The sequence below is a fragment of the Hippopotamus amphibius genome, chromosome 13 (assembly GCF_030028045.1).
Source record: "Hippopotamus amphibius kiboko isolate mHipAmp2 chromosome 13, mHipAmp2.hap2, whole genome shotgun sequence".
NCBI classification, from domain to species: domain Eukaryota; kingdom Metazoa; phylum Chordata; class Mammalia; order Artiodactyla; family Hippopotamidae; genus Hippopotamus; species Hippopotamus amphibius.
This window is the reverse complement of record NC_080198.1, coordinates 80,256,502-80,544,859: the sequence shown is the minus strand read 5'-3', so window position 1 is coordinate 80,544,859 and position 288,358 is coordinate 80,256,502. Positions and strand designations below refer to the sequence as shown.

The 288,358-nt window shown below is 35.6% G+C and overlaps 1 protein-coding gene and 1 pseudogene across 2 annotated transcripts; both read right to left on the bottom strand.

The window, feature by feature from the left end:
* Positions 1 to 45,134: 45,134 nt before the first annotated feature.
* LOC130834829 (bifunctional heparan sulfate N-deacetylase/N-sulfotransferase 4) lies at positions 45,135 to 276,518 on the bottom strand. Of its 2 annotated transcripts, XM_057705743.1 has the most exons (13): positions 275,541 to 276,518; positions 177,314 to 177,401; positions 169,855 to 170,009; positions 141,239 to 141,424; positions 139,368 to 139,496; positions 87,522 to 87,704; positions 71,663 to 71,759; positions 60,116 to 60,239; positions 58,039 to 58,213; positions 52,454 to 52,624; positions 51,414 to 51,523; positions 47,861 to 47,963; positions 45,135 to 45,254 (listed from the first exon to the last, which is right to left on the bottom strand). In XM_057705743.1, the coding sequence occupies exons 1-13, from the start codon at positions 276,516 to 276,518 to the stop codon at positions 45,135 to 45,137; spliced, it is 2,619 nt and encodes an 872-aa protein (XP_057561726.1). The 2 variants fall into 2 exon arrangements, with proteins under 2 accessions (XP_057561726.1, XP_057561727.1); XM_057705744.1 differs by lacking the exon at positions 52,454 to 52,624.
* LOC130835049 (guanidinoacetate N-methyltransferase-like) lies at positions 151,556 to 156,303 on the bottom strand (annotated as a pseudogene).
* Positions 276,519 to 288,358: the final 11,840 nt, after the last annotated feature.

Sequence of the window (288,358 nt, the reverse complement as noted above, 5' to 3'; positions counted from 1 at the left end):
CCTTCCACATGTCTCTTTTAACCTATTGCCTATTTAGAATTCTGATTTTCTTTCTTCTTTGAATTTTCCATTTGAACACTTTACTAAGCAATTTTAACTTTATCTTATAGGTAGTGGTATCACTGGAGGTTATCGAGCATAGGAGTGTTCTGCCTATGAACTGTAGGCTCAGTTGGCAGGGCTACAGTCTGGAGGACAGGTGGCTGTTATAACAGGTCACACATGAAAGGCTGGGGCTTGGGTTAGATTGGTAGCAGTGGAAAAGAATGGAAGAGATAGGTTTGCAAAGGAGGAAGCAGAGGGACTTGCTAATCAGCTGTTTGAGGAGTGAGAGCTATATATACTTGTAGGTAAGGAGTCAGCTGTATCTGTGATGAAGCGTAGATGATGGAAATACATATAATAGAAAAGAAAGAGAGTAAAATATTATAGAGAGAAAGTAGTAACAGTGGATGTAACTTGAGAGAAAACAGAAAATAATTTTAAAAACACATGTCACCTAGACAGTATGTCATATTGGAGAGACAGCTGTATTATTTCTCTTAGCTGTTCACATAACAAGCAGTCTTAGTGATGAGTAGGGAAGCTGCACTGTCAAGATGGGGAAGCACAATGTCTGATGCCATTTTGTTAGTTTCAATAAAAATTCATAGGATATGGGGTAAAGGACGGTCAAGGTGAAGGTAGAGGCTTGGTTGTGTCAGCCAATTTTGGTTAACTGTTTTTAAGATAATATAAAATTCCCTTCTTCTTCTGCACGTACATGTGTGTATGTGTGTGTCTCTTGATTATGCTTTGATTACAGTTATGACAACCATAACTAAACTACTAAATGATTACTCAGTGGCAGGAACCATGCAAAGCACTAATAAGCATGATCATATTTACTTTTTACAACAAATTTTAAAGGTAGTAGCATTATTATTTCCATATTATTTCCATTTTACAGATGAGGACATTAAGGTTCCAAAAGATTAATAAATTTGCTCAAAAAAAAAAAAAAAAAAAAAAAGAGCTAACACCTATCCTTCTCAAACTCTTCCAAAATATTGCAGAAGGCGGAACACTCCCAAACTCATTCTACGAGGCCACCATCACCCTGATACCAAAACCAGGCAAAGATGTCACAAAAAAAGAAAATTACAGACCAATATCACTGATGAATACAGATGCAAAAATCCTCAACAAAATACTAGCTAACAGACTCCAACAGCACATTAAAAAAATCATACACCATGATCAAGTGGGGTTTATCCCTGGGAAGCAAGGATTCTTCAATATATGCAAATCAATCAATGTGATACATCATATCAAAAAATTGAAGGATAAAAACCATATGATCATCTCAATAGATGCAGAAAAAGCTTTTGACAAAATTCAACATCCATTTATGATAAAAGCGCCCCAGAAAATAGGCATAGAAGGAAATTACCTCAACACAATAAAAGCCATATATGAGAAACCAAAAGCCAACATCGTCCTCAATGGGGAAAAACTGAAAGAATTACCTCTAAGAACAGGAACAAGACAAGGGAGTCCACTCTCACCATTATTATTCAACATAGTTTTGGAAGTTTTAGCCACAGCAATCAGAGAAGAAAAAGAAATAAAAGGAATCCAAATTGGAAAAGAAGAAGTAAAATTGTCCCTTTTTGCAGATGACATGATATTATACATAGAAAACCCTAAAGACTCTACCAGAAAACTGCTAGCACTAATTGATGAGTTTAGTAAAGTAGCAGGATACAAAATGAATGCACAGAAATCTCTTGCATTCCTATACACGAACAACGGAAGAGCAGAAAGAGAAATTAAGGAAACTCTCCCATTCACCATTGCAACAAAAAGAATAAAATACCTAGGAATAAACCTGACCAAGGAGGCAAAAGATCTGTATGCAGAAAACTTTAAGACATTGATGAAAGAAATCAAAGACGACACAAACAGATGGAGGGACATACCATGTTCCTGGATTGGAAGAATCAACATCGTGAAAATGACTGTACTACCCAAAGCAATTTACAGATTCAATGCAATCTCGATCAAATTACCAATGGCATTTTTCACAGAACTAGAGCAAGAAATCTTACGATTTGTATGGAAACGCAAAAGACCCCGAATAGCCAAAGCAATCTTGAGAAGGAAAAATGGAGCTGGTGGAATCAGGCTTCCTGACTTCAAACTATACTCCAAGGCCATAGTGATCAAGACAGTATGGTACTGGCACAAAAATAGAAAGGAAGATCAATGGAACAGAATAGAGAATTCAGAAGTAAGCCCAAACACATATGGGCACCTTATCTTTGACAAAGGAGGCACGAGTATACAATGGAAAAAAGACAGCCTCTTCAATAAGTGGTGCTGGGAAAATTGGACAGCAACATGTCAAAGAATGAAATTAGAACACTTCCTAACACCATACACAAAAAGAAACTCCAAATGGATTAAAGACCTACATGTAAGGCCAGACACTATAAAACTCCTAGAGGAAAACATAGGCAGAACACTCTTTGACATACATCAAAGCAAGATCCTTTTGGACCCACCTCCTAGAATCATGGAAATAAAATCAAGAATAAACACATGGGACCTCATGAAACTTAAAAGCTTTTGCACAGCGAAAGAAACCATAAACAAGACTAAAAGGCAACCCTCGGAATGGGAAAAAATAATTGCCTATGAAACAACGGACAAAGGATTAACCTCCAAAATATACAAGCAGCTCATGCAGCTTAATACCAAAAAAGCAAATAACCCAATCCACAAATGGGCAGAAGACCTAAATAGACATTTCTCCAAAGAAGACATACAGATGGCCAACAAACCCATGAAAAGATGCTCAACATCACTAACCATCAGAGAAATGCAAGTCAAAGGCACAATGAGGTATCACCTCACACTGATCAGAATGGCCATCATCACAAAATCTGGAAACAACAAATGTTGGAGAGGGTGTGGAGAAAAGGGAACTCTCCTGCACTGTTGGTGGGACTGTAAGTTGGTACAGCCACTATGGAAAACAATTTGGAGGTTCCTTAAAAAACTACAAATAGAACTACCATGTGATCCAGTAATCCCACTACGGAGCATATACCCAAAGAAAACCATAATCCCAGAAGAAATATGTACCATAATGTTTACTGCAGCACTATTTACAATAGCCAGGACATGGAAGCAACCTAAATGCCCATCAACAAATGAATGGATAAAGAAGATGTGGCATATATATACAATGGAATATTACTCAGCTATAAAAAGGGATGAGATGGAGCTCTATGTCATGAGGTGGATAGACCTAGAGTCTGTCATACAGAGTGAAGTAAGTCAGAAAGAGAAAGACAAATATTGTATGCTAACTCACATATACGGAATCTAAAAATGGTACTGATGAACTCAGTGACAAGAACAAGGACACAGATGCAGAGAATGGACTGGAGAACTCGAGGTTTGGCGGGGGCGAGGGGTGAAGGGGAAGCTGAGACAAAGTGAGAGAGTAGCACAGACATATATATAGTAGCAACTGTAAAATAGATAGCCAGTGGGAAGTTGTTGTATAACAAAGGGAGTTCAACTCGAGGATGGAAGATGCCTTAGAGGACTGGGATGGGGAGGGTTGGGGGGACTTGAGGGAGGGTGGGGGGGGAGTTGAGGGAGGGAGGGAATACGGGGATATGTGTATAAAAACAGATGATTGAACTTGGTGTACCCCCAAAAAATAATAAATAAAAAAAAAAGAAAGAATAAATTTGCTCAGCTTTCCAAAGCTGGTAAACATCAGAGCCAGGATTCAAATCCAAGTAGTCTGACTCCAGAGTCTCAGTTTTTCATAAATACACATTACTCTCAAGCTTTACGTTGTTTTTGAAAAAAGGTACATCACTTCTTTATGGATTTACTTCATCTCCAACTTTTTCATATCATGTGGAGAGTGGAGGACTTGCAGAAATGCAAAATCATAGCGTATCACAATATCTTAATCAGTGTGGAGAGAATACGCACAGTCTGGATTTTTGTGGGGAGACATGTTTCCCATCCATATGCAATAGTATGTAATATGGAAGCATCAACGTTGCCATGTATGCATTTAATTAAGCAGTATTTATCTTGAGATCATTCATTCATAAGGTGTAACATTTCTTGGGGGAAGTTTTAGCACAAATACCTAAAGAGATTTTTTTTCCCCTTATTTGATCTTTCAGACGTGGATTGCTTTATCCCTTCTCTACATAGCAAATTTTTATTCAACAAGACAGGTTAAACTGGATTCCTTAATCATTTCAGGGAGTGAGTATATCTCTTTCTGGGATTATCTAGCATTTGCAGAAGACTGTCACAGCACATTACTTTGAGCAATCATATGACGAGGGCGGGGCTCGTACATTCTTATATTTCCTATTACCTGACCCACAGTAGAAATGAATTAGCGATTGTTGAGCTAATGTATACATGAAAAGTAGGTGTGTTTCAGAATACCACTGTGAGCATTTCAAGCCTGACTTTTTTCTCTTTGTTCCAAGGAGCACAAATGACTTTCGGAAGTCCAGAGGTACTATAGAGACTTGGTGAACAAAACATTCCATTTATAGGCCAAATGAAACTGTTAAAGTAATTTTACTTGAAAGCCATAATGCACATTGCCTGACTACATTTTTAAAAATATGACTGTTGATGGTGCCTTCTTCAATTTTTCCTTTCCGATTCTGAGTCTATTCTTGATTGCCCTGAGTATCGTCTTGCTGTTCAGAGTGATGTCCAATTATATTTAATTGCATCACTTTCACAGTTAAAATTTCCACCATGACCAATTTTTCTGTGTTCCTGGATGGCTTTATGAGGAATCTGTTATTTTCTTAATTTCCAATTTGAAATAATGACATGCTCAATTTGCTTCTTATGTTTGTCTAAATATATATGTCTGTGGATATCAATTTCTTTTACCCATTCTAGGAAAATTGTTTAATTCACTTTAATTATTAATGTGCTATGTTTTTGCCTCAACCAGGCGCACAATAAGATTCAAGAGTTTCCTTGTTATAACAATTCTATTTCTCAGATGGCAAGTTATTGGGCCGGACCTGAGCAGTTAGCCACAGGGGAAAATGGGTGTGAATGAAGAGTTTATTCAGCACTCTCTGCCCAAGGTGATTGTCTTTTTTTGCATTTGGAAGAGAATAAATTTTATACACTACCAGGCAGAAATGATGAGAGGAACCATTTTTCTCTAATACCCTATTTTAAGTAACATATTTAGACTTATGCCTGCAACTTCATAGTGAAATCAGTTTCTCTGGATGAAGTTATGCTCTCATCTACATAGAAGTAGAGAGAAAACTGTTCTGCACCTTCTAACAATGGATAGAAAGGGCTTTGCTTGGCAATGAAATTTAAGTCAAATATGAGATGGCCACACAATTTCCTTCAAGCTGCTCTCACTGCCTAACTTTTTCCAACCAGAGAGGCAAATAGTTGCCATGAGACAGTATGTCTGCAGTTCATCATTTAAGTAGCTGCTGTTAGAAGGCTACCATCTGCACAGAATTTTATCTTTCCCCCAAGTACTTTGAGATCACAGTAAGTTATAATCTTTTATAACCAATTATTTCAGCAAGCATTTCCTGAGCTCCAGCTACATGTCTAACATAATATCAGTCTGCGGAAGTTAAAACAGTTACAGAATACAGGGCCCTCAGGCAGCTTGCAATCTAGAGGGGCCCTTGGGCATCACACAAATTAATACCAATGGGATAGCTGCAATTAAGGAGACATTCAGAGAGCAAATGAAGGTCAGCTGGAGTGACCCACCCACAGCCAAAACTGGGCGGGGCCAAGTCAGGTGTTAAACATTTGCCCCAGAAATTATCAAAGATGGTGTAAGCACTTAGACACCTCATCTACCTCCTACAGCCAGTAAAATGTACAAAGGTTTCACTACCTACATAAAGAGACAGACTGAGGGTTAATTTCTTAGTTTTAATACTTAGAAACAGAGTAAACAGCATTTCCTGAGCTTTAATTTTCTCATCTGCAAACTAAGAAAATCTACCTTATAATGTTGTGAAGACAATTACTATATTCAATAATGTTTTGTACATCATGTGCTTTGTACCTCGTGCTCAATAAAGGGTGACTATTGATTTTAGGAAGACCCTATATATGAGCTTTACAATAATAGAAGATTAGAGGGAAAATGTGGGATTTTCTAGGCAGACTTTAGTCTAGCTCTTTCCTCCTTAAATTTAGAAGCCATGTTTGGAAAAATCTGTAATATGGTCGCATGGGAACAGTCTGAAAAGAATCTTGGTCACAGTGGACTCCCTTCTTTCCTTTCTTCTTGCGCTTTCTCCTTCCCTCCCTACTTTCCTCCTTTTCTTTTTTTCTCTTTCAGCACTTGGGGTACATTTTACTTGTCTCTGTTGAGGGAATTATTATCTCCAGTCTTCCTTGGGAGCAGGAGAAATAGAAAGGCAGCACAGAGAAGGAAAGGGGCTTTCAGGTTCAAAAAGAATTTAGTTTGCTTATCTATTCTGGAATCTGAGGAGATTTAACTCTAAGTGTGCCAAATATCAACTTTTCTAGTAGTCAGTGCATTTAGGGAGTCAATGAATGATCAGAAACAGCATCAAATGAAACCAGACCAGATGAACTGAAGCTGGAAAAACCAAACAAAGCCCGTGTGTGGGTTTTCTTCCTGCTCTTGGTAATATATACCAAACTAGTAGTCACAGCTGAATAAGCAAAATCTTCAACTTAAAATCTGTGTATTTAAATTATTTCCATATAAATGATTATTTTTTAGGTTAACATGTTTTTTTGAGGAAGGAATAAATATTAACTTTGAGGAAAAAGGACTTAAAATGTCAGTAGTATGAGCAATTCCTTTAAAAATTTTTCTGTACTTTTCATTAAAAAAGACCATTTCTTTTCAGGAGGGAAAATATCTGATTTCAATTGTTCCCTGTTCCTCTCATTCTTCTGCTCTTTAATGGAATCATTAGACAAGTAGTGTAGCACTTCATGGGTCTTAAAAAAATCTTTCACCTGTAAATTCTTTCTTAATTTTCTAGGCTCAAGAAGAAGGGATTTGTGGTATGTCACCAGGAGAAGGGGGATTACTAACTGACATTTTCAGCTGTTAAGGTTCCGTGTGATTTAGAGACATTGAATTTAGTGGGTTCAATTTCAATCTGTTTTACAAGAAAGTGTCACTTTATATCATGTGAAAAATACACTTTCTCAATTGGGACACAAAACATGAAAATACTTCTTTTCACCTTTCAATATAGCTCCTAGGGTAAAAACAAAAACCTTGTCTTTACTTTTCACATCGCACAGACTATTTTTTCCACGGTCTTTACCCTAGATTAATTATGATGTCTAGAAACCACTGACTGTCCTAACATTTAATAGGCTTCTTGTTTTAATGTTTATATGTCATGATGACAAAGCATTTGACTTCTGCAATGAAATTTATCTTAATTAGGGAATGTAAAGCATGTTATTATCGCCAAAATAAAATAGAGTGTTTTTCAAAATATATTTTGAGGTAACATTCGTTTATAACATTATATAAGTTTCATAGTTTTTTTATCAAAAAGATTGAGTTGATGACTCAAGCATATCCTAAAAAATCTTTACGGTTACATTGTACTTACTTGCAGCCTCTTCTGATAATGTAGACAATGAAAATGGACATTGAAAGTTAACGTCATCACATGGCGGAGTTAGGCAATTTACCAAAAGCACCTACAACTATTTTCCATAAAACAGACATGCGAAGCATTTGCAGCCTTTACATTACATAAAATTACTAAAAGCAATGCTAAGAATTTAGGACGGTGTTATATTCTACACCAATGTCTCATTTTCATTGCTGTCTGCAATTTTTTAATCCAATGTCTTTCCTCTGCGTAGGATTAGCCTTTTTTTGGAGCCAAGATGAAGACTCTGAAGCTGTCTGTCATTACTGTTTGCAATTTGGGGCTGTTGTCCCAAAGGATTGTAATCAGTTGGCTTTTAAAGACTAAGTGATAAGTTTGAAAGGGAGTGACGGGCAGAAAATTAAAAATAAAATGACTGTAAAATGGAAACATATAAAGTAGCTTGAAAAATTGTCTTATATTTGGCCAATTAGTCTGAAATGAGCTCTAAATCCAAGCTCATAAATGTCAAATCTATATGTGTATCAACAGTGGTTCAATTTTAGCCCATCCTTACGCTTGTGATTTAGAAAAGTAAGTAGAAAACACCTGGCGACAAACATTCCAAAATGCCTTATTTACAGCTAATCAATATTGGACAACAACCACATGGCTTTTGTTGTTGTTGTTTTTCCTGGCTCTAAATGAACAGAGATGGAGGAGCCATAGGTTGAATTTAAGTTGGCAGGGCAATAAGAAACAAGTCTTTTTTTTAATATTGATACCTGTTTAGAGACAGGTAATTTGAAAAATGTCCATACATTTAAATGCTCTCTTCAAAATTATTAAAATCACTTAGGAACTACATATGATAACAAAAGAGCTCATTGTCTCATATTCCAATGCTTGGATAAAATATCTTACTGTCCTACCTAATACCTTTGTATGTCTATAGATAGAATGTCTGAGTGCTCATTTACACTATGTCCGTGTATATATACACATAGCTGTGAATTGGGCAGTCCGTTTTGAGTAAAATTAGTCTACCCACATGTCATAACACTTACCCTTTTTGAGTATGATGCTATGAAGAAACTTTACTTTTGTCAAACTCTTCCAAGTCCGAGTCGTTTAAGAGAACGTATTTTTCCTCCTTGTCTGCTTCAGTCATTTTCCTTTCTGAAAGTGTTGATTCATTAATCTCTGAAAGTCTGCTGAAATCTTAAGGTGTTTTTAAGCACCTTATAGCAGCATTTAGGAAACAACTTCAGTGCAGACGGATTATCAGTCTGAGCTCCCCAGTTTAGTGTTAAGTCCCAAACCCGAGGGGCTTATGGGGCTTTTCTGCCCAAAGCTCCTCCCACTGTCACTGCAGCTAAAATTTCAGTCCCACCTTTCCAGGACTGGATGTGGGGAGGCAGAAGGAGAGAACAAGTTTAGCAAGATAAAGAACTCCTTTGTAGGGAGGGGACAGGAAATCCAATATCTATAAATAGCCAACAACCCCTTTGATGAATTTTCACCTAAATTTTTCTTTCATCTCCAACTGTTATTAAAAAGTCAAAAAGAAGAATTTTTTTAAAAGGGGGAAAACCACAGTGGCATCTTGAGGTACCCTGCGAGACACAGATTTAATTCTCAAACACTGAACAGCACTCTCGGGCCAGGTTTTCCTCTCTCTAGCCCAGGTGAATGTGGTCTCTCGGCTCTGTGATAATTTTTATTCAAGTCAGAATGCAAATTCTTTCAGATAACATTTAAAAAATCTTTATTCTGATATGTAACCCTGACAGTAAAGGATCAATACTCGTATGTTGGCTATAAATAAAGCTCGTTACTCAGCTGATTATTGACAAGGGTTAGAAAATTAGTAGATTTCTCCTATGTGCACAATTTTATTCCTAACCTATTGGTTCTGCTTATTTTGTAGAGGTGGTGACTTAAAACCTGCTGCTGCTGTCTTTTTACTTTTCTCTTAGAGAAATGGTTCTCAGTGCTGCCTGAACATGATACTCATCTGGGGAGAGTTTAAAAAATACCAATGTCATGGCCCCAACCTAGTTAAATTAAATCAGAATCTTTGAAGGTAGAGCCTAGTTGTATTAAAAAACAAAAAATGAAAACAAAAACCTAAGTAATTCCAAGATCCAGCTCATATTAAAAAATACTGCCTTAAAAGCCTGTTTTCAGGCTTAATAGTTGTTGCTTAATAGCTAACATTTTTGGGTGCAAGCATGAAAAACCTACTCTGACTAGCTTAGACAAAGGATCTGGGGTGTGATAAAGACTTGGCACCAAGCTTTTGCCCTTTCCAGGGAACGTGAACTGGGTGTAGTGACTGTCTGGTGTTTGAATGGCATCTCTTGAGTATGCGGTGTGTTTTCTGTGTGGGAGGAGTAAGAGGCATTTGGTGACCAGTGGGCTGACTATGGCAGAGACTGACCAGCTGGTCACCAAACTGTTTTTCTCTCTCTCCTGGGCACACAGCTAGATGATATGCAGATAGTGTGTGGCCACTGGACTGAGTTCCAGCCAGTGGATGGTAGAGAAGTGATTCTAATGCTTAGAGATCTGAATAATAAAAATACTTTCTTTATTCATTTGCTCAACTCTAAGGACTTCGAGGAAGGCACAGTCACAAGGTGGAAGAAGCTGCTGAAGTCTATAGATTGTCAAATGAAAGACACCTCCAAGGAGAGCCATCTTACTCAAACCACTCCCATTGGGCTATGGTGTGAGCAGCAGATACATTTTTACTGTGGTGACTGAAATGGAGGGGGGGCGGTTCTTCTTTACAATAGTTAGGCTGTAGAGGAAAGTATCAGAAGACAAGTTCAATAATTAACGCACATGTGCGGAATCTAGAAAAATGGTACAGATGAACCCATTTGCAGGGCAGGAATAGAGATGTAAATGTAGAGAATGGACATGCGGATGTCTGGTGCGGGGGGAGAGAGTGGGACAAATTGAGAGATTAGGATTGACATATATACACTACGATGCGTAACATAGATAGCTAGTGGGAACCTGCTGTATAGCACAGGGAGCTCAGCTTGGTGCTCTGTGATGACCTAGATGGGTGAGATGGGGGTGGGGGGAGGGAGGTCCAAGAGGGAAGGGATATAGGTTACACACAGCTGATTCACTTCATTGTACAGCAGAAACTAACATAACATTGTGAAGCAATTATACTCCAATAAAAAATAAAGATGAAAACAGAATAAACGAGTCTCAGTAAGAGAAGGATCCGGGTCAGCTGTGAGATCCTGGCAGGACCTTTGCTAATCTTATATTCAGAGCACTATATGTAATCAAGCTCTAACAACTGCCAGCCTCCATATTATCTCATCCTGAACTTGTTTGCTGGAAATAATAATCTGAGTGGTCCCAAGTTGATTAGCTGCCTGATCCTGGATCAGTCAGTTAGCTGTGGCCAGTGGAAAAGAGTCCAGCTTGGAGAAGATAGGAGACGTCTCTAAGTGCATTTCACATGCCAGCAGGCAGGGCTCTCCCCTTTCCGCCCCGTTTAATTAATTTTTTTCTGTTATATTTCGATTATTGCTGTTATTATTTCTACAGCGCTTTTGTGTAAATCCCCTCAAACCCTATATGAAATTAGTAGGATAAAAAAAATAAATGTATAAATAATAAATAGATGAAGAATTCTATTTCTTTCCTCTTTTTAAATTAGCCATGGTATTTATTTCTCCACAGGACTTTGGCATCATTCACACTCTCCAAACTCTTCAAAGGTTTCTAACAGTAGTTCACTGATCTCATTTACACATTTCCCTATATCCTGATATATAATTATCCTCCCACCACGAGAAGTTAATTCATTTACCACAGCCCGGGTATTCTCTTACAATCTCCTCGTTCATGTTAGGCTTTATTTCCTCCTTGCCGTGCTGAAAATCATTCTCCTTGAGAGGGGAGATAGAAACATGCTGACAGAGAGAATGTGCCTCATGTTGTCCATCAATAGTGCATCACAGGCTGCTGAAAACAAAAGAACAAACGTTGTTAAGAACAATTTTTCAAAGCCTAAACTCATTAGGAGCTTTAGATGCAAGAACATTGGTCAGATTGGTATGTGTCTTCTTCTTATTTATCTCTAAGTATATTTTCCCCACATTTTGTATGTGGATTTTAAAGTGCGAGCTCATCAGAGCACACAGTATGTACTTTTCCTGGCATTCTTCAGATATCTTCTTCTATTTTTCTCAATGGGATCATTTATGACTGAAAAAATAAATATTATATTTCTGAGAACCCCTAAGCACTTTCTATGACAGAATCTCATATCATGAGATCAATACTATCTCTTTCCCAAATATTTGGATTTCTGCCTTCAAGGATACACATCTTCATCTTCTCAGTTATTATAAGCTCTAAAATGACATCATTTCTTTGTCCTTGTTTCAGTTTTGCAATAAGAAGGAATAGTGCCACCTGAGGAAAGCTAGTCATCCTTCAAAAGAAGTGATTGATGATCACATTTCAGGATTTTGTTCCCAGATTTGCTGCCTTGGAAATATAATTGTTAATGTATGCAGAGGCACTTGCCTCACTGCAAAACTATCCAAGAGCATCACACACACACACAAAAACAACAACAACAAAAATGACAATTTATGAATTTATACAAAGAGATCTATATCAACCAGGACATGCAGATACTTGCATTAAATGCTGAGCTTATTCTTTCTCTGTTGTCAAATGTGCACGAAAAGTCAAATTGTAACCTGAAATCATGAAATCAGATATTAAAATGAGTTGGGTGATTTTAATCTTTAGGACACCATTCTAAGAAAGCCTGATGCATCAACCTTGGCGAGAGGGAAATATCCAAATGTGAAATATTTTTCAAACTGCTATTCAGAAATGCCTAAAGACTTTCAATATGTTTTGGGGATTTATTAGTTCTATGATTATAATTTACTTCTCATTTTCATTTGTAGATTTATAAAAATGAATTCTAAAGACCAGACTATTTTTTAAGGAATTATTCATAATTGAAAATAATTTTTAATTCTCAAGTAAATGTTCTGAAATTGATGTGAACAGACTCCTAGAGGTTTGAGGCCAGTATTTACAAGGGTCTCTGAGTAAACTTTCCCTTACCAGAAGCTCTGTAGCCTACTCAGTTTCGAAAAACTCTGCTACAGTTGATTAGGACCACTGGCCCTGGATAACACCATAAACACTACAGACATTTGAAAGTGTGATTCCTCCCCATTCTTTCCCTCCATTTCCGATCATACACACTAGAGTTTTTACTAGATATCTTAGCTCAACGAATCAGGTAACAGTCTTGTCTATAAGCCAATTATCTCCGTATTAAATCTAAATCTCTCTCATGTTTTGCTTCCAATCAGTCATAAATTACCTACAAAATCTTGTTTTTAATCCAAGTCCCAAGTTTCGGTAAGATTTGCTCAGAAAGCCTTAAGTGTGCAGAAACATAAAAATATTTCCTTGCTGTCCCACACTCCCCAAGGCAAGTTTGCCTATTCCTGCTTTAAGCTCTTATGTGTTCATAGTTATACTCTCCAAAAATAATCTTATTTTCTCTATTTTCAGATTCTCTGTGGCTCCATCCTCTCTGATTCCTGCTAATTTCATTTCAACACAAATTCATCCTTATTGGCTTGGAGTCATAGTTTTTTTTTCTCTCTAAGATGAATTTTTCAGCAAGGTGAGAATTTGTTAGGGACTATGCTTATCAGCTAAATAAACTCCAAGGATTTCCCAATATTTGGAAGTTGCCAAAGGCTCCTTACCTTTGTGACAAGAGTGAATCTGATGGTCTGGATACTTCCACAGTAATACTAACTCTATTTCCCTTTCTCTTTAGCAATATGTTTACATGTCAACATGCATTATGCCAGAAGATTCACAAATTTTTATCATGGTGACTATCTTCTTGAGATACTGCTTTCCTTTCTAAACAGGTCTGCTTTTACCGATGGAATACACTTTTATTGCTCTAATCCAGTTTTTAGCTCCATTCCAACCAGTCTCAATAAAACTGAAGAGACCTTATTAACCACTGTAAATGGATAATTGCAACATTAACTGGTCTTTTAACACCACCCGACAAAACTGCCATGTTTTTCTCATCAGCTCCCTTTCCCATTCTCCATGATAATCTTATCAAACACACTGTACTTTTCCTTAAAACTCTCGTCTGCCCTCACTGCAAAGGAAATCCAAATCACTTAATTGGTGAATAATCTTAATTTGGGCTTGGGCGGTGTGTGTGTGTGTGGGGTGGGGTGCTGTAAAAAACTACTTGTATTGCAATCACCTTCACCTCTTTCTCTTCTCTTACAGTGTTTAGTAATTCACTGCTAGGTGCCAATGAACTAGATGCTGTTACAAGATTTACAGCCTACTAGTCAGGGAGGAATACAAGTACATCAATAAGCCACACATGACTTAATATGTGCTATTACACAGGTATTATTGGGTTTAGGGTACTAACAGAATAGAACTCAAACCACACAGGCAAGTCAGGACTTCTACTGTCTATACTGCATGAGCCAAGCCTTGAAGAATGAGTAAGGGTGAGAGTGGACAGGGCAGTGGGAAGTCCTCCATGCTCCCTGTGCTTTTTTTACAGAGTTCCTTCATTTCCACTAACTTTATCTTGATGCTTAGCTTCTCACACAGAACATCTATTTCCTTTTGAATGTTAGATTCAAATATCCAAATAGGAATATGAACTCAATCCTTCCTAAAATCTATCTTTTTAACCAAAATCTGAATCTTTGTTAGTTCTCATTATTATCCCCTTTCTGAACTAGTCTTCTTTGGTTCATCACACGTCTCCTTAGACGATTCCATATTCATCCCACCATCTGAGTCAAGACAGGAACTGAAGCTGATGGCTGACTCCAGGTGACTTTGATTCTTGTTTTTCATCTCCCTAATCCATCCCGAATGTGTAGTGAGGCTAAGTTCCCCTGACTGACAGTCACCTTGTAGGATTCTTGCCTCTGAAGTCAGATCACCTCGACAAGCTGTGGATACCACTTCTTTGTCCCTGAGTTATAACAGGGCTGTTTTCTCATCTACTAAATGAGGATGATGACAACGTCTGGCTTGCCCACTGCGGATGGTCGTTGTGAGAACACGTGAAAGAACTGTCAAGAGCCATACTTTTATTATCGCATAATAAGTTTATACACTTCTTCTTTCTTTTTAAAACTCTATACAATTTTTTTTTCTATTTTCTATTCCACATTTATTTGCTGCTTTTCAAAATGAAAACTTTAAGAGAAGGTTTTCACTGTCCTAAAAATATAAGAAAAGGCTCCCCATCTGTATATTTTTGTTTGGTGTTTCCCTTTTGCTGGATTAGCATTCTCTTTTGTATACATTTGTTGAGATATATTATTAGGTCCAGTTCCATCTTTATTTCCCCCATGAAAATTTTCCAATAGCCTTAGTCATCATACATCTCTTCCTTCTTTAAACTTTATCACTTATAGCCTGCTACAATACTCATTGTAACAGTTAATTACACTTTTGTGAGGTTATTATTATTCTTTCACTTCAGCAACTACCACACTGTGGTAGATGCTCAGTAATAGTTTTGACTGACATGTAGGTAACAAGCACTGTATAATATAGCAAATACAAATCCTTCTTTGAGATAGTTTATTCCTAATATTATTTGCAAAAGGCCCGATGCAACAATTGCATTATATTAGCAGGACAAAAATAATTACTTTACGGGTTGGAAATTTCTAGATATAGATAAACATACCAGTCTTTACATCCGAGGGACCCATAAGGACAAATCAGCCTAAATAATAAGTTCTAAGTCTGTAATGTGCTTGTGTCACTTGACAATGAGTCCCATCAACATAAATTGATACCATGGACAGGTTTCTTATTAATCACCCTCCACAAGGGCATTGGGTTAAATGTTTAAATAACAGGATGATAGGAGTCTTGCTGGCAATTTAATTCTTGATTTCCAGGCTCTGAAAGACAGAGTCTCTCCTCTCCCTCCCTGGAGGAGGGGAAGTCCATTAAAATGTCATTATTGTGCATGTGTAACGATGTCATTTCTCTTGGTCTCTGTGCAGGTAAAGTTGCAGTCAGTGCGTGGTGATGAAGTGTCACTGATTGACCCGCACGAGTTCCCTCTTTTCCCCTCCTTACAGCAAAGATCCTGTTTTTAATCACCTTGCTGTGTACTTCCTTTGCCTTATCCATTATGCAAGGAGGTCAGCTAGTTACATTCAATATGACTAATTAAAAAGAGAACTCCAAGGTAAAGCACACACAGGCCCTCTGGTAATTGCAGTGATATCTGTGAATAATAATGACAATTAATGAGACCTGTAATAGCTTTGTAAATAGTCATTTGCCCAGTCACGGGAGGTGAATAACAATTTGTACTGAGTGAGGAGAGTCAACTCTTGTGATTCATTTGTGCATTCTTCTTTTCTCCCTTCTCAAGCCAACTCTGTTTTGAGCATTTCAGGAATTCCTGTAAGGGGTAGACTTGGGACCATGCTCCAAATGTAGCACAGTGTTCCAATGCAAGGAACATCTTTGCATGGGCTACTTGATGGAAAAAGATAACATTAGGCTAAAATGAAGTACCTTTGGGAATGGTAAGAGGGGTGGCCAGACTCAAATGCAGAGGAAATGGAAAAAGTTGCTGAAAGTAGCATCTTCTAATTTTATAGCTAGCAGGGGCATTAAAAGCTGTCTATTGAGAAAACTGGGGTTAAGTAAGGTAAGGAAATTGGTTCAAGGTCTCATAACTTGTTTGTGTCAGAGCTGGGACACGAAGACAGAAATCCTGGCGTTGTGCCAGCAATCATCACAGAGCAGACCTCTGGGGGCTTTGACAGTCTTGTGAAGGAGTATAAATTGGACAGGGTTGGGAAGACCTCACTACAATGTCATAGAACTATCTAGTAGTTTAACTATAAATGGCAGGTTGCTAGAGAAGGAACATAAAATCGTACAGGTGAAACAAATTGCCAGAAGTATATAAAGGCTGACAGCAAAGGAGACAATGAAAACAAAAGACAAGAGCATTGCTCTCTAAATCCAGGCAGAAACATCCAATCATCTCGCATTGACTTAAAAGCAAACAGATACACTTAACTTCTGGATAATACTTTATTCTCTTGGAAAATTGGTGTCCTTTTCTCCTCAGGTCATTCCAAATTTCTTCAATACCATTCTACCTTCAGATCTTAGAGAAAGTGGTATTTTGTTGAGACTAATTTCCCCTGATTTCTGACAAGGTCCCTCCATTAGAGAATTTCACCACATTACGAATCTTTCTTTTGCAGCCGCTATTGTGTTTTTGTTGTCCAGTTTTTTTTATTAATATGGATTTTCGTCGCTGGGTTTAAAGTCCTATGAGAGCAGAACAATGTCTGTTTTTAAATAATGTTGTGTTATTCCCTAGCTTGTGCCTGACACACACTAGGCAATTAGTTTTAAGGAATAAATGAATAAATAAAGGTACGAGAAGAAATGAAATAGAGAATTATTTTAGATAATATTGCTTTGTAAGAATGCTGGTTAGACTCCCTCCAGGCAGAGCCAGTGTCTGCCGTACTCACTGCAGAATCTTTAGCACTTGACTGTTACCTGACCCTCAGCTTGTAGGACAGGTTTAGTGACGAATGGATACCTGTTTCCTATGTTAGGAGTAGATGTGGCTTTTCACTACTACATTTAAAATTCTAAAAATGTTAAGTTGACTGGCCAGTGGGACATTGTTTAGTTTGTGAGAGATTTACACACGAAATGATTCCATTTGCTGCCAAGACTCTTCAAGTTGGCTGGAATAGATGAGCACCAGCTTTTGAATCACAAGCTCCTTTAAAATTCCTACACTACCTTCAAGTTCTAGTTCACATTTGAAGGGGAAGTTTGTGAGAGGTTTGGCCAGTTCCATTTGGATTTCATTTACATATCAATATTCAAAACTTAAGGAAGCCTTTAATGAATGGTATTGAGATAGCTGGATAACCAAAGGCAAAAAATAAATTTGGATTACCTACTTTAAACTGTACACAAAATTAACTCAAAACGAATCACAGACCTGTGTCTAAGAGCTGAAAGTATAAGATTCTTAGAAGAGGAGTAAATCTTCATGGTTTCTTAGATATAACACCAAAAGCACAAATGACTGAAAAAAAAATTGGACTTCATGAAAATTAAAAATTTTGTGCTTCCAAGGACACCATCAAAAAAGTGAAAAGACAACTCACATAATGGGAGAAAATATTTGCAAATCACATATCTGATAAGAGACTTGTTTCTCCAAAGGACATATACAATTATCCAATAGCAAGTGAAAATATATTCAATGTCATTAATCATTAGAGAAATGCAAATCAAAAGCACAATGAAATTCTTCTTCATACTCACAGATGCTTAAAATTTAAAAAAAAAGTCAGAGAATAACTTGTGTCTGTGAATATGTGGAAAAATTGGACCCCAGATACACAGCTAGTAGAAATGTACAGTGTTGCAGCTTAGGAAAAGAGTTTGGCAGTTCTTCAGAATGTTAAACATGTATCAATAGTTACCACAGGCTAGTAATTACACTCCTAGGTATATATTCAAGAGAATTGCATATGTCCACATAAAAATTAGTACACTAGTGTTCATACAAACATTATTTATAATAACCAAAAAGTGGAAACAGCCCAAATGCCCATCAAATGATGAATGGATGATCAAAATGTGGTATATCTATATAATTGAATATTATTCTGCCATATAAAGAAACGAAATACCGATACTTGCTATGATATGGATAACTCTTGAAAACATCATGCTAAGTGAAGGAATCCAGACGCAGAGGTCATATATTGAATAATTACTTTTATATCATACATCTAGAAGAGACAAATCCATAAGGAAAGAAAGTAGATAAGTGGTTTCCAGGGGCTGGGAAGAAGGGGGAAATGGGGACTGAATGCTATTTGGCACAGCGTTTATTTGGGGGTTGTGGAATTAGTCTAAAATTTGATAATGATGATGGTTACATATCTCTGTGAATATAATAAAAACATTGAGTTGTACACTTTCAAAAGGCAAATTTTATGGAATGTGAATGATGTCAATAAAGCTGTTATTAAAAAATGAGCAGAAAAAAACTCAAGTGAAAACAATGAGAACTTATGCTTGTGTGCATTACTGATAGTACATTCTAAGATTAGCTGGGGCTGATAGTGAGAGAAGTTATGCTTTTATACATGCCATTTTTAAAAACCAGTCTCTGTTATTGACATAGAGTTGATTTACAATAGCGTGTTAGTTTCAAGTGTACTGCACAGTGATTCAGTTATACGTGTGTGTGTGTGTGTGTGTGTGTATACATATATATACACACACACACTTCAGACTCTCTTCCCTTATAGGTTATTACAGAACATTGAGTATAGTTTCCTGTGCTATACAGTAGGTCCTTGGTTATCTATATATGCCATTTTTTAAATCCTAGAGTTTGCAGAGAAAACAAATTTTTAGATTATTTTTGCTTAATATATTTACATTTACTCCTGACAGAATGAGCCACGTAGAACAGTGCTTACTAGATATGGCAATGAATAACAGTCACATAGGATGCTAATATTTAAACATTTTTTATCACGAATAATTCATATATACATTTAAGGGTACATATTTAACACAGATGTGTTATCAGGTTAAAGATTTATCACTCTATGTCTAGTACAAGAAGTTTTGTCATCAAGTGACAAAAGTGCTTTGTCATCACATGTTTTTGTTTCTGTCACTTTTACAACAATATGATCATATATCTATTTTCTTTCAATCTATTAACATGGTGAATTCCGTCAATTGATTTTCTAATATAAAAGCATCTTCACATTAAAATTAATTAGCGCAAGACTTGTAAAAATGTTATATTTGTCTGCCTTCTTTCATATGCTGCTGGTGGATGTCTGGGAGTATATAGGGTTACGCTAGAGTCTACCTCCGTGAAGTCAGGGGCCACATACTCCTTTACCAGCACCAACCAGAGTCTGGCCTCTGATGGTGCATTTAAAGTGTCATCTTTCAGAGGTTTCAGCTTCTTATAGGTAATTAGGCCATCGTAACTAAGGCCAGTAAAGATTAATTTTGGGGGGGGAGATTTTGGAGCTGTAGAAGTAGGATCAATTCTAGCGCCAAACCCATATGGACTTGTGGCTAAGAATAATAAAGAGGAAGACTGATGAGTATCTTCACATTTCCCTCTTTGGGTTGATGTGGTTCAGGAGCATTCACACAAGGCCCACCCTATTTCTTCCTCTGGCTTACTTCATTTATTTAGATTCTATGGCTTATTAACCTAGGCAAAGGTTCCAAGGCAAAAGCTGGCTACATTACTAAACCACCCCTCTGGATCACAATTATGCATCATTTTAGGCTTTAGAACAATTCCCTTTACTTTCACATAAGTTCAGCCACTCACTAGAGCTTTCCTTGCTTGTCTTACCCTCACCTATGATGCTTTTTAGATTCCTAACCCCCTGACCCTAGATATTCTCATTAAGTATGTCTGAAAAAACCCATCAGTGCTACCTTGTTATTAATGGACATTTATATCTTTACTTCTCTTACATTGAGAAAGATGTAAGGTAGAATCTTAGAACAGAGAAATATCAAGACCCATGTTCCCTAATCTGCTGCCTATGATGCTGTTTCTATAAGATGTTCTGATAACACGGGGTTTCATGATTGAACAAAGCTGGGAAAAGGTGTACATTGTGGCTCCGTTTTGAAGATTTACAGTGAACAATTGCACAATAAAAGTCCTGAAAAGTCATGCCATAAATAACACCATTTTACGTTGCTTAATATTTTTCTTAAAGCTTATTGACATCTGAAGAAAATAGTATTCCATAGAACAGACTTTCTCATTTTCAAGTGAGGAAACACAATCTCATGGAGGCTTACTGATGGCGATACAGTTGGTAATGGACTTAGGAAGAGAAATCAAGTTCGCTTCTCTCGCTCCACACTGCACGTATTCAGAGCTAAGCAGGGATACTGAAGAAATGAGTTATGGGTTACAGATGACATAAGTAGTCATGTATTTGTAATTAGCAAGAGGACTCATTTACAACATGTGAAAGGCTTTCCAAAGGGGATTTCTGGCATCTGGACAGTCAGGAAGGGAGGATGAAAACATTGGGTTTTGGAATGGTAGACTAGAAAGATCAGGTATTCACCGAAAGTGATGGGGAAGACACGAGAGCTTAGTTCTTCTACTTCTTAGCTATTAATTACTAGCTAAGCAGGTGTTTGAAAGGACAGAGAGGACCTCTACTCTAATAGATTCTCCAATGTGGGATTAATTTCTGTACATTTAAATTCTGTACAACACAAAACGACTTTCTTCCTTTCATTCTTTTAAAACCTCTGCTTATAAGCATTAAGGAATTGATTATCTTAATCCTACAAAGACAGAAAATTTAAAGCAAAAAAAAAAAAAAGTAAGCTATTCTGCAGTATTATAGAAATCTTGAAAATGTCAGTCTGCCATGACAAATATCTTGACTATTTACCTTTGTATCTTGCCATTGTGGAAAACATTATTTATTTTTACCTGTATTATATAAATGTTCTCATTTAATAAACATAGAGATGCTATTCATTCCTTTTCTGCATCACAGGATCTTTTAACAAATTAACTCTTTGATGGAGTTCATATAAAAAGCTTTGGTGAAGAGGATTATTGTATCTGCAGCCCAACTTTCTCAGCCATTCTGTCAACCGTTTGCCCTGAGTCATGGTGGCAGCCCCTTAGGACTCCACACAGACACTTTGAAAAATAGTAGAAATAGGTGAGAAATTGGAAGGTCTGTCTATACCCACTTTATCCCCTTAAGCTTCCTCTCCTCGTAGTTCTGGGTAGAGAGGGAGGAGGAGCTCTCTCCCACCCACCACTGGGTCACTCTCTGTTAGAATTCATTCTCCTCTCTCACCTGACTTCTGTCTGCTATTCTCAGCCAATAACTGGATATCCTTTGTTTTCCCTGGAACAAGGGAACTAACCCAAGGACTTAACTCTCTCCCAGGCCAGGTCAGTTCTAAACTCATAGGCAGATATAGGGCTCAGGCCTGGGCTCAGGCCTACACTACTTGTATTCCTCATAACTCACAGCTATTATGCATATCTGACTTGAAAGACTTGAGGATAATAAGAAGTGAGCATATTACAGGGAAAATAAGTTAGATGTTAAGTATGTCTGTTTCCGGACTAGAAAGATAAATACAATTTATATCCTTTATAAGAATCCCTTAATGAGTATATTCTTGTTCCCAGTCTTGGTGCCCTGAGTCTATGTCCACATTTCTCAGAAAAAGCCACTTATTTATTCATGTAGTATGAGTATCCAATAGCTTTTGGAAAAACTTCATTTTACATTTACAAGGATTTTTCTCATCCTATAGTTAGCAATCCCCCTCCACACCTCCTCCATCCTCTTGTCAAGGAAATCAGTGATTAAAATCAGCCATAGTCTACTTTCAGGAAAGTTAGAATTATTCTGGCTAGAAGGCATCATAGGGTGGAGAGACTGGAGCAGAACCAGGAAGAATGACCCTAATCATTTCAAATCTTGGCCCCTTTAAATTCTCTACATCCCCCCACACCCACCCAGGTTTTTGTCTCAGTGTTAAATCTTGGAAAGTAAAGACATTCACAGAAATATAAACACTAACAACTCACATGGCTTCTCAGATACAGAATCTACATTCATATTAAAGAGAAGAAATATTTTCCAGATGGCACCATAATATGTCAAGACTTTTCCCAGCTCACTGTGCATGTAACATTTAAGATAATTATGCAAGGAATTTCAATTCCCCGCTTCTGATGTGTTTCAAACCTGCAGAAAATCATAATCACCAAGATTAAAAATATTGCTATTTGCAATAGTGATTTAGATGTTTTAACGAAGTAGGGTATTACAAATAATCTAAGCCCAAGGTAACAAGGCGGTGTGTATATTTCTCATGCATGTGTTTATATTTTACTGCATATGGATGCAAAAAAAATGTTCCCCCTTTTGTAATATTCCTGCTCTAGTCCAAACACTGAGGCCTATTGAGGCCTACTATTGAGCCTCTCCAAACATTTACCTCTGACTCTTCTGCAGTTATTTACTCAAAGAACCTAGGGATAGGAGGGAGTACATAAATTTTTTGGAAAATGTCTATTGAGTTGTTTTACCTATCTTTTCAAATTTTATTTTTACATTGATTATACAAATGGGAAAATTGAGGCCCTAAGAAGTAAGTGACTTAAACTATACCCGTGTCATGTGGTAGTAAAGAGCTAGTATTTGAAATTCATCTGATATCACTCTCGAGCTGAAAAAGGGAAAGTTCGGGGTCTCTACTCTCTAGAGCAGGTTTGCTACTTAAACTATGAAGTGGTTAATGTTAATAGTGTTAAATGAAGGATAACACTCTAATGGAATATGAATGTCATTTTAACAAGTGCCTCACAATTACACTGTATTTAAGCAGTTTGTCACAGCATTTTCCATCTCTAAATGCATACTAGAGCAGGGAGATATCTTCAAAATAAATTTGGTAGTGATGATGAAATTTTAGACTTTCAATAAGATCTCTACTAGAAAAATAACAAAAATTCTTTATAAATAAATAGCTAGAAATTATGAATGGACCAAATGAAACATGTACAATCATTTCTTTATTAGTAGACTTCTGATAATGTTTGATATGTATTTAATTTTCAAATATAGCCATGAATTAATATTATTTTTGTGTCTTCTAAGATTTTGAAGTCAATGGTTGGAGACTGGTTTATTATCATGTTTATTTTTGCTTTAGGAAGGCAGCTTATTACTTGCTTTTGTGGATATTACCCTTAATGAGACTTCATAACAGTGAACTGTTCGTGTTCTAATGTTTTGATGATCTTAACTATATGGCCCTAATATCCAATACATAGAAGACATTGTAATATTACCCCTAAAACTTAATGAGGAGCAGCATTACTTACTTTCTCTATTTTTCCACCGGCAGCTGGAACTTCTTAACAGTTGTGTAACTAATAAAACATGACATCTACTTTCTAATATAGAAACAAGGAAGCAAAGTATTATTGTAAACTGGGTCACAGCCACATAACGTATTATCAGAAAAAGCTGAGTGGGGTTGCAATGAATGAATAACCTGGAACTATAACTGGGCTGAGGTTTTTTTTCCTAACCCATTTTTCATAAGACTCAGTGCAAAGCTTTGCAGAAAGAAAAAACATCTAACGACATCATTATCAGCATACATGCAGAGAATAAACCAAGTAATACATAGTCGAGGAAACGGGTGGGTAAGAAAATTAATATTTAAGGACCGCTTTTTCTTTTACTGACATTTGCTGTATCTCTCACATCGGTTACCTTATTTAACCCCCACAGAAAAATCTGTGTGTTGATATGATTATTCCCATTTTACTGATGAAAAAACTGAGGATCAGAATATTTACGTCGTCTTGGTAGAAAGTAAATTATGTGAGTGGAGTAGAGATGTCCTTCTGTTTGACTCTGGGGCAATACTTCTTATTAAATCGCAGCCCACAAGGAAGTTTTGAAGGATGAACGTGTCCTTGCATTTTCCAAAAAGGAGATGCTGAGATGAAATTTGGTATGTAAGATGCTTATTAATGTTCTTAAGATGAGAAGTCAAGCTGGGACCCGGGCCCCAGGAGGGAGCCACAGAACTGGATGTCTCCTCAGTGTTATTCAAGTTGAGCTGAGAAGGCCACGCCTTCACGCTCCCACATCAGCCAGTCGTTGAATGTAAACCACAGAAGAAAGAGGCATGACCTTGGGTGAGGTGGTTCTTGGCAGCTCAGTCTGTCACTCAGGGCCCGACCCCTGATGGTGCTCAAAGTGCTGGAGGCCTTAAGTCCTGACTTCGTAACATTGAACTGAAAGGGTATCTGGTGTGCATGTCACAGTGTCCATCTCAAAGTTATTATTATTATTTTTTTGGCTGCGCCTTGAGGCTTGCGGGATCTTAGTTCCGCAACCAAGGATTGAATTGCAGGGCCCCGGCAGTGGAAGCACCTAGTCCTAAGGACTGGACCGCCAGGGAATTCCCCTAAGTGGTTCTTTCCTAAATGCCAAGCTGGCTAAGGGTTTCCTAACAAAACTGGTTAGTTTAAAGGTAGTATAGGAAGGCAATGGCAAAGTTTTTGGATCTGTGAAATATTCCAACTGAATGGCCAGTTTACCTATTACAAGCTGAAATTGCAAAGCAACTGACACACTGCAAGACAAAGACACAAAGAAAGGGATTTGCTGGCTGTCACAGTAGGTTGTTTAGATTAAGACAGGGTTGCTAATGTGTTTTCTGAGATAAACTGGAAAGCTAGTTCTCTAAGAAAAATGAGAAGAACAAGGCCATAGGTACCTAACAATGCTGGGATTATGGGCGAAGGGGATCCTGCCTAACTCAAAGCACCTCCCAGGGAAGGGAGCGGATACACTAGCCTAAGCAAAGTGTAAATATGTACTGGAATGCAGCTGAGATTTTGGTTCCCGAATGCAAGATCATTTTGAAGAAAGCAAGTGTTATGCACCTATTACATTTATCGGGCAAAATGCATTCTATCATGGTGTTTTGTGAAAACTAGGCTTTTCTCTGAATCACATCTAGTTCATAAAAAATTTCGTTGTTAACATAAAAGTGTTTGTTTAGTTTTTCACCTGTGAGTTTACTGTTGTCTGTGTATACCTTTATTATTTTGCAGGCTACGTTCAGGTAAATTAGGTTACTGGTACTTTGAAATTTGTGTTTCTTCACAGTTCTCCACCCTTTTGCTCTCTCTTATTTTCACTGACCTTGGATCTCCTTCATTTTGAGAGAGAGGAGACATGAAGATGAAAGAAAATTAGCAAGGGTTGATAATGATATGCAAAGAAGTATTGCCTGGACATAAAATAAGTGACAGTTGGGAAAGAACACCGAGGAACAGGATAGGAATCATTTTGCCTTTGTTTATGAGCAGCCTGTGAAAGCACTTCACCTGGAGGGCAGGCACATAGGACAGGCTCCAAGCCTAGCACACGGCACGGCAGACTCTCCGCAAATACTAGGGGAACGCTGATGAAAGGACACATCACATGATAGAAACGTATCGAATGTACCTTAAGGTAATCATGCAAAATCATTTGCATCAGAGGAGGACTAACTCAGGGCTGTCGGTGGCAATCTCAGTATGACTTGCAAGTTGAGACATTTACCCCCTGTGATAATTTCCAGGGATATTACGTAGTTATTACCTGTGTTTTCTCTCTTCAGCTAGTATTTCTTGAGACAGCCATCTTGGTATGCTTGCTAAAGAAATATATTTACCTAAAATCCTATAATTGCATCCCGTCATAAACTTTAGAACAGCTTAGACAACATATCTCGAGAATAAATCAGAACCCTGCATTTTTAGCTATTTCAGGGTAGAAACCAGGAGAAGACAAAAGCCTGATTAGAAGCAGAATACCTCTATTATTGGGGGCAGAACCCGATATTTGATAGTCTCCTTGATCCTCTGGCATTATTTACCTTGATCTTGGTATGTTGGAAATCTTGGCATCTGGGTTAAAGTTTAAACCACAGACAATGTGCAGTAAGAGATGAAGATGATACGTAAAAGGAAAGAAAACATCCTATACTTCTGCTGAAAAATACTGACCGCTAGAGGAAAGGAAAAACTGGTCATTAATTTTTGGATTGGGAGAAAAAAGTGGTAAGGCTACTATAGTTAGCAAGAGAATTCCTTTTGTAATTGATGAGGGGAGAGAAGATGGGCTAAGTTCCTTTTATAACAGCAGAAAGAGTACCCTGGAGTGTTTTTCTATCATCACAATGACAAATAGCCTTATAGTTGGAATGTTGCTGGCAAATTAATTGCATTAAATATTGTTTGCTTTGTTTTTCTTTAATACATGCATGCATCCACCCATTCAACAACTCTATGGGAACTCTCACATAGGTCAATAACTCTGCTCTGTTTTGGGAATATATTTGTGAAGGACACTAAAACCTTTTCTGCTTTCTTTGAGTTTGGAATTTAGTGCTTGGGTGAGGCTTATCGTTTTTATGAAAAGAAAAAAAAAAAATAGAGCCATGGAACCATATCCAGAAACATTATCCTATGAAATTTACAGATCTTTCTTACCCAGGCCCAAGAGGTAAGTCACCGTCCCATAGTCCTTGCCTTCCTTTGGGTCCTACTTACTTTTGCATATGTTCCTGGCCTTCTGTACTTCTTCAATAAAAAAGAATTTTCCGTGTACTCAAAAACATTTTTTCTGCTTCATTTTCTTAAGCAAATCAGGCCTTCCCCAGTGTAGCACCTGGATTTTAATCTCAATTCTGTAACTTACTACCCATGTGACCTTGATAATTAATATACTCACCGTCTCTGAGCCTTAGCTTTCCCGTCCATTGAAAGGATGTAATAATAGCACTTCTGCCACAGATTTGAGTATTAGGTGAGATAATGCATGATTTTGAGCATCTTTTCACACATTTATTAGCCATTCTGTGCTATGTCTGTTCTTTTTTTTTTTTAAACCAGGTTTTCTTTTTTTTTCCTTCTTTTTGTGGGGGTAAGGGTTGCGCCACATGGCGTGTGGGGTCTCAGTTACTCTGTCAGGGATTGCACCTGTGCCCCGGAATCTTAACCACTGGACCACCACCAGGGAAATCCACCAATTTTTCAATTGCGCAATTAAGTTCCAAGTTGAATTATTTTGTGAAATGATTTGCATCCTTACCTTTCTCCTTTTCTAGGTATAAGAGTGTGGCCTGACTGAGGGTTCAGGCCCGGCTGGTACTGATGAAGAGGGGAGGAAGGAATGAGAGTAACAGATACATCGAAATAATAGATTATGCTGGATTCTGATTTCTATTGTGAGGGATTTATCATATCTCTATATCTATATCTTTATGTATATATCTATATCTTTCTATCTATACACACATATGTATATACATAAATACACATGCATGTAATTGTTATTATTATTTTTAAAAAAGATAAGGAAAGGAATTTTAGATTTCATAGTAGTATGGTAGAAGCCTTTTGTGACTAGTCAAAAGGAAAGAAAAAGCCTGGAGGTAGGATTGACTCTAAGAAGCCCCAGACACACCATTTGAAATCCTATGTCATGTTATCATATTATATGCAATATTATTTATATAGATATCCATTTAAAGGAGTGTGAAATATAATGAGTAATTTGAAAGTCTTATCAATTCCTAAAAATAGCAAATTAATGCAGTGTAAAATGAATCTGCATTATACAATTCTGTTTTCAATTGCCTGTTCGATGAAGGCATTTATAGAATATACTTTATTTTAATTTAATGACTTTCTTAGATACACTGTTATTAAAAAAAGCATTATAAAGTGATATTACATTTTGTCATTCATTGTGCTTGCTGTTTACATTTTGTCATTCTGCTCAGCTTGAATACTGATGTGCGGGATTCTGTTTCACTTTCTTGGTCTAATGCAGTAATATTAAGATATTTGGGATATTAGGTACTTAAAATCACGGTATAACTTTTGTTACTTTGTGTATACACTGCACTAAGTTTTGCTAATTTTCTGCTGAATTACTTCAAAATAAGTGTATAAAAATAATATGTGAGAACTATTTGAAACTGTATAATTTGGACGAGGAAGGAAAGGATTGAAAATTTAAATCTTAACCCCTTGCCAAATAATTATACGTATTTGTGATATTTGTTTAAATCTAGCCTTCTAATACAAAAGAAAGACTTTATTTTTAGGAAATTTTTTAAAGGTTTAGTAACATTTTGTATTCTCACAATGCAAACTTTAATATTCCAAACCATAGTTTTATTTTTTTCATCAAATCAGCTAAGTAGAGAACATATTGCTCTCACTAATTTACCCAACTCAGTGTTTTGACTCAGTAATTGAATTCTTTTCAATAAATGTAGAAGTGCCTATAATATATTTATAGTGATTGAGACATTTAAAATGATGCATGCTTAGTTTATGGCTATTTCGTAATATGTAGTAAACTGTAAACTTTTATTTTTTAGCATTTTTCATCTCAAGGCCCAAGTTTCAGTCATTTTAGTATATTTCTTTAAAGTATACACCTGGAACTCAGTAAATATGAGTACAATTTAATCTCCCTTTTAGAGATGTGTTTCATTCTTTAGACGAAACAAAAAAGTCTTAAAAATGTAATGCTATTCCTGAGCATATAAGCATCTGGAAGGCAACTCAGTTTGTAAAAATTGCAGTAGGTGTTTTTTTTTTTGCAGTAGATTTTTATTGTCTAGACTTATTACAGACATCAATCTAAAATGCACTTACTGTTACTTAAGTGAATCAATTGTGAAACTAAATTTGAAAAGTGCCCTTAACTTCAGAGAAAAACCACACTCAATGAGATGTAGATGACCATTAAGGAAGGCATTTTTCCAAATACTGTTTATGATATTGTGCTCTTACTCCTTGATGTCTCTTCAAGGTAAATTACTTGTTTATAGTTACTTTTTTTAAAATTTTGACTTTTTCATATGATAAGCAGATACAGTGCATTAGGTCGAGCAAATACTCCCTTTATGGTTTCATATTATTATGCTACCATTGTCTTAATTTTTGTATTAATTGTGTTTATAATGAGTTATAATAAGCATTTCACTTTATTCCTGGGGTGTCTTACTTAGAGAGAACTTATGAAAATATTGTTGCAGCTGCTGTATTGACAGCAAAAATTAAAGCTGACTTGGACACTTTTGCTTAAATAACTTTTTATATACAAATTTAATAAACTGCATTTTGAGAAAATTTGAAATAAAGTATCCACTTTAATAATTTGATATTCCTTAAAAACACAAAATCAAGGTACACTATTTTCCATCTTATAACTAACTTTCAGGTGCCTTTTTAAAATTAATGTTATATCCAGTTAAGTTTGTGGCTTAAAATATTAAATATTAAAATTAAATATTGCTTAAAATATTACATATTGTGGCTTCAGAGTCAAAAACATTTGATATTTTCATAGCTAAGAATTATATAGACTGCCCAATTTTCCTAAATTAATTTGTTCAAAGCCAGATTGTGTAATGTGACAGCTGTACCCTGTAAGCTGGACCATATTTCTGTATTTTAGACACCAGAATGATGGAGGTGTGTAGACCAGAACTCACAAGTGGTACCAGTCTCTGCAGATGCAGTAAAGCTTTTTAAAAGGTACTGTAATGCTAAAGAAAATATTTTATGTATCACTTCAGCCTGAAAAAAATTTGTTTTGAACTCACCACCTGTTATATCAGGTTAAAGGAATTTTTTGACCCAAAAAGATATTGATGGACCGTCAGATCTCCTCCCTGGACTGCATGTATAGACACACATATTCCAGTTGGAAAGAAACCCAACTGAATTTATATAATAACCTTCTATTTCATTAAATTGAACTTTCTGAATTGTCTTCCTTCCTGCCCATCTAATTCTCATCTCTCCCCTCTCCTTCATACCCATTTTGCTCACATTCACAATTCAGAATTTGATTCAGATAGATCTTCTAGGAAGTGTTTCCAAACCCTGCTGCCTGGGTCAAGTTCCTTTTGTGTGTGTGTGCGTGTGTGTGTGTATTTGTGTGTGTTTATAAGGCATTTTTATTGTAATTTTTCCGTTGTTTTTGCTTTTTAAAATTTTTAATTGAAGTAGAATTGACATGCAACATTATATTATCTTCAAGTGTACAATATAATGATTTGATACTTATACGTATTGTGAAATGATCAACAATAAGCCTAGTTAATATCTGTGAACTTACGGTTCTAAATTTTTTCTTGTGATGAGAACTTTTAAGATTTACTCTCTTAGCAACTTTTAAATATGCAGTACAGTATTATCAACTATAGTAGCCATGCTGTGTATTACATCCCCATCAAGTCCCTTCTTGTTTCTCCCATATAAATCCATGAGTAGTTTTAACAGAATTTTAGCATTCTGCATTGAAATGGCCAGACATTTGTCTTTTCCCCTGCTTAACTCTAAACAACTGGAAGGCAGAAGCTGTATCTTTGCCATGAACACCTAATAATCCTGAACTATTTTAAGGGATCTATAAATATCTGTTTAGTGAATGAATGACTCTGGTGTATGTGAAGCTACAGCTGAAGTGTCAGTCCACCTGAAAATGGTCCGTCAATTTCAAGCACTTCTGACAGACTCTGGGAGAGTCTGAGTTACAAGAAATATTTCAATTGATTAAAAAGAATGGATATGTGAGAATAGTTGACATCAGATTGCATATTTAAATTAATAATCTGAAAACAATCAGATGGATATGTATAGGCCTGGGCATTGGTAGGTCAACATTATAAAGAATTTTAATTCCTATGATTTTGGCCCAAGTCCAAGGAGTTTTTGGAAAGAAGTTCACAAGTACAATGTCATCACTTACTTTTATATTTCCTGATTAGTCAAAGCTAAATGATATATCTCAGGAGCAGATCAATTAATTTTATTGTGTTCATTTTTATATCCTGGATGGAAAATCAATATAAAAATAAATTTGCAGAATAAATTATTAGGTTAATATGGTAGTGGTCATAAAGCAATTAGATACAGTTCAATAATAAAGCACCATGGCCATGTGCATTTTTATTGTCTGTTATCTCATTATTTAAAGTCATGATTTATGGAGTTAAATCGGACTTTAACTCTTCTTGCCAGGTACCTGCCTTTTCACTTGATAATATTTAATCCTATGAATAACACTGTCACCTTGTTAGAGAAAAAGATACTGTAGAAAGCACATTTGAAAATGCCACTTGCATATTCCTCTAAATTCAATCCAACCAAGTTTGACTTAAATAACGTAGTTTAGCAAATTGTTAGTATTAAAATTGATAATTTTAATTAAAAAGTTTGTTTTGGCACTGTTCTGTACTGAGTAGCTCTCAGCCTAGGCTTAACTATACACAAGCATCTCTGAACCCTCTACCTGTCACTGGAAGATTTGTCTATAATATCCTGACAATATTTTTATTTCTATAATTAAAATAAGTCTATTAATTTACAGATACATCACTAGTATTTGTAATGAAGCAATATTGAATGTGAAACTATCTCATGAGGCTTTGTAGGTAGGTGATGGAGATGTAGCGAGCTCCTCCAGGAATGGTATCATGATCCGCTCACATTCTACAAACTTTCCAGATATGTTTCTTTTTTATTTATACTTACATTTTGAAGATCTTATCCCTAATGCCTAAACCTTAATAAAGTTTGCTACATATAATATAATGAGAGATTTAACAAATCTGAACTACATTAAACTTTAAAACTTAAAATGATTAAATGAGCCTACCCCTGAAAGTGCTTGATAGGCTCATATATACCCCACCAGATACGAAGAAACAAACTCATATGAATCTAAATTAGCTAGATTAAACATGCTTTATTAATTAAAAAAGATGTGTTCAACCTTTTTGAAGTTCTTAATGATATAATAAAAATATGATATATGGCTGTATGAGGGGAAGATATAAAATTATAATGATTTTTCTATTTCAAAAATTTCTATCAAGGAAATCAACTGAAAAATAAAAATTTTGAAAAACCATCATATAGTACCAAACCAAAATAATTAAAAGATTTTTGTAGCTGTCTCATGGGAACAACAGTTTTCCCATAATGAGAACTAACACTTTAGAAATGACACTGGGGAAAATATTTCCACATGCATAATATAAGCTAAATTATAAAATGCATGGAGGAAACTAGGGACTAATTAATATTAATTAGTTGTCAATAAATATCTCTAAAATCTTATTTTATACATATAATAATTTTATGCAAAAAAAGAAGACAATTATACAATACTTTTGATGGAAAGACTGGATAATTTAATATTTTAAATTATATTTTACATATAATGCAATTCCATTCAAAACTGTAATAGGTTAATGTGTTTATTTAATTTTGTCAAGTATTAAAATTGTATTGGAGAATAAACAAGAAGAGACATAGCACATTTGAAAAACAAGAATAATCTTAACAGTACAAGCTAAAAGCTCTGTTGATCAACAAAATTGGGTATTGGCACAGTAGTATTTCGGTAGAAGTACATGAATAGCCTACTTTTAAAATTTGATAAAAATGGTACTCTAAGACTGTATGGGGAATGAAGGTGAGAAATTTGGACAATTACTGTCACTTGACATGTCAGCAGTTGTGGGATTAATGAGGCATCATCATTCCTCCAGCAGAAACAAGTAGTAGAAGGCATGTTAATATTTGGTGAGGACTTTTTCTGAAATAAAGCAGCTCTAATGCATATAAGTGGTATAATACTAATATACTTGCAACAATTTTATTAATATGAATGGAAAGTAATTTGTTTAATAAAATTGGTAACTGTACAATTGAGAATAGTGTCAATATACATGAATGTATCCTAAATTAAAAATATATTTCTAATCATATATGGACCAGCCAGTAATACATAACACATGGACCAAAAAAAAAAATCTTTTATGTGTTTTGTTGTCATGGACAAACATTTTTTGTTATATATTTCATTTTCATAAATACTAGGAAAACTGATACTTTATATAATATTACCAATATAGTGTGTTAAAATTTGCCTATTATTTACTGTCCCCAAATTTCTCGTTCATTTGTGGAGACCTACAATGATTACTCTGATCAAAAATACTATACCAATTGCCCAAACTAACCTTACTTTCTTATTTGTTTAACTAAGAAGGTAAATGATTGAAGCATGTTAAGAAGGAAAATAGTGAATTTTTAGCAACTTTTCATTTGTACTTTTCACTTATTTCATTTACCTTCAAAATCCTTTTAAATTAAATTATTGGTTGCTAAATTATGACTTGATAAATTATGGATGGGAAATAACTATCACCTATACCAACCAAAATGAATGTCATTTGCTTAATCATGTAAATGCTATGCTTAATTTTTTCCTATATTTAAACTTATTTTAACAATGAATTCAATGATTTGAGTTCTTTTTCCTTTTTTTATCCAAATCTGACACTAAGACACATGTAGCAGAACTGCAGCCTTTGCAAAAATTAATTAGCGTCAGTGTGCCTGATAGTAGCACAGAGTCACCTTCCCAACTCTCCTTGGTTTCCTCCTAGCAAGGTAAACAGCAACAACAGCAAAAACACCCCCCTTCTAGAATTTAACAGCTGATAAAATCAAACATTTTATTTTATAATCCTCTTCTAAGTTTCTTGCCTTGGACTCTTTGAGATGCCAGTCACAATTTCTGCCTTCCTGGGTGCTGCTTCTCCTCTGAGCCAGTCCTACCCCGGGACTCCTTTGATGTTATCCCAAAGAGTTAGGCTTATTTCTGTGGCCTTCCTTGCTTTCCCACTTTTGACATGACACAGGCTTTCTAAGACCAGTACCTGAATGCAATCTTTTAACACATCCCACACAATCACCGTTTTTCTCCTGGTGCTCATGTCATTGAATCCAATATGGCTTTCCTTGTTTGGCTTCTCTGTGACTCCCTGGCCTGCTGTGATTCTGGTGGAATAGATCTTGGCAGTTTCTGTCTTTAAAAAAAGTTGTAAAGGAGGCTGGGAAGCCATGCATTCAGCACCCTCTCTGGAGCAGTGGAGAGGTCTGCAATAAATCCATAGAACTTACTGCTGTAGCTTTGAGCTTTGAAACAGACCAATTTACTTGTCTTTCTGTAGAGTCTAATTCATTAGACTCCTGTTATAAAACTTTTATTGGAGAAGTTGAATTGTAAAGTGAACCAGAGAGAAAGGATTTGGTGATAAGTAGGATAAGTGTCCTAATGTGAAGAATAAAATGCTACAGACAAAATAAAAGTATTTATTTGCCGCTTTTAGAAGTAAAACAGCTTGGAAAAGATAACAATACTGCATTCCCAGTGATGATAAATTTCAGCTTTGCAAACTGCAGTGGTTTGGCATGCTTTCTGTATTGGAAGCATGATTGCTAGTCTATATTACTATAATGTACACACTCATAATACAGATGTATGCACTTATATATGGATTTGTATATATATGTGTATATACTTTCTATACATACATGCTATGTATATACTAGATATAATATATATAACATATATATTCTTCTCACTAGAGAAGATGACCTGATTTGAAAATGAGGATGATTATTCCTCTTTTACAGAAGTCTGGAGTAGAGATAAGACCCCTGCTCACAAGCTTCTTCTCTAGTCTGTCTAGCTGGATTGTTAAATAGAAAAACAAATTAAATAAGTGAAAAACAGAAAAATATTTCTACACAATTAACTGATCAAACATTAGCTGTCATTCCCCATCAAATGTTATATCTTTTCTCTCTTTTCTTTTACTGTTAATATCATAGTCTTCAGCATGAGAAAGGAATATATAAGGCTGAGATTTTAATTCTAATTTATAATTTTCCTTTAAAATTCTGATTTATTCTATTCTTAAACACTTAAAAATATGTGAAAATTACTACTCCTCCAAGACGCTCATTCCAGTTGCCCTACTTACTAAAAAGTATTTTTTTTATTAAAAGGAAATTTACCTTTCTATAACTTCTACCTCCTTTCGTGACAGCTTCTTGAGAAAAATAAGCTTTTGAAACCTATTCTTATTCTTGCTGACTTCATTTTTCTTGTCTATATCCAAACTTCTGTTAAGACGTTCCCAGTTTCTGTATATGTTCTTCATGTATTATGTTTTCATGTTTCTTAGCATCTTGGTTTTTCATTTAATTATTATTATATTTAAATTTTTATTGTTATTATTTTTACTAATATCTATTGAGGGCTTAATACAAAGTTCTTGAGAGCTCCAGGCACAGGGCATACCAAAATTATGAAAAAAAAAGAAAAGCCCTTCTCTCATGAACCTTATATTATAGTTAGGGGAAGAAGACAAATGAACAAATAATTCGTGTATCAGTTGGTGATGAGTGGTAGGGAGAAGACTCAAGCAGGGAAATAGATGGGAGAATGATGGTGTGGGGTCTGGAAAGACTTATCTGATAAGGTGACATTTAAGCAAAGACTTGATGGAAGGGAGGGGAAAGGGGTGTAGATGCCCCAGGGAAATTGTATTTATGTTACGGACACAGGGAATGTGAAGGCTCTGCTTTCCTGTTTGGCATGTTCAGAGGAAAATAAGGAGGGTGATGTGAATTGAAGACGGTAAGTGAAGGGGAAAGTGATTGGAAAGGAGGTCAAAGAACTGCTCTGATTGATGTGGAAAATAGGCTACAGGTGCTCACATGTGTGAGAAATGCTATTAGTTCCCTTTGGGAAGACAGTGCGGGCTTGAGTTAGGGTGCCAGGTTTGGATGTGATGGGGCATTCTTGTAGTCTAAATAGGTTGGAAGATGAAACTGACAGGATTTCTTGAAATCTAGATAGATACTGTACTTACATCCGTATATCTGGGGCCTCAAAAGCTTAAACATCTGAACTCTTTTAAACCTCAAAAAAGAGTTGTTGGAAAACTGTATCTGAATTACATGAGGAGTTTGAACAATCTACTTTGTCTCCATTTATGTCTTGACAATTAGTTTTCTGTGGAATACTTTTGGCAAATTTAATTGCAAACTTGCCTATGAGCACATATTGTTGAGTTCAATGGTCCATAGTTTACAGACTTCACTTTTTTTTTTTTACTCCATTTAAAAAGTTAGTTTAGGACTTCCCTGATGGCACAGTGGTTGGGGATCCACCTGCCAATGCAGGGGACACGGGTTCGAGCCCGGCTCTGGGAAGATTCCACGTGCCACGGAGCTACTAAGCCCATGCGCCACAACTATTGAGCCTGTGCTCTAGAGCCCGTGAGTCACGACTATTGAGCCCGTGTGCTGCAACTATTGAAGCGCATGAGCTTAGAGCCCGTGCTCCACAACAAGAGAAGCCACTACAATGAGGAGCCCACGCACCGCAATGAAGAGTAGCCCCCGCTCACAGCAACTAGAGAAAGCCCATGTGCAGCAATGAAGACCCAACACAGCCAATAAATAAATAAAATAAATAAATAAATTTATAAAAAAAAAAACTGACTGTTTAAAAAAAAGTTAGTTTAATATTTTCTAGTCTCTAGTCTTCAGGAACTTCTCTTTTCCATTATACCTCAATAATACTACCTAAACAATTTTATGTATTCTTTATAAATATGATGAGCTACTTTTCACATTCTCTCATTGTTGTTAATAAATCCATCCCTTCCAGGAAACTTGAATTTAATGAGGATATTTCGGTATTCAATTATAATTTTTTATTCATTGATCTTAGACTTTAGTTTCTTTTATCTGCACTCATTTGTTAGGCTTCTATCCTCAGTTTTTATTCAGGAAGAAATGAGGCTCAGAAGAATCCCATAATTTGCTCAACCACATAAAAATATTTGACAAAACTGGAATTTTAAAATGTGGAGATGTTTTAAGTGATTCCCTTGTTATTGCCTTGTCATTACCTATAAACATCTGGTGGCTGTAGATTCTTGTGTTTTTAAATATGCTTAATTTTATATGAAGCCAATTCGTTTAGAACATGTTTTTTAAAAATGTGTATCATGCATCTAAAATAGATATGCACAAAGTAGCTAATAATAACAAACACTCTTATAGTGGCCAGTTACTGTTCTAGGTGCTTTTATGTATTTTAACTCATATAATCCTCACAATAACCTCAAGGGGGTAACTGTTATTATTATTATCAGCAATGTGGAGATGAGGAAGTTATAGCATAGTGAGTGTAAGTAATGTGCCTAAGGAAACTCACACAGTTGGTAATGGTATCGCCCGGAGTTGAGCTGTGACTCTGGCTTCAGAATTCCACATACCACATTATGCCCTGGACTTCTTTAGGTTGAAATAGTTTAAAATAGTTTGATAGACTTTGTTACAGAAATCGCAAGGGGTTACACATTGGTTCATTTCAGAGAATAGCACACACATTGCTAAATGCTTGCTTTGTTATTTATATTGATTAAAGTCGGCTGAGGGAAGAGGTGGTTGGAGATTGTATACATTGTATGTTACCTGTGACAAAGGCATAATTTCTTATTAACTAAGTCTATTGTCATATTCCTTTTTAGCTTCCCAGTGCTACTGAAATGGGATCCAAGTGTCCTTAGGGTCTTGTCTGCAGGAATATTGTTTATCTCTTCAATACATAGCTATAGGTTTACATATGCTTAATTTTATCAAGATGCTAAAGGCTCTGGATAAGACTCTGTGTGACTTCCAGGCAATGTCCTGGCAACACATAGGAGAGAATTACAGTTGATTTAGACCTGTGAGAATTTAGTACATAGACTTTATTACCTGGAAGTTCAGAAAGAAAAACATGTCTATAGCTTCACTCCATAAAGCATAGTGTGAAGAGAGCTGATTTTAGATAATGTAGACAAACCACAGTCTCTTGGTTTTGAACCTCAAATGCTAAGTGTTATAGTAAGCCAACCACATACTACTCCATCCTTGACTTGTGATCCATCTTCATCATCAAACAAAATAGGGGAAAATATACTCAATATAAAATGTCCTCTCCTGACACACCCTTCCTTTCCTTTCCTTGGTACATTTGGTCCAGGTACCAAGATGACAGGTACATCTTGCTCCAGGTCAGAAGTAGTTGATGTTTCTTCCTGCTTTTCTGAAATCACTGTTGACGCTTATACAACCCACAGTGATTTTTGTCTCTTAAACCAACCCATGTGATCTAGAAATGGTCACTGGTAGCCACATGAATGCAGTCATGATTCTCTTGTATACTTGCAAATAGGCTCCTGGCTTCTCTTTTCTGCTGTATAGTCTTACCCTGTGGCTAATGTCTTATTCCTGGTGTGCTATTTAGATTTCTGAAAAGACTTGTAAGATTTAAGAGAATGAGAATGAAGTCTTAAATAATTAAGAATATCCTAGAAATGATTGTGTTTATGTGGACATATCTGATTATGTGGAGATATTCAAATTTCACTTGATTTAAAAAGGAAAGTGCCAACGTTTTTGACATAGCAATTCCACATATGATTTTTCTTGGCAGTGTTTTCCCAGACATTTTAAATGTGTCATTAAACAATTAGCATTACTTTCTTTGTCAGTAGAAAAAATAAATCTTTAAAACTCAAGGGCCTCAATGGTCAAATACCAAGTCAATGATCTCTTATCCCCTTCAGTATGTTGAACTCATTTTAATTCTAAGCCATGCACTTTCACCACATGAAGTGCACTGTAGACAGGCAGCTCTTAGCTTTGTACTGATTATAAACAAACATATTTGTAGGAAGCACTACTGTGAGATCTTTAAACCAATATAAAAGAAAAACAGTTGGTGTAGTTCAATTCCTGATGTGTCTAGGGATGTTTAATTTGGTCTGATTGGCTGGTCTTATTAGATAAGAATAGGCAACTTAGCTGTACAAACATAAAGACTCTTTTAGAGAATAGGCAATGCCCCTAAACCCAAACAGCTGTGAACATGCACACCTTGATGCTATGATTGAGAAAATGACTTTGTATAAGTTTTACGCTTACAAATTGAAGTTCATTTCTTACTAATATAAAGATATAAAGTAATGCATACATTCATTTAACAATTACTTATTTTGTGCCAGATACTGTGTTATGCATGAGAGATACAAAAATGAGAACACTTTTCTCATTTTAATAAATTACAGTTTAGCATGGAGACAAATGTGAAAAGTTCCACTACAATGGAAGCACAATAATAATGGTGTAATCTAAGAATATCAGCTGCTGGGATTATAGCTCTAAATATATTATCATTATTACCCAGATATTGAGGGCCTAATGCCAAGGGAAATGGAAGATTTCTGGTACAACTTAAAGCCAGAGATGCAACTTGAGAGACCTGATATTTCTGTGATTTAGATATGAAGAAATTGGGGAACAAAAGAGAAGGGACTTGCACAGCCAGATTGCTTGAAATTCAAAGTGTTACTGTGTTAGTGAATTAGCAATGCCAGTTCAAGTGTTCTAGGCAACAGCATGTACAAAGGCCTAGAGATGTAAAGATCATGAGGCATTAGGAGAATTGCAAATAGGTGATTGTTACTAAAATTTGGAATGTAATTTTTAAAGATTGTGAAAAAGGAATGGCCAGGTAGACAAAATCACAGATCATAAAGGAACTTCATGGAATACATATTGAAGTTTGCATATAGTCCTTCAGGCCTGGGAAACATTTGAAGGTTTTCTAAGGTAAGGAATATTTTGGTCCCATTTACAAGTTATCAGACCATTCCAACATTAGTGTGGCCTATGATTTAGAGAGATGTGAAAACTCCAGGTCAGTGACAAAATTCTAGGAGAGATAAGGAGAGCCTGCAGTAAAACAGTGGTTAGAGGTATGGTGTGAAGCCTAAATTGACTCAATATTATGTACTTTGTCGATATCTGGGAAAACCGGGATGATCTTAAATGGCCTACCCACAAAGTCTGCTTCTATTCTGCCCCAATGGGCAAGGTCCCCTAGTCAAAACCTGTCTTTATCAAGTGGACCGGGTGTAGTTTCTGCTTGTCCCTGAAAGTTTCAGTTCCCTGTCAGCCTGCAGAGTTACTCAAACAAGCCAATTACATGTTCCTGAGGGAACCAGGGGTCACCTCAACATCTTGGTGCTACAAAGCTTGTCTCTCACAGCCCCAGGTTGTTCATTTCTTCTCAAGTGTAGCCCCTTTGGCATCTGACATGGGGTACAACGTCCTCTTCCCAGGCTGTGAGTATATGTAACAAATAAACCCCTGTTGATCCCATCTACCCAGGATTGAGAGTTGTGTGTTTGGAGTCCTCTGATAACCATAGGGCAAGAATGCTTCTCTCACCATTGGGGTGAATAGGAGGTGATCAAAAACAAGTAGATAAAGAGAGTAGAGGTTAGAGCTGTGCTGTCCGGCATAGAAGCTTCTAGCCCGGTGTGGCTATATCAAGCCCCTGAAATGTGGCAAGTCCAAAATTGTTATGTGATGTACAGGTGAAATACAAACTAGATTTTGAGGCCTCGGTGTGAACACAAGAGTATAAAAATCTCATTAATAATTTTTTAATTGATTTTATGTTGAAATAATATTTTGGACATGTATTAAATAGAATATGAGAAACAATAACTATTTTTGAATGGAAATTAACTATGTATATAAATGTCTTATTGGGGGCCTGAAATGCCATACATTTGCAATGAAAAATGCAGAAAATAATAATATTTGTTATTAATAAATGTAATAGAAAACAATATACTGAAGTATAATAGAATGTTTCATTTGTGGAAAGGAGATCTTACTACAAGAGGTGACGTTTGGAGATAAAGACTTGTAGAGAATTCTAATAAATTTTCTTGTAATTTTTAACTATCTGGGTTCTTTAAGCATTGATTTGCTATTATATGTATCTCTTCATTGAATTTTATGACTTTCCTTTGAGGGAGTTGTACCTCTAGCGCTGATATTCCTGATAGAATAGCTGTTGGGCTGCAAAAAGCTTGAAGAGAGAGCTATAAAGAGAGGACAAAGGGGAGATATTCTACTAGATAAACTGAGGAATGAGTAGGTAGGAGGAAAGGGACAAAGAGACTTCAACAGAATGGACTGAGCTAGAATGATTTTGCTCTGAATGTTGATTTGGAACAATAACGGGAGCCAAGCAAAATTTATTTTTGGATAACGATGGTAAAGACGGTTTCTCATTTTAACCAAATACAGTTAATAATATGTTTAAGATATATATGTTTTATTATTAAAGGGTATAGAAAAACATATTCTTGTTTGATGAAAAAAGAGATAATGGTTTGAATATTATACATTATTTCTGTAAGAAACTTGTTCCAGCATAACTACATTAGGCATTGTGCTAATTTGCTTAAATATATTCTCATTTAATGTTTACAAAGACCCAATGAGTAATACTTTATTGTCTCTATTTTACAGAAAAGGAAACTGTGACTCAGGGAAGTTCCACAAACTGTCTGAGGCCACACAGCTTGCTCAAGGCAGAATTAGGATGTGAACCCAGACACCCAAAGTCCACTCTCATACCTTCCTGCTTACACTTGTTTATGTGTGGAATTCTGGGAGTATGTACAGGGCGAACAAAGTAAAAGGGAAGGAAAAAGATTCACCTACTGATTAAAACTTTGGATTTTACAGGAGAAACAACATTACTCTAGTGGCCATACCAGCAGCAGTATTTATTCTGAAGAAGTGAGAACCAAAGACATGTTATGCATGTACTACATCAGTTATTTAACAATTTCAGTAAACGCAGAGTTCTCTTTATGCTCTTCCTACCCACCTCACTGGCTCACACAAGAAAATATTAATTTGCATATATATACATATACTGAGTAAATATATGTACCTATGGCCAAGCTGTGTTCCTGTAGTTGAGGTAAGATAGTATATGCGAGACTATTCAATTTCTTTCTTTTTGAAATCGTTGGCCAGCGTTCTTTTTGAGGAACCTCCATCAAGCAAGTGGTTAATACGTTATCTAGCCACCAAAAACAGCCTTGTAAGATATTATTCGGCTATAAACTGTTTGCGTCATCAAAAATAAATCTACATTCATGGTAAACAGGTCTCTTTATATCATACTAAAACAGTGAGATAGAAGAACAAAAACTCCATGAGGTACATGTGAATGGGTTTGTTGAAATCAAGGCAAATAAAATCTCTTATTGGATGAAGAGCTATTTTTTATTTTAGAAAAAAATACAGTGTTAGAAGGAGTATAATTTTTCTCACTAGCATTCTTCCTTGTTGTTTATTTAATTGTTTTGAGGCCATTGTTAAATATGAACAAAATTTGTTTTTGTATGAGATTTGTAATATAATTTTTAGAGACTTGTATTTGACAAGCATATATTAATATATTTTGATGTAGGCTTATAATCAAATATTGTCCCTTACCTTTATTAATGTAATCAATGATTATATTTGTTAGTCAGGCAACTGGAAGAAAGGAAAAGAAGAGAAGAGGAGAAGATACTGGCTTGTTTGAAGGTTTTAGGAAGTTCTTTAAAATTTTAAAAAGTATGTCATTCAAGACCATGAAAGATAATTTATTTAGAATGTTAAAGTATTACCTATGTTAAATCTTGAGTCAATAGTTCTGAAGTAGCCAGTGGATAAAAATTGGGAAAACCAAGATATTCTTAACATTAAAATTCTTCCAGATTTATTATAATCTTCTCAGAGCCCAGAGTCCCTCTCAGTAGCTTACTGTAAGAGATGAAGATGAATTACACAATTACAGCTTGTTTTGTTGTCCTCACTATCCATCTTAGTAAGAAAAATGTGTGCACGGATGGAAATGAAACAGGGAGAAGAGACTAGTTGAATTTGGAGGAATTTTGCTCCCAGCTATTTGTAGGTAGGTGAGTAATACTGTACACATTATTTAGAAAAAATAAGAAAATGCAGAAAATTAGTTACTTTAAAAAAACTCTGGTGATAAGTTGGACTTCGAAGTACATGAATTTTACTCAATATGAAAATCATCTCCCCTCTTTTCTATAAAGATCTCTGTTTTCCCACTTGGGGAAAAAAAAGTTAACCTCTAGTTCACAAAAGAAAAAATTAGAATGTAAACTGGAGCGAACTAGTGAACAAATAAATCAAAAATTAGAGTTCTAAATACACAACTGTTATGATTTTAGTGTGCTTAATGGAATGCCATCAAACATATGCTCACCTAAGTAACAACAAGGTTGAGAAATTGAGTCTCACACTTAACAAAGAAACAACAAAAATAATAGTTTGTGATTACCAACTCATGCCCAAGAAAAATTTTAACATCTTTGAAAAAGATCCAGAGCCTTTAGATGCAGTGGGAAAGCAACAGAAAAACAAAAATCTTAATAAAGTATAAATCCAAAGTTGAATCCTGAAACAAGCTATGTAAAAATTCTTGATTCTCTTTTAGATTATACTTGAATTGTTTGCTTAAAACAACAAAGTAAATGAAAACAGTGATCTTCAGTTTCCCTTGAAGATGTTATGTCAAGCATAATTTCTCAAATTATAGGAGAAAGTAATATTACTTACAGCCTATAGAAAAATTCCTCTAGAGGAAAGATGGATTGATAGGTAATGCTACCAAAGCAACTTTGATTTACTGTTCTGCTGAAATTTTACCTTCATGTTTCACTGAAAAGATTAACAAAACTTTAACATATCTTCATTGACAAATGAAACAAGACTCCAATCAGCATGGCAATAATCTCCAAATGGGAGAGTAACCTATAACCAGGACAGGAAGAGCATCACTTTTTCTCTAGAAATTAATTTTTGGATGGCATGGCTGAGAAATAGGGCATAATTTAGAGAATTTGTGGTATTTAAGGAGGTGAATTTTAGATTACATTTATTCTGTTAAATAGGCATTAAAAACATAATCCTCTGCGTTAGTATATGTACCGGCATATATAAAAGCCCATGCTTTAAATGACTGACATATACTACATAAAAGGTACAAGTGCCTCACTCTACCTGTAAACACATGTTCGTATTTTCATTCCATGTCTTATCAATAAAGTTTTTTTCTTCTGTGGATAGTGAAAAAATACGTAAATACTACATCACTGTCAAGGTGGAAACCTAGGTTAATAGTATGGTAAGATTTTTACCCATGGAAAGATGGCCTTACACAAATTATGCACTTTCTCTTTCATTTTCCCCAAAAATCTCTGATAGATGCTGTTGGACCCATAATGCAAAATTCACAGAATGGTATACCCTTCCAGATAAAATACTATGATCAGCGAATATGGACACTTTCAGATAGTCTCCTATTACAAGAGGAAAACATACCAAAAAAGTGAGAGGTTACAACTTCACAACTTCTTGAGCAAGTCAAGGAAATTCATAAAGAGGAGTAACAGAGGAAAACATGTGTGGGCTAAATATAATAAATAGTAACTGCTCAAAATAAGAGTACGAGATTATACTTATAATTTCATAACAAAAGCAAAATTGTTTTTAAATTAGCAAGGGAAAATGTAAGCCCGTAATTCAGATATTGGGTTACGACTAGCCTTGTTTACAGATGTCTCAGTCCATATATTTTCCTCAAGATTCTAATGTCACTTGCATACAATCAGCATTCTCAGCCAAACATAGTTTCCGAAACTTTATGGTTAACAGAGGACCTGGGCTGTGTGATGATCCCCACATTGGAAACTGGGTAATGCCACCAAACCCCACATTATTTCCCAAAAGCTTACACAGGGATTGATGCTAGTAATTGCCAATGCGTGCATATATAACAGTTTTCATTTTATGAAAAAGATAGAAGGAGATTTATTCACACGATCCTCTGTTGACAATCACAAGTGCATTAAGGGGATAAAAGATGGGGGGGTTATTTTTCTGTTTCATAGTAAAAGTCCGTATCTTGTGAGCCTTGGTTCTTATCTCCAGTGCTATCTCACTTTCTGTAGCTCCTGTCTCAGCCATGATGGTAGAGGCTGCCCCAGTCTATGTAGCAGCTTGGACAGTTCCACGTTATGATCTCGGTAGTAATTAGAGAGGAAGGTTCTAGACTGAAAAGCAAAAAGAAGGCAGTGAAGGAAGTTATTAGTTCATTAAATGAGATTGCGCACATTTCTTAAGAAATAGGAGTGCCTATGAAATAGGTATTTCTTTGTATTTTCCCACAGATATCACTCATTTTTACCTTTAGAAAAGATTTGGCAGAAGTGTAGCTGCAAAATAAAAACGGGTCCAGGTATAACTTATGGGGCTTATATTCCATTAAAGCACTTATTTATTAAGGGATTGATGAAGTCTATGTAGGGAGAAAGGTTGATGAAAAGTATATAATAATAAAGAAGAATGAGTTAGGTAGGAGACCCGACGTGGTACCACATCTACAGAAAAAACACCTACATTTTTGAAATTGGTCACTTTATGTAAAATTGAACCATAGCATAAAGATAAAAAGTGAACATAATCATAATAGTTGAATTTCATGATTAAAGAAATAACTTGCAATGTTATAAAATGTTTTCTGTATTTATTCAGGACTAAAACAGTTTTTTTGAAAAATCATTGTGTTTCTTCTTCAAAAAATGTCATAAGATTTCATTATAAAGATCATTATAACAATCTTTCCTGTGATTCTTATATTGCTAACCAAGCTGGAGTGATTGGCCATTTTAAATGAATGGTTTAAAAAAGGATTATCAGGTATATCTGTGGTTTTAGTTTGTTTTATTTCTGGAAGACAGAAAATTTGTAATTGGGCTTTCTCTCTGGATGTCCCTTACCTCATATTATAACCCAATGAACAGTGTTCTATGTCTCTTTGATCAAATAGTAGAGATGAACATTTTTCCTGTTAAAACATAGGCAACAATGGCCCACGTATCGGTTTCCATCTGGTCAAAGTTATACCATCTCTTTTAAACCCTTCCCAATATTTTAGCACAAATGAGTCTCTTTCTTCCTAAAACTCCCTTAGCAACTTTTGTGTATACTGTGAAAATGGACTTAAGACAACTACATTTTGTCTTGTACCAGTCACCAGGTATTTCATTACACTTCTTCCCTTAAACCAGATTGTAAACACTTCAAATTCTGGAAAAGATGTATGTAGATGTAGTGGGACTATTACATTGATTTCTTGGTAGATTAAAGTGATTTTTGAAGCCCTTTTGAAATTATTGAGTTCAAAGGTATAGCTTGAGGACCTTCTGGTTCTTCCATTTCTATAGTAACACCTAATCACTCCCATCTTCCTTTTGCCCATCTTGTCTCAGGAGAGATACTCATTATATCTGCTCAGTTGATTGATAACTCGTTTCCCAATCTTAGTCTATCTACTCATACCATAACTTTTATTGAGAGATTTTTTCCCCTGCCCTTTTAGAGTTTGACGTTGTTTTTTGTATCTTATTATAAACAAGTGACCATAATTAATTTACCCTACTATAATAGATCTGGGCTTATAACTGTTTCATCCTGTATACTATTTGTGATATTGGGGTTTATAATAAGAAATATTCGGTCATTGACCCCATTTCTGGCACAGAGCTCCTTAAAACCCTTGGAATTTCCTAACAGAGATAGTGATAAAGGTATCTTTTGTTATGTTAATGAGGTGTTTTGGACCCCACCTAAGGATGGAGTCTGGTTGCCCAGAGAACTAACCTTGAGATTAAAAGGTTAGAACTTTAAATCCTACCCTCTGACCATGGGAAAAGGGAGAGGGGCTGGAGGTTGAATCAATTGCCATTTATCAATGATTTAATCAATCATGTCCATGTAATGAAAATTCCATTAAAAAAACAAAAAGGACGGAGTTTGAAGAGTTTCTGGATAAACATATGGAGATTTGGAGAAAGTAGAGCACTCAGAGAGGGCATGGAAGCTTTTACTCCACACCTTGCCCTATGCATCTCATACATCTGGCTATTTCTGAGTTATATCCCTTTGTAATAGAACAGTGATCTAGTAAGAAAAATGTTTCTCTGAGTTTTGAGAGCTGCTCTAGCATATTAATGAAAACCAAGGAGAGGGATTTGGAACATCCAATCTATAGCCAGTGGGTCAAGAGGCAGGTGATAACCTGGACTCGTGACTGGTGTCTGAACAGGGAGGGACAGTCTTGTAGAACTGGGCCCCTAGCCTGTGGGATCTGATACTGTCTCTAGGTAGACAGTGTCAGCATTGTGCCGAGTTGTAGGACACTCAGCTGGTGTCTGAGCCTTGCTTGGTGGTGTGGAAAAACCTCTCCACCACATGTTGTAATTGGTGATCAGAACAGTTTACTTTCCATTGCTTAACTCGGTACCATGCATGGTATAGGCATTGGAGATATATATATACAAAATATGTAATAAGAATGCTTATATATTTTATCCAAAATCCCTTATTTAGTAGATAATTTATTTAAGTACTTTACACATTTGGAAAGTCGTTACTGTTCAGTACATATTTAAGTTTGAAGTGCATCCCAACAGCACACAGTTTCTACAGATATCTATCAATCATCTATCTCTGTTGGTCTGTCTGTTTTCTAAATATATAAAACTATTGATAGCAAAGGAAAAGCAGAAAAAGGAATCAAATTTATTGCCTACTAGTTTTGAAATAGTTGTATGCACAGGGTTCTACCAGTGTATTTCAAAGATAGGGAAAATGTTACCTCTGGATCCATGGGTGGATACTTTCGACCTTTGCTTTTTCCAAGGCATTTGGTCTTTCCTCCTTCCAGTAGTTGACACCAAAAGCCCTTTTGGGGATCAAAACTACAGAAGATCAAATATATAAATGATAATAAAAATATAATGATTATAAATTATATACAGAATTTTGAGAGAGCCTCACCAATTGTATAAAAGAAATGCACTTTCATATGCCTGTTGCTTTGATTTTATTCAATTCTATGAATTGATGTGAGAGAATTTAATTGAGATTAAACTATATGTCACATATTTTTGAATATTTCCACTGTATAATGAAAAAGAACATATAGATCTTTAGTCTTATGATGAAGTTTTTAAGTTTTATATTTTACCTATTCATCCATAAAAGATCAAAGATGAATCAATAAAACTACAACCATTCATACAGGATCTTTAGAATACTTACTTTCTTATTTATATGATTTCCCTGTTAAAATATATTAACAGATTTCTTTGAAATCATTCAATGGTATACATTAAGGTGACTGAATATAATGTAAATATAATTCATTTCTGTGACTACAAACATGAATTAAGGTGTCTAAGAACACTACTTTTTTTAACAGTTCAAAATGTTTACAGTTTTCAAGGAGGAAATAAAAAGGGTAAAGATAGAAGTCACTATATTTTTCCAGAGAACATGAGACACAGGTTATACAAATGGGAAGTGGAAGATTAGAGAACTCTTCATTTCTTTTGTTGAAGGCAGATGATCCTATTGGACAATTCAAATCCCGATACCAAGAAAACTCTAATGTTATTTTGCTCCCACGGCTGCAAAAAGTTACAAAAGAATGTGTGGCCTAATTATTTTGTTTAAACCCAGATATATAAGAATTTTTGTTTAGGACTAACGGGATAGGAAAAATGAAAGAATAAACCAAATAGGAAGGGAAATTTTAAATTTACTACTATGGGACTTGCTGCATGCATAAAACATCAAAAAGGTTTGCATTTTTGTTGCTCAGCAGATGTTTTAGAAGGATGAAGCATAATTGACTAGGATGTAAAGTTAATTAGTTGCAGAATATTTTGTTGCCCTGGGCCCATTCCTATAATACTGGTGCACCTGCAATTTGCCTCTGCACATATGTGAACTCATTTAGGGGGAGAGGGAAATTTTCTTCACAGTTCCCTGCCCAATCTATTATTAGAGACCTGATCCTTGCAGTCCAGGTTGTCCTAGTACATGTTATCAATTAAAATTAAATACATCACTGGTTAAATGGATAAAAGGAAGACAGAGTCATTTCCAACCTGGACTTTTCAATCTGCTCCTTGCCTATCATAGGCCTTTCTCTAGTTTTCATTAATTTCCCAAGGGGAAAAACAATTCAGCACGCTGTGCAAAATGAGATGGGGAAGGCAGCGTCACAGTGCCCCTAAACAGCACTTTCTGCCTCAGGATGAGAATATTTAACTGCATTAAAGTAAAATACAGCTCCGGCAACTAAGTCAAGATATTTACACACACTGAGAGCATCTCCTTTGCTCTCCGGTGTGCAGAGGTCTCAGGATGGGCTGCTGTCTCGCCTTGCTCTCCTAACAGCTGTTGCCAAGCAGGGCTTAATACAACCTGAGGAAGGAGACCCATCCAGAATACTGAAAGTCATTCTTTTAGATAGGGTTGCCATAACCTTGAATTCACATTATTTTGCTGCCCTGGTTTCATTTATTGCCTTGACAATGTTCTATACCCGAAGTCTAACAAAGGGCATTTATTCTTGCTAAGTTATATCAATGCCTTGTTTTATGGTTTGGTTTTAGTAGGCATGAAATTGTGAAATTAAGATGCAAAGCCTTTCTCAAATAACTGTTAGACAACTTTGAAGACATGAATTGGTTGTCATATGAGTCCTTTTATTACCCTAAACATCACTATAGTTATTAATTTTTGTGATGTGTGAGACATATTAAAAACCATATATTCTACACTTGTTTGTAATCTCTTCTTCAAAAGCATGAATTTACAGGTTTACTGAACCATAGGGAACTATTTGTAGTAAACAGGATAGAACCATTCCCTAAACTACTGCAGGGAGGCAGAGGAAGCTGTGCCGACATCAATAACTATTAATGTAAATGTATCACGGAAACTTTGTCTACCTAATCAGCAGGGGCCATGCCTCGTGTTGTTATTTCCATGTGTAGGTAAAAACTTCATTAGACTTGCTTTAGTGGATAAGGAACAACCCAATCTTATTACTGCTTTTCCTGTCCCTCCATTACCCTCTCTAATTGTCTAATTGCTGATTCTAATCTGCTGTGAACTGGGAAATTATATAATCAAGCTTGTTAAAATTTTGTCTAAAACTTAATAGGCTTTATATCAGGCCTTGTGAGGGAGTCAAGTACATGCCCTTTTACATACATATTTTGACTACCTGGAGCTTCTGCTTTTTCGTTTGTTATTTTGCTTCTTTATACTTTTTCCCCCCATTTTCAATTACCCAAGTATATAATTTTATTTTCCCAAGCTGACTGCAACAATATCCCCACTCCCACATTCTCTTCTGCAGAATGGCCTTGCCCGTCTCCACCAAGAGGTGGAGGTTCCTTTCCCTCCCCTTGGATTTGGAATGGCTCTAGTGACTTGGTTGCAATCAATAGAATATGGTGTAAGTGATGATGTGTGACTTGCAAGGCTTAGGTCAGAGCAGGCCTTGAACCATGTTTGCTCGATATATCACTCCCTTTCAGAACACACAGCCACTACACTGTGAGAAAGTCACCCAGAGAAATCTCGTCCCTCTGGGCTCAGCTTCGAGCCATCCCAGTCCAAGAGCCAAAGATGTGAGTGAAGAAGCCTGCAGGAGACTCAAGTCCCCAGCCATTCAAGTCACACCTGGATATTCATGTCTTCCCAGATATGGCCCTAGGTTTATATTTTGAGCAGAGACTAGTTGTCCTGGATGTGTCCTGTCTAAATTCCCAGCCCACAGGGTCTGTGAGCATAATAAAATGGCTAGGATTACATGCTGGCAGGTTCTGAGTGGTCTGCAGTGCAACAGTAAACAACTAAAACATTATACGTGATTGTATTTGGTTACACACAACTTAACAAATACAGAGTAAAACATGAATGGATCCCTTTTCCAGTTCTGCCCAAAATACTACTCACTTTCATAGAGCTAATGGAGGCCATCAACATTTTATTTCTAACCTGTAAATTACTTGCGGAAAGAGATCACCTTTTTCACCTTGGTAACCTCAATTCCTAGGACACTTTCTGCATAAAGCAGGCATGTAAAAAGTTTTCTTAAACACATTTATACTGGGAAAAAGCTCACAAAAAGGGGACCCTGTGATATACAAAATGCATATAAGGTAGTGTTCCTGGTATTCAAAAGGGAGACACGACGTGAATAATGAGGACATTCCTTTGACTGTTGTTGACTAGCATAATGATGTATAAATTCATAGCTAGTATTAATGACGCTGTATACACACCTACCAGTGATAATTTATGATGGCAAATAATGGAAATGAAATCAAGCATGAGAATAGACTCACGTTAGTGCTTCAGAGTAATTATAATGAGGTGTAACTCCCAGAAACTTCTGGACTTCATCCATCACAGTAGCTGGATCAGACCTCAGCTGCTGTCCATCAATAATCAGCAACTGTAGAGTTAAAAATAGTCACTTTATGAAGAAGAAAACTAAATTAAGTATACTGGGCTGCCCTCCTTGACCTGGTAGACGTTAATCAGATCAGTGTGGAAAGGAAGACAATATGCACTACTTAGCATACATATCAATGTTTACTAGCCTTGTGTCCTTCCAAATAAACAAGAAAGTTTGCCAAAGGCATTATTTATAACCCTTAACTAACTTGATTGTAAATCAGAAATAAACATTGATATTCTCTTGATTTAGTAGTTCAGTAGAAACACGATTTTCCATCTGCTCTATAATACAGGTAATTATCCAACCTATGAAATTCCATGAATTAACCTTGGCACCAAGGGCTTAGAACTAATGGGCATACAGATGAAGATTACCCATCTATTCTCCTTACAAACCACAACAGAGAACTCAGGTGTTAGTTGTGACCTGAACTGGAATGAAGATGACAAAGGATGTGGATGCTTTCCTCACATCCTATTTCCTGTTCTATCCCAAGTTCCTGGAGCTGTTACAGCACTTTCTATTTTGACTGTCTAATCCATGACCTCCTTCTTTCCTTATAAGAGTCCCACAGGACAGATGACGCATGGGTATCTGCACACAGAGTTTCACAAAGGTTCTGTCGAGCTGGCTGCTCTGCTAGTGGTTATTGTCTATGAAGCACCTGATGCCTCCTGCGTGAGGACTTACCACTTTAAGACCACCTACTATCCAAAAGAAGATCCCTAGGGTGTGATTCACAGCCACTTAACATTGTAATACTACCACTGGCATTAAAAATGTAAAAATCCACATTTCTTCTGTAGGTATGAACATGTCTGACAATAAATTGCTATCTGTGGCAATGTTAATTTATATTTTCTATTTGTCAGTGCAACACTATCGTGATATAATAAATGGAAGAAATTAAGTTCAGGACATTACCTGAGAAGTAGCAAAGTAAGTTAGCCATCTTTCTATGTGGACTGCATACCATCCAGGTACTAGGCATCTCCTCTGCAAAGTTTTCAGGTCAGATGGGGCCCAATGTCCTGTTGTGATAACTTCGTAGAAATTAAACCTCAGAGCAGCTGGATCTTCATGTGATCTTTGGTGCTTTAACAAGAAAGGCAATTATAAAATTAATTTTCTTTATGCTTGCATAGGTATGTGTGTTTGATGTGTGGATATGTGTGTGTGTGTGTGTGTGTTGTGTGTCTTTTATTCCAAAAAAGTAATGAAAATGATTAATTGATTTTAGAATGAAAAATAAAGTGAAAAGTGCATATTGTATAGGCATTGGCATATTGCTTACATACAATATAAGCCTTCGATATATATCAAGTAGCATTCAGATAAGCCTGTAGTTGTCTTCATGTCCAAAATGTTTAGGTGCAAGACAAGAGACAGAGTACAAGGATTTTCTCCATGGATCTGATTAGAAGTGAAAAGATGTCAGGGACCAGACAAATCAAGCCTGACAAAAAGAGATTTCGATTGGCAGGAATAGGCTTACATATTACTCTGCTCTTGTTTCATTACAGCTGCTCCTGCAGATTCTGACAATTCCCCAGTATCCCTGTGTGGCAGGTGCTATGGGTATAGAGAAGGCAGATGTCTATTCATAATGCTTGTTTAGGTGTCACATTCGTGCTGATGTTGCCCAAGCACTTTGCTTCTGCCCTCCCAAGGTTTTCCACCTAACTCTGTTAATTCCTAAATACCAATTCACTACGGCTTTTTAGTACCAAATTCTCTGAGTCCTTTATATCCAACCATCGTTGGTCAAGCTCAAGAGCCCAACACAAAACAATAAAATTTCATAAGATCCTTACCAGAATAAGAACTGAAATAAATTCTAGAGATAAAAAGACATAGGTAAGACAAAATCACTGTCTTCAAAGAAATCAAAATCTTGTATGGAAGACAATAGATTAACAGACTGTGATAAAGTCATATATTTGAGTAGAGGTGTTAGTTATTTGCTATGATAGCCAGACCAATAAGTGATTAGTTCTGAATGAAAGATGAAGGGATCTTTTTTAATGATTGAAGCTTTTGAGCTAAAATGTAGTGAGAAAGATTTTGATAAGCAGAGAAAAACAAATGTGGAAACTAAGAGAACTTTATCTCTAAAGTAAATTTGAGTGAAGGTGAATGATGTGTGTGTGAATGGATGAACTGATTTTCCAAGATGTCTAAAAGTGGACTTAAAGAAAATTTACTATAGGATAAGGATAGGAGTATATTAGAGCCTGATAGAATTATGTAACAGCAGCCCTTATATATGTTAGAAATAAAAATTACTAAGAAAGTAAAGATGATTAAATGGTGAATGGTTAAAGAGTAACTAGTGAGTGGTAGATTGGTAGAAATAATAAAATTTTTGAAGCCCTCTCATAATTGTATATTTACTGACCTTCTTATCTGTAAATGCATTATGCTACATACAGAGAGACTACATAATACATTTAATTAATATAAAGTGTAGAAACAACAGAATTTGAATAAAGAAATATGAGCATACTATGTGCATATTAATACAGTAATGCTAACATTTCTACTTTGCACAGTGATAATATTGAATTGCACCTAATCTGCTCTGTATTGACTTATATCAGTTTAGCACCAAATTTTTATATTTATGCAATTAAAAAGATTAACATAAAAATATGATCAGAAGTCACACAGAAATGGAAAAAACAGCACTGTAGACCAGAAGTTACACAGAACTGGAAAAAAAAGGCCTCTGTGCGGCCCATTATAAAAATGTGAGGTAGAAATGATAGTGGCAGGTGACATTTGTAGGAGTTTCTGAATTACACCTGCTGAGCTTCAAATTTATGGTACTTATTGAATAGACAGGACTGACTAAGTAATAGGTTGTGTTATTTTGAAATGTACAGCAGACTGGGGACCCTACTCCTAGCAATATAGCAATAAAAAGTATTATCAGGAAATATTATTCCTTTCAAATGTGTATGTTCAAAGAATTTACTTGAAGAAGCAGGCATAGATTCTCTCTTTTTTTTTAAAATAGTTGAATCCATGTGAAAAACAAAAAGATTCATATAAATTTGCTTTCTGCCAGGAAAATGCACAACATTTTGCCCCAAGTATTCCCATGCGAAATGTTTCATTAAGGTTTAACATCTCAATACTTTTGGCACAATTAAAAAATTGTTATCTTGCTTTGCAATATGAATTTTGATGAAGTGAGAAAGACACTTTTTTGTATCTTGAGGGAGTCATTGACTCATGGATTCTAATAATTTCTGGATTTTGCTCCCCAAACAAGTGTTCCACTGGAAACCCCAACCACTTGCAATCTCAGTTTGCAGTATCACATTTTTCCGTCCATCATTATTTGTTCTTAGCAATATATGTTTATTGAAGAAATTTTGAAAAGGCAAGAAAAAGGATAAAGGAAAAAGAAAAATTACTTGTTATTTTACAACGTTTTAAATTTTTTCTTTTCGTCTTAATTTTGGCATTAATTTATGTATGCATGCATATCTTTGGGATTTTAGTACATTTAGATTATTACCACATTAAATTCAAGGTCATCAGCTTTAATTAGGCTTTCATTGTGGTAGGCAATTTTACATTTCTCTGGTCAACTTTATCTCACCCCTGTATCAAGATTTCATACCCCCTTTTTTCTCTCCTTAAACTTTTGCCTCCCAAATTATCCCCCTCTTTTCATGAGATTAACTTGTTTTCAACTTTTTAAAGGAAAAAGAGACCATCATAGTCACTTTAATTTCTCTATCCCAGACCTTCACATTTATCAGCATGTACATTTTTACCCTTTTCTATTCCTCAAGTTTTAATACAGGGGTTCTTAAGAACCAGAAACTCACTGATAGAATTCAGAGGATCTATGAACTTGAATCTTCAAAAAAATGCCTCTTTATTTTTAGTAACTTATAAATAAAATTTGGTATTTACTGTACTTGTGATTTCACCACCAATAAAAACCAGTTCTTTTATATCACATTACAGGTCTTTCAGATATATCAAATGTTTATGCTTACTGCTATTCAAAATTACAGTAGTACTAGCTCCATCATTACATCTTGCCATTTAATGATTTAATAAGTATTTGTTACTGCTTTTAAAAGTATTTTCATAATTATATTTCTCTGCAGTTGTTTCCTTTGTAATACTATGTAGTTTAATGCTTTAAAAATATATTTCTGAAATGGGGCACATAGACATTCCACCCGACTGCCGGAAGTGTCCCAGCACAAGAAAAGTAAAGAGCTCTGGAAATGGAGTGCTTCCCTCCCATTTGAGCTATTTCCTGTAGCCACCCTTCCTGATCTCTCAGGATCCTCCCAGGGCTGATTCCTTATTTTCTCTTGGGGGGCGGTTAACATCCTTCTTCCTTTGAAAACTTATTATTATTCAAATCACCACCACCATAAACACGTCTTCCTTGACCCACTGTGTCTTGTTTGCTAAAGATTTCACTTCCTTCTGTGTCTTTCAAGTGAGCGAAAATAATTCAGGCCTTATTTTGCCTAATTGTCTAATTTCTTAGCAGCTGTTTGACACTGTCACCTCCTTCACTTGGTAGTACTCCTTTTGTGGTGTTTGGTGCCCCTGCACGGCTGGATTTTTTATTCTACTCCTCTGGCTGTTTTCTCTTGTTATTCTATTTTCTCTGGCTGCTTCATTTTGTTCTGTACTTTTCTTCTCTGAACCTTTTTCTTAGGCAATTTCACCATTTTTGTGGCTTTTTGCCTCTGATTCACAAATTTCTGTCTCCTGCTCAGACCTCTCCCCACAGTGCCAGCTGCTGCTGTCGTTGCTTTAGGTGTGACAGTGATGCCATAACCTCATGCGCTGTGTCCGCCTGTGTCACATCTTAGCCCTCCCTCACTCCCACACAACGCTTGCATCCTTCTTCAGTGCTTCTTTTTTTCACAGGAATATATAGTTATCATCCAGTTGCCCAGATTGGAAATTTGGTTTCTCCTTGACAGTTTTCTCACCAGGTTCTGTTGATTTTAATCTCTCAAGATCTCTTGATACTTTATACTTCACCCAGTTTCTACTTGCTATCTTTGTCTTTGCCACTACCATTTCTCAGCAGGACTATTGCAATCGCCTCTGCTTCATCTTTCTGAGTGGTCATTTCTTCCACTCCAATCCATTCTTCAAATAGCAGAGAGCATCATGTTTCCTAAAAGGAATTCTGGTCATTACACATTGGCTTACAATTGAAAAAGGCTTCCGGTTGCTTAAGGAATGGCGGCCACTGGATTCTCCTCTCAGACTCATCTCCCGCAGGTCTCCACCTCAGGTTTTGCTCTCTAACCACGTGGCCCTTTCTGTAGTTCTGTAGCTGTGCTGTGGTTCTCTGCACCCAATGGATAACACATACTTTCCCTCTCCCCCGCTCTCCTACTACCCTCACTCAGTTATACCTACTTGCCCTTCAGTTTTAAGTCTCAAGTTTATTTCTCTAGAGAGTGCTCTCACAGCACCTTCCATACTTCCTCACAGAGCATTCAGAATTTCTAATTATATATCTTTATGCTTATTTGATTAATGTCTATCTACACATTAGCATGAACACAGTGTTTTAATTATTCTATGATTAAAACCATCCTTAAATGCTGAAGAATACTCCATTTCAGTGTGACACATTCTATATTATGGGATATTTACTTTTCCTTTTGTTATTATTATTATGAGTAGTACCCCAAGGAACAAAAAAAGGGATACATATTTTTAATCCCTTTGAGGTTTTTTTATGATCGATTCCAGAAGAGGAATCACAGCACAAAAGTACTTTTATAAACATTTTGATAACTGTCGGCAAATTAGTTTTCAGAAAATATCTCCATATATATCCTTCTGTTGGAATGTTTGAGCGCCTTTATCATCACACCCTTGTCAGCATGCTTGAGTAAAGGACGACAATTTTTGCCAAGATGATATTTTTAAAAGTACCATTTTGATTTATATTTTGTTGATCCCTAATTAGGTTGATAATTTTTCACATAAACTGGTGTGTGGTTGGATTGGTGTGTGTATGTAAATTGTTTATCTATGCATTTTGCGTGTTTGCCCATTTTTTTTACTAAAATATTTATCTATTTATTTAGTTATTTATTTACTTAATTATTTTTACCAATTTGCAGGAACTTTTTTTTGTTTGTTTGTTACAAATTAGGGGAACTAAGCCGTTTACCATGTATTGCTAGAGATGCTCTACTTAGATGCTTACTTTTAATTTTGTTAATTGTGAAAGACCAATATTTTACAAGCTTATATGGTTTAAGCTATTAATTTTTTGATGTGTGATTTTTTTCTGTTATGTTATTATGCTTGAAATTCCTTGCCCAAATCGATATCGTTAGATATTTGCTCTTATTTCTCATAATTTTTCCTTTGTTTGTTTAGATCTTTTAACATTTGACTGTTCAATACATCTGGACTTGACTTTGGTAATTCACCACCGCTTACATTCAAGCTATGACCAAATGCCTTTAATGGTGTTTTTTATTGCTTCCTACCTGGTACCAAGAGTATGCCCTGTCTGAGGGGTCAATGAGGATGGTGATGATCTTGGCTTTGGGTACCAGGGACGCAGCTCGTTTGGGAGCTTCTTCTGAATGGAAGTAATTAGCACTCTTTTCAAATAGAAAGTCACTTGTAATGTTGGATGGAGTAGGGAAAAAGTCCATATACCTGCAGGCAGAGAAAGACAAGTAATTAATTTGAGGTCTAACTTTTTTTCCTGCCATACTATGGATAGGAAATAATTTAAACATTTTTACATTCGTTTATATCAATTTCTAATTATTGGTGTTATAATAGTCAAAATACAGACTATTCTATTCACCTTGAATGTGAAAACAATCTCAGGTATTATTGTTCTCATGGACCATTTAGGGCAGGGGAAAGAGTGAGATGAAATTGGTAGGTTAAGGAACAGAGGGAAAATCCTTTAGATTTGGGTTGATGTTGTGTGCTATGGAAAGCCAAAGCCAGAAAAATTAAGTTTACCCTTGGCAAACAGCACATTACACCATATTGCCTAGTAAATATTTTAAAATAGCAAATTTATGTTTGCAAACTTGATTGCAAAATTCTTAAATTGAGATTAAAGTGCACAAAAGAGGAAAATGTGTAAGTCAGAATAGCTATAAAATACTAAACAGATCAGGGCATAGATGCTTTTCTCCTTTTTAACTTCTGCATAATTTGTAGTATGCATAGCAATGTGAACACATCATAGTCTATCTAAAGTAATTAAAGAGATATTTCCTGCCAGTTGATCCTGTGGTGCCTCGGCAGGTTCACTTCTCCATATGCTGTGGGAACAGTCCTCTGTGTATAGATTATGGAATCAATATGTTCAGAGGTTAATTCAGTGCAAGGCGTTAATTATGTGTGTAACCCTCCTTACAGCTCATCACTTCTCTAACCCTCAAATGTTCTAGAAATAAATAATGAGAGCAATTAAAAATTCATATAAGACACTTATTTTCCTCTTTGACATTGTTATTATGTTTCCCAAATGTGAAGTGGTGAAAAGTCTCATCTATATTCCTGCTTAACAATTTGTGCTCCATTTGAGCTCACAGATAAAACTGCTGCTCTGCTCTCAGCAACTTGCAGGCAATTTCAAAATTCATTTAGTCTTTTTAAAGTAAGGTAGAGTAGCGGTCTCCTAGGTGCAGCGTGGACATATGTCTACTCCCGATGGGAAGTCAAATCTGCTCACTGGCATCGCCCCTGCCCCACTCTCCTCCTAGCTACATCTTAAAAGAATGAGCCTTTCACGAGGACAGATCATGTGTGATGTTTCATAAGGTTACATGGTAAGAGGTGTGCATTGGGGGGAGTTTTCCCTCGGCGGGGATTTGCCTTATACACTTGGGATTTGGAAATCGGGGCCATATTTTCCTTAGAAAATTAGGACAGAGTTAGAAAAAAGCCCCAGAGTGAACATCAGTTACAACATCAGGTTTATTCTATTTCAGGTTAGGAAAAATACTGTGATTTTAAAATTTTCATGACATCCAATGCAGAGTAATTTTCCTCTTATGCACATGTGTGACTAGCATTAATATGGTTTAGGAAACATTCTGTTATTTACATGACAAATATCAGCTTATATTATAACATAACACTTACAGTCTATGTGGTTAATGAAGATATTAATACATGTCACTCAGTATAAAATAAAACAATCTACTGATTTATTTGTTTTCTGAAGCATCATTGTGAATGCAATTATGTATTTAGTTAAAAAAAATTCTAGACACAGTAAAATAATCATATGCTTAAGGAGAATTTTAAATATCCTTATGAATAATTCTGATGAAAAATATTCCATAATCCTCTATATTCAATCATATTAATTTACCAGAAAAATATTATCATTATTGCACTGTCCAAATTAAATTATAGGCAACACTGATTAAACATATCATCATTATAAATTAATTTCTAATTCACTATGGTAGAACTGAACATAATACATTTATTCTGTAATTATGTAGATGCCATGCATACATCTATAATTACTCAGCTGTGAATGAGCATGTGTTAATAACGGACTTTATTTTTTGTTATTTTTCTTACCAGTCAATTCCCTTGTGGTAGTTGTTGCCGTTAAAGAATTGGACTTCTTCAAATGTTTTGGGACTGGGGAGATTGCTGATGATGGAAGGGTGCATAAGAAGAAATAAATAAAGTGCCGTTGTTCCTGTTACAAAAAAGGAGGCAAAAGGTTATATGGCAATAAAAGACAAGTCAAATATTTTAACAAAATTTTTTGGTCAAAAAGTGTAATATGCAAAAGACCGATTCATTCCAGTGTCAAAATGATTTCCTGAAAATCAATTAGGTGCATTTCACATGGCAATGATTTGTGTTCTTATATTAGTCTTCATGATTCTATTGACATAAACACCTCACTTAATATGAGTACATAGTCAAAGTCAAGCAGACTGACGAATGATACAACTAGGAGAGAATTTCAGAAATTTGGTGGTTTAGTTTCCCTCCTGGAGTCAGATGAGTGGCTAAAGTACCAAAGATATCCAGCACAATACCTGAACCTCAATTAATATTATATTCAGATCAATTAAATTAAATCAAACTATTCAACAGATGTTGACCAGTGCAACTCTGTACAAGTCTCTGTAGTAATGATTGATGATAACTCTTGATATGAAAAACATATTTGCTGGCTTCAATAGACTTAAGTGTATCTGTGGACTTGAGTCAAGTAAACAGGTAATTGCAGAATAGTGAGGTAGGTCCCATGATGAGAGAAGAGCAGAGTGTTTTTCCAATATATGAGAAAATGGGTGATTTAGACTTGGGAAGTCAGGGAAGACTTCCAGGAGGAAGCATTTTCTAAGGTTGTACCTTAAAAATGTAATTGTTTCCAGTGGGGCTGAAAGAGGACTGCAGGATTCTAGAAGATGGCCAGTTGAATGTCCTACCCTGACAAGTCTGATAACGAGACACTAGGCTGAACAGACTGGTTGATAGCACCCACTGAGTGTACACATCACAGAAGGCACAAATGTTACCTCTAAGTGTGACTTAGGCCAGAAACTGAGGGCCACAGCAGGAAGGATCATGAAGTGACTGGCTCTCATAAATCAAAACTTCCCTTATGGAAAACGTTATTTCTTTTGTAACATGTTGCACCCAGGAGACTTCGTTGGATTTCCCATCCCTAGGAGAGCTTGGAATGAACTACACAAGTGGGCTGGTAGAACAATGACAGTAGCTGTGGATCTGGAAGCAGAGAAGATCATCAGAGAATTGTGTAGATAAAGGAAAGTAACAACAGATCTCAGGGGACCGAAGAAATCCAGAATGGGTGGCTCTTAGTGAAATGGGCAGACAAAAATTAATAAACCCCCTAAAGGAGATTTAATTACTAATTGAAAAAGAGGTTTAAAATGAACAAATATGGAATCAGATTATATAAAAGTAGTAAAGAAATTAAAGGAGTCAGAACTGGTTAAGAACTGAATTAGAGGCCCAAAAGACAGAACTATCTCAAATACGTTGAAGAATTTACACATGAGGAGAGGAGAATCAAGATGGTGGAGTAGGAGAACGTGTGCTCACTCTCTCTTGCAAGAGCACCAGAATGACAACTAACTGCTGAACAATCATTGACAGAAAGACACTGGAACTCACCAAAAAATAAACACCCCACATCCAGAGACAAAGGAGAAGCCGCAATGAGACAGTAGGAGGGGTGCAATCGCGTTAAAATCAAATCCCATAAATGCTGAGTGGGTGACTCACAAGCTGGAGAACAGTTATACTGCAGAAGTTCTGAGGGTTCTGAGCCCCACGTCAGACTTCCTAAACTGGGGGTCCAGCAATGGGAGGAGGAATCCCCAGAGAATCAGACTTTGAAAGCCAGTGGGATTTGATTGTAGCACCTCCACAGGACTAGGGGAAATGTAGACTTCACTCTTGGAGGGCACACAAAAAAGTGTGCTCACCAGGACCCAGGGGGAAGGAGCAGTGACCCCATAGGAGACTGAACCAGACCTACCTGCTGGTGTTGGAGGGTTGCCTGCAGAGCTGGGGGGAAGCTGTGGCTCACTGAGGAGGCAGGGGCACTGGCAGCAGGGGTTCTGAGAAGTGCTCATTGGAGTGAACCCTCCCAGAGTCCACCATTAGCTCCACCAAAGAGCCTGTAAGCTCCAGTGCTGGGTCACCTCAGGCCAAACAACCACCAGGGTGGGAACACAGCCCCACCCATTGACAGACAAGCAGATTAAAGTGTCACTGAGCTCCGCCCACCAAATCAGATTAAAGTTTTACTGAGCTCTGCCCACCCAGCCCAACCCACCATCAGTCTCTCCCAAAGGGAAGTACCCACGAGCCTCCTAGACAGTTTCCTCAACAAGAGGGCTGACAGAAGAATCAAGCAGTATCAGCAGTATTGCATCTTGTGGAACTGAAAATCACAGCTACAGAAAGACAGAGAAAATGAAAAGGCAAAAGACTTTGTACCAGGTGAAGGGACAAGATAAAACACCATAAAAACAACCAAATGAAGAGGAGATAGGCACTCTTCTGGAAAAAAATTCAGAATAATGATGGTGAAGATGATCCAGGACTTTGAAAAAAGACTGGATGCAAAGATCGAAAAGTTGCAAGAAAATTTACCAAAGACCTAGAAGAATTAAAGAACAAACAAACAGAGATATGCAACACAATAACTGAAATGAAAAATATACTAGAAGGAACCAATAGCAGATTAACTGAGGCAGAATGGTGAATAAGTGACCTGGAAGACAGAATGGTGATAATCACTGATGCAGAAAAGAATAAAGAAAAAAGCATGAAAAGAACTGAAGACAGCCTAAAACACCTCTGGGACAATGTTCAATGCACCAACATTCTCATTATAGGGGTCCCAGAAGGAGAAGAGAGAGAGAGAAAGGACCTGAGAAAATACTGGAAGAGATTCTAGTTGAAAACTTCCCTAACATGGGAAAGGAAATAGCTACTGAAGTGCGGGAGCATAGAGAGTCCCAGGCAGGATAAACCCAAGGAGAAACATGCCAAGACATATAGTAGTCAAACTGACAAAAATTAAAGACAGAAAAGTTATTAAAAGCAACAAGGGGAAAATGACACATAACATACAAGGGAACTCCTATCAGGTTAACAGCTGATTTCTCAGCAGAAACTCTGCAAGCCAGAAGGGAGTGGCACGATACATTTCAAGCGATGAAAGGGAAGAACCTACAACCAAGAATACTCTAGCCAGCAAGGATCTCATTCAGATTTGACAGAGAAATCAAAAGCTTTACAGACAAGCAACAGCTAAGAGAATTCAGCACCACCAAACCAGCCCTACAACAAATGATAAAGGAACTTCTCTAAGTGGGAAACACAAGAGAAGAAAAGGACCTGCAAAAACAAAAATAAAACAATTAAGAAAATTGTAATAGGAGAGTACATATCGATAATTACCTTGAAGGTAAATGGACTAAATGCACCAACCAAAAGACACAGACTGGCTGAATGGTTACAAAAACAAGACCCATATATATACTGTCTCCAAGAGACCCACTTCAGACCTAGGGACATATACAGACAGAAAGTGAGGGGATGGAAAAAAGATATTCCATGCAAATGAAAACCAAAAGAAAGCTGGAGTAGCAATACTCATATCAGATAAAACAGACTTTAAAATAAAAAATGTTACAAGAAACAAGAAAGGACACTACATAAAGATCGAGGGATCAATCCAAGAAGAGGAGATAACAATTATAAATATATATGCACCCAATATAGGAGCACCCCAATGCATAAGGCAAATGCTAACAACTATGAAAGAGGAAATCGACAGTAACACAATCATAGTGGGGGACTTTAACACTCCACTGACACCAATGAACAGATCAACCACACAGAAAATTAATAAGGAAATACAAGCTTTAAATGACACAATAAATCAGCTTGATTTAACAGATATCTACAGGACATTACATCTAAAAATAGCAGATTACACATTCTTCTCAAGTGCACATGCAACATTCTCCAGGATAGATCACATTTTGGGTCATAAATCAAACCTTGGTAAATTCAAGAAAATTGAAATTGTATCAAGCATCTTTTCTGACCACAATGCTATGAGATTAGAAATCAATTACTGGAAAAAAACTGTAAAAAGCACAAACACATGGAAGCTAAACAATATGCTACTAAATAACCAACAGATCACTGAAGAAATCAAAGAGGAAATCAAAAATACCTAGAGACAAAGGACAATGAAAACACAACGACCCAAGACCTATGGGATGCAGCAAAGGCAGTTCTAAGAGGGAAGTTTATAGCGATGCAATCCTACCTCAAGAAACAAGAAACATCCCAAATAAACAATCTAACCTTACACCTAAAGAAACTAGAGAAAGAAGAGCAAACAAAACCCAAAGTTAGTAGACGCAGAGAAATCATAAAGATCAGAGCAGAAATAAATGAAATAGAGACAAAGAAAACAATAGCATAAATCAATAACACTAAAAGCTGGTGCTTTGAGGGGATAAATAAAATCGATAAACCTCTAGCAAGACTCATCAAGAAAAAGAGGGAGAGGACTCAAATCAATAAAATTAGAAACGAAACAGGAGGAGTTACAACAGACACCCCAGAAATAAAAAACACCATAAGAGATTACTACAAGCAACTATATGCCAATAAAATGGACAACCTGGATGAAATGGTATAACCTTCCAAGACTGAATCAGGAAGAAATAGAAAATATGAACAGACCAATCACAAGGAATGAAATTGAAACTGTGATTAAAAATCTTCCAACAAACAAAAGTCCAGGACCAGATGGATTCACAGGTGAATTTTATCAAATATTTAGAGCAGAGCTAACACCCATTCTTCTCAAACTCTTCCAAAAAATTTCAGAGATAGGAACACTCCCAAACTCATTCTACGAGGCCACCATCACCCTGATACCGAAACCAGACAAAGATACTACAAAAAAAGAAAACTACAGACCAATATCACTGATGAATTTAGATGCAAAAATCCTCAACAAAATACTAGCCAACAGAATCCAACACCACATTAAAAGGATCATACACCATGATCAAGTGGGGTTTATCCTTGGAATGCAAGGATTCTTCAATATACACAAAGCAATCAATGTGATACACCATATTAACAAACTGAAGGATAAAAACCACATGATCATCTCAATAGATGCAGAAAAAGCTTTTGACAAAATTCAACACCCATTTATGATAAAAACTCTCCAGAAGGCAGTCATAGAGGGAACCTACCTCAACATAATAAAGGCCATATATGACAAACCCACAGCAAACATCATTCTCAATGGTGAAAAACTGGAAGCATTCCCTCTAAGATCAGGAACAAGACAAGGATGTCCACGCTTGCCATTACTATTCAACATAGTTTTGGAAGTCTTTGCCACAGCAATCAGAGAAGAAAAAGAAATAAAAGGAATCCAGACTGGAAAAGAAGTAAAACTGTCACTGTTCACAGATGACATGATACTATACACAGAAAATCCTAAAGATGCCACCAGAAAACTACTTGAGCTAATCAATGAATTCAGTAAAGCTGCAGGATACAAAATTAACACACAGAAATCTCTTGCATTTCTATACACTAACAATGAAAGATCAGAAAGAGAAATTAAGGAAACACTCCCATTCACCACTGCAACAAAAAGAATAAAATACCTAAGAATAAACCTAACCAAGGAGGTAAAAGACCTGTACTCAGAAAACTATAAGACACTCATGAAAGAAATCAAAGATGACACAAACAGATGGAGGGACATACCATGTTCTTGGATTGGAAGAATCAACATTCTGAAAATGACCATATTACCGAAAGCAATTTACAGATTCAAAGCAATCCCAATCAAATTACCAATGGCATTTTTCACAAAACTAGAACAAGAAATCTTACAATTTGTATGGAAATGCAAAAGACCCTGAATAGCCAAAACAATCTTGAGAAGGGAAGATGGAGTTGGTGGAATCAGGCTTCCTGACTTCAAATTATACTACAAGGCTACAGTGATCAAGACAGTATGGTACTGGCACAAAAACAGAAATATAGATCAATGGAACAAGATAGAAAGCCCATAGGTAAACTACAGTCAAGTAATCTCTGACAAAGGAGCCAAGGATATCCAGTGGAGAAAAGGCAGCCTCTTCAGTAAGTGGTGCTGGGAAAACTGGACAGCTACATGTAAGACAATGAAATTAGAACACTTCCTAACACCACACACAAAATGAACTCCAAATGGATTAAAGACCTACATGTAAGGCCAGACACTATAAAACTCCTAGAGGAAAATATAGGAGGAACACTCTTTGACGTAAATCACAGCAAGATGTTTTTTTGATCCACCCCCTAGACTAATGGAAATAAAAACAAAAATAAATAAGTGGGACCTAATGAAACTTCAAAGCCTCTGCACAGCAAAGGAAACAATAAGCAAGACGAAAAGACAACCCACAGAATGGGAGAAAATATCTGCAAACCAATCAACAGACAAAGGATTAATCTCCAGAATATACAAACAGTTCATCCAGCTCAATATCAAATAAACAAACAACCCAATCAAAAAATGGGCAGAAGACCTAAATAGGCATTTCTCCAAAGAAGACATGTGGATGGCCAAGAGGCACATGAATAGCTGCTCAACATCACTAATTATTAGAGAATTGCAAATCAAAACTACAATGAGGTATCACCTCACACCAGGTAGAATGGGCATCATCAGAAAATCTACAAACAGTAAATGCTGGAGAGGGTATGGAGAAAAGGGAACACTTTTGCACTGCTGGTGGGAATATAAATTGATAAAGCCCCTATGGAGAACAGTATGGAGGTTCCTTGCAAAACTAAAAATAGAACTACCATATGACCCAGTAATCCCACTACTGGGCATATACCCAGAGAACACCGTAATTCAAAAAGACACATGCACTCCAATGTTCATGGCAGCACTATTTACAATAGCCAGGACATGGAAGCAACCTAAATGTCCATCAACAGATGAATGGGTAAAGAAGATGTGGTACATACATACAATGGAATATTACTCAGCTGTAAAAAGCAATGAAACTGGGACATTTGTAGAGACACGGATGGACCTAGAGACTGTCTTACAGCGTGAAGTGAGTCAGAAAGAGAAAAACAAATATATTAACACATATATGTGGACTATAGAAAAATGGTGCAAATCAACCAGTTTGCAAGGCAGAAATAGAGACCTAGATGTAGAGAACAAACATATGGACACCGAGTGGGGAAAGTGGGGAGGGTTGGGGGGCAGGAATGAATTGGGAGATTGGGATACCAAATTGTACACTCTAAATATATGCAGTTTATTGTAAAAAATAAAAAATTAAAAAAAATAAAAAATAAAAAATAAAAAAATAAAACCAGTAGCCCAAGAGAAAAGAATAATCTCACTGTTAAAATTTTAGTTTCAGGATGAACTACTTTTTAAGTAGTTAAGCTTTATTGAGGTATAACTGACATATAATAAACTGTACATATTTAAAGTGTACAATTTGACATGTTTGATATACATAATATGTACCCATAAAATCATCGCCGTAGTCAAGATAGTGGATGTATCCATTACCCACAAAAGTAATAATGTCACCTTTCTTATTCCTGATATTAGTAGTTTATGTATTCTTATATTCTCGATCAGTCTAGCTAGAGGTTTATCAATTTTATTGATTTTTCACAATAAATTTTTTCATTGATTTTTCTCTATTGTTTTTCTGTTTTCTAGTTTACTGATTTCTGCTCTGACCTTTATTATTCCTTTTCCCCTACTTACTTTGGATTTAAATTTCTCTTATTTCTTATTTCTTATCTTAAGGTAAAAGCTGAGATTATCAATTTGAAACCTTTCTTTTTTTGAAATATAGGTCATCAGTGAGGTAATTTTGCTCTAAATATGCTTTAGTGGCATTCCACGTTTTGATATGTGTGTCTTCATTTTCATTCTGTTCAAAATAGTTTCTAATTTCCCTTCTGATTTATTCTTTGACCAGTAGCACATTTAGAAGTGTGATAATTGATTTCCAACCATTTACAGGTTTTCCAGAGATTTTTGTTATTGATTTCTAATTCAACTCCACTTTGGACAGAGAACATACTTAGTATGACTGGAGTCCATTTAAATTTATTGAGACTGTTTTCATGGCCCAGTGTATAATTAATCTCAGCAGATTCTGTGTGCTCACTTAAAAAGTATTCTGCTGGTGTTAGGTGATTTCTATAAATGTCAATTTGATCAAATTGGTTCAGAGTATTTTTTAAATCTTCTATATTCGCTCTGATTTTCTATTTATTTATTCTACAATTTATTAAGGAAGGCTATTGATACCTCTGACTATAATTACAGATTTTTCTATTTCTCCTTGTAGATCTGTCAATTTTTGATTCATGTATTTTGAGACTATCATTGGGTACATAAATGTTTAGATTTTGGCTTCCTGATGAACTGACTCATTTATCATTATAAAGTGAACTTCTTATATTCTTGGTAAAAAAAAAAAAAAAGAATTTACACATGAAAGTTATGAGGGGCAATAGCAGTCTTGAAGAACTGATCTGATTTTCTCCTGAAAATAACAGGAGTTCAAAAAGGAAAAAATGTGAGAGGAGGAACAAAAATCTTCCAGGGAGAGGAAATCAATTAGAGATGGAGTAGTACAGAGTAGCAGCTGGAAGAGAACAGGAAATCCAGAAGGTTTCTTTCTAAATACTTTTTAGGGTGGGACCTACAGGAAAATATTTAATTGATGATGAGAAAGAAGCTTGTGTGTGTGTGAGAGAGAGACAGAGAAAGACAGAAAGAGACAGAGAGAGGTGGGGGGAGAGGGATTATTGAGGTACAGAAGAGCTGAAAATATTGATAGTTTAATATCTGTGAGATGTTGAGATTGGATGGATTCAGGGCACAGATAAAAGAATATTTTTAAATTACCAGTGAATATTCTTAAATAAGTACTCTATAACCTCATTCAGTAGCAGGTACAAATATTTAGCCACCCTGATGGTCACAGAATTGCACCCAGGGCTCCCCCGCACCACAGAAAGTCAAAGCCTTTGTGCTCTGAGCCACACACCTTCACACTGCCAGGAGCAGGAGGGATGTTGGGGCCTCTGAGAGGAAGGGAGGAGAGAACACTTTCAGCCAGGGACAGCGGACACGTGGCTCGATGTTCATACTATTAGCCATAACATCTGGGTCCATGGCCTCAAAATGTGTATTTACTTTACTATCACCTGTGTTTTCATCTATGCTTGACATTCATTTTTATCCACTCTTTGATATAAACATTTTGTAGAGAAAGTTTCTCACACGTTGTGATGCTCTAAGAGAAACTTTGTTCTGTTTTATATATAATCAAATTCTTTTTAGTTTTACCAGAGTAAGTGTACCAGGGTATCAGTCAAATAGTGAGAAATCAATATTGACAATGGGAACTCTGATCTTCTAATCTTCCAGAAGATTTATAGCCAATGAATCATGCTTTCGGAATTATTGTGCTAAATTTAACGCTTTTGGAAATCCTCTCCTACCCTGGTAATATCAAAATTTGACCCAGAATCATGAAGAATGCTCATGTGTCCAGAGGATTCCAGTAGGACTACAATGTCAACTTTGAGTGCCTTAAGCCCAGGCCTCCCTGGCTCTCTTATCCCTATTCACTGCCCCACTTTTTGCTGATGGAAATTTTTTCCAGGATTCAGAAATGAGGTGGGATGTTTCATCTTTCCATTCCCACCTCAGAATAACTGAGCAAATAGGGGCTTGAAGACCACTTTCACATCTCATGTTTATTGCAAGGGATGCATGGACCAGGTTTAAGTTACTTAAAGACAACTTTGCATTGAAGGCCAGGTTCTTAGCATTTATCTGTGCCCATCCTCCAGGGACTTTACAGCCTCTGACAGCAGTGGGAGTTTTGCTAGTTGAAGCCATAGAAGAACAAACAAAGACTTCAGACTTCTATGATTGAATGGATTTTAAGAATTATCACAATCAATTTCACATTAAAATAGCATTCTCATAGGATATAAAATATCATCATCCAATTTCTTTAACTTGTTTGTTTGTCTTGGGAAAGCCAAAACCATTTAAAAGCTTTATCCTTTCTACACTGGTAGATCAAATATTAAAATCTAAAGGTACAAGTGATTGTCTTTATCAATACAAACAGCAAAGAGGAAAACTAGATTTATACTTACTAACCTGTGGTATTCTAGCAGAACTAAGAAGTATAATATTCAATGACAAATGATAGAAGATATGAGTTTAAATTAAATTTTTACAACATAGGAATGTTTTGTTTCTTTAGAAGTCATTCCAGTGTTAGAACCACTGTGAGGGAGTTGGTAGAGAATTAATGCACATTTTAAACAATAACAACAGCAAAAGTGATATATCTGAAAATATGTGCTGCTTTCTTCTTTCCCTCCCTGCACATGTGTAACTTACTGTTGTAAGACAATTTACATTCCTGGAGGAAGAAAAGATTTCAACAACCAATATCGAACAGTCTGGAAATTTTGCCCACAACCTTTAAAATGATCTACTTGCTTGTATTACAAATATCTTCATTGGCGTCAAGCTTATTTATTGTGACTTTGTTTCATGTTATGGTTTGTGCACTCAATGATGAAAATGCTTCTAGTCAAAGTTGTGAATTCAAAATATGGCAACTCAATAAAAAGTTTAATTAATCAGCACATGAGCAAAGTATATAAAACTGTCACATGCTGAAGAAAGTATAAAATATTCTAATTGAAAGTGTCATCTCATTGGTGAAATACTTTCACTCTCTTTTACTACATTCTTATACACTTGTCCTTCAGCACATGAGAAAATATCAAGGGAAAAAAATGCCTGATGAGCCTCAGGTGTATCAGAAAATAAGTGGAAACCATATTTCCACATTATGATTATTTGAGAAAAAAACAACAAACCACACAGGAAGAATATCTGAAAGTAATAATGACAGTGGTTCTGAAAAAAAAAAATCAATTCAAGGCTGATATGTAGTGTAAAATAGTTTGAATCAAGCCAAAGCCCTTTTTTATAACTTAATTCAGGAGATAAGTAGGCAAAGCCACAAGAGGTAGAAATTAAACTCGATGATTGGTGATGACTTAGAGGGGTGGGATAGGGAGAGTGGGAAGGAGTCATGGGAAGGAGGGGATATGGGGATATATATGTATAAAATATAGCTGATTCACTTTGTTGTACAGCAGAAACTGGCACAACAGTGTAAAGCAATTATACTCCACTAAAAAAAAAAAAATCAGATACCACAACTGTGATATATAAGCTCAAAGGTGTCAAAATGTGATGTCCACCGAACAGTTTTAAAATTGATGTTAGAAATTTAGCCCATAAGTCTAATTAAATGAACAGCTTTAGGGTCCCTTTGAGGATCGTGGCATAAAGGTGATCCACAGGAATGAAGAACAATTCAAATAATGAACTTGCATGGGCATCTAAATATTCCACAAAGCCAAACATCCAAATACCATATGACCATGAGTTTCAGGACAAAAACAAAAAACCGCAAACGCACAGTTGGCTATTCTTACCTGTCTTTTGTGGCCCAATTACAAGGAATTTTGGTAAGTGGTCACAAGTTTTCTCTCTAGACCAGATGTCTTTGTGTCTTTTATCATCACATGGATTCTGCAAGAAGGAAGAAGAATGAATCTTGTTGGGTAATGAATGCCTGGCTCTGTTCCATAAAAATTGTTCAAAAGACAAGATCAACTTCTTGCCTGATACCCTAGAACTAGGAGTTCGACATTGTTCTGACTCGTGTTGTCTGATTTCCAAATTGTTTCCTTCTAAAATGGCACCTTTCTCTCCCTCAAGGTTAGAACTCAGCAACAAGTCACTCCTGCCGTCATCCTTCTGAGGCTTGGCTAGGTTCTAACTGCTGAGACTCCACCCTATCTCTGAATTCATATTTTACTTCTGTATACCTGAGCCTTAACTTGTCTCTACCTGGTTTGAACATAGTTTCTCAGATATCTGTGCTCTTCCCTAATTGTCCTGTTTTTTTTTTCCCCTAGAGGCTGGAAAGCCATCCTTGAACTCCAGACTTGGCCAACTTTTCCTTTCCTTTTTACACTATGTACTAGTCTCTGCTGATCTAGATAATCTCATAGTTTGGCCCTATCCCACAAGCAGATACCAAGTAGATCATTATTTCTAGCCCCTACTCCCCTCCTGAACTCTGGACTGAATGCTAGACCCAGTATAGCCATCTGTTGAATTTTATCCCCATCTCAACCTCCTCCTGCACTTGTCTCCATTCCACTCGAGTGATCGAAATTTATCGTCCAATCCATGACACTTTTGAGAATTAAAGGGGCCCTTAAATGAAAGTGATACAACTTTTGAAATATCTGTTGACTGACAAATTGGTTTTATTATATTGTTAATCTAATTAATAATTATATTCAAAATTCAATTTAATCTAATTAATAATTATATTCAAAAATCAAATATAATTCTTTCTAAAAAACATATGTTGACCATTAAAACCATGACAATTTTACATCTATTATTGAACTAGTAAAAATGGCATAAGATCACTAATCATTTATGGTTCATATTTATGTACTTTAATCATGTTTTTAGCCATATCTTCTCTAATATCATGTCACCCAAAATTCCTCTGAAGAATGTTTTCACTAAAGCAGCAAGTTTCAGGAGCCTATCACCTTTGCTAGTTTTTTGAGGCCCAGTGGTCTGGAGCAGGGGTCCCCAATCCCCATTGGTGTGCAGCCTGTTAGGAACCAGGCCGCACAGCAGGAGGTGACCGGCGAGTGAGAGAAGCTTCATATGCCGCTCCCCCTCGCTCCCCATCGCTCTCATTATTGCCTGAACCATCCTCCCTACCCCGTGCGTGGAAATATTGTCTTCCACAAAACTGGTCCCTGGTGCCAATAAATGTTGGGGACCACTGGTCTGGAGCATGCTGGGACACGCCCTCCAAAGCAAAGGCTGTACTATTGTACTTTTCAACTCCCACTACGAAGATAGAAGCACAGTGATGGATGGACTTCTTTAGGTTTTGGACACATTTTTTTTTTTTTTTTTGCCCTAGGAAATACTGGTCTGAGTCACCAACTGGATAATGCAGAAACCTGCTGGTTTTGAGTGGAACCCAGAAGAAGAAAGAGCCCTGCAAGAGGTAAGATTGAGGTCCAAGCAGCCCTCCCGCTTGGGCCATACATCCTGGCAGACCCATGGTACCATGGCATCTATGGTAAAAAGGACGCCAAATAGAGTTTTGATCAAGTCCCAGAGGAGAATCACAGTGTATACCCCTAAGGTTCTCCAGTAAGGGGTGCCATTCTGCAGCAGACCGTTCAAACAGTAGCTCCTAATATGCTGCTGGGCCCTGGAAGAGATACTGTTTGTCATGGATTTTCAAAGTGATCATGTGGCCATAATTGGCCATCATAAGCTGAGTATTGACAGACCAACCAAGTCGTAAGTTCAAGTATACCCATAGTAATTCATTGCAAGATAGGGTGGTACATCTGGAACTGACTTCAAGAAGGTACAACGTCTACAAGTAAACTTTACAAACAAGTGCCCAGACCCCATGTCACCTGTCACTGTTCCACTGATGCCTCTATATCAGCTCATTCCTGTAGTTTCAAGGAAGGTTCCCTATAATCTGTTGATGAAGAGGGGGAAACCGCAGCTTGGTTTGTGGATAGGTGGACAATATGTTGGTAGAAGCTTAAAGTGGACTGCTGCTGTCCTACATCCCCATTCAGGGAGGTTCCTAAAACCCAATGGTTAAGGGAAAGTGTCCAGTTGGCACAGTTCTGGACAGTGTCTTTTGCCATCCACATTTTTGTGGATCGACTAGCAGACCAAGGTAAGGATATAGCAGACTAATAAGTAGTGATGAATGGGTTAGACAAAGAACTTAAGGAACAAGAAAGGAATATTAAGGCTAGTAAGTTCTAGGGAAGAGGCATGGGGATGGACCTGTGATAGTGACCAAAAAGTGTGATGATCTTTGTATTACCTGTTAATGTACACCTGAAAGAATCCAACGTAGAAGTGCTGAACAACCAAGAGGTCAGATGATTCAGCCAGTTCCCAGCATTCCCATATGTCACCTAACCTCTGTCCTCAGCCAACCTCGTGTTGAGGTGATGGGCATATGAATGCAGGTGCTATGGTAGCAAGATGGAAGGTATTCCCGGGCTTCCTTCCCCTTAGTTACAGCAGCTGCTGAATACTTGACCTGTCAGTAACAGAGGCCAGTTCTGGAGTCCCAGAAAGAGGACTCTCCTGCCACTTAGTAGAAAATTAATTACGTTGGACACTTCCATCCTGAAAAGAGCAGTGACTCATCCTGATCCCTGCTGACACATAGTCAGAGTATGAATTTGCCTTCTCTGCTCACATAGCCTTGGCCATCATCACTATGCAAGGCCTCATGGAATGTCTGACATGATATCTCACATAATATTGCTTCAGGTAAAGAGAATCACTCCAGGCAAAAGAAGTAGAATTATGCCCATGGGAGTCACTGGTCCTATCACACCTCACTATCCAGAGCTGCTGGCCTGATAGAGTGGTGAAAGACCACATGAAAGATGCAGTTGAAGTACCAGCTTGGAGATACACTGTACTTTTTATATCAGCAGCTATTGGTTGGTGCTGTGTCTCCAAAAGGTAGTATGGTTGTGTCCACAAATTAAGGAGTGGATGTAGGTGTGGACCCATTCACCATCATTTCTAATGGCTTAATTAGAGAATTTGTGCTTTCCATCTCCACAACTTTAAGGTCTATGAGTCTAACAGTTCTGGTTCCCAGAGGAGGGATGCTTTCCCCAGGAGGCCCAGGAAGGGGATCACCACGCTAAAATTTGCTTCCTGCACTCATTCACTTTGGACTCCTTGTGCCAGTAGACCAGCAGGCATGGAAATGAGTTACCATCCTGATCGGGGCAATTGACTCTGATCATCATGAGAAGTAGAACAGTTATTATACAGGGAGAAATATCTTTGGCACGCCATTAATCCACTAGGTTACCTGCTGATACTTCTGTGCCCAATTTTAACTATAATTGAGAAGGCACAGGCACCACAGCCTGATTAGGGCTGGGCTAGACACCAGATCAGAGCTACCACAGTGCACTCCTTGCTCCACAAATTATCCTTATCCAGGCATAGCCTTCCTCTATCATAATTGCTAGGGAAACTTACAAGAAAAGAATTAGTGTTGCTATTGCTGTTGGTCCTGAGACTGTACCTGACCCACAAGGCCAGCCATCTAGATCAGCAGAAGTCCTAACCACAGGTGGGGGAAATCCAGAACAGGGGATACAGGTTGGAGAAATTGTGCATTGGTTTCAGCTGTGGAACCAACGGCAGCAATGTGGTTGCAGTTTCTTCTAATGATCTTCCTCTTATAGGTTTCCCCTATGTGAGGAATTATGTTCACAATCGTGGAAAAATTGTGCCTGGGTGAGTGAGTACAACATGAGAAGCAAATACAGCTATGTGGTACAAGGTATGGATGCGGGTGAGGAGGGGGGCTGAGTGCTCTTTCCTCCATTGAAGGAAGAGGAAGTGCAACACCTTATCCCCATTCTGGCCAATGTAAGGCCTTATCCCCATTCCCATCCCACTTCTGCCCCCAGCTGGGGAGGTTGAGTATTGCCCTTGGCCAATAGGAGCTATGCTACAGGAAGCTGTGCATCCCCACCCAACTTTCCAGAGGTGGCCCATGTCCAATGACTGACTGATACAGGGGTGTAAAACCCTGACCAGCTTGCTTCAAGGTGAGAAAATTTGTGTAATTAGCTCTCTCCCTGCAGATCCAGTCAAGGCTCCAGAGTTTTCCTAAGACCACATCTGTGGTCTGCTTTTTCCTGTTCTACATTTTCCCTTATAAGCTTTTCCTGAAGGTGTTTCCTCAATAAATTATTGAACCAGATCCCTATCTCAGAATTGATACCAAGGCATTTTCCATCACCATCTTCCGTTGGAACAGGAGTGGAATGCAATATAAAAAGACCAGTTATGTATGTATTATATGAGAATTTGCCTTGTGAAAGGTCAGGCTATACATCTTGGATTTCTTGATGAATTCATCTGTAGAAACTGTGATAAAAGGAGGTAATTACAAACCAATAAACTCAATATTTCTCATTTTACATAATAACTGAAATTGTATTTTATTTTTACTGGTGTCTCTATTATCTGCAATCATTTTATTCAGTATTCAATCTCAACTCCTCCATAGTCTAGTTTCAGCTTAACTCTCTAAACATAATTTTCACTATAGCACAGAAGGCTAAACTATCTTGTCTGCTTTTCTTCCTTCAGTAACAGAACATCCTTTTGTTTAAGTCTCTGGGTTCCCAGCTAGGGACTATATTTCACAGTCTCTCTTGAATTTAGCTTTCTTCATATGAATCATTTCAGTTTAAGGAAAGTGTGCCAAAATGCTGTAAAGTATCTTCTTAAGGATAAAGTCACTCTCCCTAGGTTTTCCCTTTCCTACTTACTGCCAGCTGTAAAATGGCTACAACTGCAGCATGTGCCTTGGACTCAGAGGTGGAAACCATATATATGTTGAACAACTGCCAACCTGGGGCCCTGGATAACCGTGTGGAACAGAGCTGTCTAACTCTTGTAGACTGCGTGCCCATTTTTAGACAGTTGTATGAGCGAGAAATACATGTCTACTTTATTTAGTCACTTTATTTTTGGAATGTTATCATTATAGCAACATTGCCTATACTCTCACTCAATGTGTTTCAAAACATTTGTCTGCGAGAAGATAAAAAAAACTTATGTCAGAATGTGAATTACTGTACTGCATGCTTTGACCAGAACATCCTGCTACAGGAAAAAAAGATGATTCTGGATGAAGCAACCAGCTGCTTAGTGGTATAGATTGTTTATATGTTGGCACAAACGTCTTGTCTCATGGCGAATCAGCAACAAATAATTCAAGCCAGTTCATGGACCACACTTTCAGTAGCACTGCTCTGAATTAACAACTGCCAACATCAACCTAAAGCCTCAGTTCTACTGTATTCACTGCTATAGATATATCTGCACCTGAATCCTTGAATTATTTACATTTCTGTGCAATGCTCGTATTTTTTCCCCCACAATTCAGAGAGTCAAACTCTCATTGAAGCTAATATGGACCATAAACCTTTCCTATTTATTTCAGAGGGGCAGCATAGCTCTGTTGCTAAGAGTGTGAGCTCAGGAGGGAGAATTGCCTGTGACTTAAGCAATTTGCCTAAACTTTCTGGATGTCATATTCTTATCAAAAAAATAATGATGGATATTATCTACCTTGCATGGTTATTGAGAACATTAAATAAGTTAATATATTTAAAACGATTAAATTGTGCTCTATAAAAGAAGGTGATTAATTCTGTAACGCCACCTTCACCTTTTCTTTTTCCCCTTTGTCCAGATTAGCAAGGCAACTGGAGCAGCAGAAAGGGATTACTCTTACTGATGGACTGGTTTATTGCAGATATCCATTCTGAGAGCTGACTTCCTGGTCCTTGTCAGTGGCTGCCCCTCCTCACAGCCAGCGGGCTAGACTTTTGGGATGCATGAGTTACCTGCTAAGGAAATAACTTGGAATTTCTTCAGGCAAACTTGAAGCTACACGCTATCCTACGAGATGACCCAAATACTTCTGTGTGATCCTAAATTCAGTTTATTTCTGGATATTCTTGCTATTTGGCTGCTGCAACTCATCCCGTTCATTGTTTTAGCACTTGTCATCAGTCAGGGCTCAACTCAAATATCGCCCCACGCGAGAGGCCTTCTCTGACTACTGGAGCCAAAGCATTTCCTCTGGTTCCTGTCTTTCTATAATAGCATCCTGTGGTATTTTCTTCACTGCATTTCAGGACCTGAAATTATTCAAGTACATGTTTCTAGCAATAGTATATAATATGCATACTGATAGTACAGTTATATTTATAATAATTATATTCAACTAGAATGTAAGTTCTCTGAAGAGAAGACCTCTGTCTTCTTGATTGCTACAATCTAATACCTAAGAGGTGCTTGATAATTATGGAATGAATGATTGATTAACTGCCTTAGGATAGGCACCATAAACATTCAGTAATAAGCATAGGCAGATTTTGATATATGTTTAAAAACTAACATGATATGAACTGTATAGATATGTAACTTCTCAAACACCCACAAAAAAATCATTCACAGTCACCAATGATGTCCTTCATGGTGGCCTCAGAAGCTAGGTCTTGCTATTTACTTGCACCATCACTTTGGATCTTAAACATTATTTTCCTCCTATTATCATTTAACTGTTTCATTTGCAAAGAAGTTTACTTTTCAACTGTATTTTAGATATTACTCGCAAGCAATAGGAAAGCCGTTTCCATTTCCTATTCGTAATGTTTCCCCGTATATAACTCAACAAAGAACAAATCTCAGAGTAGGTGTTCAGTTCATTTGCTCAAATGGTTTCTTTATGCTCAGCAAAGTGGATGAGGAAACTGATCGATTACTCAGTGCCACTGTTGAAAGTCAAAGCCTTTTGTGAAACTTCTCTTGGTTCTGCAGGTTCAACCAGACCACTTTTATTGTTTATTGCAACACACATGTACTGAATTTGAATTTGCCATTCAAATTTCTGCATACAAAACTGGTGAAATAACACTTTCACAGAAATAGGCAGATTGATGATGTAAGACTTGAAAAGAGTTTCCTTTGACTCTAACACACAGAACATGGATTAACACCTGTTTTGGTAGACAAAGACACTTATTTTAGTTGTACAGTCTCAGGAAGTTATGCTAATAGGAGTAAACTATCAAATAAAATTACCTGGATGCTAAGATGTTTCGATACTTGCTGTTCCAAATGTTTTTATTATTAACAATTAAATTTATATTACTTTAGTTTTTCCTGTAGGTATCTTATATTTGGTGGCATTTGTATATGTCAATCTAGGCAGACTTTCTTTATAACTGCACTCCTTCTATGTTAGGCTATTTTAAGGGCTATCAAGATACCCATAAGTCTTCTTTCATGTCTTTTCTTGGCACGTTTCCCCTTGTATCTGTTAATCACAACTTTAATAACAGGATGTTTGCGTTTCTTATTCTACTTTATTTTTTTATTTTATTTTTTTTACTTTCTTTTTTATTTATTATTTTTTTGGGGGTACACTAAGTTCAATCATCTGTTTTTATACACATATCCCCATATTCCCTCCCTCCCTCCCTCAACTCCCCCCCACTCGAGTCCCCCACACCCTCCCCGTCCCAGTCCTCTAAGGCATCTTCCATCCTCGAGTTGGACTCCCTTTGTTATACAACAACTTCCCACTGGCTATCTATTAAACAGTTGGTACTATACATCATTTCTTATTTTATATTCTGAAAATGTTTGTTTAGACTTTCCTCACTCTGACTTTCCTGATATTGTCTGAACAACAGCTTACATAATATCTAATTTTTGTTGATCACTTTCAATATTCCGGGCACTTGCTTGACATAGATTATTTCTAATCCTCAAAGCAACCTGGCAAGGCAGATATTATTATCCCTTCTTTATAGCTGAGGAAGCTGAGATGCAAGGTGTTTTATTTAGGTCTTGCTGAAGGTGACACAGCACATTAGTTTCAGATTTGAAATCCAAAGCTGGGGTTGTTTCTGCAGTTAAATTGTGTGTGTGTGTGTGTGTGCACACGTGTGTGTATGGGGGTGGGGTGGGGAGGATTCTGCAATGATTTTGAAAGAAAAAGGATGCATTTGCATGTACTTTCTTACTTTGTTCCATTATTATTGTTTTAATTCTAAAGGTCAGAAAATTACAAAGCAATTATATCCCTATTTGATTGTTCCCCACATATCTGAAACTGTTATACACAGTAATTTACTGTTTTCAGTATCTAGCATTATAGATATATTGAAACTTTGAAAAACTACTCAACTACAACTGCTTTAGGCAGTGTATATGATAACAGTGCCAGTGTAGTGAAAATGCATGTAACTAGCTCTCACACGGGTTAAGGGGATACAGGTGGTTTTTGTACATGGAATATATGATGAGGTGAGGCAGATTTACCTTTAAGTAGACATAAGCAAAGTGGACAGGAGATTCCCTGAGGTTATGAACCAGACTTAAAAAGGGCAGTAAATTCTGATGAAATCATGTTACTTAGAAGGGTATGAGTACTCAGATTTTCCCTCTCAATTAAGTAAAAATTTCAAATTCACAATCAGGCTAAAAACACATACTGTAAAAAAATCACACTACTGATCTTATCCTGAAGTTCATATTTTTATACAATATGTGAAAATAACTTTGGCTCCTATGAGATCTGGTTATTCCAATCTACCTGCCTTTTCTCTACTAACAATCTGGTCTGCTCACTGCTTCTCCACATCCTTCCCTGACAAGGACAACATGGAATTATCAGTTAGACTGACTATCCCCTCTCAAGTCATATGCCTTTTCCAGATAACTAGACGATCTCTAGACCTTGATAGTCGAGACATTAAAAATGCCCAGTGTGGGACCTCCTAGGTGGTGCAGTGGCTAAGAATCTGCCTGCCAATGCAGGGGACACGGGTTTGATCCCTGCCCCTGAAAGATAGCACATGCTGTGGAGCAACTAAGCCCGTGCACCACAACTATTGAGCCTGTGCTCTAGAGCCTGTGAGCCACAACTACTGAGCCCATGTGCCACAGCTACTGAAGCCCACATGCCTAGAGCCCATGCTCTGCAACAAGATAGGCCACCACAATGAGAAGCCCGCGCACCACAATGAAGAGTAGCCCCACTCGCTGCAACTAGAGAAAGCCTGTGTGCAGCAATGAAGACCCAACACAGTCAATAAAATAAGTAAATTAATTAGTTAATTAAGTAATTTATTAAAAAAAACACCCAGTGATCATGGTAGAAGGATTATTTTGTTAATTATAAACATTTCTAGGTTATTGGTTTTCTCTCCATTCCCTTATGCTTTCCTTCTGCCATTCTGACCTCACTGTTTAAAAGAGAAGGTGTTTTTCTTTTTCTTTTTAAATTCTTCTGCTTCCTCCTATCTGGTTGAGTTGTTTTAAATTTTCTTCTGCTTATTAAGTTTTACCATGTACATGTCTTTAAACAAAATCCTTTTCCAAATCTGCATTGTACAAGCTGGTGACTCAATTTTTTGTCTCCCAATGTCATTTAAGCCTAATACAATCCACATACACTAATGAGGAATTTTAACAGGTTAGGGATGTGTATTCTCAATGCTTCAATCAGCAAATCCTTATGGAGAAACTCTGAGACACACACCATCTTTGCAAAGACTCGACTCTACCTGCACATCGTGCAAGCCAGAGAGTACATCAGCAACTTGGAAAAGCCTTTCCTTTCTCAGTGCACTGATCCATAATGAATGCTTTCTCCACAGACCTCCTGTAATACTTAATAGGCTGATTCTTACTCAAACTTTTCTACCAGAATACTCTGATTTACAGAGGCGCATAAAGGCCAACCTCCGGGCTGTGAGTGGTAAAAGGGGTCTGTGGTTCCTGTGTGGGTCTGAGGTGACTGCGCAACGAGCTGCTTTAAGCACAAACTACTTCTGATTTATCCTAAATATCTATGCATTCTTCACCATATTACACCATCTTTATTTCAATAAATTTATACTATTTGTATTTTCCCATGAAATATTCTCAAAAGTAAAACTGACCTTAGGAGAAGGTGACAAGTCTACTCTGTGGCTCTCAGTATTTTCAGACAGATGACTGCACACTTTTGCATACAATACCTAATATTATTATTTATGGTTTTATGAATATCCTGTCAGGGATTCTGGATAACCAACTTAATAAAAGAAACTACATTTTTAAATGTAGTTTAAAATTATTATTAATTTTAAATTAATATCTTATTAATAGGTTGGTCTCATATAACGTATTCACTCATAGTATGACATTAAAGTTAGACATTTCTGTAGGGCACACACAAAAAAATCAGTTTTTGATAGTTATACTTGGATTAGGGGTTCAAAATATAGTTATTTTATGATGATTCTGATTCATAAAGTATGAAACTATTATAACAGTTTATTATTTTATTTTTTATTTTATTTTATTTTATTTTATTTTATTTTATTTTATTTTATTTTATTTTATTTTATTTTATTTTATTTTATTTTATTTTATTTTATGAGCTATCCGCAAGTAGCTTTTCCATGATGAAACCTCAGTAAGTTACTTGTGTGGAGATTTGACACCTGACAAGATCATATTTGCAACTGATTGACTGGAAAAGGTAAATCCATGACTTATGTCACCATTTCTGGATGTCAGAATGTCTGACAGCTTTGTGTAATCAAAACAGTGAAGTGCTTCATTGTAAATTAAGGAACTAAAATCGTGAGGAATGACCTGAGTATTTGGGACACATTCCTGAAAGGTTTAAATACTATTCTGAGTTAAGAAGAGAAATGTGTCATTGTAACACATAAATCCACACGGTGATTAGGAAAAATATGTCAGGTGATGATGTGCCTGTGCTCTGGGTCTGTGAAGTGATAAAAACCGTGCTGGCTATTTCACTGGAAAAGCTGAAAGATGAATACATGGGAGTGAAGAATATGAAATTATAGAGCTCTTATCTCCCCAGCTGTGGGGGTAATTACTTAGATATCAGAGTTTCTTTAATCTCAGCATCTCACCCACAAACAATTCCCAACACTTTTTCTTCGAAGGTCTCATTTTTTTCCGTAGCAGTGAAACTATTCAGGGCTTCCCTCTCTCATAGCTACATCATTATCCTAACCTCAGCTCCTCCCAGTTTCTACCCGTCATGAAAAAAAAGAAAAGCTTCTGGTATAATCTTTTTTTGGCCAACACTTAAAAAAAATTATTTCACTCTTATCTTCAGAACCCACAGATAGTTGCTCCTTGTTGCCTATGAAGCCCAAATTACTCCGGTAGTTCTCAAAGCTTTCCTGACTAGCTCGTATGTGCTCCTCAAGGTCATGTCCTATCACACCCCTACTCTTCTCCAAGAAACCAGTGTGCCACTGTTTTTGTTCTTTGTGCACACACACCCCTCTGCCTTTGCTTATCCTTCTGTGAGATTTTAATGACTGTGGCTATGGTTCTATGCTAGGTTCTAGGTTACAAACATGAACGAATAAACACAGTCCCACCCTTTAAGGTTTGCACGAACTGCTTTATGACAAGCATAAGTGTCTGCACTACCATTTGGTGAGTGCAATAATAGAGTCATAAGTAAGGTACAGAGTGGAAAAGAGAGGAAAAAACATGAAGATGAATTTATGATGTCATTTTTTTCACATAATCAGGAGCTATTATGGTTTGTAAACTCCATGAAAGCAAAGACTTTTTATTATGTACGTACTTCAAAAGCATAGGTCACATAAATTCACACTGAGTACCTCATCAGATCCATCTGAAGTCACAAGGTATTCCTGATATTTCATTCTACACAGACAGTCGGTGGAAGGAATAGATTTATTTTTCTAAATGTAAAACTTCCATCTTGGTGTGGTTGGGACTAAATTGAATTAGGAATAAGGCAACTTGAGCTTTAGTCCTGACTTGTCCCTAATAAGCCAAGTGACTTAGAACAAGACATTTCACCTCTTTAGATGTCTACAATGAGTAAGTTGGGCTAGATGTCCCTAACCTCTCCTACTCTTACAATCTGTAAGGCTCTGTACCAGCATTCCTTCAGTAGACACAAACTAATAGAATCTACAGTGTGTATGTCACTGGACCTTGTGATGTATTTGTGACAGACATTTAAATCTCATCATTTCTAAGCAGGAGCTGGATGATTTTACAGCTGGAATCAACTCAGGTGCTAACTCCCTAAGATCAGCACACCGTGGCTTTACTTCCCTACTTCTTTAATCCTGGAGACACAGGCCTGGAAAGAGAGAAACAGCAGCTCTTTGAGCATTCCCTTGGTCACACCGGCAAGCAGGAATCCACATCACACTTGGCATGTTTATTGATAGTGAGACTCTAGAGTGACTGACTGAAGACTGAGACTGAGCTAACCTGACAGCTTGAGAGCTTAAAAGCATCGATTAGTGAATGTGCAAGAATCTGACCTCCCAGCGGCCTCCATGTTGTGGTTTTGGTTTCTATAATGAGAGTATAAAGTAAAAAAAATAAAAAAAAATGAGGAAATCTTATTCTTTTATGCTTTGTAGTGATTATTCTACCCAAACAAAATGGGACATGAAATAATAGAAACCCATGAGTATAATTTTCAGAATCTTACACACCAGGGACTACACTGAGGAGGATATACTCTAGGGATAGAGTTCTGTGTGTGTCCTCAGCACATATTCTCATATTAAACAGTTTGAAAGAATCCACTTCAGTGAAGGGAGCACACACATTTTGCATTGTACTTACCGTGCTGTCCATTGACAGATATTCATATCGCACTTTTTAATTAGGTGACAAAGCAGTTTTCACATATATGGTAGTTGGTGCTAATGAAAATTTACATAAGGAACCAAAGGAAATTGAATAGATGTTGAGATTATCATTTTGCACATTTTCTTTGTATTTGTGGTAATAAAAAAGTGTGAATTGAAAACCTAAGGAAAAATAGCAGTTGACTTACTTTTTAAAAGTAAAATGCACTAAATAAAAAGGCCTGCTTATAAATGCAGTAAAGTACCTAGGACATTTAGTTTAGAGAATGTATAGCAATGGCAGAGACACATAATATTAATGGATCCCTAACTCCATAGGGTTGTGATGAATGGACTATAAAACATTTAATTAGTGTTGGTTATGCTTATATGTTTTTTTTGTAAAATTAAATTCATGTTGTATAAAGGACACAATGATAATGCTTATAGCTGTTTCATTTGCTGTTATAAATACGAATGTGAGAAGAGAAAATCACCAGGGAAAGGAACTCAAAAGTGTCATGCATTTTATCTTGATCATTTGCAGTTTTCTGATACCATTTATGACTGACAAAGTTTATCAGATTTGCCTCTGTTCTCAAAATCTCAGGTATGTGAAAAATTCCCACTTCAACTTAACTGCTATTCTGCTTTCTCTTCCTTGTTTTCTTTCTTAAATATATTTACGAATATATGGCACTTTAGTTAATGGGAAATGTTTGCAACTTTATTTTTCAGTCAAAAGAAACCATATAAAGAATAACAATTCACGTGATAAAACAGAAGTCTTTTAGTAAACATTTACTCTTGAGTATTATTTAAATACTCTTATAGTAAGCTATGTTTGATAATAGACATACAAATGGTGGCAACAATAACATAAATTTGTGAACTCTCTGAAGCCTTTTCTCATTAATTATATCATTTATTAAGAACTCCCTAGAAATCTACTTCTGTGATGCTATTCAAAATTAAAATAGGATGGAAGATGCCTTAGAGGACTGGGGCAGGGAGGGTGGGGGGGAATCGAGGGGGGGGCGTCAAGGAAGGGAGGGAATATGGGGATATGTGCATAAAAACAGTTGATTGAACCTGGTGTACCCCCCAAAAAAATAAAATAAAATAATAATAAAAAAAAAATTAAAATAGTCACACTCGCAAATGTTTTATTTGTATATGTATATGTTCTTATATCTTCCAAAGTGACATAGTTCTCTAAGGAATAATTCTACTTTCTCATTCTAATTTTCATTTATACCCCCAATCAACTAGCACAGTATTTCATATTTAACAAATATTCAATCATCATATTTAAAAACATCATAATAAGAGCCTACTGTATAACACAGAGACCTTTACTCAGTGCTCTGTGGTGACCTAAATGGGAAGGAAATCTAAAAAAGAGTGGATATATGTATATGTATGACTGATTCACTTTGCTGTACAACAGGAAACTAACACAACATTGTAAAGCAACTATACTCCAATAAAAATTAATAAAAAATAAAAGTCATCATATTGACCAAATCTTATTGGAGCTGGTGTGTCTTTGATTCTACTCATTCCCTAAAAAAATGAACAGTGTCACTGATACCAAGAATATCAACAAATATAATTCTTTATTTTTAAAAAAGACAATATTAAAATACACAAAGTCTTCATTAAAAAAAGCATTTTTTTTTCTCTGAAGGAAAAGAAAGAGTAGAGCTTGGAGCCACTGACTCATTTTTTAGATCATCTGTCTACCACCTTTAAGTTGCCTACTTTTTATTGTTACTGAACCATGAATTATAGTTATCTTATAAATATGTGTAAGAAAAGAATTGATTTACTATCAATGATTTATCAATTTTATAAGTATGTGAGCCCTTCTGAGTAATTACCACTTACGGAACACAAGCTTTGCCGTTATGAAGTTCAACATGTACATGGTGTGACTACATACACTATAAGAACTATGTCTTTACTTATCCATCTACTTAACATATACACCAAACATATAGCTGGTCAAGCTGCTGAATAAATCATCAGAATAAAGTATGACTTACTGTAGCAGATTTAAAACCCATTTTGAAATATATAACAGTGAATAAGAATAACAAGAAAATGTTCCACTGACTTTGAGGGAAAATATTGCATTTTTTCTTCTTCGCATTCTCTAGAGCAACTGGCCTTGCCTTATACATAGTATATACTAAATAAACATATGGTGGATGAATTCTGGACCATGTAGATACAGGGGGTATGTAACATGAATTATGGAATAAAGAGAAATGCAGGAGAGGGAGAGAGGATGATAAAAAGTCTGTTTCGCAGTGATTTCTCATTAATGAGGATGCTACTCCTCTACTGACTACTTAGCAGGAGACCATCTGATCTGCTCTCTGCAGCCAGCTTATTGATCGTGTGGGTCAATGTAATCTGATGCACAAAGAACCAAGAAAGTGGAAGGTAGCATTTTCCTAGATAAATGGTAAGAAGCAGCTAGTTTACATTTTCATGCACTGAGGTTCAGTGGCTCCCCCATAAAGTTGAATTATTCATAAAAGCAATCCTAAAACTGACAATTCCTTCTTTATTAATAGATCTGATCCTAGTGAAAGATTAGAAGACATATAAAGATAGAATCTGTATGAGCATGAAGTAAAAACTGCTTTTCCCTTTTTTTTTTTAATCTGTGTTATACATACACATATGAGGGTCTAGTTATAGGCTCTTTATCAACGATAAAACAACATTCTAGATGCAAAAATTCCAAACTGTCTGACCAACTAACAAAATCCCAGAGAAACAAATCCAAAATGCAAACACTTAATTCACAAAACAAATAAAAAATATTATTGAAGAGAATGAAACTATTGGATAAAAAAGAAGTTTGTATTAAATGCCAGTTTTAGCATCTCCAGCAGAGTTCCTAACACAAACTCGGCACTCACAAATTGCTAGTTTCTTTTCTTTCACCCCAGGAGAGAATATTCAGTGTTACCTGCCAGAGAGGGTCTTTTTGCTCAGGGAAGAGTTCAAAGTACTTGTGAGCTAGTTGCACTGGAGGCAGAGTTTGCAATTTCAGGTTGGTCCAGCTCTGCACGAAGTTGGCCAAGTTCACAAAGGTATACAACCCTAGGCGATCGTTCCCATAGTTTGACAAATGGGTCATGAAAATGCTGATCTGCAAAATAGATAAAAATGACCATTAATATCATATGCCTATGCTCAAAAGTGGCATAGAAGCTCTAGCAAGTACCTCACCTAAACACTGAATTTCATGAAAAGTTCAATTATCATTTTAGGTGGCGTATGGACTGAATTGAGTACCCACCCCCCACATTCATATGCTGAAACTGCAACTCCCAATGTGACTGTATTCAAAGAAAGGTTCTTTAGAGAGTTAAATGAAGTCATAAGGGTGGGACCCTAATCTCATAGGTCTGGTGCCCTTATAAGAAAAGAGATACCACAGTGCATTCTCTCTCTCTCTCTCTCTCTCTCTCTCTCTCTCCCTTTCTCTATTTGTCTCTTTCTCTCTCTATCCCTCCCGCCTGCAATGCACAGAAAAGAGGCCAGTCAGGAACAAGAGAAGGTGGCTGTCTTTAAGTCAGGAAGAGAGGTCTCACCAGAAACTGAATTTTCTGGCACCTCCATCATGGACTTCTAGCCTCCAGAACTGTAAGAAAATAAATGGCTGTTGTTTAAATCACCCAGTCTGTGGTGTCTTATCATGGCAGCTTGCAAAGACTAATACGGATAGAAAGCCACACATTTGATTTCTATTTCAAAGTCACTCTTAAATTCACTCTTAAAATAAAAATTGAAATTGGAATTGGCATCCCCTCATTGCTCATTAGAAGGATAGTATTACTTTACATATCAGTTTCCGCCATTGTGAAATCAACACTGTCAAATTCAATAATCTAAAAACTTCCAACCTAGGGAAGAAGCAGAATTAGACCAGTTATAAAATTAAAAAATTGTTCCAGAGCTTTTTTGGTATAGATAGGTATACAGGTTAAAATGAAATCAAACTCAAGAAAACTTGTTTTTTGGTGGTCTAATGAGGAATTTTTACTGGAATAAAGAAACTGTTCATGTTTGCACAGAAACTGATTGCATTTAGTCAAACACTCTTCCATACTCAATAATTCTTTTACAATTTTTCCTACCCCAATATTAACTCTAAACGTATCAGAGCACTTTGGTATTGTATTGCTGTGGATCAGAGACTAGGAAAAAGTAAAATCCAGATTGATTGCTCTTGAAAGAGCAGCAAAAAATATGAATGTGATTATATATAATCTAATATACAATCCATCAAGGATTGCAGTTGAAATGGAGAAAATACTAAATAAAGGAGAACCTGCATAATCTTGATCTAAATTTCAGAAATTACTAATGCAACTCATAAAAAGGGAGTTCATCATTTTCTACCATAGACAATACTTATACTGGCTTCTCAGTTTCATATACACTTAAAAGTATTTTAAAAAGTCATTTTTTACTTATTATTTCGATATATAGATATTTCAGAACAATTAATATCATTATTTTATTAACTTTATTAGAAAAGTAAGAGTAATATAATGTTACAATTAATAATATTAAAACCAATATAACATGTGAAATTAACCAGAAAAATAACATGCACAGGTCAGTATATAGAAGGAAAGGCGAGTGTAACATGGCTAATTTTTATGTGGTTGCTCACTGACTTTTTCTTAAGGGTTTATGTTTCTTGGGTTATTTGGGCTATTTTGGAAATAAAAATGGGTTTTCATTCCAATATCATGTCATTGCAACCTGTTAGCCATGCAGTAAACGTTATACACTGCAGAACTCTTGTTCCCAAGACCTAACATGTCACTGGGTAACTATGAATGCCCCGAGAGGACACTTTTTGTCTTAAAAATAATAGAACATTATTGGGTTACTATCCAAAATACATGAAGACTCACACAACTCAACATCCAAAGTGCCCAAACAACCCAATTAAAAAATGGGCAGAGGATCTGAATAGATATTTTTCCAAAGAAGATATACAGATAGCCAAAACACACATGCAAAGATGCTTAACATCATCATCAGAGAAATGCAAATCAAAACCACAATAAGATATCATCTCAGACCTGTCAGAATGACTATTATAAAAAAGACAGCAAATAACAAGTGTTGGAGAGGATGCAGAGAAAAGGGAACCCTCATGCACTATTGCTGAGAAGGTAAATTGGTGCAGCTGCTGTGAAAAACAGTATAGAGATTCCTCAAAAAATTGAAAATGGAACAACCATACAATCCAGCAATTCTACTCTTGGGTATTTATCAGAAGAAAATGAAAACATTAGCCAGAAAAGATATATGCATTCCTATGTTTATTGCAGCACTATTTACTATAGCCAAGATATGGAAGCAACCTAAGTGCCCATCAATAGATGAACAGATAAAGAAGATGTGGTACACACACACGTGCGTGCTCACACACACACACACACAAGGGAATATTACTTAGCTACAAAAAGAATGAAAATTTGCCATTTATGATATGCATAGACCTAGAAGGTATTATGCTAAGTAAAATAAGTCAGACAGAGAAAGGCAAATACTATATGATTTCACTCACCTGTGGAATCTAAAGACCAAAACAAATGAACAAACATAACCCAACAGAAACAGAGAGTCATAGATACAAAAAACAAACAGGTGGTTGCCAGAACAGAGTGGGCTAAGGGGAGAAGAGAAATAGGTAAGGGAGATTAGGAGGTACAACCTTCCAGTTGCAAAGTAAATGACTCATGCGTATGTAATGTACAGTGAGGGGAATACACTCAATAACTATGTAATATATTTGCATGGTGATAGATGGTAACTAGACTTATCATGGTGGTCATTTAAAAATGTATAGAAAGAATGAATCAATATGTTGTGCACCAGAAACTAGCATAGTGTAGTAAGCCAATTATGCATCAAAAACAAACAAATAAACAAAGATACAAACTCATAAAAAAAGAGATCAGATTTGTGGCTATCAGAGCCGGTGGGGGGACAGGGGGAGGGGGAATATTTCTTTTCTAATTTCTTTAATTTTGTATCTATATAAGATGATGGAAGGTCACTAAACTTATGGTGGTAATCATTTCATAACGTATGTTAAGTCAAATCATTGTGCTGTACACCTTAAACTTCTACACTGCAGTATGTCAATTACATCTCAATAAAACTATAAGAAAAAAATAATAGAGCATTAGATTGTATAAGAAATAAAAAAACAACACTCTGGTAAGGTAGTATAATTCAAAGGTATCAGGTTCATGGAATGCCCTTTACTAGAATGCTGAAAAAGATCCTCTGAGGAGAATCCGTTAAGATGATTAAATATATTCCTCACCATGGCTGAAGGTAGGGAGGACAGTGGGAGAACTTGGCCTATTCCACTTAATATCCTAAATTACATTAAAATATCACTTAAAAAGTATATAACACTTACTATGTGCTAAGCATAAATCTAAGCCCTTTACATGTATGAAATGATTAAGTCCTTACAACAATCTTTGAAGATAGGTACAGTTATTGTCCCCTTCTACAGATGAAGACACTGAGGCACAGTTAAATAATTTGTTCAAGTCTCACATCTAGTCAATGGCAAGGTAGAATTTAAAACCTAGGCAAATCTGACACATGATATACTCGAAAACTTCAACCAAACAGTTTTATGTATAGTGTTTGACATCCATCATTGTTTTCCTTTGGCCTTTTTGAAAAAAAAAAAGACAAAAAATATCTATCTATAAAAGAAAGTGAAAAATCTATTGTAAGTATTATCTTGGCAACTTAAAGTTTTTCTTCTTTTTTTTAAATCGGAATGACAAAACATAAATTATTTTTGGAATCTTACATGAAAACTTTTATGACAATGAATTGTAGTATTTGAAAAGAATTTTACTGATAGACTGCAAATTTATCTTTGAAGGCAGTACCACTCTTAATCATATTTCCATTCCATCACCCCCCGCCCCCACGGGGTGTATTCAAAGCTTTTTATTCTAAAGGTCAAAAAAAAAGAAAAGCTATTTGAAAGAATATTCTTCACATAGCTTGTTTAGATAAAAATTTAAAGTCCTCAAATATTAGTTGATACAATGATCTTGAGATTCATGTGGAATCATTTGAATAGGCTCAGGGTAACTATGTCACTGATTTTCACACTGGCCAAACTCTCTCTCACTCTTAAGCCCCCCTTTTCTTTTTTTCTCCAAATGGGACGTGCCCTCTTGGTAGGACTTAATTATAGAGATTTTAGAACATAACACAGTATCAGTAGTTGATGACCATATAATTGCAATTGTCATGAGAACTTCTTTATAATCACCACAAAATAATATGCATTTGATCCCAATAAGTATGCCTTTATCTCATGTCACTACTGTAATTAAAAAATAAGACAGTGTAAGTATTGTTCCCCATGATAATTATAGTTTCTCAGGACTGAAATTATTATGAAAAACCAGGCTGTAGGCTGAATGCCTGAAGAAATATGTGTATAATAAAGTCCTAGAAATCTGCCACCTGCCCTCTAGCATTGTTATTTTAAGATGGAACTGTAAGTGTCCAAAATCTGACAAAATTGTAAATAAAAATAGTACTTGAAAAATACTGTAAAAATTATTTTTATATCATGGGCAGATGCATACTATTTTGTGAGGGTATTGCCATAATGCTTCTAAAAGATTTCGTGGCCCACTAATTCTAAGTCATTTATCCAGAATCTCCTTAGGAGAAGAAGCCTTGCTTTCTGAAGGAAGCAAAACACTGATGCAGGGCAAATGGAAAAGCCACCTATGAAGAAAGCAGAGTCTGGAGATGTGTGCTTCTACGCTGAGGCATGCTCTTCTGCATTCAAATGTCCCTGTGCTGAGAAAAAAGATGAGCACCCTGGTCACAACAGTTGCAATCACTGTGTACAGGGCAGTGTGTGTACATGCTTTACTGGTTAGAAATAAATTAGTGCTGGTACATGGTCAATTGACTGCACGTTCAGAAGAAAAATTCTGCAAGCACAGCTTCAGTGTGCATATCTGACTTGCTAAAAGCACCTATTGTGCAGACAGAACATTTTAGTTTTAGTATTTCTGGCCACATGGCTTGTTTATAAAAGAAAAAAAAAAGCAAAACCTATTCAGAGAATGTAGGAAGAATAAGACAAATTAAGAATGGATGCGGTTTTGGACTTCCCTGGTGGCGCAGTGGTTAAGAATCTGCCTGCCAATACAGGGGACATGGGTTCGAGCTCTGGTCCAGGAAGATCCCACATGCTGCGGAGCAACTAAGCCCGTGCACCACAACTACTGAGCCTGTGCTCTAGAGCCTGTGAATCACAACTACTGAAGCCGGAGAGCCTAGAGCCTGTGTTCCGCAGCAGGAGAAGCCACCGAAATGAGGAGTAGCCCCTGCTCACTGCAACTAGAGAAAGCCCACGTACAGCAACGAAGACCCAATGCAGCCAATAAAAAAATAAAATAAATAAATAATAATAACAAAGAATGGATGCAGTTTGAAGCATAAATAAGGGAAGTCAAAAGAAATGTTTTTGAAATAGCTGAAAATAATTTTTCACGGAGGTAACATATTGCTATTATTTTTTTATATGGCAGTGTATGTTCCTCCACTTATCCTGTGCTATTATTTATTTATTTTGATTGTTATTTCCTTAAAGATACAGCAAGACTGCTCTTGCTCAATACTCCCCAAAGCATGATCTAGAAAAGGTATGACTGTGTTACATTGGTGCAAATGGTTTACAGATGCAAACCCATTGTACCTTGAAATATTGCAGCTCAGAGATCTGCATGGACTCAGATCTGCATGGACTCAGCAGTGCTTTACCTCTCACATGATAAAGATGGTCAATGGCATCGTGGTCAATGGATGAGTTTAAGAATAAAATATCAAATGCTAATGTCAGTAGGCCACTTGCAGCAGGCCTTCCAGAGGGGTCACTGAGGTTGGGCTTCTGTCACCAAGCTGGCCAATGGGCTGCCCCCACCCCGTCATTGACGCTGCTACATATGTCCCTCCCTCAACTCCCAACATTCTCAACTCCAATAACCGAACATGAAACAAATCTAAATTCTTCCTTCTGTCTGTTGTAAAAATGAAAAACCAAGCTTGAAGGCACTCTCATAGTCTAATTATTCATTAAAAACATATAACCATGTTTCTCAGTGTCACATGCAATATGCAATTTGGGAAGATCATTACCTGTGGAATAAATCCACTTAATGATGTATCTATAGTCCACGGAAAAAGGAGGTTTTAAATAAAGTGATGTATAAATCTTGATAATAGGGAACTGGATAAAAATAATGGGACCCTAAGGATAATCTTTAAATGTGGATAAAAACACTGCCTGTTGTAGTGACAAACAGGATAGTATCACATTATGTAAATGCGGGCAAGTGGCTGTTTTTCTGAGTCTTTAGTTGCAAGCCATACAACTGTTTCGTATAGCATTTTACTTTGCCTCTCTTACTAAGTAGAAAGGTTAAAGAAAAAAGGGAAAAATAAAGTAGAGAACAAAGGTTTTATTTTATCCAGAAAATGAAGCATCAACCCTCTCTAAATGGAGCTAAAATATTTTTCAGACTGCCAATACTGAAATAGTTTTCTGGATTTTCCTATTTGTCTGACAAGAACAATGTCACTGTAAATTGTATGGGTGTGAATACCCATAACAAGAATATCAAGTATAGTTTCTTAAATTGGAATTTACGATAATTTTTAGAGCATAGATTCTTATTTAAAGTACACATTAAATATTTGGATCTCAGTTCTGTGCCTTACAGCGCCTCCTCTGAAAATGAAACCATTTACAGAGTTGTTGGATACCTAGTTCATAGGAAAAACACATTATTATAACAGATACAGAAACAACAGCTTTGCAGAGCAAGAAGAGATGTACTGCGTTTTAAGGCAGCTTTCCCTGTGCTCATGCCACAGCACAGAACTTTTCAAGATAAACATTAAATGTTAGCAGTTAGTTTCCATTTTTTGCCTCGGGTGGCACTGTCAGTGTGCTGCTTTTCAGAAAGAGTCCATTGTGTTTAAAAATATGTCCATTAGCTTGTTAAATTATTGATTAGGCTTTTAGTTCTCATAAAATGTGAAGATAGATGGAATATAGGGGAAGACATCCCTATGGCTCATCTAATGGGCTTTGGCATTGTACTCATATTTTTGCTATAAAAGGCAATTTTATGTCTTTGTTTGCTCTGAATATAGGCTGGAACCACACAAGAGATACCGAGTCAGACTATGTTTAACATTACCAATTTGTATGTCGGTATATTTCTAGATTTAAACACCCATGACATAACTGTTGTGAAATAATTAGAGCCACCCCAAGTACTACTCTTTGGCCCTGGGCAACTAATAAGTTGGTATATGCATACATCTATGGTCTCAGATGCCAAAAGTAAGGAATATTTGCCCAAACCTAATATAATTATATTACTCTGTCACTCAAACTAAAACCCATCATCAGGTTGGAATTCACTATTGAGATATACTGCTTTATTTATTTATTTAAATGTATTTATTTATGGGCTGCGTTGGGTCTTCGTTACTGTGAGCAGGCTTTCTCTAGTTGTGGCGAGTGGTGGCTACTCTTCGTTGCTGTGTGCAGGGTTCTCATCGAGGTGGCTTCTCTTGCTGTGGAGCACGGGCTCTAGGCGTGTGGGCTTCAGTAGTTGCAGCTCGTGGGCTCACTAGTTGTGGCTCATGGGCTCTAGAGCACAGGCTCAATAGTCGTGGCACACGGGCTTAGTTGCTCTGAGGCATGTGGGATCTTCCCGGACCAGGGCTCGAACCCGTGTCCCCTGCATTGGCAAGTGGATTCTTAAGCACTGCGCCACCAGGGAAGTCCCCACTTTATTTTTTTTTAACATATCATTTATTGAATGACTGGTCAATGATTGATCTTTTTTAACACATAATGTTGTTGAATCATAATGTTTATTTAATAACTTTGCTATGGGATTTTATGTTGTATTGAGTGATTAGGTACTAAGAAATCCTAAATTTAGAAAAAAGGAAATGAAGATCAAAGCGTTTAAATGATCTTTCTGAGACTACAGAGGGAATCCTAGCAAATCCGTGCTCAAAGTTGGGCACCTGAATTCAGAATCAGTGCTCTCTCACACCCAGTGTTCTGCCAGAGACTTTGGCAACAAGTTCATCTAATTTCTATTTTCAGCTTTTTCTCCTTCTATCAATTTAATTACCTGGTAGATTTTATTTGTAACAATATTAGGTTAAAACTAGCATTTCTTTGTGTACTTTTCCTAGAATTGATCCAACATAAAATTTCATTCACATATTAAAATTTTTTAGAAGTAAAAGAAATAAAAAGTCAATATTTCAATATTTATATTTCTACACACATACATTTCAACTGAATATTGACTCTGCACATTTCAATATAATACCTACTGAAGAGAGAAATGTGTTATAGAAATTGAAAGCAACTCCAACCTTCTAATCTTAAAGAAACATGTTTGATTCCTTTTAACAGACCCTTCAAGACGTATTTCTCTAAGAATTACTCTTAGGAGGAGAAAGAAAAAGAGGAGAAGAAGAAAGGAACAAAGAAAGGAAAGGAAGAAGGAAGGAAGGAAGGGAGGGAGGAAAGGATGGAGGGAGGGAAGAAGGCAGATGGGCAGTAAGGAAGAGAATAAAAGGAAGAGAAGCAAAGAAAAGCTCCAAAATCGAACATATCTCACCATCTGGAGGGCAGATGGGCAGGAAAAAAGTAGGAATAATTTAGTTCATGTCTTTAAATCTCCACTGAGTAAATTCAGCTATTGATTCAACCACTCAGGATATTTCTCTAAGCAGAGGAAGCTCTTTCGCTCCATGTGACTTTCAGTGTGGTTTCATGTAAGATGTGCATCACCACAGGCATTTATAATTAATTACTATTCTTAGTTGATGTTTTAACATCCCATACCATTTACTTTTAAAAGGAAGACTATTCTTGGGTGTGTAAGAAAACAAAACAAAACTAAACCTTTGTTTTTAATTTGGAGTAGGTTTAATGAAGAAATGCTAATCAAACAGTTTAAAAAACAAAAGAGATAGTAATTAAAACATTATCCTGGGAGTCTTTATTGCATAAGACAGAAAATCTGGAAAAAGGACTTTGGGTCGCTGTTATAATTCGCAGTGGTTTGATTTGCACACAGTGGGACAGTACTAATGTGAAATCTGAAACCAGAATGCCTGGGTTTGAGGACTGTCTCTGCTTTATCATATCAATTAATTTTTCTGAATCTCTGACTTTTCTACTGTAAATGGAGACACACCTTACTTTACAGTCCTATGTGATGCTCCAATGAGTTGGGGTATTCCAAAACATTTTGTAAAATGAAAAACATTGTATAAAATTTATCATTATGCATATTCAATTCAGGTAACTATGGAGTAGTTAACATATCAACTATAAATTTAAATTATTTGATATATATCTCAGAGATAATAATGTCTTTTGTAAGCAAAGTCGGTTTTTCCTTTGTTCCGCCGAAATAACTGCATATATCATGCTTATGATAATTACGGTGATAGCTAGTCAAACCAGAAAATGTTGGATATATTTACACCAGAGTAAAATCACTGTTTGATACCTAATATATGAAGCTCTTTTGTAGTCTTCATGTAATTTATTAATAAATGCAAGCCTTATCCCCCAGAATCACCTCTGACAGCTGCAGTTAAAAATCAATAGAGGAGGAGATTGTTGAATGGACTCCTTTGTTTCATTTCAAAAAGTGCAATGAGGAGATTTTAGAGACAGACAGTAGTACTCAAGGGTCGTAGCGCCATGAGTGGTCTGCTTTGCCCTGCTCCACACACTCTAAATCCAAGAGCACCCCCAGCCCTCTCCCTTGCCCTTAAAGGCACTCATTACCTGACATATGATGTATTTGTTTGGTTATCTATTGTTTCCTCACTTCTGTGTTAGAATGTAAGCTCCCTGTGTCCAGACACTCTACTGCTACTATATCCTCAGAGTTTGTAAGATGTCTGACAATACTAGGTGCACAACAAATATTTATTGAATAAACAAATCAACCCTTGGTACCATACACTTCTTTTGCTAGTAGAAAATGTGAAATAACTTAATTGCTTTCCAATTATTCCCATATTCTAAAGACGTGAGGGGAAAAACAAAACATTCTATCCTAAATCCCTGAAAACAGCTGGCATTTAACAGGATACAATGAATTGCTAAATTACATTTTTTTATTTGTGTTTTCCATTTCCATTATCAAACTAAATGCAACAGAAGTTCCATTCTGCATCTGATTATTTACCAGCGTCCCAGTTTTTCAGTCATAATATTTGGTTAGTGAATTATTAACAAATCAGAACTGTTTTGATTCAAGCCCAACTAGAGTGTAAACACTGATCTTCCTGAATAAAGAAGTTGGGCAGTGACTTCGTCAAAGCAGCCGGAAATAGGGCAGCTGTTCTAACGGAGAACAGAAGGCTCCTGCTCTATTTCAGTGAGCAGGAGCTTAACTCTCCGTTTTTCTTGCACATTAACAGAGGCCTAAGTCATTAAAGGGCAACACATGCTCATAACCATATCGTTATTGCATATATTTGTGTTTTGTCCTGCTTTAATAGTCAAATCAGAACTGAGGTTTTAGATTTTGCAGTATTTGTCTTTCAGAATGCCCTGATTTTGAACAAAGATCTACCATTTTACACAAAGAGAGACAAACTATCAAAGCTGCTTCCCATCTGAGCTACTTAGCACTACTCTCTTTTTAAGAGATCAAATCTCCTTTCCAACCATGTTGCAATGGTGCCATGTAAAAGTCTTTGAAGTGCAAGTTTATAACCCCATGAATAAACACAGGCAGTTCAGCCCCTGGGTGGAGAAAATGTGCATTAGTGATTACTGTAAGCTGCACTTACAGCCTCAGAGTTCAACAGTTTTCAGGGGGAAAAAAAGTAATTTTTATTTATTCAAACAATCAACCAATTGACAAATATTTATTAAATGCCTACTAAGTGCCTGTCTATTAGGAACTGGAGATATAATTGTGAATAAATTATGAATAGTTTTTGCCTAATGGAGCCTAGGGTTAAGTGGTGATATAGAAAAGAACATAGCAGATTATCAGAGAAATGCAAGTCAAAGTCACAATGAGGTATCACCTCACACCAATCAGAATGGCCATCATCACAAAATCTGGAAACAACAAATGTTGCAGAGGGTGTGGAGAAAAGGGAACTCTCCTGCACTGTTGGTGGGATTGTAAATTGGTACAGCCACTATGGAAAACAATTTGGAGATTCCTTAAAAAACTACACATAGAACTACCATATGATCCAGTAATCCCACTCCTGGGCATATACCCAAAGAAAACCATAATCCCAAAAGAAACATGTACCATCATGTTTATTGCAGCACTATTTACAATAGCCAGGACATGGAAGCAACCGAAATGCCCATCAACAAATGAATAGATAAAGAAGATGTGGCATATATATACAATAGAATATTACTCAGCTATAAAAAGGGATGAGATGGAGCTATATGTAATGAGGTGGATAGAGCTACAGTCTGTCATACAGAGTGAAGTAAGTCAGAAAGAGAAGGACAAATATTGTATGCTAACTCACATATACGGAATCTAAAAATGGTACTGATGATCTCAGTGAGAAGAACAAGGACGCAGGTGCAGAGAATGGACTGGAGAACTCGAGGTTTGGGAGGGGCCGGGGGGTGAAGGGGAAGCTGAAACGAAGCAAGAGAGTAGCACAGACATATATATACTACCAACTGTAGAGTAGATAGCCAGTGGGAAGCTGTTGTATAACAAAGGGAGTTCAACTCGAGGATGGAAGATGCCTTAGAGGACTGGGACGGGGAGGGTGGGGGGGACTCGAGGGAGGGTGGGGGGGGGAGTCAAGAGAGGGAGGGAATACGGGGATATGTGTATAAAAACAGATGACTGAACTTGGTGTACCCCCAAAAAAATAATAAATAAATAAATAAAATAAAAAAAAAAAAGAAAAGAACATAGCAGATTATAATACAATGTGATGTGGAAATTCCCTGCTCTATGACATCACACAGATGCAGGCAGCTGGGCACTGATCTAAGATTTGTGGAAGGGTTCTTGGAGAAAAAAAAAAAAGAACCTTGCAGCTAAGATCTGAAAAGTGATAAGTTAGGGACACTTCAGGTCTTCAGGTGAGAGAATGGGTTGGAGTAGGAGTGGGTGAGGTCATGAGTTAGTAGAAGGAAGTGTGTATGTGAAAGGCAGTGGGTGAAAGTCTACATTCCAGAAACTAAAAGTGCAACATAGCCCATGCAAGGGGGTAAGGTAGCAAGAGAAAAGAAAAGACCAGTTCTTACTGATCTTTTAAATTCTTGTAGGGTTTGGGCTTTAATCCTAAGAACAATGGAGAAACACTGACAGATTTTGAATAGGGGTGAGACATAGTAAGATCTGTATTTTATCCTGAGTGCCTTATGAGAAAGGGTGAAGACTGGAGGTCAGGAGTCATTTAGGAGCTTCTTCTAGGCATATGACTGAGAGATAATGATAATCTGGCCACTGGCAATGGGAAAGGAGAGAAATTAAACAGATTCAAATGATGTTAAGATATTCAATCTACAGGAGTGAGGTCAGCAATGTGGCTGAATAAGAAGTCCCTTATCTGTGTCTTTCCTTCTAACCATAACAATCTGGCATACATCCATGAACCAAAGTGCCTTTGAGAGAGCTATGGGATCCAGCTTCACATGCTAAGCGACCTGGAAGGAGTCTATCCCACCTGTGTGTGTGTGGGGGGGGGGGGGGGCGGTGAGGGGGCAGTAATAGGCACATAGACTTCAGTCCCAGCTGCGGTCTCCACAGTGGCCTATGAACTGAGTCCAGCCCCTCCTGGATTCGGTCATTGGTCCTTGGAGAACACTGTCTTAGGCAATCACACATTGATGAGAGAGCCCTTGTGGAAGTCCAGATTCCAGTGGAAAAATTCCAGCACATCATTATTAGAGAAAATAAATATGAGTGTGGATGCATTGGAGAGGGTAAGAGAAAGAGTTTGAGTTTACCCCATATCACCTTTTCCCCAAGACAGCACAGTTCAGGGCCGAGAGACATTTTCTCAAGCCATGATTTCTCCTGAGGGGGAAAGTGAAAGCTTGTGAGGGAGCACCCAGCTTCCTCAGCTGTAAAAGATGCTGCCAAAGAGGGCCATGGGCCTCTTACCCCATTCAGGGGCCTGAGTCATGAACTATATGAGTGGGAAGTGGGAAAAGGCTGGGAGAGAGGTAGATGAGACTCTTGGAGGGATTCAAAGGTTGTGGATCCTATTAACTGCTTCTCAGACTCCATCAAGGAGCCCATCCAGAAACTGCTGGGCATGCCTGTCTGCAGATTCCCCCAAATGGCCCACAGGAAACCCCAGAGCTCTGCACGCCTCACCCACACACACTTCTACCCTATGGCCAGCTCTCGGGGCACACTCCCGAGGGCAGGAGACCCTTGGCAGACAGCTAATGAGCATGCATAAGGAACCGGGCAGACTCAGTGGGCCATTAAGAGACAACAAGTTTGAGCTTTAGCTCCACTCCTAGGAAAGCAAAAGGGAGACTGTCAGAACCAAGCCTGGCATGTTACAGCATCAAGAGAAGGCATACAAATTAAGAACTCTTTCAAAAGAGTTCTTAAGAGAAGTGTGGAGAAAGTGTGTTTATAGAAGGACTGAGAAAGCCTCAGAATCTCTAGCAGGGCTGATGGAAGGTATTTCTCTCCCATGATCAGTTACTAAAGAATGGAGGAGATGATTACTACTTCAGATGTGAAGATGGAGATGCAAGACTTCAAGGATGACTTCCCTAGTGGAGCAATAGTTAAAGAATCTGCCTGCCAATGCAGGGGACATGGGTTCGAGCCTTGGTCTGGGAAGATCCCACATGCCACAAAGCAACTAAGCCCGTGTGTCACAACTACTGAGCCTGTGCTCTAGAGCCCGAGATCCACAACTGCTGAGCCCATGAGCTGCAACTACCGAAGCCTGCACACCTAGAGCCTGTGCTCCTCAACAGGAGAAGCCACCGCTATGAGAAGTCCACGCACCGCAACAAAGAGTAGCCCCTGGTCGCCACAACTAGAGAAAGCCTGCACACAGCAATGAACACCCAATGAAGCCAAAAAAAAAAAAAAAGACTTCAAGGAATATGAAAAATCAAGGAAACATCAGAGGATCACAGTACTCTTCCAGAAACTGACCCCAAAGACATGGAGGTCATAGGATATTATTTAGCCATGAGAAAGGAGGAAATCCTGCCATTTTAGACAACATGATGGACTTTGCAGGCATTCTGCTAAGTGAAATAAGGCAAATAAAGACAAATACCATATGATATCACTTATATGTGGAATCTAAAAAAATCTAAAGAAGCCAAAGTCATAGTAACCGAGAGTAAAATGGTGGTTACCAGGGGCTCCGAGGTGGGAGAAATAGGGAGATGTTGGTCAAAGAGTACAAACATCCAGCTATAAGAGGAATAAGTTCTGAGGACTTAAAGTACAGCATAGTGATTACAGCTAACAATACTGTATTAAAGACTCTATTATAAACTCAAAAGTTGCCAAGAGTGTAAATCATAATTGTTCTCACCAAACACACACACACACACACAATGATAATTATGTGAGGTGATGGAAGTGTTAACTAACCTTACAGTGGTAATCATTTTGTGATCTATGTGTATCATATCACCTTGTTGTACATCTTAAACTTACACAATGTTATATATCAATTACATCTCTATAAAGATGGAAAAAAATAATGAATCTCTAATGACCTGTGTTTCATTATACGTGAAAAGTGAAACGAAGTGATCAATGATGACACTCAGTTTTCTGGCTTAGGTAACTGGATGGATACTGGAACAATTTTACCAAAATAGGAAACAATAGAGGAATGAATACAAGAAAAGATTAAGAGAAATAAAAGCTCTAAAACAGTGGATATAGAGAACCAGACAGAAAGTTAAAAAGGGAAGCACAGGTTCTTGCTGTGGCTGTTCTGAGGGTCCGGTTGAGACCACATAAATTTATGGAGACTCCAAGCTGTATGCTATTCTCCACTATTTTGTCAATTAGAAGCCAGCTATAGATCTGAAGGGAGCAGGCAGTTGAATTCTTCCAGAATTGGGGATTTGCCAAATTAATGGAATGGAAGAGAAGAGGGACAAGGGATTTCTTAGTAATGATTGGCAGACAGAGGTTGAGATTATCTCAATGTGCTTTTTATAAATTAACAATATTTTCAATCTTTTAAAGTATATTTTTATACTTTAAACTTTTCACTTTATAGCTACAAAATGTCATAAGGAATGGGAAGGAAGAATCGTGAATACTCTGGTACAAGGTACCTGCACTGCATTTGAAGCAGTATAGTGTTATTTGAAAGTAGTCACAGGTTAGTTAAAAATGTATATTGCAAACTAAAAATCTTTTTAAAAGAAGTATAATTGACATGCTGAAAGAGGAAATAAAATGGAATCACTTAAAATGCTCAACTAAAACCAGCAAAGACCAAAAAAGAAGCGGGGGTGGCAAGAGCAAATGCAACAAATAGAAAACAGTTATAACATAGCAGATACTAATCCAACTATCAATAATCACATTAATTGTAAATGTTCTAAATCCATCAATTAAAAGAAAGAGATTATAAGAATGGATTAAAAAACCAAGAATCAACTAATGTTGTCTACAAAAAAAACCCACTTTAAATATGACTCAACTAGGTTAAGAGTAAAAGGATGAAGAAAGCTATGTCATGCTGACATGAAACAAAGAAAGCTAGAGTACCTATGTTTATTTTAGAGAAGCTGGCTCCAGAACAAGAAGGATCTCGTGGATAAAGAGTACAGACACTGCCAAGAACAAATGCCAGACTTTGCACACTCACACATAATGCTCTTCACACACACATGTGCAGGTACACTTATGCACATACGCACTCAGACACATTCACTTGCACATCCATATGTAGACTTGTGTGTACACCTACACCAATTCCAAGCTACTGGGGAGACAAGCAGACATAGTCAACACTGGGAGAAGGAAAAAACTTTGGGTTTAAAATCACAACTTTCAATTTAAAATATTTACAGTGTTCTTATAACTAAAAGTGGCTAGAAAGTTATACATTCTGGTTATGATATCTTTATGGAATCCCCTACCCTGTAGGAAGCAGGGTTCAATGTAGCATATGTGAGAGTTCTCAGTAAACTTGTTATATAAGCATATGTTTTCCAATAATAGTTCTCTAATAGTTCACAGTGATATGGTACGTTTAAAATTATTTTATCTAAACACTTTAACAAAGGTAATGCTTATATCTATGTTAAAACTTGTTTCAACATGGGTTAAATCAATATCCACTTATAATATTGATTTGAATTAACTTTTAAGAGGTATTATTTCTCATTTAAAAGTATCTGTGGTTTGCTTTTTTTTTTTTTTTGCCTTTGTTGCCTTTTAGTAAAGAAGTCATATAAAAGGATATGAATAGTTCTCCACCTTATGCTAAATGAAGCATATTAGAATAACTCCTCTAATGAAATATCATGATTGACAAATAATATCAAAATACATAGTAAGATATTTAAAAATAGGGGTACTGAAATTTTGATTAAAGTGGTCCAGGCAGCTAAAATGAGTTCGGTTTGGAGGCTGACCCTACTGTGTGATGGTCATCTCAGTGACTTGTGACCTTTGTGGTTTTGCAATGGCCATATATGAAGAAAAAATTGTGTCTTTCCATTTCACCATTTTTTTAACCTCTGTCTACCATTTTCCTATTTTCTACTCTCTATTGTATACTGATATAACTATGGGTTTTGCTGGCTTCAGTCTTTTCATTGAACTAGCAAAATGTTCTATAATTTCCAAGCTGTCAAAATCTGATCTGCATGCCAGCAGGCTATATTTTTAAATACATGAATAGCATTTTGAACAAAAACATCCCTGTCAAGTGTCCATTTCTCAGTACCAAAACAGCTTCATCCTTGGTTATCTGTCACAGCAGTTGAGATTTGAGTGTTTAACCTGTATCATCTCCTGACAGTCTACCATTACAGATTACAGTCTGCTATGGTAGATGAAAAAGTATGATCCATTCACTGCTGTTGGAGCTCCTGGAACACTTGGATCTGGTAACTGAACAAGCAGCTGCAGTAATACAAAAGAATTGCTGAAACAGAGATTTTGGATCAACAGAGCACTAATTTTAATAATGACAAATTGTCTCAGAATTCAACACTTTTCATATTCATGACCCTTTTGCTCCTGAAACAAAGTAACTTCTGTGCCTGAAAATTGTTCCTGTGCTTTAATTTGGTACTTGTATTGATATCATGTTGTTTTTATTTCAGCACATCTGACATGAGTTAAATGTTGTCTTTGCAATATTTCTTCAATGAAAGGCCAGAGGCAACATGTGAATGAAATTTTTTCTCTTCTATGTTCCCATAGCACTTTGCATATGGCTTTATATGCTTGTTTATTATATTTTAATTAATTATTTTTTCCACTGGATTGTGAGCACATCTGGAGCGGGAAAAAATTTTTATGCATTTCTTTATCTTGGACTCTACATGTTTCCTGGCATAAGATAGAATAGGAACCACATGCTCAGATGAATGTAGGGTCCAGGAGTTAAAGTATAATAAAATAGTTTGGATTTATAAATTTAAAAAAGCAAAACAAAAACAAGATGCACTTGATAGAAAGCTTGAATTCCCATTAAAGACAATCGGGGTGGTGGTGTCAGTATTGACCTGGCAAGCTCATGCTTTGCTCTGTACTCTCCAGTAGATGGCCATGCTACTTCTCAAGACTTCATTCAAATTTTGCTAATACATTTACATTTTTAAATAATGGTAAACAATATTCCTTCCAAACAAAACATGTCTGTGAATTGAATTTAGGTCATGTGTGTGTTGACAGGTTTTTAAACTTTGAAGAAGGTACTCATCAAATATATAAATGGCTAAAAAGCAGGACATCAAAAATATGTATTTCATAGTCCACTCATTTGGAAGCAAGGTTTCATTAACAAGTTGTTTGTATTTTAAAATTTATCATTTATTGAAACATACATATATATTAATTAATAAAACTAATAACAATTCTACTGATAATGAGGTTAAAGTTATAAAAATACTTTGAAAAAATAAAATGCAGTACAATTTCTTTTTCGGCTATACAAATTTATAGATCAAGAGCATAAAGAGAGAGTTTTCAAATTGAATGAGTGCTTGCAAATTTGGAAAGTTGCTTTTCCTTTAATTTAAATATTTTAAGCCACCATATATTGATCAATCTTTCACTTATCTCCATGAATTTCTAAATTTCAGTAATGGGATCTGTGTGGCATGTGAGGCAACTGTGTAATATTGTTACAAATAAAATGAAGTTTCTATTAATTTTTCTAAAAAGTGAACCCCAAACATTTTTTCCTTTAAACATTCATACTGAAATTCAGAAAATCATGAAGAGAGAAGTGAAAGATTGCTTGATGAATATATAGCTACTTAAAATATTTAAAGAAAAAACAACCTCTTAAATTCTTCAAGTATTCATGCAATTTGAAAATCTCTTTGCTCTTAATAAAATTATTATTAAATATAATACTTATATTTTCATGAGATCACCGTTTAATAGGGAAAAGCAGATGTAAAAAGACAGTATTGAACAATTCCAGCATTTGTCCTACTTTTATGGAGTTATACTTAGCTGGGACCATTGACAATTTATTATGCAGAAACAAAATGTAATCCAATGAAAATGTCAGCAGAGAAACAAAGGTAAAAATTATGAAAACAAGCAATGCAAATATGTTATAAGGCTACTGGATGAACACAATAGATAGCATTTGGTTTGAAAACAGAGAAAAGGTCATCAGTGTGTTGGAACAGTCCAGGAAGAATTCACAATATAAGAGGAACTTCAATTAGACTTTGAATATAGGTAAGTTTTGACTACCTCTAGAAGAAAGTGTTTAGTATTATTTCACTCTGGATAGGAAGGAAAGTATGAAAATGGGACACATAAGGCACATTAGAGAATAGCAAGTTTTATGAACTGATTGTGTTCCCTTAAAATTCATTTGTTGAAGAACTAACTCCCAAGAAAAGAATATGACTATATTTGGAGATAGGGTCTTTAAAGAAGTGATTATGTTAAAATGTGGCCTTTAGTATAGGCCCTAATCCAATCTAACTGATGACATTATAAAAAGAAGAAAGTGGTACCAAGGATGCATGAGCACAGAGAAAAGACCATGTGAGGATACGGCAAGAAAGGGGCCATCTGCAAACCAAGGAGAGATTCCTCATGATCAAGGACTTCTAACCTCCATAACTGAGAAAGAAATTGCTGTTGAAGCCACCTGGTATGTGGTATTTTGTTATGGCAGCCCCAGCAAATTAATACAGCGAGCATTCCATTTCAGTAGCAGTAGAGGATCTATGTAGGTAGACAGTGGGATATAGTTTAGGAAAGCTCAAGGCCAGACGGAAGAGATCATTGAATCAACTACCATTGAGAAAGCTATTTTTGGGGTGATAAGTGAAGGCATGGGTGGCATATAACATTGGGGGCTTGTTTCACTGTCTTACGAAGTAGAGAAATATCAGTCCATGCAGCTCTCCTACTTCATTCTTGGAATCGAACAGGGAACTAAATGTCCAGCGAATTCTTCAGAACATAGAGACAAGTCCCTGGACTCACTGAGGAACTCTTTAGATGATGCAGAAAACACTTTCTTGTAGCTATTGACTGTTTTCCTGTAAGTTATTCTCCACCTTGTGTGAAGATTTCACATTGCCAGTTCTTGGTGAAGAGAAATATTTGTGACATAATCATCTAGGTTGTGAACCTAAACTAGGGAGCATGTTGTACACTATCGAGTTTTGTCTAATTTATAAAGTGTTAGAAACCTCTTGCATTTTTATGTTTACAGTTTATGGTTTTGCTCCTTACCATGTATTTTTTAGTAGAACTAATCATTTTTGATGGGAAAAATTGATTTCTCTTACTCCTAGATACATCTGCTGCATCATTCAATGAGAAAATGAGAAACACGTGATGAAAGATGGAAAGAAAGAAATCCAGCAGCTTACGTGGCTCTGGATTTTTCCACATCTCCTTATCTCCTGCCTGCTTGTTGGTAAATAACAAAGGGAAGTTTTGAATATTTTTATGCAAGTACAGAGGGCTTAGATTTATGAACCCCTTGCAAATAAGGGAACTCACAGGAGGACTGATAAGAAAAGATAAGAAACAGCTATGCATTTTAGTGAGTAGGTGATATTATCTGTCAGAGAGGCCTCTGTAGGTGCTTTTTAAGAGGTGTATAATAGCAATGAGCCCATCGTGAATTACACGCAGGAAACAACGATGCAGGAGCAAGAGCCCAGCGTGAAACCAAGTATTCCTAAACGTGCTAAAGTTTTGTTCTCAAAGAATCTGAATGCAAAATCAGTTTCTATAGAAGAAACCAGGTAATTTATGAATAAAGACTTTTAAGAATATCTGGATCTAACTTGGTATCCTCTAAGAAGCAGCAGCAAACTCTTTGATTACTGTAAATATTAATTTACTTCAAAAATTAAATGTGATTTTTAATGTAAAGAAAGAGCTAGATGAATAGAAATTGGCAAATATGGTCACAGTGGAATCTGGATTGTTTTAAGAATTATGCAGGAGAAGATTTCAAACCTAAGCAAGAAGAGTTCAGTACTTAAATGAGAACTGTTTAAGGAAATGTCCACCTGGACATACCACTGTAAGGTTTAGTGTCAGATTTTAGATTAAGGGTATGTTGACATTCAGCTGCAGCTACACAGAAGAGGCTTTGTGATTAAAACTTATAAGCATCTCCTGTCTGCCTGTTGGCACAAAAACAAACAGGTATCCATGTGTAGATCTGTTCCATAATCATTCTACGAAATCCCAAGCAATCTAGCTAAAGGTAATTTGGTATTTAAAATCCCTGAAATGTTAGATAATATCTTTGCTCACCTGGAGTACATTCAATTCATTTACTAAAATAATGAGTTTATTTTCCCTGTGCAATTTAACTTTTTCACCTTTTGGACTACAGGTGAACAAGGGACGTTGATACTTTACCCAGGGATTTCCCACTTGTTATCACTAGGTAATCTCAGATTTCCTTTATTGCCTTCATTATGATAAAAAGGGAAATAGATTCTTCTCATGTAATTGGTTGTCTGACTCCTAGCAAACCTTCTATTGGAGTTTGCATATTGATTCAGCTGCTCTCTCCCTTATTCATCGCAGCCAGCACTGTCTTAGAACGTGCCTACACTCTACTACAAGTGATGAAAATTCCAGGGAGAAATAATACACCTGAGAAGTATAATCAGTTCAGTTTCAAGCTGCTCATTCATTAAGGCTCAAGCTTAAACTTATTTGCCTAGTCACTGAGTTAGAGGACAGTGGAAGTTTAAAAATGTCTAATTGCTAGTACTTACAAAGCAGCACCTGTATTCTAGTCTTTGCAATTGCCCCGTAATGCTCATTTAACTGCTGAAGAAGCTAAAAAAGAGAGATTACATAACATACACATGCTAACACAGATTGCGCTTAAAACACGAGTTTTGTGATTTTCAAACCCTCTTAAACAGTATTCTATGTGCAATGTATCATTTTCTTGTTAATCCACTTTTTTTTCTTTTTTACATTTGATAAAAATTTCCTCCTTAACATCTTTAATTTTTTGCCCTTGTTACTACTTTCCTGATCAATGGGTAGCCCTTGACTTTGGCCCTAAGAAAAACAATTGGTCACTATTTCTTCTGTACAGATCATGATAGTTTAGCTAGTGGATCTTACATTCCATAGTTATTCTGATTTATTTTCTCATCCTACATTTTTGGTACTTTCGGGATCAGAACCAGTAATTTATTTCTACTTTAAATTTATTTTCCTTTATTTCTTTTCTTTTCTCCCTTCCTTCCTTCCTTCCTTCCTTTGTCATTTCCACCTCCAGATTCTCATCCACACATCTCTGCTAAGCTGCCCCTTCCTCCCATTTAGGCAGGCTGGATATTACAATACTTTCTTAAATAACATCCTTCATGGTATAACGTATGCACATCTACATTTTCAAGCCAACTTACATAGATTTTTATATCTCAAAAAATCACATGTTTTTGAGCAAAAGAACAGCCATGTCCTTTGCCACCAAAATGAATATTTCAATTTGTGGTCTTTTCTTTGTAAAATGGGGATATTCCTTCAGATTGCCTTCGCAAGATACTTTTAAGTGGCTCATTTTAGTACATTTTACACTAAATGGATTTTGGTCCCATTTACTTTAGGTAGGTGATAAATATACAGATTACATAACTGATTATTTCTTATTAAATATTAAGGAGAAGTCAAAGAAGGAAGTAGACTGAAGATGACCTTGAAGAATACACTAAGTCAAATAATAAAACTATGCTGAATGTGATATCTGGCAGAGATAATAAAACCTGTGTTCACTTTAGGTAATAAAGTGTTTGAAGTTAAGCCACACTTGGAACAAAGCACAAAACTCAAGAGAGGTGCAGCAAAATTGATAATCCTCTTAGAGGTTTACAAAGACCTTTAGAAAATGTCAAAGCAAACATCAATTATAAACTTCTTTTAAAAATGTTACGGTGCGGTTCCAAATGGAACAGCTGTACCTTCTAGGGAGGGAGACGTGGATAAGAAAAAAACACAGAACTTGATATTCAATGCCCCTGTATGTAATTTCCACCTTCATCATTTTCTAGCTATTGGCCTTGGGGAATTTATTTATCCTCTTAGAACCTCAGTGACTCCATCTGCAAACTGGGGATAATGACACCCACATCATAAGGTTATTGTGAGAAGAAAAGTACTTGGTTTACAGTGAACACGAAACTGTGTTTTTGAATGTTCAATAAATGTACAATAATGACAGAGATGGAATTTAAGAAATCTTGGTACTTTTCTCAAGCTATTCTTTGGAAACCCCATTTCTAAAGCACCAAATTGTTTGTTGTTTATCCACCAGTAGTTTTCAATCATTGTATAGCAAGTATACAAATTTTAAATAGTTAGAAATGGAAAGTTCTGTTTTCTTTCTAAAGTCTCTTGACACTCTTTGTAGAGTCTACATTTGTACCATTTTCCAAGTTACAGTTTGGGGATAAGAATATTTACAAATCTAATATAGTTTATTGGGAAGACTATAAGTTGGACTATAACTAGAGTGTTGGAGCATCTTTAAATAAATAACAGCAGGAAGTCAGGGGCATTCTGGTAACTTCATTAATACACAAAGCCTGCCTATAGAATCAACTTACAGGTAATGAGACAGTGACTCATTCATGAGAAATGTCCTGGGAGAAGCCCCAAAACACCTTTTTCTCAAGAGTCACCACCACCAATATTTTCAGTAAAATTATGGAGGTTGACTACAATGCAAAAACTTTCCCCAACAGAAATAACAGTTGTTATTCCTAACCCAGTATAAGAAGCAGTGCTAAGAGATAGCTAAGCGTTCCTGCAACTTCTTTCCCGATATCTCCAAAAAACTTTAACTTATCTTCTTTTTCACTTCTCCTGCTTCCTCAGAATAGCATAGACTAGGCTGGCCCACCCAAAGCTAATCCTATGTACTCTTAGTGGTATTCTTCTCCATCCCCAGGGCATTTTTCTTATTAAATATCCACTCCCTTCTCCTATTCTAAGACATACTCTTGCAAATTTATTCTATGTATTCTCCACTATCACTTTACCTACAATCATCTAGTCTTTTTATTCTAAAATAGGCTTCAATTTACTTATACCCTGGAGCTGCTATGCAAACTTTCTCCTACCTCCCCTTGACTGAATTCTTCAAATTCTTTCATTTTTGCCCCTAGGCATTGACTCATTATTACCTTTAGATTTGGCTTTGGTTTTGACCTCCACACCAGAAACTCTCTTTGAAAGTCACTAGTAACTTTCTAGTTGCCAAATCTAGAGGTCCTCATCAAATCTAGGGTCTGCATCCTGCTTGAGGCGTTAATCCTCTTGACCATATTGACTTTTCCTGTCTCTGCAGTGCTCACCTTCTAAATTTAGAGACTTTTTACATCTCCTTAACTTTATTGCAAGAATCCCCTCATTGGTCTGAACTTCCATCTTTGCCCCCATAATTCATTCAGCATCAACCACCCCATTATTCACCATAAGGCATATCTTTGTCTTTCTCCCTCAGGAATATTCACTGCTTTCAGTACCTGTTAATTAAAGCTGAAGCTGCATCATTACTGTTTGAGACCCTTTGTGATTTAATCCCAACCTAGAGTCCCAGGTCTTGATTCTGATATAACTGCATGCCATTGCCATTTCTCAAACATAACATTTCCCCATACCTTTGTATATACTCTCGTCTATGTGTTCTTTCCAGTTTTACTTTTGGAAACTCTAGTCCTTCTTCAGACTGACCTCCTGAATAACTGTAGCACTCCTTCCTTCTCTTACTGCCTATACCACACATACTGTGTGAGACTTTTTTGTTATACTAGGTGAACCATATGAAATTGCCATTTTGTAGGCCAAAAATGGTTGAGTACAGGTCATTTTACCTGGTGTAACCTAACATTTTCCCCTATTAGATTAGAAGCTCCTTAAAGGTAGAATTGAACTTTATCTGTTTCTTAAAAATTCCCAACATATTTATATTTATGAGCACTCAATTAATATTAATTTATTGAATTTATGAGTTGATAATGAATACCATGTACATCATTTACAGTTGGGTATATTGTGAATAATTAACTTAGTACTATTAGCCTATTTATATTTTTCTACCCTAATTTTTTTTTGACATTCTGTGCTTTGAAATACAACACACATACAGAAAGGTACATAATATGTTTTTATAATAAGCTTCGGTAACTAGTTGTGTGAGTTGTTCTGCTTTCTTCTTCTCAAAGAGTCATAAGTGCTATCCTTCTTTTGCATAAGAACGATGCCTGAGTAACCAGTAAATTTCACCACCAAGAAATCCCTATTTCATATCCACACTACTTAAGTTTTTATCATAACACAGGTAAATGCATTTCACATATATTATGCCTCTCACAACGAATTCAGTAATTATTAGAGAGTGTGTACATGTATTTGAAACAGAGCAGGACCCTTGACGGTCCTTCCATCCCGCCCCGCCCCGCCCCCCACCGCCACCACCGTCCCATCCCATGTCCTCTGCTTGCCTTTTGTCTGTAGAATAACTTCAGCTAAAGAATAAGTTTAATCAGAGAAGTGAGAAAATACAGAAGCAAAGGAAAACAATACAACAACACTAAATAATAAGAGTTTAGTCAGTAAACAAAGTCAAGGACCTTTAGTTCCTTCTCAAGGGTTATAAATAATATTCTGAGCCATACCCTGTGAGCTGTCTTATAGATACTGAAACCCCCACCAGGTGGAAGAAGTTAACTACATGATGACCAGACTGAAGCCATAATATAAGCTGCCATAATTCTGAGAACTGGCCTCAAAGAAATGGGACGAAACCGACCCTGAAACTAAAACTAACTGTGCTTAAAACAATCAAGATGATGCTGATCAGACCACCGCATGACTAATTTCAAGAAGATTGTCAGAGCTGCCTGTGCTATTTCTGCATGTAACCCCCTCCCTCTGTGTATAAAAGGTCTTGCCCACTGATTTTCAGTTGGGGGGAGTTAGCTTTTGGACAGGAGTCCGCTCGTTGCATTGCTGGCATCCAAAATAAACTTTCCCTTCCACCAATCCTGCCTCTTTAGTGGCTTTTGAGCAACAAGCAGCCAGGCCCCACTTTCAGTGACATATTGAGATAGAAATAGATATGCTGGAGAGATGAGAAGACCCAAAAAGGGATTGTGAATGTTGAGATCATGTCTTTGTCTGCTTCCTCATTTTCAAAAGGGTTAAATATACCTAAAAAATTTGTATTAAGAAACCAGAATCTTGTATATAATCTAACAAAGCAATAAATACATGTGATTCTGTTATAAAAGAATAATTAAACTATATTAAAACACTCTATATACTCATATTCATAGAATCACAGTATAAAATATCAGGAGCATAGAAGCTTTAATGCCATTTAATCAGTGATATCTACGAAAGTTTGTCTCTGTGGTATGGTCCTGACTCAGGCTTTGAAATCATTCACCTATATTTCTTTTAGTTAAAATGAAGAACAAAGACATTGCCTAGTGTAGCTTTCAATCATGATGACCTTTTAAGTGAGGGTGAAAGTATTATTGTCCATTTCTAAATTATTTGCTTTGGACAAAAAATTATGTACTGGCAAAAAAAACCCCCACCAAATACACAAAAAAACCCACCACAAAAAAACCCATATATATTGTTCTGGATATTTACTTGGGCTATATATGATTATTCAGATTGTATGCAAATAATTTGCAAGAAAATACAGGCAAACAGTTATTTTACATGCTTTTTGGGATTACTACCATTTTATGTTTGTTTTCATGTTTTTAAGAAAACTATGGTTTGTTGTCAAAATGTCTGTCAGAGTTAACCATGTTTGACTCAAGGATTTATGTATGTATGCATATATGCATGTATTTAAATAGATGGGTTTTTTTTAGAGCCATTTTAGGTTCACAGCATAATTGAGCTTGAAGTACAGAGATTTCCAATAAATCCCTTTCTCCCATATCATAACCTCTCTTGTTATCAACATCTCCCACCATCAATTTATTATAATTGATGAATCTACATTAACACATCATTGTCACCCAAAGTACATAGTTTACATTAGAGTTCACTTTTTTTTAAAAGCTCTTTATTGGAATATAATTGCTTTACACTGTTGTGCCAGTTTTTGCTGTACAACAAAGTGAATTATCTGTATTCATACATATATCTCCATATCCCCTCCCTCCCAAGACTCCCTCCCACCCTCCCTATCCCAGCCCTCTAAGTCATCACCCATCATCAAGTTGATCTCCCTATTTTATGCAGCAGCTCCTACTAGCTATCTATTTTACATTTGGTAGTGTATATATGTCAATGCCACTCTCTCATTTCATCCCAGCTTCCCCTTCACCCCCACCCCATGTCCTCAAGTCTGTTTTCTACATCTGCATCTTTATTCTTGCCCTGTCACTGGGTTCATCAGTACCATTTCTTTTAGATTCCATATATATGAGTTAGCATATGGTATTTGTTTTTCTCTTTCTGGCTTACTTCACTCTGTATGACAGACTCTAGGTCCATCCACCTCACTACAAATAACTCAATTTCATTCCTTTTTATAGTTGAGTAATATTCCATTGCATATATGTGCCACATCTTCTTTATCCATTCATCTGCTGATGGGCATTTAGGTTGCTTCCAGGTCCTGGATAATGTAAATAGTGTTGCAATGAACATTACGGTACATGTTTCTTTTTGGATTATGGTTTTCTCAGGGTATATACCCAGGAGTTGGATTGCTGGGTCATATGGTAGCTCTATTTTTAGTTTTTTAAGGAACCTCCATACTGTTTTCCATAGTGGCTGTACCAACTTACATTCCCACCAACAGTGCAGGAGGGTTTCCTTTTCTCTGCACCCTCTCCAGTATTTATTGTTTCTAGATTTTTTGATGATGGCCATTCTGACTGGTGTGAGGTGATACCTCATTGTGGCTTTGACTTGCATTTCTCTGATGATTAGTGATGTTGAGCATCTTTTCATGTGTTTGTTGGCCATCTGCATGTATTCTTTGGAGAAATGTCTATTTAGGTCTTCCGCCCATTTGTGGATTGGGTTATTTGCTTTTTTGATATTAAGCTGCATGAGCTGCTTGTGTATTTTGGAGATTAATCCATTGTCAGTTGCTTCAATGGCAAATATTTTCTCCCATTCTGAGGGTTGTCTTCTTGTCTTGTTTATGGTTTCTTTCACTGTGCAAAAACTTTTCAGTTTCATTAGGTCCCATTTGTTTATTCTTGATGTTATTTCCATGATTCTAGGAGGTGGATCCAAAAGGATCTTGCTTTGATGGATGTCATAGAGTGTTCTGCCTATGTTTTCCTCTAGGAGTTTTATAGTGTGTGGCCTTCCATGTAGGTCTTTAATCCATTTGGAGTTTATTTTTGTGTATGGTGTTAGGAAGTGTTCTAATTTCATTCTTTGACATGTAGCTGTCCAATTTTCCCAACACCACTTATTGAAGAGGCTGTCTTTTTTCCATTGTATATTCTTGCCTCCTCTGTCAAAGATAAGCTGCCCATATGTGCATGGATTTATCTCTAGAGTTCACTCTTAATGTTATAGTTCTATTGATTTGGACAAATTGTGTGACAGATATCCATCATTATAGTATCATACAGAATAGTTTCACTGCCCTAAAAATCCTCTGTGCTCCAGTCATTCATCTCTCTCTCCTTTCTAACCCCTAGCAACCACTGATCTTTTGACTGTCTTCATAGTTTTTCCTTTCCCAGAGGGTCATATAGTTGGGATTATACAGGACGTACCCTTTTCAGATTGATTTCATTCATGTAGTAATATGGGTTTAGGATTCCTCCATGTTTTTCATGGTTTGATCATTTCTTTTTATCTCTAAATGATATTCCATTGTCTGGAAGTACTACAGTTTATTTATCCATTCACCTAACTGAAGAACACCTTGGTTGTTTTCAATTATGAATAAAGCTGCTATAAACATCTGTATGCAGATTTTGTGTGGACATAGTTTTCAACTCTTTTGGGGAAATACTAAGGCATGAAATTGCAGGATAATATGGTAAAAATGTGTTAGTTTTGTAAGAAACTGCCAAAGTGTCTTCCAAAGTGGCTGTTCCATTTTGCATTCCCACCAGCAATGACAGAGCTTCTATTGCTCTACATCTTTAACAGCAATTGGTGTTGCCAGTGTTGTGGATTTTGGCCATCCTAAGAAGTGTATCTTGTTATTTCGTTGTTTTAATTTGCATTTCTCTGATAATATACGATGTGGAACATCTTTGCATATACTTAATTGCCATCTGTATCTCTCTCTTGGAGAGTTGTCTCTTAAGATCTTTGGCTCAGTTTTTAATTTGGTGGGTTTTTTTCTTACTGTTGAGTTTTAAGCCTTTTTTTGTGTATTTTGGTTAATAGTCCTTTATCAGATGTGTTTGTTGCAGATCCTTTCTCCACGTCTATGGTTTGTCTTCTCCAACTGTCTATTACTTCTTGTGTGAGTTTTGGAAAATTGTATCTTTCAAGAAATCGATCCATTTCACCTAAATTACCAAATTTGTTGGAATAGAGTTGTTCATAGTATTATTTAGTTATCCTTTTAATGTCCTTTCTACCATAATTTTTATTATTTCTCTTCTTCTGGCTACTTTGGATTTAAAGTGCTCTCCTTTTCTAGTTTTCTAAGGTTGAGGCTTAAATGATTGATTTTAGATCTTTCTTCATTTAAATATATTCATTCAATGCTATAAACCTGCCTTTAAGTACTGTGTTCACTGCATCCCATAAGTTTTGATAAATTGTATTTTCATTTTCATTTAGTTTAAAATATTTTCTAATTTCTCTTGAGATTTCTTTTTTGACACATATGTTATTTAGAAGTGTATTGTTCAATCTCCATGTATTTGGGGGTTTTCCATGTAGCTTTCTGTTATTGTTTGCTAGTTTAATTCCACTGTGGTCTGAGAGAAGACATTATATGATTTATATTCTTTTACATTTGCTATGGTGTCTTTTAAGGCCCAGAAAGTGATCTATCTTGGTGAATGTTCCATGGGAACTTGAAAAGAATGTGTATTCTGATTTTTTTGGATGAAATAGTCCATAGATGTCTCTTATATCCTGTTGACTGATGGTGTTGAATTCAACCATGTCCTGAGTTTCTGTCCGGTAGATTTGTCCACTTTTGAGAAAAGAGTGTTGAAGTCTCCAACCATGATATTGGAGTCATCTATTTTTGCTTGCAGTTCTATCAGCTTTTGCCTTCCATAGTTTGATAGTCTGTTATTAGGCATATGCACACTGAGAACTGTTATGTCTTCTTGCAGGATTAACCCCTTAATCATTATGCAATTCCCCTTTTTATTCCTAACTTCTTGCCTTGAAGTCTGTTCTGTTTGAAACTAATATAGCTACTCCTACTTTTTTTTAATTACTGCTAGTATGATATTATGTCTTCATCCATTTATTTTAAATATATATACTTTTTTGTATTTAAAGTTGATTTCTTGTAGAGAACATATAGTTGCGTCTTGTTTGTTGATCCACTCTGACAGTTTGTCTTTCAACCGGTATATTTAGGCCATTTTTGTCTCTTACGATGCCTTTATTTTTCTTCTTGATAGCCTGACATGATGTACTAGCTAAAAGGAACTATAGTAAGTAGACTTTTATTGATGTGGTTGTGAGGTGTGGGATGAGGTGAAACAGTCTATAGTCCTATGATTAGGTCTCAGTCTTGTATGTGAGCCTATGTCTTGGACTGTGAATTTCTCAAGTGCTTCTTAGTCACCTTCTTCACTCAGGTGGGACAAGATGGCTGGACTGACCTGGAGTTGGGTATTTTTCTTCTCTCAGGTCAATTTGATTCTTATAAAATCCCTGTAGGTTAGGCTTTGGTTGAAAAGCTTCTCCAGAGGGAAGACCTTGTTAAGAGAAACAGTGTTCTGGGATATTTCAAAGGGATTCCCTTTTCTTTCCCCCTGCTGGAAGCACAAGAGGTGTTTTCTCAGATATTCACTCAAAAAATTATTATTGAAATGTAGTTTATGTACAATATCATGTTAGTTTTAGGGGTGCTTATATAGTGCTTTGATATTTGCATACATTATGAAATGATCACCATGATGAGTGTAGTAACCATTTGGCCCCTTACAAAGTTACTACAGTATCATTGACCATATTCTTTATCCTATATATTACATCCCTGTGGCTTATTTTATAATTGGAAGTTTCCTGGTTGAGCTTCTGAAAGTAAAACTCACAAAAATGTGGGGGGCTCCCTAAGACTGGGTGCCCCTGTTGGGCTCTCAGACTTGTCTCCACTGAGCCTCAGCAACATATCAATCACAGTTCCGTTTTTTCTACCTGGCCACTGCTCTGCATGGATGTTTCTGCTCCCATAAGTTGTGATGCTCTCTATTCACCTCTCTGTGTTTCCAGTTTCTGGGTAGCAGTTTGCTTTCTGACCTCACTTTTCTGACCTAAGAAGTTTTTGACCTTTCAGTTTGTTTAGCTTTTTATTTGTTGTTAGGACAGAATGCTGACTTCCAAACTCTTTACATGCCAGAGCAGAAATCTGAAGTCTGGATTGATTTACAGTAAAGAAAAACAGGGCTTCCTAGGTGGCGCAGTGGTTAAGAATCCACCTGCCAATGCAGGGGACATGGGTTCGATCTCTGCTCCAAGAAGATCCCACATGCCGCGGAGCAACTAAGCCCATGTGCCACAACTATGGAGCCTGTGCTTTAGAGCCCGTGAGCCATAACTATCGCGCCCACATGCCGCAACTACTGAAGCCCATGCGCCTAGAGCCTGTGCTCCGCAACAAGACAAGCCACAACGGAGAGTAGCCCCTGCTCTCCACAACTAGAGAAAGCCCGTGTGCAGCAACGAAGACCCACACACCCAATAAATAAATAAAAATAAATTTAAAAAAAAGTAAAACAGAAAGAAAATAAAGAAAAAGCAACATACGCACTGTCTTTAAGCTTGTAACACTTGTGATCTAAACTTTGGTTTCCCATCTTAACTCTTTAATATCCGGAAATCTCTAGATTATTGACACCTATAATTTTTTCTTAAGTTACAGATGCCAAAGGTAGAAGCTAATGGAACGAAACAAGATTCTGCAAGGTTTAGTTTGGGGTTCCTTATGATTGGCATTATAATTCTTATATTCATGTTTTTTAAAAATGTTAGTCCTAATGTCACATATCTTTCATAATGTTAGTGATTTAAATATGAAAATATTTGCTCTTTGATTAATGTATATTTAGAAGTATGAGAGAAGACTTTGAGAGCGATCTTCTAAATCACAAAAACATTATACTTTTCCATATGAATTACACCTGAATAACAGCACTTTTTTTCAATTCCTATTTCTCACTCAAGTATAAGTTTTTACTGTAATGCATATCACTTATTTCTTATCTATTTTTTCTCATCAACTAACATATTAATAAATACCTACACTATGAAGGAATCTGAAACATGATAACCAGTGTAGAAACAGAAAATTTCACAGAATTTTCTTGTTTACTTATTCTAGAATTAAGTTATTATTAGTAATAATTATTGATATTATTTTTATTAATCTCATATGACAAGAAAATTTTAGTATCAATAATACATGCTCACTTTATGCACATATGATACCAGATTGCTTAAAGATGATAAAAATACATATAAAAAAAGAAATGTATGTGTATCTGAAACTTACTTTTTTTTTTTCTTTCTTTTTTAAGGGATCTTCCTGGAGCAGGGATCAAACCCGTGTCCCCTGCATTGACAGGTGGATTCCTAACCACTGCGCCACCTAGGAAATCCCTGAAACTTACTTTTGACAATATTCATCCAACTGCTTTGTTACACAGGTGCTAGAAATAGCTTAATGTGAAAAGAAAATTTTAGAATAACTATGTCTGTATTTCTAAGATACTGGACAAAAAGACTATGTATCATTTTACTAAGTTCTAGTGATTATTTTTAATAAAGAACAAGATATAATATATCAATAGCAATACTATTAAATATATACAATTCCAAGTAGATTGGTAGGTATTATATCTAACATTCTCTCCGCCAATTACAGTAGGCCACATATTATAGAAATTTTCAAATAATCAAACAATTTTGAGACTTTGTTATTCTTACCCATCCATATAATTAACAGTATTAATTAAAGACTGGAACAGACCTCGAAGGAACATTTTCATTCTTTGGTAATGGTTGTAGAGCTAAAAATTTCCACATGCTATTAAAGGTACTTTATTACACTGTCACACCAAGCTGAAAATGGAAAACAAAGGAACAAACAAAAAAAGCTATAATAACTTGTTTAAAGTCAGTTTCTTTCTTTGTCTGCCCTGCAGAAAATACAGTGGCATGGTGGAAATTATTTCCTTTTTTTTCTGTCTTATAGATCAGTCTGCTGTACATGTATAGCCTCAAACTAATTTATATATCACCTTATAAAACTCCTACATTATGCATCCCTGGACCACTTCACTGCTAATTTGTGAGAAAAAAGCTTGTTAAGTAGGCTATTTATCCTGGATAGAATTATACAGATAATATTTAGCTTCTTATTAAAGCCATTGTGTAGCACACACAAATTGAATCTCTCTGTAATGTGTTGATAGGGATTTCTTATCAACTTATCAGCTACTCACAGAGAAGAATTAATCTGACTGTTTAATCAGAATGTCCTTATAAGTGTAGATAAAGGGCTTTATTTGACTTTGCCTCAGATTAATAATACTTTTTAAAATTTGTAATAAAAACTGCAAAGAACTAGTGAAACTGAGATACAAAAGGTAAGGTTTTTTTTTTCCTCATGGCTTTCTCTTTGTTTTCCATTGTCTAGCTGATTTCATGCAGTTTTTTAAAAATAACTTTTATGAGTCAAAGCACTCGCAATGATAGTTAACACATTTCGGAGCACTATTATGTGTAAACAATCCTTGGAATTAATTTTATTCACTATGTGGCCAGTTTGTTAGAGTACTTCATATTTTCAAATCAACCATTTTCCAATTAATTTTGAGTGGGGAACAGCAGAGTTGCAATCCTGTTCTTTTCCGTTTACTTACATTAAAGATTCGTTTTGGGTAATCAGAGAATTTTGTATCAGCTATTTTTTACCTTAAAGGTTTGCTTCTGACACTTTAATAAATTATCCTGTAGTCTATTCTGGAAGGTAACTGAATTTTTTACTCAACAGCCCTCTTGTTGACACATGTTCATTTATTACCATTTCTTCCATCAGCTGACTCACTTGAGGCTAATTCTGATGAAGTGCTTTCAAGCAAGGACCACTATTGGTTTACATTAATGAGGAAATGGTGGAAAGGTAGCTTTCAAACAGAAGAAATTAGGAAAAGAAAAATTATGAACCTTGGGATCAATTTTTCTACGAGTCATAATTAACTACAAAATATGAAGCTGAAAAGTATTATTCTCCATACAACTTGATATTTTGCTTCATTTAGGAACTCTGTATTAAGAGGGAAAATAAGGGAGAAGGATTCAAAAGACAGGCTTACACAATCATATTTAGGAAGAAAAATTGTGCAGGAAAGCTTGAGTTAGGAAGAAACAGATTTAATCATATATCTGGAGTTGGATGATAAAAGTCCCTTTGACTTTTATGTTTCTACTGTAATTTTTCTATCATGTTATCACTGCTAGCAGCATTTCTTATTATGAAAGGAGATATTTGGGGGAGATTATTCTACAGATAAGCATTCTTTAGTAACATAACTTTCACTATAAATGTAATCTTTAAGCTTCCATACTGTAAACAAATGGGTGTGGTTCCCTAACTCAGTTAATTTCACATGTCATCACAAATACAAGATATGCAGTAAAATACTTAATTGTTAAGTTTTCCCCATATTTATTGAAGCAAAATAAATTCATTTTCTTTATCTATCTTGTTATAGACCTTCTGACTTTAAGTTCAGAGGGTATATATTATATGTATTAATCTGGTCTTTATCTAGACTGGAGGCAAGCTTCCAATCAACCTGCATTTGAATATATCTAGGACTCCAGCTCTTCTGAAGGGACTGTGGTGCATTTATTTTTTACAGTTAAGCCTGTTTGTCAAGACTGGAGTCTCTGCATATTTTTTGAAAATTCAGCCTTCAATAAATTAAAAAAAAGTATTTTATTAAATTTATTAAATTAAGTAATGTCTTTATAAAAATAAAGGAATTTTTACAAGAAATACGTTACAAAATATAATGCTTGGAATGGACCAATTCTTTTTCTATTATCTCAATATTACTCCTCTGCCAATATCCAAACCAAAACAGTATTTTGATTTGACCAAGACCTATAAATGAAGAATGTTTTTATGTTTATTATTATTTTCAAAATTCACTTATCAAAAAAATCCCCTCCTCTTCTGAGATACCCTTCAAAAATAAAATGTTAAATAAACAAATAATTTAATGTTTTCCCTTAATCATTTAGAGATCTATGAATAAGACATATTGGGGATGAAGAGGTTGTTAGGTAATTCATTACATATAGGCTGACATGGCATCACAGGTAGAGGCTTAAAAAATCTCAACCACTAAGACTCATATGAAATCTAACTTTCTAATTTAGATTAATTCAATGGCCATTCAAAAATTTATAAATTAAGATATCACCAATTTCCTTGGGCAAATCTTTTCTCATTAGTAAAGGCAATCTTATGCATTAGTATGAAATTAAAAGGTTATTGAGTTTAGTAGCAAATGTATCATTAACATGCCAGAAGAATTGCTAATATCTCATTTGAAATGTAGATTTTGTTTTGAATTTTGACTTAAACAGTTTGGCTTTATAGAGAGCTCTTCTTTGTTGGCATAAGGAATTATTCCAGGATAGATAATTCTTGGACTACTGTAAGGGGATGGTATTTAGAGCTGTATTTATTAGCTTATCTTGTCCGTTAAACATTTATGAGCTGATTCTTTATCGTCCAAAATGGCAAGGGAGCAAGAAAGATGAGCTGGAAAAAAGATACTATGAGACCTTGTAGACACTAAAGAGATATGATCATGGGTACAGATCCTGTCTTAGGACGCGTTAAATATATCAGAGCACTTTCTCTTCAGACCTACTCGAAAGCTTGGTGAAGAAATAGGGAGAAAATTAAAGGTATCCAATGAGGCATAAACTTTAGTATGTGAGCAGAAATGGAAAGCTCATCTCAATCATCCATGTCCTTAATTTCTCAAAATTGCCATTTCAGGAAATGAACATTTCTATTAGAAGAAAAAAGAGGCCCTAAAATATCATCATATATCAATATTATGACAGTCATTCAAGGGAGTGGGTTTTGGGGGGTGTGTGTATTGTGGCTTGTTCTTTGTTGTAGAGAAAATGAGATTTTCCTTGCAATTAGTAGTAAGACACAGCAGCCTGGATAACATTCCTGAACATGAGAAAGAAATTTTTGCATGTTATTGAATTTATTCTTCTACTCTGTAGATCGATCATTCAGTCCCATAACTTTATATGCCATCCCGATGCCAATGTATATACCTTACGGTTACAGACAGAGCTCCTGAGCTGCCGACTCAGGTAGCCAAATAACAAACAAATAATGTCATGGATGCCTAAAGTATATCTCAAAATCAAATTATCAATAAATGTACTCTTGATAGCCCTTTTCCCTAACGTGCTCCTCTCCCAATATTCCCCATCTTGAAAATGTGCTTTCATCCATCTGCACTTATTTGTTTAATAAGGTAATAATCACCCTTTCAGAATTAGTACTATCCTGGGACTTCCCTGGTGGCACAGTGGTTAAGAATCCACCTGCCAATGCAGGGGACATAGGTTCGAGCCCTGGTCCAGGAAGATCCCACATGCCACAGAGCAACTAAGCCCATGGGCCACAACTACTGAGCCTGTGTTCTAGAGCCTGCGAGCCACAACTATGGAGCCCATGTGCCACAACTACTGAAGCCCCTGTGCCTAGAGCCCATGCTCCGCAACAAGAGAAGCCACCGCAATGAGAAGCCTAAGCACCGAAAGGAAGAGTAGCCTTCGCTCTCGCAACTACAGAAAGTCCGCATGCAGCAAAGAAGACCCAATGCAGCCAATAAAAAAGTAAATAAGTTTAATAATAATAAAAAAAAAGAATTAGTACCATCCTGAGGTAGCAGGAAATTGAGATGGGGATGAGTTGAATTTCCAATTCACACTTTTAATCACTATCTCTTGAAAGCCAAGAGCAGCTGTTTGTTTCCCTTTAATGTTTCATCAAGTTTTTTTTTTTTTTTCACTCCTGGCATCGCCAGGCAGAGAACAGGTAACCTGGACTCAGACAGTGGCAAATGGAGATAAGGGCATTTTTTATGTCTGCTCCTATAATTTCTCCTTTACTACAGATGTCGATCTTATCTTTATTTTCTCTTAAAATATTAAACTGGCACTATCTTAAAGAATTTTTAAAAATGAAGAAAAAGTTGAATATAACATATTGCTTAGCAAACTGCTAGATATGAACCTGGAAAATAAGGTTCTCCAGTAAATTGGTAAGATGACCCCCGAAGGCAATTGTTCTCACTAGCCTCCCTCTGTTCTCAGGGGTTTGCCGGCAATCACAAATAGGCAGCCTCTGCTCAGTCTTCTAAGAACAAAACCACGAAGCTGTCAGATCCCCAAGAGTGAACCTCAAAAGACTGATCCATGTCATAATGGCACCAGTGAACTAGCTGTACCTGAATTTGGTCTTGTTTCTTAATGGCACGGTATTTTCCTTTTTTCCTTCCAGCGACACAAGATAGGATGCAACGAGGTTAATAAGTCTAATTAGAAGTTTATATATATATACACACACACACACACACAAGGTATTAAACTTATTCCTCTTTTATAATCATCTGTTTAACAGTCAAATGTGCAAAGAATTACAGTTCTCCTTTTCATCATTAAAATGATAAGTCAAAAGTTATTTTTCTTGGGTAGTGACAGTCTTAAGAACAGATTCCTTTCTGTTTTTCTTTAACACAGAAAACATTTCATTAAAGATACTAGATGAAGTATACAAAGCCTGTGTGTTTTTCTAAATATAAGTTCATTTTAAAGCCTACTTCATTGGTTGTTAATCATAGTCTATTATTTTTATCATTATAAATGACATTAAATGTCAGTGGATATTATAAAATTACAACATGTTTTTTGTGGTCTAATAATATAATGGTTCTAGAAGTAATGAGCTGAAGCTGTTAATTAAAGAGAACAGAAAGAGAAGGAGAAGGGAAAATTGAAGGGGGAGGGAGGAGGGAGGAGGGGAGAGGGGAGGGGAGGGAAGAGAAGAGGGAGAAAGGAGAGAGAGAGAGAAAGAAGAAAAGAAAGAAAAAAGGAAAAACCCATAAAGACTATGGATCTAATATTGCAGTACTTCTAATTGTTACGCAGTTTTAAAATCAATTTGAAAAGACTAATGTTCAAAAGTCCTGAGGTTGCTCATTTCGTAAAGACAGCTGAGGAAGAAAGGACAGCACATACTGTTCGTCTATTATACCACTATTTTCTTTGTGAGCAAAAGACTAATGATTTATTCCTGTGCTCCTTGAGATGAGGACAGTTTTTTTAAAGTTCTAGCAAAATCATGGTCTGATTAAAAACACAAAACAAAACTATCCTTTCTCAAGGCAAGTTATTTTTATGGAATAGCTTGAATATTAAGAAATAAGAATATTAGCTTTGTCTCTAAATCTGGGTGTCACATCACTCAGCACCCCTACGAACGAGCCATAAACCCTGCAGCCCCAACCCTCTGTCCACCTCATTCTCTCCTTTTACTCTCATCCTCCCTCTTTTTATTAGTCGTTCTTTCCATACCCTTTTCTTTATATGCCTCCAGCTCGTAAGCTCATCAGCTTCCTCAGAGTGTGAAACACCCTTCTGCTTCAATGACACTCAAAACTCTGCACATTCCGTTCAGCTCAAATGTCACATCGCCCTTGTAGACTTCTGATTCTTTCACTCAGAGACAATCTGCCCTCTTCCGTATCTGCATGCCTTTTGTGGCAGCACTCATCAAACCATATCCAAATTTTCTGCTGTACGTTTACTTCTCCTGCCAGTCTGTGAGGACGGCACTCTTCGTCCTCTTATGTCTCTGGCACACTAATCATACTTCATAGGTGTTTTTGTTGAATGAATCAAGGAGCCCATGGCTTTGAGGTGAGCAAGGAATTTTGAAAAATATAGATATAGATATATACACAAACCTGCGATTATATAAATGTATTCAACCCTGGAAGCGGATGGAGTACAGTTATTGCTGTTAAAATCACTCTCCCTCAGAAAGATTTTCCCCAAGTTATATTATTATTTTGAGCAGTAGTCTGACAAACAGTAGCCTGATAAACAGTAGTCTGTGTGGAGAGACAGTGTACTCTACTGCTGAAAGAGTCGGGGTTTTGAAACCCGGCCTCCTGAGTTTAAAATTGTAGATCTGCTGCTCTCTATCTGCATAATACTGGATTAAGTAGCTAACTTCTCTGGACACTTTCCTCATTCAGAAAATGGGGATAATAAGAGCATCTTCATTATGTGGTTGTGGGGAGGATTAAATGAGTTAATATGTACGTGGAAGGCATTTAGAATTTTAAATACTGGTAACATTGAATAAGTACTAGTTATAAACAACCAAGAGCTTTATTACATTAAAAGTAATGGGTGTCAATATTTGAGAGAATATTGAAGATGGTTTGGATATCATAGGAATTTTGTAGACTTTACCGTCACATTCCAGATTTTTATTTATGTTTCTTAAGATATGATTACTAGATATCTTGTTCTAACTTTAGGCAGATATTAATATAACCACTTTGGTAAGGTAAAGTGAAATACTACTTTAAGTCAAATTTGCATAAATATTATAAAACACTTCAGGTATATGGATTGCTTTCCATAAAAATTGTAAAATTATCTGTGTGCATCAAAACAACTAAACAATGATCAAATATACAGAATCATTTTCATTTGCACATTAACATTTTAAATCTTTAGCTAAAGGTCACTTCCAAAGCTCACAAAGATATCTACCCAGGAGTAAACAAAGATTAACGATCAAATGGTTTAGCGATTTCTAGGCCACTTGTATCCTCCTTGTACCCTCCACCCCAACATAAATGTGGTAGGACTCACGGAGCTAATGTGGAGTGGATCACTAGTGGTTTGAGAATGGGGAATGAAACTGGGGAAGGGAGACAGATGGTGAACACATAAATCAATAGGAGAGCTCCAGAGAGTGGTAAATACCATAAAAAAATAAGACAGATAAGTGATAGAGAATGACTTGCGTAAAGGCCAGGCAACCACTCACTGAGGTGGTGACTTTTGAGCTGAGACACAAAAGGCAGACGAAATCAAGGCTAACAAATATCTGGAAGCAGCTCATTCCAAGCAAAGTGATGGTAGCATAAAAGCACTGGGGGGTGGCAAACAATCTTGGTGTATTTGAAGGACTGTGTGGAAATAAGCATGGTGTGGTTAGAATGGAAATTGGTCAATGCAGAGAAGCCAGCAGAAGGTCAGGTCATGGACCGGAGTTTGACTTTTATTCTGAGATTAAATGAGAAGTCTTTGGAGGGCTTTAAGAATGGCCAAGACGTGCTCTATTTTGCATTTGACAATATCCTTCGGACTGCTGTTGGAGATAATGGATTCTATGTGGCCAGAATGATAGCAGTTCCCTGGGGGGAGCCATTGTCTAGTAGGCTCCCTGCAGAGGTGGAGAGAAAAGCACTAACTGGAACATACTTAGGAAGTAGAGTTGACAGTGCTTATTGACAGATTTATTCATTCAAAAGATATATAGTGGGACCTACTATGAGCATAAACATGTAAAAAGAATGTCTCCTGATGTTACTTGGGAGTTTGCCTGCTCTCTAGAAAATCATTTCCAAAACCATACTAACTGAGCCAATGGTTCCTTACACTGTAAGTCACTGTCACTGCACTTCCTATGGGTGGGCTTCTTTTCTAAAATCTAAATTTATAAAGATTCAAGAATCATTATAAGCTAGAGCATATTTTTTTTAAGACCCATTCAGGAAAAGATGGGATAAAAGGTGACTCTGATTTGGGGCAATGTGATGTGTTTAAAGTCTCTTTTTTTATTTCTTTAAATAGCTCACAATTCCTAAAATCTCTGTGTTTATGATCATAACATCTCAGCCCATGTAGAAAACTCTGCCTGTATAGATTTGATTGCTTGAGCAAGTTGTTTAAGTGAACTACAGAATGGACTTCTGAAAAGAAATTGCAAGAGAATGGCAATTTTCAAGTCACATCTTTTATTCACATTTGATTTGAATGTGTACCCGTGTGTGAAAGAGACTCTAAGTGGATATAATGACAGCTTCAAGAAGGGGCACAATTCTGCTACTTACACTTTCTACTTTGAACGGCATTATTGGATACCTTACATTGTGTTAAATGTGACAAGTATAAATCGGGAAAACACTTCATGCTTGAAATCTTATCTTTTACATTGTTTAAGCTCGTAATTTTCATACAGTGCTAAAGAAGGCTGGCAGTCATCATGAATTCTGTTCACAAAAACACGACCTTTCTTTACTTGTAGATTTCTTGGCTCCTTCTCTAGTTTTACTCAATGTTATCACAGAGTGGTAATTGAACGCTGACGGTTCTGCTAGGTGTGAAGTCCAATGGAGACAGATCTATAGGATCAAGGCTGGCAGACCTGAAGAGTATCTTTCCCTTTGTGATACGTAATGAAAATCAGTCTAGAGTTTTCTATTTGGCTTGTGGGGTTGGGTTCTCTTATTTCTAGTAAGTTCAACTCACTCATCTAAAGAATCTGTAATTATGTTTCATTTGGGAGGGTCTTCCACTTCTCATATCATTAATTTTATGTGTTAAACACAGAGATTGCTATAATTCTACTCACTCCTCATTTGAGCACAACAGTTAGTGTTGACCATAAAGCATTACAAGGTATGGACCTAGTGTTTCCAGAAAACCTCTCTATTAATAAAAAGTAAGTACATAAAAGGCCTCAAAATCAGCAACACTAACAACAAAAACAAAAACCTTTGGGAAAAACATCTGAGGTACTTTGGTAGACAACAAAATCATATTAAAAGAAGCCGTCTTGACCGACCAAGCAAGCACTGCATTTGATGACTCAATTTGTTTCACTGGGATAAAGAATAATGATAGAAATTTTATCATTTAAAAATAGCTCAGAAAGCACAATAAAGTGGCAACCAAGAACATTTTCCGAAACAAAACCTGTAATGAAATAAATACCTTTGTAAAGGAGACTGTCTTTATCACATAATTTATGTGTTCTAGCAGGGAAAAGCGATCAAGCAAAATTCAAACTATAAATAAAACCAGGGTTTACGGGTTGCTAACACACCTCAAATATCACTGATAATAAAAGTGATATATACGTCTACTTTTTCAAATAAGAATTATGTCCAAAATGTTTACATTTTCTCTGAAGAATCAAAGCACTTGCTTTTTACCACATATCATACTATCTGTGCAAAACAGTAAAGGAACCAACATTATTTTCCCCATTTTATGGACAGAGAAATTCTGAAGCGCAGAGAAATTATATAACTTTTTCTTCAGTATTTAGCCAGCCAGGAAAAATAAAATAAAACAAGATTTTTGGAGTTTGGTTACTAGACAATACAGTTACATTCCTGCTGCCCATCTGACTTTATAAAAAGAGGAAGAAATGGCTCCCCATTTCCCTTCTTCTTTCTTTCCATCCTTGACTCCTTTCCTCTCCTGCTCTTCTTTTTCCTTCCATATTCCCCTCCCCCCCTTTTCATTCCTTCATTCTCCTTTCCTTTCCCTTTTCTTCTAATACAGTGTTTCACTCATGTGAAACGGCATGAGGTAGACACATGCAGTTCTGATGCTATAATTTTTATTTATTGTCTAATTGAACAAGTACCCACTGAGGCCATGCTACGTTCCTGGGGGTGCATGTAGCCCAGGTGAGAGGGACAACATTCAGTAAACATAAAGATACCACTATGACCAGCATTACGCATGTGGCTCTATGTGTACATATGGCAGTGAGAGCTGACCTAAGCCTGTGAGGTTGACCGAGGTGAGGAAGAGAAATTAGAGGTTAAATCTGAGGGAAAATAATGAGGTTCTGTCAAAAGCAGTGGGAACAGAAAAGTACTATAGGCATAAGAAGGAGTGTGTGGGAAGGCCTCGACCTGTCAGCTAGAGCTACAAAAAATAATTATTATTTGGGTCTCTCACTCCCTTGTTTAAATTCCTTCCCCCTTCACAACAGAATAATAGCATTCAAACTATTGACATGTCATACAAAAACTTTCACAATTTTATTTACACACTCTTATGACTTTATCTTCATTTTGTACTCCTGCAAAACACAAACGTTTACAGTTCCCAAACTTTCTGTGGTCATCTTACCCTCTGTAACATTCCACAGCTCTCCCCGCCTCCTACTGCAAACTCCCATTCCCCGTCTCCACCACGCTACCTCATTCCTCTGAGTCCCTACAACGTTCAGTTCAAACAACTCTGGACAGGATTCCGAAGACTTTTTGACGGAGTTATACGTACACATGAATGTCCATACAATAGAACTGCTTTATAGTGAACACATGAAGACGATCTCCTTGAAAAAAAGTCAGATGAATGAAAATAAAGCAACTGAGATAAAAATAGTAGTGGGGGTTTGCACTCAGCAATTGATGGCATTCTAACAATTCATTATAAATTAAGTACTGGATTCCCAATTGTTTTTATCAACCATTTTTACATTTGAGATTTTATGAATCTCAAAAAAAAATTTAACAAATATCAACACAAGCTAACTTTAGTGACAGATCCCTCTGGATATCTGCAGATAAGACTGCGTGGATGAAAATTATAAGACTTTTTCTTTTTGATTCCTCAATGGATACCAGCAAGTTTAATATTTATATAAATACTCCTTATCATATCAACATATAAGCCACTAATGGAAAAACTAAGACAAAATAATTTGGTTTCCTAAAATACAAAAATATGAAAATATCAACATGTTTTAGAAAAGAACTCATATTTTTATTTTCATAATATCTGACTCTGAGGAGCAGCCAGAGGAAAACAAAGTAGGAATAACCAAAGTGAAATAAAGTGAAGTGACCCAAAATGGTCCTTCTACTTCAATGTACTTTAAAATTTAAAAGTGAATAAATGTTAAAGAAAGAAACAAGATACACAGAAATAGCTAGGTGTTACATAATTTGTGGAAGAGAGAATAAAATCAGTAATTTTGAACACTATGGTGGTGTGAAAACTCACAAACCAAAAAAAGCACACATACTAATATTAATTTTGTGGGCTCCCACAGAACCTACTACTTTCTTATTATCTCACCAGCCACTAAGTCATAGAGACACTAATACCGAGAGGAATTTTTTTTAACAACCATGACTGCACTGATTTTGCTTCCAGACTATCCCTAATTGTCAAGGGCATCATGCATTTATGTACTGTAAGCCTCAAAATAGAGAGGAATAAAAGGTTTATCTATTGACTAACATCTACATAAATAGGAGGTTGTATTTTTTGCTGTTGAAAATTTATTTATGCTAAAAAGTTATTCTACTACCTTTCATAATATACTTTGGGAAAACTAAATTATCCAGTTACACAAGATGAAATAGACTTCCCCAATAAAATATTGCCACTTTCATTTATTTTTCTAAGGAAACAAAATTGAAAAAAAAATGCAATTTTATGGATTTGTTCATGATCTAGAAATACAGAGGAATGAAAATTGTATTCCATCAGGATCTGTAGCAACCATTGCTTTAGAAAGATGCCTGTCTACACAATAATAGCAATCTTTCCTTCACTTCAGAAGACAGAGTTCAGGTTTAGGAGACAAAATATTCTCTTCTTTTGTGGTGGCGCACTTTATATTCTGAACTACTAATTGCTAAATAAATCCAACCGTGGAAAATCAAACAAAACCTGCACTACCTCCAAATCAGGAGAAAGCAAAATTTTCTCCACATGCTCTAAAACCTTATACTAACTCTGATCCTGATTTTCAGTGTGGACAATAAAAAATAATATCATCTGTAGTGAGGCTGTGGATCTAGCTGACTCCATATTCTACAACATCCCTGCTGTGAGTGTGAATCACTGCAGAAGTGGTGATTCATGTCCTTTTGTAAAGGTTAGTCTTGCAACTCTTTAAGAAAAGTAAACAAAACCCAAACTCAGAAAACAGATAAAGGGAAAAAAAGAGGTGACTGTAGGTCTTCAGTTGAGTGGAAATAGAATTTTCCACAATCTATATATTCTACAGGGGTCCATTCATCTCACAGTTGGTGGCTGTTCTCCCAGGCTCTAAGCCTCAGAGATCCTAATAACATTAATTGCTTTGAAATCCCTGCCCAGATAAGAGGCACATTTCACTGGAGTAGAGCAGTTAGAAGTTAATTTATTATTATTTTTAATAAACACTGCTGGAACATATGTCAATATCTCTCATGACCCTGTTAGAAATATTGATATATTTTTATAAAGAAGTATATTTTGATGGAATATATATTTGCTTTGTTCCTCATGAAATATTATCTGACCGTTACAATTTTCTATAAAGTGCAGCATTCATAGGAAATCAAAATCATCAAAGAATATTTGGATGCCTTGAATATCAGTAATCTATAATTATAATCTTCTCTGAAAAAGACTCAGGATGTTTCTTGCATTTTGCTGTATCGCACATAAAATATGTTTCTGTGCATTATCTTACATATCTACTTCCATATTATTTCAGCATTATAAAGAACTTAACATTTGGTTCAGGTTATTTCATGTTGATGTTTTCCTACACCTTGCAGCTGCCTCTTCTCTAATCTGTCTGAAGAGCCAGCACTAATCCATAATGTACTGCACCTGCTATTAGATTCCATGAATCTGGAGATTGATATACACGAGAAAGGAAAGCTCATTAACCAGCCTAGGTGTATGAAGGTTCAGGAGACAGCACATGGGGAAGTATATCATTGCAGTTCCATTATACTCTACTGTCAATTTCAAGTACACCGCTCTTTCAGGTGCATATTTTTTATTCACCTGAATTTGCAACTGGCCAAAGAACAGACAAAGGTTAGTGAGTCTAAGCACTGCTCTGAACTTTGGACAATGTAGTAGATTTCCTGGCTCCAGTATTGCCATTTTAAAGCACTCAAAATGAGAGCATCTTTAGATATACCTGACAAGAAAACTTAGAACATTTTATTTTCATATTGTTCTTTGTGTAGCACAAAATTAAAATGAGTTAGAAAAGAAAAATGAAATCTGGTAAGGCATATTCATTTCAAGCTTTTATAGTTACTGGTGACACCATCTAAGACTCCAGACTTCCTTTACTTTTGTCAGTTGCTGCATATTTTATAGGGTAGTGTCTCGACTTGAATGATGGTGGGTTACCTGGTGTAAGCTGTTTCACCTCATACATGATTAAATTATATTTCTTCCTGTCTGTACAAAGATTATATTGAAAATACAGGAAGAATTTTGCACTAGGGAAATACATGTTAGTATTTGACAAGTGTGGAACGGTGCAGGCAAATAACAATATGTGATGAGGTCATGATAGAATCTAAAAAAAAAAGAGGAAGTTATCTGCATGTTAAGTGGACAGATGCCTAGCTCTTCTTTTGAATGCCACTCAAACAGCCCTCATATCATTTAATTTTCAATTTTTACAATCATTTGGACTAAATAAGTTGGTATCTAAGGAAATGAAGAAACCTCATTTCTTGCAGTTTGCTGAGTCAAAAAATCTAACACACAATAGTAATAGGAGTTTATATGTGAGTCAAGATGTAAAAATATATTTCAATTTGCATTTTCTGCTTTACAGTATATTAGAAAATAATGAAATATTTTAAAATGTATAATACTATGAGGGCAGGATAGCAGCTAGAGTCAAAATTAAATTTTAAAAAACTATTGAAAATGCGTAAGGAAAAAAATATCAGAGACCTTTGAGCACAGAAAGGATACAGGTCTATTCTAAAGAGCGGTGACACAAAATACTGTGAATTCCTAACTTGGAAGCTGGACAGGGAAAGAAGCTATGCTGGTCTTGCTGTGGGTCATGCCTTTTTGACTGCTGAGTACAGCTGTGGAGTTCTGAACCAGGAATAAAAAATATGTGGAACTTTTCAAGGTTATTTAATCCAGTCCCCTTCCTTTAGGCAGATGAATTCCCAAGGTAATAAGAAAGAATTATACAGTTATTGATTCTATTTTAAAGTACTCTAGAGAGGGAAATTCCAGGATATTCCCTTATATACCCTTTCCAGCTTTTACTGGCCTCATAGGATGCTTACATACAAATGAATCTAGAAACTACCATCAGTTCAAAATGGTCTGCTAAATCTGGCAGTAATATTTCCTTCAGTATACGGATGATAGAAATTTTTTCTCTTCTACGTTCCTCAATACATCTACCACTGAATATCTTCCCATTTTATCTCATTTTTTAATTCTTATACATGTTGATAAGTTACATTTCCCTTTTTTCTCTGACCTTATAATCATAGACTATAACTAAATACCTAATGCTGATTTGTAATACGTAAAATCAAGCCTACTTCATATTTTTTATATTTTACAGTGAAAAAGATATACCCCATGTCTAACTGGATAAGACCAGAATCACAGTGTCAGATTAAAAGTAAGAGATTCCACATTCCTACACAATTTCTGTTTAGACAACTTCAATGACAAGGAACTGAAAATGCCCTGATGCAGCCCATACAATTTTCTGGCAGATTTAATCCATCTTTATATAATATTTATGCTTATGTAATGCTGGAATTATACACTATTTTGTTTGAAAGTAATTTTGGGGCTTTTCATTATTCCCTGTTAAATTTCACCTTGCTAGATTTCGTCTATCACTCCAATGTGCTAAGTATAACTGGGTATTAACATTATCAGCTGGGATATTTCCCATCACTGTTAGCTTTGTGTCATGCTATCTATATCCTTATTCATCTATTCATTAACATACTGGAAACCCAATAGTAAAAGGACAAAAATCTATGGATCATTTACAAATCAGCTGAGAAAATCACCACACAGGAGAGATGTTATGATATATGATGTCTACAGTATTTCCCTGATATGAAAGTATAGATCATTATTGAAAAAATGAAGTAAAGTTAGATTGGCCTTAAATCTTTAGATGCTAACACTGTGATCACTTATCCTACCTAGAAGCCCTCAGAGACATCAGTTTTCCACATTGAGAATCAGTTGGAACAGTAGGTAGAAGAGGTGGTCATCTTTCTCTACAATTTCATGGATGTTGAATGCTTTCTAATAAAATCATATTTCCTGGGATTTTCCTTGTGGTACAGTGGTTAAAAATCCTCCTGCCAATGTAGGGAACACGGGTTCGAGCCCTGGTCCAGGAAGATCCCACATGCCGTGGAGCAACTAAGCCCATGTGCTACAACTACTGAGCCCACATGCCGCAACTACTGAAGCATGTGTGCCTAGAGCCCGTGCTCTGCAACAAGAGAACCCACCACAATGAGAAGCCCGCACACTGCAAGGAAGAGTAGCCCCCATTTGCCACAACTAGAGAAAGCCCGAGTGAAGCAAAAAAGACCCAATGCATCCAAAAAATAAATAAATAAAATAACACCATTATTAAAAAAATAATAATAAAATCATATTTCCCAAAGGGACTTTGATACCTAAAATAATGCAATCAAAGACCTATCTTTGGGAACAGGCTCTTTTAGAATACAAATATGTTTTAGAGTTAGCATATTAATTAACGCATGTTGAAAACATACCTTCACATCAGTGATTTATAGATTTTTTTCTTCAGCATGGTTTTGGTGAAAGAATAAGGAGATAGTCTTTACTCTGACAAAGAATTAAGTGATGACTGGAGAAAAAGAATAGACCAGAGGAGAAGGCTGGGTATCAATATTATTTTTTCTGTTTTCTTCTTTTCTCGTTCCCTTCCTGCAGACTCCTTCTTTGCCAGCCTTGCAGGAACCATCTAACTTAAAATAGTAATTAATCAAGCAGTCTCAATACTTCTTTTCTCCACATCAGTGAAGTGACTATTGATCATAACCCATCATCTATGGTGCCTCTCTATTCACAATAGGACACATGTATGAAAAATTCCAAGCTTGCATTATCTTTACTTCATCATCACCTCCTCCTCTCTTTCTGTGTTCCCCTTTTTATTTCACTCACTTCCAGTCTGCTCCCACCTTAACTTTCTCATTTGGTGTGATGATTAATTTTATGTGTCAACTGGACTGGACCACAAGTTACTCAGATATTTGCTCAAACATTATTCTGAGTATGTCTGTGAGGATGCTTTTGGATGAGATCAATCACTGGATTGGTCAAATGAGAAAGCAGATTGCCCTGCCTAATGTGGATGGGCCTCATCCAATCAGTTGAAGGCCAAATATAACAAAAAGTCTCACTCCTCTGAGTGGGTAAAAAGGAATTCCTTCTTCCTGATTGCTGTTGAACTGGGACACTGGTTTTTTTCCTGCCTTCAAACTTGAACTGAAACATTGGCTCTTCCTGGGTATCAATCCTGCCAGCATTTGGTCTGGAAGTATACCACCGGCTCTCCTGGTTCTCAGTCTATATAACTTCTACTAGAACTACACTATCAGCTGTCCTGAGGCTCTAGCTTGCCAACTGTAGACCTTGAGACTTGTCAACTTCTGTAATCACATGAGCAAATTCCTCATAATAAGTCTCTTCCCCACCCATCCTCTTGGTTCTGTTTGTTTAGAGAATGCTGACTAATACATCTGATGACTTCTGCTTATACAGCTCTAGAACTAAGCCCTGTTTTGATCTGGGTTTTGTCAGATGCTGCCTGCAGCCTGTCTCCCTAAAGAGCTGAGTAGCATCTGCCTGATTTGCTGATGACTACACTGTTCATGTTTTGAGCACCATTATTCCTTACTCCCATATCTTTGTGGACCACTATTTGTCTGATCCAGGCTTCATATCACCATGTATAGAATGTCCTATATTATCCACACTATTGACTGTCTCTAGCATTGCTCTTTCTTCTGTATCTGTCTGGGTCTCTCTCCTTTACTCATGGATCCTACTTTAAGATCACCAGCAATTCACAATGATAAAGTAAGTACAGTTTGTGATTGGAGTCTATAAGTCTCCTGAAAACTGCCCTCTTCCACCGTTCTATTCCTTCCGCAATTAAAATAAATCTGTGTGGCAACGATAAGCTTTTTAAGTGAGGTTAGTGTTATTTTGTTAGTTCATAACAAGTGCTAAAGATAGAGATGCCAAATAGTCTTCCACCTTATTTAAAGGACCAACTATTAGTCTCTGAATGATGCTTTATGGGGAGTGCTGAATTCAAAAATTTTAAAAACAATTATAAATCCATCTCTTTAACAATGAGTAGTCGGATGAGCACCCAGGTAGTAAATATCAATAACAATCAGACCTAGGGGCAAGAGGTTTAGGGAAGGCAACCATCAGTGTTCTGACACTTATCCCTCCCCCTGAGGAGGTGGCCAGAGCAGGTTTGGGGTTGGGAGTGTAGCTCCAGAGTGAAAATGGTATGAAGACGTGACCCTTGCCTCTTTGGAGATCAAATTCTCAATTAGTGAGGGAAAGGGTAAAAAGAAAGATTTCCCACATTTGCTTTCATTAACATTCACATGCATACCTCAAATTCCAAGACATATTTTTGTAACGTTTTTGATTCTTTTAAGTTTCAATGAGTTTGAATTATACAAACTCAAACCACAAAAATGGAATATCCGAAAGGAACACTTTTGAGGAACATTGAAGATTGTCTAGTTCAACAAGATTGTTTTACAGGAGAGGCAGCAAGTTCTGAGAAATAGAGTTTCTTGCTAAGATCATAGAGCATCCAAGCTGTTCCCCAGTTCAGTGGCACCCCAACACAATAGACCATTTGTTTTGCTTTTAATAGCCCTGCAGTTTGAGGAAGTTTGCTGATTACTCCTACTCAGATGAAGCATTTTTGCCCCCACTTCCCTACCCCTCCAATCCAATTTTCAAGTTTTCATCTTTACACAAGGTAGGTTTTTATTTAATTTCTTCAAGAATTAAAAGCACCACATATAAATTATCTAAATAATTCATTTTAAATATACCTGGAGCTTCACCACAGACAACTGAGCTATAGTCTCGTTTAAAACATGAATTATTTTCTCTGAGTATGAAAATTTCTTACACTAAACAAGGTGTACATAACACACAACTCACTCTTTCATATTTTTTGTGTTCAGTGGAATGTAAAAAAAGACATGCCTCTCTAAGACCTCAGAAAGGGAAACTTTATGAGAAAAAACTGAGAAAGCTGAAATAATCTCAGCAGTATCTAATGACAATATATTCCCACACTGCTATACTTTTCCACATATAACTGGAAATAAAATTGCAAAACTTTGAAAGATGAAAGAGCACAATTATAGAAGAAAAGGATAAATTCTCTAGCTTTGATTCCAAATAAAATTAATGGAGATTTGAAAAATAGGCCTCAGATGACCCTAGTATACGAAGATCATGCATAGCTATGTATTTTCAATGCAGTTTTGCACTGTGATCTTTTTTACAGACCTAAATATGTATGTCTGCTGATATCTTGAGCTGGAAGCAAATTCAACTTACAGACAAAATATGCATCACCATATTGTGAATGTTAATTTTTGGCCTGAGAACTGTATACATGTCTTCACTACAATTCAAGTATAGGAGCCAACACTGAGATGTTATCTTATATTTAACTACTGCATTCAGCACATAAATCTTAACAAATCTGTGTTTTTCTTGATGGTTGATTATAAATGGAATTGAATAATTTGAGGATGTAGTCTAATTTCTCTCTAGTATTTACCAATTATGTTTGTGAGAGGGTTGACCAGAGAAATGAAATATATATTTGAAAGTTCTGTTATTGTAAAAAGCATCAGTAGAATACATACTGGGTTTAGAAGGATTGTGAGGAAAAGTTCACCTCCTCTGATACTTTTATCCAATTCTTGGGGGCCTCCTGGATACTCTTTGTAGAAAATAGTGTGTGTGAACAACCCACAGGTCTGTCGAGGGAGGACCTGAGGAAAAAGAAAAAGCAGCACATTGACACGACTTAATTAAATGCTCCATCACTACGCCATGATTTCAGAGTCTGCAAATTTCATTCCTATTGGAGTTCCTTAACTGATAAAGCCAACATCTTATTGTAATCAAGAGTTGAGGCTGGTGTAACTATGTAAATATTAAGAGTTGCCAAATCAAAGCTGAAGGACATACAGGTTAAAGCATTTTCATTCATACCTAACATAACCCACCAGCTGAGTTGTGTTGAAGAACTGGTAAAAAATAAAACTCTTCTTAGGGTTAATTTAATTCAAATATAGAGATCCTCCAGGGTTGCATTTTTCATGATATTAGACCATCATTCTCCTTGCTTCTGAAATACAGTTTTACATGGTCGTCAGGTTCTGCGATTGGAAACAATGAGTTTGCATCACCCTTGCCACATTCACTTTGTTTTGTTTTTACTACTCTGAATTAAAATACTCTGAAAAATGCATTCAATTGCACAGAATCACTATGATTTTATTTATTCTTTGCTTAAGTTTCATAAGTTTGTATTAAATTCAAGGTAAATGAATATATGTAGTATTGGTTTAAAAGAATGTTTTTATTTAATAATATACCAAATAGTCATGCTACTTAGTTAAAGGAAAACTGGTTCACTCTGATTTGCAACTATATCAGAGTAATATTTTTTATACTTCCTGGATTTGTATGGATATAAATATCATTATTTGCATTATCAATAGCTCCATTTAAATCTGAGGCTTCTTTAGGTCTTCTAGCACAAATTTACAATAAAAAATTAAAGTTTTATGATTAATGAATATTGAGTATTAACTCTGGTTAACATGTGTGCTATTACTTTTTCTTTGGTTTCAGATACTTGCTAGGTAGATAAGTAGAGAAACAGACAGGTAAATAATTCTAATAGCAATCTGAATAATGGATTGAAAAGATGTAAAAAATTTAAAGGAGGGAGGACAATTACTAAACCTTTCCTATGATCTTGGCAACTGATGATGAGAACATGACCTCAGGCACTGGATGTGGAGATGGGCATTTTAAGATGAGCTATTTTACCTCAAAGTAAAAAGTACAATTTTTTTTCATTCCAATGAATAATCGTGAATTCCCATCTAATATTCATTTTGTTCTGTTCTCACTTATAGGAACATATCATTCTTAAATCAGATTACCATTTTTTCAGTTAATATATCTGAAAAGAAAATATATACCTTCTTTTTTTATAGTATACAAGGAAAGGAACAATGAAAAAATGCTATCCTAAGATATTCTCGAGTGTCTGAAAGCCGAAATAAACTGAGTAGATAAATTTAACTTTCAGATGTTATTTGTTAGATTCTGTCTGTTGATAGCATAGTGACTTGAGAGGTGTTTTCTTGATTTATGAACCCATGTTTTGCCTGGAACACTCTAAATAAAACCACCCATAAAGATAGACAGGGAGAAACTCCCCAGAAGTAGAGGGTACCTAGACAAAACTTTAATCCAGAAACTTTAGTGGATGATCTATATGAAACTGGTTTACAATATTTTGAGCTTGTCTTGAATTTGCCAAACTACCCCACAGCTTAGGAAGCAAGTACATAGCCAAGCAATGTATTAATCTGTGACCACTGTGGTATGCAAAGGATTTATGATACTCATGTAAAAGAGTTCTGAAGTTAGACTTTGTCTTCATTCCACATGTAGATAGTAAGAGCCTTCAACACACACAGCAGCACATGCTCACCATGATGCTATTGTGAATGAAACCCTTTCGGTATCGTGCAGGTTTCAAATGCGGATACTCTTCAGTGCTGGTGACCTGGATACCCCAGACCTTCCTCCAAGCTGCATACAGCTGAATGTGAACTGGGTAGACCCCTGAGTGATGTGGCGCCACAGCGTAGCCCATGTGGATAGGTATTCCATGTTCCTAGAGGAAAGCCAGAACAACATCACATGGGGTGTGGTCAACCGAATTCAATCAAAATCGTTTCCACAAACATCTATGCTCAGGATGAGAAATAGAAAAACTAATAGGATAGAGTTTTATAATCTTGTGATAGACATAGTAAATACTTTGGGCATGTGGTGCGTAGCTAAGATTAATCTTGAACTTTGAATACAGAAAATTCTGGGAGAAGATAGGAAGAGGATATGGCCCTTCCTCAGATAGATATAGAAAAAAAAGGTTTCACTTGAGTAAGTAAGCACAATGTGGGATGTGTGTGTGTGTGTGTATGTGTGTGTGTGTGTGTGTGTCTATGACACTGAAGACAACCAGAAAGGTAAGCATGAACTTAATGTGATGAGCTTTTACTGCTGACCTGAGGGACTGGGATTTATTCTATTTGAATAGTGTAGACAAGGAAGCTCTGTGAGCAGGGCAGGCCATGATCTGCTCTATGTCTTAGGAGGAAGGATACAGCGACAATATGTTAAGATGAACTAGAAGTGGGGAAGAAATGAATCAGGCTGTGCATTAGGAAGCTATTGCAATGGTGCAGATTAGAGGGAACATGAGTGCCTAAACTAGATTGTTGGTGGGATAAGGCTGGGGATAAATGCCATACAAGATTCAGTGATGTTTTGGATACACAGGGTAAAGGAAAAGTGCAGATTGGTTTTGGATCTTGGCAGCTCAATTTATTTTTATAAAGCCTACTGTGTACTATGAGATGCTTGCCTTCAGTAGACAGTCAACCTTAAAGGAAAAGAGGTATAAATTTAAAACAAGAATATGAAAAAAATTGTCGAAGAATGGTATTATATTGTGAAGTATATGATATAGATCTGCAGTCTTCTAATTTCTGCTTCTTTACATGTCTCCCTTTAAATGCTTATCTGCTTTATAAAGATGCCTTGTAGGACTGAATCTCATCAATTGAGGTTATAAATGACAATATAATACACGAAGGCTGATTGAATCAATAAACAGAACACGAAAGTGTTGACTTGACAATTGCCATTTATATTTTCTATTACATGACACACAGCATAGGAAAAGAATTCAGACTGGCATAATAAGCAAGTAGTGAATGGTTCACATATCTACAACGCCTAAGTCATATGCCACATTCAGTTCAGAAGAGGGGTGCTAAATAATTCGCAAGTCTGCTTCATTCTTCCTTTTATGGAAAGACCCTCATTATACAGCCAAATTCATCTCTCTTTCACTGGGAGTATGTGTTTTCTAACATCTATTACAATAAATGACACTGTAGAAAGACTGAATTATGAAATCAATGCTGTAAAACGAGCTGGAGCAGGTACTGGGGAAAATGCATTTCTTTGTGTGTGCAGAGGAAAAACACTTCTTCCAGGAATGTGTATTCTCAATATAAAGCAAAGTTGGAAAATCCAGTAACAAAACTCCAAGGAAACTACCAAGGGAGCAGGCAACTACTGTTACCCTGACACTTACTGGGGAGCAGGTACTGGAAAAAGTCTTAGATCTCTCTGGTTAGTTCCATGTTGCCCAGTGAATTGTCACAAAGCGTGCTGAGGATGAGTACCATGGAGTAGCTAAGATGTGGATGCACTGAGTGTGAGATACAGATGAACTTTCTCAGAGAAATCTAAGGCCAAGGGTGTTCAAACCTCTTTGTCTAGTAAATAGAATTTGTGTGACTGTTGCTTAGAGAAGTAGTTCTGATTTACCAAAAATAGCAAGACAATCTGTTATACTCTTATTACTCTTTCAAGTAATTCAACTGAGGTTCTATAATAGTCTCGTCCCATGATTAGAAGAATAACAAAATCAACAGTGCATGAATCCTAATAGTCTTCACCAATCATTTTGTTAGTCCCCATTTTTTATCACTGTTTAATATTTTATTTCTAATTTTGGGCCCATAGCACTAGATAAGTGTGTGAATCTTCTAGAGGCAAAGAGATAAAATACAAAACAATGATAGAACTGAAATATTAAACAACTGCATCTCTTCAGAAAAAAAAAGACATTTCACTTTTGACAGGTAGTAAAATGAACTGTAGAACTTTCATGAAAAAACTAGAAGGTAGAAAGCAATTGATTTGGTGAGTAGGAAGGAAAGGACAGTGAAAGGATTTTATTATCTTTATTGATTTCTGGGGGCTTACTGTTCTACTGCTCATAAGGTCATCTTATCACACTGGCAACTGGAGTTCAATCAAAATAGTAAATCACATTAGATAATTATGAGTTTATACTTTTTCAATCTAAATGATAACACAAAATGAAAAGTAATTCCCTGGTCAAACTCCTTTTCTGTTATCAAGGTGCTTGCTGTAGAAACCTTCATTCTTTACTGTTCGGAGCTTCCTACACACTTCACAGTGACTTGGTAAACTAAAAAGTGAACTAAACATATATTTATACAAGATCACAAAAATTACAAAATTTGAAAGACTTTCTAATGTTAATACAGGAAGCATTTGAGACTACAAAATTAGTCATATAAATGACAGAATAAATTAATTCAACCATGGCTTTTATTAGTTATTAAAACAGTGTCTTTTAAAGAAGCTACGAGTTCTATGATATCATGATATGGCACTGCAAATATTTATAGCGAGCTTAATGTGATCTAATTTCCCATTTGCATTAAATTTCCAGTTGATTGGAAATTGAGATAACGTGGTAATTTACAGACTATATAAAAATAGGGTCATCACTTTTCAAAAACTAGAATAAAACAAAATGTATCTAGCCCCAAACATGGAACAGTAATGGACCTGATCTCCTTTAATTTCTCTTTAATCATTCCTGCTGATCATATCCGCTTGCAGCTGCTCAGTCCCTGATAGTTATGAAGTGGTTTTACATTCATGTCTAACGTTCTCCTCATAATTACCCTGTGAGGTGGCCTGGATTATCAGATGTGGAAACTGAGGCTCGGAGAAGGCAAATAACTTATTCATGTTCACAGATGTCAGAGCTAGACTTATACCCAGGTCCTCTAAGTTCATTGCTCTTGCTTTTCTACTAAGTTGCTACTACTATGACCCACTCTCCCCACTCCCAGTTAATGACTAGAAGCACGTTACTGACAAAAGGAAACTGATTTTAATATATATTTCTGAATCATAACTCCTACCACTCTATTTTTACTTGGGGTGGGGGGTGATAAAGCAAAATTATACATTTCTGAAACTCTACAGCGATCGTTTTTGATGCAAACCAGTTTCAGCCAATTAGAAGTACTTAGGATAGATGTCAGAAGGCAGTAGGTGGGCATATGCTGAAGTCTGGCCGTTCCAGGCTCCTGTGGCTGGTATGTAAGATCCTTTCTGAAGCAGGATGCGGTACCCATGTGCAGGGGAGTGGTGAAAACTTATTGCTTGTGACAGAGCTCCAGTGACAGCTTTAGAAGCGGTGGCTCCCCTAGGGAACCAGTTCTGTCTAGCTCTGCAAGTCCCAGAGGAGTACAGCCTAGAATCTGCACCATCAGCCCTTCCAAAGTTTCTGGAAGCACTTAAATTGCTGAATAAAAACCCTGTTTAAAAAAAGCTCCAAATGGCTTCTGCTTCTGTCATGGAAATCTGACTGATACAGGTGGTCTTCCCCCTTTCTAATAAGTATAAAAGGTTTAAGGGGTTCAGGTGAGGTGTCAGTGGTTTGAATTCTAGCAAAACAGAGGAAGAGTTTGCTAAAGCATTGCCCAGTATTTCTCCAAGAAAACTCATTGATATGTGAGAAACATCTATTTGTCTAGCTGGATATGATCATGTTATATATGTAACTGTTAAGTCCTATGTTGATCAGCCAATGACTAGTGCATAGAGAAAATAACTAGGAGACTAGTCTGTTTAAATAACAAATATCACAGGTCAACCCCATGGTGAAACTATACTATAACAAAAGCAGGGGAATGGATTGCATTAAAAGAACATTGCTCTAAGGCATTAATTTTGACAACCTGCAAGTACCTCTGTGTCAGCATGTAAAGCAATACCCCTTTACAGGATAACCGCATCCTAATATACAGGCAAAAAGATCTGCAGGCATCACAGGCAGAGGTGGAAAGAACAATCTGTGGTCAGTCATTGGTAGACACTTTTCAGAAGATCTGGCACACTGTAGAGAGCCAGAGAAGCAAAGGAGAAAAATTGGGAGGATTGGACTCATGGACGTATAGGAGACACTCCCTAGATCGACCACAAATAGCTGGACAGAAACCTGAATAATGGATGGAGGTCCTGATACAGAGAGGAGGAAGAGCCAGGCAAATGGCATTTTCCCCTATTATTGTGACCTTCCGTTTACACTCCAGGAGATACGGCTTGTGAAACCAGCCCTAAAAGGATGGTTTACTATTCCCAGTGTTAGCAGCATGCTTGGTACATTATTGGTGTTGAATAAATATTTTTTAAAGGAAACAACAAATAAAAATTTTTCTTTAAAAAACTCATCATAGATATTTAATAAATGAATATTAAAGAAACATAAATGATGACTGCATAAATGAATGTACTTGTAGTAAAAAGATCATGCATTGAACAGTACCCTTCTGAACTTAAAGTATTGATTTGTCCTCCTAAATACACAAGTTCTAGGGATTGACACTGGTGCTAAAGAAAACAGATCTCATTATCTATTTTTTCTTTTAATAAGGACTTGGAATCACATTGTCAACTTTGAGAATGATCCTAGGGTCATTGACTTTGCACTGTGTTTTGGGAACTGAAATTGTCTTCTGTTTTCATAAGTGTTAAAAGCAATGACTGTGTGACCCTGGAAATTGGCTGGGTCAGTCGTGACACTTTTTGGACTGGAGCCTAGTAAATGGTGACAAATCTCTGGAGAGCTCTGTGTTACAAATGGATTTTTCTTTTGAGAAAGAAATAGCACAGCAATGGTATTGCTTCTATACTGTGAACTTTCCAATTCTAAGTAGAGCTATTTTGGGCAATTGAGACACATCCCTTTAATATTCTTGACCCTGCTGAAGGTCTACTTAGCTGCTTAAAGAGAACTAACACAAAAACTGTCTTCATTCACACTGTATAAAATGTGGTTGCTCAGGTACCTTCACTGCTAACTTTTGGTGCTCAGAATTCCCACCTCACTGACAAGCTTTCAGTATATATTTAATATGTATTATAATGTCCTAGGAGCCATTTTAGTTGCAGAGGATACAGCAGTGAACAAGCAGACAGAAATCCCTGCCGTCAGGAAGCTTATATTTTCGTGGGGTGAGACCAGGATAACACAAAACAAATAGGCAAATTGTATATTATATTAGAAGGGCTAACAGCTGTTGGCAAAAATAAAGCAGAGAAAAGGAGAGGAATGAAGGGGTACAGGCTGCAGTATTAAATATATTATTTATTCAGTGAGGGTCTCGTGGAAGGGGCAATGTTTTGAGTCAAGTTCTAAAATTGTGAGGGATTCAACTAGAGAAAGAAGAACAAAGAAACCCCAAAGTGAGCAGAAGGAAAGAAATCATAAAGATCAGAGCAGAAATAAATGAAAAAGAAAGGAAAGAAACCATAAGAAAAATAAATAAAACTAAAAGCTGGTTCTTTGAGAAGATAAACAAAATTGATAAACCATTAGCCAGACTCATCAAGAAAAAAAGGGAGAAGATGCAAATCAACAGAATTAGAAATGAAAAAGGAGAAGTAACAACGGACACCTCAGAAATACAAAACATCATGAGAGACTACTACAAGCAACTATATGCCAATCAATTGGATAACCTGGAAGAAATGGATACATTCTTAGAAAAATACAATCTTCCAAGACTGAACCAGGAAGAAATAGAAACCATGAACAGACCAATCACAAGTACGGAAATGGAGGCAGTGATTAAAAATCTCCCAACACACAAAAGCCCAGGACCAGATGGGTTCACGGGCGAATTCTATCAAACATTTCGAGAAGAGTTAACACCTATCCTTCTCAAACTCTTCCAAAATATTGCAGAAGGCGGAGCACTCCCAAACTCATTCTACAAGGCTACCATCACCCTGATACCAAAACCAGGCAAAGATGTCACAAAACAAGAACACTACAGACCAATATCACTGATGAATATAGATGCAAAAATCATCAACAAAATACTAGCTAACAGACTGCAACAGCACATTAAAAAGATCATACACCATGATCAAGTGGGGTTTATCCCTGGGATGCAAGGATTCTTCAATATATGCAAATCAATCAATGTGATACATCATATCAACAAATTGAAGGATAAAAACCATATGATCATTTCAATAGATGCAGAAAAAGCTTTTGACAAAGTTCAACATCCATTTATGATAAAAGCTCTCCAGAAAATGGGCATAGAAGGAAATTACCTCAACATAATAAAAGCCATATATGCAAAACCAAAAGCCAACATCGTTCTCAATGGGGAAAAACTGGAAGAATTCCCCCTAAGAACAGGAACAAGACAAGGGTGTCCACTCTCACCACTATTATTCAACATAGTTTTGGAAGTTTTAGCCACAGCAATCAGAGAAGAAAAAGAAATTAAAGGAATCCAAATTGGAAAAGAAGAAGTAAAATTGTCACTCTTTGCACATGACATGATATTATATATAGAAAACCCTAAAGACTCTACCAGAAAACTGCTAGCACTAATTGATGAGTTTAGTCAAGTAGCAGGATACAAAATGAATGCACAGAAATCTCTTGCATTCCTATACACTAACAACGGAAGAGCAGAAAGAGAAATTAAGGAAACTCTCCCATTCACCATTGCAACAAAAAGAATCAAATACCCAGGAATAAACCTGCCTAAGGAGGCAAAAGATCTGTATGCAGAAAACTTTAAGACATTGATGAAAGAAATCAAAGATGACACAAACAGATGGAGGGACATACCATGTTCCTGGATTGGAAGAATCAACATTGTGAAAATGTCTGTACTACCCAAAGCAATTTACAGATTCAATGCAATCCCCATCAAATTACCAACGGCATTTTTCACAGAACTAGAGCAAGAAATCTTACGATTTGTATGGAAACGCAAAAGACCCCGAATAGCCAAAGCAATCTTGAGAAGGAAAAATGGAGTTGGTGGAATCAGGCTTCCTGACTTCAAACTATACTCCAAGGCCATAGTGATCAAGACAGTATGGTACTGGCACAAAAATAGAAAGGAAGATCAATGGAACAGAATAGAGAACTCAGAAGTAAGCCCAAACACATAAGGGCACCTTATCTTTGACAAAGGAGGCAAGAATATACAATGGAAAAAAGACAGCCTCTTCAATAAGTGGTGCTGGGAGAACTGGACAGCAACATGCAAAAGAATGAAATTAGAACACTTCCTAACACCATACACAAAAATAAACTCCAAATGGATTAAAGACCTACATGGAAGGCCAGACATTATAAAACTCCTAGAGGAAAACATAGGCAGAACACTCTATGACATACATCAAAGCAACATCCTTTTTGACCCACCTCCTAGAATCATGGAAATAAAATCAAGAATAAATGAATGGGACCTCATGAAACTTAAAAGCTTTTGCACAGCAAAAGAAACCATAAACAAGACTAAAAGGCAACCCTCAGAATGGGAAAAAATAATTGCCTATGAAACAACGGACAAAGGATTAACCTCCAAAATATACAAGCAGCTCATGCAGCTTCATACCAAAAAAGCAAATAACCCAATCCACAAATGGGCAGAAGACCTAAATAGACATTTCTCCAAAGAAGACATACAGATGGCCAACAAACACATGAAAAGATGCTCAACATCACTCATCATCAGAGAAATGCAAGTCAAAGCCACAATGAGGTATCACCTCACACCAGTCAGAATGGTCATCATCACAAAGTCTGGACACCACAAATGTTGGAGAGGGTGTGGAGAAAAAGGAACTCTCCTGCACTGTTGGTGGGACTGTAAGTTGGTACAGCCACTATGGAAAACAATTTGGAGGTTCCTTAAAAAACTACAAATAGAACTTCCATATGATCCAGTAATCCCACTCCTGGGCATATACCCAAAGAAAACCATAATCCCAAAAGAACCTTGTACCATAACGTTTATTGCAGCACTCTTCACAATAGCCAGGACACGGAAGCAACCGAAATGCCCATCAACAAATGAATGGATAAAGAAGATGTGGCATATATATACAATGGAATATTACTCAGCTATAAAAAGGGATGAGATGGAGCTATATGTAATGAGGTGGATAGAACTACAATCTGTCATACATAGTGAAGTAAGTCAGAAAGAGAAGGACAAATATTGTATGCTAACTTACATATACGGAATCTAAAAATGGTACTGATGAACTCACTGACAAGAACAAGGATGCAGATACAGAGAATGGACTGGAAAACTCGAGGTATGGGAGGGGACGGGGGGTGAAGGGGAAACTGAGACGAAGCGAGAGAGTAGCACAGACATATATATATTACCAACTGTAAAATAGTCAGTGGGAAGTTGTTGTATTACAAAGGGAGCCCAACTCGAGGATGGAAGATGCCTTTGAGGACTGGGGCGGGGAGGGTGGGGGGGACTTGAGAGGGGGGAGTCAAGGAAGGGAGGGAAGATGGGGATATGTGTATAAAAATAGATGATTGAACCGGTGTACCCCCCCCCAAAAAAAAATAAAAAATGAAAAAAAAAATTGTGAGGGATTAAGCCATGCAGATAACTTGGGGAAGATGACTCTAGGCAGAGGGAACAGTGTATACATTGACCTGAGTTGAAAGCACCTCACTTGTTTCTGTGGAAGAATAAGAATTCAATTGTTTTTGGAGCAGCATTAGCAAAGGAGGAGAGTAGCAACAGATGATGTCAAGAGGCGGCATTGCTGCAAGTAGCCTTGTCAGTTATTTACTAAACAACTCCAGGGGGCACCATTCACATCAACTATGCTTTTACAGAGATTGCATGATGCAGTACCACTGACCAGAAGGAATGGGTGTACAGCATTTAAGTCCTTAATGTGCCACGATAAAGACGTTGGTATTTACCTTGAATGAGATGAGGAGCTACTGGAAAGTTTTGAGCAGACAGATGATCTAAACTATCACACACACACAAAAATCTTCTGGCTGCTATGTTGAGAGCTGACTGAATGGAAGTAAGGAGGAAAGTAGGTGCCAGTTAGTAGGTTTTTGTAACAATCTAAGTGAGAGATAGCTTGGACCAGGGTGGGGACAATGTAACTGGTGAGAAGTGATTTTATTTGGATATACTGTGAAGGTGGAGCCACAGAATGTAGTGATAGATTGAATATGAATCATGAGAGAAGGTGCTCAACTAGAAGGACAGAATTTCCAGTCTCATGAAGGGAGACTGGAAAGTTTAAAAAATTAAACAGTTTTGGGAGAGAGATAGGGCATATGTTTGAGATTAGACATTCAATTGGATGTGGAAAGTAGGAAGTCAAATAAATAAATTTAGCATGTAGAGGAGAGAGTTCAGCTGGAGACCTAAATTTGGTGAGTTACCAACATATAAATTTTATTTAAAGCCATAAAACTCTTGAAGATCATCAACAGAATGAGTGTGTAAACAGAGAGAAGAGGCGGTCTAAGGATAAGTCTCTGGGACAGATTAACATCAAGAAGTCAGGGAGAAGAGAAGAAATCCAGAAAATATATTCAGAAAGAGTATTGCAAGTGAGATGGGAGGAATACCAGGCATTGACAGTGAGAAGGAGGAGCTGCCCATTGGGTGTAACACTGGACGCCCTTTAGTGAACTGGAAAAGAGAAGATCTGGTGGAGTGGTGAAGGGCAACAAATCAGAGTGGATTTCAGAGAGACTAGAGGGAACTGAAATAGCTGTCACTCACTGCCGTGCGTGTGACAATGATTTTAAGACGTTTTGCTAAAATGAAGAGTCCAGAAATGGTGCTGTAGCTGGAGGAAGGAAACATAAGCACAGGACCGTCTAAAGATGGGAGAAATAGCTGTATGCTTATAGAAAGCGAAATGATTTAGAAGAGAGGGGCGAAAGGCTGGAATTATACATATATAATTTAAATTTTATATATATGTATACACATATTTAAAATGTTTTGATTGGCCAAACCCAGCATTAGTGTTTGTTTCATCCTCAAGACCCCGGGGGAAGGTAGTGGCAATCCCGTTGCAGAGGTTAGGGATGCTTGCTGACATCGCGCAGCTGGTGCGGGTCTGGGCCCCGGCTGAGAAGCCAGAGCCTGCGCTCCTGGCCGCTAAGGCGCTGAGTAGGGTCGTGGGGGTTGGGAGTACCTGAAGCCCGGAGTCCCCAGGACTGTGTGGGCACTGAGCGGGAGGGCCCGGTGGCCCCAGTGCCTGGTGACCAGGACGTGGTCATCCCCCGGAAGGGGTGGGTATCCATGGTCTCCCGCCTGAAGCCCTCCTCGAGCATGGCGGGCACCTGTCTCCTGCAGCGCGGTGGTGATGTCTGAGTAGGACTTGGACTTCATTAGCTCCCCCAGGAGATGAGGTTGCAGTTGGTGAAGACACTCCCTGGATTCAGCAGGCTGCAGAAAGCATGCTCCCTAACGGGGTTGAACTGGTGTGTGTGCCAGGTCCCCTAAGACAGCGGGTACGTGTCGTACAGGATCCCATCGAAGTGACTGTCCGGCAGGGTGGGCGCCACGTCTTCCCACAGGCCTTTCAAGGGAACCACCTTGCAAGGAGGCCGCTGGGCCCAGTCCTGGAGGCGCTGGAAGACTCTCTCGTTGCACTCAACCGTCCAGTGCTCCTGCACCTTCGTGGCTGAGATTGCCACGCCGAAGCCCACGCCCGGCCCCCTCTGGAGGTGGCGTCGGCCGCCAGCGCGTGCAGGTAGGGGTCTCCCAGCGCTCCATCCCCAGCTCGCCCAGGATCTGCAAGTTCTTGTCCCGCCTGTGCGAAGATGGGGGTCCCGGCGGGGGCGTTAATGCTGCGCGCCGCACAAGCTCGGGATGCGCAGGGCTAGGTCCCTGCTGGGTCTTCTAGGCCCGGGCCTGGAATGATATTCTTGAACAGCTGGGAAGGGATGGGATTGAGTGCAAAAGGATAGGATATGGTCTTTGCATTTCTAGTTGTTTTATTCGTTGTTTCAAGACGTAAGCCAGGATTGCGTGCTGCCCTCCACAGCGTGCCAGGCCGCAATGTATGTTTAGGTCACTGTTAACACAATTTATGGTAATAAGTGGTACCTATATATTCAAAAAGATTGTACTAAATAATTATGACCACTTGAGTAACTAGCTATGAAGATTATTATAATTTTTATGCTTTTTTTTTCTGTATAGACATGCTCACATTTCAAATTAAAAGCAAACCAATTATTATATTTCCATTTTACTATCATCTCATTGAAGTCGTAGTTGTAGTAATAGGGCCAACTGGCAGTTCTCTTTCAATTGATTGATTTTTTTTTTTCAGTGAAATAAGACGCTCATCACTTGAGTGAGGATGGGCAAGATGTGTAGTTGTTTGCAGAAAGAGAAGGTATGACACACTTGTCCAGGAGAGTAAGATTGTGAACAAAATAAGGACTTGTTGCAGAACTGGGCAGCATTGTGGGTCCACTTGAGGTCTGTAGTCATGGTTTTAAAGTGAGAACAGTTAAGTGTTGATCCTAGCCACATTCATTTTCAGGGCTACAGGCGTGGACTAGGTAGAGATTTGGATTTAAAAAGAGTTGAGACTTTGCAGGGGAGTTTGATGAACCAAGAAGTGTAAAGGAGTACAGGGAGGATTCAAGGGAATGCCCATGATGTTTGGTTCCTGAGAAAAGCTGAAAAAAGAGGAAAGCAAAGACCTGTGAAGAGTTAGGGGCAGCAAAGATGTGGTATCACGCCATCTCAGGAAATGCCAGCACTGCATTTCAGTACCTTTGTCTTCACTGTTGCCTCTGCTGCATGAAAACATCTAGTTCTAGATGTAAGTTAGTGACAAGAGAAATAATACCAGATATTAATATTTAAAGCTTCTAACAGTGCCTTTAAACCTGGAAGAAATAACATTCAAGACTCTTTGTAAATGTGTTAAGAGTGAGATGGAAACAAGAATAGTATTATCCATTCCACTATGACATCATTTCTGTAGTTACTATAAGCAGAAATGTGCGAAAAGAAGGTACTCGAAATAATTTTGCTTAATACAAATCACAAAATTTTCACAATATGTTTATTTGTAATTTTATCTCAAGTAAATAATATAACTAATTTACCTTGCCATATATCTCCAGTTTAGTACCTCAAATATCTATACACAGCATGGATTAAATAATTAAAGAAATAAAACTTACCTGATTGCCTATGTTCATGAAATAAAGCACTGGTTTAGGTGAAATGGCTAGGGGAGTGTGTGTGTGTGTGTGTGTGTGTGTGTGTGTGGTAGACAAGTTGAGAAGGGCAACTTGTCTTTTTTGAAGCTTGCTGGAACGTCCTTTATTTTTAAATTTTGCACACATTTCCTAACTTTTTGGATGCCACCACACCTATATAGATGATGGTTTGGAATCATTAATTTAAACACATCACTTTGCAGAAATAGATTTGCATAAACTATTACTTACTCTGAGCAATGGAATATATTTCTAATATTATTTTTGAGTCAAGCTGAGATTTCCCTTAGGAGTCATTTTCCCCCTTAATTTTAGCTTAATGCATTTATGGAAAAATGCTTTAAACATTTGGTGTATGAATGAGCCATCCCTCTGGTTGTAAATTTTCTCCCCCACCTCCAGAATACAAAGTGTTATTACATTTTGTCTTTCTGTGATATCCTGTGCCTTCTCTAAGAGTTAAAATAATTCTCATCTGTGATTGTTTCCAATTTGGTGGAAATTTTATTACCATGTGAAATACATTTCATCAGACAAAAAGTAAGGTTATGCTAATAAATAATACGAAGGTGAGTCAAAAATTATCCACATTCCAGTTATATGAAAACTTCTGTAAATTCTGCAGCCAGAATGCAGATAATTTTTGACTCACCTTCTTATATATTTATTGTATATGTAAAATTTTAAAAATTTAAATAAATTATGATGATTTAAGTAACTACCTATAAAAATGGTTAAATTACTATATTTTTCTGTAGACATGTCTTATACCAAATATTATATTTCCATTTTGTTATCTTCATGTTAAAGTGGCATCATATTTGGAAATCAAAGTATCAATACAGTTTTCATCTCAAAACAATTCCACTTCAAGCACTCCAGCTCTCCTCTATTATTAACCAGCTTTAACTCTCTCCACTGTCAATATGTTTGAAAACATTTTCTCATATTCTCATATTACTCAGGTTACTACAGAAATGACTGCAGGGAACTGAAGTGTCAACTCTGAAGGGGTAATCACAGAATGATGAAAATGTTCAGCCACTATAGATAAAGCATAAAAGAAACGATCTAGCTGAAAGAATTTTTCAAGTCAAAAAAAAAAAAAAAAAAGAGAGAGAAAAAAAGAAAAACATAACTAATGCTTTTGGTGGATTATCCAATTTGAATAGGGTATACTCAGCAGAGCAGGAGCTAAATTTTTTTAAAAATCTTGAAAACCTTGGCTCTTGATGAGCTCACAATCATTTACTAATTAAAAACAAGTTTGGTCATTGAAGCAATAAAATGAAAATCTGTCAGTGAAAGTTAATCATGCTATTATTAAGCATTCTAAGAATCAGTCACAAAACTGCTATCTAATAATTGATTGATGACTAGATGTAAAATTTTCACTGTCAACACTTCTTAAAAAGTGTTAGGCCATGTTTAGTGTATTCTATGTAAATATCCCTTCAAACGTTCTACAAATTTTAGACAATGGGGCAATTGGGATGTAGGTAAACCTCAAAATAGCTTAAAGAGAAAAAAATGCAGTGGAAAAGTATTGGATAGGAAATGGTCAAGCTTTGCATCAGAAAAACAAAAATGAAAACAAGAAACGGTGAATTGGAAAAAAAAAAAGAGCTTATTTTTCTTGAGTAATTGGAAATCCAGAGCGAAGTGGTGGTTCAGAAGTTCAAGAATGCCAGAAGTGAGGTCTCTGAGTCCCTTGACCTTTCCTTCATAGTTTTAGATGAACGTCCTAGTTCCAGCCAATAGGACCATATAGTAGGCAAGAGAAAGAAACCAAGGTAAAGTGTAGAAGGGCAAACATCAGCCATCTCTAACCTGCTTTCCTGGAGATTTCCTGCACGTTCCATACCATGACATATCTAATTGAACAGAACTATGTTAAATGCTCCCTGCCTGAAATAAAAGCTGAAAAATTTTGGCTTCACAAGCAAACTTTAGCTTTATTCACTAAGAAGAGTGTGAAAATGAGTACTGAGTGTGCATTTAGAAGTGATGACCAAGTATTATTCTGTACCCTAAAATGAGAATGTAGAAATAAGAATTCTCGTACCTTGTTGCTAAGCGGCCCACTTTCTAATCTTACGTATAAAAGGTACATAAGAGTCCTGATCTAGAAGGTAAACAGGAGAGCAGTAGATTAGGATACATTAATTAGGGGAAGTGATATGAAAATCTGGAGAACTGGAATTTCAGAAGGTAGAGTTCTAAGCAAAAGTAATCAGTACAGTTGGATTCAAGGTCCCTGCAGCCCTAAAACCTAGGTGAAAAGTTCCTGCGTATCCTGGCCTCACATGAACCACACAGTCTCATTTTCTCTTAATTCCCAACTCAAAGCCTCTTCTGACACCAAATCAATTTCTTCTTCTCTTCAATATTTTATGCTCCTTTTGGAGATTCATAAGGGCAAGAATTATCAGAAATGTATTTATGTTCCACAAATTTCATATTTCTAAGGACACAGCAGGTTATGAATAATCACTGTGGATAGATGTACATTAATCAGGGATTCATGAAATACTGTCCATCATTATGATTCCAATTTGACATACCTTCCTCTGCATCATTATGTGTGTAGGTCCAAGTTTGGAAGACTTTTTCTCTAAAGGGCTACGTAGGAAATATTTTAGGCTTTGCCAGCAACATGTCTCTGTCACATATTTTTCTTTGTTTACTTGATTTTTACAACCGTTTACAAATGTAAAACCCACTGTTAGTAGATCAGCCATACAAAAACAGGCTGCAGCTAAATCCCACAGGCAATAGTTTCCTGACCCACAGATAAATGTTGCTGAAGCAATATATATTGATATACATTTTATTGGAAGAGTGGAACATGTTGTTTTGGGCACTGTCTTGTGACCTTTCTTACACTGCTCCCTCTGCTTGGATGCCCTGTTCCTGTCTTCTGCCTCGAGCACACCTACTCATTTTTCACAAGTGTTGTTATCCCAATTTTCTGTCCTGTTTATTATTTTTCTTCCTCTTATAATAAGCCCGTGTCTCCTTTGTGGCTATACTGGGCTCTGTACACATCTCTCAAAAACCTGAAATGCCATTTTGTTAAACTTAAGTTAAATCCTTGAGAATAAGCAGCATCTCATTCATTTTTGCATCCTTGATGTCAAGTAAAGTGCTTGGTAGATAATACATATTCATTAATTATCTGCTGAGGAGAGGATGGAGGGAAAAGAAGGAGAAAGGAAGGGAGGGAGGAAGAAAGAAATGAACAAACAGCTGAACCATGAAAGAGGGGAGTTACTTTCTCACACTGGAGGAAGTATCTGAAAAATTTTGGACATAATTGGAAAGCAAAGATTCAAAGAGTTCACATATATACATGTGTCAGCTCTTTTATATTTTGCTTATTTCTTTAAAAACACAACTTTTATCATCATTGTTCCTTTTTTTTGGAAAGTTTGGTAACATAGCCTCTTTGAATCACTAAAAATTAGTGACCACGTTCAGTACTGAATGATGCATAGATGAAGGTCTGCAAAGCAAATTAGCCTGTCTTGTATCTGTTCCCAGTGTGCATATTACGTTACCTTGAAAAAGTCACTCGGTGGTTTTACACCATCATCAACCTCTTATGTCAAAAGGAATGATCACAAGCTTCCTGAAGAAATACGGGAAAAGTGAGGGTAGCCATGATGATGCTGTTGACGACAAATGCTTTTCAAAACACTTACATGCCAAGCACTTAGCTAAGCATTATACACATATGAATATGTACACACATCATCTAATCCTCAGAGAAACCTATGTGGTAGAAACTACTATCATCTCCATTTTACACCTTGAAGATTAAAGCACAGGAATGTTAAGTCATTTGCTAAGGGTACCCATCTAGCAATTGGCAAAGATGCAATTTGAACCAAATTATGTCTGAAGCTAAACACGTGAGCTTAATTAATACTCTGGGCAATCAGGTAATGGCACACACAGGGTAAGCTCATGTCATCAAAGATTTTTATGTATAAAAATAGATTAGGTTTCGTTTTCTTCAGAAGAACACGAACTTGTCTTTTGTATTCTGTGCACAGTTTATTGCTGTGTATTATATAAAGAAAACAATATTTAGAGGAAATACTTATTTGCCTTAAAGCAAGTACATTGAATATTAACAGCTAATTTAAGCAGTTATCAGCTTACCTCCTGGGGGAAATCTCTGTTGCAATTTTTATATGTATCACCACTTGAAAAGAATTGGAGCTCCTCTCGTTAATCTTAAAATATTATTTAAATGCATAAAAAACATAAAGCAGAAAGAATGACTTTCAAGACTTTACACTTACCAAAAATAATGATAACAAGGTATCCAGAACAGACAGGGGCAACCCTTCATAGATTCATATGAGTGCATCTGAATAATATAAATAGTTCATTTCCTTCAATTATTGCTGCCCAGTATTAAAGTGCACTTTGTAGGTTGTGTTTATTCCTTTGAGGTTGAACATGTTCAGGAATAAAATAGCTACTTTACGGAAAAAAGATGCTGCAGCTAAACTAGGGATTTGGGGGTTGGGGGTGTCTGATGGTGCCCTCTGCTGAAAAAATCAAATAGATAAATATGTACTGTAGAGATTTTCTGTCTAAGGGAAATTCTTTCATCTACCTGTCAATACCAGACTGGCAAGTCAAGGACTGACCATGATACAACACATGACAAGAAAAGCCATTTTTTTTCCTCTAAATCCATTACTAAGCAGTATGAATATTAATAGCTAATGAAAAACCAATTCTAATTTCCAGGCAAGAAGTTTATCCTGTTCTTCATGTTGTAGGTTTGGTGAAAACAGAAATTGAGAACCTTAGTGACTGCTTGAATAAACTAGCTAAGAACTTTATTAAACAATATTATCCTACTTGTAAAAAGGGTAAAAAGCTGTCTGCTGTCAATGGATAGTTGAAAGAGAAATCAAAATATTTTCACTTGTTATGCAATACATTGATCATTATGCCATTAATATACAAAATTTTCCATATTAATCTTTGAAATTTCATACAATAACATCTTCTCTCATACACAAGAAAGGTCTGGGTTATTCAACAATTATTCAACTTTGCAGAGGTCACATATATTACTTCGATTACTTGGACTATGGTTAACAAAAGGCTATTAGGAAAATAGGGCACATAAGTTGTTTCATTTTACCTTGGGGAGATGCTGTCTGGTTCTCCCACAGATCACCAGCTCTGGCTTGGGTTTTGTATGGTGCAATTGAGAGAGCACTGAATTAGGAACCACAAGGCAGAATGTGGGTTCTCTGTGTGACCAAGGACAAGTCATGTATGAGTTCAGTTTTTTCATTTGTGAAATCGAGAGCTTCCATTATCACTTTAGAAGAAAGCCTAAGAAGTCTACTATATATGATTTCCAAGCTCAGGGCAACTCAGATTCATATATTTTTACAGATATCAAGGGCTTCAGTGGTCATCTAGTTTCACCACTTCATTTTACTGAAATGGGAATCTGGCTGCTAGACCCAGATAACATGACAATGGCTAGAAGGGAAAGCTACCAAAGTTGCAAACCATAGACTGGAAAACTAGAAAAAGTAGACATAAATTCAAAAATTCTACAAACATAGTTTACGAGCAACTAATCCACATACTACCAGCTGACTGTGAGAGCACAGCAAGAACAGAGTACAGTAAAATCATTTGTATTAACATGAAAACCTTTATCCACTGTGAAAAATGACATGATGCTTGGTACACATTTATCAATTTAAAAGTGGTAAGTTATGCATTTTAAAAGGTTACTCTCTGAAATGGTTAAAACAATAAAGTACTCAAATGCTGAAGATTTTCAGTGACAAATGAACAGCTCACTCATTGTAACACAATATTCCATCCTCATAGAGCATATATTAAAGCTTAAATCTGTAGGTGTGCAATTTTTTCACACAAAGTTTTATTCACTTTTATTGTAAATAAAACACAAGAATATTAACAGGAAGTTACAGAGGATTGTGATAGGCAGTATTGTCACAGAAAAGGAATATGGAGAAGGATGAATTGTGTCTATGAATAATACTTTCGAACAATATATGAGAAATACATGCACGCATAAAGAGAAAAAATAATTAACAGACATAATGATGAAGGGATATATCTACCAACCACATGGGTATATGGAAATACTTTTAAACTGTTGGAAAATGCCATCTATAAATAAATGTTCTATATTCAGTAACAAAATCATTTAAGTGCTCATATAAATGAGCCTGAAGTTTGCTGGCTGGTGTCCTATAATTGTCCCACTGTGATTTTCTTATTTTCTTCTTTCCCAACACCATTTTGCTCATGATAGGTTTCCAATAAGTAGAATTAAATATATTCAAGATCATACAAATATTCCATTTACTAAACATTTAGCACATTTTCACGGCTCTGTCTTCCAAGGAAATGCCATTAATATTTGATTTCATTATTTAATGGTTTTTCAAGCTTCAAAATACATGTTGCCTGCTTTAGGATTAAAAACTGATACAAAAAAATTATTTCCCAAAGTATAGTGGGTTTTAATTTGAAAACCCAGTCTAGAAATTTTAGCTTATCAGGGGAAATAACTAGCAATTATAGCTGCATTTCTATCACAGGGCTTAAATCTAAAAGTAGGATGGCAATTTCGGTATGGAGAATTAGGATAGTGGATTACATAGATTGAAGTATATGAAAAACAAAGTAAAATAAAAGTGGTACCATCCTTAAGGATCAAGGAAAAGGGGAAATGGAAGATAAGACCAGAACACAGGCAATTTACTTTTAGGTAGAAGAGATAAAGGCAATACTTTCTTCTCTCTCCTCAACTTCTTTTCAGTACTGGCAAGGATAACTTAATTAATGCAAGATGATGTCACTAAAATATTCTTTAACTCCAGCCTTTCTGATTTGTTCTTGGGAGTGTGTATATGGTGTAGAGAATGGGAGGTAGGGAAATGCTCCTCCAAATTCAAGAACCCCAGGGCCTGGATGGCATTAGGTCAGCAGTGACTTGTAGGAAGAGTAGGAGAATCTTGGCTCAAAACCAGAGGAGCACAATACAAGTGTGAAAACTGTGAAGATCAACAGTCATTGTCAAGGACTGCATGAAGGGTGGCACACTAGAGACTTTCAAGTATCAGTCATTAAAAAATGAGATGGGAGCATATAGTACACGATGTAAGGGGCCAGATGCTAGGGCCTGTGGGCTATTTTAAGGTAGTTTGAAGGGCTTTGAGACAAAATGTGATAGAATCTGAATTACGTGTTAACAAGATCATTGTAGCTGCTTTGATAAGAATAGACTCAACAGGGCTGAGAGTGGAATTGGAGACCAGCGAAGAGGCTATTGAAACAAATTAGTCAAGAAATGATGCTAGATATTGGCCCTTTTATTTTTCAAGGTCAAGGGATAAATATATAATAGTAGAGATAAGTTTTCTGGCTAAACAGATTCTCCAGAACTATAGTTAAAGCTGAGTAATTTTTTATTAAATCAAAATAGTTGAAAAATCCTCCTTTTATCCAATTCAAAACATGATTCATTTAGAGATATGTAGAGATGGGTAATAGCTCTCCTTGGGTACATATTTTGCAACTAGACTTTTAACTTTATTATATCAGTAGGACTAATATGAAAATACTTATTTTAATAAAGACATACATTTGAAATAACTATGGTCTTTTAAGAGACTATCAATAAGACACTGTATGAGAAAATATTCGAGTCTTCATTTAAAATAAAGTCCACGTCCTGTTTAAAATTAAAAAAAATGATGATGATAGAATTCAGACATCTGGAATGGTGCTGTGAGGAGCTCAGTGGACCCTTTCCCAGCAAAACAACCATAACTGGTAGAAATTATTAGAAACAAAAAACCATTTAAAGTCTGTGGAAAATGAACGAAGAAGATACATGAAATGAAGAAATATTTATTCAAGAAAATCTACTAAGGTTGGTAAGAACAGTGAAAGTGTGTAGCATTTGAGCCATGGCCCTCCCCTACTTGATCCAGTTTAGAGTGACAAAATCCCTACCCATGTTGGGTGCAGCCAAGAACACAGGGGACACCTTTCCTCCTCAAGGTAGCCACACTCATGGAGCAGAAGCTGTACCCCAGATATAGGCCAAGAATACTGGAACCATGATTTGTCCTAGCTCCAGCTTAGTTGTAGGGTGGTGGTTCTATGCCAGCAGAGGCAAGCTGAGAGGATCAGAGGCTACTGTCTCAACCCAGTGCCTTGATCATAAACTGAGTGTCGTTTTGTAAAGGGGGCCATTATCTCTACCCTCAGCTCTGGAGCATCGGTGGAGAGATTTTGCCCAGGATAGGAGGCAGATCATAAGAAGAGAGCATGCCTAAGTTCTGTCTAAGGGAATTGATGCTTTTTGGGACAGAGAGTTAAGAAGTTCAAGCCTAAGGTCACTCTTGAAAACAAATGATGATTTTGATGATAAGCAATTAAGAGGAGGTTGTTTCCATTTTAATTAACTGATAATATACCAAAGAAAATTTTACTAGACAGAATCAGGGAAAGAGACAGTTAGGGTTACTCCTAGAGTCATAGAGAGCATCATATACTGGCCTCAAAGACTACTGTGAAAAGGACCATGTTTTATTGGTTCAGACTATGGCACAATTTGCATCCTAGGGCATTTCAAAACCAATAAAGCATATTGTTGGTAATTAGCGTAGGTTCATATCTGTCTAACTTTTATACCATAGGCAGACAGCTTAATAGAGACATCAGGAAAAAATGCAAAAGCAACCTTGCTAAAACTACTGTTATTCCAGAGTGACTGTGCTGCCTCTGAGGAGTAGCATTGAGGCTGCACACTGCACTGGGGAAAGAGTCTCCACTTAAATTGCCCAATCATACTAAACAAATAAACAAATGAGTAAATAACAATAAAAACAAAAAAACCCTGGAGATGGGGGGAGGGAATCAAAATCAATACCGAGAGTGCTACAAACATTATTTAAAATGTCCAGTTTTAAGCAGAAAATTACAAGATATACAAAGAAACTGGAAAGTGTGACCCATAGACAGGACAATAAAGTAAGCAATGCAAACTGCCTTTAAAGGGCCCAGAGGCCAGACTTAGCAAACAAAGATTTCAAATGTATTCTAAGAACTGAAACAAACCATACTTACAGACATAAAGGAATGCATGACATCAAATAGATCATATCAATAAAAATTAGAAATTATAAAAAAAGAATCAAGTGGAAATCCTAGAATTGGAAAGTACAATTACTAAAATGAAAAATAAGACAGGTTCAACAGTACATTAGAGCTGGCAGGAGAAGGATGTCATGAACTTAAAGATAAATCTATAGAGATGATACAGTCTAAAGAACAGAGAGGAAAAAAATAAGAAAACTGGATAGAATCTCAGAGAAATGTGGGACACTGTTAAGTGCATCAGTATATTTGGGTATTACCTTAACACCAAAACTAGACAAAGATATCATAATAAAAGAAAACTATCCTGATGAATATCCTTATGAATATAGATGCAAAATCCTCAACAAAATATGAGCAGTTAAATTCAACAACATAAGAAAAGTATTATACACCATGGCCAAGTGGGATTTATCAAACACATGTAAGGTTGGTTTAACATCTAAAAATCAATTGATGTAGCATACTATAACAATAAAAAAAAGGGAAAAAAAAAACCCATAATCAACGAATAGACACCAAAAAAAATTATGTGAAAAATCCAACAGCCTTTTATGATAAAAATACTCAACTGAGTAGGAATAGACAGAAACTTCAACTTAATGATGAAAATCTATAAAAAGCCTACAATTAAGATCATGCTTAATCGTGAAGGACTGGACGCTTCCCTCCTAAGATCAGGAATAAGACGAAGATATTTGCTCTTGCCATTTCTATTCACCATTATCTTCCAGATTCTAGTCAGGGAAATTAGACAATAAAATGAAATAAACTGTATCCAAATTAGAGAAGTAAAACTATCTTTATTTACATATAATATGATCTTGCATATAGACTATCCTGAGGAATCCATTAAAAAAAAAACCTCTAGAACTAATAAATGAGTGCAGAAAATTTGAAGGTTACAAGGTCCATATACAAAAATCAATTGTACTTCTATGCATAAAAATGAAAAATGTGAAATTGAAATTAATAAAAAATTCCATTTACAATAGCATTAAAAAGAATACAATACTTAGGAATATTTGTAAGTGCAAACCAAAGACCCTGAAAATTATAAAGTATTGTTGAAAGAAATTAAAGACCACCTTAATAAATGGAAAAACAGCCCATGTTTATGTATCAGAAGAGTTAATATTGTTAAGATGACAATATTTCCCAAATTGATCTGTGGATTCAGTGCTATCCCTATCAAAAATCCAGCTGGCCATTGTGCACAAATTGATAAGCTAATCCTACAATTCATATGGAAATTCAAAGACCCTCAAATAGCCAACACAATCTGCATGTTGTGAGCTGCCCTCTAGAGTGGCCCACATGGTGAGGACCTGAGGGTGGACCCAGGCAACAACTGAGGAGACACTCAGGCCCACAGCCTACCAATCCATGAGGAACTGAATCTTGTCACCAGCCACCTGAGTGAGCTTCAGAGCTGGTCTACCCTCTAGTTGAGCCTTGAAAGGACTGCTGTCCCAGCTGACATGTTGGTTGAAGTCTTTTAAGAGATCCTGAACTCCAGGATCCAGTTAAATCATATTCAACGTTCTGACCTACACAAACTGTTAGATATCAGTCTTAAGTTGTTGTCTTGGGCTAATTTGTTATGAAGCAATAGATAACAAATACACTCAATTACCAAAGTATTTTACATGGATATTTGTACCACATGGGTGTGTATTCTGCAGGATCCCTCAAGAACTCATGCAATTACTGAAAATATTTTAAACTTTTCTGTGCCTGAATGCTTTGCGTCTTTATATTTTATCTAAATCCATGCTCCTGTGAGTGTCCACTCTGCTAAGTGTACAGACTGCCTTATACATCATTGAACCTCCAAAATACACTATTTGCTCTATAGTAAACTTTCATCAAATCAGTATTTGTTCACAATTTTACTTCTGATTAAATAGTATTACCTTCTCTACATTTCCTACCTTTGAAATATCCTCTTAGTTGTAATTATCAGGGATTTTGACGTCTGGTATTTGTTGTATAGCATAGGGTATATTTACTGCATCATTTAATAAACATTTAGGCTTAGCAGCTATTGAAAGACAGCTCTCCCTGTTTTATTTCATTGTGCCATGAATTCCACTATCATACTCCTTTTATTTTTTAGTTGAAATCTTTACATAGCTGATTTAGTGTGCAGGTCATTATGACACTTAAAGGTGTTCATAGCTGCTCTTTGATGAGTTTGGATTTTTATGAGAACAATTTAAATGTCAGAAGTTTTCATATACGGGATATTGTGTCAATATGAAAAAAGTTATATAGAGTTCATAAATACATGTAGTGTTTTAAAAGCAGATTTAGGGATTTCCCTGGTGGTCCAGTGGTTGAGAATCTGCCTTCCAGTTCAGGGGATGTGGTTTCGATCCCTAGTTAGGGAACTAAGATCCCACATGCCGCAGGGCAACTAAGCCCACGTGTCCCAATTAAAGAGCCTGCATGCCACAACTACAGAATCCACGCACTCTGCAGCCCGCGCAACACGATAGAGAGCTGCTTACTGCAACTACTGAGAGCCCATACACCACAACTAGAGAAGCCCGCTTGCCCCAAGGAAGAGCCCACGTGACGCTAAGACCTGACTCCGCCAAATATAAATAAATAAATAAGTAAACAAATACATATTTGTTCTTTTAAAAAGCAGATTTAAAAATCTGTGCCTTTATTTCAAGAATTCTTTACTTATTTACTTATAAGGTTTCCAACTGTTTGATAAAGTGTCAAAAAAAAAAAAAACCTCACAGCAGTTTTGAAAAGTTACCACTGAAGACGGAAAGTGCTCTTTTTCCCTTCAGGATAATTTTGGTCTGCTACTATTAGTGAACTGAAAAGCTCCACTCATTTGGAAATTTTAATGAATCTATATACAAAACTTAAAATAACAAACCACCATTTCCCCATAGATCTATTATGGAATAAAAAATAAATAATTCAGGTTTATGCTTACAGGCATTCTTTCTGTGTTTGAAAAGGAGATGTGGGTTAAACCAGGAACAATTTTTGGTAACTATCTCATCAAGCATTTTAATATTAGCTGATTATTCTTGTTCTCTTTAGCCTTAATTTTTCTATTGTCATCTCTGAAGTGTTATTTCTATTTAGTGACAGCAAAAAGTATGCTTTAGTTAAAAAAATTTAAAAAATGAATCAAAATTATTTCCCCCCACCCCACTGCCATACAAGTATAATATCTTGCAATGACCATATCTGAGATGCCTGTGCTAATCATTAGATTAACACCTTCTGTACAAACATACACATGTGTGCACACACTCACATGGCATATATGTTCATAGATTAAACATGCATGCATATATATATATGCACACACACACACTCACACTGCATACACATGTGCTCATAGATTAAGCATAGACATACATGTGACTGCCCATACATATACATGAACATTCACACCCCATATGTAAGTGTGCATGGATGAAGAAATGATGATGCTTTACAGAAATAATAGTTCTTCTGACATAATGAAATAGTAAAGACACAGTCTTGCAATGTTTTTCTCATGATTTTTAGACATATTACAACAGAAAATAAACTCTATCCAGAAAGAATTTGGAGAAATTCTACAAATGAAACTATTTCAATTGATAGTTTAACAGTTTTTGAAATATCAATACGAAGCTATTAATATGTTATAGGAATCATTTTTGTAAATGTTGTGAGAACAATTGTGCTTTTCACTGATAGTCCCTCTGCCAGCCAAGGTCATACCAAGGAATAGGGAGGACTGTCAGGATGGAATAAAAAAGAGATTTAAACACTTCTGATTTTTTTCAGTATAAATTGGTCATTTAGTTTGAAAATCTCTTCCCATGATTACTTCAGTTGCAGCTAGATGAGTGTTTTAAGATGTCCATTCCAAATTTGTGGACTGATGTTGTCAATGATCACAGAATTTTAAAATTGGAATTGATCATTGGATTATCTGGTCCAGTGCTTTTGGTTGGCAGATGAGTTGATGTAAATTAATTATCTAAAAACTCTAGCTTAGAGAGTGAAAAAGGGAATCATTACCATTTTAGGGGAGGAAACGGAGGCAATGAAGACATTAAATGAGTTGCCAGCTGTATTAGAACTTGTTACTAGCAGTCAGGGATAAAATTTAGCCTGCCAATATAATGCTTTCCACTATCCTATCCCATCTTGATACTGTTGAAGGTTTTGAAGTGTCATCTGGGTATGGAAAGATAATAATAAGAAAGAAATACATTTCCTGGTTCTTTGGACAACACACATATTATCATCCTATGTTTACAGTTAAAGGATTCTGAATGTCACCGCTTGAAGAATCCTGAGAAGTTTTATTGAGCTTAACACCAGAAGGAAAAGGACGATATCATTTCAGCATGTGTGTTTAACGGACTTCACTTTAGTTGTTACATTTTGATTATGCAACATATAATAGGATTTTTTTCTTACAAAGTATATTTATAGGCTTCAGTCTAGTTTCTAGCCACTGACTAAACAAATATAATTGTTCTGAATGGACTCTAAATAGCTTTGAACATTTCATTACAAAGCAATTATATCTGAGTCTTTCCCAGTGCTCTCAGCGTGGCTTTAAAAAAATTACACAAACAGGTGAAATCAACCATTATGAAATATAATTTACATGCTTAGAAAGCAAGGCTTCAGAGTGGGAATGAGATGGGAGGGGGGACGTTTAAGCCAAATGATAAACACAGTTTATTTTCAAGGTAAATGCACTGAGAGAATTCAGCATGCTTACTCAAGGTAAGTTTATTTTTTTAAGAGGAATATTTACTTAAATTTTCCAATGTTATGAAGCAGTAGAAAATTTTTTAGACATCCTCCAAAAGTAAGTGAGGATCAAACTTTTATAAATCTATATTTTGAAAAATATTTGGCTTTTTTAAAGCAAGACATAACTGCATAATTGTCTGGATTTAGAAAGACCATAATTGATTAATTAACACCCATTGAATTCTTATTGTGTGCCAGGCACTGCTCTAAGTACATTTTACGTATCCTCAAAACAGTCCTATGAGGTAGTTGTCATGATTATTCTCATTTTTACAGGTGGGGAAACTGAGACTCAGAGGCTTGTGGTGTGCTCCAAGGACAAAGAACAAGATAGACTCAAAGGGCCAATATTGCCGGAACAAAGAGTTACAGGACTCCTATCACTCTGTACAATGCAACAATTGCAGTGTCATCAAACCTTCCCATGCAGCATGCCATGTCCCTTGCCCATCGCATATAAGGTAAGATATTTGCCCCATTTTTCTCCTGCTTAGCCCCTAAAAGTATACATACTCTGCCCAGGCAGCAGATAACCGCAGGTTCCCTGGCTATAAAAACAGGCAAGCAACCCATGCTCATGGTCGACTTTCCCTGGCTACCAGGAAGTCGGCCCGCTGTTCTTGCAGTGACACTTCTTTCTAATAAACTCTATCTTCCTTGCATTCTACCTTGTGTCTGGAAATTCTTTTCCAGCTGTGCTCGAACCACAAGGCTAAGTAATTTTTGTTCAAGATCGAGCAGCCATTGGAAAGTCAGGATTCAAACACAGACAATCTGGTGCTTGAGTCCATAATCTTAACTGCTTTTTATACTCCCACACGTACTAGTAAGGATCCTATGTGCAGATCTGACACAGTCCTGAAGATTTAGAGATGGGTAGAGGGGTGAGCCGTTAACATAATAACTAGGCATAACATTATAAAATATCATAGTACTCATACTGCCTTGGGTTTGTGCCTCCCAATTTGGCTTTAAAAAAATTAAACATATCAGCAATCATACAGTGCAAATAAACTGTTTATTTTAAATGAAAACTTTAAGACAGAGTTTTTAACTGGGGCCCAGGGTCTTTGGGGGATTCACATACCCCATGTGTCCATTTGCCACACTGTGTGTGACAATGTGAAAATACGCATTTGAGTATTTTTCTAGGGAAAAGATTTCTTTCATTAGATTGTTAAAAAGATACATGAATAACTTGATATCCAGCACAGGGGTGGACAGACTTTCTCGGTAAAGGTCCAGAGAGTTAATATTTGGGGTTTTGTGGACAGGTAATCTCTTTTGCAACTACCAACTCTGCTGTTGCAGTGAAAAAGCAGCTGCAGACAATGCATAGATGGAAGAGTGTGGTACTGTTCCAATACCACTTTATATTTATGGACATTGAAATTTGAATTTTATATAATTTTTCTGTCACAGAATATTGTCTTTGTTTTTCATTTTAAAACATAATTTAAAAGCCCCTAAACAAAACTGTCTTAGCTCAAGAACAATAAAAAGCAAGCAGCAGGCCAGATTTGGCCCTTGGGCCATAGTCTGCTAACTCCTAGTTCAGAGCAGTGGTTCTCAAAGTGCAGTCCCAGCAGCAAGGACATCCTTTCAGAATTTGCTGGAAATGCAGTTCTCAGGCCTCTTGGGCAATCTGCCAAATCGGAAACTCCAGGAGTGGGCTTAGTATCTGTGTTTTAAAAAGTCTTCTAGGTGAAAAAAGATACATGCTAAAGTTTGAGAACCACTGATCTACAGTCATTGTTCTAATGATTCAATTTATCCATCTATTTATTCACCCTTACAACAGATACTTTTTAAAACGTCAATTATCATGTACTAGGAATACAATGGAGAAAGTACTATTTTCCCTCTTCATAGAATAATCCTTTCATAAAGTGGGAGATTGTAACTTTCTGACAACGACCTATTTTTTGAAATACATTTTACAGCACATCATGACCCAATACACATACACACACATGCCTGAAACAAAATAAGACAAAGCAATACATACCCTTAATACTTGTGATGCACCTGGTATTTTCTGTTCCATTCAATTTCTATTGGGTTAAACCCAATAAATTGATTTGACAATCCCATAATATATCACAACTCATAGTTTTAAAAATACTGCAATAAAATGTGCTCACCAGTGCAAATTCCTTGTTGAGAATCATCTGTTCAACTAAAGATGACTCATTGTGGAAGAGGTGGGGCTGCATGTGGCTCCACATGTGAGGAAACCACCAGAACTCATCCACAGACCGAAGCAAAAGGTCATCTCCTTCATCCTCCTCTTCAGTCCCTGAAAAAGCATAGAAAAATGGCTTTAGAGAAAATTCCATATTAGCTAAAGGTTATGCTTGTCATATTTTTGTTATTCTTCTTGCTACTGATACATAAATCCAATTTTGTGTTGTTTAAATAAAGGAAGAATGACCATAGCTCAGATTACATCAGAGGCAACAGGGATGGGGATGGGATAGGGTGGGGTAAGTGCAGATGGTTGTTTAAATTTAGGGGCATTTTATCACTGATATTGTTTAGAATTGCTAGCATATGGTGGTAATAAAAAAAAAAAACAGACTGAGTTTTAGTTTGTTTATTTTTGTTTTAAATTTATTAACTCAGTTCTCTCCCTTACTTCATGCATAGGGGAAACCTGGTCAAAGGTGATTATTCTTTTTACTCTTAAAAATATTTCTGCATATAAGTCTAATAAGGAGCTGAAAAAACTTTAAATTTAATTGATAAAGTTTGTTAATTTTTTCCTGATTATACTATAATATGCACTTTTTGAAGAAATGTGAGAAGAATAGACAAGTGATACAGAAAACTCAAAAACAAAAGCAAAACAAAAAACAAAAACCATCTTCCAGAACTAAGCAGTGGAAACATTTTGGTATCTTTCATTAAAAACTTTTCTACATATTTTTTTTTTTTAAAGTTGAGGTCTTACTGTATAAATATGCTTGTGTCCTTATATTTTAAACTTACCACTATAAACATAAAGCATTTCTCACTTTAAACATTTCATAAAATGTAAACAATAAATCTATTAACACAACAGAAACTTGACTTGAGAATTTAAAACTAGTATTAATTTCTCAACCTCTATTAGGAAAATTTGTTAACAATACCCAATGCATAGAAAAAACCATTTGTTATGTCACAAGTGGAAAAACAAAAAAGGAAGGAAAAACAACCTCAGCAACTTTGTGTCGTGGCTATCCAAGAACATTTGCACTGTATGAAATCATAGTTTTTGTAGCATTTTACAGCATTCAGTCCAATTTTAAAATATTCTGAATCAATAATATAAGAATTGATTCCTATGTGCTCTCTAGATACTTAACTAAATAAGTAAAGTAACAAATCCTGGCTTACATTGTATATTTCTTTGGATTTTTTTTTTTAACTGGAGTATGTTTTATAGGTGATTTTATATTCTTTACTTAAGCAAGTAAATATTACAGGAATTTTTTAAAAGAGTCTTCAAATATTCCATTTGAGTGTCCTATAGTAAAGATTGCATGAATCATGAAGTTATGCCATGAAATGGTTAAAGCATATATTTGTTAAAGCATATACTTGGCTATGTGATCTTGTACAACTAACTTCTTTCAGTCTTGGTTTTCTGGTTTAAAGTGGGGATATAAATATTGATCTCATCGGCTCTTATGAAGAGTCGATGAGATCAGTTTATTAAAGCACTTGTGAATTGCAGATAGTTAGCATTCATAAATATTAGGGTCACTTTCTTCTTAAAAATAATATCTACTGGCTTATACCTGCAGTGCTCTAAATTTACATATTTTTACACATTGTTAAAAATATTGCCTGCTTAGATTATTAAATTCTTGAAGTCAGAGGCTGGCTCCCTTTAACTTGCATTGCATCATGCCACTTCCCCAGGAGAGTAAATAAGGGAATAACTTAATTCACTCTTAATATACATAGTCAGTGAGTTTTAGAGCCTTCATATGTCTGCTTAAGTGCATGTCAACTTTTGTGTGTGTTTATGTATATGCATTATTCTTGGTATATATTCCATAATCCATAATTCTCAAAAGCTGTAAGGACCACCAAGTTTAATTAGTATTTTGGCACTGTTACTGCTATAAGAGTTGCTACTATATAAAGGGTAAAGAAATAGAAGTTTTGGAAGTGATAAATTTCTATGAATAAGATAAGCAGGCAAAAATTCTTAATTTTTGTTAACTTGAGCCAAAATTGTTAATAATATAGACTTACAATTCATTGGCTTTTGTTAATATATCAAGAATTTCAAATATTGAAATCCAAATGAAGAGAAGTTTGTCACTTCCTCAGACAGATTTTAAGTATGAAGTGTTTATGCTATAGAGAGTGTTTCTCATGGTCATAATTTAGCAGACTAAGGCACAGATGAGAAAGAGCTACTTCATGTCACATGAGATGAATGAATTGATAGTTCTCCCAACGTTCCGTTGTGCTTTGAATATGGAATGTTTGAGAAATGCTTCCATTTACTTTAAACTCCACAGAATGTTATTGGAAGCGGCAAGAAGCATATAATGCATACTTGACCAAGAAAGAGGTCAATTACTCAATTTAAAGCAAATTTTGCCGACTATTGATAGAAACAGATGCATGACTGATCATAAAATCTTGGCAATTTTAATACCAGAGTGTGTTAATTTATAAGCACTCCCCACAAAGTTAGGACTGATATTTAAAACTTCTTTTTTTTTCACTCCATGGATTAATTTTCCATCAGCCCTTCTCTTATTTTATGCAGGTCATATAACTCAAAGCCACATAAGGCTAGCTCATGACACTAGAAATTGCTTTATGAAAAATATGATATCAAGTCATGCTGAGGGACCAAAAAAGAATTTCAAATGTTTCCAAATCCAGCTAAATGAAAACATTAAATTTTTGACTCTTTGTAAACATTTATTTTTTATACCTGATTTATGATGTGAGAATATAATTTACAGTTCATACTTGACTATATTTAGCACGAGTTCTAGTACATTAAGGTGTCTATGTTTAAACTGAGCCTTTCATGCCTAAACTGATCTAGATTCAAATCTACATCATTGTTAATTTAAAATATGGTATTTTTTGTTCTCATTTAAATGTTATATCATTGTACTTTACTGATTCCCAGAGGATGAGTGCTTTAATTCAGAAGTAAAATATTTATGCACTCATTTGTTTGTTTCTGCTTTTGCAGGATCTGTGTTATAAGATAATAGTGTTCTTCTAAAAATTTTTAAGTCTGCCAAAATAAGAATAATTTTAGCAAGATTTGGGCTCTAGGTTAGTTTCCGTAAGGCACAGTTGTGACATTAAAATCAGATACATACACTTCCAGTGTTTTGCGTTATCAATTTTGTACAAATGTTTGTCTTATATTTGCTCTTATATGAGGGTGAGTCAAAAATTTCTATACTCTGGCTGTAGAATTTATTTTAATTAACTTTCAGAAAAGCCAAATACATCATTTTCCAACATAATCCCCTTGCTTTTAAATACACTTTGTCCATCTGTCAACAAGTTTTGTATTCCCTCATTAGTCCAAGATCAGGACTATAGGGAAGAGCACTGTTGACTGTTGAACACTTTCCTGATAATGTTCCAATAATGGCCGTTGTGAATCCCAGAAAACTATAGCATCAATTTTCCAGCCGAAGGTTGACTTTTGAACTTGGTTGGTGATTGAGGATGTTTCCATTCCACACTCTGCCATTTATTCTCAGGCTTGTAGTGATGAATCCATGTCTCGTCATCAGTAATGATTCTCTTTTACCTTCCTTAGAGTATTGGTCCAAATTTTGTTTGTAGATATCCAAATGTTTGTTTATGCTCTTCCATGAGTTGTTACCCATCTTACATAAACTTTTCGAAACCTAAGTTTGTTGTGGATTACTTCATTTTGAGGTGTTAAAGCATCCTCCTTATAGTCCTGATCTTGCTCCATCAGACTTTCCCCTGTTTGGTCCCCTGAAAGCAGCTATACAAGGATGAAGATTCACTTTTGATGAGGAAGTGAAGACGGTGCTGCATTCGTGGCTCGCAGCTCAGCCTAAGACATTTTTTAATGAGGGAATACGAAAGCTTGCTGACAGATGGGCAAAGTGTATTGAAAAGCAAGGAGATTATGTTGGAAAATGATGTGTTTGTCTTTTCTAAAAGTTAATTAAAATAAATTCTACAGCCAGAGTGCAGGTAATTTTTGGCTCATCTTCATATATGAAATATTGTAATTTCTAAATGGCAAGAAGAGGTTTCTAATTTTCTCTGTATACTGCACCTGGCACAGTTCCATATAGGTGGGTATAGAATAAACTAATTTTAAATAGTATACAAAATAAAAAGAATTGTTTCATGATAAAAATTAATTACAAGCTATCTATAGCGCCAAAACTGGAAAATAGAGCCAGGTGAATAATTCAATAATTTATAATAATACTTGATTCTTAAAGAAAAGTACTTTATAAAGTAATAATAATAATAGACATTTACATAGCATCACATGCTATGCAGTGTTCTAGATAAGAGAGATATTACTATTCCCATTTTGGAGATATGGAAATTGAGGCACAGTAGAGTAATCTGTTCACATAACTAGTGAAATGTCAGAGCCTAGATTTAAACAAAAACAGGCCGTTTCCAATGTCTAGTCGTTGAGCTAATACATTATACAGAAAAGCAAAAGCAAACAAAAGAAAATGAATGTGACACTGTATTTTACTTTCATGTTTAAAAATTAGCAGTTTTACATAAAGGTCTGTTTTATTTATATGAATTCATGGAAAAGACCAGTATTTATCCAATTTGCAAATATTATATATGAGTAATTGTTTGATTCATATTCAATTTATTATACAGAGAATCATAATGATTGTCACCAGAAATCATATCTACAAAAAATATTTGTAGCCCTCCATCCTTACAAGGCATCTTAATCCTATAATATCTTCATTTTTTCAACTGAGCTTTCATTGTGCAATTCTAATCATGCTTTAAATATTTCCAGACTAACATATTTTACTCTGAACTCCATGCTTTTATTTTTTTACTTTTAATCAACAGTATGTCCTTCCCCTTTCAATTTGGCACCCATGAGTGACTGACTTTTAGGGAAGGCTTAGTGATATGTCCTTTTCAGGCGAAATTGTTTTTAGCACGTGAAGGACAGAGAAACTGAACAGGAAAGAACACATGGAAAATACAAATAAGTGAAGCAGTCTAAGAATGCAGAAACTATCGTTATTACACTGGGCATATGTGATTAAATGTCTTCAAAACAATGAGGCTCATCAATCAGCATCTTCATACATTGGGAAATCAGATCATCCTGGGACAGATCTGAGACACTCATTGTGACAAGGCCATCTTCTCATGGTTACACATCACAATCAAGTGCATAGGTAAGGAAAGCACTCTTCTGATTTGTAAAGCTCCTGATAGTTAAACCTCCATATAAGAATGTGACTAGAAAGGGAAGAGGCATGCCCTCCTCACCGTGAATATCATCAATGTTGAACTCCACTCTGGAAGAAACCTCGATATCCCCGAGTGAATAAATAAGTACTTAATATAGTACGATTGCACCCTTGAAAAACGTTATGGATGCATTTCAATGGTTCTACACATAAAGTAGCAAATCCAATAAAGGTTCATATTTATGCAAAGGTAATTAAACTTCCAGAACTCACAAATTTATATGCATATATATTGCTTAGTCTCTAAAGTCTGTTATCCCACAGTATAACAGAATAGTGTTTCTTACATTATTTTTATTAGGTTAGTACCAACATAAAGAGTCAATAAGGTCCATTTAAGAGATATAATTACAATATCTTTTTTTTGTTATTGTTGCTTGGTATCTTCCTCCAACAACTGTGCCTGTGACTAACTAGCGTGTTGTTCATTTTCTAGTGGATGTGTAGTGTGTACATGTTCAGGATTATAAAAAAAGAAATGGGAAGTGTTATAACCTGCTATCAACATTAACTCTGCAAATGTCTGGCAGATTTAATAGGTCTGTATATGAAAAGTAAATAAAAGCTGAGGCAGTTATCCAGATATATTTCAGCGAAAGGATGGCTTTACTTACCCTATACAGCTATTTAAGACAAAATAGTATTGTTTGTGTGTGAACTCCAAATAATCCCATATTTTTCCCCCCAGCATGAGCAGACACAGCCTTTAGAGTTATCTGCTTTATAACTTCATTGTCGGTGATTCTTAGGTCTGAACTCATTTCTTGAGGGGTCTTTTGAAAAGAATTTACAATACCATGTCTATTTTCAAAATTGTAAGCTAGAATTGCTTTGCCTGTGCAGATGTGATGACCCAAATCTTTTTCTGCAAAATGTCCTTTTAAAATATGCAATGATTTGATTTATCAACTGGTCTAAATACAAATTTTCCTTCTATTACTTTAAACAGATTTACATGTTTCAGAGCAGGAGTAAAAAGCATTAAAGAAAAGCCAATAAGACATTGCTACTTCAATATTCTAATAAACCATGCTGAGCCCCTTTGGGTAAACATTAAAAAGCCCCTCTGGGTAAATGAACTGCACTTATGATAATTAAAGACTCCCTTTGCATGGGATATTTTTGATGAGTCGGTAAACTGCATGCATTCATAGAGAATACTATGAAATCTTTTCACTAGGATACTATGAAGTAAGAACAATGCAGAATCCTAAACAAAGCATTTAGCTTTCACCAGAGATGCAGAAATAGGAGCAGATAGTAGGTATTGCCCTAATACAGACTCTAGGACATCATTTTGTGCCCTTTTTGTTATTACTATAAGACAATCACTTTTACGCACATAGTTTTCTCTATACTAGTGCCTGACATTATAATGCTATTATTCAGAAAATAAGAGTTAAATTCTGGAGGTAAAGATGGGTAAAGATGTGTAAAATATCAGAACATGGAGTAGTGCATGAACACCCATCATATTTTGAGAATTTGTTGAGAGGCTGAGACTGGACAGAAGTACAGCTGTGACTGGATAGACATGGAAAGAAATACGAACCTGATTGTGACGGTATTAATGCATGTTGGGCCAAATCACTGTAATATTTTTAAGGAAAATCCTGCAAGGGAAGGTAAATTAAGCAAAATGACTCAAAATCTATTAAATTTCTTTGAGGCTATCAAATTCCTCTCTGATCACTAGATGTTTTCCAAAGCAAAGTAATACATACAAAAATGTTGCCTAGACTGTCCTACAATTTTAAAACACTGTCCATTGTATTATTATCATTATTATAACAGTGGTTATATCATCACCGTCATTGTCATCATTATGCGTCCTACTTAGACTAAGCTGACACAAGAGGCATAGACACACAGAACAATGGTTACAGTTTCTTTTCCTGAATTGACAAAGTCAGTTCTCTTCCTCTTTTGCCCTTGATTCTAACAGTATTTGCCAAAGTAAACAAGTTCATTGATTTTGGATTTGGCTACTCATAATGAACCCAAGTTTTTCCCATAATCAGTCTGGATATTCTATTTCTCCTACTTATGAAACATTTAAAATCCTCTCTCCTATTTATATGTAGCTGCCTGAGAACACAAAGCTCCTTCTTACCTGTGTGGTAAAACTTCCCTGAAAATCCAAGGTTGAAGGTAAAATTTGCAACCTGAGTGCGCAGTAAATTTTGAGTCTCTAGTAATGCCTGAAATAAATAAGAAATTAACATGATTTTAGAAAAATAAATATGAAGCTTTGGGATGCCTCTTTTTCAAATGTGTATGCATGAGTGAAACAAAATAATGTGGGCTTTGTTGCTTTTTGGGGTTTTTGATGGCTACTGTTATGTGTTATTCATATTTCAGGTCCTATAATCACTATTGTTATTCTTTTTATTGAAGGTTACCAAATTATGAAGCAGTTAAGTGTTAAGCATACTATAAGCGGCCGAGAGGCAGTTCTCTAACTACACAGTACTGAAATCATTTTTCATTTCTGTGTGAGACATTTCTTGAATTTCAGATTATTACACTTCTTTTCCTTGGGGAAAACTTTTCAGAATTGTTGGATATAGACAGGTCCTGTATTTGTTGTAAAGGATAGGAAGATAACTTTCGTTTGAGTTGCAATTGAGTCTTTTATTTAACTGTGCAACCTGTCCTATCGTTTTTAAGGCATAATTATTGAGTTGAAAGCTTGGATTTTTACGTTACAAACTAAACAGCAATTTATATTTTATAGAATGATAATTACAAATGAACAAGGAAAGGACAGGTAGGAAATTGGTAATTCTATAAAGAAATATTCTCTAAGCATTGCAAAAATTTTCCTAATTTCTCATTTTGGAATTATTCTATGTTAATTTCTTGTTTGTAGACAGGATAAGAACACACTGATGATAATCTTTGGGTAAGACTTAGTCCTCTAAATTTTCTGCCAGTCCTTCCACTGCTATTATTCCTATGTCAACATATGTAGTGTAATTCAGAACTCTCATATCCTTGGGCTTTTTAGTTTGCTTATTGATTTGGAATGCTTTTTTCATTTTTTAAAATGGATTTTTAAAGCGGGGCTTATTTTGTTCTGATGGAAATGAGAAATTCACTTCAAACTAGAGATGCTACTAAGACTGATTTTTGGTTACTGCTATCCATCTTTTAAGGTAAATAAAGAGCCAAAGGTTTAGACAATTTCTTTTGAGCATTAGTTATGGCGGCTCAGCATATGCTTCAAAAATTTACGAACCTAACTTTTTATTTCCCCAGAGTCAAGAAGGCTCTCCTGAAAATTTGCAAGGAAAAAAAAGAGAAAGAAATGACCAAATAATTAAATGGTTGATAAGCTATATAGTTTCTGGTTATCCAAGATTACAGTTATACTGGGTGTAATCCTGGCTAATCTTATTTAAATGTTATCAATTAAATAGAAAAAGGAAAAAAATAGACCTACTAGTTTGACTCACTTATATAAGATATTCAAAAAAATTCTCATAAAAAAGCAAACTAGATACTAAAAAGAGAGAAGAGTTAAAAATAAATCTATTTAACTAGTTGAATTTATTGGTAAATACTGTAGAATATAGCTTAAAAAAAAACCATCATGCATCTTTTTTTACTTAGGGAGTTCCTTTCTCTGGCGCTCTTGTTATATTCAGTGCACAATCCCTGCGCTTCCATATCTTGAAATAGTTTTTGTTTTTTTTTTAATTCTTCCTTCCGCTGTTCTCCTCACCACTCCAACCCCACCCAACCACTCAGTTTTCTACCTGTGTTCTTGAAATTATTCTTTATTCCACATTTATTTACCCACCATCCATTCTTAAATTCAGTAAATATTTATTGTAGATGGATACAGTGTTGGGTTTGGCAAGCATAGTCTCTGTAACCTTGGGCTTTACTAAGAGAGAGAGCGAGAGAGAGAGTAAATAGAGGGTCCCACAAATGCATAATTACAAATGGTAATAAGTGCTACAAGACAAATCTAGAGCATGTTTTGATAGACGCAATAAGGGATTTAATTTAGACTGGGAAGTGGGCCTACACTTGATGCTTTCTAAGGGGCCATTTAAAAAAGATCAAACAGCCTATTGTTTTTCCACTCAGCTTGCCACCACTTTAGGCAGGCCTTCATGCTATTTTCTTGGGCTTTAAGACACTATAGACTGGTAACCGTATTCCCACCTTCTTCTGTCCTGTTTTACACTCTGCAGTCACGCTAACATCCCAGAGGCAGTAAATACACTTCACCCTTGAGGTCAGGCAAACTCAGCTTTGGTGGGTCATCTCACTTCTCACATCTTTTCCATTATCTGTGAAATGGGATCATGCTTCACACTTCTTTCACACTATTATTGTGAGGATTACACTGTATAAGGCATACAAAGTGCTTAGCTAAGTGCCTGGTGCATAGTAAGAGCTCCATACATGCTGTTAATGACCACTTAATATGTCATTCTCTTCCCACCAATTAGGTATCAATGGAGCCTTCATATTTCCAAGTAAGCCACCTGCATTGGTATTTCCCCCAAATCACACCGTCCTCTGCACTATTCCCTGCCTCCTACATTTCTCCATGTCTTTTTTCTGTTTTTATTTTTATTTTACTTTAATTTTATTAATTTATTTTTTTGCCTGAGAAGTGTCCAGATGTTCCCAATTCCATGTTTCAGCCCCAACCCATTTTTAAACCCTGCCCAAACACCACCTTCTCATATGAAGCCTTTCCTGATGCCTTAAAATTTTCCTTTTCTCATCTCCCAAAGTAAGTCTCTACATTATTTTTCTTGACTTGCACCATTTTCCCCTTTACTACATCACTTTGTATCTTATTTCTTCTTTTAGACTATAAGTACCTGAATGTTGATCAAAACTTACTCATTTTTGCATATGCCATGTTGCTAAATATATTTTCATTTATGTGGAAGGCATCAAAATGTGATAAAAACATATATTAATGCACAACAATCAACTGAATTAGTTTCATTTATTTCTGTTACTAACACCTGTCTAATCGTAGAATGATAAAAATGGCTCATGGGCCATACCATTAAATGATGTAGATAGGGTACTGCATTTCATGAGCACACTCATAACACAGATATTTATAATCTTCTATTGTAAATCACCTAGTAAGACAAGCTCACAGAGGCGAGGGTAGATGGGTTTTCTCACACTGGCGCTAATCAGCTACATGAAGAGTTTGACAGACCTTTCCATTGTTAAAAGAAGTAGAGCTGTCTAGTCACAGCCTCCCAACATTCAATCTTGATTAATGTGGGAGTAAAATGACAATTTCTATAAGTAAAAACAAAACAAATGGATAAAAAGAAACAAGTTCTAAAAGAGTCAAGCTTTCCTACTTCATTGTAACTGAATGTTCTTTGAGTTTCAATATTCAAGGAAAGAAAGGTCCATGTCTTCCAATGATAAAAAAAAAAAAGAGACACAAGTAAATAATATGTATAAAAGATATAATTAAAAAAATAAAAATCAGAAATAAATGCAAAAGGAAAACATGTTAAACCATAAAAATTGAAGAAATATAAAAAAATAAAGGATTGAAATACAGGAAAAAAGTAAAATGTCAGAGGAAATAGGCAGGAAAAATACAAATGTAAAATTATGAATAAATAAGATATCATAAAACCAAAAAAACCTTTTGTAAAATTTTGTTAATGGACTAGAAATAGTCTCAATTTGAGATAAAAATGAAAGAGCAAAGCATAGGAAATAGTATGCAGCTGTATATATACTATTTTTATCTGAATACTTTGTGGGGAAATTTGACTAACTCTTGAAAATATATGTAAAATAAAATATATTTAGTTTTGGATAATAAACCTTAGTTATTTTCTTTAACAGTTTATGTCGTAAAAATATATATAAACTGCTTTGAAGTTTTCCCTTGCATTATTCATGAAAGGCTCTCTAAGTTATTTGATTGGGTATTAAAGAGAATAAATACATAACTTACTTAAGCAAAAGCAAAAATTCATCATTTTAACAAACCTTACTTGCATTCACTAAATGTTCTTATGACAAGTTCCTCAGCATGTTATGAAGCAAGTCCAACTTTGCCCTACTGCAAAATGTTGAGAGCAGTGGTTTTCACACTTTACTAGATATAAAATTTTCTAGAGGAGACTGCTAAAACTGTCAAGTCTGGGGGCCCCATCATAGACAGATTTACTCTGTTTATGATGGGGCCAAGTATGTGTATTTCATTATAGACCCCAGCTGATTCTTAAATTGTTTCCAGTTTACTCATGAGAAACAAAATGAATCACCAGGATGCTTTTCCCAGGCCCATTTTCTGAGTATTCTGAGTTGGAGTGTAGGACGGAGCCTAGGAATCTGTGTTTTTAACAGTGATTCTTATAGTTTCAAACTGGAGCTTATAGCCATCAAGGAACTTCAGGAAATATTGTTAACGCACTATTCATATTTAATTTCAAGGTATTATTGTGTCTGTCTTGAGCCACTCTGATATTCAGATTGTTTACCGTCAGCTAACCCTTTCTCTATGCACACATAATTAATGTCATGACTATATACATAATTTGATATAGGCTTATGCTTTCAGAATTTCAAATCAAATATCAAAGGGTGATAGGTTTTGTTTGTCTGTCTTGTAAAGTTTTTTTTTAAATTACATTCAATAACTCAATAAAAAATGCTATATTATTTATACTTGTAAGATCTTGATGTGGGAATCAGAAGAGATTACATCTATACTTATTTTCCAAGTGGAAAAAAATTGCTTCATGGGAAGTTTAAATGGCCCACCCAGATAAAACAACAAGAGAGCCAAAACTGGGCATGTTTGCCTTAACATTTGGTCTGACCTTAACCTCAGGTCTTGGCTACAGTAAGTCTGTGTGGCCACCCAGTTTGAAACAGACTCCGAATTGCACGAAATTTTGTGCAGAGACTATTTGTCAACGTACAAATGAAGATAAATAGGACTGACCAGGAGTGAAAGCATGAAGCTTTTGAAGTTTGCCTTTGATAGTTTCTGTCTCCCTTCTTGCTCATCTCTTTCCCCTTAGAGGGAATCTCCACTCCTTCAGAAATCTACTCTCTTCCTTTTTTCTTGATAAACTCTCACTGCTGCTCAAAAAGGAAATTGTTTAATGTAATTTATAAATTGACAAAAGCTAATTATACCAACATGCTGAGTCTTCTAAGAAATTTCACATGGAACAGTTTAGCTATGATTGTGGAATGGGTGAGTTAAGAAAGAATGAATCTATGCTTCTGATATCTTTTGTGGGGAGAAAGGTTTGGGGCTGGGGGTCCTTCTGCTGAAATCACATTCAGTTTGAAGAACAACTTGCCAGGTAGGAAAACACATAGTGTTTCAGAGCACTCTGCTTTCTGCCCATCACCTAAGTGTTCCACTGCTATCTATCTTCTCTCTCTTAAGTCTCCAGGAAGCCAGGAATCCGGAACTCTCTGGCCTCTCTACCTCCTTGTGCTATTATTCACTCATTTATCCATTCAAACAGTATTGACTGAACCCCTGCTTCTTGCTTTAGGCATTATTCTAGGTACTAAGGACACAGTGGAGAATGGTAACAATAATATCTATCATAATTGAGATTTTACTATGTGTTAGGTCCTGTTAGGTACTGTGAGAAGCACTCCCCACTTGATGCCTTTATTAACCCTATTTTACAGGTGCAGAAAGTAAGTTGCAGACAGTCTAACTAAGCTACCTAAGGTTATGGAGATAGAAAGTGTCTGCCAGACACAACCACAGTATTTGTTGTTTTCATGGAGCTTATGTTCTTTTTAGACACACAAATGATAACACATGGCAAATCAATCCAATAATTTTTTAATTGAAATTGTTATTATTAATATAAAAATAATTATAGTATATGCCAGGATTGAAACTAACACAGAGTACCTACATTTTAACAAGATAGGCAATGAGGTGTATGAAGGTCTTTCTGAAAAAGAGGCGGTTTAGTTGAGAGAGAGATGAGAAGCCAACTATGTCCAAAATGGGGGCTCTCGAGAGTGTGCTCCAGGCAAAGGGGCCAGTGAGAACGAGGAAGGACCTTGGCATCGTCTTAATACACCACACTCTACTCCATCTCACATAGGATATGATTTACATTTTAAATTGATTCCTCTGGCTACTTGCTGAGAAGGAATCATAGGAAAACTGGAAAGAAAACTGGGAAATCATTTAGGAGGTTTTGCAGTAGTTTCAGTAGGAGAAAGTAAAGGCATGGCTTCTACCGGTGGTACTGGGAATGGAAAGAAGAAAATAGTGTAATTACTGATGGGCTGATGTGGGAAGTAAAGCCGAGTGACTTCATTAATGATTCAGATTTCCGACATTCAATGAAGTGAGGGACGAGTTGAGAAAGGTTTTGAGGGAAAAATCAATACTTCCAGGGCTACAAAAAATATTTCTTCCCCACAGCAGGATGGCTATATTGTTGAAACCTCTACATCACCCCTAACAGGAAAAACAGAGTTTAAAGTCCCACATCACCAATGCTTTCAAACACTGGTACCCATGATTAGAGGTAACTGCACAAGGAGTGTATATATTAGTAAGAGGAGTGGTCTCCTAGTACAGGGAGTGCTTTTTGGATACTGGAAGGTTAAGCATTGATACTGCTTACAGATACAGGTAAAGAGAAGAAAAAAATTGAAAATTGGTTTGACCTTGTAAAACAATATTAATTTGTGTCACGTATGTGAAGAGTTTGCATTTTCTGCTTATCAAAGAACACAATGAAGGTTATATAAATCATTAAACTTGAAGTGCATATGCAGTGTTGTAAGCTTTATTTGATTGTATTAGCAAAGCACTCCATGTGTCTTTCACTCCCTTCCTGGTGGCTATGGATGGATTCGTCTAAACTTTGTTACGGGGGAATGTCATTGTCATCTCTGTGTCCACAGAATTCTAAGCCACTGACTTCAGTCCATTCGGAAAGAATGTGAGATGAGTTTCTGCTTCTGCTTTCTAATTGGCACTCTAGTTCTTGCCCTGGAAACAGAAAAATTCCATAAAAGTGGTGAAATACTGCCCAGTTCTTAAGAGCCCCAGTTTCTCTTCAATTATATTCTCAGGGTTAGCCCACAGAGGTCACCTCAAACTGTGAGTGGGCCCTTCTCTCTGCACCTTGGTTTCTATGTTTTTCATGTTCTACCTAATCAACTGGAATTTTGAATGAAATAAATAAATTTGAATCAAATATGAACTTGTATGACCCTCCAGATAGTACTACTTGAGCCACTGTTTTTTCCTTTATGTTAGTTCTTCAATTAAATTATTTCATTTACTTTTTCTATAAGCTTTGCTCCCAAGTCTCCATCATGACCTACAAGAATTTTTGAATTGTAAAAAGATAAATATAATATAACTTTAGAATTCATGGTTCATGTAGCATGATTATTTCCTTAACAGGGTTTTATAAAGTAATGACAAGAATAACTGTCTTATTTTCCCTAAGCCCAAGTGTTTGAGTAAATGATAAAGTAATAGTGAGATAGATCTATTTTATATTAGGACTTCATCAGGGATGTGGAATGAAACTGGTCATTGTAAGATGGCTTCAGGAATCATCAGGAATCAGAGAGCTGAGAGAAACATACACATGCACAATGAAATAATAATGTCAGACCTTTATTAGGTAAGGATGGGAACACAATAATTTATAACTCAAAACATTTCCAGAGATTCTAAGTAAGCATCTGCACTGAACTGGACCCAAATTCTGTCTGTGTTTGGTTGAAACTTTAAAATGTAACATGAATCACCCTGCACAATCCTGACTTCTGTGTTGGAGAGCCTACTCAATAGAAATGCTTTGTCCTGCTATGGAAGTACCAAAGCAGATACAAAATCACCACCTTCGGAGCTAGCTTGGGGTCTCTGAAGTGTGGAAGCTTGGGCTGCCTTCAATAATGAGTCATCATGGAGGATTTTATTGTATAAGAGAGGATAACCAGGGAAACAAGAGTTCCTGATTACAGATTTCCAAACGGTGATCCATGGGTCACTAGGTCTGTAAAATCTAACAGTTCATGAAAAAATAATTCCATGTTCAAAACGTTTGGGAAACGCTCTATAGTATATCCCTTTTGGGAGGTTCTCAATTCACATTAACATGCTAAAGTTTTTAGTAGCAAAAATTTTGTTCTTGATTTATCTTAGCTTTTTCCCCAAACTATTTGCCAGCAACACACACTCCTACTTGCCTAATTTTAAGATACAGTCTTAGGGAAAAAGATTAAGTGGATGGTTAATACCTTGGAGGTAGACGTGTTTCCTGAGGTCATGATATCCTTGATCAAATACAGTTTCCTATTTAGTATCTAATGCAAATTGCAAAATATAATAGCTGTGATTTTACATGAAATGTGGTTCTGCGTATGTATTCAGTTATGTAATCACATTAACTCTCTTCATTTGATCTGTAGAAAAGAGTACTTTTCCATTATTCCATGCTTTGTCATCCCACAAGAGCTTCAGATCAAAATCAATTTCTTAGTATTATGAAATTGTGGGAATATACTTAGAAATAACAACTAACCTTTTGATAAATATGATGCTACTTCTTGGAGCATCTTTTTCTTGTTGAAAAATTATTAAAAACAACTATTAAGTTGTTTTCATTATCAAAATTATGTTTTACTTCATGATCAAAAAAAATTATCATTTTATTTTTTAGGCCTTAAAAAATGTACACCTCTATAGCAGCGGTCTCCGTAATCAAGGTCAGATATTGGCATTCTTCCTTAAGAATTATGCTCTGCCTTTGTTCACAATCTCTATTTCTCACTCTCCATCCTCTCGTCACTCAGCACTAGTCTAGGGGCTCTTATGACAGTTCTTGATACAACACAGATATTCAGTAATTGTTGGCTGGTGTTGTAATTGACTTCCCTAATTTCATCTCTAGAAATACTCTCTGCTCACATACAGTCAGAAATCTCTTCAATGTCGAGGTATTCTCTTCTTAGCTATATTATATCATTCTTTCATTAAATATTGTGTTGTAACAATTCCAAAATATTTCTTGAGCACAGAAGCTGTGCTTTCTATTTACAGTTCTATACAACTCCCCGTTCTTTCATCGTTGCACCTTGGAAACTCCGTGACAGATTTTTTGGCTCTTGGAAAAAGATTTCAGAGATTCGTGCCATAGCTTTGGCAGACATGTTGGTCCTATAATAATTCTCCTAAAAACGTCCTGGAATCACAGAAAGGGAGTTCTGAGGATGGTAGGTATTCAGCATTTTAATTTCAGTTTTATCTCCACAGCCATTTCATTCAAGATTAAAAAGAAAAAAAATATTTACTTTCCTGTTAATTGCCATCATTCTTGTCCCACAGGAGCAAGGAATACATTACTGAGAATATCAAGGGATGTCTGCAGGTTTTTATCTACTTTTTCTTAGTAAGCTATAGTGTCTTCCTGTCTTCTCTGTGATTTCACTCACAATTTCTCTACTCAAAGTATAAATAAGTTTCAGGTTAAAATCCATATGTTCTTTCCAGTGGACAAACTTTTCCTTTTACTAGAGTTATTTCAATACGACTATACTTGAAAATTGCAAATCATACATTTTAACTTTATTACTATCTTTCTGTTATTAATTTAAATCAAACCAAAGCTTTGCCTTACTTTTCTTTGCTACATTAATAGAGTGAATCTCATCAAACTGAAGTTTAACACTGGCGCAGAGCAAGTTGATAATGGTGAGAACAGTTGTGGGCAGTAACAATGCAACTGACTGATAGGCTACACGTGATTTGAACAAAGATAAATCATTGGCTTTATTGGGTATTGAAAAATTACATAGAACATATATACATATATATAGTTTTATGTCCCACATATGTGTATATGTTTTACGTCCCACAGTGAATATATTTGTCTGCTTTCTGAATAAGGATATCTATTTTTAAATACATAATTGGGCTAATAGATGAATAAACAGACTGCATCTATTAGCAAATTTATTATTTATCATTAGGGTTTATTCTACTAAAGTGATACAAAATAACTTAATTGCTTAGACTTTTAAAAAGGATCATTATTCCAGAAGATTGACATATTTGGATGAAAGGATAGGAGTGTCAACTTAAAAAATTCAAGAACTTTCCCTTGATGGCTTAGAAAACAAACAAAAAAAGGTTATTACTGATAATAGAATTGAAACTGCAATGGTCATTAGAGTTTTTCATCTAGTCATTGTAATAGCATAAATTCAGTATTTAGTTTACTTAACAGGTGAAATGAAAAAAATTTACTTGTAAACAAACACATCTACCTGTAGCAACCAAATGGACTTTAAGTAAATACCAAAAACTTTATCTCCATAAGGAACTGTACTTCAGCAAGCACTTACCAAACTACTTCTATCTTCGAAGCTATCTCCTAGGTCTTGCTAATATACTCTGCCCCTTTAAAAATATGTAAATAAGTAAATAGTCTGTGTAAAAACATTTCTGTGTCTTATTTTCATGTTATTTTAATATCTGAATAAATCTGGATTAGTTAAAATTTTCATGATCAATTCCATAAACTTTAGGAAATTGTTCATATGCTACATAGTTTAATATTTTGCAAATGCACATTCAGAGACATATATCTTTAAGTGCATATCACAAAAATAATTTCCAATGGCTAAATATCAAATCATTTGTCAAATTATATATATTTGAGGCATTAAATCTTCTTTATTGTTTAAACTCGTATGTAGTAGAATCTTCTCATTATACTGCCAGCAAGGAAAAGATGCACCTATTTGTAGTTTTTTAAAAAAATCGACATGAAATACACATCATTATCTATATAGATTTGGTTATAGAAACCATAGCCAAAGTATATTACCATTCATACTATAGATATTTTAAGGTGGATTTTTCATTTCAGCAAGTCTCTCCCTCCCTCTGACAAAATTTAAGACTTTCGAAAATAAAAAGCTCCTCTGAGATGTTGTTGTCACCTCCTCAAGCACAATTCTATTTAAAGCCTAATTACAATTCAGATTCTTAACAAAACAGTCTTGACATCATTTGATAAACACCTACTAGTCTACCAACTCTGCTTGCCCGCAAATGAAGGGAAACTAGTGAGATATTCATAAAGGAGACAGACAAAAACAAAAATATATTAACGGTAACATTTTCTGTACGGCTCTCATTTCCCAACAAAAGAGGGCAACATTCAAAATATTTTCTATGTAATTGGTGTCCTTTAGAGTTCTATGACTGACATTATCCACCTTTCACTGTATATTTTTTATACAGAATTTGGTTGTAATTTAATTTTATGAAGGACTCAAATAAGTGAAATATGTTATTGTATTTACTTATGCAGGAAATATTTGAGTAGCTAATATTCCAGCTGTTCTACATACTAGAGATTCAGCTTTGAACAAAACAAAGTCCTTTCTTTACAAGTTCATATTCTAGTGGGTGAGACAGACAATAAACGAGTAAAGATATGGTGCCATAAGATGACGGTATTAAGATGCCATTGGAGAGTTTTGATCAAGCAGAGATTTCATGTTCATCACACGTTAAAATTTGGTCATTGTGTGAAGAATTAACTGGGTCAAAGAGGACATGTATGGAAGAGGGAAACATTTAGAAGAAAGAACTACCCTAATTGAGAAATGAATGTCTTGGAGTTGGTGCTAATGTAGGAGGAAAGTGGTCAGATTTGGGATATAGTTTGAAAATACTTAGGACTCTAAATATCAAATGATGAATTGCATGCAGGTTGTGAGAGAATTGGATGTGGTGCATGATGACTCCTGCATTTGTTCCCATATTTTGTGTATCAGATGAACATTGTTTGGAAATTACCAGCCATGTTTATTCTTGGGGAGTGAAGTATCTCTTCAGCATCCCCAGAGTATCATTTAGTAAGTTGCTTCATCTACAAAAAGCAGGTGTTCCTAATCCATTAAATTTTTTGGCCAAACAACAATTTTTTTCCTTCTGTGTTTTCATGAGAGCTCAAAAATTGCGGACTTTTTCAAATATTCTGGGAAAAAAAATGTTGGGATGAGTTATCAAGTAAAAATACTGCTCTAATGATTTTTTATTTAAGAAGAATATTAGATACAGGGTAAATGCAGAGGAAATATATTGAAACATATTTAACCTTATTTAAGGAATCTGAAACAATGTAAAACGAAAAGCATACCATTACCATTTTATGTAAATATTGTGGTTTAGATATCAGATATTAAACAGGATTTACACTTTCATTCCATTCTCTGAACTACTGATATAAAACAATAAAACAATTGTGATTTTACTAATTATGGCTCATTTAGCATTATAAAAAAACTTAACCAAGTATTGGATTTTTGTTGAAACAAAAGTCTTCTTACTTCTATAAATGAAGTGTAGTTAATTCTTTTAAATAAGTTCTTAAGGAATCTCTTTCCTATAATATATTTAGTCAACTACAGGGATGTTTCATTTTATTAATTAACTCTTTAGTTTGACATTGCAAATATCTCTCACCTTGGGCCATGAATGAGATAAAAGCCTCCTAAAAGATCAGACTCTTACATTCCACATTATTTTACATTAATCTCTGGAATTACCTTTAGAGATTTTGAGCCATCTTTATTCTTCCTAATTGCTGCGTCTATTAAGCAAGACAGATATTTTTCTACAATATTCTTGTTAATTACTAACATATCCCACATTTACATAATACACTTTTTGGGGCAATTTCTGTGGTAACATTTCATGGCTAATAGGAAGCAATTTGCCTTCCTTTATTAAGTGCATTAAAACTTCATGCCCTAGACATCATTGACGGTAAACATTTGATTCTGCTCAAATTTAATGCACCAAGGCATTTTGCTCTGCCATATTCGGCTTATTTATGTGCTGTGTTCTGCATTGTTAGCTGCTAATGAGACTTCAACTCTTATTGCTCTAAGGCCTGAACACTAACCTCATTTTAATGAGTTCATTATTTGCTGTCTTCTGAAAGGAAGACAACAAATTTTCCTTTTAATTAAAGGTCAAAACACCTCTGGTGAAGGAAAGGGAAGAGGTTATCAAACCCTAGGAGAAGCCGAGAGATAGCTCTTTCAGATTTCTAAGCTAAGCAGAATTCGTATAGACTGGGGCAGGCAGTGGTTTCCCAAGAATATAGACAGTCGATCAATCTCTGGAGACCAAGGTGCATCTAAATTTAAGACAAATGAGAATTCTACAGTACAATAAGCTAAGGTGCCTAAGACTTGGTAAAAAATGAAAGTCAGCCCAAGTAATTAAAGAGGCTTTAGTCCTAACCAAAAGGGCCACCTGGATCAATAGGGCTGCAGGAGCAAGATTTGTCTTTTGCTTGAGGAATACATTATGGGGTGGAGAGAAACATGCCATTATCAATTGAGCCCAGAAAAACTAATCTCAAATATTTTATCACAGAATGTGAAGCACAAGCAAGTCAATATGTGGGGAAATGTTTTTAATAACGTGTAGGATATGCGGACCTAGCATGAGGGAGAAGAATATGTATATTCAGAGGAAACTTAGCTGCTAAACTGTGAAATGCCTGAGAATGTCAGTTGTTATTTGCATTTGCAGGCAATGCATACCTCTAACCACAGGGGAAAGTTAATTTAAATAACATATAGTCCTGTCATAACAGATAGCACGAACAACTTGCTACTTATGTAAATTTTAATATGAATGAAACCAAGAGATGAGAGCATAACAATTACGTGGAGCCTTTGCACTTAACAAATAATGTGGTTAGATTAAAACCCCAAACATTTGCATTCTTCTCTGACAGCGTACACATCCACACACAGATGACTTTAATCTTGTACACTGCTTTCTAATTAATATCTAGATGTTTAATAATATATTTTTAATTTAAACATATGCTTTCAGTAACTTTATATTTATACATTAAATCTATTACATACCTTTTTTATGTTTCTAAGCATTGTTCCTGGCTTAGAGTATGTGACCCATACATATTTTTTTTCAATAAACTTTTTATTCTAGAATGTTTTAGATTTACAGAAAAATTGCAAAGATAGTACAGACAGTTCCTGTATACCAACACCCATTGCATCTTATATTAGTGTGGTACATTTGTCACAATTAATGAGCCAATATTGATACATTATTTTTAACTGAAGTTATAATTTATTCATGTTTTCCTCAGTTTTTCTTAATATCCTGTTTCTGCTTCAGGATACCACATTACATTTAAGTATATGTCTCCTTAGGCTCCTCTTGGCTATGAGAGTCACACTTTTTTTTAGCAGTTTTAGGTTTACAGAAAAAATAAGCAAAAGCACAGAGTTCCCATATACCCTCTCCTCCCTGTACCCCTTATAGATTCCCCATCTGTTATAATCGATGAATTAACATTATTATTAACTAAAGTCCATAGTTTACGTTGGGGTTCCTTCCTTGTGTTGTAAGTTCTATGGGTTTTGACAAACATAAAATGTCATGTATCCACCATTATAATTTCACATAGAATAGTTTCACTTCCCTAAGAATCCCCTGCACTCCACTTATTCATCCCTCCCCTCTTCTCCTGGCAATCACTGATCTTTTCTCTATCTCCATAGTTTTGCCCTTTCGAGGATATCTTTTAATTGAAATTATACAGTATGTAACCTTTTCAGATTGGCTTCTCTCACTTTGCAATGTGCATTTAAGACTCTTCCATGTCTTTTTGTGGCTTCATAGCTCATTTGTTTTTATTGCTGAATAATATTCCGTTGTCTGGATATACATATTTTGTTTATCCATTGACCTTTTGAAGGACATCTTGGTTACTTCCAAGTTTGGGCAATTATGAATAAAGTTGCTATAAACATTCATGTGCAGGTTTTTGTGTGGACATAAGTTTCAACTCATTTCAGTAAATACCAAGGAGTGTATTTGCTGGATGGTAAGGCAAGGGTGTGTTTAGTCTTTTAAGGAACTGCCAAACTGTCTTCCAAAGTGACTGTACCATTTTGCAGTGAATGAAAGTTCCTGCCGCTCTACACACTTCCCAGCATTTGGTGATATAAATACTTTGGCTCTGGCCATTCTGATAGGTGTGGTAGTGGTATCTCATTGTTTTAATTTGCAGTCCCCTAATGACATACGCTGTTGAGCATCTTTTCATATGCTATTTGCCATCTATCTTCTTTGGTGTGGCATCTGTTCAGTTCTTTTGAAAACTTTTCATTTGGGTTGTCTGTTTTCCTATTGTTGAATTTTCAGAGTTCTTTATATATTTGGATGCAAGTCCTTTATGAGATATGTGTTTTACAAATATTTTCTCTGGCTTGTCTTTCTATTCTCTTAACAATGTCTTTTGAAGAGCAGAAGTTTTGAAATTTACTGAAGTCCCACTTAATTTTTTCTTTCATGGATAATCCTTGAAATAAAATTTATTTGGTAAATGGACTCAATACAAAAAGGTAGATCAGTTTTTATTGAGCATGTTTTTGTATACAGCACTGTGATATGGGCTAGAGTAAAATGAGGTGGGAAGGAGACAATACAGGAGACATTCCTTGCCTTTAAGGAGCTTAAAATTCTGTATTATTGTTACCATAAAGAAATTACTGTATATGTTTCTTTAAACACCATTTTATGGTTTTGTCTAAATGTGTTTAAATGAAATCAAAGGTGGTCAGTTGTGTGCACTTGAAAGTTATCCAGTAAATGTTAATATATATTAACTACAAAGTCCAAAATATCCAGTTTCGAGAGACAGTAAAATTGGCTCTAAATTTTCCCTTTGACAGTCTCTTGTTTTGGCTTTTTCTAGATATGCAGAGGGGAAAATTAAGATTTGGAAAAGAAGAGAATGAGGACTTATTTCAAAAGTTTTTTCAGTTGAGAAAACATTATACTATACTATGAATAATGTCTGTTGAGCATTTTAAATTTTTCAAAATATTGTCATACAGTATTTCACTTAATGTTCAAAATAATTCTATGTATTGTTGTTATCTTTATTTTGCCACTGAGGTTAACAATTCATCTCAAAAGTGGTGTGGCTCAACCAGGCTCTGAAATCTGAATCTTATGATTCCAAATCTCTTGTTCCTCATAGTTCCTGTGGGAACTCTAGCTACTGTCCTATATGTGGCATCATCTACTTACTGATGGTTAGCTGAACTGTGACTAGTTTAGCTGAGCTACATAGTCTTAAAATAGCCACTTCAGTTTCAAAATTTAATGTTTCAAAGGAAAGAGTTGAAACTTACATAAGTGAAATAGTATTTAAATAATGCTATGTGATTATAATTTAGTTTCATGCTGTGCTATAGATAGTAATTGTTTGGACTCTCAAATAAAGAAATAAGACTCAAATTACAAAGCATCCATATTTTTTAAAAATTTTAGTTGAGATTTTTTAAAATCTTTTTGCTCATTACTCTTATTTACCTGCTAAGAATCCAGAGGTGCTTTGGACACAGGAATTTCTTCTGGGTCTGTGGGAAGACATTCGGGAACCTTTCTGAAACCTGAAAATGTTAAAGTATGTGGGCCAAGCGATGGGATTCAGAATGTCCTGCTTGAGCAGTGGAGGAGCTGAGGGTGCGGGGCGTGGAGACTAATATCACCCTGTTTGGTCCTGAGGGATGGCTGGTTAGCCAAAGACGGGTAAGATTCCTCAGAGGAGGAACAACCTAAGACAGGCACAGCCGCAGAGGGGCCAACAGGGGTGGTGCATAGAGCCTTCCTTATATCACCGTGTTTGGCCCTAGAGGATGACTGGTTAGCCAGAGACGGGTAAGATTCCTCAAGGGAGGAACAACCTAAGACAGGCACAGTCCCAGAGGGGCCAACACGGGTGGGGCACAGACCCCCAATATCTGAGAGAGGTCTCCTGCCCCCAGGGCTGTTTTGCTCTCCACCCCCAGCTCAAATCCACACCTGCTCAACTCAGACCCAGGAAGTAAACAAAGATAATTGCCTCAGTCATGTGAGGCCTTTGATTGTTTATGAGTGTAACCTGAGAATGTTAGCCCAGGAACTCAATAAAAGCAACCTGGGATGAGTCAGCAGGGCTCTTGATCCGAGAGGTCTTGAGCCCCCCGTCCCACTTTTCTCTTCAGTCTGTGTCTGTGTCTTCTTCAAGCTTGCGGCACCCGTCACTCACCTCGAGTCGCCGAGCTGGTCTCGGCATGGGTCCACTGCTAAATTGGACCCAATTTGAAAGGTTTAAGACCCATTAATTTTGACAGTAACCTGAATTAGTAATACACTTCTTCATATTTTTCCTTATTGATAAAAATAGGATAGGCTGCAGACTTATCAGGTGTTTTTTTGCCCTCTAATCTTAAAGTTATTGTTTCTGTTTTAAAGAAGACTAGTTTTAGATGTGGTGGTGGGTGAGGGGAAGAATAAGATATAGAAAGCAGTTCTGTGTCAGCATTAATTCCAAGTTGTTATGATGATGCCTTCCTGTGGACACCTCTTCTGCTGACTTTTAGATCTGTATTTGTTGGATAATTTATGTGTACTTTACATGGCTTTTTGACAGAGAAACACATTTAAAATAATTTTTAAAATTTCATTTGAGCTTCTGTTGTCAAAACTAAGTGATGGAGCCAACCATCTACACAGGTTTTATATGAAGCCTGGGAACCTGTGCATGCATCTATCTTCTGCCTAGGAGTTCTCTAGTTATTTAAAGTTAAAATCCTTGTCCTTAAGGTGAACTTCTGCAAAGACATTGTTCCTCTAGCTTTGGTTGTACCACCTCAATTCAGGATGTAAAAGCAGATTAGTAATTTTTTTGTAATTCATAAATGGTCAACTACATCCTGCATCTTCTTTTCTAGGGACACTGCTTATTGACAAGTCTTACAGAAATTGTTAAAAGTATGATCTTGTATCTCTTTCATTTTTGAAAGCCATATTTGACCCTGGTATTTGGTTCAGAGAGTGATGCTAAATTGTTAAGATACATTTGTATAAGTCTCAAAAAGAATGTGCTGACTTTTTCTGATATAGTTATACTTATTGAAAATCATATTCTTATTCATTCAATAAAACTTGTACAGATGGAGTACTTAGTATATACTTGAAACTGTTCCATGGTTTTAGCAGGAACCAAAATAAATAAAAATAATTGTCCCTACATTTAAAAGAAGCAATTTTCTATTGAACAAACAAAACAAAGTAAAGCTGTATAAAAGGCAGTACAAAAAGAATGATATAACAGAAGCAACTAGATGTAAAAGCTCAATGAATCCAAATTAAAAGAGTAGAGTAGTATAATGTTGATCAGAGAAGATTTCATTAAGTGAGTTTAAAACAGATCTTTGATAGATGGCCAAAAAGCACATGAAAAAGATGCTCAACATCACTAATTATTAGAGAAACGCAAATCAAAACTATAATGAGGTACCATCTCACACCAGTCAGAATGGCCATCATCAAAAAATCTACGAACAATAAATGCTGGAGAGAGTGCAGAGAAAACGTAATCCTCCTACACTGTTTGTGGGAATGTAAATTGGTACAGCCACTATGGAGAACAGTATGGAGGTTCCTTAAAAAACTAAAACTAGTACTACCATATGACCCAGCAATCCCACTCCTGGGTATATACCTGGAGAAAATCATAATTCAAAAATATACATGCACCCCAATGTTCATTGCAGAACTATTTACAATAGCCAGGACATGGAAGCAACCTAAATATCCATCAACAGAGGAGTGTATAAAGAAGATGTGGTACATATATACAATGGAATATTACTCAACCATCAAAAAGAACAAGATAATGCATCTGCAGCAACATGGGTGGACCTAGAGATTGTCATATTGAGTGAAGTAAATCAGACAGAGAAAGACAAACATCATATGATACCTCTTACATGTAGCATCTAAAAAAAGGGTACAATCGAACTTATTTACAAAACAGAGTCACAGATATAGAAAACAAACTTATGGTTACCAGGGGATAAGGGGTGGGATGGATAAATTGGGAGATTGGGGTTGACATATATACACTACTATATGTAAAATAGGTAACTAATAAGAACCTGCTGTACAGTACAGGGAACTCTACTCAATACTCTGTAATGAACTATATGGGAAAAAGAACCTAAAAGAAAAGAGTGGATATATGTATATGTATAACTGATTCACTTTCCTGTACACCTGAACCTAACACAACATTGTAAATCAACTGTACTCCGATAAAAGTTAAAACAACAACAACAACAACAAAAAACAGATCTCTGAGGAAACTGTAATATTTGACCTAGCATACAAAAAGAAAAAAATCTGGGAAAGGTGAGAGAGAGTATGCAAAGGTGAATTATTTACTATCATATTTTTTGTTAAGTTGTATTGCTCTTCTCTCTCTTCTCTGATTTTGGAGAGATCTGGGTTATTTTTAAATGACATCTCACAGTTTGAATATCTGCCTGTGAGACTATACTTTATGGCCACATTTCCCATAAAATGACATACTGTCAAATTTCCTGCATCTCTTTTTACGTGTCTAAGTAACTTCCACATGTACAATATCAGCTAATGTTTTCTCAATTACACTGATCAATGACAAATAGAGAATATTAGGGCCTATAAGGTACTGAAATATGTTAATGTCCATTCTAAATAATGAAAGAAATATTGCATTATTTTAGAGTACTTTTCTCATCAAATATTAATTTTGAGTACTTATCAGCATGCAAATATGTTAGAAGTTGGTAAGAATTTTTTTTTTAATGTATGAAACATGGTCTCTATCCTCAAGAGTAATCATTGTGGAGGAAAACATGTACCTGAGTAATTATAATAAAAAACAGAAAATATTTTATAAGTATTTTATCAGCAGAGGGCTATGAAAGTTCAAAAGAGGCTGGACATTATTTTCTTGTACCAGGCAACAGGCAAAATACACAATAAGCAGGCCAAAGGGTGCAAGATCAAACAGGTGAGGCAGAGAGTTTTTGACCAGGCGGGAGAACTTAATATACTTCAAGATGGTGTTTTGAAGAGGGTTGGAAATACGTCCTCTTCAAAAAACTTTAATCTTTAAAATTAGAATAATCTGGCAAGTGTGGGCAGATCAATCATGGCTGTTAGATGGGATTTGGAGATGACAGGGGAAACTAGCGAAAAAGAGATTACTAAAGTAATAGTTACTTGGGCTTTAAGAGCTTTGTTGGGGTAGTCATGAATGCAAAGGAAGAGACAAATGGAATGCCTTGCAGAGGAAGAAAACGTAGGAATTGCCAGTTTTCGTATATGCCAAAAAATAGAGAGGAAATAGAGAAACCTGAGCCTGAGTGTCTGAGACAATTGGGAGCCCACTCATAGAATGACATTGAAATTAAAGGAAAAAATAACCGGGTGGATGGTGACATCAATGAAATGTTCACATTAAATATTTTAACTGCGTTAAAATGACCTGAAGATGAATTAAACATACTATGTTCTTGCATAAATGCATGCCTATGTCCCAAATATAACCATGTAATAAAAGGATAGAAAAAACCCTGAGTTATAACTAAGCATGAAACAGTAGGATTCATTCAGACATTTAGGGGCATTATTCAAAAGTTGTAAGTATGGACACAATTCCTATTAATTTGTATGTTAATACAGAAGTAAATTAATGTTAATTTTATAATAAAAATCCATTCCCATTTGTAATGGTAATTGTTTTGATGCTCTAGATCTGTGGCCTCACAACTATCAGTAAATATTTTGAGATTATGCTGTTAACATATATGAATATTTATTTTTATAAATCATATACTTGTACTCCTATAATCATTTTATGTACTTTATAAAACATGTGAAATAGAAATGAGTAAATGAAATGAACACTATTTTAAATGTTTTATTCTATTTGTTAAAGCATAATACCTTTTTGGTGCTAACAAAAATTATAATATCTTAACTGAAAGGAATGTGACTGAACAACTCAGATCTGATTAGAGATCCTTGTTTGAAACCTGTAATGTGACTTGACTGACAAAACATGTGCTAAGGAAGTGAGAGTACTGTCAGCTGTGCCAATTTCTTGCTATTCATTTGTGCTTGAGTTCCTGGTATTACCTTTAATCGGTGGTCTCTTCCTAGGAAGAGTTTTCAAACTACTTGCTTCATCTGGGAGGGTTAATTTAGTCAAAGTAGAGCATAAAAATCTGTAAATGGCTTTATGTGGTTTTATAAACTGCAATACGTAGCAATAGACTGTAAATGAAGGAAGCAGGGAGGTTGCTGCTGTCTGTTCTGTTCACTGTGTCACTATTTTTCTCCTCCAAGGATGCTGTGCATGTGGTCTGAGAGAGGAGGCTACCTGAGATTCAGCCTAGTGGGGCATCAAGATTCATCTGTACAAAATAATATTTTAGGTCAATATCTTTCTTTCTTTTAGATGAATATCAATCAGTGTCCTAATACTTTTTTTCCCAATTGCAATGGATTGCCTTGTATTCAACCCACATTGAAGCAGTGCTTGTCAAATCTTATAGGAGTCAAGGTCACGTTGTGGTTAGGAGCTCAGGAGTCAGTATGCATGGGTTCAAAACGAGCTCTACCACTTACCTTACTTACACCTTCTGTTTCTTAACACCCCCACCTGTAAAACGAGGATGTTGTAGACATGTTGGGAGGAATAATTGAAGTAACATATAATGCTCCTACGTGTGGACAATATGTAGTGCACGATAAGCCTTCAATAAACATGTCGTTGTTGTTGTTATATGACAACAAAGAATCCGGCTGAAGTCATGCAGGTTCCAGAATGTGTGAAATTATATTAGTTCCACGAAATCAAATGTACGTATACACTGGAGTTATTTGGCATTACCTCAAACCTCCTTTTTGTCAGTCTTGAATATGATATCTTCCAGTGTGTGGGGGCCCCTGTGTCAGCTCTAGCTTTATTTCCTTTTGGAATACATTAGTAAATTCCTCTCTTCTAGAACATTAATTTCCAATATGTGATAGAATATATGTTTATAAAATTAATCTGATGAAGTTATTATTTAAAAAAAGAAGCAAAACAACTGTTACCCAATCTCTTTTTCTTGGAAGGGAACTCTTGGTAAGAGATTCAGTATAATTTGCATTTCAAATGTAATGGGAGTTATGGTCCATCATGTAATGTAATTATTTATTTTGAATAAGTCTTCCTTGACTAACAATAATTTTCTTGGTTTCACATAGAAAAACAGCGCCCTTGGTTTGTTGAAGCAGTTCTGATAGTCAATTCTGGAACCTCTTTCAAGATTTCCAACTAATCTCCCCTAAAGCAAACTTGACTGAGCTGTTTAATAATGCAGCCAACGGACTTCCCTGGTGGTGCAGTGGTTAAGAATCCATCTGCCAATGCAGGGAACACGGGCTCGATTCCCGGTCTGGGAAGTTACCACATGCGGAGGAGCAACTAATGCCGAGGAGCAACTAATCCCGGCACCACAACTGCTGAGCCTATGTGCTGCAACTACGGAAGCCCACGTGCCTGGAGTTCATGCTTTGCAACAAGAGAAGCCACCACAATGAGACGCCTGCGCACTGCAACAAAGAATATCTTCCCCTCGCCACAATTAGAGAAAAAGCCTGTGCACAGCAACGAAGACCCAACGCAGCCAAGAAATAAATATTAAAGAAAAAATGCAGCCACCTCCAACCCTCACTCAGTACTCATACTATTCTACATTTTCTTTGTTTTGCATAGGACTTACCTTCAATATATCATATTATTTACTTACTTATTATATATGTGAACTGTCTTCCCCTCACCCCCCACATACACAGTTAAATGAGGGTAGAGGACTTTTCTGTCTTTGTACCCTGACATATCCCGTGGGGCTAAAACAGTACCTGGAACATACAGTGCTCAATAAATATGCAGTGAATGAACGATGACAGTGTTTGGAACCAATGGAAATCAATTACTAGGAGGTAGGCGCTCACATTTCACAGCCCCAGGGTGAAGACATTCCACTGGAGCTGCAATTACTGTCTGTTGGCTGAAATGAATAGAGAATCATGTTCAAATATACACCATGTTTTCTTTTGTTACTGAGCCATTGTATATAGCTGGGTATTTGAGCCTGTTGGATTAGATAATCAGTTGATACAATAAGAATAAGATTGCAATTTGAAGAACACGTTGATATTGTAAAAAATAAACCCCTAGAGTTAAAAAAAAATAATGGCTTTCATTTTTCCTGTTAATTAATCAACAAGCTAGAACTAAGTAGGTATTCATGATTAACTAACCAGAAAATGCCAGGCGGAATGGAGAAAACCATAAAAATCTCAATAGACTTTTTGAGCAGCGGCAGAAAAATCTCTGAATAAATTATCTGCTTTTCTTGGAATAGGTCACTTCAAGAAGTCCCTGAAATTCTCTGTGATTTGTAACTATTACAGATCATTGAAGTGGTACAAGAAGTATAAATTTAGAGACTGAAATGTGTGCTGAACTCTCTGCTCTAATTCACACAGTTCCTCTCCCAGAATCTCAAAGAAGCATTTCTCATTTTTTTCTAATTTCCCCTAAACTGGGCAGGAAGTTATACAGTTATGAATTGTTGTTTAATGATATAATCAGATGAAACCAGAGCTATCTCATCACTGTTAAGGGAGTTGTGAACCTGGAATCAATACATGAAACATTTATAATGATAGGTGGACACATTTTAATTTGAATTAAGATATTAGATTCATAATAATTTATATTACTGATTCATTTTCAAAAAACTGATACTCTTTCTATTTTCACTTAGGAGCAATGAAAGATGAAAGTATTTTGACATCTCTTTTATATAACTATTATCATTACACTGCTAAAATTCTGACATTGAAATACAATGTTAATTTGAAAAAGCATCAACATTAAACACATGCGTAGACATTATTTTGTGTGGTCCAATACATTTCTTCTAGACCACCATATACAAACAGAGACTAAATGATATTAAGTGATCCTGACATTTCTGTGCAAATTTGATTTGAATTCTCCAAAATTGTCTTCCCAATCATTCATTTTAATTGGAACGCCTTGGTTTTTATTTGTTTCCTATATTATACATTTGATTTTTATAAATATCTAGTAATTTCTCTGTAATAATAATAATCTATTTAAAATCTCTTTTGTTACTGAGAAAAAAAAACTTCTGTTGGTTTTTTGATGCATTAAAATTATAATGCAGTAAAGATTTAAAGTGGAAAATTGGGTGGTCCACTTACAGACAGAGTGAGTGTTCTGAACCTTGGTTTTCCCATCCTTAAAATAGAAATAAAAAGACCTACCTTGAAGAATGAATGTGAGCTATAAATGATACAAATCATGAAAACCTGCCTTGGGCACATACTTTTTATGTATGGAGAAGTAGAAACCCATGATAATAAGATTTCTTAAATTCTTTTTTTAAAATTAATTTATTGGCTATGTCAAATCTTCCTTGCTGCATGCAGACTTTCTCTAGTTGCAGCGAGCGGGGGCTTCTCTTTGTTGCAGTGCACAGGCTTCTCATTGCGGTGGCTTTTCTTGTTGCGGAGTACAGGCTCTAGGCGGGTGGGCGTCAGTAGTTGTGGCTCACAGGCTCTAGAGCACAGGCTCAGTAGTTGTGGCACACGGGTTTAGTTGCCCCATGGCATGTAGGATCTTCCTGGACCAGGGATTGAACCCATGTCCCCTACACTGGCAGGCAAATTCTTAACCACCACGCCACCAGGGAAGTCACAAGATTTCTTAAATTCTTATAGGAAGTTCATCTTGGAGTAGAGATTGGGATCCTTGTTTTCTGCTCCCTCATCTTTCTACTATGCTATGCTGTTATTCATGTCTAACTCCAAATTGTTGTGTCAAAGAACACCTTTTCACCATAAGGACAAGTTTTAAGTAACAGTATTATGCAAGAGGTATTCTCAGGGCTGAATCTTCATCTCTTACCTCTGTTTCCAAAGTTCTACCTTAGATCTGGAGGTACTTGCTTTCTGTAGCAAGCCTAATCCCCCTCCCTGTACCTGTCAGAAAGGTGATCAGTCTAGAATCAAATAAACATCTTTCATTTTTATTACGACAAACTTCTTAAGTTATTTAAACAAGACCAATATTAAAAATCCAATTTTCATTCAGTCTGCAGCCCTCCACTGGCTTAAATTGAGAACTCAAATTACTTGGTAGTGTGTCTCTTCATTCAGGCTAAATTAGAAAATGACTCCAGAGAATTCCTTTCATGTATTCATAGGTGGCCTCACAGGCCAAAATGAAAGAAAAAAATAAAAAATAAAAGTCACATTTAGAAGAAATAACTACTTGTTTTTACTTCAAGGCATTCTTAAAAATCAATGATGCTGCAAGGTGTTCAACTAGGCAGGCACTTTAGGTTTCCATGAGGCAGCTACCTGTTCATGCTGTACTTAGTTGACTGTAGGGACCCTGGAGGGAGTCATGTATACCTTTTACATTTCCTCACATTTCTCTAGGCTGATGATATTGATATTGATCAGGGTTCTTGGCCTTTCCCAGTCAATAGAAGTTGACTAGAGGCCAGACAAGAAATTCAGACAAGGCTTTATTGGGGCTCCTGCGGCCACAGGAAAGAGCGAAAACAAGTAACATGTTCCCTTGCTTGCTTCCAAAGGTGGGGTGAGCTGGTCCCCTAGATGGGGTGAGGGTAGGTGTGTGTCCAGGGGTTGGGCCTGAGGGGTGGCTTAGGAGATTTGCCCACCCCTTAGGTAGTGTTGAGTGCTGGGGGTACACGCAGTACCCTGCTTTTGCTCTTGACACCCTGTTTTTGCTCCTGGCTCTTTAGAAGCGGCAGTTGGGGTTTTGGCAGTTGGGGTTTTTTGGTCTTTTCATATCTTTTGTCCAGAATTTGCCCCAACTGTGCATGCATGCAGTTATTTTTAGTCCTTATAGTTTCTTTGTATTTTGTTGCTGGAGAAGACATTTGTCCAGGTACAAGCATTGCAGCACTGCAGTGAAGGGTCCTAAGCCCCAGCCTGCCTCAGTATCACTTGTGGCTTAGCAAATATGATTCCTTTTCCAACTTCTGAGCTTTTGTGTATGTGGGATATTTTTCACTTCCATGCAGCTCTATCTATTATAAAAATTACTGTTCTTCCAGATCCACTTATAAATCTAAAATTTCCATGATGCTTCTCCCAATTCTTCATTAGGAGAGAATTTCCTTTTCCATCTTATTTTCATTCTACTTCTAGCATATTTAGACATCAATACAGGTGAAAGAGATAGAACAAGGAAAAAAAGGAAGATAAGCTCTCCAAGTTCCTAAAGGAAATATATACCTGTAAAATAGGTGATAATATTATCAAAAATTCATAAAATCAGCTGTTAAAGGTGTGAAATATGTCACCACTCTAATTTTTTGGTGATTGGTTTTTCCAGTAAGTAGAAAATAATGTCCACCTCCATTTGTAAGTAATCTGAATTCACAGGCATAACATTACATGTGAAGAAAGCTGTGTCAGTGATTCAGTCTTGTAGTTTTTGTGGGTCTCTTCTTAACTTCCTACATGATAGCAAGGGCTCAGAAAGAAGGAACCTAATCTTATTTATCTTTATATTTCTTATGTAAACAAACACGCACAGTGCACTGCCCATAGTACAGACCCAGCAGGTATTACATTGAATTGAACTGAATACACCATTAGATTTCTTAATACACCTAGAGAGAGAAATTTGACTCATTTTGGAAGAATTATGTAAGCGATGTTCTTTTTTGCCCTCTGCAACCATCAAAATCCTGATTTTAATAGAGCAGTACTATTTCCCTGGTTCTAGGGGTTTTAAAGTTGCATCCTTTTGAAGAGGATTAAAGGATTTGTTGGAAATGACACTCTGTATTGGAAATTATATGCAGTCTATGATACATAAGCATCTACAATATGTTGTGATAGTCATCTTTGGTTTTCTTCCGCTAAGTTAAGTAGTGTGGCTAATGGAATCTTTCTGCTTTGGACTGGATTTCTATACTTAGAGGGCCTGGGGATTAATAATTTCCACTAGAGGCTCTTATCCCTTGCCTGCTTCCTGTCATGTCCTCTAGTCTGAGAATTCTTGCAACTGTCCACAAAACTTAGTGTTTGCTTTGCTAAATGCAACAATGGCTGTTTCACAGGGCAACTCTCTCTGTCTATCCCCCTAGTGAGCATCCTGTATCTATAGCCTCTTCTGGAGATACTTTTTCTGGCCTACTGTGGATATGAGAAAGGCTTTTTAAAGCTTGTTTTAATGGAAAGAATCACTTCCAGCTTAGAATCCAAGTTGAAAATGGATTCTCCAAAGTGCAGAGACCTGAAGGTCATGACTCACATTGTACAACCCCATTAACTATTCCCTGGGTAGCAGATACTCTGGAGTGGCACATACCTCACTCCCTTGAAGGCCTTAGGGAAACATTGTTTCTAAAGGAAAGCAGGCTCTGGGCAAGAATTAAAAGCAGTCTCATAACATAAGTGCTAGAATTCGGGCTTTTAAGCCTCACTACTCTCAGATATATTATCAAAGTGACACTGCTGATAGAGGAAACTTTGTGGTCTGCCTATAGTTTTGCAATCAGACTTTTTATTTTTTATTTTTTAACGTAACCCCAGACTTAATCAATAGAGTATTTTGTGGTCTTGCCTCTGTTTCCTGAGGCTACTGCCTCATGATATATATTTTGCCTTTTGATTAAAGGTCTCTTGCTGGCAAACAAAGATCTCTTTTTAGGCTTTGGATTTCAATTGGCCTTGCATTTCTCAGATGAGTCACTTCAGCCACCAAGCCTCATAACAAGACATGATTTGCTATTCCTTCTATTCTGGGTCTAAACTTTGGATCAAGTTGAGAATGTATCTTGCTTAATTCTTATTAACAACCATGAAAGATTGAGAGAACAAAGCTTCGTGGAGGCAGAGTCAAGGTCTGTTTTGTTTATTGCTATATCACCAATGTGAAGCACAGTTTCTGGTTTGTATAAGTACTTAAATGCATCTATGCACATGAATGGATAGATTAATACGTCAATGACAGTTTTATGTTTCATCAAGATATTTAATCACCTGCTCATTTTTGTAAATGTGCTTTTTAGATTGTACTTCCATGGAAATTAATAGGTAATAAAAACTATGCTCTATTGAGCATTCATTAAGCACTGTACTAAGTACTATATACTAGTTTATCTGTACCAGTTGCATACATGTTGTTATTACTTCATTTTACAGATGATGAAACTGTGGCTCAGAGAGGTTAAGTATATTGGTTAAAGTCAAACAACTGGTATGAGGTAAAGCCAGGATTTAATCATAGATGGCCTTGCTTCAGAGCCCTTGCAGGATCTCTGGATTTTGAATCCTGGTTTGCTAAGTACTAGTGGGGTGACCATTTGGATTTTCATTCACCTTTTACTTCCAACATCTGTAAAATGGGGCTAAGATTTGTATCTAGCTAATAGTTTCTTGTGAGCAACAATTGAGATGTTACATAGAAAGTGCTTAGAATTGTTTCCTGGCACACAGAAAGTTCTCAATAAAGATGAGTGATTAATATTATCATAATAAATTAAAGCATTTATCATAATTGCATCTGCATTTGCATTCATTTAGCTAAATTTTTTAGATACCCGACCTTGCCAAATTGAGAAGATTTAAAGCATAAGAAATGTCTGCAAAAGGACAGAATTATCAAAGGTCATAGCATGTTCACGGAATGGTAAAACATTCTGAGTGTTCTTTCTTTTCTTTTCTTGCTAACAAGTTAGAAGTTATTTTTTTAGGCATCAGGTAATCACAGAGGTTTTCCAGGAAGATTATTCTGAAATATGGGCTGCAGCAGGGGAAGAATCACTGTGGTAAGGACAGTTAGGAAGTGTATAATTCCTCACAGTCCCGATGAGATATTTAGTAAGCCCATAATTGACGTGTGTGGAAGGCCCCTGGTAGAGATAATCAATTGAAAGATCCATACTTATCAATCCTCATTTTGCCAATCTTAGTGTAAGTGGCAATGTTTCCATCTTTCTAGAATATATTCAAAATCTGTAATTAAGTATACACTTCTGACTTTTTTTATCAACTGTCATGAGCATTTGTCACTCTATGTTGTAATGCAACAACATGGAATATAAAATTATGTTTTAAAGCATCAAAATTTATAATTGTTTAAAAGCTATAGTTTATCAATCCAATTCACTTCTGAAATATCATGGCAGCTAGATCATCTTACATTAAGTGGGAATTGATTTGACTATTATGTCAAGTCAAAATAATGATAAAATGAGGGTAAAGTTAATTGACATAAATTACAGACAATGTGGGAAATCAAGTATCTTCATTTTAACATTTTCCCTGATCTCCCAGAAATTTAATCTTTCTTTTCTCTTATATATTGCCTCATGAGAATATGTGCTTCTTAGAAGTCTGCTCAGAAATCAAATATCTCCATTAATCAACTCATGATCATAAATCACAAAGATACAAAGGATTTTAGATGTTTTAGCTCCTTTCCATGTATGCAGTGAGAACTTTGTTTAAGCATAGTTCCGAGTGGATTGCCAATCATTTTAAAAAGAAAATAAAGTAAAACCTAGCAACTCCCAAATTCCTTGAAGGAGAAACTTAAATATTCTGTCTTAATTGTCCAAAGTCTTGGTATGATTCTAGTTTTTATGCAAAAATTCTTTACGTTCTGCAAGAGTTTTCTGCATCCAACTGTTCAAATCTTATCTATCTTTCAAGTGAGAGGGTAGCACTGACATATATACACTACCAGATGTAAAATAGATAGCTAGTGGGAAGCTACTGCATAACATAGGAGATCAACTCGATGATGGGTGATAACTTAGAGGGGTGAGATAGGGAGGGTGGGAAGGAGTCGTGGGAGGGAGGGGATATGGGGACATATGTATAAATACAGCTGATTCACTTTGTTGTACAGCAGAAACTGGCACAACAGTGTAAAGCAATTATACTCCAATAAAGAGCTTAAAAACTAATTAATTAAGTAATTAATTTTAAAAAAAGATCTACATCTTTCCTGAAGCCTTTGTTGAAATCCTCCACCCATCGTATTCTTCTCCTTAGAGTGGTCATCTTTATTTTCCCTGCCAGTTATTCATTTCCCTCATACTAGCACCTTCATTTTCTTCCATTGCATTAGGTCTTAGTGGGATTCTTATTGCCTGCCCTGCTTTATCTAATGAGTCAGCATGCACACAAACTAGGCCACCAGACTCGCTCTTCCAGGATTTTAATTATTCAGTGGAGTGACCCAAAGACAGATGGTTAAAGTTGATTGACTTATTAAAGTGATGCTGTAGAGAGTATGGACATTACTTTCCCCCACCTAGACTATTAGTGCTGTCCTGCTCTCTGCTTTGAACGCTATTTTTTTTCCCGTCCAGCCTTCTAGTACCTATACCTTCCAATCAATTAATTTTGCTTAAGATAACTCTAGTCTGATCCCATTTGATTACCAAAGAACAACAACTCAAATGTTTTCACTAGCTAATTTTTCACTAATGTATTAGTTTTATATGTATAAAATATTGTAAACTCCTCCAGGGTTAGGATCATGTAGTATACTTTCACAGCATCCCTCAACACAGCACGGGGCAGGGCTTAATAATGCTTATTAAAATGTGCCCAGTTTTCAATACTGGTTTACAGTTTTCAATTCACTTCTTAAAATCAACTTATTTTTATATCCACTCTGTGTACTTCCCAAGACAGGTATTATCATCATGCCTAAAGGCAGCATTGCCAATAGGAAAGAGCATAGGCAGAGAGAGGTTTGAACCCTGCCCCACCACTCAGGGGCTCTTGCTTGCTGGGGCATATCGTGCAATGTCTCTGTAGTCTGTCTCCTATTCTGTTAAAGAATTTGAAAAATAATAGATACATGTATATGTATAACTGAATCACTTTTCTGTACACCTAAAACTAACACAACATTGTTAATCAACTATACTCCAATATAAAATAAAAAGTTAAAAAAACAGAGATCACACAAACTCTCCAAAATAAAAATAAATAAATAATTTCTACCTTAAATTGTGATGTTACTATATAATGAGATAAAGGGAGAATTATACATTGCTAATAGGATTTAATAAATGTTAATTATTTTATAATCATTTTATAAATAACGAAAATGAAGCACAAAATCTTTAAATGGATTTTGCCTGTTCACATGGCAGTAAGCAGCTGAGTACGGAGGAGACTTTGGTCTGTGTGTCCCTGACTACTGGGAAGCCCATTACAGCAAGAATCTGGTTTCTTATTACTTATTGATCTGTGGCTGTCTTTACTTCTCAAAATTAAATAAATATCCTGCCCTTTGTCTACCTCTATGGATATAATCTCCTAAGTTTTAATTTTTTAAAGTAAGCAGCTAAAAATAGAGTAATTTAAATTTAAAAATATAAACAGTTGAAAATCAATCATTTGTACTAACACAATATCATAGCCCATTAAAACAAACAAAAATAGAGGTGTTTTATTATGATCACCCTTCAATATTAATAGATATTTTAGCTTTAAATTTGTATTACTCACTAATTATCAAAACAATAAATAAATAAGAATCTTCAGTGGAGATCTAAAAAAGATATAGTGTTCCAAATAGTACAATTTGGTGTTCATTCCTTTGGGAGGTAAAGGGATTTTGCTGATTGCTTTTGAGCTGACACTTGGTAATACTTTATTCCTGAACCTCTAAGCTTTGGGCATGCTATGTGCAATGACTACAATAGAAGGCTTTCTGAGCTGTGGCAGACAATCCGCATATCTGTCATTCTGTAAATTAAGCTGGCCTCGAGCATGGAGTTGGTATAAATGCATCTTCATCTCACTGCTCGTCACAGTAGCCACTCTTTCTCAGTCAACCCCAAATCACAGCACCATTTGAACATAAAATAGAAAGTTATTCTACTATCACAGATGTATTAGTTCCAAGTTGTACATGACATGTATGCTGTTTCCTCAGTACTTAATATTTCATCCTTTTCACCGCTAATTGGGCAAAAAGTTTCTAGGATTGTCTCTAAATTAGTGACAGAAGAAAAAAGTGAAAAATAGTTTAACCTCTCCCATAAGAAAGTTAAGTTGTAACAAATTTAATTTTCAGATGATCAAACAGAAGTAAAGTTGAATTTACAAGGTTGAGTAATTTTCAGTCTTACCATAGTGGAGGAATTTAACCCCTAGTTTTAACAAGGACTTGATTCTTTAATTTTAAATTGTTTATCTTTATGTAATTGTTAAAATTTAATAGTTTAAAGCTTTAACTCATTGCTAACTCTATGGACATTCATTGAATACCTATTATGTGTTTGGTGCTATACTGCCTAAAAAGAATAATTCATTTATCACTTTTTTATTCATTTTTAAAATAAACATTCGTTGAGTACATTTAGAAACCTAGCGAATGACCTAGAGCTTAGTAGGTTTTTCTAAGGTTTCTGACCCAGAAGAGAATCTCTGAGCTGGCCTTAAGAATAGCCTCAGAGGGCTTCCTAGGTGGCGCAATGGTTAAGAATCGGCCTGCCAATGCAGGGGACAAGGGTTCGATCCCTGCTCCAGGAAGATCCCCCATGCCGCAGAGCAATTAAGCCCATGTGCCACAACTATTGAGCCTGCGCTTTAGAGCCCGTGAGCCACAACTATTGAGCCCATGTGCCTAGAGCCCATGCTCCACAACAAGAGGAGCCCGCACACCACCATGAAGAGTAGCCCCCACTCACTGCAACTAAAGAAAGCCCGCGCACAGCAAAAAAGACCCAACACAGCCAATAAAATAAATAAATAAACAAATTTTAAAAAAAAGAATAGCCTCAGAGATATGATAAGCTCTTACAGATCTTTCTGGATGGATGAGGTGAGGACATCTTAACTTTAGATGTCATCATACACATATCAAATGTAATATATTTCGAGAGGGCACAATAAAAACTATTATGTCATAAATATACCATTTGTCTTTTCCTTATTGCCACATAGCTGCCAATGATTTATATTCATAAGAATATGATTTTGTGGTTCTCCAATGAGTAAATTCATTGACTAATTCCATAAATTTAATATTTTAGAAGATTTTTCTTTTACCTAAACTCATCTTTTACTCAAGATTTCTCCCAGATTTCAACTAAAATTTTAGATGGTAATCATGACTAGAAGTTTTTGCTTAATTTACATCTACTTAATTTACCTTCTCCATGTATTTGGCAATACATGACAGTTATATTATGTGGTTGTCTTTGAAAGACATAGGCACAGCTTTATAGGGTTTGCAAATAGCTTACTTTATAATATTGGACCAAAAAAATGTCACACACATGCTAGAGTTAACACAGTGGATTGCCATTACTCTTGCCTCAAGCAATCACACACACTTGCATGCATTCACACATATGGATGTCAGATGGTATCCTGTGTTTTCTGAGGCTGATACGATTTGCCTATTAGCCGTCCCATAAACTGCAGAGCTTCAAATGTTTTGAGATGAGGTCATAGCAACTTCCTTGACCTTTCAGTGCTTAACGAAATAATTTACTAGAGTAACCTTCCAGTAAGGATTCCTAGGGGAAAAACTCCTCATAAAACTCACTGAATTAACCACTCGCTTGCTTCTAAAATACCTATTCTGGACAAATAAGTCATTGATATATAGGACAGTGTTGGTAATATGCTGTGCTCTCTTCAAAATCTTGAGAACTATTTCATTGAAAACAGATAATTAAACAAGAGAGAGAACTAAATTAAGGGAAGACCTGCAGCTGGTCTGTCATCTCCAAAATCACTTAAAATATTTGTATGGAGACCAAACTAGCATTAACTCTTCAAGATATAGTTCTATTGAACCCTCCTTCCTTCTTCTTTTCACTGTCAGATGACTTACTCTTTTGTGTCACTAGACTAGGGCATAATATATTTTTTGTCTAAAGTAATATTATTTGGTTACTTTTTTAATTTAATGAGTTGGATCCTTAAGGGTGTAAGGGATTTTTTTTTCACTTCTAAAGTGAATGTAAGATATGAAGTCCCAGCTTCCTAATTCTTATAAATATCAACAAGCAATGAGTGACATGTACACACTGCTATATTTAAAATACATAACCAACAAAGACATTGTATAGGGAACTCTGCTCAATACTCTGTAATAACCTAAATGGGAAAAGAATTTGAAAAAGAAAAACACATGTGTATGTACAACTGAATCACTTTGCCGTACACCTGAAACTAACACAACAGTGTTAATCAACTATGCTCCAATATAAAAAAATTTGAAAAAAAAGCAATGCATACATATTAAGAATCTGTTGAGAAATGGACATATATAAAGGGAGAATAACTTGTAAAATTAATACACTACATAAAAACAAAAAAGTACATGATTTACTAATGAAGTAAAAGGTAAGGATATGAGGGAATTAGAATATAAAGAGCTATAGTATATATTTAATAAGTCCAGTGTACTTTAAGATATGTTGATGATTATAAAACTTTTCATGCCATAATCTTCAGTTCTTGCTCTGAAAGCCAACACAAAAAGTAAGAGATTTCCTGAAATTGCTTCTTTTTTTTAGGTTAGGCTTCTACCGAGAAGTAATTTAAATGAAATGAAACGCATGGATTTTAAATGCTCAGGCTGATGAATTTTGTGTTATTGGAGACACCTGTATAAGCACTATCTGAAACAAGACATAAAACATTTATTCCACATTGAGTCCCCTTGTGCCCTTTTTCAGCCAATTCCTGACTTTCCAGAAGTATCTTCTTATTTTTATCACCTTACAGTAAGTTTTGTACTTTAAAAATTAAATTTATTGAGGTACAATTCACAGTAAAAAGCAACTATTTTAAATGTACAGTTCAATGACTGTAGTTTAATGAGTTCCTTTTCATCGCCCTAAACTTTTCTCTCATGACCCTCTAAATCAACCTGCCACCCTATCCCAGGTTACCATTGATTGTTTTCTCTGTTTCAGAATTTTATATCAGTGGAAACATGTAGTCTCATTAGTTTTATTTACTAGTATTTCACTGTATAGGTATATCACTATTCTTCTGATGATGGACATTTGGTTTTAATTGTGATTGTATGAAATAAAATTGTAAGAATAGACATCACAATAATGTAAATTATTCTAATCCAAGAACTTATTTATTCCTTTTTTTAGGTCTTTAATTTCTTTAAGCAATGTATGATGGTTTTCAATGTAAAATGCATTGCATATTTTTCACTTTTTGATATTATAACTGGTATTCTTTTAAATTTCATTTTACAATTTTTTTGTTGCTAATATACATTAGATGTTGTATATTTTGTACTTATTTATTGTATCACTTATGGTAAGTTGTCTTTCCAGGGGATTTTTCCATTTCATCCAAGTTTTTAAATTTATTGTTAGGGTTGTTTATGATTATCCTTTTAACATTTCTATGATCTGTAAAAATAATCCTAGTTTCACTTCTGATATTGTTAATTCCCCCCTCTTTTTTGATCAGTCTTGCAAAAGATTTGTCAGTTTTATTAATCTTTTCAGAGAGCCAACATTACTTTGTTAATTTTATCTTATTTTCTATTAATTGATTTCTCTTATTTTTAACTTTTTTTTTTTTCAATTTACTTTGAGCCTAATTTCTCTTCCTTTTTTCTAGGTTTTTAAGCTACAAAATTAGATTATTTATGTACACCTTTCTTAGTTCCTAATATAGGTTTGTTTTTTAAGAACTTTTATTGAAATACAATTGGCATACAATAAACTGCATATATTTAAAGTGCACAATTTATTTTTTTTCTTATTAGTAATGTACATGTGGCAATCCCCATCTCCCACCCCCCCTTTTTCCCACTTGTTGTCCATATATTTGTTCTTTACATCCATGTCTCTATTTCTGCCTTGCAAACTGGTTGATTTGTACCATTTTTCTATATTCTGCATATATGTGTTAATATACGATATTTATTCTTCTCTTTCTCACTCACTTTACTCTGAGTCTCTAGGTTCATCCATGTCTCTACAAAGGTCCCATTTTCATTCCTTTCTACGGCTAATATTCTATTGTATATATGTACCACATCTTCTTTATACACTCCTCTGTTGATGGACATTTAGGTTGCTTCCATGACCTGGCTATTGTAAATAGTGCTGCAGTGAACATTGGGGTGCATGTGTCTTTTTGAATTATAGTTTTATCTGAGTATATGCCCAATAGTAGGATTGCTGGGTCATATGATAACTCTATTTTTACTTTTTCAAGGGACTTCCATACTGTTTTCCATAGTGGCTGTATCAATTTACATTTCCACCAACAATGCAAGAGGGTTCCCTTTTCCCCACACCCTCTCCAGCATTTACTGTTTGTAGATTTTCTGATGATGCCCATTCTAACCGGTGTGAGGTGATACCTCATCATAGTTTTGATTTGCATTTCTCTAATAATTAGTGATGTTGAGCAGCTTTTCATGTGCTTTTTAGCCATCTGTATGTCTTCTTTGGAGAAATGCCTATTTAGGTCTTCTGCCCATTTTTTGATTTTTTTTTTTTTTATATTGAGCTGCATGAACTGTTTATATATTTTGGAGATGTATCCTTTGTCTGTTGATTTGTTTGCAAATATTTTCTCCCATTCTGAGGGTTGTCTTTTCGTCTTGCTTATAGTTTCCTTTGCTGTGGAGCTTTGAAGTTTCATTAGGTCCCACTTATTTATTTTTGGTTTTATTTCCATTACTCTAGGAGGTGGGTCAAAAAGATATTGCTGTGATTTATGTCAAAGAGTGTTCTTATGTTTTCCTCTAGGAGTTTTATAGTGTCTGGCCTTATGTTTAGGTCTTTAATCCATCTTGAGTTTATTTTTGTGTATGGTGTTAGGGAGTATTCTAATTTCATTCTTTTCCATGTAGCTGTCCAATTTTCCCAGCACCACTTATTGAAGAGGCTGTCCTTTCTCCATTGTGTATCATTGCCTCCTTTGTCATACATTAGTTGACCATAGTTTATCTCTGGGCTTTCTATCCTGTTCCACTGATCTGTATTTCTGTTTTTGTGCCAGTACCACATTGTCTTGATTGCAGTAGCTTTGTAGTATAGTCTGAAGTCAGGGAGTCTGATTCCTCCAGCTCCATTTTTTTCCCTCAAGATTGCTTTGGCTATTCTTTGTGTCTTTTGTATCTCCATACAAATTTTAGGATTTTTTGTTCTAGTTCTGTAAAAAAAATGCTATTGGTAATTTGATAGGGATTGCATTGAATCTGTATGTTGGTTTGGGTGGTATAGTCATTTTCACAGTGTTGATTCTTCCAATCCAAGAACATGGTGTATCTCTCCTTCTGTTTGTATCAACTTTGATTTCTTTCATCAGTGTGTTATAGTTTTCTGAGTACAGGTCTTTACCTCCTTAGTTAGGTTTATTCCTAGGTATATTATTCTTTTTGTTGCAATGGTGAATGGGATTGTTTCCTTAATTTCTCTTTCTAATCTTTCATTGTTAATGTATAGAAATGCAAGAGATTTTTGTGTGTTAATTTTGTATCCTGCAACCTTACCAAATTCATTGATTAGTTGAAGTAGTTTTCTGGTGGCATCTTTAGGGTTTTTTATGTATAGTATCATATCATCTGCAAAGAGTGACAATTTTACTTCTTCTTTTCCAATTTAGATTCCTTTTATTTCTTTTTCTTCTCTGATTGCTGTGGCAAGGACTTCCAAAACTATGTTGAATAGTAGTGGAGAGAGGGGACATCCTTGTCTTCTTCCTGATCTTAGAGGGAATGCTTTCAGTTATTCACCACTGAGAATGATGTTTGCTGTGGGTTTGTCATATATAGCCTTTATTATGTTGAGGTAGGTTCCCTCTATGACTGCCTTCTGGAGAGTTTTTATCATAAATGGGTGTTGAATTTTGTCAAAAGCTTTTTCTGCATCTATTGAGATGATCATGTGGTTTTTATCCTTCAGTTTGTTAATATGGTGTATCACATTGATTGCTTTGTGTATATTGAAGAATCCTTGCATTCCAAGGATAAACCCCACTTGATCATGGTGTATGATCCTTTTAATATGGTGTTGGATTCTGTTGGCTAGTATTTTGTTGAGGATTTTTGCATTTAAATTCATCAGTGGTATTGGTCTGTAATTTTCTTTTTTTGTAGTATCTTTGTCTGGTTTCGGTATCAGGGTGATGGTGGCCTTGTAGAATGAGTTTGGGAGTGTTCCTATCTCTGAAATTTTATGGAAGAGTTTGAGAAGAATGGGTGTTAGCTCTTCTCTAAATGTTTGATAAAATTCACCTGTGAATCCATCTGGTCCTGGACTTTTGTTTGTTGGAAGATTTTTAATCACAGTTTCAATTTCATTCCTTGTGATTGGTCTGTTCATATTTTCTATTTCTTCCTAATTCAGCCTTGGAAGGTTATACCTTTCTAAGAATCTGTCCATTTCATCCAGGTTGTCCATTTAATTGGCATATAGTTGCTTGTAGTCTCTGATGGTGCTTTTTATTCATGCAGTGTCCACTGTAACTTCTGTTTCATTTCTAATTTTATTGATTTGAGTCCTCTCCCTCTTTTTCTTGATGAGTCTTGCTAAAGGTTTAACAATTTTGTTTATCTTCTCAAAGAATCAGCTTTTAGTGTTATTGATTTATGCTATTGTTTTCTTTGTCTCTATTTCATTTATTTCTGCTCTGATCTTTATGATTTCTCTGCGTCTACTAACTTTGGGTTTTGTTTGCTCTTCTTTCTCTAGTTTCTTTAGGTGTAAGGTTAGATTGTTTAGTTGGGATTTTTCTTGTTTCTTGAGGTAGGATTGTATTCCTATAAACTTCCCTCTTAGAACTGCTTTTGCTGCATCCCATACGTTTTGGATTGTTGTGTTTTCATTGTCATTTGTCTCTAGATATTTTTTGATTTCCTCTTTGATTTCTTCAGTGATCTCTTGGTTATTTAGTAGTGTATTGTTTAGCCTCCATGTGTTTGTGTTTTTCACAGTTTTTTTCCTGTAATTGATTTCTAATCTCATAGTGTTTGGTCAGAAAAGATGCTTGATATGATTTCAATTTTCTTAAATTTGCCAAGGCTTGATTTGTGACCCAAAACGTGATCTATCGTGGAGAATGTTGCATGTGCACTTAAGAAGAATGTGTAATCTGCTGTTTTTGGATGGAATATTCTATAGAAATCTATTAAATCTAGCTGATTTATTGTGTTATTTAAAGCTTGTGTTTCCTTATTAATTTTCTGTCCAGATGATCTGTCCATTGGTGTAAGTGGGGTAAGTCCCCCACTATTATTGTGTAACTGTCAATTTCCTTTTCTATAGATGTTAGCATTTGCCTTATGTATTGAGGTGCTCCTGTGTTGGATGTATATATATTTATAATTGATATCTCCTCTTCTTGGATTGATCCCTCGATCTTTATGTAGTGTCCTTTCTTCTCTCTTGCAACATTTTTTATTTTAAAGTCTATTTTATCTGATATGAGTATCACTACTCCAGCTTTCTTTTGATTTTCATTTGCATGGAATATCTTTTTCCATCCCCTCACTTGCAGTCTCTATGTGTCCCTAGGTCTGAAATGGGTTTCCTGTAGACAGCATAGATATGGGTCTTGTTTTTGTATCCATTCAGCCAGTCTGTGTCTTTTGGTGGAGCATTTCATCCATTTACCTTCAAGGTAATTATTGATAGGTATTTTCCTATTACCATTTTCTTAATTGTTTTGTTTTTGTTTTTGTAGGTCCTTTTCTTCTCTTATGTTTCCCGCTTAGAGAAGTTCCTTTAGCATTTGTTGTAGGACTGGTTTGGTGGTGCTGAATTCTCTTAGCTTTTGCTTGTCTGTAAAGCTTTTGATTTCTCCATCAAATCTGAATGAGATCCTTGCTGGCTAGAGTATTCTTGGTTGTAGGTTCTTCCCTTTCATCACTTTAAATATATCATGCCACTTCCTTCTGGCTTGCAGAGTTTCTGCTGAGAAATCAGCTGTTACCCTTATGGGAATTCCCTTGTATGTTATTTGTCATTTTTCCCTTATTGCTTTTAACAATTTTTCTCTGTCTTTAATTTTTGTCCATTTGACTACTATGTGTCTTGGTGTGTTTCTCCTTGGGTTTATGCTGCTTGGGACTCTCTGCACTTCCTTGACTTGGGTGGCTGTTTCCTTTCCCATGTTAGGGAAGTTTTCAACTATAATCTCTTCCAATATTTTCTCGGGTCCTTTCTCTCTCTCTTCTCCTTCTGGGACCCCTATAATGTGAATGTTGGCATGTTTTACATTGTCCCAGAGGTCTCTTAGGCTGTCTTCAGGTCTTTTCATTCTTTTTTCCTTAATCTTTTCCACGTCAGTGATTTTCACCATTCTGTCTTCCAGGTCAGTTATTCATTCTTCTGCCTCAGTTCTTCTGCAATTGGTTCCTTCTAGTGTATTTTTCATTTCAGTTATTGTATTGCTTATCTCTGTTTGTTTGTTTTTTAATTCCTCTAAGTCTTTGTTAAACTTTTCTTGCATCTTTTCAATCTTTGCTTTCAGTCTTTTTTCAAAATCCTGGATCATCTTCATCATCATTATTCTGAATTCTTTTTCTGGAAGGTTGCCTATCTCCACTTCATTTAGTTGTTTTTTTGGGTTTTTATCTTGTCCCTTCATCTGGTACAAAGTCCTCTGCTTTTTCATTTTTTCTATCTTTCTGTGGCTGTGGTTTTCAGTTCCACAGAATGAAATACTGCTGATACTGCTTGATACTGCTGTCTGCCTTCTTGTGGAGGAAGCAATCTAGGAGGCTTGTGCATGCTTCTTGATGGGAGGGACTGGAGGTGGGTGGAGCTCTGTAAAACTTTAATCTGCTTGTCTGCCACTGGGTTGGGCTATGTTCCCACCCTGTTGGTTGTTTGGCCTGAAGTAACCCAGCACTGGAGCTTACAGGCTCTTTGGTGGGGCTAATGGAGGACTTCAGGAGGGCTCATGACAATGAGCACATCCCCAAATCCCTGCCACCAGTGTTCCTGTCCCTGTGGTGAGCCACAGCTGCACCCCACCTCTGCAGGCAACCCTCCAACACCAGCAGGTAGGTCTGCTTCCGTCTCCTATGGGGTCACTGATCCTTCCCCCTGGGTTCTGGTGAGCACACTGTTTTGTGTGCTCTCTAAGAGTGGAGTCTCTGTTTCCCCTAGTCCTGTGGCGGTCTTGCAACCAAATCCCACTGGCCTTCAAAGTCTGATTCTCTGGGGACTCCCTCTGCCATTGCCGGATCCCCAGGTTGGGAATCCTGACATGGGACTCAGAACCATCACTCCAGTGGGTGGCCTTCTGTGGTTTAACTGTTCTCCAGTTTGTGAGTCACCCACCCAGCAGTTATGGGATTTGATTTTATCACAATAGCAACCCCTCCTATCATCTCATTGTGGCTTCTCCTTTGTTTCTGGATGTGGGGTGTCTTTTTTGGTGAGTTCCAGTGTCTTTCTTTCAATGATTGTTCAGCAGTTAGTTTTAATTCCAGTGCACTTGCAAGAGGGAGTGAGCACACATCCTTCTACTCCTCTATCTTGAACTGTCTCCCTAATATAGGTTTTTAAAGCTACTAATTTCCCTCTAAACACTGCTTTAACTGTGACTCACATATTTTGACATGTAGTGTTTTTGTGACCATTCACTTTAAAATATTGTATTTCTTCTGTGGTTCTTTTTTGACTCATGGGGTTATGTGGAAGTAAGCTATTTAATGCAAAAATATTTGCAAATTTTCCATATACCTTATTGTAGTTGATTTCTTATTTAATTCCTTTGTCTTCAAAAAACAGTGTGTTTTATGTTTTGAGTCTGTGACATTTGTAGAAAGATTTTTTTATAGCTTAGTAAATAGTGTACTTTAGTGAATGGTGTATATGTACCTAAGAAGCATGGACATTATAGAGTTGTTTGCTATAGTGTTCCAAAGATATCAATTAGGTCAGATTTGTTGTCATTGTTGTTCAAATCTTCTGCATACTTGCCAAATGTTTATTTAATTTTTCTGTCAAGTACAGAGAGAGAAGCATTAAAATATCCATCTATGATTATGGATTTGCATATTGTACCTTTTTTTTTAATAATATGGCCATTATGTAGTTCACAACTCTATTATTAGTTGTGAATATGTTGAGGATTTGTATGTCTTTTTCTTGTAGAATTGGCCCTTTTATCATTATGAAAACCACTGTTTATATCTGACAACACTATTTATCCTGAAGTTGATTGTGTTAATAATTTATCCATAGATACACCAACTTTCTTTGCTTTATGCTTTCATGCCTCTAATTTTTCTACCTGTTCAATTTTACCATTTATATTTAAAATGAGTTTCCTATAAATAGCATAGAGTTGGAGCTTGCATTTGTTCAATACTATAATCTTTTAATTGGAGTCTTAGTCACCTACATTTAAATAATTACTGATATTGTTATGTTTTACACCAACCATCTCAGTTTTTTTTTTCCCCAATATGTCTCATATGGTTTACTTGTTCTTTATTCTTACTTTTATGCATTCTTTTGGGTAAATAGAACATTTTATGTTCTATTAATTCCCTTGCTTGACTTTTTAGCTATAGTCATTTTTAAATAACTGGTTTAAATATTACAATATATATCTTTAAGGCATTACAGTCTATATTCAAATAATATACTACTTCACTGACAATGTAAGAGCCTCACAGCACTGTAATTCTATAATTATTTTCTTTGCTCTTGTTGGAATATACTTTACTTATACATATGCTCTGAACCCCCAAATATAATGTTATTTTTGTTGCTTTAAACAGTTGATATGCTTTAAAATTTTAAATTATGTGTGTATGGAAAATAAAGACAAAGACATCAATTATATTAACCCAGATATTTACCTCTTTTTGATGTTCTTAACTGCTTCCTGCTGATACCAAATTTTCTATGATATCACTTCACTTCAGATTCAAGAACATCTTTTTAGCATTTCTCACAGATTATATGTGTTGGAAACAAACCCTTTCAGTTTTTATTCTGTCTCAAATGTTATTTCACCTTAATTTTTGAAGAATATATTTAAAGGGTACAGAACTCTAAGTCTCAGATTTTTATGGGCTGTTTATTACCCCCTATTCATATGTTAAAGCCCTAAGTCCCAGTATAAGGTATTTGAACATGTGGCTTTTGGGAGGTAATTAGGGTTAGATTAAATAATGGTGGGATAGTGGAGAGAGAGGGAGAGATTTCTGTATATCTATGTTGAGGAAGAGGCATATGAGGACTTAATGAGAAGTCAGCTGTCTGCAAGTCAGGAACCAAATCAGCCAGCAATTTGATTTTGGGGTTCCCAGCTTCCAAAACTGTGAGCAATAAATCTGATTCTTAATCCATCATCTACAGTATTTTGCTATGGCAGCCTGAGTGAACTAATGTAGATTTAGTAACTGAGAAATGAGGTGCTACTGTAATGAATACCTAAATATATAAGCAGGTTTGGAACTGGGTAATGGGTAGAAGATTCTGGAAATCTTCCAGAATCGCTAGAAGATTTCTGAGGTACATATTAGAAACATGGACATTAAGGGTAATTCTGGTGAAGTCTTTTGTACACAGATATTTGGTTTTCTCAAGACCAGTTACTGAAGATACTATAAAGAGGATTATTCTTGAGCCCTTAATATCTGAAGGCATGTGCCTTGCTAGGTTTTGGACTTGTTTGGGACCTGTCACCCTTTCCTTCTTATCTATTTATCTCTTTTGAAATAGGAATATCTACCCTATGCCTATTCCAGCATCGTATTTTGGAAATACATAACTTATCTTGTTTTACAGGTTCACAACTGGAGAGGAATTTTGCCTTAGAATGAACTGTATCTCAGGTTTCACCATGTCTGATTTAGAGGATATTTAGATGAAACTTTGACTTCAGACTTCAGAGTTGATGCTGGAATGAGTTAAGATTTGGGAGGCTGTGGAGATAGAATGGATGCATTTGCATGTGAGAAGGACATGACTTTTGTGAAGCCAGGTAAAGAATGGACTGAATGTTTGTATCTCTCAAAATTCGTATGTTGAGGCCTTTATCCACAATGTGATGGTCTTTGGACATGTGGCCTTTGGGAAGTAATAAAGGTTAGATTAAGTCATGAAGGTGGAGTTTTCATATGGGAATAGTGGCTTCATAATAAGAGTAAGAGAGAGAGATCACTCTCTGCATACATGCACCTAGGAAAGTCTATGTGAGCACACAGCAAAGAAGGCAGATTTCTGCAAGCCAGGAAGAAAGGTCTCACTAGGAACTGAATCAACCTTCACCTTGATCTTGGACTTCCTAGCTTCCAAAACTGTAAGAAATAAACCTCTGCTGCTTTAGCCATCCGATATATAGTAATTTGTTACAGCACCCCAAGTAGACTAATACTCAGGTTTTATTTTTTTTCTTTAAGCATTGTAAAGATGCCTTTCAATTGTCCTCAAGCCTCTTGTTTCTGATAAGTTAGCCATGATTTGTACAGTTGTTCCACTATAGATATACTTCTTTTGAATTTTCTCTTTTACTTTGGTTTTCAGTAGCTTGGCCACAATGTACCTGAGTGAGGTTTTTTCCCCTTTGTTTTGTTTTGTTTTGTTTTGTTTTTTTGTTATTTATCTATTGTTTTTTGTTTGTTTTTGTTTTTATTTTTTATTTTTTATTTTTTTCCTGATTTCTTGAATATGATGTTAACATTTTTCAGCAATTTTGGAGTATTCTCAGCCATTATATCTTAAAGTATTTTGCCTTCTTTATTCACATTCTTTTCTTCGTTACTCCAATTGACATAAGATAGATTTCTTTATAGTTGTCATTAATTTTTGTCAAATGGCTCCTTGTGATTTCAATATCTTAAATGGTTGACTGAATATAGACTTGGAATTTCAGATGATATGAAAGATAGTTACCATGCAAACTCTTCATTATTTCAAACACAATCTAAATTTCTTCTAAACTATTTCTAAAAGTGAAGCTGCTAGGCATTTTACTCAATTAAAACAAGAAATGAATCATTGCTTAAGAAAATTTAGCAACTACTCTGCAATCATTTGATTAAATAAAATGCTGAAGTTTATTACTAACTCACAACTAAATAAGGCAAAAACAATACTCAAAGAAGACTATATTGTAGATTTTTTTCCACTGATGATAGCTTAATTTTCATATGCAATTTAATTACGATGCCTTTCCTTTCCCACAATCACCACAATACAAAGCAACTGGCAACTGACAAGTTAAAAAAAAAAGAACAATGAAAAAATCAACCATAATATTTACATTCATTTTGCCTTTGGAAGTTTAGTAGTCAGACACAATGTGCTTATCTTATCCCACTATATGACTTACTTATCTGTTGAATACTTTCTATTCATTTGTATGTTACATGTCTATTGTACACTGAACAATTACCTTAACCTCACTTCACAGCTGTCATGCCATTCTGGTACTTATCTATATTTCTACACTCTGAGAAAAGTCTTATCACTTATCTCTTCAGATACTCCATTCAAGTCTATTTCTTAACCTTTCATTACACTTCATGCACCATCAAACTCTACTTTTATAACAGTTTCAGACCAACATTAAGGCATCACTTTTTTTTTAATGCTACAGTCTCCATGTATATACTTGCTTTTCTAAAATGATTGATAGCTTTATGAACTGACATTTCTTGTAAGGAATACTGCTGTCAACTTACACCATCCTTTTTTAAGTGAAGTATTTAATGTGTTAGGTAAATAGCAATAGCAGGTAATAATTAACAATAAAAATCTATTTCTTTAAGGTCTACTCATCTCAGAATCATAAATAATATAGCATCAATTAAAATACTTAAAAATATTTTATCTCTCTGAAGAGCTGCAGAACATACTTTATTTTATATCCCAATATATCTCCCTAAGGCAAAAGAACTTTATTTCACATGGAACCCAATCATTAACAATAGAAATAAGAAATAACATTTTTAATTTATAATAGTTACATGGTCCTACGTGAATAGTATTGCTGATACATTGGCGAGTGTAAATTTTTGATGTCTACAATCAAAAACATATAGCTTGTTAATTGTTATAGAAAAATTATATTAATTCATAAAAGACTTTACAAATAGGATACTTAAATAGCAAAATGAAGGCAACAGAAAAAGTTTGTGTGTGTGTGTTTTGTGTGTGTGCTCATGTGCACATGGGCATGTGGGGCAGAGGTGAAGTCGATAAAGTGAAAGGGGGATTTAATGACCAACTAGAATGAATACTAGAGTCTTACAGCTAATCTATCATTTCACAGAACAAAATAAAACAAAAAAAACACATACCAATAAGCAAGCAACAATTGATTCTAACCATCAATGTTATCATCATAAAAAAATTATAATTTATCAGTTTTACAATCTAGATATTATGCCTATTAAAGCCAGGTATTCCTGAGACCATTTTTTACAACCAGCAAAATGTCTTGTTTTTATGTTTATCACTGATATACGGGAGCTTTCACTTATAAATGGCTGGGTTATCTGATGGGAAATTGAACCAGCATCTTAAATTTTCACTACCTGATGTTATGGCTCAATGTCACTCTAAATCAATGGTGTTATTACTTGATGGTTACAAAATAAAACTATCATTCCAACACCATAGTTTGTGACCTCACTTGCTCTCTTTTCTTATTGGAATTTTTTCACCCAAATTAAGTAAAATAAACTTTTTATATTGGAGTAAGTGCTTGCCCTGTGATTCTTAACACAAACAATATAATATAAAATAAAATATAATATGATTCCTATAATATAAATGTTGAATCAAATATATTTTCAAACTGTAATTAATTTTGCTACCTATAGTAGTTTTGTAAAGTTATCGAGTGCTTCCTGGATAACTCAGTTAAAGGAATTTCCTACCTCTAACTTGTGTTTTATTTTGTCTTTTTAGAAACTATTCTTAAATGTATAAAGAAAGGAAAGGACTTTTCTACCCTGGAAAAAAGATACCAAAACTTTCTTGCTCCCTCAATATTATTCTGTCTTTTTACTAGCGAACTTCTTTTAAAAATAAGCTACATTTACTCCTTTCTTTCCAATAATTTAGCTTGAATTAGCATTATCAGAAATTCAACACAATTGCTATTAATAAAATCTAGTTGCAGAATAGATCTTTTTCTCATTCTTCATTTTCTTTGATCACATTTAAAAAATTCTTTCGCATCTTTGTATGATATTGAATAGGGTAGTTCTCTTCTATTTAACTCTTTTTTTTTCTATTGCAGTGGCTTTCCTTAACTTTCAGTGTAGAATAATCCCCAAGCCTCATACTCACTACTTTCACTCCTGTAAAATTTAAATACTTTAAAAAATAAAATACTTAAGTTATCACCGTATTACATACATCCATTAAATACACTTCCAGCCTGGAACTCTTTCCTGAATCACAGTCTGCTTGCCAGTTGCCTGGGGAACCTCTCAAGTCAAATGCCTTTCATCACCTCAAGTTTAATACATCTAAAATTTAATTTATCTCCATTTCAAAATCATACATCTTCCAGTTTTCTGATTTCCTCTAATGCTACAATAATTTCTAATGCTTTACCAAAGGCTAAAAGAATCAAAGTCATGGTCCAGTCTCTCAACATCTGTCTGCTGTGTCTTTAAGAGTTTTCCTCTCATGATCCTTTTTTTTTTTTTTTCTGGTTTAATAGCTTTTATTTATTTTTATTTTTTTTTAATTTTTTGGGGGTACACCAGGTTCAATCATCTGTTTTTATACACATATCTTTTCATTGCCTTTAACTACTTCGGACTCTTATCAACCCAATACTAGGTCATTGTCAACATTAGCCCATTCAAAAACATTCAGTGACTACCTATTATCTACCAAAGCTTACAAATGCTATTGTCTGGCATGAAAAATCCTCTAAAATCTGTCTCCTACATTATTTTTCCAGCCTACCTCCCAGAGTTTTCCTTATGCAACCCAAGTCCAAATAATTAAATGAAGTCCAAATGAGGAAATTTTTCTATGTACATTATCTGTACATAGAAATAATTATCTGTATTCCATCTTCCTTGGGAAATGACATTTGCTTATCCTTCATTTTCACATATTCAAGTTGAATCTATAATTCAAGGTCTAGGGCAAGTATTATTTCCTATTCTACACCTAAGTGATGCCTCCTTAACCCACCAGCTTGAACTAACACTATTGTCATGTGGACTGTGCTAAAAGGCAATCTGCCTTGAATAGGTTATTTATATCATTCAATGACATTCTGCCATCAGTGTATTATTGATGCATTATATTTCCAAGTGGACTTAAGAATAGCCCATAATATTTGTATCTGCTCCCACCTTACCAAACTTAGTGTGAGATCTCAAATATTTATTGAATGATTAATTCAATTGACTGAAATTCCTTGTTTTAATTTTTTGTGCCACCTTCACTGGGCCACAGGGCACCCAGACATTCATTCAGACATTATCCTAGGTATGCCTGGGAGAGTGTTTCTGGATGAGGTTAATTTTTGTACTGGTAGACAGAGTAGATTGCTTTCCCTAATAGGGGCTGGCCTCATTTAGTCAGTTGAAGACTTGATTAAGAAAAAAAGCTGAGTAAGAGGATATCCCTCCCGCTTGACTATTTTATCTGCGGAATCAGCCTTCTCTTGCCTCTAGACTAAAAGGAAAAAGCAGCACTCTCTGGGTCTGAAGCCTGCCGGCTTTCAGACTAGATCTTATACCATCAGCCCTCTGGGGTCTTCAGATAATGACATTTCTCAGCCTTCATAATCACGTGCCCCAATTCCTTATAACAAATCAATCTCCCTCTCTCTATCTCTATATCTTATTGATCTGTTTTTCCAGAGAACTCTGACTAATACCTTCATATATTACTTTTTTCCAGTTTTGTTGAGATAAAATTGACATGTAACACTGTGTTAGTTTAAGGAGTACAACATAATGATTTGATATATGTATATATTGAGAAGTAATTACCACAATATGTTTAGTTAATACCATCACCTCACATCATTACCATTTTTCTTTCTTGTGATGAGAACTTTTAAGATCTATTCTCTTAGCAACAAATATACAATAAAGTCTTAACTGTCAGAATCAGACTTCAGAGCAATTTAGGAAAGAACTGAGAGATCTTAAAATTAGGAAGTAGTTTTTCTTTAACAGAAATTAGGTATTTATTGTGCTTCTGAAATAAATTCTATTGCTCAATTAGTTACTTGATGCTTAACTGTAAAATGGTTTCAATTACAATTAAGCCACTCAAACAGAACTAGCACTTAAAAGTTGTCAAATATTACTAATTGTTATTAAAGGAGAACACACTATTTAATAAAGCACATTGGCATTTTAAAACTTCAGCATGCTAGTACCAAAAAAAGCAAGAATATATTGTGAAGTATTTTCTTTTGCTTAATGTCACTTTTGTATTCTATGAAATTCAGTTACACTTCATGGCCATTTTTATTCAACACACATATTTTTCTTCTTTGTTTTATCCACCAAGCACATCATCCAAATAAAGAGCCACATAAAAGATATTCTTTCTTCAGGGAACATTGCTACGTACACTACTCTCTTCTGCAGCGCACTCCTTCCTTAGCCATTCCTTCTTTCCCTAAACACACTTAAATTCCCAGCATCATCTTCCTCCACTCAGTGAATCCTTACACACAAGGTGAGTTTGGGCAACAATGGGTATGGGTACAGATTTGATTTTCCCTTGCCACCTAATTCAGTCTCTTGAAAGGAAGCCATTTTATTTTCTAAAGGAATGTGTAGTAAAACATTCAGATGACAGGTGAATCCAGTGTAAAAATGTGCTAGCTATATCGGAGAATGTCGTGATTATTTAGGAAAAAGCAAGCAATCGTTTATAAAAGTATTGTATAGAACAGTGCTTCTCAAACTTTTTGGACTAGATATCATCCAGAAGCAAAGCAACCCCCCACTCCCCTTCCCGCCTGCCCCATGCCCAACTTCATAGCCCATTCCTAATTTTTTAGGCAGAGAGGGGAGTGGAGAGTATCACATATTTGCTTAGTTATAGTAATTAGAGACCTTTTTTCCACAAGAAAATTGGAGAAGAAAAACAATATATATCTACTCTATAAATAACGGTATGATATTGTGGGTTGGTAGTAGGGGATTACATATATGTGTTTGAACAACAATATATATTTTTCTCAAGATCTAGTTATTTTTACAAGTTAAAATGCTGTTGGAGCATGCATATGCCTGTCACTAGACACGACTGTACCCAAAATATTTAATATTGGTAATTATAAAGGAAATTATGCTAATAATAACTTACTTTCAACAATAGAAAAATGATAACCATTGAGAGCAATGACTAACTCCACTCCCAATGTACTGATTTCCAAGTATCTTTAACCCAAATTGCAATATTGGCATTTGTGCGTGTGCAGCAGAAATTTTGCCATGTTAAGTAGCATGATGTGTAGCAGCTTTCTTCATAGAAGACAGAGTCATAATGCTCAGTACATTATGGAAATATGTTAATTTAAATTTTCTGCATGAAATCTCTTTTTCAATATAAATAATACAGGGGTTGATGAGTTTTTAACTACATATTTTTAAATTCTTCTTTGCAAGCAATCTCAGCTTCACTATTTTGACTTTAAAATATTTTTTCACACATGGATAAAAATGAAAGAACTCAATCAAAATTACTAAAGTGTGCTTCCATATTATTCCCTTCCAATAAGTGATTTGTCAGTGATTGCAAGATGAACTACAAATCTTCCATTGTCAATTAGTATCCTGGGCAGAGCTATACATAAACACCAGAAACCAAAATTAAGTGGTGTATGTGGCAGATGTGTGTTATTTTATTTTTTTAAGATTGCAAAATTCACAATATTTATAAAATAAATTGTAGAGCTAAGATAATCAAGCACTTATAAAATTATTATTAGACTTACTGTTCATGCTCAGTAAAAATTTAGCAATCAATACAATAAAAAAATAAGGTACCAGAAGGTGAAGCTCTCCCTTCAAAACCATTTCCTTTTTTCTTTCTTTCTCTCTCTGTCTCTCTCTTTTTTTTTTTTTTTTGTCTAAATATTCATTTGCCCAGCCAAATTCTTGTTCTCACTGATCATTTCTCCTGGATTCTGCATTATCAGCAATGTGGTTGTCAAATACCTTGAGCTAAAGAAAGATTCCCCACCTATATAATACCTAGCTTTCATTTAACTATTTAAAAAACTGTTTCCAGGCATTGTGTGCCAAATATATAATTGTGGATAAATTACTAACCTTGTCCAATAGGCTTCTAATGTTTCCCCTCAAACCAAAATATACTATTAAGGAAAACATTTTTTAAAACTTCCATAAATACATAAATTTCTTTAAATTAGGATTATACATTTATGCATAGACTTTTATAGAATATATTATGCGGGAAAAGGAGTTAGATAACTGACCTTTGATCTATTTTTTCCCTTTATTGAAGACATCTCCAGAAAAATGAAAAGAAGGCAGGAAACCTAGCCTAATATTATTGTCATCTGAATCTTTGGGTAAATAAACTGATAAAATTTGCTAGAAAGAAGAGACCTGATTTCTGAAATGCCCTGAGAATTAAGATTATTTATAGTAAACAGAACTGTGCATCTATAAGGCCTGGTCTCAGGGAGAATATTTCATAAATTATGAAACCTCAGGGTATAAAATGAACAAATTTTATAATTTCAGTTTTCTCCACTGAGTTATGGACCCCAGAAACCTCCCTCAGGGACCTCCTTCTATTGGGCCCGAGTGGCAGATCCAATATGAGAAGAAGGCACCTGGAGGACGGCCTTGATATCCTAGAACATATTCTGCTTCCTCTGAGCTTCCATGTCAGTCTGATTTGACAATCTGATCCGATTTGTCAACTCAGTACCTTCCTTGGAGAATAAATGGCTTTGATGAGGCAAAGATATGTTACTTCTTGATAATACTTACCTTGTGAACATGAAGAAACAAAATGCACACTGAAAAACAAACTTAAAACTAAGAGATATTTTTGAGAGTCTTTGATAGAATTTAACCTCCAGAGATAAATTAAATTTAACACATTTACCCAAGGTATATATTTATACAATATGACTTCACTGATGAGAATTTCTGTAAATTCTATAAAAATCCCTTGTAGACTGAACCAACTGAAATAATATCAATTAGGTATGTTCCTTTCTATTAAAGTGTCTTAGGTTAGTGAACTAATACTTATATTGCCACTGAACTGGTTTTATAGTCTTAAAATTAATATTTATGATTTTCTATTCATGTCATTGAATGTTACATAGAGAACTTTTCCTTCCAAACTTCCTTGCTCCTGTTCTAGAATAATAAACCTTTATTTACCTTTTGACTTTTTTGGTATAGTCAATTTTCCATTTGATTGTCTATAGGTAAACCTGAAGTTAATTTCCTACAAAAACATCTTTTATCATTGACTTTATTGAAGTTTATTGTGTTTATTGAAACACATTGATTTGAGTCAGTTTAGGGCTCTGAAAGAAAGAGGTGGTATAAGAAGGAATCATAATCATTACATTTGATATTAGAAAATATGATGGAGGTTCACTTCTCAGTAAAATATATTTGAGCTATAGTTTGTGCACATTTGTCCTCCAAAACACTCATGTATATACACAAACTCACACACACATATACACACTCATATGCATACACCCACACTCAGACACACATTTTCTTATAGTTCCATTATTGAAAGAAAGAAACTATTTTAGACACACAGACACACACAGACACACACGTATGCAGAATTTGGTTTTCACGTTATACTGACTCTCACCACCTCTCTGGTTTACTCTCCTGCTACTCTAGGTCAGCCACGTTAAAGTTCCTACAGGAGAGATTTGTCATTCATCAATTCATCATGCTTCTTTTTTTTTTTTTTTTGCCTTGACTCAGATTATCATCTCAAATATCTCTGGCCACTAGGGAAATGTGCAGACACAGCATTGTGTAGGGTACTGTAAGGCACAGAAGTTTATAGAACAAGGAGTCTTTGAAGGGCTTTATGTAGGGGTTTATATAGGACTTGATTGATTCATGTTTTAGATTCTTCTTATAATTTTGTGGAAGATGAACTTAAAAGGAACCAAAGTAGAATCAGTAAAAGAGTTGGGAGGGTGTTATAATTTTACAAAAGAGAAGGTAGTAACCATCATAATTATCATCATTAATAATAATAATAGAAACAATAATAGAAGCTAATATACCCAGAGAGTTGGAGTGCACAGTTTGTGGCATAATGCAAACTTGACTTAATTTTGTCTTCCACTATCCTTTTGAATTCATGCAATAAGGTGTAGTGTTACCCTGCACTACAAAGAAAACTTGAGCAGGCTTCTGACTTTTCTGCTCAACCTTAAATAGTATTCAGTCTTGTTTCCTCACAGGTTCATTCATTCAGAAACTAAAAGTAGGCAGACAAAAATGTTAATCACATTAAATGCAAATCAATCATTGTTTCAGATACGACTTTTCCCTCTCTCCCTTCCTCACTCTACAACCTGCCTTTGAAAAGAAGGTATAATCAGCCTCTGCTTTCTCTGCTGACTCCCACACTTTCCAGAAGTTTAGTTACTCTTTAACTCCCCTCTTGGTTCAAAGGCAGGATAGTAGGGAAAAGAGGTAACCCGGCTGACCCTTTCTCTGTTGGGGTGTTTGCACAAGTTCTTTGAATGTGCCCAGTACTGTGAAGCCTATGAATTCTCAGACTGCGTGTCTGCATGCTGTGTAGCTGTGGTATTTAATCTCCCTGTTGGCCACTCCTTTTCAGTGAGTTTCACAGGTGGGCAGCTCCATATATATGCTGGAATCTATATATGTCCCCAGAAGTTCCTTTTGGACAGGACTTAAAACCAGCTGACTCCCCTTTCTGCCCCTGAGTCTCAACCTTTGCTCCGTTTGAAATACATATGCAATCTTTGCATTCTGTGATGGGAAATGAAACCCTGCTCTCACTCTAAACTTCTCCACCAAAGCAGTTTCTCAGCCCACGTATTGATTTCTAGATTTCTGGGTGAGAGCAATGTCTCAGAACTGTAGGTAAAATATATTAAGCTCTCTGAATTGACTCCCTGAAGTGCAGTCTCTGTATGTTTGACATGAAAAAGAGAGTAACTTACACCCTAACTTCTCCTGAGGTGAAGAATGAGGCTTCACAGGATCTTTTTCGAAGAATTTTCCTCAAATTGATCTCTTGATCATTTTTATAGTCTCATAATAAGTGAGAAGTTTCAAGTATCATGGATACATTTTTTGACCATTTTCTTTGTAAACCCTTCATATCCTGATCTGATTTTGTGATTTCATGTCTATTATATCTTGTAGGAAACTTAAATTTTAGCATCCTGTTAAAGCACTGTTTTTGAGCATTTAACTTTTTTGTCAGGCACTGTTATAAGAGCTTCACATTTATCAGTCCACTGATTCCTTACAATAAACCTGAGTGGAAGAAATTATTCTCTCAGTGATTCCTATGAATACACTTGTAGTAGAGAAAGATAGGAAGGCATAAATTCCAGGAGCTATTTAGGGGATATAATCAGTAGTAAGTCTTGATTAGATGTTAGAGGTGACAGAGAGGATCAGTTATGTCTCTCCAGACTCTTAGCAGGAATGTCTGGTTGGATGAACTTGCTATCAAAGCATAATGAGTGTAAAACATGTAGGATGAAAATCCTTTATAAAGGGTAGAGTTTATGGGTACGCTTTGGACAGAAAATGCCAAGGGGTGTTGTTTAAGAGGTGTTTCTGTATTAGAATCTGAATCTCAGGAAAGAGACATGGGTAAAAGTATAGATTTGAAATACATTAGTGTACATGTGTGCTGAAACTCTGTCTATTGATCAACCTTGCAAATCTGAAGGTGCAGAATAAAAATAACAATGGACTGAGCTGGGGCCACTGGGAGCAACAACATTCCGGGGGAGATATCAGAAACAAAACAAAAAAGGACCCAAAGAAGAAGAGATAGGAAGATATAAGGAAAACAAGAAGACTACTGTATGTCTGAATTTGTGAAGACAGCAAGTTGCAGGAGAGTATCACTACATGTAGTGCTAATGCCAATAAAATAAAAATTGAAAAAGATTAACTAGAAAAAGAAAGTAGGAGGTACTTAGAACACCCAGTAAGAAAAGCTGTATTACAGACATGTACAGCCAGAGTACACTGAGTGAGAATTGAACGCAGTATTTACTAATCAAGATGCTTGCAGAAAGTATGCCTCATGAAAATTAAGATGACTAGAGGAGAATTTTGTAAAGGATTGATTTATACAAATGAGGATGGGGAGTAATAAAAAAACACAAATGATAATATAATATCTTAGAACCTAAACACAGGGCTCCATTACTACTCCCAAACCTTATGGGTCATGAGGTCATGAGGAGGGAATGCTGACCAGCTCTGAGAGAAAAAGAATTCTGTGAAGAGGAGCCACCCAAGAGAGGTGAGAGTTTCAGTCAAGACACTCAGCCAGAGTGCAGCAATCCCACAGGTAGATGGATATTTTTATCTCTCCTCCTGCCAAGCTTCTATGTGTGTTTCATATTGGCAAAACTCAATTGGAAGCTGTAGAACAGGGCAGTTCACTGATGTAACCCATATAGGTCAGCCCGGATCTGGAGAGGCACATGTAAGATATCAAGGACGAATGTGATAAAAGCAAGCGTTAAAATTGAGAGTAGACTACTGTTTAAAAACATGTCAGCAAGAAGGAAAAGAAAAAAAAAAATCAGCTGCAACCAGAAAAGCATGGGAGTTCAAAGGAGCATTTTTAGGATAAGTAAGCATTGAGCGTGTTAATAGGCTGTAACAAAGAACACCTTAGAGGAGGAGAGGTTGAAAATATAGGGACCAGAGATATTCATTCATAAATCAAGATTCCAGGGGAGAATGAGATGGGATCAGGGACACAGATTAAGGAGTTGGTATTAAACAGGAAGAGGGGCACTTCTTCATCTGATATTTTAGGGGAAAAAAAAGGACGCATGCGTATGGAGATATGTTTTATCTATGAGAAACATTAGCGAGATCATCTGGGTGGCCTTTATTTTCTTTATAAATTAGAGGATAAAACTACTAAGGGTGAAGGCTGCTGAGTAGGGGGCACCATGGAATGTGTTTTCTACGATCTTTGAGAAGAACGAGTAAGTGGAATGACAAGCAAATACATAAAGGCTCTGCTGGGGTCAGATACCTACCACCACTCTCAGTGCTGTGATTTTCTCAGAACTGATTTACTCATAAATGAGTAGATAAACTCATAAAAAGAAGACTCAATACGAATTATTTATTCATAAAACAATTATTCATAACAGTAGAGAACACAGATCTTAATATTGATTCAATTCGGAGTTTTGCTATATACATGTGACAGAAGAAACAAAGGGCTCATGGGCTAACAATCCCTCCCTACAAGACAAACAAAGCAGTGTATTAGGTGAGGGTATAGGAAAGCTAAATGGAAAAAGGTTTTGGTTAGAGAGTTGACAGTGCAATCTCTCTATGAGGTTGAAAAGTTTTAGATGATGGCTTAGGGGGAGGTGACAGGAGAGTGGAGATGAAGGTATTAAAATTGGTGTGGACAGAGAAATGAGATCTTAAGGTAGGGGTTCTTGAACATATTTAAGCATAAGAATGACCAAAGGAGTTAAAAGTGCTAATATTTAAACACCGTCTATAAAGATACTGTCTCAATAAGTCCAGATTGGATCCGTGAATCTATTTCTTATCTCCTCAGGTAACCCTGATTGGACCGCTCTTAGTACTATCCTATGTGAAAACAGAGGCTAAGGGGCAGGCTTTACTTGGAAGTTAACATCTAGGTTGAAATCTAGGTTGGAGGGGGGAATTGGGAAGGAGAGGAAGACTGTGAGAGCCTAAAGTTTTCAGTCTATGATTAGGAGGTTGTTAGCTGCCAGTGGCACAGGTTGAGGTCCATGTGGCCAATCGGTCTGGTGCTCCAACCAGGAAGTGCAAACAATCCAAGTGTTCATCAGGGTTGAGGAGTGATTTTTGAAGCAGCAGCAAAGCATCAGGAGAATGCCAAACTTCTTTGCTAGACCAGTATGTTTTTAGTTACAGAGAGGGCCACAGAGAAAGGAATGGCCCTAAGAGTCCCAGTTTTCACTGAAGCCAAGATAAGGTAAAAGCCTTCTGTGGAAAGGTTGAGAAGGTAGGAAAGATAGTTCACCGTCAAGAGCATTGCAGAGAACATAGGGGGAAGTTTGTAGTTCGGAGTGGGCATAATTTTTTTTATTTCTTTTTTTTCTTTTTTATTCTTAAGAGCTTTTATTGAGATACAACTGACATACAATAAACTGCGTATACTTAAAGTGTACAATTTGATATATTTTTCTTATTAGTAATGTATATATGGCAATCCCAATCTCCCAATTCATTCCCCCCGCAAGGAGTGGGACATAATTTTTTGATACACTTAGAATAAGTGAGCATAAAGTATGCCTAGTTTATTTTTTTTCTTTTAAAACAGAGGTCAATATATTTTGTGGGATTTTGTTGCCATTACTCTTTTCTGTTATATAATGAAGATGGATAGTGAAGAAGGAATATTTGTGTGTGAAAATTCATAAACTAGAAGTCTGAACACATGATCTTTGAATGCCTATAAAGAGAGAGAAACAGAAGTGATACATTTGCCAAAATATAATAGAAACTACCAGCAAGTCAGAAGAAACCAGGGATGTTTTCCTAACACAAATTACAAGATGAAAATGTATAAAATATGGTGTGATCAGAAGCAGCATCTAGATGAATGCATTTTGTAATTTTTATTCTGTGAATGCTGAGCTTCTAATACACTTTTAATGGAATTTGTAGACTATTGAAGGAAGACATAACAAGAGAAACTACCCGTTTGCATTTAATTCTGCCCTCCACAAAAATGCTTATTCGTAACGTCATTTTTAACAGAAACTTTAAGCCATGGTAACCATGTCATCCTGCATTGTTTAATGGAGAAAAAAGGGAATTCTGACAGAGGAGACAGGCTTTTGAGAAAAAAATAAAATAAAATGGAAACAATTTGTTGTTATCTCATGGTCAGAGACACTAAAAAATAAAGTAGATATGCAGAGGATGCTAAAATCCTATATTTGCGAATAATTGCAATGAAAATTTTAAAGCAAGGTAAGAAAAATAAATTCTGTTGGGTGGAGAGTTCTCCGAAGATTGCAAAATCAGAAGATGTGTATAAGATAATGTAAAGAACATGTTACTAGGGATGAGTACAAAACTGTGTCATGTTCCTTTGAGAACAGCACTGTAATAAGGCAAGTACTGGATCTCACACTTTAATGGAGAAACAATAGATAAGATAGAAAATTCAGATAAGGATTACAAGGATGTTTAGAAATCTTGATACCACACTCTGTAAGGCAGCAGTCCCCAACCTTTTTGGTACCAGGGACCAGTTTCGTGGAAGATAATTTTTCCACGGACCAGGGGTGGGGGATGGTTTCAGGATGATTCGAGTGCATTACATTTATTGTGCATGTGATTTCTATTATTACATTGTAATATATAATGAAATAATTATACAACTCACCATGATGCAGAATCAGTGGAAGCCCTGAGCCTGTTTTCACTTGCCACTCACTGATAGAGTTTTTTTTTTAATTTTTCTTTTTAGAACTTTTATTGAGATACAGTTAACATACAATAAACTGCATATATTTAGAGTGTACAATTTGGTATCCCAATCTCCCAATTCATTCCCCCCCAACCCTCCCCACTTTCCCCGCTTGGTGTCCATACGTTTGTTCTCTACATCTGTGTCTCTATTTCCGCCTTGCAAACCGTTTGATTTGTACCATTTTTCTATAGTCCGCATATATGTGTTAATATACGATATTTGTTTTTTCCTTTCTGACTCACTTCACTCTGTGTGACAGTCTCCAAGTCCATCCATGTCTCTAGAAATGTCCCAGTTTCCTTGCTTTTTACAGGATAGAGTTTTGATATGTCTACAAGCAATTGGCTTACTATGGTCAATGTGCAGTCAAACCTCTCTGCTAATAGTAATCTGTACCTGCAGCCACGCCCCAGCGTTAGCATCACCGCCTCAACACCACCTCAGATCATCAGGCATAAGATTCTCATAAAGAGCGCACAACCTAGAGCCCTCGCATGCACAGTTCACAGGAGGGTTTGTGCTCCTATGAGAATGTAATGCCACAGCTGATCTGACAGGAGACAGAGCTCAGGCAGTAATGTGAGCGATGGGGAGTGGCTGTAAATACAGCTTACTCACCCCCCACCCACCTCCTGCTGTGTGGCCCAGTTCTAACAGGCCACGGACAGGGACCACTGCTATAAGGAATGGTTAAGCACCTGTGGTCAGTGTAACTAGTATTTCCCCCGCAATGTCATCATCCCCTCTACTGGGGCTCATTTTTCAATCCCCCCAATAGTATCTCAAGTATAACTCATAACTTTCCTGTTCATTTTTCCGTGTTAGAACACGTTAATTTTCAGGGATTAAAAGAAATCCAGTCCCATTAAATAAAAAGTTTGATCCCCTATCTGATTTAACATGTCTTTTCCTGTCCCTGGCTCAGATTTAAAATGGCAGTGACAAAAGTGCGACAGGGTCTGCTCCTTTGTTATTCCTTTACCTGGTTCTTTAATACCTCATTAAATCAGAGAGTCCATACTGCTAAGGCACTTGCAAATTTGTGGTAAAAACAAGATTGTGTCTAATTTAAACAATAGGAATATGCAAAATAGAATAAAATAAATTTCACTAGGTAGTATTTCATTATATGATATAGACAAAAGGAAAACAAAGGCTATGAATTGTGAAGAGATGAAGGTCATAGTTGAAGTAATGAGTAAAGTCCACATGGTCATAGGATTGGTGCTGGTTCTTCAAGTAAGATAATGCAAGGAAAGAGAGTGGCAGGAATTGTACAGACAAAGGACATAAAATCTATAGAAGAGGTAAGCAAAAGGCGTGAGTGACATGTTTGAAGGGTAATGAATAATTGTGGAAATATAATTTGTAGTCATCATTAATTTTAGACATTAAAATACGTGCCATAGTATTTAAGATAAAATGGCATGGTTTTGGTTTTAAGACAGCTACCAGTTAAGGAGTAAGAACATCTGACATATGGGTAGGTACATTGTGAATGTTTAAACACACTGAATATATCAGTCACATGTGGGTAAAAAAGTACCATGTTGATTCCTGACTCCCTGCTCAGTGCCTCCTTTGTCAGCTGCATACCCAAGGATGTGGCAAAAAAAAATCTAATTCATTCTATGAAAGTCAATTATAGAATTCTGCTTACAATGGAAAATGTCATTACCAGTAAGGATACAGAAAGATAATGAGAGCATTACTTGGATTTATCTTATGCCACTGTATGCAAGCCAAGATAATTGGGACTCTGAGCTTTTGAGTAGTTATCTTTGGAAACAAAGATTCAAATAAATGATTAGACTGTTTTCTTTGATTGTTTATTAAGACATAGCAGTTTTAACAGGTAGTGGGAGAACACAGAATTAATAAAAATGTGAATGTTAATTTTGTTTCTTATTTCAAAAATTTTACTTCTCAAAGGAGAAAAATGTTCTCATCTGGTTAGAAAATTTTCTCTAAGTTGACTACTATATAATGTGTCTGAACAGAGCTTTCTCTTTAACAAATATTTGCAGCACAAATTTAAAAGAAACTATGATCTTTCTGTTTACCTTCTTATTGTTTTAATATAAAACATCTCTGTTCACTATAATTTACAGCTATAAACTTTTAGTTTTTTAATATAGATTTAATATAAACTATACATTTCTATAATTTTAAATATAGTAACTATGTGTGTGAATGTATGTGATATAATTAAACAGTCTAAATTTTCTAACAAGAAAAACAAGCAATAGTAAATATGCATAATTTGTAAAGTGATCTAAGATAAATTATCTCATCTCGTCATTTTAGCAGGAGGGTGAAAATAAAAATCCTTATGTATTCTCCCTTTATAAATGGAGATTCTGCAACAAGAGATTAATAAAATTGCCAGGGTTATGTAACAGGCAGATGTCAAAACCGAATTCTTCCCAGGACTTTTACTGCAAGCTTGTACATCTCTTCTATACATAGAAAATAAACCTAAAGGTATACTTTAATGATACATGGTTAATCTACCTCTTAAGAATCTAATGTCTAAGGATGGTCTTATACTATAAAGATATTAAAGCAAAATCATTATTCAGTAGTAACAAATTTTTTCAAATATTATTTTGGTATTAAATAAGGAACACAATTATACAATATCTCTCATATTTATTTTCATGCTTATAGTATTTTTATCAGCAACTGGAAGAGGCAAAGTATGAAACAAAAGTTAGTTAAAATATAAGAATAAAACTTTTAAAATATATAATGCAGGAAGCAACTTTTTATTTGTTATCTCACTTGGTAAATTATGTTGTATTTTAAGAGAGAGACAAAGGTGGGGGAAGACAGAAAGAATGTGTATGTTACAAGAGCTTTCATGAAAAGAGAAATAGAATGATTTAATTAAGATCAATAAGGTTGTGATCCAAAGGTTCTTTTTCCTTTGTAAGGATGGTGGCCATTAATGGACCTTCCAGAAGGAAAAAGAGATGGACAAGCAAGAGTAATCTGTAACACAGTGAACACTGCTAGAGACTGGTGACCCATGAAAATAGAGCCAAAGTAAGACAAGTCAAGGTAAATAAGCAAAATGAACCTCCAAGGAGCAGAAGGAGATATGGGTGATTTTTGAATTTTGAATTGAACATATAATTGCTAATTTGTAGATCAAGAGTTGAGTCTGTAAATCCATAGCAAAATGAGAAAGATATAATTTTATCTTTTAAAGTATCTATCTACACATTATGCAAATCCTCAATAACAGAATTTTTGGTTGTTCCTACTGCTGTTATGTGTATATATTATACATTTATGTATATATGATATATAGGCTTTTCTCTGCAGAATGTTTTCTGTGATCAGGGATTTTTTAAATGTCTCCAGGGCATAAATTTAGTATCTGAAACATCACATGTGTTCCACAAACATTTTTAGAATTAAGGGATAAATAATTGTTTTGGATAACTTCCAATAAATAGCTAATGCTGAAGGCCAAAATTAGGATCCTAATAATTCCAGTTGGTGTCAGTTCTGACTCATCGTTATTGATTCAGGTATTCAACAACATAAACCATCAATATTATGCCAGCTTCAGGACCCTACACTTAAATTAGAAGAAATAAATTTATGAGGAATTATCTGACGGGATCAACTAGAGTGTGGGAGAATGACCAGGTGAATAAATAGGCCATCAAAGATGGGAACTGGAGGTAAGTTCACAGGTGACTTAGTCTATGTTAAATACATGTTTTGACTTTGCATCTGAAGCTAAAATTAGAAAGTGAGGATTAAAAACAGAAGTCAAAACCTCACCTAGGTAGAATAGATTGTATATTTTGTGAGTCTAGAATCAAGCACAGTGACTTACACATTACACTTGTTCAATTAGTATTTGTCTAGTGGGCGAATAGACTCAAGTGGGCTGTTGTTTACAGTTTCATAAAAGAGTGAGAAACTATAAACAGGGACAACTGCAATAAATTTTAGAAAGTCCAATAACCTTTCCAACTTTTTTTTTTGCTAGCCTCAGTCTTTTTTATGTGGTTATTTGTTAGGAAAATCATTACAGTTTGATTTGTCCTTAACTTCAGAGGCAACAGGAAGGTGAAAACTGGGGAAAGGATAAGACAATGGAAAAAGGGACCCTATGCGAGAGAAGAGATAATGAATGCCATCAAAGAAGCCATAAATTTCTCTGCTGTTCAGCAAAAAAAGAAAGCCCAGGAAGCAAATCTAGGTCTGAAAAAGGGTCCAGTGGCTTAATACCCATTCATTAAATTTAACACTCAACCTATGAAAAAAACCTGAGACACCTTGTCTCTAATATTAATATTGTCTTCATATAAAACTTACGGTCATTTATTTTCAAAGCATTAAAGAACCTGTTATTAAGCATATAAGTTTTCAAATGTGTGACTTTTCCCTTTTAAAAATTAAGTTATAAGAAATATTCCGGGTATTAGTGGCACATCTCTCTGAATATCCCACAAACATAAAAATATAAGGAAACTAGAAACTATGGACTGCAACTGAAACAAAAGTAGGTGGACAGGTATTCCAATGATACCCACAAAATGAGAGTGTGGGATCAAACGACGTACAGGTAAAAGGTTAATGCAGTTTCAACATCTGTAGAGGAGGAAGCAAAGAGGAACAAGAGGGTGTGCGAAACATCTGAGAACAGATATGTCTCCTTTCACAGATGGGTCAAAGGGAAACACTGCACAGTTACAGTAATTAGAGAGATCTGGACATATGACCCTCAGAACTAATCAACAGAAGCTTCCGACATGGAAAAATTCTATACTGAGGGGAAAAAAATCTGTCAGTAGAATCTAAATTAAGTGAGGAATGGAAGCAGGGCAAATGCATTGATATGAAGTGTGTGTGCGTGTGTGTGTATGTGCGGGCACACACGTGCACAATATAACAGAACCAAAGCTATCCATATTGATTAATCAATAAATATAAATGGCTTAACTCATCTATTAAAAGAAAATGTATTCACATTGCCTAACAATCCTAAATCCAACACTATGCTGTATATCTCTCTATAGTACTATGAATTGATCTCCAAGCTCTTTTGTTAAGAAAAAAAAATCAATGTAGGCAAGAGTTTGTAGTATATATTAATATTTATCTAAGGAAAGAGGGGTATATAAGTAGTACATATGCATCTACTTACATTTTAAAAAATGAAAGGATAAATCAAAGCTAGTTTTTGAAAAGGTAACCTACATGGGATTGATGGAATAGAATGAAAGACAGACCTAAAAGCTCAACTTCTTTGAATATACCTTGTTTGGTGAATTTTTCTTTGGAAGCATGTAACAATTTAACATAATTTTAAAAATAATTTTTGAAAAGCATTCCACAGATATTAAAAATAAAAGGAAAGCAATGAAGATAAATGGCCATCCAACTAAAGGTATAACGGCATAGTAGAGTACATCCAATGAAGCTTTTAATCAAAGTAATGTTGTGTACTTTTCTACTGGAATATACCTTAAGAACTAAAGAACTACAAAAAAGTCTCTGTTATCAATAATCACATTGGTATCATTATCCAAAGACTGTTTGGTTGGCGTCATGAGATATGACATATAAGTCAGTTGTCCTCTTTAAGTATTCTCAGTGTCACTGAACACCTCTCAGCATTGGGGAAAGGATATACACATATGAGACAAAAATGAAACCTTGTGGTCCAGTTTCAGTTGGGAGTAAGAGTATGACATTTAAACAGATAATGTATTTTATATGAAAACAATGAACATCCTTAGGGCATGGTTGGTGGCCATGAAATATGTCTAACAGGAGCCAGGTCTTTTTGGCAAAATAGTTGAATCAAGTTCACCAGATAATGAACAAGATGGGGCTGGAACATCTTGTTACACTACATAGTAAATTGAACTGTTTCCCACAAGTCAAGTTGAGATAATTTGAGCATCAATAATAGATAAGAACCTCTTCAATAGATTTAAATATATACATGTATATATTTATACAGCTTATATAGCTCATAAGGATACTGAAAACAAAAACCAAATAATTGTTCACAGTTGGAGAACTGCCAGCTAACCAACACTCTCTTTTGAAAACTAGTGGGTAAAAAAATTGGTGAGCAGTTATTTCACCTTTGCTTTGTGAACTGTACCACAAATAACCAAATAGTGAAGTTTCTCTTTATAGATGTACTCTAGATAACAAATAAAGAAGGAGTTACAATATTATGATTTCACAATTCCTAATAAATTAATGGATCTAGGCATTGATCATTAATGACTGCTAAAACCAAACAGAGACAGCCAGAAATTACGTCTCCTGATGAAAGAAGACAACCCCCTTTTTGAAGGAGTCTTACTTAAATATTGAAACTGAATCTCATCTAGTCTCTAGATCCAACTCTCAATTTACAGAAAATACAGGGTATATTAAAGATAATTTTAGACAAATTATGTAACAAATGATTTTTTTCTTGGATCTCATTATTATTTACTAAATATAGCTTTTTAAAAACATGTAATTATTTATCAAGCACCTCTGCCTTCCAGAAGAACTTTCCCAGTTCACTGAAGGAAAATTCAAATGGGTTTAAAAAAAGAAGAAAACCTCAATATTAAATACGGGTACAATGCAAATCAGTTCAAGGTGCTTTCTGGTTAGCACTGTGCTGACAGGCTGGCTAATGGCATTCTCTGAGAAGGATTACCTCTGAATGAAAGTGTATCACTGAAATATGAATGTAAAGGAAAAAGATTAAATGTCTTATTTTGAAGTTAATTTAATCACAGAACTTTGATATCTATCTCCTTTTCATTCCAAGGATGTTCCTGATCATTGCCAGTGGAATTTGGTGTTTTTCATTTATTTTTTTTCTGAACAAATCACATTATATATTTGTGAGATATCTGAGTCCCTGCCTATAGAATGGTTTGAATTTTCTCAACACACACTCAGTAAAAACTCTGACAAATACCCCTCAGATATTTGTGGAAGTAACTTGAAAAATTTTAAAAATAAAAAACAAGAAAACAGGTGGTAGCTTTTTCCTTAAGAAGTAGCGGCTTCTTGTGCCTTATGCCAACTTCCAAGGGTGGCGCTAGAGATATAATGATTTACTTATTAAATTTATGTAACAGATAGTTTATAGTACTCATTATATGTTGGACATCTTTACAATTGGCATTTCTGTGATTTAAACACCGAGAGGTTGGCTCCAGATACTGTGTCAGAGGTTCCCCAACTTTTTCTATTCACAGCATTTTTAGTGTCTCATCGTATATTCCTAGACCAAAAAAAATTTCTTAGAGTTCTATTATTACATATTTGGTTTCCCAAACTTAATAATAGTAGTATTTGTGGTACCTGACAGATGTCCCTGTGTTTCTTTCAAATATTTAAAAGATCTTGTCACACTCCCGGGAGTTTACTGCATACCCCACGTGCCTAGGTACAAATTTTGGGAAATGCAGATTTACTTGTTTAACCACTATATATGCTGCTTACGTATGAAAAAAACAAAACAAAAGCCAGTACATACTCTTGGTCTGGACTCTGCCCACAAAGGAACCAGAAATAGCCTATCAATTTAAAAATTATATTTAAAAATCAAGGCAAGATATAAACAAAATTATAGCTAATATAAAAATAAAATTCCAATAAATGTGTACTTCAAAGTGTTGGTTCTCAGTCATGGTCTTCTACAGATACACTAGAATATGTGTAACAGTTGGCAGAAGTAATATAAAAATGCTTTAATATTAGCTAAAGTACTCAAGGTTTGAGAGTGATGTACATTTTAAAAACAATATAAAGGAGATTCAAAGTTATCACTAGTATGTACTTTCACTCCCACATATTTTATTGAATGGAAGAAATAAACTATTGGATATCCAGCTCACTAGAAACTGTTAATTACTATCTTGATAAAAGATAGCTTCGTGTGTTCATCAGGGTCATATCTTTTGCAGAAAAATAAAGTCAAGAACCACTGTTTAGAGTTTCATCACATCAGCATGATAAAGTGAAGAGCATAGGTTTTCAGTATGAGAGACCTGGAGTAAAGTCCTTGATCAACCAATGAAACAACTGTGAGACAACAGACAAAATACCCAATGTCTCTTACCACATCAGTTTCCTCATCTGTGAAATGGGCAAATAATATTTAATTTGTATCTTGTTCTGAGTTAAATAAGATACCAAGAATGCTTACTGCTTGGCACACATTATTAGTGAAATAAATACTGAATAAATGGCATAAAGAAGGGATATTATTAAAAAGTTGACTTCATGAAGTTTTATATGAATAATACAATCAAAATGCTATGGTATTTCTGAGGGGTAGAAATTATACCTTGAGGGATCAAAAAAGATTTATAGGAGTGGCTTTTGAGGGTAGCTTAAAAGGGAAGAGTGACTTTCAAACTTTTTACTATGACCACAAAAAAAAATGCATTTTTATATGTCACTAAAACTTTATGTTGATAAAATTTTAATACATTCAAAATAATAACTTGCTTTCTATATTTGATGTGTCTTGTTTACAGCCTAGTAAATTATTTTTATGTCCCATAGTTTGAAAGAAACTGATTTAAAGTATGGACAGAAACTGAGTCAGAGTTTTTATTTCAGAATCAAATGGTACACAGGTAGGGACTGATTCTTCCAATAGTATGGTGGGCTAAATATGCAGATACTGCCAATCAAATTACAATATTTGGAATATATTACAATGGCATATATATTTCATATCGGTGTGCTCACTAAAATTAACAGAAAAAAGTTTGAAGATTCAGGAGTAATAGACACACACGCACACGCACGCACACACACACACACACACACACACACACACACAAACTGTAAGCTGAACCAGGAGCAGGGAGCAATAGGAGGAAGCCCATGAGTAGGGAAGGGTGTCTGTAAAGGGTGCTTTTTCCATTAGGGCAAGTGCTCATGTTGGTGTTCTACAGGGAAACCAAGTAAATCTTGGAGCCATGGCAAGGTGGAAGGGTCAACCAGAAATTCTCTATTAAATCAGATAAGAGCCAAAATATTCCAAATCAATTGTAAATACTGGTTCAGTCATAGGAGAAAACTCACATCATCATCGCTGATGAGAAGCACCCCAAGTTTAGGTCCTAAACATTTTCATAGATCAAACTCAAAATCAAATGTTCCAAACATACAAGGAAACAAGCCACCATAAGTAAAAGTCAGCAGGAAGAAAGGAAAACAAACACAAATTCAGACCACCAAGAACATCAGATATTGGGGTTATTAGGTGAATAATACAATATAATTATGTGTGGATGTTTAAGGACAAACATAAAATAAGCAAGTAAAATGAGACTAAAAAGTGACCAGGTAATTTCACAGAAATGGCTAATAAATGTATCAAAAGATTCTCAAGCTCATTAGTAATCATGGAAATTCAAATTAGATCACAATGGATACCATTTCACACCCTCTACATGAGGCAGAATTAAGGTCTGGAAACGTTAACATTGGCAAGAATGTGAAGCAATGGGAAGTTGTATACTCTCTTAGTGGGAATGCACATTGGTAGAATCATTTTGTAAAACAATTTGGCATTAATTACAAAGATGAACATGCGCATTATCTACAACTTGGTGATTCTGTTCCATAGAAAACGTCTAACTAGGTCTAATAAGAGAAACCCACATAAACGAGACCCCAGGTTTTTACATATGAAGTCTAAGGGAAGGTGAAAGTAAAGGATTCTTATAGCAGGGGAACAAAGAAATTTGCCTAGGTGGTAGGGAAAATTTTCCTGGGTGGTGGAAGAATTTGGAATCATAAACCAACCCTCATATAGATTTGAAGTTCAAAATCATGCTACCATTATGTACAAAACCCTCACCAGGTAATTTAAGTTAAAATTATCTTTTGTTGGTCGTAGCCCTAGGAGACTGATATAAGTGAATGCAGATCTCTTAGAGGAATCAACTTCTATTGAGTCCTCTAGTGATTTCCATAGGAATAATCTATGAAAGGAATAGGCATGGTTTTAGGTATGAGAGGGACTCCCTCTCACAGGGTGTTCTAGGTCTTGCTATTGCTGAATGACTGACCTTCTCAGCTGTAGTGACTAACACTGAATTACGGGTCCTGAACCATCCTTTGAGACCTCTTTTGTTCTAGAGGGGGCAGTGGGTCATCCTTGCATAAGTGACACCTGCTCCTACTGTGGATATGCTTTCCCTGCCTATAGTACTTTTGTTTGCTATTTTGTTTCAGTTTAAAGTGGAGATAAAATAGCAAGTGAGGGTGTGCTGGGTCTTATCTAGTAGAGGGAAAATCTGATGAGGGAGAGAGAAGGTAGGATTGCTAGAGCAAAGTCCATGAGCAATGAACTCCATGTTGGGCTCCTCATTCTTGAAATGGCAAAGTATTGGGCATTATTGATAGTTGTAGTGGATCTGATGGTACTTGTCCAAATCACCTTTATCAGAAGGTACATCCATCCCCCAGCTGTTGAAGTGCTGTCTGCTAATGGCCCACAGTTGTTTCTTTCTCAGGAGAATAAAATATAATCTAGGCCAAACAGGAACCTGATTGCCCAGTCTGTTTATGAAGAGCTGCCCCCAAACCTTTCCCCCATCTGGTGCTAGGTTCCCCCTTGGAGAAAGTCTGAAGCTAATTTATAGCTGAGATCCCTTTCTTCCTTACCTTACCCTACCCCGGCCTGCCTCCCAGTTGTCCTCCTCCTAAGCCCTTCCTCAATAAATCTCTCAAACAAGAATTGTCTTCTCAGGTTCTGTTTCTAGAGAGCCCAAACTGAGATAACTTCAAGGGAATCACTGTCTAGATCCTCATCTTCCATATGTTCTTTTTACTAAAAATGTGTTCAGTACCTGCTTACAGTCATGTCACTCAGTAAAAGAGAGAAAGAAAAACAAACAAAAAACCCTTACCTGTTTTGTGTTCTACTGTGGTGTATTTTCTCAAAGTGAAATCTCTTCATGTATGTGGGGCGGAGAAAGGGATAGCTCATAACACTGATTGTAGGATAGCCTCCTTTAACCACTAATCAACACCATAAATACAGTAGATTTTTTAATTTTTTTCCTGTTTGGTATGTGTTATTGTATCAGATAGATACATGATCAATAACACAGATGATAGATAGATAGATAGATAGATTTGGTATTTAAGACAGTAAAGGCTGCCCATGCTACATAGTTTTAATAGCAGAAATGCTAAAGAAATTCATCAAGCCAAATCTACAGCTCCATAGTTGTGATGACTATATATCTATGTATCTATGTCTCTCTCTCTCTCTAATTCCTAATTTAAAACCTCTTATGAAAAATAATATATTATTAAAGTTGCAATAAAGTTAAAAATATTTTGATTTTTCCAATAGTTTCTTAGTGTATGAGGTTAAACAAGGTGCCATTATGTGAAATCATAGTAATGCAAAGTAGTTATTTGATAAATCTGGAAAAGTATTTTTGTGCTCTTTCCAGAAACTTACTAAAGGATGGACTTCAATGACTGGGTATATATTCTGTTATGGAGGAGGGGATTTAGAATTTTTTACGTGAAAAAATTGAAGGAGCATGTAACCTGATCAACGTTTTAGTTGATAGATCTTTAAAGAGAAAATAATTTTTTTTTTTTAATGAGAGTTTGTTACCTGGGTTTTTTAGCATCTCATCTGGAAGCAGTTAAAAGAATTGAATCATTTTGCTAAAAGACAACTTCCACTCCCAATTACTTAGTTATATAAACAAGGCTTTTAGCATCTACAGTTACAAAAACAAAATATAGGAAGAGAACTGATATTGAACTAATCTCTTTCTAAATAAATCACACTTATTCAAGGAAAGGTAAACTCTTAAAAAAAGCCTTATCAACATCCTTAAGACATAATTTCAAATTAAATACTTTATGCTTACTAATTCTTTTTCAAAGTTTATAAGATCATTGCATTTTGGTCAAACTCTTACTAATGATAATGCCTGAAACTCAATCCAGAAGAATTATTTTTTAAGGCTGAGAGAATTTTACAGAAAAAAGGAAACAGATCACATTACAAAATTTCAAGTTACGACATTTTGCTAAAGTTATGTGAGCATATGAACAACAAAATATTTCCATACATAAATTACATTAGGATAATACTTTGTGTGTGGTAAACTGAGTTGAATGAGAGCTATAGGAGAAAAAAGAAACAATAAACAAATAAGCAATAATTCTTTTGAAAGTTAAAGAAGTGCTTTCTTTGTGCTTACTGTGTGTTCCCCCTTACCCCCAAAGATGATTGAGGATGTTCAGTTACTTTAGTTGGAAGCAATGATTGGAAACACTTGACTTGAAACAGGATTTGCTGCCTCATCTTTAGTCTGTGTATTCTATCAACACTTATATATTGAAACTATTTTTATTTTTGTAACTCAGCAATGTACTATGGTAAGTTTTAGGTTGATAAGGAAAAAATGTAGGTTGTCTTTCTTTTACAAATTGGGAAAAGGACGATTATGCAAGGGGGAATGAAAAAGGAGACTAGTAAGCTGTAAGGACCTCAGGTGCCTTCTCGTGTAGATCAAGTATGGGAAGGAAGGCAGAGGGAAGTTGAGGATGTTGTAATTGATTAGCTTAAAACCACTCCTGCTAGAAATGCCCTTGTGTACTCCGAGGATTACACGTAAGCCAGCTGTTTGGAAGACCCCAGCACTAGAGTAATTGTGTAGATGTCCAGGTAGCACAAGGCACCTTTTTTGAGGTAAGAAGTAATCAATTAAAAGTGAATGAGCAGTGTGATTGTGTGTTTTTCTCCAAGGAACTTTAACAGTTGGAGTCATAAGTAGAGGAGATGAACAGTTAAATTTAAACAGGGCTGGAGTTTTGCCCTGTGAGTTAAGGCCAGAGGTTGAAGGTATATACAAGGGAATTAAATCTGTAGCAAATTAATTGGGAAATGAGAACATGTGTGTGAAGAGGGGTAGAAAGGTTAAAAGAAATGTTGGAATTTGTGTAATAGATTAAAAAAACATGAGGTGATGGCATGAAAGGGGGAAGTTTAAACTTGAGGTTATGTAAAACATATTCTATGCTCTTTGTTGCATCCGTACAACATGTAACATGTAGGAGGCTTTTTAGCTCATTACAGCACCTCTAGTCCATTGTTTTTATTTTACACGTAAAGACACTGAGACCCAGTGACTTTAAATGAGAAGTTTTTGCCTAAAATTCTTTCAGGACTAGGACCAAAATCTGACTTTTCTGATAATCATGTTCATTGCTTTTTTCCCATCCCTCCCAAAGTGACTTTTTCCAATATACTGTTTTCAGTGTTACATAGTCCTATCAACTCCCATAGAGTTCCCTTTTTTCCTCCTATGAGAATACAGATGAAGTGATTTCTTAAAGTTTTACTCTTCCATGTGTGGGAAAGATCCTATTGATAATATTTTGGGTCTGTTCCTATGTCAGTGCCCTGGGGAACCACAATCCTCAAACATGTAAAAATATTTCACCGCAGTAAAAACTTTTCTGAAGGCATCAATTACAAATATTGCAAAATGACCTTCCAGAAGCAGGTAAACAGCTAAGAGTGTACTAAATCAATCATAAATTATACCTGCTTATTTGGCATATACTGCTTTGAAATTGAAGCAACACACACACTACTGCTGAGAACATGTCTGTTGGTTTTTAATGGAATGAAATACTTCAGAGACTGCCCAGAGATATTTATGGTACTTATGGTCATGGCCATGCTTTAGAAGAGAGCTAGTTTTCCAAGAAATAATGATGTCATTTTATGGGAAACTCTGTTTTCATCGTCAATAGTAAGTTGAATAGAATTATAGTTTGTAATACCCTAATCATGCTTGGTTATTGTGTCTATGAATCTTAGCAGGTACTACTGGGAGGAGACAGGCACAGTTTGTGAGAGTCGTAAAAGATTCATAGTCTGTGTTTGTATGTTTCCCTCTGAAAGGACTGTTATTAGTCACAATTTGAAAATGTGAGATGTCAGATGTTACACTACATTAAATTCTTATGACTGTAGAAATAAGCAGGTTATACATGCCTTGATAATATAAAGCCTCCTTCAAACAGGAAAATATTATGGATCTGTAATGCAGAAAATCCTATTCCAGAAGCAAATCCTCAGATTAATCAGTGGAAAATGGTTTCTTAGAGTGATATACCGCATTTTATTTAGATTGTATGCATTTTAGTAAAATTGTTGTAAGTACTTCTGAACTCACCTAAATAAGAATATGGTTTTATAATTTCAAGCTAAACAATTTTTATAGATAGAATTCTTTTTAAAATTCCAAAATTTTACTGAAATAGGAGTAGTCCCCTGGCTTCCTATATTTACTTTTCCCCCCAAGACAGTAAGTATATGTATATTTTCTAGTTTTATTAAAATCTTAGTTGCCTTTATGATTTTGTTTAGTTTTAAACATATCCCCAACTGTAGTTCAAAATTCAGAGCCTCTACACACTGTTTAAATTCATATAAAGCATATATTCCTGTAAATTTTATGTGAAAACTTGTCTTTAGCTTACCAAACATTGAAGCATTGGCTTAAAATTTACGTGACTCTAAACCTAAATACTTTTCCATCTCCAGACTTTCTATTAAAATCAGAGTTGTCTGTGGTTGTTTTATAAGCCAGCACTGTTGATAGGCAGTCTGACTGAAACAGCATTTCATCCCCTATAAACTTTTAACCCAACTCCTCTCAGAAAACACATAGAGTAAAGATATAGATATAAATTTTCATCCTAGCATTTTGCCAGGATACAGTACTTCATTCACCTTTTCATCCATTCAAACAAATATTTAGTGGATCCTATAAACATTATACAGCATTATCAACTCCATTCTAACCCACCTAGCATGATTATAAAGAACCTGCCTAGAGAAAGGCATTTAAGAAAGAATGATAATCACTTTGAACTTTGTTGTGATTCCTAGTGCAGAAAAGGTACATAATAAATGCTGATGTTAAGTATAGATGTAAACCAAGTTAAAAAAAAAACAAAACACCAAGACTATCTTATGTCAAAATGTCACTGTATTACTTAAACAAAAGACGATTGTTTATAAGGAAATAAGGCCATTTATTCCATACTAGAGTCCAGTGGAAAAATCAGGGTGGCCAGCATATGCTGAACCAGCACAAATGGATGCTCCATCATATATTAGGAGAGATTAATATATTGACTGAAAGTAAAATAGCATGAGAAGCACATTTCTCTTAGTGCCAGTGAGCAGCAGATGAAGATGATACCGGCAATGTAAATAAAATTTCATTGTCCGATTTATAAAGAAATCTAGATAATAACCACTGAAGAACATTCTAACCATTAGTAAAGAATTAGTAGTGGAATTTCAGGAAAACATACTCCATGCATAGTCTTATTCTTTAAAAATGATGAGAATGGTGGTAATCATTTTGTAATACGTAAGTGTATCAAATCAACACGTTGTACGCCTTAAACTTACACAATGTATATGCCAATTATATCTCAATAAAGCTGGAAAAACTGATGAGGTAATTTTCTCAGCACTCTACACATTATTATTCTCTGGGACCTAATTCTGTCTCCTTTTCCATGCCATACTCTTCTCTGACTATTAAATTCTCAGTCCACTGTACTCCCAGAATACTTGACCATATGCTTGGATAGCTCTGACACTTGCATAATAAATGTGGTCACACACAACATGATACTCAAGGGCATGAACATTTTCCTGGGAGTGCAAAAATCAGGTGTGCTATTTACCAAAACTTGTCCTAATAAGTAGTACTGTCTAGCATGCACTTACACTGTTAGGTAAAGTAAAGTAGTCAGTTGAAGAGAGTGAGGGAATATGAACATAGATAATGTGGTCTTCCACAAACTGCCTCTGAATTTCTCATCTTTTTAATCAACACCTTGCTGGTTCGATAGCTTCCTATAACTACTCAGTTATGAAAATGATACTGCCCCTTTTTACAGTGAGGAATATCTACCTCAATATATAACATTTCTTTGTTTAGCTATCTCAGCCATAGAAACACAACAGATCCTAGTCATGTTGGCTCTCAGTAAAGAATCTTGTATCTACTGAAATCTCTATGTATGTTACCCACTGAATTTCTCTAAATGCTATTAAGTCACTATGAGTTTTTTAAAAGGAAAAAAACAAAAAAAAATTTACAGTTTAAACTTTTATAATATTTAATAATAAATATTTATAATATTTAAAGCATGATGTATCTAAACAGATCTGAAATTGTAAAAAAAGGTAAGACATAGAGGGTTTATTTCACTATAAGAATCATACAAGAACTAGACACAGAAATAGAACCTTATATCTATTGTGAGGCAAGAAATCACTGGAGTCACACACTTGCATAGGAGTTATACTAAATAAAAAAAGAACACCAGACATAAAGTCATTGAATTGAACATTTTCTTTGTGATTTGGTGTATTGATCTAGCACAGTATTTTTCAAACTGGAGTCCCTGGATTTATTCTAGTGAGCATACGAGTTCTCTCTTACATTTGTATATGATACACAATTTTGTATTTTATTTCAATGATAATCTTTGAAAGGTATCATCATATTTAAGATCAAATAGAAATATGATCATGACCAACCTTTTTTGATTTTATATAAACTTAAACAGATATACTGCAAAATATAATTATTAGAAAGGTGAGATAAAACCTAAAGAGCTGAAACTCTAATTTTTTCTCTTGGCATTCCGATGGGCTGCATGCAACCTCCTTTGTAGAGCAGTGACCCAGAGGAACACTGAGGGTAGTCAGTGACCTGCTATGAGCCTCATGGTGTAGACCTGGCAATTACATATCCAACATTTCCTCATATGTTACTGTTATCTAGGAATTTTAGGTCCTTGATTCTTGTTGTGGCCCCTACCCCTTGGCTGATGGTTTTGTAAAAGTCAGAAAACCCAAAACTCAAATCACCTTTGACTTGGAAGGCTCCTTATTCCATTACAGTTATGCTGCCCATTGTAAAGTCCACATTTGCCCATGAATAAATAGCTGTATTTCTCACCTATGGTACTGACGTATAGAAATCCTTTTACTGTTTGGTTTTTTTCATTTGGAAATAAACCAAAATGAAAATAAGTTTATCTGAATTTAACCTGTCATTCATTTCAGTTCTTGAGTCCAAACAGATTTTGTGGTCTTGCTTAACTTTCCAACTTATGGCCTAGTACAGGTGATATTAATGCCTAATTTGAGTCTCTATTTTAATGTAATTTGGGCAAAGTAATACTTATTTGCTTCCGTAAGTTAATGAGAAAAGACACAGGGATAATTAGTAAGTAGGCAGTAGGATGACATGAAGCAAAGGCCAACAGAATGTACAAATGAGTCCTTGATGCCAAGAAAAAGTTTGAGCAAATTGAACTTACATCAGTCTCTGCACAACACATGGTACTGTATTCACACTGCTCAGGTTACTCACATTGTGAGAAATATTTAAGCAATAACATCTTGTACTACATTAAATTAATGTTAATTTTAGTACCAATAATTGGTTAATGTTGTTTTTACATAAATTATGGATTTGAGGGGGTTATAATTGAATACAAACTCCAACCTTACATATAGTTTAATATTAACAAATATTTGTTGTGATATAAAAATGTTTCCAATGGTCACTGCTGTTTATAACTGTTTCTCTTTAAAAGGGACCTGTAAAACATTCAAATCTGAAAAACACTGATTGGGACATGGCTAATAGTGCAATTAATAGTAAACTGCTTTAAAATTATAGTACTAGGGACTTCCCTGGTGGCACAGTGGTTAAGAATCCACCTGCCAATGCAGGGGGCACGGGTTTAATCCCTGGTCTGGGAAGATCCCACATGCCATGGAGCAACTAAGCCCACGTACCACAACTACTGAGCCTGTAGTCTAGAGCCAACAAGCCACAACCATTGAGCCTGAGTGCTGCAGCTACTGAAGCCCGCATGCCTAGAGCCCGTGCTCTGCAACAAGAGAAGCCACAGCAATGAGAAGTCCGTGCACTGCAACAAAGAGTAGCCGCCCGCTCGCCGCAAGTGGAAGAAGCCCACTCTCAGCAACAAAGACCCAACGCAGCCAAAAAATAAATAAATGAAAATAATGTTTTAAAAAATTATAGTATTAGCTTATACTTTTCAAAAGAGTAAAACTCCACCTATAGGCTTCTACATTAGTTGTAATCTTGTAAGGGTGATGGTGATGTTGACAGAGTTAACTCAGTTTCAAAAGACTCTTGATTTGTCTTGGAGTTTCTTTCTGATTTAATTTAAGTTTCTCAACCAGGGAGCAGCTCAAATGATTTGTAGTTTCATAAAGCATTCTGAAAGGCCATTTCATTGGCCATAGGAAATAAACTTAGAATCAGATTCCCTCTACCCATTCAATGATGGAACACTCCTTTCACAATGTGCCATGCAACTTTTATTAGAAACTGTTGTATCACCATAAAACCAAACTCTTCACTATATTTCTGGTCATGCTCAGTGAATAAATATTTATACTATGATTTAAGCTCAGTTTACAGACTTTCAAAACTGTGGCTCTTAACATTAGCATGATTTCTTTATTTCCAAAGACTAATTGCTCTTCTTTTTAAGAAATTTAAAGCACAGAAAAAGAAATCCTTTACGTCTCTGGATGCTTCTCATCAGAAATTTCAATTTCGAAAACTAAGCTGTAGTTAGTCCTAATAACAACAATAAATAGCAACAGCAAATTGCAGTAAGAAAAAACAGCACCATTTTGAGTTATTATTCTGCTTTTTTGTATTCTTATTCTTCACTTTTCTTATCCTCATGCATATTCCTCCCCAAACACATATTTATAGTAAAATTACCTTTAGAAATTAAAATGTCAATTTAACTTGAATTGTTACTCTTCACAGATCACATATTTCAGGCAGCATTTTTTCCTTAAAGACTTTAACATAAATAAAAATAGAAATGTCTTATGGTTCCATATTAGTACAGGTGTAGTTACAAATTCTTTAACTGGTTTTAATTTAATAATCCTAGTTTGCTACTTGTGCTTAGTCTTTTTTCTCTCCACCTCCATGTACACTTGTTTATAAAGAAGAGTCTTTAAAAAACACTTGAAAGAAAATGTATCACAAATACAACCACATCAAGTATTAGTTTAGACTTAACATCTGAACTCAAATACTGTAGGCTATCATTCTTGAAGCTGATATTATTAATAATGATCAGGCCAAATTACATTGTCCTGTCAGTGGTTTGATGAACTATGCATCATAGCCTGTTGGTCATCTAAGTCTGAGACAAATATGAAGTTGAAATCATCAAATAGATTATAGCAGATGATATGTTGCCTAATAGGAAGGGCTCAGTATATTCAGTGTATATGAATACGTATTGCCAAATGAGGAGGTTGTCAATGTAAGGACTGATATTTTGTATTAACAAATTGCCAAATAGGAAGAGTATTAATATACTGCATTGCAGTTACTTCAACCAAGGTGACATATATGCAAGTAAATCAGCAGTACATAAGCCCAGAGGCTGATGCTTCCTCTGCTTGTAAGAAACAGACATTGCTTTTCTCTGGAGTAGGTTGTCCTTGGTTAGCAAATATATTAATGGAGATACAATTGTCCAGTAACCTCAGCCTGTGAAAGGGCATAGGCTGGAAGAGAAAGAGAGTAGCTAAACAAAGAATTGTTTAAGTTGCTCTTGACAAAAGCTTACATCAATCTGTTAATTTGGGGTGAACATTAAGCAACTGAAAGAAGGAAAGAGAAAAAGAAGCAGAGGAAGAGGAGGAGAAAAAAGAAGGGAGGAGGAGGAAAGAAATGAGAAGGCAGAGAAAGGAGAAGGGAAGTGAAGAGGGAAAGAGGGAGGAGGTGGAGAGGAAGAGAGTCTTATCAATATAGCGATCCGTGAGGGACTAGCAGAAAAATGTCAGTCAGAAATTAACCTCAGATATGGAGATGGATAAAGGATTTTTAAAAGTTGGATGTGTTGTATTGAATTTTAACTCTTGTTATTATGTAGTGTTGTAGCATAGCATCCTTTGTAACCAGAAGCCTCCATCAAAATCTATTATAAATAAGTGCTCTGTCTACATGGTATTTAGGGGAAATCAAGGGAAATATGGTAATGTGTGAGGCAATCAGGCTGTAGAGACAGAATGCTCAGTTCTGTTTCTGTGTCACTGTCTCACTGCGTGGCTTGAAATAAATCACTCAATATTTACTACCTACTCTGCAAAAAAGCAGTATCCTTAGTGTTCGACAGATTTTAACGCAAATCCTCAAAACAATCTAAGTATGATGATAACCACTTTAAAATTAGTGAGAAGATTAGAGGAAATATATAATATCAATCACAATGTATATACTCAAAATATAATTTTTCACATTATTAATAAATAATAAGAAGGGCATCATGAGATGCTTTTCTAAATCTTTCTTATTTACTTTTTCCTTTTTGTTAATTTATAAATATGTTTCCAAATTTAGACAAATATTTTCTTCAGAATTTTTATTTCACCAGGTCTGCTTACTTAAATCGAAATCTTCTCAAAATGGATTTTCCTCCAATGGCTCTTTTTGTGTCGATGGAATTACCTCCTCCTCCTCGCTTCCTAGTTTCATAATGGAAAGCTGAAGTGATACTCATGGTTCCCCTGTCTCTGTTCCATAGATTCAATTCACCAGCTTCAGCAGATTTGTCCATCAACTATCTCAGGTTTATCTATCTCTTTCAGTTCTTATGTGGCCACTGACGTAATCACTAACACCTCAGTGAAATAGTACTTCTCCTTGCTTTCCTGCTGGAATCTATCTCAGGATATAATTCTATGTAGGATACAATTTCTTGCTTCAATATACCACCACTCTCCTTGCTAGTCTGTCCTGGCAAACCCCCATGTCTCCCTTCGTTAGATCTGTGTGAGCAAATCCAAACATACTTAAAGACACAGATTACTTTAGCTAATTTCATTTGTGACTTTTAATGCTTCCCCAGAAGGACTTCGAAATCATTCCTTAGCCCTCTTTCCTTATTGGATTTCCGCAGGGAGCACTATCTCTTCCCTCTCCTTTTACTTTTCTTGAACAATCAGATCAATACTCAGCATCTTCATGAAACTTACCTAACTTTTTTCAATATTTCACTAACTTTTAGTTTTATAAACACTAGTATGTTTCCTAATTTGTAGTTGGATATCTTGCTTATTACTCCAGCTCTCTCCCTAATTGTGCCCCCAAAATACATGCTGAGCTTTTTCTCTCTCTCGATGGCATAATCAGCCTTTAAATGTCCTTAGATCAATCCTTAGAATGATTTTTAAATGTTTCTTTTCTTCTGTTCCTTAGAGATGCCCACCCTTGTTACCCTTCTTCTAAAGCAGTAAATTTTTATCTGTGGGACATCTTCTGTATCCATCCTCTCCTGTCTAGTTTCACTGACACAGGGGTAATTCAGGTCTTATTAATGTCTGTGTGATTTATTGCCACAATTCTCTGAGCCACGTCTCTGAGAGTTTCTCTCCTGCCTCAAGTCCTCCCACCCATCCTACACTGTTATTTTTCTAAGTCAGAACTTCGATTGGTCCTTCTTGGAACAGAAAAAAACAACAACACAACACCCAATGGTGCTTCATTTGCAGCTGAATGAAGCCTCAACTCATTGTGTCCTTTGAGACACGACATAAAATAATACTAAAATAATTTTTTAGTCTCCCTCTTATATTTTCTACACAAATGAAAGATCCAGCCACACCAGACGAATACTGTACCTTCTTATCTCAGAATTTTGCTGAGGAATTCTTTTTGTCTGGCCTATTCTCTGATGCTGGCATTCCCTTAAATCATTGACAGTCTGGTTCAAATACCACCCTCTCCATAAATTTTTTTCTGGCTATCTTCATCACAAATCAGCATCCTAGTAGCTACAATTCATCTTTTACTTATATCTTGCTTTTGTCATATTATGTAATACATTGAGAGTATTTGCATATATGTGTTACCTCTAGCAGACCATAGATCTTATCCAAAATTTTTAGAAGCTATTCCTGTGTTCTAGCCCTAATTGTATAAAATTGTACTTTGATTGCAGTAGGAATTTCATTAATATATTTTATTGATTGAATTCAACTTCTCCTGAATCTCACCCAGAGTTAATCCAGTTCCACGTAGAGTACCATCTCTTAAGTAATGTTAACTCGATGCTTATTATTGACAGATATCAGATAATTCTGACATGTTTCTGTATTATTGCCAACATTTATAACTGAACACTAGGATATAGTATTTCATATTTTGATATTTACTGGAAGTAGACAAAAATTTTAAAATAAGCATAAAGGAGGTTGACTTATTGATTAATCACATTTAACAAGACCATCAGAAACTTACTTTATGGAGCTGATATGTCCTGTCCATATTCTAAAAGAAGTTAAATAGTTCCCAAGTGCTATAAGACTGAAGGGATACACACACATACACACGTGCACACACACACATCTCTTACACATTCTTGATTAGTAAAAATAATTTTAAAGTTCTTATCTAATAAAAATCCAAATTTATATATGAAAACTATACACCCACATAAAGGAAGAAGAAGCAGTTTCACTTCAGAGGCTAAAAATATATTCCAGTTTCCATTCAAAACTTTGGACTTTGTGGGTTTTTTCCAAGCAGATAAAAAATAAAAATATCCTGATATTTAAAATAATCTGCATTCCCTATCATCTATTACCTTCTTTGCATATAGATCAATTCACATGTAAATAAACATATACAAATAGATTCAGTCTTTCACTTCATATCCTGGTATTTGTAGTGGGATAATATTTAATAAGACCAAAATTCTTAAGGTGGAAGAACCAGGGCATAAAGCTCCTGTTTTCCTACAAACTCCTTAACTTCCAACACCATTTAAAAAAATCAAATTTGCAGCAATACAGTAAATGAAGATTTAAAATACTGAAAAATTACTTTAAAAGAATTAAAAAACTCTTACTTCACCTAACATATTTCATTAAATTGTTTTCAAGACTCTTAGATTCATTCTGTATATCTGATATTTAAAACAAAGCACTTTTATTAATTTATTGTTTGATCACTAAAGTAAAAATACAGCCAACAGGAAACAAACCATTAAGAGTAATATCTATATAGCATTAGCAAATAGGCTTGAGAGAAATAAAATACATTTCTAAAAAGCTTTTCTTCCTTCCAGTATTACATGGTAAGAACTGAACAGACTAGCTATAAGGAAACAAATTTTCAGATCTTTGGGAAAAAAATCACTTTTATGAATATAATTTGATTAAGTATACAAACACATGCATATATAATATGTGCATTTGGATGACATCAAAATCCTGCTCATAATGGGAGAATTTAATAGATCAAATAATATCTAATAATTTTTAATATGATTTACTATCATATGTTAAACAATAAAGAGGTATTAGATGAGTTTGGCAAAGGAACAAATTATGAATTATGATTCCTATCTTTTTTTTATAAATTTATTTATTTATTTATTGGCTGTGTTGGGTCTTCGTTACTGCACGCAGACTTTAGCTGCCGTGGCTTCTCTTGTTGTGGAGGATGGGCTCTAAGCACCTGGGCTTCAGTAGTTACGGCACATGGGCTCAATAGTTGTGGCACACGGGCTTAGTTGCTCTGCGGCATGTGGGATCTTCCTGGAGCACGGATCGAACCCATGTCCCCTGCATTGGTAGGTGGATTCTTAACCACTGTGCCACCTAGGAAGCCCTATGATTCCTATCTTAAATTTTCATTTACTTAGGGTTACATCTTCTAAGGAGGACAGTCAAATTACAAAATATTTGTTCAAATAAAAATATATATAGAAAGCAAACAATTTGCAAATATAATGATCAATTGAAAAATTCAAGATCAAAAGTCAACATTAAGAGGCATTGTAGTATATTTGGAAGGAGTTAAGACTTTCAGAACTCAAATAACAACTTTCCTACCTTCTGGTTATGTAACTTTGAACAAGTTTTTTAAACTCAAAGCATCTTTGTTGCTTCTTCTGTAAAATGGAGTACTAGAAGCACCCATGACTTAGATTGTTTTGAGGATTTGAATTAAAATCCATAGAACACTAAGAATAATGCTTTGCATAGTCAGTAGTAAGAAAAATTATTTTTTACGATTATTGTTTTTTTACCTATTGCTTTGTTGTTAAAATGTCCATTCTAACATGTCAATTCCATTCTTTACTATGGCATCCCTATTATTTCATTTCTCTTTCAGTCAATCACAGTAAATACACTAAAGCTATGCTTAAATTATAAGATATCTGGCAGAAGTTTCAAAATTTTGAAATCCAATCATGTTTTGCTTCTGAAAACAGTTGCATATAGGTATGCAGTTTTCATTTAGCATAAATTGTTTAAATATTTCAATTTAGTCCTGCAAAGCTGTTATTTTGGCTGACTTAATAAACATATCAATTCAGCCGCAGTGCTTGAATGAATGACTTGGAAACACAGATACAGCTTTTTTTTGTGACTAGAAATTTTCTGCATAGCTATACACATATATACACACACTTGAATGCATGTACACACACACATCAGAAATGGGCAGGGTTCAGATATGTGTTCATCTAGCTGCCTGATGTCTTTTATAGGAATATATATATATATATATATATATATACACACACACACACACGTGTTTTCTATATATATGTATATATGTATACACACAGGTACACATTTATATATAAATAAATATATATACAGGGGCCCCTTCCCACCTTTTTATTCCCTCCTTACTGTGCATAGGAAATGATACTTTTATCTTTTCACAGCTCTTGATTTACCTGAGCCATTACTGCCACTGATGAACAGGACTTTTTTTTAACCTTTTAAATAATGTTAATGATATTAAACTGTATTATTTCCCAAAGTGCTTATTCTTTTACTTGTATTTGAATAGCAAAGCAATGTCAATAATACCATTGCAAATGGAAAAAATATATTTGACAATTTTTGCGGGGTGGGTTTGTTGCTATAACAGGGGTTTTCAAGCTAAGCATTATAAAACTGCTTTTCAAGTTTGGATGAGACAGTTATCCTAGTAACATATTTGTCCTTTCTATGTTCTGTTTTCCAATACAGGAAACAATTCCTTTTGTTTTCCTGTTATATTTTATTACTTTGTTCTGAGATTTTAAACCATAGTTTAACTTTACCCCCTACCAATGCATACCACCTATTTTTTTTCTTTTCTTTTCCCTTCTTGCCCTTTCTTTGCAGTTTAAGACATTGAAATCCAGATGTGCTTTTCAATAGCAGAACACAAAGCTTTGAACAGATTTCCCCTGCTTTGAAGTAAATACAGGAATGTTTGAATGTAGCATATTCTGAAACAGTTTCAATTTCAAGATCTCTTTCAATTCTCCTTTTTTGGAAGTAATGGTACAAAGTGAAACTGTACTCCACAGGAACTCCAAACTTTTTTTCTTAAGTAAGCAGTATGAGAGGCTTAGAATTAGATTACATAAATTTAGCAAGTAGCAAAAATTAATTGTGCTTTTTTATTTTAAAAAAAGGTTTCAGAGAGTCAGAACAGATGAGTAGCTGGCACTATGCAAAGTTCTACCTTGTGTGCGTGTGCACACAAACAAGCACACTCAAAATTGAATTTATTGAGGCCAAGAACCAAGAACTTATATTCTTTCCTATTAGCATGTAGCACTGAACAGAAAATTATTAAAACCTTAGTCTGATGCAGATGACTGTCAAAAGTGTGACTCCATCCCCAACAACCAAAATAAGGAAAAGAAAAAAAAATCAATTGACATCTCCTGATTATAACAAGTACAATGAGAATTGATCATAACCAAAGTGAAGAGATCAGAATTTAATTGGAAGGGATATTAATCTGAGTATGGAATGAACAACATCATCTTAGGGAATAAATAAAGCTGCATTTTGCCCCTTTGCTCACAGAATTCCAACCACATACCTATGGAAGGACATCCGTAGTATTTCATTTCATCATGCCTTATATTACCTTCATTAGGGAAGGGGTTCCATATGGTACACATGTGACCATACCTGGATGTAATATTTTATAATGAGCATTACAAAGAGATGCATTTGGCTTTCCAAGGAGCTGAGAACAAAAAGATGTGCAGAGACCAAGGACCGTCATAGAAGAATGTCAAAACTGTAGACAACATTATTAACCTATAGGATTCAATAATTTTTCCTTATAAAACTCTTCTAAAGAAAAATTTTATGTAGACCATTTCTCTTTTCAACCACTTTTTCTAATCTAGCACTACCTTGTGTTTCATGCAAATTTCTTTCTTGAAATAAAGGTACCTTTCATACAGATATTCTACTCTCTACTAACCCCTGAAATTAGTCACAAACATTTCAAAGTTTTCTAAGATTTTTAACTAGTAGTAACTAAGAAAAACAAATTCTATAAAGGCAAATAAGGAGCAGTCACAAGAAATCTTAAAACTTTTATAATAGTGTTCCCGGAACTCACCTAATCTTACTAGGTAAGCTCTCTCTAAAACTTTGGTGTAGAAGCTACTTGACCTGTCTTATCTTGAGTTATTCCCACTAAACCTCTAAAGTCCTGTTATTTCAAGTGCTCTTGTCTTCCCTCTGATGTTTTCTTTTCTACCTCCTGCTTATTTCCCATATAAAAAAATCTCTTTATTATTTATATCCTATATACTAAGTTACAAATACAATATGGTAACAGTGGCTATTTTGGTACACAAGTCATTCAAATGAAATTCATTTATACTCCATAGCATTGCTACAGAGTTGTCAATCAATGTCTTCCTACTTCATTTTGCAAAATTTGCTAGCTCTTTTCTTCATTTGTGTCATTTGAAAAAAAATGTCCAACAAGGTCCATTGGCCTAAAGATGAACAATTCTCAGCAGGAATGTTCTTATGTGTCTAAATTTAGTAAAACTTTTTGAAAGAGAGAGCAATTTACTGTATTTCCTGTGAATTACTATAACTTCCTTTTCACTGTGAAAATACAAAGTGTGTTTTTATTTTGAGAAGTTTAGAAGGTAGTCTTCTTTAAGCATCATAAAAGCTTTAATTGCAATCAAGTAAACTATTACTGGCAGTCTGAGAAAATTAAAAACAAAATTTAAATTTTAATTATGCAACAAAAGCTATAATATCATTTAAAATATTTAAATAGGATAGAAATTTAATATTTGAAACAGCTTACAGTTTAAAATTTATGTCTTGAATGTGGAGACTAACAGGGAGCAAATTGTGAGGGCCCATCTTGTGTATGATTAAATATTGTTTTGCAGGTTGGTATATATTTGGTGGTTTGTATAATAAGGAATGATACATTTTTTCTAGCAGCAATATTTCATATGAATATTTCTCCACAGATACACAAAATGTTACTTTTTCTTTAATTGTAGGTCAAATGCAGCTTTTATGAGGGAGAATTCCTTAATTAAACAAATTAGGCAAACTATAACACATAAATAAAGTAAGCAAATTTTATCCTTTAAATTAGTATTTTAAGTGATTTCTAATTGAGAATATTGAATTAAGATTTTGGAATATTGCTGTATTTATAACACGTGAAAAAGTTATGACCATTTTTACTTATATGTGAAATGAGGTAAATGTTGGAAAAGTAATAATGAGTTTGAAATCAATGCTGAGGTATTTAGAGATGAAATGTGATATTTTACAACTTACTTTCAGGTCAATTAAAATTTCTTTAAAAACTTGAAAAAATATAATGGTCGTTAAGTATAAGAAAAGCTATTCAACCTCATAAATAATCAGAAAAAATGCTAATAATAACTCATATACGATTTTACACCAATCAAATAGCCAAAAAATTTAGAAGTCTGAAAATATAAATATTGGAAAGAACAAACACTACAAAGGAATTGTTTAGGGAAATAGAGATAAACATCAATGTGGATGAATATTGTGCTTAAAAGTAAGGGGAAAAAAAAGAAAAAAAAAAGTGAAAAAAAAAAAGTAAGGGAAAAAAATGGCAGAGAATATGTATAGTAGCAAAATTCAGATTATTAGTTACCTCTCCAGTGCAAAAAGTAGTATGTGATTGGAAAGGTGGTGTTAACATTCTATACCCTAAGCTAAGTGGTATGTACAAGGCTGTTCTTATTATCATGCTTTAATTATAAATATTCAATATATAAACTCTTTAGAATGTATAACTATTTCAAAATTATAGTAATTAAGAGACACATCAGAATAATATCTGATTTATTTGGGAAAAAAAAAAAGAGGAGTGGCCAAAATGGCTGAGTAGGAAGACTCTGAACTCATCTCCTATCATGGACAGACCAAAATTACAACTATTTACAGAGCAACTATCTATGAGAATGATCTGAAGACTAGCAGAAAAAATATTTCAACAATTAAAGATATTAAGAGCCACAATGAGATGGGCAGTAGGGCAGAGATGCAGTATAATCAGGATCCACACCTCTGGGTGGGCACCCCACAAATGGGAGGATAATCACACAAAGCTGGAGGAATCACACTCCCTGACTTCAGACTATACTACAAAGCTACAGTAATCAAAATAGTATGGTACTGGTACAAAAACAGATGCATAGATCAATGGAACAGAATAGAGAGCCCAGAAATAAACTCTACAGTTTTATAGTTAATCTACAACAAAGGAGGCAAAAATATACAATGGGGTAAAGATAACCTCTTCAATAAGTGCTGCTAGGAAAACTGGATAGTTACATGTAAAAGAATGAAATTAGAACATTTTCTCACATTATACACAAAAATAAACTCAAAATGGATTAAAGACTTAAATGTAAGACTGGAAACCATAAAACTCTTGGAAGAAAACATAGGCAGTATCCTCTTTGACATCAATCTTGGCAATATATTTTTGGGTTTGGATTTATATCCTCAGGCAAAGGAAATGAAGCAAAAAGAAATAAGACTACATCAAACTAAAAGGTTTTTGTACAGGGAAGGAAGCCATCAACAAAATGAAAAGGCAGCCTATTGAATGTGAGATGATATTTGCAAATGTTATATCTGATAAGGGTTAATATCCCAAATACACAAAACTCTCACAACTCAACATAAAAAAAAAAAAACCTGATTAAAAAATTGTCAGAAGATATAAATACACATTTTTTTCAAAAAAGAAATACAGATGGCCAATAGACACATGAAAAGGTGCTCAACATCACTAATCATCAGTTAAATATAAATCAAAACCACAATGAGATACCACCTCACATCTGTCAGAATGGTTATCAACAAAACAACAACAAATACAAGTGTTGGTGAGGATGTGGAGAAAAGGGAACACTTGTACACTGTTGGAGAGACTGTAAATTAGTGTATCCACTATGGAAAACAGTATGGAGGTTTCTCAAAAAATTGAAAATAGAATTATCATACAATCCAGCAATTTCACATCTGGGTATTGACCTGATGAAAGTGAAAGCACTAATTCCAAACAATTTATGCACCCCAGTGTTCATTACAGCATAATTTATGGTAGCCAAGATATGGAAGCAACTTGTGTCCATCGATACATGAATGGATAAAGAATATGTGGTATATACATACAATGGAATATTACTTAGCCAGAAAAAGTGAAATCTTGCCATCTGTGAAGACACAAATGGATGTAGAGGGTATCATGCTAAGTGAGATAAGTCAGACAGTGAAAAAGAAATACTGTATGTTCTCACTTATATGTGGAATCTTAAAAAACAAAACAAAACGAAGAAACAGAATGAAAATAGACTCATATTTCCAGAGAACAAACTGGTGGGTTGACAGAGGGAGTAGAGTGGGTGGTTGGTCGACATAGGTGAAGCAAATAAAGAGGTACAAACCTCCAGTGATAAAATAAATAAGCCACAGCGATATAATACAGAAAATATGGTCAATAATATTGTAATAACTTTGATGATGGTAACTAGACTTACAGTTGTGATCATTTCGTAAAGTATGCAAATATCAAATTACTATGTAGTACACCTGAAACTAACATAATATTATATATCAACTATAGTTCAATTAAAAAAAAGAAGAAAAAAGTAGTGGGTGGAAATTATCAATCCCAGCAAAGAGCTAGAGAGTAAAACTGAGAGTAGACATAAAAAAATGATGGGTTGAATGAAAATAAAATGCAAAGTCTATGACTGCTTTAAGAGTTTAATCTGTTATCTGAATAATAATAATATAGTCTACCTTCCATAAGATTCTATAATCAAAGTGCTTTTCTCCATGATAATTTAGTATATTTCAGAACACACTGTATATCTAGAGGGAGTATTAAAAAAGCACATTTTTGTTTTTCTCTTCAGTCATTCTTCAGATATGAAACCATTTTGTAGTATATTTTGATGATTATCATTAACAATAACACTGCGGCCTTAGCTGAAGAGGCTTGTAATAATCTGAGCTAATTAATTGGCTAATTAATTAATCACTATTTATATAATTACAGTGAATGACAAAATATACAAAATCAATCAGAAAATAACCCCTGTGTGTTTATCCCCAGGGTTTTTAAGGTATTAACCATGAAATTTAAGGGCTCTAATGGGGTTTTTTTTTCTACCTTGTTTGGGGGTGGCCAGCTTGGTTGCTCTTACCAAAATGTTTTCTAACATCTCTTTCCCATGGAGACAACTGCTACATCTTGCGTAGTAAAATGGAGCAGCACAGGCTTTAATTGTGTTCTTCCCCTGGTGTATCAAGAGATTGCTCTCTACTCAGTAATTATCTTAGACTGTGAACTAACAAAGTGAGCACACAAGTTAGTGTTAGATCCATTACTATTTAGCCTGTTTTGAGTGCAAATGAATTCAGGGAATGTCTAATCCTAAATTAAAATCTAATTTGTATATAAAAAGCTTTAAAAATTGTCCTGAATAGAAAATCCTTACTTGGTAACAGGTTTTGTTTTAAAATATGCTTTCTAAAGAAGTAATAATAATTGATTAATATGCAGAAAACAGGTATAAATGAAAGTATGCCTCTAGAATCATTGTTTCTAAAAAAAATAGACATGTTCACAATAAATGATGTCATTAAGAAAATAAATACATAAAAACTAAGTAAAATGCTCTGAGTAGAGTATAATTTCTGGGCACAGTAACTAAAAATGAAGATTTAGCTTCTTTGTTCATTTAATGCTTAACCTCTATACATCATTAGAAATTTCAGAAATATTTATGACATAGCGTTATTTGGTACATCTCACACTCATGTTAGGAGGGGGTCTTATTGCAATTCTTGTTAATCAAAAGTTTGTAAATAAGACAGAAGAAAATTCAAAATGCCAAATTCCAGATGAAACATTGTGCCTTCTCTGCAAATGAATACAGTGTGTTCCCAGTTAGGCATGCCTTTAATTTAATTTTTCTGAGGACTGCCAGTACTTACTGAAGTTTTAGGCTTTCTTCCTAACAACCAATGAGAGGCTGAGGTGTTGGCTACCATCTTGGTACATGAAAACACTTCTCTTCTAACTTGTCACGACCTTGAGTTTGTTACATGATATCCAAAATGATGCATTCAACCTGTTTTCCTTCTTATTTGATTCATTTTCCTTTAGATGTCATAACTAAGATTGCAAGTATTAAGCTTGATGGTTTATAAATATATATTGCTGCCTCTGATGGTGTCCAAAAATCTAGATCTGCTTTTTCAAATACTTACGTGTGGATGTCCCATGTCAAGTCATTAGACCTTAAACCAAACTCCTCATGTTCCTAGCACCTTTTCCTCTGCCCAATTCTGCATATATTCATGGACACACCCAGGCTAAAACCCATGATACTACAGCATCCGCACCTTCTTTTTTACTTCTTCATCAAGCATGTTTCCAAGTCCTGTCAATTCTGCATGGTATCTCTCAGTACCCCCTTTCCATCCTGACTGCCTCCAAGCTCTCTCCTTGCTCTGTCAGGCCAGGCTCTGTCCTAGCAGCTTTCCAGTCCTTATGTCATTCAGGGCTCATCACAATACTTAGAATTGTGTTGTTTTCCATTGGTTCTATGCGTCTGCAATCTGAGAATTGGAGAGGTTTTCAAACGTGTTTGGGGTTAACTAGTAAGTATAGATGCCCAGACTGAAACTCAAACAGAAGGCATTGTATTACAAAAGAAAGCTTAGACATTCAGGACCAACAGTCTGGATTTGCTCTGCTACTTACTAGCTAGATGAGTATTGATATTGCTAAGCCTCATTCATCCAGAAAATGTACAAACTATTTCCTCTTAGTGTTGTCATATTAAATGATATACTGCCTGTTAATGATTAGCTCAGTGCTTAGTGTCCTTTAATATGCTAAATAAATACTATTTTGAAACATATATAGTAATTATTATGCCCGTATTGTTGTAACAGGCTCTTTTATAGGTCTTCTCAAAAACATCTCCCTGATTCAAAGAATATATTTTTCTTCAGTCCTAAATCAGATCCTGTCACTTTCTGGCTTAAAATCTTCAATGATTCAAATGGTATCCTTCTGCCCAGAGAGCTCCATATTATGGCCACAACCAAACCTTTGGCATTTAGTCCCACTACTATTTCTTATTTACTTTATCATCCAACTAACACAAGCAACTTACCATTTGTCCTCATAGTTTCAGCCAAATCTTAGCTTGGGCTGACCTACTGGCCAAGAATCTACTTCCCCATTTTGATTTGCTAGTGTTCTGTCAAACCATTACAGGAGACTCAGATGTCATCTCCTCCATGAAATATCCCTAATTCCTAGAAGAAGAAATATTGTTGCCCTTTTTTTGTTCCCATTGTCCATAATAACTTTTGAATTGCACATGTTGAATTGCCTTGTATTGTCGATAATTGTGAATATGTCTTGCCTATAGTTCAAGAATTGAATATTTCACATATTTGTGTAAACTTTATAATGAAGAATAATACACAGAGCCTATAGGTGAGAAATAAATGATTTGAGCATTGCATTAAATCATATTAAGTTAACATATAAACTGTAAATGTTTTCGGTTGAATACCCAATTTGGAAGAGATATCACTGGTATATATTTTCTCACTTTTTTCATTCTTATCATTTAAGAGTATACTTTCATATAATTGTGGCATTTTTTTTAAAGCGGAGAAAGATACTATTTGCTTCCATAAAGGAATATTCTTTTGGAACAATAGTTTTTCCTTCCATTGACAATGTTAAACATATGGCCACTAGAAAGACTCCAGAGTTAAAAAAAGAAAAACCTGGGACATTTACATTGGAATTTTAAATAAAGGAAGGAAAATTATGATTAAATATATACTGTATAGTGGCTGTCCTCTTCCAAGTACATTTGAGGTCACTATTGACTTTACCTAAATACTTCTATGTAGCTTCTCTTTCCAGTCAAGCCAAACTTGACTTACAAAAACATTGTAAATACACCCCAGTGTTCATAGCACCATTTTTACAATTGTCCAGATATGGAAGCAACCTAAATATCCATGAGCAGATAAATGGATATAGAAACTGCAGTATATATACATAAATATATACACAATGGAAAACTACTTAGCCATAAAAAAGAATGAAATTTTGCCATTTGCAGCAATATGGATGGGCTTTGAAGGTGTTATGCTAATTGAAATGTTAGACAGAGAAAGACAAATACTGTATGATATCACTTATATGTGGAATCTAAAAAATGCAACAAACTACTGAATATAACAAAAAAGAAGCAGACACAGATATAGAGAACAAATTAGTGGTTACCAGTGGGGAGGGGAGGCAGGGGCAAAATAAGGGTGGGGGAGTGGAAAGCAAAAACTGTTGGTTGCAAGATAGGCTCAAGAATGTACAACATGGTGAATACAGCCAATATTTTGTAATAACTGTCAATGGAAAGTAAACTTTAAAAAAATTGTATAAAATTTTTTAAAAATATATAAAATCTCCCAGCTGAAAAATAAATAAAATAAAATTAAACGTTTTAATGAACACAGTAATTCTCTCTGTGTTTATATAGAAAATGGATCATTCTTATTATGTCTTTGATAGTACCTGCTTTTCTTTTTGAACCAATTGAACGTCTTCAAATAGTACATCTATTTCTTTCATGTGGGCACCTAAGGAGGTTCTAAATGCAGTTCTTCCCTGGAGATCTAAGGAGTCTGAGTCAGTGTCAGGGCTGCAAGGAGTCTGAGTCAGTGTCAGGGCTGCAGTTTCATGCAAGTCTTGCTAATGCATCCTCTCTCCTTTATAGAATTATTGCTGTGACTGAGCTTCTGCTTCCAGGTCTCTGTCATGTTCTCTCTGCTAAACTACATGTTGTCAAATCCCACCCTTCCTTTATTAATGGGCCACCCACTACCTTCTGTGTTATTTTTCTCAGAAAGACTTATGCCCACAAACCTAATCCATTCATTCTGCTGTGAAATATCCCGATAAATGCTGACCCCCATCTGCCTGGGCCACTGCCTTGCTCTTAAGCTACACTTGCTGATTGCACGCTGGCTCACTTGCTTAGAAACTGCCGAGGAACTTTCAGATGCTGCTTGCTTGATTCTGACAGGCCATCCATCCAGTTCTTGCTGCCTGGACCATTCTGTATTGCTGAATCTATACTGGTTGATAATGTATCAAATCTAGATTCCATCTACCACATATCAACATTTCCTTTTAGGCTCCTTTTTGAAGTCTATTTATTCTAAGATATCAAGGATTCTTTAAAAAATATTTATTAATTTGTTATATTAACAAGTTGTTTCAGTTACAATTGTAAAATTAGAAAACTAGTCTTTTCAATTGCCAATGTAGCCTCTCATCATCTCTGTTGATGCTCATAACACCAATAATTTTCTATTTTCTTAGGTCACTTCTTTAAATATCATGAGATTTCTTTATTTTCTCTTCCAACCCTTATTCAAGTCTATAACAAAGTTTGAACTTTTCTTCCATACTAGATTTCTTCTTTCCTATTTATAGTAATCTGGCTCCTGTTAAACATGGATATTCTTACAAAAATTTGAACTGGGATTTTATTTATATATTTACATTAATCATAAAAAATTTCTCAAATATTGTCATCATATCATTTCCTTGTTTAAAAATGGCTTTCAAATAGCTATTGAAACTAGCCAAAGTTCATTTCAAGACCCTCTACTAACTGCCTCCTTTATATTTGTTAACTTAACATGCTCTGTTTTGGGTATTCTGTTTGTACAATTTATTACTTTTAGACTATAAATCTTTGAACCTATGATTTTCAATGCAGGAAATACAGAGTCAAATAAATGCATAAAGACATCCAAATTTAGACACTGGTAAATTGCTTTATTTGGATCAAGCTTTAACACCAGTCTAGGTACAGATCTATTAAAAACACTATGTGGGGGAAAGAGTCAAATGAATCAGCCAGCTAGCCACTTATTTTGGACTTCAGGTTTACAACATAGATTTTTTTCCCCTATTTTTGCCTCTGACTCAAAATATACATATATATCACTTGTTTTTAGACAAAACTCAAAATTATCCTTAAATTGTTCTTTTTTAAAGTGGTAAGTCAATTCTAATTGACTTACTACTAATTAGTTCTGAGACTAATCAGTTCTGCACTCACTAAACAGTTAAAAGACAGTGTAATGATCATCAATATAATATTTTCAAACCATGTCTAAGATTGCTTATTACTTACGTTGGGACATAATTAGCTGTATGAGAAAAACTGTTTCACCACCTAATTTTGGTGTAGGCTTATGTACATGAAGATGAGAAATGACAGTTAAGGTCACTGATTATTCAGGGACACAATTTCATTTTAAAGTGAAATCACCACCTACTTGGGTCATTAGGGCATGTGTCGCCTTCTCATAAGAAGCTGGACTTGGGATAGCTTTTGAAATATGAGTAGATTCAAGGAAAATATTTTAGTGAAGTCTTAGAAGCTGAGAAAAGAGGTGAAAGTAAAGTAAACATGATCAATCCATTGCAGAGGAATAGACAGTGGGCTAGCCTAACAGAACAGTGTGTATTGAGTGGTGGTAAGAATAGATGTTGAAAAGGTAAACTGAGCTGGATTACATAGACCTTAAAATAAAGTTTGGATTTCTCAGGCAGATAACGTCTTAAATATAGTCTTATACAGAGTAGATGTCCAATGAATAAATGGATGCATTTCTTAAAGAAATACAAAGACATACAAAAATGCTAATAATGGTGTTTTGTTGCCAACAGAGAGAATGACGACAAGTAAACAGAACTGATGAAAGCACCAGAATTATTTATAGCATCAATAATAAATTTGATTTCATTGCCAGTGTGGAAATTTACTTTCACCATGTTCATGATTTTCAAAAACCTCGTTGAGAAAGAGCATTTATTGTGTCTTAGGGAAACTATGAAAAAAAGAACATATTTTCTCAATTTTATCAAATTTCTAAGATTATACCAAGTGTTACAGCCAAAGGTAAAACATCATTCATAGAAATTAGGTTAGTGGACTGCAAGAAGACTTTTTAAATTAATTTTTTAATAATCAGGATGGCCCTTTATTATTTTACCTTTCTCTAAAAAACACATTATCACTCAACTGATATCACCTTGGGAATGAACATTTTCTACACGTAAGTAAGGCCATGAAGAAAACAAGAGTTGCTTTTAAAACCAAGAAAGAATAAATTCAAGTGTATAAGACATCACTCTCCATAGCCTATGGTCATCTTGCTAATACAGCTTTAGATACACAGAAAGGATTTTGTGATTGCCTTGAGGGCCACACAGAAATATTAACAAGTCAAAACATGACCACGTTTTCTGATTTCATTCATAGCTAATATTTCACAATCTTTCAAAACACAAAATTAGTTTCTAGAAGTTTCTATACATTAAACTTCTCTCATATAATGAATTTTTCAATACATAATGAAATTTTAACAGTCAGATGACAGTTACTGAAACTGTCTGAGCTTAATTTTGCTTGCCTTAGAAATGGACATATTAATTTCGATATCAGTGAATTTGGTCAGATGAGGGCATTATGAAATAAGATAAAGCACACAAATCTCAAAAAAAACCCCAACTAGATATATTGTAGTTTAGATCTGGCAGAACCATGTAGTGGAAAGAATATGGACTTGCAAGTTCAGTTGAAAAACTTGCTTTCTTTTCACTGCATCAAATTCTGTGCCTTAAAAACACTAATTCTTTAGCAGTATGATCTAGAATCTCTATCTCAAAGTGAGAAAATTGGCTCAAATAATAATGTTCTGGTATATTTTTTGTCCATAGAGTGAGGTGGTGCTGCAGACAAGGCTATGTCTGAACTTGTTAATTTCTCCCAGGTATATGCTCCCAGTTTAATTGTGGGAGTGGCCCAGACAAGGTCCAATAGTGCACATAACCAAGATTTTTCAACCATAGCTCTCCAGCTTTCCACAATGTGTTCTACTGAGGAACAGAATACCTCTACTCTCTAATTTAGAATAATATAGAAAAATGTCACTAGCTATCCAGTACCCTCGCTTTGCAAAATCTGGGGAGATTTCAAGGGAGGATGGATTTCTACTCATCTGTCAGTGTGTAATGAAATGTTATACCACCAGAAAAGGAACATGAGGACAAAGCACTGGGAGTATGCAGAACTTTCCTACACACAATTCAAGATTCTTACTCACAAAATCCTACTTATCCAAAAAATAATAGTCAAAAGAGAAACCAAATTCCTAAGACTAGAACTATAATTTTAATACTGAAAAACAGTATTTCCTATTGACCTATAAGTAACCCAATAGGTTACTTCAGTTCCAATCAAGTTTCCGATATCCTTTGATTAATAGTTCTGAGCAAGAACCAGACACAACACCCAAAGGGGCAGAAAAGAGTATTTTCTTCAAAGTGACAGTTAACTGAGTATGGCCACGTGTGTGTGTGTGTGTGTGTGTGTGTGTGTGTAGAATATACAATTAGTACACAAATGCCCATACATACACACTATGCATATCTATATATACACACACTTAACTTTTCTGATTATTTATCTGCCTGTGGTATTGCTCCAGCCTTTGCTAAATTTTGGAATTCTGTTATTTTGTTTGGGATTATGTCACTCAAGAAGTCATCAGTAATCCTTGAATATTATATGAGTAGTGGTGAATAGCTATTTTTTTTTTTTTTCTATTAAGAACAAGTGATATAGCAGAATTTGAGCTGGAAAATTTTAAGAGTTTTTTTTTTTTTTTTAAAGAACTTTTTCAATTCATTTCCATTCACAGTTTATCAGACTAAAATGAGGAAACTTTTCAGGCTTTCAAGATAGGGATCACTCAGAGAACCATTTGAAGCACATGACCTTGCCTTAAGTTTATGATTTTAAAATTAAAATAAAGCTAGAATTTATATTAATTAAAAGGAATAGTAAATACAACAAAAAGTAAGAAAAAAAAACAGAAAAATTTAGACAGAATTCAAGAGAGGTCACTTAATCCTTACAACAATACCCAAAATGAAGTATTTGCATCCTAGTCAAGTGATGCGTCATTAAATGGCTCATTAAAAACAGAGTTCACTAGTCCACCTGTACTTTGGAGGTATTTAAAAAGTGAACTTATTTCACTGGTTTTAATAATATTTTATTATATTGGTAATAAGGTGTTAGGCTGGGGAAAAAAAGCTGTTATTTTGAAGAATTCAATAGTATCGAGGTTTCATCTTTGGAGGATAAAAAGCCTAATAGCAGAAATTCAAAAAAGATGACATGATCTTAACAATCTCTAGTTCCTTTATTATTCTAAGCTGTGTTCTATTATTTTTATTTATATGTTTGCTAAAATTACTTCCTCAGAGAATGAATTTAATTGTATATAAAACTAGATAGGCACAAGTGAAAATGTTGAATCATGATAATAAAAAAGGGAATTATTCTCAGAACTACCTACCCAACCTAGTAAAACATATTTGGCTTTTTGCTTATCTAACAACAATCACAGGGGTGAATTTGTGATACTGCAGGCAATTTCACCATAGCCTAGAAGTGCTACCAGTAACACTGCTGTGTTACCCAAAATGATGTGATAATAGAGCTAGTGAGGGTAGTTCCTGAGGTCAAGTCCAAAACCACATTCCCTATAAAACTATTTTTGTTCATATCTATATTTACAAGTATATGAACATTTCATATAGACAAGCACTATGCTTACTTGTTATAGAAAAGTCTTGGGCTGCTTCTCCATCTTATAGTTTAACCACCATTGTCATACCCAAGTAGGGCAAGAGGATCCATCCAGTGATAGATTTTCATGACTGTATTATTCTCACGGCTACAAACTGCAACGTGTATAGAGTAATGGAGGCTGTTCTATGGGGTGCTAGCTGGGATGGGCAAAGTCTAAAAGAGGAAAGGAGATTAAGTTCAAGTTCTCTTTGGGATATTTTATTTCTATGCCCCTCTGAAGCATTTTGTGGGTGGGTGAGGAATGGTTAGGACTTAGTTTAAGGTGTTTTGGGTTTTTTAATGCTTATTTTATCTCAAACTTACTGCATCTTAAAATTTTGAGTGGTTAGGAATCTAAAATATTCAAAATTATATTTTTATCAATACCACAGAGTTAGTGAAAGAAAAAAAATGATGTGATTTATAAATGTTCTTACCTTCACATCTTTGACATTCATCCTTGTTCCTTCTTTCCCAACAAAGATATCATCAATGTCCACAAGGATATACCTGTCCAAAGACAATGTCAGCCTCTTCCCTGACAAGAACGAGATGGCATCTATGAAGATGAGCTTGTGCAGCCAAAAGTTTAAGTTGTTTCCAAAAAGAACTCGCTGAATTCCATCATGAAGCCCCAGATCCTGAATCACAGTCGCATAGAGTGGTTTGCTGGACAAAGATGAAAGGGATTTTTCTGTCTGTAATTCAGTTAAAAGCACAGGCTGGTAGGTTGAATGATTGTATTGGAAAATTGTCCAGTCTTCCCCGGGAAGAGGCCCTTTCTCAACCTTGGGGGCTTTGGTAATATGCAGCAAAGGAGACTGAGGGTTGACAAAACAGTCCTTTAGAGCTACATTATTGAAAAGGTTTAATGGAAACCCTTTCAACTGTGTACTTGGTGAGCTGTTTTCATTGGCTTTATGAAAACCAATTATACTAACACTGTATTCCACACAGTATTTTTCTAAAAGCTCTCGATTCCATGAGTCCATGCTGACATACTTCAAAATATTTTCATAAATAACTAAAATATATTTCCCTTTGCCATTATCTGTAAGAGGAGGTATGTCTCCCTTGCCAGGGGCAATGACCATATGGAACTGAAATCGGCTGGACTCCAAGATAGCGATAATATCTTGACCGAGTTGAGAATATTGGCTCTCCACAAACAGGAGGACAGTAGGATCAGTTTTGGATGTATCAATAGGTTTAATTGTCTTCAGCTCCATTGTCCGATATGGTAGGATTTTAACGTCAGTACATTCTGCTTCCGCAGTGGTTACAATGAGTGTCATTTCCTGTTTATAGCCAGAGTAAAGGAAATAGGCAGAAATGACAATGCTCACCAAGCAAAAGGTAGCTAAGAGAACAATCAATGTTCGAAAACTTCTCCGAAGCTTCACAATAAGATTCATTTTTTAAAAATACTGCTTTGGAAGATTTTTCCAAGTTCTTTTCCTAAAGTGCCATCGTGAATAAAGTATGAGATGGTACAAATGCCACTTCCCAAAAGTTCATGTAACCATTGCAAACCATGTAAAATGTTTGATGGGATTGCAAGCAAGTTAAAGCTGGAGGACAGTGGACCAGGAAAGTAAAAGTTGAAGAGATTCTGAATATGTCCGGTACCAAAGATTGCTGTAGAGTCCTTTAAACATTACCTGAAAGGAAGAGAAATGTAATGACTAAAACAAAAATAGTAATATAAGTATTTATGTGTATACCTATGCTGAGATATAAGAACCATACATATCAGAGTTTTAGTGTAATATGCTAAAATATTAATAACCTGATGTTTACAGTCTAGATTATACTGCTTAGAGCATAGCAGATTTTTTTCATGTCCTCAAGAATATAGAACCCTATTTGATTTGGCCAAAATATCCATGTATATAGAAACACAGATTGAAATCATTTTTCAAACTAGTCACCTCAAAAAAGAAAGTAAGAAAAAAAGTTTCAGTGTACAGTGGTAATACCATCAAACTTGCTTCCACAAGGCTGGTAAACATTATATACATATAGAATTATTAGGAAATTAGGTACCTGTGTGGGGTTTGGAGCAGTGGAACATGCTCTTAAGTATCTACTTAGGTATCTGGAGTTCTAAGGTGAGGGAATGATTTTGTCTCAAATATACAATAGTTACAGATTTTTCCCTTTAGTAACATTCTTTTCTGATGTCACAGGGAGACACTGGCCTTCTTCAGCATAACAGCCAAAATAGAGAGGATTTCTCTTTCCCCATTCTTAAAAGCTAAGTGAGAGAGAAGCTATGGGAGAAAGAACAAAATGGGAACAGGATCTTAAGATCTGTCTAATAAAATAGAGGCCAGAAGCCTAGATGAGAAAAAAAATCTTGACATTTTTCTCAAAGCATATTCCTAAATTTGGCTGATTTTTGCAATCAGAATTAAAATTGTTTTCACTTATTACATTTTATCCAACACTCAAATATTCTGTTTCCCTTATCAATTTCTTTAGTTCAAAAGAAAAAAAAATGTAGAAAGCATTAAAAAAAAAAAACCCAACTTTCCCAAGTTGCTTCACCACAAATGGACATAATTTTCCATTATTTTTGACTCTGATTTTTAGTGAATTCCTTCCTATACAAATTTTCTTCATTCTCCTCAAAAGTGTGTTAGACTAATTAGGAAATTTTCCATTTCCCAGTTTGCCAAAATAATGTCCCTAGGAAAGTACCCAAAATAGGTTATATTTCCAATCTGTGATACATATACTTTAAGGTGTATATTATTGATGTATTATATCATAGAGAATCAAATCAGCATGTTTGGTAATATGAGTTGTATATTCCATCACATTGTAAATATTTTATGAGTTTATTTTTTATTTTTTAATTTGAAGGATCTGAATAATTGATATTAATGATTAAAAGATTATTCGATTAAATGATTAAACATAATATTATATCACTACCTCCATTTTATATTTTTATGTTCTGAAATACATTTTTCCTACTTAGTAATTTAAATTTTAAAAATCAACAAGTTGAAATAACATTTGTTTTTGTCTTAGATATTGTAAAAATTTTTAAAACAATCTCAAAAGTCCACAATTTAAAAACTTTAAATTTCTACCAAACATTTTAATTCTTCAGATTCCAAATATATAAGTAGGCCTGAATTTTCCCCTTTAAAATAATGAATCAATTTTAAAAATCTCTCCAGTGATTTCAAATTCACTTTAAAGGAAAATTAACTCTACATACTAGTGATGTACTAATATCCTGTTATCAAACATAATTTATAAGATAATTATTTGCTCCCCCCCAAACTTTCAATTGTTTTAAATTTCTGTTCCCTTTAAACAAATCAAATTACATTTTACTAAAAAGAAATAAAATACAGTGACAAAAAGGCTTAGGTTTGATATAAAACATATAAACCAATTATGGTCTACCCTCTACTTTTATGTATGTTTGAAAACATTCATAAAGTAAATTTTAAAATAAAAATCAAGTTAAATTATATATATAAAATAAACATTGAAAGAGATTTGGAATTTGCCAAAGGAAATTATCCAGTCTTTATTATCTTCCTTCCTAGACTTCTCCAAGCTCATGTATTTGATATAAAAGTCCATTTAAGGAAACATGGAATCGGTTTCAATACCACTCCCACTCCCACCTTGCATCACCCCACAAAAGTAGAAATCTAACCCACATATTTTGGTGGTTTGTTTAGTATGTTCAGAATACATTCAATCAGGAATTTGAAAAGAACCTAAGTTCATGACAAGTTCATATTTGTTAAAGCCTTATCTATTTTGACATGAAAAATGTGATTTTTATTTTTGAATGTACAAAGTATGAGATGTCAGTTTTGCATATTAGAACAGCTCATTCTAATATGCAATAGTGAAAAAGAAATAAAAAAGCATATGGGACTAGAACCTGCCAACCAAAAAAATAAATAAAATTTAAATGTGACATTTATTTCAAATTAATATGTTCAGAGTTAGAAGAATGATAGATGCATATATTACCACCACTGTAGATATGCTTGACTCTGTGTTTTTGTGCATGTTCCTGTGTGTGTGTGTTAATCAAATGAATTATATATCCCATTCAATTCTCCTGTTTATTCTTCCCTAGTGGCCAGTGGAGGTGAGGAAGTCTGGACAATAAAAGATAATAGAATAAGGAAATTTACTTATGTCCTATATCCTATGCCTAAGAAATGGTATGGCATTGTTTGGGATGCCAAAGAGATGTGGTATATATATTTGGGGAGAGGAAAAATTCCCCTCACTAGCCCACTGAGTTCTTTGGGGTGGTCTAATAATTAAAATGGAAAAAAAAAAGACATTAGCAAGAGAAAATCAAAGTTAATTTCATATGTATGGAGGTTTCATAAGACCTAAGAAGTGACCAAAGCAGGCAGCTTTTAGTCATAGAAACAATAAATTTGAGAGGAACTGACAAGACAAAGAAACTTTGGCTTGGGTACTAGTTAGTGAGGAATCTAAGCTATTTGTTTACACAGCCTTCTCTGCCCTGAATTACTTATCTCTGGTGATAAAGATGTCTCCTTACCTCCTGGTTCACAGAAGATTAACTTTCAGATGGGAGATTTAGTTCCTAATTTCTGGAGACAAAGGAGAGATGGAGTGTTCTTCTTGCACTGGCCCTTTCTTAAGTAACTTTAATTCCAAATAATCAATATGCCACTTTGGCACATTTGGGGGTGGCCTGCCCTAGGCCCCAACAATATATATTGATCTCTGCCCCCAGTTCCTGGCAAAGAGATCCTAAATCCCATATAATTTCCTGGGTGATATGAGTGTCTTTTGTCCTAATGAGGTGATAGGAACAGGACCCTTGGGGTCCCTGGGCACAAAAGTCTTCCTGTGTCCCTCATTTCTTTGAGGAACAGTCTTCATTTAGTCTCCATGACCTTCCCTGAGTTCCAAAGGGCAGATTCAAGCAGCTGTTAATTAGGGAAGGCAGGAGACAAGGAAGAAACAAATACTCAAAAGGAACAATAGTGCAGCCTTGGGGCAAGGTCCTAGCTCCCCATCAAGGGATACACACAACAGTATCTTTGAGCTGCTTTGCAGATACTGAAACCACCAGGAGGTCGGAGAATTAACAGTACCCACAGGCACATAGCCCCCAGACTGTTTGGAACTAGAGGGTTGATGATGCTGACTCCCACTTATCTCACCACCAACCCATCAGAAGAATGTCCACGAACTGATCCCACTCTCTTTGAACCATTACCATAAAACCTCTCACTACCCCTTCCAGGTTGGGGCACACAGTTTTGAGGGCCCTAGACTGCGGTGGCCCCCTTTGCTTGGCAAAGTAATAAAGCTATTCTTTTCTACTTCACCCAAAACTCTGTCTCCATGATTTCATTCAGTGTCAGGGTACAGAAGCTGGATTTGGCTTCAGAGGCAACACGTAGTGGGTTCCTGGATGGAAGCTGGATGCCAGAGAGACCAAACAATAGTTAGTAGCTTGGAACTTTCATCCCAGTCCTATCAAATGGGAAGGTGACCCCCAAAAAATAAAAAAAATTAAAAAAAAAAAATGGGAAGGTGAGAGGGCCTAGAAATGATTGGTCCTGCCCATGCAATGAAGCCTCTATAAAACTCCCCAAAGTACTGGGTTTGGAGAGCTACTAGGTTTGGGAACAAATTCACTCACAGGGAGGGTGACACAACCCAACTCTGTGAGGACAGAAGCTCCTGCTCTCAGGACCCTATCAGCCCTCGCCCTATGTATCTCTCCATCTAGCTGTTCATCTGTATCCTTTATCATACACTTAAATGCTAAAACTAAGTATGTGTTTCCCTGAATTCTGTGAGCTGTTCTAGCAAATAACTGAATCCAAGGTAGGGATATCATGGGGACCTCCAATTTGCAGCCAAGTCGGACAGAGCCAGGGACCTACTACTTGTGATTGGATCTGAAGAGGGGAGCAATCTTATGGGACTGAACCCCCAACCTATAGGGTCTGTGCTAACACTGGTTAGTGTCAAATTTGAGTTGTAGGACACCCAGCTGTTGTCACAAAGCACTGCTTGGTTGTGGGGAACCTCACACACCTTGTGTGAGAAGTGTTATGAGGGTGATAGTAGTGTCAGAGTAAAGGAGAAACACAAAGGAGAAAAAGTAGGTTTTCTATACACTTATCTAGTACTGTGATCCTTAAAAAGAAAAAAGAAAACAAAAAAGGCAAGGCAGAGCCCAAGGGGGTTTGAACATCAACTTAAGCATCTTGGAGAGATCAAATAAGACAATCAAGATTATTTTTAAAGGCACACATATGTTAAATGAGTCATATAAAATTAAAAATATTCATTTAAGGATAATGGTGAAGACATTAAGATGCTGCTCCAGAAGTCTGCAAATATGTTGCACGTGTTTTTAAGGAGTCTAGGTGATATGCTAAAATTGTAATTTTAGTTAACACAATGCATTGTGAAGAATGAAGCTGAGACCAGTTTAGCCACAAATTGGCACAAACAGGAGCGCTTTGCTTGCTTTCCCCTTCTACCATGATGTTGGCCTTTCGTTACAGAATGAATGGACACGTGTGTGGATGACTGAATAAACTGCATCTATGAAGAACTGATGTTTCCTTAAGCACCATACTAAGCAAGTTAAACAGACTTTGATCCCAATTCCATCTTCCACATATCCTAATACATCTATTGCTAAACATTTGGAAAGGGAGACCTTCTCATTATTTTGGTAACAATCTATCACAAAATTCTGGCTGTGTGATCCCTGTGCAGACTTTGGTGAGAAGAAACAGGAGGGTTTTTTAGGTGCTGCTTTCCTGGCTCTCACCGTTCTGTTTTTTGTTTTGTTTTGTTTTGTTTTACTTCTAATTGCCCAAGTATGACCCATCATATCAATAGTGGTGGAATAAATATCTCCCAGAATTTCCCTCACTTTTAAGATTAGATAGTATGAAGAAATTTTTGTGTATCTGTTTTAAAATCACTCTTTGACTTATTTCCAAACTGTATTTATAGATTTTCTAAAATACAGTCTGCAAAGTCCATTTCCCAAGGGATCTCAATCATTGTAAATTTTTAGTAATTTTCGGTAGCAGCAGAGAAATTAGTAACCGAGCCAATGCAGGTACTATAGCAGTTGTGATTTTTGGCAAGAAGGAAATTCAGAAGCTAGCCAGGGGCTAGGAATTGCAATGACTGTATGCATGATTGTTTCTTTCTTGAAGGTGATCTGATGAACTATACAGATCATCAAAGAGGCTCTTCATGTTCAGCTGAAATTGAAAAAAAGAGAAAATAGTTACCTGCATTTAAGGAGTAGCTACTACTTGCCAGTGGTTATGCTACAATTCTTTGCATTCATCATTCTCTTTAGCCATTATTAGTTTATTTTTTAAATGATGAAATTGAGATTTAGAGGGTGTAAGAAAAAGACTGAGATTATACCACGAGTGATTTTGATGCTAGAGTTCTATTTTCTCACTGTTGCACTGATGGGAAAAAATCAAAATTAAGTTAGTTGAAACGAAGATTTTAGCAGTTACCATAATTAAGTACTTTAACCCAGATATCAGCAAGTTTTATTTCAACTTTAAAAATTCAGATATTCAAAGCTAAAAACACCTAACAAAAGACGAGAAAACATCTATAAGTGAATTGGATCAGCTCAAAAGCAGCTGTATTGTAAGTTGGGATGACATAAGAACTGCAATAATTTGACCTCCTTTGACTTTTCATGATATGTGGGGGGAAAACATATTTTATCAATTTCTACATGCTATGTGAGATTTTTGTTTGCCCTTAGGAATTTTATAAAGAATTACCTTATATTTCATATCAATAAAGCAGTGTTTTTAATTAAAAACTGTGCTATGTAAACATTTAACCATTTATTCAAAAATATTAATGGCCTCTTCACTCTCTAGGGGAGAATTCCAAAATTTATAACCATATTTCAAGAGAGATACTCTTTTTTTTTTTTTCAAATTATAGGTTAGCACCACATAAAAGAAAATGAAATAGACCAGAACAGAAATACTGATGTACTTCACGAAGGGTAAAGGTAAGTAGTGCTTTAGGAAACTTTGGGGGGGGGGGTGTATTTATTTGTGCTCTGGGTCCTAATGTAAGATTATTTTTTATTCTGAATCCAGGGTCAAAAGATTCTGAGAAACACTACTCAAGCGGGTGCAGCTAATTCAAACCATTCGCCCTGGTTTTATAAATATTGCAGAGGTTTTGGCTGAAGATGAATGTGGTCTCTTATGGTTCCAAGTGGTTCCTAACAATATCCATTATTGATTCAACAGAACTTGAGACTGGGAATTGGATGATAACATGTGGTTTGGTCACTTGGGACTCCTTTCAGCTTCCAGCACACAAAATATTGTGATATCATTTTTGGCAACAACCACAACTGCATATGTAAATTTTTTCAAATAAAGGTGTAAAGAGATGGGTAATTGTTATGTTTACTCAAGATCAAAGAAGTATGCTTCTTTTATGATCTTCTGCAATAAGGATCTTTTCTACCCTTGTAAATAACCAGTTGACTATTACCTAACGTTGATACATTTCATATTTTCTTGATTTCAGTGATGTAATATACGCATATTTTAGTCCCCAAAGTGTGCATTTTTATCAGTATAAACTCCTAAAAGTGTCATTTCAACCATAATGATAACATTACTACCCACCTATTATATTGTAACATCATATTATACTAGGTACATAGCTCTGAGCTATTAGCTATATTTACACGTCAAAAGATTATGAAGGCAACTCAGTAAATAGAAGAGGAAATGTAGGGGGATTTCTTTTCTCACCATTTCCTAGAGATGTATATGGAGCCTATTTATTGTTTTCCTAGGTCTTGTTTTCTAAATCAGAGAAATAATATGATTTTTCAAAAGAAAGAATCCTTTTTTATTAAAATCAAACTGCAAATATCTATGTATTTATCTTGTTTATCAGAAAAAAACATGGGAATTTTGAGAAGAAGGAAAATACTAAATGGACATTTATTCTGTTTTACCATATAAGATTTCGAGCCGTAGTAGCAGAAATGCTATTTGTGACCAAGTAGGGTGATCTAGTAAAGTAATCATTGTGTAAAACTCTTTCATATTTATATTCAAAATTTCATTATTGATTTTTTCCCTTAACACTACTGAAATAATGATATCTCCAATATGGTCCAGAATTAAATAGAATTAAACGGCTTTGTAATGCTTGTATCTTTCCTAAAGGTTCCTGAAATCCAGACAACTCCCTTAGAAACTTGGGATGACTTTGGATAGATCTCTGGCACCTGTCTCATTTTGGTCTAGATTTGGGGGTAATATTTACAATGGGACATTCAAAATCAAACTAGGGCCAGATAGGCTGTCTAAAATTTAGTTTAATTTTTGATATGCTCCTATTTTCTCCTTTAGGTAAGAAGCAAAGGCATTTATTCAACAGTCATTCAACACATAAATGTATCTACCTTTATTAAGAGCCTACTATTTTCCAGGTACATCTGCGAATTCAGCTGTATATCATCTCACCGTTAAAAAAATAAAAATAAAAACCAGCTACCTTATTTTGCTTTCATCTGTTCTTAACATCTTCTTTTTATTTACTATCTATTTTTCTTTCTTTCCTCTCTAGAAAATCTTTTTTTCTTAATATTGGATATAAAACGTGCTAACGGATTTAATGGGAAGAGTGTGGCCATTAATCAGCCAGTCTATGTAACAATATTTCCATTTCCTATCACCATTTTATTTTCTCTCCTTATAAACAATTTATATGCGAGCTACAAAAAATAGGAGGAAATACAATGGTATGCTTCTTTATTTAGACAGTCTTTACAATTTTCTCTCAAAAGCATGCTTTTATTCTATAAATTGTCTCATCTATTAAGGTGATATGAAAAATATTTTTAAAAACCGATACTACTTTCTTTCTTTATGCAAGGTATCAATATATAAATCTCTCATTACAAAAGCATGAAAAATTTGCAAACCCAGAAAAATAAAAACGAAATGAACATTGCTTAATAAAAACCTCTCATGTATTTCCTCCTAGTCTCTTTTAGATACATAGTTTGTAATTTGGTTTTATGTAGTTGTGATTACACGACAAACAATTTTTATCTTACCAATTAACTTAAAATTGTAACAAAACTAGTTATAATAAAAGGAAAATGGGACTTCCCTGGTGATTCAGTGGTTGAGAATCTGCCTTTCAATGCAGGGGATGCGGATCCAATCCATGGTCAGGGAATTAAGATCTCGCATGCCCTGGAGAAACTAAGCCCGTGCACCACAACTACAGAACCCATGAGCTTTGGAGCCTGCAAGCCCCAACTAAGACCCAACACAGCCGAAAATAAATAAATAAATAAATAAATAATTTTTTTAAAACACCATATTTTTTTTAAAAAGGAAAACATGATTGAGAAGTCCTTATATTAATCATTGTTTTTTCATTTCTATTCCCACAACTTGCTATGTTGTGATGACTTCAATAACTTTTTATGCCTGGTGGACCCCCACCTAACTCCTCAACATATGCTACAAAGAAAATAGAAATTGAGGTTGAACTAGCTAAACATCACCCAGGGAGCCAAACTGACTCACATCAATGTTTCCCAAACCTAAGGAAGTATCCCTTTACTTACTTACTTGCTTCCTGATTCTATGGAAAATATATATCTCCTGTAAAGTTTTTTTTTTTCTCTTTTATCCCTACTTCTTTTCTAGAATTTCAACATCTCTTTTCTGAGGATTTAGTTACAAACTGGGGATAATCATGTTAGTAATTCGCTATAAACAGTGTTTGCACATGTTTTGTCTGGTAATTACAATATTTTAATATCTGAATGGCTTTAGTTGCCACCATTTGCTCACTAACTTAAGTCTATCTGCCTGTCCTGTATTTATTTTAGTTTAAGATTACAGATATAATCTTCACAAATTTAACTCACACCCATCTTCATACAACTTCCTATCACGGTTACCCCCACCCCCAATCCTAGCAATTGCCTTAATCTTTCTCTACACCTTTAGAGTCAAACTTTTTGAAAGTTTTCTCTTGCATAATCCTTTCATCTTGTTATTCCTGCACTTTACATGTTGATGCCTCTGTGGTTCTGGAATGACCAATGTTGTCTCTCCTATTTTTAAGTTTGATCAGCTCTCTTTCATTTTTAGAGATTTTCAGTTTAGATAAAGCCACAACAAGAAAATCACTCTCCCTCTCCTGCCTTGCAAAAGTTAGTTTAGATGAGTTTCAGTTTAATTATCCATGAATTTCCATGAAGTCAGGGACTGTGATTTATTCAGAATTAAATCTTCAGCACATTGTAGACCACCTTGTAGGTCATATGTTAACAAAAAAATATTCAACGACACTCAAAGGTGGTCAGGTAGATTTTATTCAGGACCCTTGTGATGGATACAGGGACCATTGCAATGGGGTTTCATAGTAGGGGAGAGAGATGGGCTCAACTCCAAATACAGTATGGTCAAGTAGGAATTTATAGCCAAGGATCAGGGTGGGAATTTGGACAGAAAATTACTAAAAGGAAACACGATATGTAAGGGAGGTTCTAGCTAAAACTACCTAACAGGATTCTTGTTGAAAACAGGCTGGGGTTATCAGACATCATCTGGGGAATGGTGGAGGATGAGGAACCTGATTGGCTATTGAGGGTGATCAGATATTGGGGTGGGGGGGTGTTCTGGTTAAATTCAGTTAGCCGGATTCTTGTTAAACTAGATTTTGCAAGAAAGTGCACATCTGGGACAAGGTTCAGAAGCCTACCTAGAGTTTGGTCAAGCAAAGAGTCTTTGTCACATGCATGAAACAATCATGCTAAGTCAGCAACTTATTCCCATCTTGCATATATTAACATTTTTTTCTCTACCCCAAGGAGTAGCTCAAGTGCTGTCTTCTCAAGAAACTTGTGGGGTGGGAGAAAAAGTCTGAGCTTCAGTTTCATCATTGGGAAACTAAACAAATTTAGCTGTTTGTCTATTTTCCATGTATCCATTAAAAAGGGGAGATTTGAAAGGATACTCATTAAAAGATTGGTCATCTATGCCTTTCTTATACTTTTCTATATCATTTGAATTTTCTGCAGGAATCATGTACTATATTTATAAAAAGCACAAAAAATATAAGTAGAAAATTTAACAGGAGGTGAGTTTGATAATGTTAAGGGTTGCTTCAAACTCTAAAATTCTATCATTTTGTGAATAATAAGCCTTCCCTATTTATGCTTGTCCCTAATAATCCTTCTTCCTCTAAATAGCTGAAGAATATCTTTTTCATAATGCCCTCACATTTTTGTTTCACTTATTTACATCTTCCGAAGATGATCGTGGGTACATTTTCAATAGACTAGTCTGTTTATTAAATTTCTCTTTTCACACTAAACTACTTTCCCTCCCCTCAAGTATAACTCAATACTAAATTAGACACATAGTTAAAACAATAAGATTAATTCAGTAAATTGCTATTCCATGTTAGTATATTTGTAATAGTTCTATTGGAGCAATGATCTCAGAATTTAAGCCTAAGATTTTGAAATTTGGAAAATCACTTGCCTCAAATTATTTCTATTTACTTATAACTAAAATATGATGCATCGATTGTTTCTGATGAGTCCAAATTTGTCAGAAGATATTATGTATAGGTAAATAATTCTTTAAAAATACCAAATTCATATTAATCTGTTATTGAAAAGAAAAATACAGTACTTGGATTAAAAAGTGTGGCAGGATCCTTAGATGTCAAAGTTTTGTCTACCCCTGAGATAGGCTCTGGCTTCTCTGATCAACTTGAGTCTGCAGGGAGTGGCAGACACACAGCCATCCATTTGGCTGGGTTGATTTGCAGAATTTGTTCAAGACCCTCATGCATGTAGAGCATTGGGGAAATAGGAAGGCACAGCTCTGTGCGTGCACCAGTGTTTCTGTGGTGGGTGCCTGCAGCAGTGGCCTTGCTGAGACACACTCAGTGATTTCTGGGCAGTGAGATTGGTGACAGGCAGGAAAGCCAGGATGGACAACCATTTGACAAGCACAGATGAGACCTTGAAGGGCATTGAAAAGACTGTGACGAGAGAGAAGAGCCAATAATATGTGTGCTTTATTATTAACCAGAGCCCGTGTGTACTCACAGACAGTAGAAGTCTGGAGAAATTTGGATTTTATTAATATTGGTATATTTTCCCCCAGAATTTACTTTGTCTCAGTCTTTCATTTTATTA

Coding starts and splice junctions, on each gene's coding strand:
- LOC130834829 (XM_057705743.1), bottom strand. CDS start 276,518: ATGAATCTTATTGTGAAGCTTCGGAGAAGTTTTCGAACATTGATTGTT. Junction 71,760..87,521: donor AAAAAGACCCTCTCTGGCAG/GTAACACTGAAT, acceptor TCCTTCTTGCAG/AATCCATGTGATGATAAAAG. Junction 47,964..51,413: donor AATTACTCTGAAGCACTAAC/GTGAGTCTATTC, acceptor GATCTTCTGTAG/TTTTGATCCCCAAAAGGGCT.